Genomic DNA, 288,358 nt, shown 5'->3' on the forward strand with positions numbered 1-288,358 from the left:
ATGTTGGTGGGAGCCAACGATGCTGTCTGCATCTGTACAGGTGTTTCTGTGAGGTAGAGGCAAATTGCCCTTCCTCCTTTATCCTTTTTTTATACACAGAAGAAAGTAGGAGAAAATGAAAGTGTTGATTTTTTTTAAATGGCCTGCAGGGTGTGGGGTCCTGAGTGTCTGTAGCAGAAATGAGTTGCTACTGTGGAAAGAATGACAATTGTTAAAAAAAAAAATGTTCATAGCTGGAACTTTGCATTCTAGCTTCTTGTCTTCTCTAAGACATGAGCATGGCAGTGGGGATTAATGAAATCTCCAAGCAAAGAAGAACCATTGAGAGTACAAGAATCAAGGCCTAGAAATCTGGTCAATTTTCTCCACAAGGAGGTTGCCCCTTCATTGCTGATGCTGCAGATTTGGGCTTGGGGAGACATCAGGTTTTTTTCTACATGCAATAGGTGTTCAGGAAGTGTTAAAAAAAAATCTCTTGCAATGGTAACAGGGTACTTCCTATCAATCTGAGAATGGAGTAATAATGACTATATTACTCATTTGTCTCTAGTATCCATGCTGAAACTAGGCTATTCTTCCACGTTCCCACTGGTAGGTTTCCAACTTCATTTGTATTTTGGTTAAAATATCTGAACAGCTCAAGGGCTACAACCCTTACCTTCACCTACAAAATCTGTGTTGCAGTACACAAAGTCCTGCACATGCACAGCACTTAATAAACTAAGTCCTTTCATTTACTTCATCTCAGATGAGGCTCACAACACTTAATAAACTAAGTCCTTTCATTTACTTCATCTCAGATGAGGCTCAAACTACCCTGTGAAGTAAACTTAGTGGGTGTTACTATTATACTATTATACTATTAAACTTAGTGGGTGTTACTATTATATACATTTTGCCTATGAGGAAAACTATTATAAAATTTTCCTCAAGTAAACAATTGGGGGCCAGGTGCAGTGGCTCACGCCTGTAATCCTAGCACTCTGGGAGGCCGAGAGGGGAGGGGGGAGGATGGGGGAGGTCAGGAGTTTGAGACCAGCCTGAGCAAGAGCGAGACCCCGTCTATACTAAAAATAGAAAGAAATTAGCTGGACAACTAAAATATATACAAAAAATTAGCCGGGCATGGTGGCGCATGCCTGTAGTCCCAGCTACTCGGGAGGCTGAGGCAGAAGGATCGCTTGAGCCCAGGAGTTTGAGGTTGCTGTGAGCTAGGCTGACACCACAGCACTCACTCTAGCCCAGGCAACAGAGTGAGACTCTGTCTCAAAAAAAAAAAAAAAAAATTGGTACATGGTAAGCCTAGACCTTGCTCCTGGTCCAGGACTCTTTCTACCACATGATAGAAACTTTGTAACCCATCACGACACTTCCCAATTCTCAGGGCAATCCCCTACCTTTTCTATATCTGGAGTTATACGTGAATATTGTAAATCTAAAAACAGGAACCTCTCTTTCTGAAAGAGATGGGCTTCAAGCTACACCCACCAGACTTCTATTACAACTACCTGGGCCACACTGAGAACTCCCCCTGCCTCACTCTTGAAGCTATAAACACCGTACACAAAATTCAATATTTAATATGATTCTTAAATCTACAGAAGATGGGGAGAAACGATGGTTACACTATACATTTCAAAAGAAAGGCTAACGTCACTATCAATTATCTTACTACATTGTCATTATTTATGGAGGGTCTGCTGGGTACCTGATACTCCCTTGTATTCCTAACAAATTTTAAGAGCTGTTTTGTCTACCCAATGGACAAACAATCTAGGGGGCTTCCCCAGAAAAGATCTAGAATTGGGTCTATCTACCTTGTTCATTGACCTTTTAGTTAGTCGTGCAACCCTGGTATGCAGGGCCCAGCAGGTTTCCTTCCCCAATTTGGGGCAATAATAAAGCTCATCAAAGCGGACAGGACTCAAAGTTCCAGACCTTATAAGTGGCTGAAATAAAGACATTCCTTTTGTCTCAGCTCAAACTTGGTTAATCTCCATATCCAATCTAACTCTGGAGCTAAAGAGGGGAATGTACTTGTTGCTTTGGGACTGCTGCCCTATTTCTTTGTCTGCTGGATGACCTTCCCTATGTAAGAGCATCAGCATTTACAACATTCGGTTTAAGCAGGAAAGCTCTTTCATCTTTGTCCATTGGCCTTGATCTTCCCTGATCATTATGGTCTGGATTCCTGCTAATCACTAATGATCCCATGGCCCTCTATATAATACTAAAGGTATTAGACCCGAACTCTTAGAAAAATTCCTACTCAGCTAATTACATTCTTTCTGCTTTTCTTGGTTCTCCATATAGTCTTAGCTGGAGTTGAATTTGAATTATTTCCTCAAATTTTAAATTGTTTGCTGGTGGTTTCTGGAAAGCAATTGTAAATCCTTCCCTCTAATGAATTTAATTGTAATTCAAAAGCCCCAAGATCTACCTCTCTCCCTCCCCCAGTTCTCCTTTTCTTGGGTATCTTGGTACTCCCTCTCCCATATTCTGGTCTTGAATATTATAAGGGTTTAAGTTCACTGGGTTAGGACTTTCATGATTCTGTATTTTGTATGGTAAGTAGCATGTTATTAACTTACAACAGTACACAGTGGTTCTACTACATATATATTTTGGGTCTATATTTATAATCAATTACTAAAAATGACAAGTGTTTTATTTAGTTCACAGGTTATCCCTTACCATAGGCTAAGGAATGGCTGAGGTTTTTGTAATAGTGAAATCCCATACTCACTAAATAGAATACAGGTTAAGTTTGATTTCTTAACTATAATTCTTTCATATTTCAAGGAATGTGGAGCACCAATTCTGTGGAATTATATGGGGCAATCCTAATTTTAACCATGACACCTTGAATTTTATGATTCAATTCCATATTCTAGAATATAACAGCTTCTTAAATCATACCAGAATTGTGTACTCTCATAAAATATATAATCAAGCAACCAAATTCTTGGCAATATAACTTTTTGAAGTAATATATCTTTATAGTGCATACCAATGTACTACACATGTATATGACAGTTAAGTTAGTAATTTGTTGACAATCAAAGATAATGTCTAATTCCAAATGAGTACTTTTCTTAAAACTCCCTTGGTAGCTACTCTTAATCCAATGGTGTTGCCATTGCTCAAACTACATTAATGCAATGACTTTAGGACTAGTTTAAAAGTCACTTAAGAAAGCCATCTAATTGTCTTTCAGCTTATTTTGACCCCAAATTATATTACTCTGACTTGATCACCCACCTTATTCTTCAGGGCACTGAAAGACTCTAAAGGAAGATGACTCCTACCCCCAAGGCTTTTAAACAAGATGTACTGTGGCTTCTGAAAGCATTGCCCAGTGAAGAGCTCTAAAAAAGGGTTGAGCAATGGCAGCAATGGAAGAACTAATGCAATAAGTGACAGCCTTCCAAGATGACTAGATAGATGAGGACACTAGATAGATGAAATGTATGTGTAAGTTCTAGTATAGTTGTTGAAACACAGACATTAGTTTATAGTCATATCTTGGTTATATAGTTCCAGCCCTACAGTACAATATTAGGGTTAGGGATAAAGTTATTCCTAGCAATGGCTTCTATTATTCTACTTCACAAAATTTTACATACTTTAGGTGCATCTTGCAGATTTCACATAAAATGTTTTGGTATTTAAGGATCTAGGTATTGTTCTGAATGATTTCAAGCATTATCTAAGAAAAATTAAAACTGTAAATAATTGGGCCAAACATATTGGGTATGTTTTTCTATTTTTACTAAACCAATTAATTTCAGTCAGTGTGTGCATGACTACTTGGGATGTGTTTTGTTTACTTAATTGTAGGCAATTCTTCAGGTTGGAGGGAAAAAGGTACCGTGATTTTAACTAAAAATACAGTGCTTTCACTTACATGAAACCAGCCAGTCCAGCATGGTATATAAGGAGCAAGACTTTTTTAGGAAAACTTTGCATTCCAAAATAATTCAAAGAATATCATAAGCCCCTTCAATCATGTAAGTCCTTCCAAGTGTTTTAAGGAAAGAAAAAAAGAAAAACCCATGTGCTGTGAACAGGGCACAAGCTGGAGAAAACTTTCTGATTCCTAATTTATTTTCTTCCCTTGACTTACTGCTTGAAGGTAGTCAATACAATTTTCCATTTGTACGAATGAAAGGCCACAGTTGTTAACACTTTCATAATAATGTTCCTTGGAGTCAGGAGAAAATATACATATTTTAGTTACATTTCAACAATTATTTATTAAATGCCTATATCGATCATGTTCAATGGCAAAGTGAAGTGGGGAACCTATAATAATGAATAAATACTTACTGGATGGATGGAAGAAAAGAAAATTATCTTGGGTCATCAACACTATGGCAGTTCACTGGAAAATGAACTCCCATAATTTAGCCTCCCAAATGATTTGGTCGATGTAAATACAGCTTTTGGCTATCATATAATGTTAAGCCTAAAGCATTTATTTAGATTTGGATTTGATTTTTCCAATTCTTCCATTTTTAGAAAATGTTTAGTCTCGTAAATAGAGCTCTCTCATTGACTTATTTGGGCTTTTTGGTAGGTTCCTCCGTTTATGATAGAATAGAATTAAGACAAAACCCTCTTCTTTCCTATGGGGCCTTTCTGAGTGCATTGACAGAGACTTACAAAATGGTAAATGCTACTACCTCTTTCAGCATTTGAAAGATATTAACCAAATAAAATATTTTTAGTAAGCGAATTAAAATGCCTCTTCCTGATGGCCTCAGATGTTTCCCTGTATACCGTGTCAAGAACTGGTTTATATATTATCCGTCCTTCCAGAACGCACGGACATCACACTTCATAATAGCTTGGTATGATGATTGTTGTCAAAATCGCCTGCATGGAAACATCCCTGCCCTAGATTGACATAATGTATTAGCGTGTCAGAAGACTAAAAAACTAACAACACCGCGCGAAGGCCGGCTTTGAGCACTGGGGACGGAGGGGTTCGCTATGCAGGAGCTTAAGGGCCTCAATCCTCCTCCTGTTTTAATTTAAGAAGAGAATGAAAGTTGCCTGGAGGTATCGTGGGCGGGACTGCAGGTGGCCAGATAGGTAAGGACACACGACAGGAGTAGGAAAAGATTTTTTTCAAATTCGAATCCCACCCAGCGATAGGCCTTTGGGTCTCCCTTCTCCATGACAACCACACAGTGGCACACACACTTTTGCTGGAAGCTGAAATCGAGGCGAGGGGTCGGAGAGATGGGCCGGGGCGCAGACCCGGCTGAGGGGTGGGCCAGGGTCCAGCCAATTCGGCTTGGCCTTGGCGAAGGGTTCCAGGGTCAGGAGCTGTCGCTCTCGCCGCGTTCCACAGCCCGTGACCCAGTGCCCTCGCGACCCCGAGCCGGGCAGCCCCGGCACCGCCTCGTGGCGCCGACCCACCGGGCCCGCTCTCTCCTGGGGGTTGCGGTGGGCACAGCTCCGTCCGAGGCTGGGTCTCTCCACGAACCCCCTCCCCGATCGCAGAGTGAGAAGCAGAGATCACCGAGCCGCGGGCCCCAAGTGCACACAAAGCCCCCAGGGGGGCCACGCTGCCCCCAGCTCCTGGAGCGCAGAGAGCAGCGCCCCGGGTCGCCACGTTTGCCCCGCGGAGAAGCCCGGAGAGGGGACGCCTGGAGCCGGAGGTGAGACCCCGCGCACAGGAGCACCCCCGCCCCCAAGCAGGGCCCTCTGCCCGAGGGAGACTCTCACCTCACATAAACCGGCGATGCCGCCTGCAGGGGGAGGAGAGCGGGTGGAGGATACTCACGCGGGGCCCGGCCGCGCGGAGACTTCGCTGGGGAGGACGCGCGGGCTCGCGCCGGGGAGCGGAACCCCAGCCCGCAGCGCCCGCGCCTCCCGGGCGCCGCCTCCCGGGCAGGGAGGCCTCTACCGTCCGGCCGCGGACCTGCAGCCGCGGCGCGCCGGCCGCCCCGCCCCCGGCCCGCCCCCGGCCCGCCCCCGCCCTCCTTTCCCCGGCCCCTCCGGCCCCTCCCCTCCGCCCGCCGGGCGCGATCCGCTCTCTCCCGGAGATAAACGCGAAGCGACGTGGAAACTCTTCCACCAAAATGAGCTGTGATATCCTTTTGATGGCTATAATTTATTCCAAATCGTCCCTGGACTGAAACGATCAATTAGCAGCCCGAAACGCACTGTGAAGTAAATTGTCACACTCTCTATTACAGGATGGTTATCATATATTTATAAGGTGTGTTTTCTGCAATCAGAACCAACAAGGTGTTGAGCGATCAGTCATAAACGCACTTCTTCAAAAAGAGAGGGAGAGTAGCTCAGCATTGTGCGGTGGGGAAGGCATCCTCCTGACAGTTATCCCCCACCCAGCGATGTTCCCTCTTGGCAACCTGGAAGTGCGGTGAAGGCCGGAGCTCGGAGCGGACTCTCTTGGCCACGCGTGACCCCGTGAGCAGCGTCCCTGGGAACCACGGAGACACTCGCAGCCCCGGAGGAGAGGTTTCCTTATTGTGTAAATACAGATCAGGCCTCAGGATCACTCAGTGTTCTATCTTCCTTCCCATCTAGGATAGTAGTATCTTACTTTAAACTCCTAAGCTTCCAACAGAATGTTTGCAATCTACACCTAATCTTCTCTCTTTCCTTCATCCTCAGGTGTCAAGGTGGTGACTTCCTGTCTCACTATTTAAATGATAATGTTGTGTAGAGATTATGTCAGGGTGATATGAAGTTCACCCATAGGGAGAACTCTGCATTCTGAATTGGAATCTCCACCAGAACTCTTCCATCATTCATAAATGGCACAACCTTGTAAGAAAGTCATAAGAAATGCTAATTCAGTCTGGTAGGCTGTCTCGACTGGGCCAAGCCATGGAGACATTGTTATTTTTCTTATAGTCATCCTCTATGGTTAGGAGTGCGCATCCAGAACCCCTGAACTTTTCCTCTAACAAACTTTCATCAGATAGCCACGAACCACCTATCAATCATTTTTTAGAAGAGTTCTGGTTTGTATCCAATTACTGTTTCTTTTGCCTCAAAAACACAGCTCTAAAGCCTCGCCTAGTGAATATTGATAGTGAGAAAAATTTAGCAGCTAGAAATATGTTTCTCTGGTAATAAAGTGACATTGGGGCAGAGAGAATCACAAGGTGTGAGGGTAAGATGCAGAATTTATACCACATTGTTCTTGGGTTAACTGTCCCATGACTTATGCATGGCAGAGTTTTTCTGTAATGCCAAGCCTTGCAGAACAGGCAGTAAGCAAATCTGACTGGGCACTGGAGTTGTAGGGGCAGCTGTTGCCATTGGGCTGCCCCCAGCATAAATGGGGTACCATGTTCCTCTTTCAGAAAGCAATGGGGCTAGGGACCCTTGCTTCATTTGAGGACTGGCATAGCAAAGAGCCAGGCCTGGCACCTCTACCTTGTACCTTCCAACATTATTGATTTAATTTCACACGTAATAGCTAATATTTATTGAGCACTTACTCCGTGTTAAGCACTGTGTTGTAAATTACACATGCACCTTAACTTATGATGGGGTTGTCCTGAGAAATCCATCACAAATTTAAACTATCTTAAGTAGAAATTGAATATTTTTGATTTGTGATGGGCTTGTCTGAACATGGCGCCATCATCAGTCAAGGAGATTTGGTACCATCATAGAGTCTAAAAATCGTAATTCAACCCATTATAAGTCTGCACTGTCTGTATATGTATTATTTAATTCTTTCAACAGTCATAATGGCAAATGTTCTTCATTTTGCTAATGAGAAAACTGAGACTTGGAGAGGTTAAGTAATTTATCCAAGGACACACTCCTGGTAAATTATGACTTCAAATTCAGGTCAGTCTCCAATGCCCACACTCTTCACCCCAATAATATAATACCTCAGAAACTTAAGATTTAGATTTAAGATTTTTTTCCACCAAAAAAAAAATTTTCGTGCAGCTGATGATACAATGAGAGTGGTAACTTCTGAGAGAAAATTGAAAGAACAGCTGTCTGCAAGAGAAAGCCACAATGGATACTTATACACCCACTCTTGTCTGAGTAGATTATCTCTTCTCTGTTCCACCCTTCCTACATCCTGTGATCTCTTTTTCAGCGTTATCACCTGCCATCTAGCCAAAGAGACCCTCACCCAAGGTCAGTGATGGCTGCTTAGCTTGGGGGTGGGAGGAGAGGGTGGATGCAGCAGACCCCAGGGAAGGCACAGCACCCTGGGGAGGAGCCTTTGTGGGAGCCAGAGTAGGCCAGAGGCCCTTGTCCCAGACACCCAGCTCTGAGAATGAAATGTTGCTTCCTAATGGACTTTAAATTACCAACATTGCTAAACTCTCCCTTAATAGACTTGTAAAGATTTGCTTGCTACCTTTTTCCCCCTTCATGTAGAATTTGTAATCAAGAGCCCAATTTTGTCATTTGGAAATACTAATTATCTAATCACGGCATGCTGCATAACGTACTTGTATGCCCAATTAGCTAGGACAATTATTAAAATTCAGAGGCCTAATTATGTCTCAATTTAATGCTGGCAAACTTGCATACAGAGCAGTAATTAAAATCCTCTCTTTCCCTCTGCCTTTAGGGCAGGGGATGATTAGGCCCTGTCAGGGGGTGTACTGAACCAAACCAGTGAAGCGTATTGTGCAACATGACCCTGCATTGTTAAGTGTGTCAACATATTAACCTGAATTCCCTTCAGCCCCCATATAATCACATTTGGTAGAGGAATAAAGGAGCTAAAACAAGAAGCATTTTATTAAAAAAACATAAATTCTTTTTAATTAATGCTATGAGAGTTCTGATGAATTTCATGCTTCCAAGTGCTGGAAGACATAAGACTGGTTCATCTAATTACTAGCAAATTTGCTCTTGTTAAAACTACTTTTTTTTTTACTCATTTAAAGAAAATGATTTTTTTTTGGTTGTACTTAAAAAAAAGCCCTAGCTAGTTGGCTTCCAGTTATACAGCTGATTACCAGCTTTGATGGTGGAACACAAGTGAATGTTGACTTCCAAAAGATTAAAATCCAAGACTGGAGGCACTGGGGGGAAAAAAAGACTATAATTTAATACTTGAAAGATGTTAATGAAAGTGGAACATTAAAAATCATAATATTGAAATAAATTAAAAATATTTATCTTTTGAGCTCCTAAGTTTGATGTCTGAAATGAAACCAGTGTGAGACCAGAGCACTGCACAAATTCACAAATGGCTCGGAAGTCCCAGACTGTGTGTGTCCATTCTGCTGGCATCCAAATAGTCTTCTCCGTGAGTTAAGGAGAGCCATAAACCCCATTAAGACTTCTGAGATGTCCTCTAAAGTCTGGTTTTCACTCATGATGGTCTTTAGAGATTATTCATATATTCAACTAATGAAGAACAGCATTCACGTTAGACCAAAAATGAACTATTCTGGAGCAGGACTTCTTTTAGTTGTTTCCAAACTTCTTACTGCATGGATAGCTTCCAATGATCAAGAGTCACACAAATACATACACAAACTCACACACACACACACACAGAGTCCTTTCCTTGGACAGAATTTACTCTCAACTGATCTCATTTCCAATCTCATAATGACCTTGTAATATAGGTAAGGCAAGCATGCTTCCATTTTATTAATGTGGAACGAGCAGTTAAGATACTTGCTCCCCACTTCCTAATTATGGGCAGGGCAAGACTAAATCTCGGGTCCCCTTGTTGCTCACTGCCTCCGACAGAGGGCTGTGGACCAGAGACCAAACAGGGATGCTTACTTTGGTTAAATAGATCACACTGAGGTCAAAGTATAGATAATGTTATATTATAAATAATGAAGCAATAAGGGAACAGCCTACATACCAACACTGGAGGACCTTCTGTCCTCAGTCAATGCTTATTTGCAACATGTTTAGTCATATTCCTTCAGATTTGGTGCCTTTGGCCCATTTTCTTCCTTTTTAACTTTTTATATTTTCCCAGATAGGTAGTTTCATCTCGGTCAGTGGTGGTAAAAGTAGGATTCCTTCCTCCTAATCTTGCTCTGGGTACAGTGTGGTGTGTTTAGGTGCAGTTCTGGCTGGTACATGCCCTCTTACTAACAAAGGCAGAGACTACAGATAGTCTGTACAAGAGATTGTTGGCTGGAGCCAGCAAAGGCCCTTAGGCACTTAAGCTATAAAACCCAGGGGGCGAACACCCCTCCCCCTGGCCTCCCAAGGAGTGTGCCCTGTGTCTTGAAAATGGCCTTGCTCTGAGTCTCTTTGGATGGTAAACTGAAGTGCAAATCTGTGTTCTGACTTGTTCCCGTGGCTGTCAGCATGTTTTCCTCTTGTCAGCAGCAATTGACTGGTCAGGCTCACCCCTGTACAGCAATTGTAACAGCTCATTGACAGACTAGTGACCCAGCTGGACCTGATAATGGAAAACTATTGATTTTTGTGGGCTCCACGAATCTAAAATGAACGACCGATGTAATGTCATCAATTGTCTCGGACTCTGATAACCCAGAGGGAAAAAGTTTCAGGGATTGCTTGTATTTCTTGACAATAGTGTTCCAAAATATCACTGAGTATATGTAAGAAAGAGCCCTTTTCTTAGATGGTTTTCTTAAATGACCCCAATTAGTCCATCAGGGCTTCAACACCTAGGCTTGCATGTTAAATAAAGTGGAAGTTGGCTTTATCAATTAGCCAAACTGTTACTATCTTTCCTAAATACTATATACTATATGCTTATACTGTAAGTGTATACTATATGCTTTACAGATTATTTAGGAAAGATACTTGTGGAGAAGCACTTTGGGAAGAAAATGTTTCAAATGTTTTTTGTTTGTTATAAAACAAGGTCACAGGAAAAAAAAAAAAGAAACCTGGGAGAAAACCGAAATATATTGGAGAGCCCTGATATATGAAATTGTGATGGACTTGTTAGGCTACTTTTTGCTTGTCTGTGTTGATTTGTTTGTAGTAGAAAGAAAGGCTTGAAAATAATGTAGAGGTGCCTTGAATGTGTGTTGAGCGAAATCACTATTTAGTTTTGGTTTTTAAACTCTATCATGATGTATTAAAAAAAAAAAAAGGAGTTATTTCTTCTTGAACCAAATTAGCAATGGGTTGGGGCTAATTTTGCCCAGTAGACAAGCCCAGAAAACTCTGTATGCTGAGTTCTAATGGATAGAATGTCCGTAATGGCCTCTGCCAAAGGGAACTTCCTTACAAAAAAAAAAAAAGAAAAGAAAAGAAAAAGAATGAAGGTTATTGATCTAAGTTGCCAACCTGATACATTTAGTTCACAATCCACTTGTAGTGAGAACATAATCATCTTGTGGTCCTGATCAAATTCAGACATTCTTGGAACAGAGTTCTGGGAGCTAGACAAATCAGAAAACACAGAAATAATGGGGGTGTTTCTCCATCCATTCATTTGCTCAGAGAGGGCTAGAAAAAGAAATCTCGGTAAGGAGCCAGAAAGAACAGACCCCAGAGGAGATGAGTCCACATGTGGCTGGGCTCCTATTCACAGGGAGCTGCAATGTTCACGCTCTCCTATAATGGTCCCTTTATGGCCTTTGATTAGCTTTACCCCTTATAACACTACATCTCTGGTTTTCTAGCAATACCCACATCAACACTGCTAACTGTTTGGCTGCCTATTAGTAAAGACACACAAGGTTGAGAACTGAAAAAAATTAAGTTAGACCTAAAAAAAAAGTCCACTGGCATTTGGACTTCAATAAATATAAAATACTTAATGCAGAGAACACAAGATTTGCCTGATTCTGTAGGATGCCCCGTCAAGGCATCAACAGGTCAAAGGTCAGGGGCTAGGTCTTACATGTTTTGGGGTTCTCCAGAAAAAATGATAAATATAAAGGCACTAATAGATTGAAATTAAAAGATGGAAAAAGATATACTCTGCAAACAATAAGCATGTAAAAGCTGGAATTACTATATTAATATCAGACCAAAATAGACTTCAAGACAAGCATTGTTGCCAGAGATAAAAAGTAATATATGATAATAAAAGGGTTAATTTATCAGAAAGACATTACAGTTGTTAGTATGTATGTATCTAAATCAGAGTTTCAAAATACATTATGCAAGAACTGTCAGAACTAAACAGAAATAGATCATTTAGAATTATAATTAGATATTTAATGCCTCCGAACAAGTGGACCCCCCAAATAATTAAGAATATAAAATCTGAACAACACAATCAACCACCTTGACATAATTGACATTTATATAACACTACACCCAACAATAGAATATACATTTTCAATGGCACATAAATTGTTCACCAAGATACACCATATGCTAGGCCATAAAACATGTCTCAATAAATTTGAATAAACTGAAATCATACAAAGTAAGTTTGTGACCACAAAAGAATGAAATTAGGAATCAGTAACAATAAGATATTTTAAAAAAATCCCCAAATGTTTGGAAATTAAATAATATACTTCTGTGAAAGCGTGGGTTAAAGAAGAAATCACATAGAAAATAAAAAGACCAAATAATAATGAAAAAAAGGTCTAAAATCATTTATCTAAGTTTCCCCATTAAAAGCTGGGAAAAGATGAACAAATTAAGTCTAGAGTAAGTAGTTTAATTTAGAAAATAATGAAGAAAACATTAAAGACAAACACAGAAATCAATAACAGAAAAATAAAACAATAGAGAAAATTAACAAAGACAAAATTTGGCTCTTTGAAAAGTTAATAGCATTGATAAACTTCTAGCTAAAATTAATAAAAAAGAGATAACACAAATTAAAAATATCAGGAATGAAAGAGGGAATATCACCACAGATCCTACAACCATCAAAAGATATTAAGGAACCATATAAGCAACTTTTAAGCCTTTATACAATGGACCCTTGAACAACATGGGTTTGAACACATGGGTCCACTTATATGCAGATTTTCTTCTGCCTCTGCCACCCCTGAGACAGCAAGACCAATCTCTCCTCTTCCTCAGCCTACTCAACATGATGATGAGGATGGAAACCTTTATGGTGATCCACCTCCACTTAATGAATACTAAAAATATTTTCTCTTTTGTATGGTTTTCTTAATAACACTTTCTAGCTTACTTTACTGCAAGAATACAGTATATTACATACAAAATATTACATACAAAATACATGTTAATTGTTTATATTATTGGTATGGTTTCCAGTCAACAGTAGGCTATTACTAGTTTCTGGAGAGTCAAAAGTTATACGTGGATTTTTTGCTGTTGTAAGGGAGGGGTGGGCACCCCCCACCAAGCTGTTCAAGGGTTAACTGTATTTGACAACATGGATGAAATGAACAAATTTCTTTACAAAACAATGTTTATCACAACTGACATGTAATTAAATTAAAAATTTCTTTAAAAAACAAAACTTATAAAAACTGACATGTAATTAAAGAAAGAAATCTAATAGCCCTATATCTATCCAAGAGTTGAATTCATTATTAAAACAACACAAAATTTCAGGCCCAGTTTGTATCACTAGTGAATTCCATCAAATCTTAAAGAGTAGTAAAGATATCAACTTTAAAATAGAGGAGAAACCATTTCCATACTCCTCTCATGAGATCAACATAACCCTCATACAAAACCTTAAAAAGACATTAGAAAGAAAACTACAAACCAGATATTCCCTATGAACATAGGTGCAAAACTCATTAACAAAATACTAACAAACTAAATCCAGCAATATATAAAAAGGCTGTATATCATAATCAAACATAGTTTATTCTAAGAATTTAAAGTTAGTCTCTGTCACTTGAAAATCGGTATAATTCAGCATCTTAATAAAATAAAGGAGAAAAATCATTTGAGCATCTCAATAAATACAGAAAAAAATCTGATAAAATTTAACACCCATTGGTAACAAAATTTTCAGCAAAGTAGAGTTATGACCTCTATGCAAAATGAACAGCTAAACATCATGCATAATGGTGACATGCTAAATGCTTTCTTCCTGAGAGTGGGAATAAAGCAACAATGTCGACTTTTCTTTCAACATTGTACTGGAGTTCCTAGCCACGGCAATAAAACAAGAAAAAAACAAGGCATAAAGATTTGAAAGGAAGGAATATAAAGATCTTTGTTACCTCTATTTGTAGATGAATTTAATTAATTAAAAAGTTAATTTAGCAAGGTAGAAAGATACATGTCAGAATACAAAAACCAGTTGTATTTTATATACTAGCAGCAAACAATTAGAAAATGAAATACAAAAAACAATTCCATTTATAATACCATCAAATAATGTAAACCACTCCGTAATAAATTCAACAAAATGTATGTGAGACCTCTGTCTACATTAAAAACTACTGAACATTGCTGAGGGATATTAAATAAGACTTAGATAAATAAAGAGGTATTCCACATTTATAAATTGGAAGACTCAATGTTGTTAAGATGTCAATTCTCCCAAAATTGATCTATATATTCAATGCAATACCAATCATACGAGTAGACTTTTGAAAATAGAAATTGACAAGCTGATCCTAAAAGCTATATGAAAATGCAAAGGACCTAAAATAGCCAAAACAATTTTGAGGAAGAACAAAACTGGAAGGCTTAAATTACCTGACTTGGTGACTGACGTTAATCAAGGGCAGTACGGTATTGTCATAAGTATAGACAATTGAACTGAATGGAAAGTCTAGAAATAGGAGGACAAGGGGTGTTAGTGTTTAATGGGTGCAGAGTTTCAGTGAAGCAAGATGAAAAGAGTTCTGGAGATGACAGTGGTCCTAGTTGCATAATGTCAATGTATTTAATGCCACTGAACTATATACTTAAAAATAGTTAAGATGTTAAATTTTATGCTATGTGTATTTTATCACAATTAACAACAACAACAAAAAAAAGCTATGCAAAGAGTGTGAAGGCAGTGAGGGAGGGTTTAGGAAATGACCAGAGGGTTTGTCTTGGTTCCTCAGAACACCGCATGACTCATGCTTGGACCCTAAAGAGAAGGCGTCACCCCCACCCCAAGGGTGTGCTTCTAAAATATTCTGAGGGCCTTGGGGGAAAGAGCAGAGATGCTTTGATGCTCCCAGAGGCAGAGTGTGACACAGCCCCTGAAGAGAAAGACAACAATCCCCACCTTTCCCCTGGAACACAATGAGATTGAGCCACCATGAGCTCCTCTTACTATTCCTGCCCCTGCTCTGGAATCAATTTTCTCCAAGGAACTAAGTTACGGAAAAGACTATTTTTCTCCATTGATTTACTTGAAAACTTTGTTTGAAATAGAGCCATATATATACACACATCTATATATATATATATATAGATGTGTGTATATATATATATATATTTTTTTTTTTTCTCATCCCCCGGCAACCACCATTCTACTTTCTATGAATCTGACTACTCTAGGTACCTCATATAAGTGGAATTAAACAGTATTTGTACAATACTTTGGCTTAGTTCACTTGGCATAATGTCTTTAAGTGTTCATCCATGTTGTAGCATGTGTCAAAATTTCCTTCCTTTTGAAGGCTGAATAATATTCTGTTGTATGTATATATCACATTTTATTTATCCATTCATCTGTTGGCGGACACAGAGATTGCTTTCACGTTGTGGCTACTATGAATAATGCTGCTATGAACATGAGTGTACAAATATCTCTGAGACCCTGTTTTCAATTCTTTTGGTATTCAAAATTCAGTAGAATTGCTGGATTGTATGATAATTATACTTTTAATTTTCTGAGGAATTGGCATATTGCTCTCCATAGCAACTGCACCATTTGACATTCCCAAAAACAGTGCACAAGGGGTTCAATTTTATCACATTCTCACCAACATGTTATTTTCCATTTTTTGGTTTGTTTTTGTTTTTGCTAGCAGCCATACTAATGAGTACAAGGTGGCAACTGATTATAGTTTTGATTTGCATTTCCCTAATGGTTAGTGACATTGAGCATGACTTTTCATGTATTTATTGGCCATTGGTATACCTTCTTTGGAGAAATATCTATTCAAGTCCTTTGCCCATTTTTTTAATTGGGTTATTTGGTTTTTGGCATTGATATTTTTTATGATTTTTGTTTATTTTTATGTATTTTAGTATTGCTCAAGTAAATCCATCAATACAACCTCATTTTAAAAATTCAAACAGTAAGAATGTGTATAAGTAAAATAAAATACCCCATTCATGTCCTCTGCTCCAAGCATGTCCATCTCCTTTCCCTCCTTGCTCTTTAAGTTTGGTTAAGTGTATGGCTGCTGGCTGTTCAAATTCCAGCCCTGCTATTTACCAGCTGTGAGACCTCAGGCACTTACTTAAGTTCTCATTAGTACCTTACTTACCTCTACCTCACTGAGTTGTAAGGATAGTAAAAGTACCTACCTCAGTGAGTTGTTATGATAATTAGAGGGCTTAATTCACGTGAAGAGATTAGAACAGTGCCAAGCACATATTGCACTATGTAAGTGTTGGCTCTTATGATCAGTTTGGCATGTCCCATTTTAGAGCTTTCCTATGCCTTTTCCTACATACACACCCATTCAGAAACAGATCATTTGCAAGTGTTTTTCTGTATTTGACCAATGTTTCATACTCCTTCTGTGCTCATTACACCCTGCCCATCCCCAGCCCGCATGCAATCAGGTCCTGACACCTCGAGGTCACAGGTTGACTCAAACTGACCCCTCCTGCAGCTCTCAGGTGAAGTTACAGCAGGGGCTAGACCGACTTCTTTACGTTATCTGAGTGGTAATTTTTAGTAGCCAACAAAAGGTTCAGGAGGATTGGGTTTAGTCTCAGTTTTGCCACTAAATGGACCTCAAGGCCACAGTAACACAGTCAAAATCCAATGGAATCCTTATTCCAACTCCAAAATACTTGAGGATAATATGCATCTTTATGGAAAGTTTTTTTGAGAGAGAGAGAGCAACAAAAGGCAACCACAAAAAAATAAGAAAACTCCCTAAAACTCTTCTTTGTCTATCCACAAAGCCACACGTGGCAATGCTCAGACTCCCAAAGCTCTGGGTCATGGCTCTCCCCTCACTGCTCTGCCTCTAGGGCTCTTCTGGGGACTCTGCTGGTGGGATGACCTAGTCTTTTTCAATTCTCATCAGTTCTCACCTCCAGGCCCAGCAGTGATAAGGTCCAGCAGAGACAAGGAAAGGTGAGATGGAAAAGAATGAAAATGCTTGGAATTTAACATATATTTTTGTTCCTGACACACACATAACCCCAAGCAAGTCAGTTTTCCCCACCCACATTCTCTGCCCTCCTCTTATTTCCCTCCTGCCCCTTCTCCTCTCCCCTTGGCAGGTCAGTGTCATGTGAGGGCCCCACTACCTCCACTCAATAGCACGTCATTCCAAAGCAAGGTTGAGAACTCCTGCCATAGCAATTCTGGGCCCTTCTTTCTCCTGAGAAGGAGATATGGTCTTCTGAGAATAACTTATACCTTTGAGAATTCCAGCCATTATCCAATTCAGAGGAAAAAACTAAGAAATTGTAAGCACTTTAGAAATCATTCATATTAAATATGCTCTTTTTTTTTTTTTTTTTTTGAGTCAGAGTCTCGCTCTGTTGCCCGGGCTAGAGTGAGTGCCGTGGCGTTAGCCTAGCTCACAGCAACCTCAAACTCCTGGGCTTAAGCGATCCTACTGCCTCAGCCTCCCGAGTAGCTGGGACTACAGGCATGCGCCACCATGCCCGGCTAATTTTTTCTATATATGTTTTTAGTTGTCCATATAATTTCTTTCTATTTTTAGTAGAGACGGGGTCTCGCTCTTGCTCAGGCTGGTCTCGAACTCCTGACCTCGAGCGATCCACCCGCCTCGGCCTCCCAGAGTGCTAGGATTACAGGCGTGAGCCACCACGCCCGGCCTAAATATGCTCTTAATAGTACTTTTTTTCCCTCAGCTGGCCTTAGGCCTAATCTTATTCTCAGTCTCCGTGGAGAGTCTGGCCTTCACAGTTCCTTTATTTGTTACAATAAAAGAAAAAGATTTCCCTAATATTTCCAATATTCAGGTTTTTTTTGTTTTTGTTTTTTGTTTGTTTTTGTTTTTTTGCATCTGTTAACTGTTATTTAAAGCTTTGGGGGAGAGGGAGGCGGAGGGACAGGAATGGGAGGGATTCTGTTGTGAACAGCTCTTTTTTAGTTATGACTATATTGGGAACATTTTGTTTACAAAAAGTAGTCCCTGATCAAGTTATACCCTTGTTGTTTGGAGGTAACAGTCCAACTTTCACCCAGTCTGCATGGTGTGGGGATCCTTCGTCTCTCGTCAGCGGCCACTGTGAACACAGCATTGTGACTTGAATGAGATTCCCATTTCACTATTAAACAACTGTTCTTACCTTGAAGTTTGCAAATGCTGTGAAACTTTTTGAGGCTGTGAGAGTTTATCAGAGGCATCCACATTTATGGTTGAGCAAATTGAGCTACTACAAATTTGAACCCCATACAATTAGGTGCCAAGCAGATCCTAACCTAACTAACATTTCCTTCATGAAAGAAACAAAATCAAACAATTCCTTTTACATTATTTACTCTTTGGAAAAAAAATCACCCCAACTTGCCAAATTTTCCTTAAATCCTAAGAGAAATGTTTGCAATTTTAAATGAGGTGGTTAGGGAAGCCCTCACAGAAAAGATGACATTTGAGTGAAGACGTGAAGGAGGTGAGAAAGAAGCCCAGGTATAGATGCTGAGGAAAAGTATTCAAAGCAAAGGGAACAGCAGGGTATAGGCCCCAAGATAGGAATTAAAATGGAGACCAGGCCTGAAGAATCCCTGAGCAGACAAAACAAGCTAGGCCTCATAAGTGACCTCAACTTTGCTTCATTTGCAAACATAAAGGAAACTTGAGTTATTTCTTATAAATACCCATATTAAAGAAAAACAAAACTTAAGGCTAGCCAATCAGAAGCTTCCAACTAACATAGTTAAATAAATAGGGACTTTCCAGCAGGATAGACCAAATAAGGCAATTGTATAACTGTAACCAATCAAATATTTTCTTTGTTTACTTCTGTGTTTGCCCTATAAAAGATTTCCCTTTGCATTCTCTTCATGGAGCCTGAAACCATCTCTGGTTTGGTGCTTCTTAATTCAGACCTGGCTGTTGGCTCAAATAAACTTAAAAAAAATTGTGCCTCAGTTTACCTTCGAGGCAGGATTCTGTTGTCTGGGCTAAAGTGGCACAATCATAGCTCACTGCAGCCTTGAACTCCTGCACTCAAGTGATCCTCCTGCCTCAGCCTCCCGAGTAGCTGGGACTACAGGTGCACACCACCATCCCCAGCTAATTTTCCTATTTTTTTGTAGAGATGGAGTCTCGCTATGTTGCTCAGGCTTTGTTTACTTCTGTTTGCCCTATAAAAGATTTCCCCTTGCAGTCTCTTAATGGAGCCTGAAACCATCTTTGGTTGATGCTTCTTGATTCAGGCATGGTTGTTTGCTCCTGGCCTCCAGCAATCTTCCTGCCTTGGCCTCCCAAGGTGCTAGGTTTACAGGCATGAGCCACCGTGTCCAGCCTTCAGTTTACCTTTTAACAGAGTGCACCTGGTATGTTCACCAGAATGGCGGGACCAGAATAAGCAAGCGGAATTAGTGGAAGAGGAGTCAGGCAGAAGCAGGGGTGAAGGGTGGAGGCAGATCACATAAAGACTTATGGGTTATTGTGAATTGGTTTAATTTGGCTCTTGTTTGAAGTGAGATTGGAAGTCATTGGAGGATTTTGAGCAGATGAATGATATGACTTGTGTTTTAACAGAATCACCTGAATGCTGTGTTGAGAACAGCCTGGAAGAAGGCAAGAATAGAGAACAGTTAGAAATTTATTACAATAAACCAGGTGATAAATGATGGTGACTTTGATCAGGATGGAAACAGTGGCGGTGGTAAGAAGGGGTTGGATTCTGGATGTATTTTTTCCCTTAACTTTATGGAGATGTAATTTATACACAATAAAATGTACCTATTTAAGTGTGCATTTCTATGTGTTTTGACAAATTTGTGTACCATTACCACAATCAAGGTATAGAACATTTCATCACCCAAAAAAGTTTCCTTGTGCTTTGCAGCCAAAGCACCCCAACCCCACCCCAGGATCACCTGAGTGCAGGAGTTTGGTTTCTTCTTATGGATATTATTTCATTGTACAGATATACTACATTTTGTTTATTCATTCATCAATTGATGTATATGCGGTTGTTTCCACTTTTTTGCTATTCTGAGTAATGCTATTGTGAACATTTATGTGAAAATTTTTGTGTGAATATGTTTCAACTCTTCCTTTTTGAGGATCTGCCAAACTATTTTCCAAAGTGGCTGCACTAGTTTGCAGTCCCATCAGCAATATATGAAGGTTCCAATTTCTCAACATCCTTGCCAACATTTTTATTGTCTTTTTTATTACATCCATCCTAGTGGGTGTAAAGTAGTTCTCTTTGTGCTTTTAGTTTGTGTTTTCCAAGAGAACTCAGCTAATGCCCAATGAAGCAGAGGTGAACTAACCCTGCTGAGGCCTTCCCAGTTTGTAGATGAGTTAGTAAAATAAATGTCATTGTTTTTAAGCCACTACATTTTGGGCTGGTTTGTCACACAATAGATAATTGGAATAAAGTGGTGGTTTTAATTTCCATTTTCCTGATGACTAATGATGTTGAGTACCTTTTCACACAGCAATTGGCCACAATTTATCTTGTTGTTAGTTGTAAGAGTTATTATTCTGGATTCAAGTCCTTTTTAAAGATGTGTGTATTGTATTCTCCCAGTCTGTGGCTTGTCTATGTGTTTTCTTAATGTTGACTTTAGGAGAGCAGATGTTTTAAATTTTTATTAAGTAAAATTTATCCTTTGAGTATGTACAATGTTCGATGCACTTTCTATATATTATCTTTAATCTTCACAATTTTCTCAAGGAGGGGTTATCATTGCCATTTCACAAATGACGAAACTGAAGGTCAGAGTGGTTAACTTGAGAATAAGTTAAGAAATGAGGGCTGGGCGCGGTGGCTCACGCCTGTAATCCTAGCACTCTGGGAGGCCGAGGCGGGTGGATCGCTCAAGGTCAGGAGTTCGAGACCAGCCTGAGCGAGACCCCGTCTCTACTAAAAATGGAAAGACATTATATGGACAACTAAAAATCTATATAGAAAAAATTAGCCGGGCATAGTGGCGCATGCCTGTAGTCCCAGCTACTCGGGAGGCTGAGGCAGTAGGATCGCTTAAGTCGAGGAGTCTGAGGTTGCTGTGAGCTAAGCTGACGCCACGGCACTCACTCTAGCCTGGGCAACAAAGTGAGACTCTGTCTCAACAAAAAAAAAAAAAAAAAAAAAAAAGAAATGAGGCAACACAGTAAGAAACAGCACCAGGCATCAAACCCGGATATGTATGAGGCCAAAGCACAGATCTTTTCCTTCTGCCATGTAATAAACTTCAGTAAAACCTGCATTTGAAACTTGCCTCTTTGGCTTACTAATTATGACCCCGGAGAGGTTGTGAAACCTCTAGGAACAGGTCTCAGTTCCTTATTCTGTAAGATCAGGAAAATGACATCCATATCTAGAGTTCCATGAGTACGGTTGTGTATGAAAAGGCATTGTAAACTGTCAAGTACCTTATATTACTTATTTATCAAAACTATGCTAAGGAATTGGTTTCTCTCTCTAGTACTTTCTTATAATTTTGGGAAAATTTGATAGTTTCTCTTTAGCTTTTTACCCCATAAAAATGCTATAAAGATATGATTCTGCCTCCTCCTTTATGTATCAGATTATTCTTAAATATATAGAAAAACAGTATATTTTTATTCAAGATTCCTTTCAAGTACCTAGCCTGATTTCCTCCTGTGTTTATAACCAAAAAGTACTCTCTTTTTATTACTTTCTATGGCCTTTTAAGACCTTGCAAACACTGCAAGCTGGTCTCGCATGACCAACAAACCATGTATGAGCACTGGCAGGATTAACATGCCAATGTCCCTGTTCAGTGTTCACATCCGGTCTGTGCCAGGAACAGGCCAGAGTAAGGCCAACACAGCCAGGTCCAACACCACCTGCTTGCTCACGAATACCCATTGACTACAGATGGTGGAGGACGGTGGATGCTATCACAGGTCAAGGTTACATTGTGTGTAGGAGACTCTACAGCTGCAGAGGTTCCGCACCATCTGTACAGGAAGAGTGAATTATACTCAACATCATGTGACCATTCTTGATTTTCTACAGTTATCTTCCTCTAGATTCTTAAAAATGGAAAACACAACTTGGTGTTAAATTTTTTTAACGTTAATAGAAAACATTAATGCCAGTTTAATTAACTTGCTTTCTCTCCAAACTTGCTGTTTTCTCAAAACATCCCCGGGCATTTGGAGAATCCTTTAGATTAAAAATCCATAGGAGTTTGGATTTTTATGTTTCTAAAATAATTTATTTTTGATTATTGTTTTCTTCTATTACTAAGCCAAGGGCTAGTTTAGTGTGCTTTTTACATATTTTACAAATTTCTCGTTTCCAATAGTTTCTAGTTTAATTAAGTTGAATCACATTCCATGAACATTTCCGTAGGTCAAGATGGTTGTATATCAGCAACTTCATGTGGTTCTACCTAATTGCATTGTGAATAAGAAGTCATGTTCTTTCCTTAGATAAATATGTTAGTATTTGGTGGAAACACCCAATTTACTTCTGTATTTCTACTTACCTTCTGATGCTTTTCCTTGGTCCTTCTCAACTTAATATTTAATTTTTATTAAGATTTCCTTGCCCTTTGCCCCGCCTTACCCCATGGTAGCTTAAATATTATTTCAATCTTTCTTGGAAATATGGTTTGTAAATACATTAGTTCCAGAAGTATCACCAAATCACAGCATTTTCCAAGCCTAAAAAAGCTGTATCCACCATTGGAAGTAAGCAGTTGTTCTTTGATTTCCTTCTTAATCATTGAGCTTAGATGTTTTAGAAGGCCTGGCACAGTGGCTCGTGCCTGTAATCCTAGCACTCTGGAAGGCCGAGGCAGGAGGCCATGCATCTGAGACCAGCCTGAGCAGGAGCAAGACCCCGTCTCTACTAAAAATAGGAGAAATTATCAAGACCGAAGATATGAGATACGTTATTCCTAGAGTAGCAAAGATATGTGCAAGTCCAAGAATGAAGACAGGAGGTGGGTCATAAACTGACATGTTAAAGTAACAGTTCTACTGTTTCAAAAAATAAGCAAATAAATAATATTCTGGAAATGTCGTGAAATGTTTCCTGTCAGGCTTTTATGGTAAGTACTATTTCTCAGTGTTATGAGTCCTTTAAACACCAAAATACTAAAATCCGAAACAAAACATACTTCCAAACTTTTTTTTTTCCCTGAGGGTTGTGTTCACTGCTCCTAAGAAGCAGTTCTTCTGTTGACTGGTAAAGTAAATTGATTTCATTTTCTGTTTATAGCAATCAGAACACATAAAGGCCTGGGGTGACATTACTACGAAGAGCAGTATCATGGGAGAATCTTCTGCTAAATAGTAGTCTTTAGGATTGAAAAAGCATAGCTTTCAGAGAAGCCATGTTTGGTTTGCTTTTATAGAATTTGTCACAAGGTGGGAGGGAGAAGTTCTACTTGGTAACGGCAATGGTGGCTGTCATTGAATGACAGTCAAAATTATGCTTCTGAACTTTGGTCTCTATGTACACCTGACACAGAACCACTGGTGTGCTGAAGCAAGAAGTAACTGTGCACATCTCTTCTCAACCCTGCTGTCGTGACGTCATTTTGGTAGCCTGCAGTCAGCCATAGTGGGATCATTTACATCATGGAAATTGGCAAATGCTACAAATTTGGCACCTGCGCACACAACCACCTCCCACCCTTGCCTGGAAAACCAGATGTCAAACATTTTCTAGCATACCACTACCATTCGGCCTAGGACTGAAACTTCTTGAATATTATTCTTACTGATGTTGAGTTGGTGATTCTTAAGGTACAAGAGGATACGGTTCTTAACAGCTGGTTTGAATGAAGTCTGAAACTTTTACTATAAAATATCACTAATATCTTCCTGGATTTATGCCAGCAGAAACAGTTCATAGTGAGATGTCCTAGTTCTCAGGATCCTGGTTCCCCAGGATCCAAGCCTTCAGCGTAACATATCTGGCATTGGTCTAATGCCCTAGGGTTGTCAGAGTCTCTAAGACAGCTTGGATTTTTCTGGAAGTCAAAGGGTGTTCTGACAGTTTGATAGAAAGTAGTCCATTGATGCCAAATGTTTGTTTGAAAATTCTCTCCAGAAGGCTGTTCCAGAAACTGTATACAGATCAGAGATGCCAATAAGAATCAAACTTAACTCAAAATTGTGTCAACTGACAAAGCTAAAAATGAAGACTCCCTTGCTATCCAAAAGCAGTTAGAACATTTCCAGAGTTTAATTAGCTAAATGCTGTCATTATGTTGTTATATATGTCTCTCACTTTTATGGTTATGTATTTTTGTGCTTCTATCTTGTTATTTGGTGTTTGTACTGATTGTTCCCTAGGTCAGAGACTGTCTAATTCTTATGTTACTCGTCACATTTCTTACTACAGGGCTACCCATGTCACAGACAGACAATAAATGTTCTGGGGGATAGTAGTAAGTTTTGAAAAGACTTTCATAGAATGAGATTCACTCAGTAACCCACTTCAATTAACAATATTCTATCTCATTCTTTGCCCAAATCTCTCCCACTGAAGCTTATGTCCATTTATTGTTTGGAGCTCAGGGGAGATAGGGAACAGCTGGTCACCATCTTCCACATAATGGCCCTTCATATTCGTATTTGGGTGGAGATTACATTAAAGACAGAAGCTTATGGCTCACTATTAGACTGGCTGAATAGGCTTTGTTCTTTAAAAATGTTAAAATTACTATTACCTATCTATCCCCCTGCTCTTTTAAATGAGTTTATGATTTTTTTTTTCCTTAGACCAATTTCAGTGGCTTTCCAGGTTAGGAAGTCCAAGTGACTAGACATTTGAAAATGTCAGCATTATTATGCTCTTTTGTGGTCTTCCTTCACCTCACCACCCTTCACTATCATTTGGCTCCACAGTAATTCCAGCCAATTCTTGAAACACTGTATGAGGCATGTTATCAACGCCTATGGCCCCGAAGACGTCCAGCTTAAATAAGCTTTCCCCGGAATATTGTATTATTTCTTACCTTATTAGTCACATGCTCCATTTCCATTCTGAATTCTAATAAATAGTTTACATGAAATAAATTGGCATTAAAATTTATTAGTATTTCTTGCTTTCTCATATCATTTTGAACTTTTTGCTTTTCATTTGTAAGACTATTTTTCTTCCTCTTTGAATCTGCTGTGTCTAAAGAATGCTATTTATATTTCCTTTTACTTCTATTCATTGCAGCTTAGCTCTTGAATAAGGTTTTCTCATTTTATTCCAATAAAGTGTTACAGTTTCATAGAACTTTGTGAAGAAAAATGGTTATTTTTAATTTTATTCCAGTGGCCACAAAATGTTCCTTCTTTAGCATCTGTCTTTGTCAGAAACAGTATACAGACCATCAAAACATTTTCTTAGCATTACCTGTAGATTTGGAGTGCTTTTGATATAATAGAAAAGATAATATAGTTTCCTTCCCTCCCAATAGCCACCAAACTATTTAGCAGCCTGAGGAATGCCAAAGAAGTACTAAGAGAAAAAATACTTTCTATTTAGACAAATCATACTCTTACTCCTGAAGTGTAAAATATTTCCAAATATCATCTCAGAGACTAGAAAGATTGGATGTAACTACCTTTATTCTGCAACGTGCCTGAAATCACAGTTTAAGGTAAAAACTAAAAGGTCAAAACGTTAGAAAAATTTCTCCTGAGCAGTGCTCATTTGGCACATTCTTCCCCAGGAGATTATGACAGAGAATAGAAAGTCTTACTTTTGGGAACTCTCTGCTCAAATTCCTGTATTTGGAAGGTCAGATTACTTAGTCAGAAACAGTACTTTAGTTTTACGGAACTAAAAAGTTTTATTACTTCTATATTTTACTAAAGGATGAATTTTTAAAGTATATTTAATTGGCATCTCAATTTACACTGAAATTTATAGTATTTTTTTTAAATTGAGGCTTTGACAGAGGAAATAAGACCAGTGAATGTTTATGGGCCTACTCAGAAGACAGTTGTTTTATAATTTCCACAACATAGTTTACAGAATACAAAATTAGGGTCATATTCAGTCTTTGTTATGAGAAGATGATGTGCTCATGTTTAAGCAAATTTGGTGCATCCCACTGGGTTATGTGTCATTCAGTGAGATGTGCTCTGAGTCAGGGGCCAGATGGTGGATGCAGAAGTCTTTTGCTAGAATACATTTCTATAGCGGATGACATCACATTGGACTTGGTGACCAGGCAGACACTGAATGCAACTCAGTCACGGTACTTAAATCACATTAAGACTCTCTTTTATTTATGGCTCTCCTTGTGATTTTGTCTGGCTTTATGTCTAATTGCTAGCCTCCATGTGGCAATATGACGTGCTCCAGTTCTGTATTCTACCTTTGCCAAAATGAACTCTGTATCCCTTTCAGAGGTAGAGTTTCCAGGAAAAGAAATTGTCACGTAAATCAATTATAATTAAGACTAACTTAAAATTAAAAGGACATTTTACTTTTTATATGCTATTTTTCATATTCTTTATACTGTTCAGGCCAAGTTTATTACTGTTAGTGTGGGCACTTTCTGTTGTAGTTACAGAATTTTAGAGCTGGAAAGACAAGAGATCATTTAGCTCAATCCCTAGTGATAGGGAAACTAAAATCAATTGTGAATTTAGGGTCCTGTGTTTGGCTAACGCAGAGTACAACCCAGGTCTAGAAATCAAGTTATGATACTTGGTTTAGTGTTCTTTCCACTACTCCCTAGCTTTCTTCCAAAAACCACTATTAGACTTGAAAGTCGCTTTCATCATTGTCACTGTCATCATACCAACACCATCAACTGACCACAGTGGGAAATGCCATTTCTTTTTTGAAAAACCAAGATCTTCTATTTGAATAATTTTATTCTTTCTTATGGTCAGGGGGAAATTGTATTTATTTAGTAAAAGGAAAAACCAACTATGGCTTTATCATCTGGGTGTCTCTGTGTCGTAGTATCAGAGAAAGGGGCTGTGTGAAAATCTGTGGCAATGAAAGACAGGCAGAGCTGCTCTCAAAGCAGAAGCCCTCTTCCTTCCTTCATCGGTTTTAACAAATGTTTTCTGGAACACCTTCCTCTTCTTCAGCGCTATTCCATGAGGAAACAAAGTTTTGTTTTGTTTTTTTTCCCCCAGGCTGGCTCTTCAAGCATAACCACTGGGTTGAGTTTGAAATTCCTTCCTAACAGCTCCTGGTGCTAGTTCTAGTATCTCTGATGTCCATTTTCAGAAATTAGATGCTTTTCAACCTGCCTAGCTTGTCAAACTTACCGTTTTCTCTACAGCTCCTACTCAATGTATAATCCTTCTGGCATCTTTCTTAGTTGTTGACTTATATTTTGTTCTCATCCATACTACTGGCATCAAACTGAAGGACCTATTATAAGGGTTAATATTTACCTGTAACAGACATAAAATGCCTTTCCTGCAGTAGGAAGTGGCAACATCCAACACAGGTACAACTGGATTCATCACAATAAGACCAGATTCACAGTAAGACTTGATTCATCACAAGACCAGATTCTTAAATTATAATATAATCTTAGTTTGCACAATCCTTGATAATATTTTACTTTTTATTTTAGAAACAGGGTTTCACTGTGCCACCCAGGCTGGAGTGCAGCAGCACGATCACAGTTACATTCCACTGCAACCTTGAACACCTGGGCTCATGTGATCTTCTTTTCTCAGCCTCCTGAGTAGCCAGAACTACAGGTATGTTCCACCATAGCTGGCTAATTTTTTTTTTTTTTTTAATTTTTTGTAGAAACAGAGCCTTGTTACATTGCTCAGGCTAGTCTTGAACTCCTGGCCTCAAGTGCTCTTCCCACCTTGGCCTCCTAAAGTGCTGGGAGTATAGGTATGAGCCACGGTGAGGCTATATTGCTCTTCTTTAAGCCATCAATATGAAAATATTTACTAAAAGTGATTAGGCCAAAGCCTTAAGGCAGATGTCTAGTAAAAGGGATCAACTCACCTATAAAAGCATATAGAATTTACAACTCTTAAATCCAACTCTACCAACAAAGTTACATATTTGCTTTAGAACCAAAGAGATAAGTATTTCATATATTATTCCTAAAGGACCAGTGGAGTTTGTTCATTAAATTTAGGCCAGTTTGACAGAATTATTCAGCTTTATCTTTGCTAAGAAATAAAACCTCTGAAGTGGAAAGTAATCACTTGGGAAATGGTTAGATTTTCATTCCATTATGGTAGTTTTGTAGGTCAATTCTTTTTTTATTCTCTTTTGGTAATTTCCTTTTGGGCAGACTGGACCTTTGTGAACAACACAGTTTCAATATTTTTGAAAACTAAATATAATTAAGACAAGCAGGGGTATAGGAAGGTAGAACTGTAATGGGGTGCAGTGGGGGCCAGGGAAGGGGAGACACTATGGCTGGAAGAAGCTTGCCTGCTCTTTATAATGTGAATTTTAAATTATCTCTGTGAGAATAACTTTCAAAAATGAACAACAAAAAAATCAACGAAACAGAAAACAATAAATAATAAACACTAACAAACTCCCCTCTAGGTATGGTGATAAAATCCACGACCTGTTTCACCCAGGAAAGGGTTAAGACGATCACAGTAATCCCTTCTACTTGCCAGAGACTGTTTAGGGAGGGCCCTGTCTGCCCACGACATTGTGGGAGGTCAGCTAGAGTTATTCCAATTTTTTCTTATTTCTAAAACTTAAAAAGCTTCACTGATTTTGAGGATTTACTATTTAAAATTTTCTAAATCAGTAGTTACAAAATATCCATACTAAATGTTTAACTGAATTTCCCTTCTCCCAAAAAGGGTGAATGTGACAAAGAATGTAAGATAAATATAAGTGACAAATAAATAATAGATTCAGGCAATTATTTTAACTAAATTCTCTAGGGATATATCAGATTAGAGTCTAAAGAAAATAAATCCAATTGAAGGGACGTTAAATTATGTTATTATAGGGGGGCAACCCTTTGATACAAAGTCCAAGGTCCCTGATTCTTAAAAAACCTACCACGTACTGCCTTCACAGATTCCAAAGTAGCCACTGCAAAAGGGGCAACTCAGACAAAGAAATCTTGTTTATTACCAATGTGATTTATTAATAGTTCAGAGATTCTTTTTTTCTGGACTAGAGATCAGGACGCAGAGTCTTCTCTATAACTTCTTTTCCTGGGCCCCCACTCTGGTTCCTGGTTGGCCTACTATGCGGCAAGGATAGGAGGTGGCAGATTTTATGCTTCCACAAAGAGAGAAGCAGCCCTTTACCAATGAACTTAAATCAAAGGTAAGACAAATGCAGAGCACAGGAAACCAAAAAGTGCCAGGGTCAAAAGATTACAAGAGAGAGAGAAAGCGCCCTCAGCAATCACTTTTAACCTCTGTTAACAGGAAAAACTCTACCTCATAACACTCGGCCCAATAGCCAGAACCTATTAGCGCTGCTCCTCGTGAGGAACAGAACTGGGGAAAGGCACACTCAAGAGAAATGAGATTTAGAACACTTTGCTTGGGGTCTTAATAGTTAAAAGCATAGGCTCTGATGCCAAACAACCTGGATTTGAATTCCAGCTTCACTATTTACCAGTTGTTGGAAAAGCTGGTCTTCATGCCTTATTTTTCTCATTGCAATAATGCTATTAAATATTTTCCACTTCACTGGATTGCTATGAGAAACAAAGTAAGATTAATATATGTAAAATATTTGGAATAGTGCCTGGCATATAGCAAGTGCTCAATACATATTATCTATCATTATAAATGCTATGATATCATGATTATTCTATCTGGCTACAAGGAGGAGTTTTGCTTTAAAAGGAAAAACAAGAATGAGTGGTAACTGGAGAAGATAATGGGGGTAAAAAGAGGTTTTTTTGTTTTAAGATGGGGGAAAAACATCTAAGTGTGGAGAGGCGGTACTAACTGGGATTGGGATTTTACTATCAGAGCACAGAAAGTGAGAGCGAGACCAGGGATGAGTGATTATAAGGGAGTGATCTTGACGAAGGAATGATGAATTTAATTTGGGTAAGGGAGTGAGGGAGAACATGGTGGGGCTGGTGGCTGAGAGTCAGTGAAAAGGTGGTTAAGATCAATGGATTGTAGGCCCTGGTGGGGCTGAAGAATTACTGGAGTCAAGGTAAGAGAGAATAAAACTGGAAGGATAGGAAGTGGTAATTAAGAGTAGGAATATTGAAACTGAGAAAAAAGGTGGGGCTGAAGTTGTGGACACCAACAAGGTTTAGAGCATGATCATGAGAGTAAGAGAACAAGGTAGGGTGAAGTTGGAGACATCTTATGAAATTACGTTCCTTACAGTGGCATAGAGGCCCTACATGACCAGCTCCACATTACTCCTCTGACTTTATCTCCCGCTTTCCCCCTTGCTTTTCTCTAGCCACAATGGCCTTCTTACTGTTCCTTCCACACACCAAGCATGTTCCCGTTTCTGCCTCTGCACTTTACTTCCTTCAGCCCATTACACTTTTCGTCAAGATAATTACACTGCTAACTCCCTCACCTTCTTTTGCTGTAATGTCACTTTTTCAAGAATGATGAAATCTCAAGATTTAGGATGTTGGTAGTGTTGTACAGAGTAACCAGGAGCTAAAAATGTTCAAGGCTTTGGCACCAGCGGAAGTGTTAGATAACTTCCACAAGGAGTTGTGAGTGGTATAGTCTGGAAGCATGAGCTTCAAAGCTGAGGATTTTTAGAGAGGAGGGAGGAAGATGAGTATAGAAGTTACAATGAAGAAGAAATAGGATCTGACCTTTCTTCCCTCTTATGAGAATAAAAATATTTACTGTTGTGTCAGCATTAACATTTAGAGCTCTTTGGTTTTAGCAGTAACTACGTGGGGAAGTGATTTCCTTTTCAACTGTGTGAGCCCACACGACACTGTAGATTGTATTCTCCACGAGAGTTCCCAAGCATCACTTCAAACAGGCACATTAGTTTTAGTCTTAGAGAGAAGGGCATCTGCCTGCCGTGTCAGAAGAGGAAACACAACAGTAGCAGATGTCTAATAGAGAAAATGGATCTTTAACATTATATATAAGAGACTACAAGTTTCTTACATCTTCCTAGTGAATGGCTCCAAGTCCTCACTGTATTGGCCTTCAGGGTGAGAAGTGATCTTATGAAAATATGATCTGTGGACCTCCCAAAGGGTTGAATATATGATAAAAAATATTAGTAGGGCTGGAAAAACTATAATTACACAATATTTCACTTATGTTCACTAATGTTTCAGTTCCGAAATAACATAATAGATGTCACTTTCACTTCTTACCAATTTCTATCAGTCTCATGAAATGTATATATCTAGTGGCTGCAGAGAGTAGAAAGAAAGCACTGTTTTGACACTCTAAAAGGACTAACTTAAAAGTTATATGCAGAAAAAAATAGAGGATTTGAGGCATCTAAAAAAGAACAGTACTTTGAAGCATAACTACTACATCTTATAATGTCATAATGGTTTAGGGAAACAATGTATCACTACAACTTGCATGAACCATTCTATCAACCAAATAAAGACTATATTGCAGGATCCTCTAATTCCTAAAAATTGACACAGAAATATTTAAAAAGTCACAGTGTTGGAAAAGGAATAAGTGTATTTTGGCAAATCGGAAATTTTAAGTAATCCCTGAAAAAACAGAAGGAAAACAAAATCTGCTTAAAAGAGGAAACTTTAACCCAAACTATGCATGGGAACACTGCTACAACAGGTGAGTGAGAAGGGTTCTGGAGGCCGGGGTGCTTGTAGTTCAGGCATGGGAGGGGCATGATATTGCTCTACAATACCAAAAAGAAAAAAAAAAGGGCTCCATGTCTAGAAGACTTGATGTTTACATGTTGTACTCCTTCCCTGCAATCACTAGAAATAGGTATAATTAATAAAACATTTTCAGAAAGGCTCACAAGGAATCTAAAGCATAAGATGAGCAAACAAGCAAAATCAACAAATATTTTATACCATGAAAGAAGGGCAAATAACAAACAGAGCTAACCCCGGGAAAACAATAGAGAAAAAAGACTTAAAAACATATATAACTAATTCTTGAGAGGGACAAGAGGAAATGACATCCATGAAACAAAATGGGCTCTTAAGAACAATTAAAGATCTTAGAAATATAAAGTGTTGAGGGAGGGCTTCAAGATGGCTGACTACAGGTATCCCCTTACTCATCTCCTACACTAAGAACCAAAGTAGTGAGTAGATAATCACGCTTCTAATAGATCACCCAAGAGAGAACACTAGAATTCAACAGAAAAAAAGTGACAGGAAACACCTAAAACAAGGAAGGAGAGGGAAACGAAGCAGCCTAAGCCAGGATCGGGGAGAGTGGGGAGAGACTCCCCAGTGTGAAAAAGGGTAAGTGTGATGCCCCCAGCAGTACACATGCCCACCATGGACTCCCGCAGAATCTGAACGCTCACGTAAGGAGCTGCCAGCAGATGGTGCAATAGCACTGCTCCAGGGAGGGAGCTCGTGCTAGGTCCCACACACTCCTGAGACCTGAGGAGCTACACACAAGGGGACATTTTCGAGCCCTGGACCCAAGTGGCGCCAGGGGTGAGGTGTGAGTGAGATGTGTGTTCCCCACCCACTGGCCTAGGCTGCCTCCACTGAAGGCAGTCCAGTCCTCCCTAGTGTCAGGGCCACAGCGCATCTGCTGCCAATCCCCATCCAAGCTCTTTGATGGGGACCTAGGGATTGCCATGCCCCTGCCTACCATGGCTGGTGCCTGCACTCACTATCAGGAGGCCTGGAGACAAGCCTGCCCAGCCTGGCTTTGCTTTCCCTGACATGCCAGGGCATGCAGTCTGGGGAGCAGGGGGTTGCCCAGCCCGGTCTACCACCTTTGGCACCTGAGCACGCCTCCTGGGGGCCTGAGGTTGGGCCTACCCACTCTGCTGCAACCACCACAGGTGGCACCTACTGCACATGCCACCTGTAGGCCTAGAGACTGGTATACCCAGCACATCACAGCTACTGCCAACACCAGCACACACCACTTGGGACTCAGAGGGTCATTCTACCACTGCTATTGCCATCTCCCACACCATGCTGGCTGCCCAGGGGCCTGAAAACCTGCCCACCTGCTTGACCCACTGCTGCCACTACCAGCATCCAAGTCACCCACCTGAAGACCCAAGAATTGGCCCACTTGCATCTGGTAACACATGTGCCAGTGTACGCTGCCCTGGAGACCAAGGACAGGCACACCCAGCCCACTGTTGCCACCACGGGGGCCCACCTGGCATCCCAGTCCCCAGGAAAACTTCAAAATAGCCTCAACTAATAACTGCACCCTAAGCCACCATGGAAATTCCAGATACCACTGATGCTGTTTATAGCTGAAGAAATCATACAGGGACTACACTACTGCATGTACCCAGAATCAAAGCCAAAGTGCCCTGCCTAACTAACACCATAGAAACATCTTCAAGAAAAAGTCTTCTGCTACAAAAGCGAATTCAAAAAACGGGAAGAAGCAACTATTAAACCAGATGCACAGATATCAAAGTGAGGACACAGGAAACATGAAAAAAGCAAGGAAACATGACAACTTCAAAGGAATACAGTAATTCTCCAGAAACAGATCTCAATCAAAAAGAAATTCAAGAAATCCTGGAAAAAGAATTAAAGTTATTGATTCTAAGAAACTCAGTGAGATACTAAAGATTCTGAAAAACAATACAAAGAAATCAGAAAAACAATTCAGGATATAAATGAGAAATTTACCAAAAAGATAGGTATCATAAAAAAAGAACCAAACAGAAATTCTGGAACTAAAGAATTTATTAAATGAAATACAACACACATTTGAAAGCTTCAGCAACAGACTAGATCAAGCAGAAGAATCTCAGAATTTGAAGACAGTTCTTTCAAAATTACCCAGTCAGATAAAAATAAAGAAAAAAGAATAAAAAAGAATGGGCCAAGTCTTTGTGACATATGGGACACCAGAAAGAGACCATATATTCAGGTTACCAAGGTCCCAGAAGGTGAAAAGGGAACAAAAGGGTTATAAATATCTATTTAACAAAATAATAGATGATTGTTTCTCAAGTCTAGTGAGAAATTTAGATATAGGATATAGGAGTCCCAGATATAGAAGCCCCAAAGATCCCTAGATACAAACCTTTTTAAAGGCCAGGAGAGAATGGGATTAGATAGTCAAAAACTGAAAGAAAAATCTATCAGCCAAGGATACTATACCCAGCAAAATTATCCTTCATAAACAAAGGAGATCAGGCAATCAGTAGCTTAAGGAATTCATCATCACTAGAACAGTCCTACAAGAAATGCTCAAGGCAGTCCTGAACCTGTAGTTAAAAGAATGACATTTATCATCATGAAAACATAGAAGAGTAATAAAACTCATTGGTAAAGCAAACAAATGAGGAGGAGAAAGGAATCAAATGGTACCACTATAGAAAACCATCAAACCACAAGGACAAACAGTAAGAGAAAAAGAAAGAAGTAAAGAATATTCAAAACAAACAGAAAATATGTAATGACAGGAACAAAACCTTACATATCAATAATAACCATGAATGTAAATGAATTAAATTCTCCGCTTAAAAAGATACAGACTGGCTGGGAAAAAAAAAAAATACCTGATTCAACTATATGCTACCTGTAAGAAATGCACTTTAAAAAGATATAGACTGGCTAAAAAAAACCCTGATCCAACTATATTCTACCTACAAGAAATGCACTTTACCTGTAAAGACAAATGTAGATTGAAAGTAAAGGGATGGAAAAAGCTAATTCACTCAAGCAGAAACCTAAAGTGAGCAGGAATAGCTATACGTATATCAGATAAAACAGACTTTAACTCAAAAACAGTAAAAAAGGACAAGAAGATCATCATATGATGATAAAGAAATTGATCTGCCCAGAGGACATAACAATTCTAAATATATACACCAAACAGTTCTAAGTAACTACACCCAACACTGGAGTACTCAGATTCACAAAGCAAATATTATTAGATCTAAAGGGAGAGACTCTAATACAATAATAGTGGGGGATTTCAACACCCCATTCTCAGCATTAGACAGATTACCTAGACATAAAATCAAAAAAGAAACATTGGACTTAAAACTGGACTTTAGATCAAATGGATCTAACAGACATTTTCTCAACATTTTATCCAACAACTGCAGAATACACATTCTTCTCATCAGCACATAGAACATTCTCCAAGACAAACCATATGTTAGGCCATAAAACAAATCTCAACCAATTTTTAAAAATCGAAATCATATCAAGTACCTTCTCAAACCACAATGGAATAAAACCAGAAACCAATACCAAGAGGAACTTTGGAAACCAAACAAATACATAGGAATTAAACAACATGCTCCTGAACAACCACTGGGTTAATCAAGAAATTACGATGAAAACCAAAAAATTTCTAGAAACAAATGAAAATGGAAACACAACATACCAAACCTGTGGGATACAGCAAAGGCAGTCCTAAGACAGATATAGCAATAAATGCATACATCAAAAAAGTAGAAAGATTTCAAATAAATAATCTAACCATGCATATCCTCAAGGAACTAGAAAAGAACAAACCAAACCCCAAATTAGCTAGAGAAAAGAAATAATACAGATCAGGGCAGAACCAAACAAAATAGAGACTGAAAAAAACAATACACAGGATCAATGAAATGAAGAATTGGTTCTTCAAAAAGATAAACAAAACTGATAAACTGCTAGTTGGAATAACCAACAAGTGAAAAGAGTCAAATAAAAAAAAAATCAGAAATGAAAAAGGAGGCATTACAATGGATAATACAGCAATAGAAAACATCATCAGAGACTATTATAAACAACTATGTGCTAACAAACTGGGAAACCTAGAAGAAATGGATAAATTCTTGGAAACATACAACCTTCCAACACTGAATCAGGAAGAAACAGAAAATCTGAACAGTACATTGTGAGTACCAAGATTGAATTAGTAATAAAATTCTTTTGAAAATTTTTATCAGTAATAAAAAGACCCAAAACTACTAGGAGAAAACACAGGAAAAACTCTTCAGGACATCTGGCAATTATTTTATGACTAAGATTTCAAAAGCACGGACAACAAAAACAAAAAGACAAGTGGGATTTAATTAAACCAAAAAGCTTCCACACAGCAAAAGAAACAATCAACATAGTGAAGAGACATCAGATAGGCTGACTAGCAGAATGAACATAGCTCAAGAGTCAACAGTGTGTTGGAAGCCTGAGTTAAAGAATTCTCTCAGGGCATAGTGCAAAAACAAACAAACAAACAAAAGTAACAGGAGACATGGACAACAGATTTAAGAGTTGTAATAACCATCAAAAGTGGTGCCACAAGGAGAGAACAGACAGAATTGAAGAAAATAAGCAAAGAAATAATGAAAGTAAATATCCCAGAAGTGAAAACAGTTATAAGTCCTCAAATTGAGAGTACTCACAAAGTGTTAAACAATGAAGTTCTTGGTGAACTTTCAGAACATTAAGGAGAAAAAGATAATCTTAAAATTTCCACGCTTGCAGGGGGTGTGGGGAGAAAAATTGATGAAAGAATTAGATCACATTGGCACGAGACTGTTCATAATACTGAATATAAGAGGACAACAGAACAATATTGTCAGAGGTCTAAGGGAAAATCTATTATACCCCTAGTAAAGATGGAAATAAATACGTCTTCAGATGTATGACGACTCAGAGAGCTTATCACCCATCAGCCTTTTCTGAGAAAAGTTCCTTGAGGATGTATTCCAACAAAAGATACATTATTCCAAGAGTAAGATATGTATATAGAATCACTAACGGCGAAAAAATAAATAAATAAAAATTTAAGTGTTAAAATACAAAGCATTGATTAAAAAATAATACGGAAGTAGAATACGTATACCCAATTGAGACAAAATGTAGATTGGTGGTTGTCAGTGCTTGGGTAGAGGAAAATGGGGACCCAGGGCTTACTGTGCACAAGGTTTCTTTTTGGGGTAATGAAACATTTTGGAACTAGGTAGAGGTGGCTGGCACACAACATTTTGAATGCACTAAATGCCACTAGACTGTTTACTTCAAAATGGCTGATCTTATGTTCTATCAATTTCACTTCAACATACAAAAATGTTCCACAAAAGAAGTGACTAATTCAGCTTGGAACTCAAAACAATTGCATATAAGTTTTTCTCTGAGACAACCACCATAGCTCAGTATGAAGCAGAAATGCTTTATGTGTTTTTCTCATTTCTTCACAAGGAATATTAAGTAATGAAAGATCGAGACTTCATGAAATTAATAAATTATAAGAAATTATATGGAAGCCAAATTTCAAATAAAAAAAAAAGTGAGGCTGCTGAATGGGAGCATACTAAGGTTCTCATGTCACTACAGGGAAAAGACAGATACTGACTGAAGTAGGATGCTAATTAAAAATTAAGTTAACATTTCTTAGAAGTTTTAAGGGTGAGAAAATTATGGAAGCAGGAGTGATTTCAACAAAGGTCCTCTTTCCTCCACTCCCAGCACTAAACCTTTGCTTCTCCCAAGCCAGATGGCTGCTGGGACTTCCAGGCAATTGGCGTGGGTGTAAATCAGGCTTGGGTCTTTGTTGGGGTCCTGATAGAAAAGGGAACCAATATGGAACTTTCTCCTTCATGTATTGAAGTTTAGTGGTAAGGACCAGAAGGAGGTAAATCCTAGGGAGTATGTAACTATCAGGTATATGTGGACTCCAGGGGCGATCAATTCTGGCCCCCATGTAAGTGTACTGTCTTTCTGAAACTCAAAACATTGAATGGGTAGACTAAGTCCTATCTGTCCTTTCCTTGAGAATGAGAGACTACAGAAAGCTCAGGGGCCAGAGATACTCTTCAGGTACTGCCACTTGACTTTTTATTGCTTGGAGGATTACTAACATTGAGGTCATCCCAACAAACAGACAAGACCCCAATGAGCTGCAAAAGAAAAATAATCCATTTAAGGAAGCCCAGCAATAAGAAAGAGGAAAATCAGAAGAATTATCAGAAAATGTCCTTAGTAAAACAGAAATGCTAGAGAAGAAAGATGAAAACACGAACAAGAACAAATAAAAGCATTTAAGGAGATTCAAGTACAGCAGCACACACCACTTACAAAAGCTTAGTAACATTATTTTTGAAACAGAACTTTAAATAACTTTAAAAAGAGGATGGTCACTGTAAGTGCAAGAAATACCTCAAAGTACAAAGCAAACATACATAAATAGAAATCATGAAGGAAAAGAGGTGAAGAACAGATCAAAGCAATCTATCATGCAGATACTGGGAATTCTGGAAGGAGAAAAAGGAACAAATGGAAAAAATAAAATTATTCAGCAGGTAGTAGCAGAAAATTTTACCGGAGTTAGAGAAAGACTGGAGCCTGCTCATTAAGTTTCAAGCTGGACTGATGAAAAAAACACATATTTAGGCATGCTTGGTAAAGTTCCTGAACTTTTTTTTTTTAATAATGCAAGTTCCTGAACTCTTAAACAGATAATCTTATAAATATTCAGGCAGAAAGAACAAGTTACTTATAAGGAAAAAAGTCAGACTGGCAATGAAACAGGCAGTCTATCCACCCTGAGACAAATAACATCTATGTATCCTGAGAGAAAAGGGCTGCCGACAACAATCCTTTACCTGGTCAACTTATTATTCAGCTTTTAGGGCAAAAGTAAAACAACAACAAACTAGAAAAGAGACCTCAAGATGGAATAAGAAAAAAAGGAAAGAGCCATGCAAAATCAAGTTTAAATGGGGAAGGAACAGATTTCTTAGGATTATGAAAATATGGATTCAAAACTTTTGAAACAGAAAAGATGGGTAGTAAAATCATTCTGAAGAGTTCGTGAAAACTCTGAAGGAGAAAGTATATTCTATAGAAGGCAAGGAAACTTGCTCTGCTACTTTATCAGAACATGGTATGAAAAAAATCCCTGTAATCAAATAAACATGACATTGATTTACAAAAAGAGAAAAGGAACAGTTGAACAGAACAGAGATTCCAAATACAAATCCCAGGTTACACGAGAATTTGATATGTAAAACAAAGCTGTGGTTCAAGTCTGTTGGATAAATTGTTTAATGAATGGTGCTGGTACCCATGTTGAAGGAAGAGAGAAATGAACTCCTATGCTATACCACAAGCTAAAATCAATTTCAAATGGATTAAAGACAACTGTTTAAAAAAATAACAAGAAAATCAAGAAAAGGAAAGATATTTCTCTTTGCTTTATAAGATCCTGTATAAATATATGTATAAAAAGTTAAAAAAACATCCCCAATCAATCCAATAAAAGACGGGGAAGGAAAAGAAACATTAAGTAAACACAATACATAGGCCAAGAAACATGGATAGATCTGGAGGACATTATTTTAAGTGAAATAAACCAGGCACAGAAAGACAAATATTGGATTTTCACACTCATATATGGGACCTAAAAAAAAATTGATCTCAAGGAGGTAGTGAATAGAATGGTGGCCACTAGAGATTGGTAAGGGTGGTGGGAAGGAGTAACGAAAAGGTGTTGGTGAAGGGGTAATTCTGTCAGATATAAGGAAAAAGTTCTAGTGTTCAATAGTGCAATGAGGCAACTACAGTTGGCAATGATTTGTTATATTTCGGAATAGCTAGAAGTTTTCAAATGCTCCCAGCATGGGGCAATGATAAATGTTTCAGGTGAATCATGTCCCAATTGCCCTGATTTGATCACTGTATGTTATATGCTTGTATCAAAATATAACATGTACTCCATGAATATGTACAGTTATTATATATCAATAAAAAAAATACATAGGCCAGTGTGGTAGTGCACACCTATAATTCTAGCACTTTGGGAGGCCGAGGTGGAAGGTTTGCTTGAGGCCAGGAGCTTGAGACCAGCTTGAGGAAGAGCGAAACCCCATCTCTACAAAAAACAGAAAAATTAGCTGGGCGTGGTGGTGCATGTCTGTTGTTCCAGCTCCTAGGGAGGCTGAGGCAGGAGGATCGCTTGAGCCCAGAAGTTTGAGGCTGCAGTGAGCAATGATAACGCCATGGCACTCTAGCAGGCAATGGAGTAAGACCCAGTCTCAAAAAAAAAAAAAAAAAGCACAATACATAGAAAACATAAAATAATATGGTGAAAGTAAGTACAAATATATACTCACCAAAATATGAATATATGGATGGTTTTATTCACCAATTCATCTCAAATTGTGTGAAATAATAAGAAACCTAGCTCTATGTCATTGACAAAAGTCAAACCTAAAATGACATTAGAAAGGAAGGAAAAAAGATATGCACCCCCTTTTATTTTTATTTGAAAAATTGAACAATCTACCAAGTAGACACAACAGTCATGAGCCTCTATATACTTAAAAACAATGTTTGGAAATTCAGAAAGCAAAATCTGAGGATGAGAAGAAATTGACACAATAGCAATCACACTGAGATCCTATTTTTCACAGAATCTGATAAGTAGGGAATATATGAGTAAGACAGTGATAATTTAAATAGCAGCATTTAAATCCTAAATATATTTGGTATAAATCATATATAAAAATATATGAATATAAACTATATATCACATATATAAAACTCTGAAAACATATATAAAACCCAAAAAACATATTACATGCTGTTTTCAAACACATTAGACATAACAAGTAACTACGTCTTAGACCACTCAGGAAATTTCAACAAATTCCCAAAAGGTAGAAATTGGTTAAAAAGGAAATCAAAGTTGAAATGTAATATAAAAAATAAATAATGACAATAGCTCTAATGTATCTAAACCTGTGGGATACAGTGAAATTGATATGTGTAGAAAAACATGTTGACTTACATGTAATTACCAGAAAACCAGAAAAGCAATAAACAAACTTTAGGTTCTAGACAGAAGAGTTGCGTTAATGAATAAAATACCACAAGCAGGTTCTTGGAAAGACTAACAAAAACAGATAAAACCTTCAGTAACTTTAAGGAAAAAAAAAAGTAGTAAACATTAGTAAGTGAAGAAACAATAATATGCATTAAATAACCTGTAAGAGGATGCTATCTAGACATTATACTAAAATTTTGGGAAATCTAGAATAAATAATCTTCTAGAAAAATATAACCAAAATTGGCTCAAAAAAAGGGAGAAAACCCTAACAAACTATGATTACAGAAGAAATAGTAAAAATAACCAAAAGATCTATCTCTCAAAAGGTAATAAACTTAGATAAGTTTATGGATGAATGTTATCAAATCTTTAAGAAAGCAATATTAGGCTGGGTGCTGTGGCTCAATGCCTGTAATTCTAGCACTTTGGGAAGCTGAGGCTGGAGGACTGCTTGAGGCCAGGACTTGATCAGCCTGAGCAGGAGCAAGAACCCATTTCTACAAAAAAATAGAAAAATTGGCTGGACATGGTGATGCATGCCTGTAGTCACAGCTACTCAGGAGGCTTAGGCAGGATGATAGCTGGAGCCCAGGAGTAGAGGTTGTAGTAAGTTATGATGACGCCACTGCTGTCCTGCCTGGCCAACAAAACTAAACGTTGTCTCAAAAAATAATTAAATTAAATTAAATTAAAAAATATTAAAAATAAAAAAGAAAGCAATATTGTCCATGATATGAAAACTCTTTCAGAGCACAAATTTAAACTTCCCAACTCATTTTATGAGGCCAGCACAACTTAGACACAAAATCCAGACAAGTAAAGCAGAATCCAAGAGAAGTAAAGGCCAATATTACTAATAAACACATATGAAAAAATTTCTCAGTGAAATACTGGTTAAGAATCCCTTATCTGAAATGCTTGGGACCAGAATGTTTCAGATTTTGGAATATATACGCATATATGTGATAAGATATCTTGGAGATCTTACCTAAGTCAGGATGTCACAAAGGGATTTGACAAACTAATTCTAAAATACACATGGACAAGAAAAATGCTCAAAAATAGCCAAATTTTATTTTTAAGAAGAAAAACAAGAGGGAAATAAATTTTGTACCCCACTTAAATTTGCCTTAAAATAGCTCATTTACTCAATAATTTGGTAAATATTTTACTGGATGCATACTATACACCAGACCTCCTCCAGGAAAACAGAAGTGAAGAAAATATATGAAATCACTGATCTCAGAAAATTTATATAAGGATTTCTTAAAATGATGGATTAGGAAAAATAAAATTTCATATAAGCACCAAGGAACTAACAAGGCAGTGAAGAATTACTGAGTCAAAAAATCTAAAAGAAAAGAAACCCAGTGAGGCCATCCATTACTGAAACCCTTTATTTTTGCCCTGAGGAAATAATCTTTTCTAGAAAAAAGAGCTATGAAACTAAGTTGCACTTTCAATGGCCTCACAGGGTTAAGACAACAAAACTATACTCACGAGGTGAAAAGTGAACCAAATGTAAACCAGCCTACCTGTGATCTAGCTTTTACAGTTTGACTTTGGGTCATGTGAATAGACCAGGCAAACTTAAAACTTGAACTTAGATTAAGGTGTTCTGACTACTAGTACTCCTAGACACCTGGTAGAAGTAATAAAAATCCTGTGGGGAAGATACTATCCTAAGGCCTCAAAATAGTTCTGTAACAGTTTACAAATAATAATGTCCAGCATATAGTCAAACATATGGGCACACAAGAAAATAAGCTACTGGAAACAAGAAGCAACAAAAGCAACTATCAACAGAATCAGACCCACAATTGTTTTAGATTCTGGAAGTATCAGATGTAGAATATAAAAATAACTATGTGAACCATATTCAAAGAAATAAAAGCCAAGCCAGGGATAAGAAACCAGAATCCAGCACAAAGAGACAAAGAAATAGAAAACACAGAAGAGAAGGTAAAAAACCTAAAGAACACAGTGAGAAGGATTTAAGATATTTAATCAGAGTCCCAAAAGAATGAGAGAGAAATGGAACAAAAACAGTTGAGAGATAACAGCTAGGAAATTTCCAGAATCCCAACAGAGATCCCAAATTTAAAAATTAAAAAAGAAAACTCCCACATAGACATATTATAGTAAAACTTTAGAAAACTAGAGCTAAAGATAAATATCTTAAAAGCAGCCAGAAAATACAGAGCAGCTTATTTTAAAATAAGCAACAGCTGACTTGTGAAAACAAGGCAGAAAATGATGGAATAACAACCTCAATATGGGGGGGGGGCGGGGAAAATAACTGTCAATATAGAAAAAACCATTCAAGAATTAAGGTCAATATTCATGGCAATGAAAACACCAAATAATCCTTGAACGATGAAAAAAAAAAAGCTTAAGTGAATAAAGTTGTCATCAGACAAACAAAAAACCAAGAATTTATTCCACAAAATGACTTTAAGAAATTTGAAAGGATTAATTTTACTACATTAGAATTAAGAACTATTCATCAAAAGTCATCATAAAGCAAGTGAAAAACACAGTGACAAAGTTGAAGATATCTGCAACACATATGCTTTAAGGATTAGCTGAATTCCTAAGAGTCAGTATGAAAAAAGGCAGGCCAACTGAAAAAATGGGCAATTTGTAAAGGCATTTCTCAAAAGAGAAACCCAAGTGGCCAGTAAACATGAGAAAGGATAATCAATCTCATTGTAATCAGGGACATGTAAACTAAATTCACAATGAAATGCCATTTATACCCACTAAATAGAAAAAATTTAAAAGCCTGACAGTATTAGTGAGGATACAGAGGAATAAGAACTTTTACGCACTCCTTTCGGGAGTGCGAACATGTACGATCATTTTAGCAGTTGTCTTTATCTAAGAGGCATATACTGTATGACCAAAAAATTACACTCCTTGGCATGCACCCTAGAGAAACTTGCAGATGTTCATCATGAAACATAAGAAGGATGTGCACAGCTCCATAACTCTCAAAAGCCATAAACTGAAAACAACTCAAATGTCTATTAACAATAAAAATAAAAAATTAAATAATGGCATATCTATATAATAATATCCAACAATGAAAATGAATAAACTACAGATAAAAACAGAGATGAACTTCATAGATAATATTAAGCAAAAGCAGCAAGTCACAAAAGAATACATGTGGTATAATTTCAGTTCTATAAAATACAAAAACAGGTAAAAGTAAACTATATGCATTCATAGGAGGTCAAACTGTTAAGAATAGCAAACAAATGATTATTTAAAAAGTCAGAATAATGGTAATGGGAAGAGGAGAATTTAGTTGAGGGTGCTGGAGATGTTTTTATAGTAATTAAAATATTTCTTTAAATAGTAACATGTACTTTAACTCACAAAAAAGCAAATTTAGTAAGAGGCAATTTGTGCATACTTTTAAAATTTTGAGTATTTATATTATTTAAGAGTATCTGGCTGATTAGAGTAACAGTTCAACCTTCTAAATCCAACTTAAAATGTATAAGTAATCAGCTTCAACTTCTGATTTTAAAGTAGAAATCCTACTAAGTTTTATGAGGCACTGAAATATCCAAGAGATTTCAAGGTTCTACATATTTATCAGGAATTTAATTTACTATATTTAGAAGATATTTATGTACTTGAAAAGGTTTTAAATCAGGGAATTTAGGTTCTGAAAACAGACACTGGGTATACTGAATTTAAAAATGCAGTTCAAAATGTTTTCAAAAGTTTAATTGGGTTGTTAACACAACTAAACATTATCTAAAAGCTCATTACCTAAAAGTATTTGCTGAAATTTGCTAAATTCTCAAGACAAAAATAAAATTCCAGAGTCTGACCTTATAATCTTTTTCTACCAACTTGTTCAGAAGATATAAAATAATTCACATTTAATGCTATCTTGTTACCCCACCAAATAAAAACAAACAAACAAAAAATCTATGCCAGAAGATTTTGAGGGTTAATTTTAATTAAATTTGTCTAGGATTATACTCAAAAACATAAACCACTCAACAGTTGATATGGTGACATATATTACTTTCAAATTAGTTATTCTTTACTTTTTGGGGCAGGGGGCACAGGGTCACAGACCAATTGAGTATACGACAAATGCTATGGAACTCCCAGAAAAATGGACACAGATGCACACACAAAATTTTGGAATTAATATGACAAAGATCTTTTAAAAAGACTACAGGTTAAGGACACTTATACTCTCTATTGTCCCAGTGGCCAATTATGAAATTATGAAGTTATTTTAGACACATCATCCTGCAAAACATAATTATATGTGTTACATTAATTATTTTTAATCAGAAAACCAATGCCTTTAAGATCAAAAGTTCACATATTTTGTTTTCATTTGTCACTTAAAAACAAACAAGAGACCACTTTTTACCTAATTAAATAAGCAAAGTTTTGTTATTTGAAAGAATATACTGAAATGGATGAGAAGAACTGTAAGCCATTCTCATACATTGCAGGTAAGAGAGTACACAGTTATATGTCCTTTCTGAATAACAATTTGGCAATTCATATATAAAGCCTCACCTGTGTGAGCAATATCCAACTCTTTGATCTACCAATTCTACTACTAGAAATCTATCCTAAGGAAAAAATTCTGGATGTGTACAATTTACTGAAAGAATGTTCATCAAAAGCATTCTTAATGATGCCAAAATCCTGGAGATAACATAAAATGATCAATAATGGAGGAGTAAATAATGTATGGTATAATAGAATGCTACACATAAATTTAAAGTACATTTTTTAAAGAAGAATATCTAATGGTATGAAAATGCTCATGGATCTACCAATAAAAAAGGGCCAATTTCTACAAAGCATGCTCTCATGTTTTGTTTTGTTTTGTTTTCAAAGCAAAAAAGTCCATAAACAGAAAAATAGGTATATGACAAATCTTCAATGTGGGAGAATTCCATGTATTTTTCTCTTCTTTTTTTTTAGACAGGGTCTTGTTTGTCACCTGGGCTGAAGTGCAGTGGTGCAATCATAGCTTGCTGCAACCTCAAACTCCTGGGCTCAAGTGATCCTCCTGTGTCAGCCTCCTGCGTGGCTGGAACTACAGGCACATACCAACACACCTAACTCATTAAAAAAAAAATTATGTAGTGATGGGGTCTCGCTATGTTGCCCAGGCTGGTCTAGAACTCCTGGTCTCAAGTGATCCTCCTGCCTCAGCCTACCAAAGTGCTGGGATTAATATGTGCCAAAGTGCTGGGATTAATCTAAGAACCATGCAGTGTGAGGTATCAATTCTATAAATTTTGTTATTACTGTTGTTTGCCTAAACAATTAAAGGTATTATTCAATATTTTGTGATAATAAAGGTTGTATGAAAGGTATGGGGTATTGATGGAAGAACTGTAACTGAAATTAGCCAGCCCTCAAAATAAGAAAACAAGTTCCCACTATTGAAATAAATATGACAGCTATCTTCTGTGGCAGGGGTGAAAGATGATTCTAGGCCCTGATTCGAAATATCACTAATGCTGACTGGCCTTTGTCACATTCAAGTGTTAAGATAAATTATGTAATACTCCAAGGTTAGTCTATACAATAAAGCACTCAAATTTAAAATTAACTTGGGAAAACAAGATACATTATAATACATTCTGGTCATAACTATATTGAAACAATAAAAGAAAGAAATGTTTCAAGCTATAAAAAGTAGGTATCTTTTACTTGCATTATTTCAGGAAAAAAAAAAAGTAGGTATCTTTGAGTGATGACACAACAGGTAATTTCCTCCATTTTTTACTTTTTTGTTTTTCTAATATTTTTAAATGGGAATATATTACATTTTCTTAGTGAGGAAAAAACCAGAGTATCCTTTGGACTAATATGTTCTAAGTGTATAGTCCTTGAGAAGTTATGTGTATGTCCTTACGAAAAGTTTGTCTAGTAAATTACTACTGAAAAACTATTATCTCCCCAACCCATGATTAAGTAAGTGAAATCTAAACTAGAGGTATAAGTTATGCCACAGTTCTGATGTACTCCAAAGAAGCATAGTGGAAAATATTACTTATGGAGAAAATGTTTTTGTCTTGGTTCTATTAAATAAATCAACACTTCTGACTGGATTTTATTTTTTAAATCCCTAATGCAAAAGGAGCTCACATATTTCAGGCAATGATAAAAGAATTAAAAAAAAATTAGTCAATACTGAGTAATAAATCAGGCCAAATTCTGACATGAAAACCTATCACATAACTTGAAACAATATTTTATAATTTTCTAGTGGGAGCCAAATGAAAATATATTATCAAATTTCTAGTTGCCAAATAAAAGATGAACTTTTCTTCCTAAGAATTCTTTAAATTTTGTAACCCAAATATCTTTACTATGAAAAATGTTCCTTGTTTAACAACATTGACTTTTCAGGAGTCCCTCTAGTACTGTTTCTAATTTGAAATATCCTATTTTGGTAACTGAATTTTTAGTACATCTAGAAGCAGAAACAATTGTTTCAAATATTGTTCAACACATAAAAAATTTAATGTAGGTTTGATCCTGAAACTTATGGTCAAACTAACTCTTTTACTTACATTCATACATGTTGATAATTGGCCTAATAAGACAAAATCAAAGAACTGTTAAGCATTAGAGCTGAAAGGGGCTCTAGTGATTGCTAGTCTTCCCACCAGGAATCCTGTTATGATGTTTTTTCTTTCTTTCTTTTTTTTTTTAACTACTGAACTCTACTTGCTATGTAGTATGTCTGCCAATTAAAAAAAAATATTCAAAGACATATAACTATCAATGAAACTTGCTCAATAAGAGATAACCAGTATACACAGACTTAGTAGATTTTCAGTCAAAAGTGAAGAAATTTGATGTTTTACTTAGTCTCATTATGGACAAATGCACAGTTTCTATCAGGCCTTTTGTAATACTGAAAATAACTTGTAAGAACTTTCCCCTTATTGACTTCCTCAGGGATCAGGAAACCTTGGTTGGGAATGATTCATCTAGTCCAACCTTCTAATTCTGCATGTAAGATGTTTCTGAATTTAGAGGTTTGATTTACCATGAAAGGGAGAAAAACTGACAAGAAAAACTACATCCTGTGAACAAAGTAACCTGGTAAATATAAACAATTTTAAATCAAATGAAACACAACCTTAAGTGGACTATTTCCACCAATGTTAAAAAAAATGTTGCACCATTATACACATTATAATTTTCTTTAAGTCTTTTTTTATTTAGAGATTTTTCTGGTAAGGAGATATACCATAGGAAAGCAATTTCACTGGCAGTGAGGTATGTATATACTCTACTAAAATACTCCTTATTTTAACTGTTTTTAACTTTATTTACAGACAAAGCAAAGAATCAATGCATATCCTTGGTTCAACTATAGTATTAGCCATACTACATGAAATAAAATGAAATGGTGCTTGCATACAAAAATTGTTATTTGTAAAGGAATCTGATTTCAGATTAAAAGAAGTAATTTGTTTGTGGAAAGAGTTTAAAAGAAGAATCACAATTTATCATGACCAAGACACCTGCACCATATTTTCCATTCCTCACAGCACATTTATTTCAGTAATTCCGTTATGTCGGTTCTTAGCATGAGCATAGTGTTACACGATTTTCGTACATATAATCACATCCAAAACAAGTTCTAAAATTTAAATTGTAAACATTCTCATCATATGTAGAAATATTTTAATTGGTGTATTAACTTTTGCTAACTGATCAAATTTGGAAGATAATATAAATGAGAACGCCTATTCTAAATTGTGTAGTGAGCATTGTTTATTAATTACATTTCTACAATGTTAAATAAAGTAAGAGGCAAACCTGTCCTGTAAGCATGTCAAATTTCAGGTAAAACATTAAAAAAAAAAATCTGTTAACAAAAGAATGTCTTGCAATAAAGAACATTAGATTTTTTTCATCTATTATGATACAAAAATGTAAAGGGTAAATAGCATCTTTGTTGACAAAGTAGGAGGTAGCATGGATGCACCACTTTATTGTCTGAGAAATGCAACTGGAGTAAAGAATATTTCCTTACCACAAATAATTTCCAGGACTATGTACATATTTCTTTTAGAAATACTTGTTTAAACAAATCTCCCTCCACTTTTTAGTATAAAAAAAACCGTTCCGTGTGATTTAAAAAAAACACTTACACATCTAGATAGAATAGTACTCTGCCCTATTTGAGTGAACAGTCTCAAACTATGAAGTACATGATATTTAATGCCCTAAATTGAGTAAATTTAGTTAGCAGTTCCTGGTATTATACAAAACACTAAATACATACAAACAAAATATAATATCTTATTTTTCTATGCAAGTCTTGTGGGGAATAAACAGAGCCTTGATTGTGGTAACACTGCAGAAAACATAATTTTCCAATAAGTCTGTCTCTAAGTATCCATGTCTGTCTCTAAGTATTCATGAGCAACAGTTTATAAATGGCAGCTTACATGTACTGATCTTTTATTGAGTGAACACATTTAACCAACAAAACTTAGTAAACATGTCTTCCACCCTATATAAAATATAGTAGACTACTTACTGTTTTAAGTATTCAATTTGCTCTGATTTCACTATAATTCACTTTTCCCCATTTTTCTGCTTTAGTATTTATAAACGGATAATTTAATGTGGCTTAAAAAAAAAAAGAATGAATTTCAAATTTACATCCAATTCAAATTTGCTATTTAAAAGATTTCCCGGTTCTATGAAGCTGCTTCTGCCATTAGTAGAGAAAATGAAGTTTCTGTAATAGAGGCAGGCTTTTTAAGTAGTGATGTGACTTCCACCATGCCAGCTCCAGTCCGTGGAAGATTAGCGTTTACGATGTGTCGTTGTAAGTGCTTAATCCAGTCTTCCTGAACAGACAATGGTCCTCTAAAGACTAGGCCACAAAACCTACAGAAAGAGTTGATAACAGTTCTCTTAACATGACCAATTCACCTTTTAAAAAAACCAATTCACATAAAATTCATAAATATAGGGAATAAACTTTACCATATTTTAAAGATAGCATATAATAAATAGTTTCTAAATAAAGTAAAAATGATGTAATACAATAGCAACACTCTCAATTCATGTTTATTAACAGCTACAATAAACCCCGATAATCTCGGTAGACATGCGAGCATTATTATTAGGTTAAAATTAACTAAATAGTCTTAATACCTATACATCTTAATTCATTCAAAACAACAACTATTACTCCAAAATGCACCATTCTTTAGGGAATACCCTTCCCTGTCGTGTCTATGTATATTCATGAGTGTTGTGTGTGTGAGTATGGAAGGAGGTGTGAGTATGAGGGAAGAGAAAATGCGTTCCCAATAAGCAGGAACTCAAGACAGTAAAAAAATCATACCAAGCCAAATTAAACCAACCAAACCAAGTAAATAAAATGCAACAATTAAATAGCCACTTTTATAAATCACAGTATCACAGAGGCTCTTAGCTAACTTGATTCACTAGTTGTTGAAGTACGGTATATTATGAACTAAGTAAGATTTTAAATCTGTCTTGAAAGGTGTATTTGTAACTTCATTGCTAAGAAAGCACCCTCTGATACAAATTAAAAATCCCAAATAAAATAGTTAATATACCTCACAGCAGAATCTGAAGAAACTAATGAGATTTGCCAATATAGGCATATACCTGCATCGGAGAATGTAAACCTCGTCAGCACCATGAGGTAATGTCAGCATTTTCTTCTTGCTTCCAGATCTTGACCTTGATTTCTTTTGCTTACAATCTAAGGCTAAAAAAGGGAAGAGAAAGACTTAACATTCCTTATATATTTCAAAATATACACATATACATATTTCTAGAGAGGTTAGACCATCTAAATCAAGTTAGAAAAAGTTTGCACTCATTTCCCTTTTCCCTGAAGCATGCACTAACTTGCAGCTGATTCTCTAATAGCAGTAATATTATCTGCATACACTCTGCCTGTACTAGTTTTTTCAAATAATGCTTTATGATACCAAACTAGAACTGAGAAAATAGAACTAAATAATTTGAAACTACTAAATTGGTCAAGTATTACAGTAATGATATCTTTACTCTTATGATCATACATAATTTTAACATCTGGTTAAATCTTGCTCATTTGCATTTGATTACTACTCCATTAAGTAGGTCTCACATGTTTTGAAAACTTATAAGGGAACATTATTAACAACGTAATGAAAAATCACTTTTCATAGTGATTCACTTTGAATTCTGTAATAGTAAATAGCTCTTATAGATGCATGCTGGCCCTACATTTGAAAGGCAAAATAAAGCTCAACTTTCATTTTGGAACTCAACTTGTACTGCATGTACAATCATGCAATCATAATTTTTATTTTACTAGAAAAAATATAAATCCATACTATCTCACATAGGTTATAAATGGATCTGAGGTTTAATGTTAACTATTTTTTTTACATTTTTTCATTTTACATTTTCTCCAACAGCTTATTTTTAAAATGTGATTAAAAAGGGAAAAAAAGATTTTTATTTTAAAGTAGACCAAAATTTCAGTGCTAACTGTTCTTGAAATTTTTCTATTACTTGACTTTTTCTTCAATCATTTACTCTAAAACAATCTGATTTAATACAGGGAAAAAAAGATCTTTTATAGGTAGAAGTAGATAGGACATAACATTTTATAGGTCTTTGAATACAGCTACACAATTCCTTTGGACAAAAGGATGATAGCAATCCAGGGTGCTGCTGGTCAATTAGCAGGAAGAGAAGGTAAGAGTTTATTTCTAGGGATCCAAGGCGGGAGGGACACAAATGTAACAGAAGAGTTACCCAAATAGTTTCTCTTCTATTTCCTTGTCATGTGAAATCCCCTGGAAAAATTCTAAGTAAGAGAGAATAGGAACTGGCTAGTCAATGATTCTATGAAATGAGTTGTTCAAAGTCCAGATTCCAAAAGAATAGATGCTACTATTAAAAAACCAGTAAACATAGCTCCGTATAGTCAAGTGGCAATGCTAACAGAAATGTCACACAGAAAATTCAAAATCATGAGAAGCCTAAATCTCATTCAAGCCACTGGTTTCAACCTCCTGTCACCTGCCTATTCAAAAGTAAAATCTAGGACCCACAGACTTTTTCTGTTTATCCTTAGAAGAGTCTAATAACTAAAGAACTACTGGAAGTCAAGTTTTAAAGAATGTGTAAATCCAAACTAAACAGTCAAAATGTGGGATAGAAAAATCTTATAAAGTTCTCATTAGTTCTCTCAGTCAAGAGCCTGACACACAATGGGACAAATACTTCTGGAGTAAAAAATAAAGCAAAACCCAGTAATTTAACCATTGACATTTAGATGGCATATGAATGAATATGTGTTCTACCGCCATTTATAGGTAACATTCCTGTACAACAGCTCTGCATCATTTGTTCAAATATGTTGTTGCAGTCACATATTCTTTATTATCCTGGATAAAAAGCAATGACCAGCCCAGCTTATGTGTAGAAGCTAGGTTCTTTATGACTAGTACAAAGAGTGAAGTATCATGTACTTACTTCATAATCAGTACCTTCTTTTTCCTAGTTACTTTGGTGAGCAATCTGAATTTAAGTGGATTTTAAGTGATTCACACACTGGAAGTTCAGAAAACTCAAAGGCTAAGTAAGTGCTACTAGATGTCAGCTACTCTTTCCGTCTATAAGGTAAACTACACGCAATCTCTGTTACATAGAACAGAGCAAGCATTTGGTATATCGTGAGATTACAGGTAGAATCTTGCTTTGATGAGCTTAGCTTGCTAGTTGTCAAAATTGCCACACTGTACTCAAATTCCTTTTAAAATGCAAATAAATTACTGCAGGATACAAATAGAATACATTATAACAATCCTTAAAAAATTTGTTCACAGAATGTTAATGTTAGGGGTATAAAGTAAATTGAGAGAGAACGGCAGAGGATGGTGGGGAAGTATGTGAAAGAATGTTTTATCAATTACAAGGCATTTAAGTTATATTTAGATGTTGTGATACCTTAAAAATGGAACTAGACATGTTTACTCAGAAAAAGAAATATTTTTGACTTTTTCTTTAATTGAAGGGGAAAAAAGAGTATTTTCTGACTTTTGACGCTTTATGGACTCTAGAAACTCTGAAGTTTAGGCTGTTTTATGAATGATCAGATTTAAACTTTAAATGAGAATGTCATTGTTTTTGTCTTAAGTAGTATTTGGAAAGCAGGACAACTCTTGCCAGCATATGACTGATAATGTCCAGTACATAGGGCTCCAAGTTAAGGTTAAAGGACCTGACGCACGGAGAATCCTTGGAAACTTATCCATAAGGTTAAGGTTAAAAATCTGGGACATTTAGTAATTGAACCTAAATACTTCAGTGTTTTAATATCTTCATTATCAATTCTAAATTTCTTATGCCCTGAAATAGTATCTTTTTTAGCAGGTGAAACATGAATACATTTTATAGAAATGGCTTTTTCCAATACCAACATCCAACTTCACCCATGTAATACTGCCCATTCATTTTGAAAAATCTGTTAAAAATTGAGTATTTAACATATTAATATGCACACAAAGGGGACTTTAAACTGGTATCTTCTACATAAAAAGATGATTTACACAAAATGTTCCACTAAATGAAAAAGATGAGGTACAAACATGTCTATTTTACCAATATCTCATATAACAGGTTTTATTATATTTAGAGGGACTGTACCAGGAGTCACTAGAAGATTAAATATAGAACATCACTAATACATTCACAGTTTTAGTATAATCAGCTCATCAATATTTCTAATAAAAAGCCAAAGGTTTAACAAAGTTGTTTATATAGATAATCTGCCAAATAGATAACTTTGTCACACAAAGGCTTTTTTGTAATAGGATTTTATTTGTACTTGTTAGTGACCAAAACACCCCTCAAAACCAAAAACAAAAAAAATCCACACACCTTTTTCCCTTTCCAAAGTATTTAAAATGTAACATTGTTTCTATGCTTGAAATATATTAAAATACTAGATTATTTTTAGAATTTTCTTCTCATTGAGTATAATTGCTTCTTTAGAAAGAAACAAATCTGGTCACTCAAATCTTCTTAAGATTCCTATTCAGGGAGGCAGACATTGGTTAAAAGTGATCAATTTCAACCAGAGGACTGTCAAAAATCTTTGCAGTTATCTGATTTATAAAGGATCTCAATTGCTACTAAGAATATTTTACTTGTAAAAAGAACAAATTGAGCTAAGTGTAAGGCTATATGCAAAAAATTTTAGAATATACCTTTCAGTAAAACAGCTATTTTGGTCAAACAAATATAAGAGAAATACAATAGACTTATGAGTCCTCAAAAAGAACACCATACTGCTATGCTATGAATACAACACAGTGACGACGATGACGATGACGACGACGACGACATATCCAAAGCACTAAACCACATCAATGAAAGGCAAATCAATAGATAATAGATAATAATAATGAGACATATAAATTCAAGTCTGTTTTCTGAGCCACTATTTAGTTTTATACACAGAGGAAAAAGAATTTACTCTTGGCTCTGACATTATTAAATGAAATCTTTTGCCTTTTCCACCTTTCTGCCCATTACACACAATAATTGCTTCAATAAATTTCATTTTCTTTTTCCTTCACTATACAAATGACTTCAGAAAATGAGGGTTTATTTCATAAAACACCTAAAGCTTCTATGATAAAGCACACCATAACTAAATTAATATTCGCCACCAAAATGTTATTTGCAATCACTCTCCCCTGCTCAATTATTTAAAAGCTCTCCCCCATCTGTTTCTTTTCTAATTGGTTGTTGGCATCTTTGGGGTAAAGTGAAACCTAAAGTAACAGCCAGGTTATATATACCCAAAATAAGGGGCATGGTATAGTAGCCCTACTAGAGTGAAGAAAATTTCTTCTCCATCTAGTTGGCCTATAAAAGTTGGTTAGGCCATAGCAGCTATGAACTCATTCAGGAAGACAACAGGGATAAAAATGATACAAACAGGTAAACCATCATTCCCCTACCATTAAAAAGCTGGTGATGGAGGCAGTAGTGGCAGTGGTGAGGTGGGGAGAGGATGTACATGTCCCAAGGGATATAAATGTGTAAGATAGATATATAAACTCAATTCTAATTGCTGTCACTAATCTTTAAGCCCCAAGCATATAAAAGGCTGTGCAAATAGCATTTTCTTTACCTCAGCCCCAAATGAAAAAGAATCAGGGCGGCTGCTTTTCTTTTCTTTTTTTTTAAAGAAAAATCAGGTTAGCTTGTACAAAATAGGGTTGGGGCGGGAGTACGGGGAGCCATTTGTTGAGAGGCCAAACTCGTTATTTCCTTAGCTTATACTTTTCTTTCTGTACAAAGTGCCTACAAAACCAGCTTCATGAGTGTGTACCTGTGCAGTAGCACAGGGAGGGCCCCAGGCTCAGTTTAATGCTACTGAAGTCCTCAAATTCTTAATAATTTTTGAACAAAGAGCATCACATATTCACTATGCACTGGACCCTGCAAATTACATAGTCCTGGGCCCTGAGTACCTACTAACCTAAATAAGAAAAGCTGCATTCAATTCCACTCCTTCATCTCTTGGTCCATTAAAAAAAAAAAAAAAAAAGTAGCTACCAAGACAAAAACTGTTATATCTCTACAGAATATTAAAATTGGAAAAGACTCCCCTAACTCCTACCAACATCAGTTCTTTGCTCCCAGCTATACCACCATAATTAAACCAATTATTCCCAAAATGAGCAATTTAAGTAGTTTATTGTTACAAAAAGCAATGTTCCTTTTCTAACCAGGAATTAAACATAAAGATATACAATTAGTAACCTCAGAAGTACTTATTTTCACCATTATTTTCTCTTGATATTTTCACTCTAAAACTGGGTATTTTTTCAGTACCCTAAGTAACTTCCATTAATTTTTAGTTTCCATTCCCAATGACTAAAAAACAATTAACTCAAAATCACATAGCAATCAGTGGCAAAGTTAACTAGATCATGCATGTTTTAACATTTTACCTTGAAAAGGATGAAGTGTAAAATGTCTGGCAAAGCTGATTTCCTTTGCTTTAAGGATTAGGTTTGCGGTTTAGCAAGTATTAGTCTACAAGAGACAGGTAGCTTAGTAGGTTATATTAAGGGAAGTAACAACCTTATAAGCAAGCTTAGTTCAGAGAAAGAGTTAAAGGAAATGAAAGTAGTCCTTTATTTAAACTTGAGTCTATTTGGGAGAAGAAAAATACAATTTGTAGAAACAGGTGCTATTTAAAGTCCAGGGGATGATTAGTAAAAATATTTTGAGCAAGTATTCTCAAGATGTAAACAGAAAAGCTAGATAGAAATGATACTTCATCATACATTTTTCTAAACTGAGAAATTAGAGGCAGACTAGTTAGTTTTACCAGCTTGCTGAAAGCTAAAACAGCTAACAAGGCCGGGCGCGGTGGCTCACGCCTGTAATCCTAGCACTCTGGGAGGCCGAGGCGGGTGGATCGCTTGAGGTCAGGAGTTCGAGACTGGCCTGAGCAAGAGCGAGACTTTGTCTCTACTAAAAATACAAAGAAATGTTCTGGCCAACTAAAAATATACAGAAAAAATTAGCCAGGCATGGTGGCGCATGCCTGTAGTCCCAGCTACTCGGGAGGCTGAGGCAGTAGGATCCCTTGAGCCCAGGAGTTTGAGGTTGCTGTGAGCTAGGCTGACGCCACTGCACTCACTCTAGCCCACTCACTCTAGCCGGCACTCACTCTAGCCCAGGCAACAAAGGGAGACTCTGTCTCAAAAAAAAAAAAACAAAACCAAACACAAAACCCCAAAATAAAACAGCTAACAATACCCCAGCTACAAGTGGCTTACTAGTCAGTTAAGAGTTAACAGGATAGCAAATGTACTGCTTCTTTATGGTAACGGTAAGGAAAAAAACATTCAGAATTTTATTTTCAAGGTAAGCTGGAATTGGATGCTGTTTTATTAAGCAAAACAGGCATTTATTATCAATATCAACTACTTTTCTAAGATTAAGACACATATAAAATTAGAATAAACATTAAAGTACATAATGACAACTCTGCTTTAGGTCACTTTTGTTTAGAATTACCTAAATATAGTCACACTCCCTTCCCTCTAAAGTCTCAGTATTTCTAAAATATCATTTTAGATGTAGTAAGAATAATTAAATTGTTCTTGATCATAAAATTAGCCAAGTAAGGAAACCACCTTACTTTAACATTTCCTTTAAATTATCTTCAATATAATAATATTCATCTTGGATAGGGCACACAATAATATAACAGTAATTCTAAATGTCACAAATCCATGGTCTCAATGGATCTGATTTGGCTTTTTATAATCTTCAAGAGTTTACACATTCCAGCCAAAATCCAAACTATAACAAACATGATGCTGACCAGGTGTTTTCTGTTTTAGCTTACTTCCAGCTAAGGCTACAATTAAATATATATTTTAAACATTGGATAGCAAAAATTAACCTTGATCCTCAAAACCCTAGACACATTAAAGAGATAGTAAATTCCACTTTTCTACTTCATTGGATAAGTGAAGAACTACTGATCTCCAACAAGTCATCCTTTTGCCCTAACCTCCAGAAGAGAAAAATCTGTGTATTATCTTATTATTTCCATAAAGTCAATTAAAACAGATTACCTAAAATTTAGCTCTGGTCAGCAACATGCTTATTATTATAATCTTAAATGTATCTTTATGATTTCAAATGTATCTTAATCCAGATTATAAACACCATTCAAGAAATTTATGTTAGAATTGATAAAAGAAAAATGGCTCGGAGCAGTCTGAGCTATGTAAGGTATGTAAAATTTATCAAGCCCAGACAGACCAGAGGATGGGACTTCAGTCACCACCACCCCACCACACACCCCCCCTCCCACCTTTGCCCTGGGGCAATTGTTTAAAGGCATTTTGTTCCTAACTGCCTTGCCCATTATCTTCATGTTCATTCCTGGAATTTGTGATAAAAAGAACAATGTTCAGCCAAACAACAGCTTGTTATTTTGATATAAATTCTTGGTAAACAACTTAGAAACTGCCTCTTCTTTTTTTCTTAAGAACCGTTCCACTTGTACCTACTGCTAATAGGAGTGTGTATTCAAGGCACCCTCGATCTATGCTCCAAGGTGACAATCCTCCAGCTTTGGGCTGGAATAAACTCTATACTTAATCATATTTTCTGAATCTCATTATTTATTAAGGTTGACAGAATAGAAATGACAGCAAACACAAACACTCTAACTAAGGATATAAAGATATTAGACACGTTTAGAAAGTCCAAACACATAAAAGCAAAACCCAGAAAATAAGTAACAAAACTCACAGGAATGCTAGGGAACTAGATAAGACTTTTATGAAAAACAAAATGTGAATCAAAAAAGATAATCAACCAAAGGGAACTAAATTTTGTAACCAATGACCAGCAAAAATAGGCAAAAATTTAAATATTTTATGCTATAATGGTATAAAACTCTTAGGCTCTATTCTCCTAAAAATAAACTTATTGATTTAGTAAGTGTGGTTATTTGCTTTGTTATAGTGGATAGCTGGGTGATGAGGTGTTGCCAGAAAAATGACAGAGAAGTAATGAAGCCCGCCCCTCTACCAGACAGTATGGTAGCAGATTCATTAACTGTACTGTTGTAACCATCCTCCCAGTAATAAGATTTAAAACCTTGAGCCATCTCTGTCTCTTTCCTCTACTTCTATCTTTAACTAATCTGCCAAATCCTCCTTACTTTACTTCCATAGTATTATCTGTACATCTATTATCCCTCCTTTATATTCTTATTGTCATTGATCAGGTACAGCATCTTAAAATGACCTCACTTACAATTTCACAACCTCTCTACCAAGTCCTTTAACTTTTATTTTAAAGGCAGTTTCAAAAGCATTATGGAATTCTTCTAAAAAATTCAAAAGTTCTCACTAAAAAATTAATTCCAACATTTTAGACTAGCATTCTATGTCCTCTACCTGACTCACTTTACCAATTCAACTCAACTCCTACTTCCTAGTATTTTCAATATACTTCCCACATTGTCCCAATATTACTCCCTACTTCAGGTATGCTCCCTCCCCACTTCTTACTCCCTTTTCCATTTCAGTTAGCTATTCTTCAGGATCCATTTAAACACTAATTCTAAAAGCCCTCTGGGGTGCTAGACTAGCTTCCTCTTCCTCTAAACTTCTACAGTGTTTCACACATACCTCTCCAATGGCACTTACCAATTTGTCTTGTATTAGTTATGTATATATGTGCAGTTATGTATGTATATGCATGTATACATATGCATATATGTACACCCAATTTATTTCTGCGTACCTAGCACATTGCATAAACCACAGTAGAAGGTGAAAAAATGCTTGAATTAGTGAATAAATCAGCCAATCATCTTTTAGTATAGTGGGCAAATTGCCTAATTCTTGTTGGCATAATAAAACAATTAATACCATATCTATAAAGATTATGTAGGCCGAAATAATAACATTTTAAAGAGATTACCATCAAAAAGGTTAGGAAAAAAAATCAAGTTTTAGACATTTAAAATTTACTTAGACAATTTATTACCTTGCTAATCCTTTGTAAATAATGTGTTACTGTGCAGACAAATACATACAGATACAGAGATAAGTTATAGCTAAGAAAATACAGAAACACAGCTTTCATTGTCTCATGAATAGCTTTTTAAAATACAAGTTTGACCATGCCATTCCTTTATTTTAAAAAAATCCTTCAATGACTTCCTAAATTTTTTTCCACCAAGCATTAAAAGCATTAACTCCACCTTTCTGGCATCACCATCTTCCCGAACACCTGTAATCAAATTTCCTGACACTTCTTGAACTCCAAATTTCATCCCTTTGTGTCCACACTATGTTCTTCTCTCTGCCTGAAATTTTCTACTTCATCTTCTCTTTCTAAAACTACTCATTCTTCAAGTTCAAGGTCTGGCTGAAACCTTACAAAGTTTTCTGTAATAGTATACTTGTACTTATCCCTCTGGGTTATGATTATGTTTATGCAGCTGGAGTGCAGGGTCTTTATTAGTTCAGAGTTGAGCACAGTCCTGGTACAAGAAGTCAAACTTTTCTGTGACTAGTAGTTTCCTCTTTCTCTCTCTTTTAAAAAATAATGACAAGAAACATACCAGCACGACCTATTTTATTTTGTTCGTTTCTTCTCTTTTATAGGAGACAGCTAACAGTGAGACAAGTAGAAAAGGCAGCAGGAAAAGAGGAGCCCCACTTAATTCCCAGTTCCCCTCAAAAGGAGGCCTAGACTAAAGTAAACAACTTAACTCCTACTGCACTTACAGGCAATATGCCATTTAATTATACACCATCTTGCGTAGTTCTCTAATTTAGATTGTTTTATATGTGTTGCCAATAAACCTTTCATAAATTCCCTGATGATGGGGACATGTCTCATACTTATTACATTATCCCCCACACAGCCCAGTATGGAGAATTTTTATCAAGGTATTTGCTTTAAGTAGAAGCTGGTTTGCTCTTTTAGAGTTGAATCTTAATAATAAGATCAAAATTGTCTACTTGTACTCTTTCAGGCTGAATGAATCACTATAAAAACATGCAATTCCTTGAACATGCAATATTATAATATTTTTTTAAAAAACCCTGCAGAAACACTTATGAAAGACTAAGTTATTTAATGTACACTGGGATGCTTTCACAATATTATTATTTTTTTCTTTCTATCACAGCAGAAAGTGCTCCCATAGCACTTTCCACAAGATAAGAATGACTTTTTCTAGTGGCTTATAAACCCAGTCAGCACCTGGCACTGTGTTATGTGTTCATTAGCACTTGCTGTTGCTGTTACAGGCCTCTATAGCCAATTATATCACTAAAGCTGAAAACAGGCAGAAGAACCTATTTACGTAATATACTCTTACACTTAAAAGTGGATGGCATAAAAAATAAAACATTGATTTTACTAAAAAAAGACAAATATATTATACTAGTGGTATTGACTACTATCAATTTTTTAAGCTATTTTTTTCCTCACTGGAAAAGTCATTCTTTAATTATGATGGATGAGTCATTTGTTGTTGTAGAATAGCAACAATTGCATATTACTTCCAAAATGTTACCAAGGAAGTGTTCTGAAGATAATGAAATGAAGCCACTCCCAAATATATTTGCATTTATGAAAATATTTTTCTTGCATTCATTTAAAATAAGTAATCAGAAGTTTCCAATTTTCTTTATATCTTGAAGGTCAGCATTTGATTAGAAAAATGTGAGCTATAGATAAAAACTTGAATAAAATGAGTAAAGAAAATTCACCTGCTGCCAAGAAGTGTTATGATTTCTAAGATATTACTACTGTTGGTTCTAGTCAGCACTAGACCCTAAGAGAAAGAGGCACCTAGGGCAGTATTTTTAATCTATGGGTAGTGACTTTGTAGTGGGTAGTAAATCAATTTACTATGTCATATCAGCATTAATTTTTAATAAAAAAGAATAAAATAAAAAAGCAAATATTAAAGTGTATCACACTTAACTCAGGTGAGTGAATGAGTGAACAAGGGATTGTATCTGTGTAGTAATGTGAGTTTGTATACAGGGGCAAGATGTAAAATGGGAATCCCAATAAAGCTGAACGTCACCATTGTTCTTTCTTCTTTTCAAGAGATGACAGAATGCTACGTACCACAAAGAAGCATTATGCAAACATGCATTCATCTTACAGATATATTTCCTTTTACAACATTCTCTCTACTCTAGCTTTAATTATTTCCTCTTTCAACACCTGTTGAAATTCACTCTTACTTTGACCTCAAGATAGTTTTTTGTTCTCAATTGCAGATTAGATTGGTAGAATATACTTTACCTTAATTTTAAATGTTTTAGAAATTTTAACAACCAGGGTTGACCATATAATTTATCATCCAATCCAGAACACCTGTGACAGTAAAAGAAGCCCTAGTATTCAGGTTGAGACAATAAAGCTAAACCAGTATATATAGTCACTCTATTAATAACTTAATAATACTGTGCTCTTAATATTGCCAGCATAAAAAACATATTTAGTTAAAATATTAAGCACAAAAAAGCCAACAGTTAAAATAAAAAGTCCAAAAGTATTTAATGTGAACTATATCATAAAATTTCTGATTTTTAATGAAAATTATATAATGTTCTTACTAGACTGTACAGGAAATTCACTAGAAAAAAAATCCGTAAGTATGTGTAAAACATTAATCTAAAGAAAACAAAACCTTAGCCTACTATCAGTACAGTCTACACTAACTGGAATAAATTCCTGAATAACAAGTCTGCCCTGAATTTACAATATGGGATATAAAGTAAATCCTTTGATACTAGTCTCTTTAGACAAAGATCCATGGGGAAAAAAAGTAAAATAGCTTCACAAATTATCTACAACTGAAGACACATGAAAATTATTAAACAATTTATTTGAACCTATCCAATGGAAGATAAACTGGGACAGTTCTGAACAAAATTTTAATCTATGAAATTTATTCTTTTTCAACAATTCAACTGTCTCAATTATGGCTACCTCTTCCATGTCTTCAATTCCAAAGCTTTCCTACTTTCCCCATAAATTTCTTTTACTACTATTAGGGAAGAAGTATTCACAGATCATTTAATAGTTTTGATGTTACACAGTTCTTGTATCTTAAGCATCTTCTGCTCTTAAAAAAAAAAGAAAAGAATTTCTTAGGGCTCCTGATTCTTAGTTCTGTGTTCTATTAAATACTTCATTTTTATTTTGACATCTCTCCTTTCTCAAGTTTCCACCAGGAAAGGCCCATGAATGACAGTCTTCAGGAGATATGCAAAGACTATGTATAGAAAAAGTTTTATCTGACAATGAGTAAGTGCATATTTCTGGGATGGTACCCACAGCTTCCATAAAATTTTCAAAGAAGTCAATGACCAAAAAAAAGATTGAGAAATATCATGGTAGAAGTATTTGAGTCAACAGTAAATAGATATTTGGGGAAGCAGAGCGGTAGTCTTTTCAGTTTATTCAGGCTAGCTGGAGAGGTATAAGTCTGAGTATTTTTGCTCCCTCCCTGCCAAAAGCCACCAGTTTCCACAGAAGAGGTCATGAGCTGGGGGCTTCTAAGAAGACTTGAAAGTTTATTCTATCACCAGTTATCAAACAGGCCTTTTACCATTTAGCTTGGGGCATCTAAGCTGTTTCTTCTAAGAGTGGACCGCATAACTTGAAATCCACATGAATGAAAACTCCTTGAACTAGAAACAAAGATATCAGACATCCTTATGGAGACTTTATTCCTACCTATTTGCCCTTTACATTGTCCCAGTTTGTGATATATTCATATTAAGATAAGGTTTTATAAAAATGAATTTGTATTTTATTCATCAAAAAGAGCATCTACATATTCTCAAAAAGTGATGCTTGGTTATTCACATGAATTTATGAATCCCTTGTAAGACAGGGGAGCCTTCTAGGGTATTAGGTTATTAGGACTACTTTATAACAATGATACTGATATGGGGGAAGAGAACAGGTATATGGAGTTTATAAAAATAATATAGAATTCTCTATTAGGAAGACAAAAATCATTCAAAAAGCTGAATAAAAACTTCTTAGTTGGCATGAATAAGCAGCAAAAACATCTTCTGTATAGCTCTACTGCTCAAGAAGATTTTAAAAATCAGGGAAAAATGTTTCAGAATTTCCAAGGAAAGGAAGCATACGTTTTTCAAGTTTCTCAAAAGTGTGTACTGGGTGTGGAAAACACCACCCTAGACCTTCTGCAGCTTTTCATTTCCCTTCTCTTTGCCTAGGACTGCCAAACACACACCTTATGTTTCCTAGTACTTCTGACATTTTGCTTAGTATTGAATTAATGATATTTTAAAAACAATATACTTTTTTTCTTCATGGCCTGAATATGCCACCATTTATCCCACATTACTTTTCTCTATGAAAATGAGGTTTTTAAGATAATGTTCCTCAGAATACACCCTTGGTCAATGCAGGCTTACTACCAATTATTTATAAGCAATTAATCCTACGTTTTGAAGGGCTTTCAGATGAAGTAAAAGAATTATTTTAAATGGACTAACAAAATCTGGGCTAGGGAGATCTTGTCTCATTGGATATTTGATAATCTGCTTCAACAGTCAGAATGGAACATTTTCTGAAGTCCTCCCTAGGCTAACATAGGCCTAACCATTTCTTGGGTTCCTGTTTTTTCTAATTAGACTCTTATTTACTCAATCTTCTCCAGAATACTCCCCATCTTAAACCCAACTTTATTTTAAAACTTTCAATTGCTTTCATTTTAAAACAAGAAATCCAAGAAAAGGGCCTAGAGTAGTGATTAAAAACAAAGATCTTAAAAAAATAAAAAAAACAAACCCCAAAGATGTAGGGTAAGATAGTCTTGATTTAAATTTTAATGTTGCTATTTATTAACTGTGTAAGTTTAGGTAAATTAAATTCTCTAAGCCCTAGTTTCCTGTAAAATGGACAGAATTATAGTACCTATAGCTCGTATGGTTGTTACAAAGATTAAATGTTATGCAAGTAAATTGTATAGCACAGTGCCTGACACAGTAGGCGTTCAATAAATGTTAGAGACTATGGTAATAAATAATGATGACTTCCCACTTCCACAGTCTCTTATTTTCATTGCTCTCCATCGCCAATGTCCACAATCACTTTTCATGCCTGATAAAAGTGGGGATATACAAAAATTATAACCTCACAGTAGGAGGCCTAATCCAGGAAAGTAAGACTCCCTCTACTCCCCCCCTTTTAATATAAATGGTTAAGGTCATCCCTGGTCATTCATATATCAAGTCAAGGAATAAAGAAGAAGAAAGAAAGATACCAGTACAAATACAAGTAGTTTCTTTGGCAGCAAGAACATATTGGATGTAAGTCATAGGACATGAAGAAGAACAAAAAAGCCGGGAAAACAACAACTAGAAGAAAGCAGAAGGCAGTAACCTAAAAGAGCAAGGGAAATAAAAGGATTGAAAAGAGAACTGTAGGCAAAGGGATTTATGTAGACCTATTTAGGAAAGAGAGTATAGTTTAAGATGTGAGAAAAATGGGATTTGCTGAAGCAGGGTAGCTTAAAAGACTACAAACGAAAAGAGCAAAGCATTTTGCAGGGTATAAGAAGCATACTACTTATAAGTAAACTAATAAAATTTTCACAGATGAGCAGTATGAAGAGGTATCTGCAAGGTTGGGCTAACCAACCAAAAATAACACAGAAATGTGCACGTTAACACTTATGTGCATAGCTAAACTTACTAATCCTAAATATGGATTAGGGGCATTGAAGGAAAAATCTATTCAGTTGTCAATACAAGCCATTATTAAGGCTTGCCCCTTCAAAGATTTGATCTATAGACTAATGAAAACTCATTCGTTTGCTTAATTTTCTGATCAAGTCTGCATTTTGGAAGTTGCACTATACTTTCCTTTTCTAATAAAGCATTCTCTAAACTGTAACTACAACCTTTTTTAATGCTATGTTGCCCAGGCTGGAGAGCAGTGGCTATTCACAGGTGCAATCATAGTAGTCCACTGCAGCCTCAAACTCCTAAGCTCAAGTGATCCTCCTGCCTCAGCCTCCCAAGTAGCTGGGACTATAGGCATGTGCAATTGTGCTGGGCTAGAATTGTAATTTATTTATTTATTTATTTATTTTTTTACCAAAGAGAGGTGTCTTACTGGAATCTACTAACAAAAATAAATTTAAAAATTTAGTAAAATTTAAAAATCAACAGGATTAATGTAGACTAAAAAGTTCCACACCTCTATTGGGTTATTTTTTTCCCCAAATCAAGTCAATAAGAGTCAAATGAAAACTTGCTTAAAATTATATCTAACAGTTTACAAGTTGCTGAAATTTAATGTGTATTCAGACTTAACTGCAGCTTACCAAAGAAAGCTAAGATATCATCTGAATTAGCACCAGTATGGTGAGAAAAAAGTGTATTGTATCAAACAGACTTGCTGTGTTATCTGTTCAAACATACCTGTACCAGTCAAAAGTCCAGCACTCTTCTTTCGTGCATAAGCGCGTAAGTGGTTGGACAGGCTAACAGCACTTGTAAACGTCGTATTGCAATGCACACATGTTCTAAGCTTCACAGGCATACCTATCATTCAAAAGAAAACTATAATCCAGTTCTCACTTCAAAAAGTGAAATTTTCTTAGCTTAAAGTGTGTAGAAAAGTACCACAATAAAGATGGTTTAAAAAACGTTCATTGAATTAGCGTAACTTAAAATAAAGAGGGGATTAACTGTTATTAGCTTGTAGTTAGTATTTAGGCCAACCCATGCTCTTTGGAAAGGTGGAAGGGGAGTGACTTAAACCTTTGAGCTCCTCTGGATTTAACACCTATTATCACTTTCTTGCAGATTTCTGTGTTACGCAGATCATTTCTTAAACCTACTAAAATACGATCCTGTGATTTGAACAGCACAATTCTGTTGAGGAGTTTCAAAGCTTACAACATTACCAATAAAAAGAATTAAAAAGTCTAGTTTAAAGTGGTAATTAAAGTGTTTTACCCACAAAACCGTAAAAGTCTCAATACTAAATTAGCTTTCTGATGAAGGCTGGGAGAAAAGGTGGTAAAACACACCACTGAACAGCTGTTAGACACAACATTTTATTCAGGGCATTTTATGTTCATTACTCTGAATGCGCAATCAATAATGAAAGTTAATGATTTGAAGTTTTTTGCTAAAATCTTTGTGCTAAATAAATGATCAACAAGCTAACATCTTAATCATCACAGGAAAGAAAACATGTTGAAACAATAAGAAACTCCTAACTTCTTGGAGTTCAACCCTCACTCCCCCAACACGTTACAACTGTTTTTTTTAAACATTATTGTGATAGCCACAAATATGCTTTCCATCTCTGAAGTACACCACATCTTAGTCAGCACAGCTAACACATCTTCCCTGCATTTTATCCTTCTGAAAAAATAATGAACACTACTGACTTTGGAAGACTCTTTGTATGAAAGAAAAAGCCCTATTAACCAGAAGCCCATATAAGATAAATTGTTTTTCAGATCACTTACAATACAAGGTAATCTTTCCTTATATCAAAACTGCATTACAAGTATTTGGGATATCCCAGTGTCTACCCAAAGTAAAAAAACAACATTACCTTACAGTAATTTTATTCATTATTAATCCATTAGCCAACTATTATTACCTCAGACACACTCAACTTAGGGCTCTAATTACAAGACCACCTAAGTAAAACTTCAACATTCTTAACCACCAAAAGAAATCAATAAAGACATTATTCTTCAAATCTAAAAGTACAAACCAGACTCAGCAATACAGCAATACCAATAAAATTTGGCTATCATTTGCCAATACATACAAAATATTCCTTTGTAAAGAAAAGGCTATTGGTGCACAAGCACTAAACTAAGTAATCTGTTCCATTAGAGCACTATCTTAAAATCTAAAACGCCAAACAAATATGTTTTATGCTCACAACTGTTCTCCAAAACCAAACTATCCCACAATACACTGAGTAATTGGAGAGGAAGAAGTTTCTTTGGGTTAATCACAACATACAACAGACACCAATCCATTCAGTTTAAAGACTGTTTTGTTTTACCTAAGCAGCAGAAAAACCAACAGCTAAATCTTGAAAACGTTATCACTTTGGAGCACTGGCAAAAATATGACAGAGGTACGCTCTTTCAGCTTTTGAACGTCAACTTCGCATCCACAACCATCCTCCAACCAAGCAAATTTTATTTTTACACATCACCTTTTTGTTTGTTTTCTTGTGGTTTTCTTTTGCTTTTGTTCTCACCTTACATTCAGATCAAGACATGAGGCACAGAGAACTCAGTACTGATGAGCATCAACTGATGAGTTATATAGAAATGACAGAATAACCAATCTGCTATGTAAAAAAAAGCAGCTTAACTAAGAAGATTCTGAGAAAGTCCACAAATATTCCATTAAAGGAGGCATAAACGAACTGTTTAAATTATATATGATAAAACAGTCATAAATGTCCTCTTACCTGAGTGCATAGTGAAGTCCATTTTTTGTGGATGATACATCAACGGACTGTCTTCATTTAATGGAAGAACACATTTCTGAACAAATCTCTTTCTTGCTGTCTGATTATGGATCTTTTGAGGAGAAATGGCAGAATTCCTTTCTTCTCCCATCCTTTTATTTTTCAGAAGTTCTATCAGTGTAAGAGACTGATTCTTTTTTCCACTGGGCAGTTCTGGTTTAGTTTCATCATATTCATTTAAGAAATTCAGCCCTTCTTCCTCTGATGCAGACACTGACAGAGCTTCAGTCTTTAGGCCATTACGGTATGCTTCAAGAGGTATAACATTTTGAGATATAAAGTCATCACTTGATGCAAGTTTCTGAGCTACAAATGGTCTGGGAATAATACGACGACTGTTCAATGCCTTTAAGATTTTTTCATATTTTTCTTCATTTTGCATCATCTCATTCAGAACACAGATAGGAGATTTGTGAGCATCCCATTTGGTCTTTCCAAGTCTTTTCAGGTGGCCTCTAACATGATTTGATAATCCAATTTTAGTATCAAACCAACCACCACAGAGCTGACAAGTGTGTTCAGAAGTGGTTTCAGACTTCTCTATAGCTAAAAAAAATTTTTTAAGAGTAAATATCAGAATTTTTTAAATAAATTGACTACCCTAAAATGAATTAATTCTGAAATATGAAATTATGTGATTCTAAAAAAGACTAAACTTTCAAATCCTCTGAATTTGAACAAACACCTATTAGCTCAAATTATCCACAGGAGAACTTACCTTTTCTAACTCGCTTAACAGGAGTCCCTGTGCCAGTTCTTTTGAAATGTTGCATTTTGTCACTTGTGGCTATTTGTTCTGGTGATACAACATGACGAGCTTCATAACTTAATCCTGCTCTGTGAAGATGTCCCCGGACGTGATTTGATAACCCAACACCTGTTTCAAATGTTGCGGGGCAGTAAGGACACGATTTCTTCTCAAGAGACAAATCAGTCCAATGAAAAACAGAACTATGCTTTGACAATGAAGTTTCTGTATTTTCTAAATGCTGAGGATCATGTATCTCATGCAAAAAGTTGTTAGTGCCAGTATCTTCATAATATTCAAAATAAAAGCCATCATTTTGATCATAGCTAAGGGTAGCATTTTCTCCAGAATCTTGACCTTCCACCTTGCTTTTAAATAGAGGGAATAAGTTTACATGTTCTTGATTAATATCATTATAGGATTCATCTTCTATGGCCTGTGTAGTGTAGTCTCCTAGCTCAACATTATCCCATGAACTTTCATCTTCTGTTTCATAACTATCTTTCTTTTCAGCAGAATTAAGTTTTTGCAAAACAACAACTGTCATTTTATGCAAAAAATCTGGATAGCCATCCAAGTCTTCTCCTCCAACAGATCTTTCCTTCTTAGATTCCCTAACTACTCTCTTTACAGCTACACGCCTGTGGTCTTTGAAGCTTTCTGGACTTTTGTTGTCAGGCTTATGAGGGTCTGAAATAAAACTGTTGTTGTGAGAATTACTTGATGATGAAAAGAGATGTAAAGAATTTAATGAACTAGCTTCTTCTTTTTTGAAATGAAGAGGGTATGATTCACCTGATTTTTTGATCATCCTGTAGTTTTCATATTTGTGTCTATATAAATAGTTGTTATTTGCCTTGGCATTAGATTTTTCTTTTGCTGTTTGATGGAAATACTTAGGTTTTTGATCAATGCTGCTTTTAATAACAGCCTTGTGAGCAGAATTGTTTTGATTGCACATGTTTACACCTGACTGGGTGATGCTTTTCCGAGCTTTTTGTATTCTGTGTGGCCGCTTATGAAATTTTGAAAAATTACTTGATTGTGAAGTTGATCCAAATGTTCGCTTCACATCTTGTTTTAAAGCAGAGTTCTTTGGAAATGTGGTTGACTGCTGTTTATTTAATGGTTTAGTGCTATCAATGTCTATAGGTTCTTCAAGGATGTCACTTTTTCTCTTATCAAGTCCAAGAGGACTACCAAATGAATCAACGCATGATGATGAATGCAAGTACTCCATGTGCTTTTTTAAAATGCTTCTGGCTGAAGTAGTAAAAGGACACATCTTACATATGTAGGTAGCTGATTTTTTTGATGATCCCACAACAGAGTCTTTAATGAAGGTCTTTTTTTGTGTTTTTCTCTGGGCTATATCAGAATTATCCACAGGGCATTTTACCACTGCTCCATGGGCAATGCCTCGATGGCATTCTAATTCATTTTCTGTCACTGCCATGAAGTTACACTCTTCACAGCAGTAGTACCTTTTATCTTTTTCATGGGTTTTAGCATGTTGCACAAATGTTTTAGGGCAATTGGTACCAAACACACACTGAGGACACTGTAATCGTGCACTTCTTCCTTCATCCTGAAGTTCTTTCAATTCACGAATTTCCTCCATCAACTTCTGTCGTCTTTCTTGGTGAATAATCATATGTTTTAGAAGTGAATTTCGATCTCGAAATGTCCGTCCACATTCTCTACAAGCATATGGCCTTGGGACATTAAGATGGCGAAAGTGACTATTCCCATCTAAATGATACATCATATGCCTGTGGAGATGCTTTTTCTCCCTAAAATTCACATTGCACTTTGTACAGGGGTAGAATGATGGCTCTTCATTACTGAAAGTAGCAGGTGACTCAGAATCACTCTCTTCACATTTCTTTTTTAAGGAATTTGAAAGAAAAGTGCTAGTATGAACAGGTGAACTGTCTTCTCCACATTTATCTGGGTTATAAATTAGATGTTGAAAAGTATCCACAGATTCCAAGTCTTCATCAGTTGTCTCAGGCTTTACTTTTGATAATGCATATTTCTGTGAGTCTATTGCTTGTAGCTCTTCATTCTGTTCCAGAAAGTCTACTTCTTGCATTTTTGATTTATTGGGTACACAATTAGAATCACTAAAGCAATCCTCAGTATAACGAGTTATCTTGCTTACATCCATTTTTCGCTTTCTCTTTTTTTCTAGACCTACTTTAGAGTGAACTGGAGCTTTATCTACTGTTTCCTCATTAGTCATAAGAAACTGAATGAACTCTTTCTGAGGATCCCAGTTTGTATCATTTTCTGACCTATATTCATCTGTACCTGAGGAAATTCCTGTTAATGTATTGACGCAATCATCTTTTATTAATAAATCTTCACTATGCTCACCCACCTCTACTTGATTTATTAAAGTGCTATCTGACTTTATATTACTCCCTACTGAATTCTGAATGTCACAACCAACTGAAGCAGAGGTAGGTAGTTTTTTAATGGAATGGGTTGGATTCTTAGCATGTGCTGGATCTGATAACAAAAATAAAACTTGGTGTTGACTTGCTTTCTGTGGTGTAGACAGCTGCAGATCAGACGCTACCTTTAAAGCTGAACAAGATTCTGTTGTTGGCTGATCCACAGGCTGTCCAGTGGTTAATGAAACACTGCCTTTATTCATATTGGAAGTCTTAGTTAAGGAGGAGTGTGAAACTGGTCCATTAACAGCAGCTCCTTTAGGCAAGATAAAGTTTTCACTAGGAACAGTAGGAGCACCGGCATGTATAAATAGAGTAGACTGGCCTCCACTTAAGGCTTTTTCAGATTTGTCCTTTGACAGTTCTTCAGGCAGAGTCAATGTATTGTTTTTCTGAAATGATGTTTGACAATCTTTTGGTTTATGAACTCCACTCTCTTTCTCTGAGATAAAACTGTTGTCATCTATGAGTTCTTCTTTAGCACCAGTAATATCGGTGTTTATCTTCACATCATCCATATTGTTGGCAAGCCCACTTAACACATTTAGTCTAGAAAATGGAAAAAAAAAATTTAGATTTGCATGAAAGAAAAAAATACTATTAGAACATATGGAGAGTTGAAAGTACACATTTTCTTAGCTTAATTTTCTACTGTTTCTACTGACATCCTAGTAATTTTCCAAGAATGAAGAAACATTTAAGAAAATTAAAATACTTTAAAAGCATCTCAAATATTAATGTTGTCCTTCATGCTAGGCAACAACAGTCTAATTCATCATATATACAAAATGTCTAGGGGAAAGCAACATGTACACACACACATACACATAAATAACGCAAATATGCTACAGACTGAAAAACTTTATACCTCGCATATAGACTGCTAATATAAACAATTATTTCACTTAAGTAGGTTTATTAGAGGCAGTCACTCTATGTTAGAGAATAATTTAAATTATCAAATGTAGCAGAGAAATAAAACATTTCACGTCTGGAGGAAGGTAACAAAACACCACTCATTAAAGAACTTTATTTGAATGAGCATATTTACTCATTAAACATCAATGGCTTATATATGAAATAGTGTTTTTTTTTTTAAATTTAAGACTGCTTTACTGTCAAGATGTTTAATGTTCTCCTAACATTCCAGCAATTGTAAAATGCTTTATTCATAGGGTTTCACTCATTCCTTATTCAAATTAATCTTAATTTTAACTTTAGAAAAGTTAAAATTAATGAAATTTCATGTTAAATTTTCATATGCTGCTCCCTTAAATTCTAGGCATTCTCTAAAAGCAGTTATCCCATTTATGATCTGACAGTCTAGCACAATGGCCAAATATAATTTTACAATGAAACAGTACAAACATGTTTTTAATTCATTTCATATAAAAATTTTCTAGGCATTTTGATAATATATTTAATCATTCTGTGCAAACAGTACAATATTTTTAAAAGGAAAGGATACTTGTGAATGTTTGGGAGACATTCATATCATGGCTGTATAACTACCCTGACTGTGAGGGGTTCCTTTGCACCCGGTTCTTGGCCTGCTTTTAGAAATGGCCACCTTGTACTGAATTGCCTGTCTTCTTGAAGAATGTTAAGTTCTTTTAAGGGCAGGAACTGTAACCTAGTCATTGTCATATCTCTAGAATCTAGCATAGCACTTGGCATAGGGGCTCAGGCAATATTTGTTAAATAAAGGACTGAGTAAGTATTGAATGAATAAAAACACAATTGTAAAATCAAAGTAAAAGTTCCTACAGTGTAAGAAGAAAAAGTTTTCTTCCTATAAAATTTGAATATCCCATTCAAATACAAGATTCATCAGGTTATGATTTCTTGACTCAGCAAGGTCCTCAAAATATCCAATAATCTTCATGTACAATTTAAAGAACCTGCTATTTGGCAATCCCAGGTACAAGCTATTTGAAGTATTGGCATAAACTTCCATATTTCTTTTCCTTTTATACACAATAAGTGCAGTTTATTCATTCTCCAAATATTTACTGAGCAATTAGTATGTGCCAGGCACTGCTCTAGTATTAAGAATACAATAGTAAACAAGACAGACCAGATTCTACTCTCAGATAAAGAATAAAGCCGCCACACTTTTATAGTATTTTTAATTTCTATAATGAGTAATACTATTTTACTATTATTTTAGGACAACAGGACCCTACAATCCAATATTTAGAAATTAAAACATTCAGTATTTCTACTATCCACTATGGTATCAATTTCATGCTTTGTAAAACATTAAATCTAGTTTAAGAATAAAAAATTATTTCTAATAACTTTTTCTTTTTACATAACTTAGAACAGGCACTTATAAATCTAAAATTATTCTTTCCATAAAATGTGTTGATACAACAAACATTACAAGTAAGTATTAAAAATAACTTTTTTGGGCATTGTTATTTATACCAACAATCATTTTTCCACCCCTCATAGGTTTTAGAATTCTGAGATTGGCAAACTTGCAGAGTAATAAAAATAGACTTCCAATAAGATCATATTCAATGCTATCACTCCAAAATGGTGCTAATGCATCACCCAGCAGGAGTCTCTAGATCACATACACAGAAGTTAAAAATGGGCAGCACATAAACATGTGTTAGGAAGGAGTGTGCAAATGTCAATGAAAAGAAAAGCAAGCCTTAATGCTATATTATTGCCCATTCCTGATAATTTTCATTAAACGAGGTAGACAAAGTAAAATACCTCAATAGCAACAATCTCATAAATCTGAAATGAAGATAGATTTTTTTTACAAAAAACTAGCTTGAAAGACAGTTACTTTTTGTTCCCACTTATTATAATCACAGAGGTAGACAAATATATGCTCAGTCAATTTGAAAGCCTATATTAGCTTTTCTCAACAGGAAGCAACGTTGCTAACGAAGTGGTAAATTCAGTGTTAATGAGTGACTTCACTGTTACCACCTCAGAGGTAAAACCTTCCATGTTCTATGTTCTACCCATCTGTTCTGGTGTTAGAGGTTCAGAGATGGAACAGACGCTTCCCATTTAAAGCAACTTCATTGGTACCCCCTGAACAGCAGGGTGACAAACTATGAGAATATCATGTCGGCTTAGAGACTGCATCCTCATTACCAGAATGGCTTTATAAGAGCTTTTCGTAAGTTCACATTCTGAAGAAATCAAACTGCTTTGCTCAAAAACAGAAAAAATAAATATGTGTAACAGATATTTTATCTACAAAACACATCTAGCAAAAAAATCAAATTAAATATTGTTAAAATATAAAATGAGATCTCCAACAAAGTTTTCCTTTACATATACATTATAAAATATGGCTTACTTGCCCTCCCAAATAATTATCTCCACTCAAAAATAAAAGAAGTCATTCTTTTTCAGACAAGTAGACAGACTTTCTTAGCACATTAATATTAAAAATCTACTTTATCAGTTAGAAAATGTGCTACAAGAAATTGACTCAGTAAACAAGCTTCCTAGGTCACTCAGTAATTCCAGGTTTAATTTTCAGAATATATTCTAATTATAAAATGTTCCAAATACACTTTTTCTTAGCAACAGTATTCAAGACTCATAGCTGTTGCATAGAGATGCAATGCAAAACAATGGATCATCAACATCTGTTGCACTGAATGATGGACCTAGAATTTTAAAAACATCAAAAATTATCTCCCTACATTCATGTTGGGTTATGTGGCATCCAGACAAGAAAGCATTTGACCTGGAAGCTAATTTTACACTGTCTTGAATACTTTTTCAACTACCTTTATATAGTCAAATATCTATAACAGAGTCATCAATACCAGTTTATGTTACTATAACAAAGCAGGGACATAGGGACATATTTGAAGGTAGGCATCATTCATTAAGTTTTAACAATGGAAGCTAATAAATTAAAATAAATAAACTGATGTTATGTTTTTCGGCTACCTAAATTTTAATTTAATGAATTATATGAATTTGCTATATCAATTAAGATCTTTTAAAACAATGTTTAGACACCATTACTAAGAACTCCCCCATATAATCATATAACCATAGAATTTTTTTTAATTGAATTTTAAAATGTTCTTGAAAAAATTCACACACTTTTTTAAAAAGCTGCAAATGGAATTTTAAATCTACATAAAACATATTTCAGTTTCTAGAAAATCATAATGAGTTCCACAGCTATAACTGCCTCTAGTTATATACTGCGAGCATTAAAAAAAAGTACAAAGGTCAGATCTGTCTTCAAGATGACAGATCATCACTTATGTGCCTCAAGCTAGACTTATTGTCTCAGAAATCTCAAACATCAGTATTTTTGCAAACTATCAGCACTTGCTATAACACCCTCACTACACTACATCTTGAGGTTACTACAGAAGAAATGAGGTGATAATTGCATATTAACATAATTATTCTGTAATCCCTCTGAGCAAGCTTCCTAGGTCACTCAGTAATTCAGATTAGATACAACCTTCCTGTCATCAAATCTATGCTGTCCACTTTCTGTTCATGAATAATTCTTTTTTGATAGAAAATTAGCTTAATTTCATTCTTTTATGTACATTATTAATTGTATTTATTGCAAGTAGGTTAACATTTTGTGGGTACTTATTACATAATGCCAACCTTTGTCATGTAGTATAATTTCACACAAAAATATAGTATGATCTGTCCTCATTCTACATGAGTTCATTAATAACTGTATTACACAGCTATAAATAAATTATAATGTTGCCCACTATCTGAGTTATAGTTAGGATCTGTCAGGTTTTCGCAAACCCTATGTTCATTTAAATTATCCTTGAGCACACATGACAACTTCTGTTAGTAATATATGAGATTGAGTCAAGAAGGGAAAACTACCCATGACTGCCATTCCAATTACAAAACAAATCTTAGTTAACTGAAATATCACAACTAAAATTACTATAGTATTTAAGCCCATATATACTATACACAATGTACAAACATATATACCTAAATCTCACCCAGTACAAAATTCAAGAGAATACACAGTACACTATTATATAATCATATCACCCAGGTAGTATCCTATTCTGGACGTCACATTGAGAAGAAACAGTAAAAAAAACCCAGAACTTTTATAAAGGTATGCAGCATGAGGCTACTCTGAAAACAAACCCATATAATGAAACGAAGAAACAACTTGGTATGTTTAACCTAACAATTAGCTCATATAATTAACAATTTTCAAGTGTTTGAAGGTTTGGCATATAGAAGGCACAACACAATCAATGTGCTCAAATCATAAAGATGTGGATTTCATCTAAAGGTTAAAAAAAACCAGAAACAGGAACCATTCAACATTGCAAAGGGTTGTCTTATGCAACAGTGAACTGGAATGGTTCAGCAGGCTACACTACTTGTCAGGAACATTATAGAAGGAAATATGGGGTTGGAGATTGGTTAAGATGATTTCTAAGGTCCCTTCTGATATATACTATAAATGTTTAATATTTAGTTATTACATTAACATTTAACATTATTTGAAATAATGAGCTAAAAGCTTAAGAATTACACTGCTGAACCTTAAAATAGTCTCTAAAGTCACAATTACCTGAAATAATCCTTTAGTTAACACGTAATATGTTGACTCTTGAACAATGAAAATATGGCACTAAATGACTAACATACTGAGGCCACAGAGCTATTTGTATGATGAAAACTCTATATTATAGCCAGAGATGTTTTTTCTATTGGCAATACCAAAAAAAAAAAAAAAAAGGTCACTGGGTTTCAACATCTAGAAAATATATACATTACAAACAGAAAAGTAAAACAAAATACATTAGGCACATAACATTTTATTGTTAGCAGCAAATGGCACTGCCATGACAAACTCATGAGCTATATGTGATTTTACCATTTACCACAAATTACGTTGAACTTGTTGAACAGTTTTATTCCTGATGCCATGTACCATCCTCTATTTTTATTTAAGAGGAAGATGTTACAAATAGTCACATATCTCAAGAAACTGCCATATGGTAAAGGGAAGCAGGTAACTGCAAGGATGATTAGGTGAAAGAAGGCTATGAAGGCATAACTTTAACAACCTAGCAACATTATGTAACAATGAGAATCAACAGCAGTAGAAAACCAAATGGATATTCACTAATCAAAGGTTAATTTCCTAATGAAGAAGTTTACAACTGGAAAAAAGCAACAAATTATAGTTGTAACCAAAGGAGAGTGCTAAGTCATATTAAGTACAGAATGACTGTTTGTTGTGTTGTTTATGCTTTCATATAGTCAGAACAAGATAAGTTATGATCTCAGCTTTGATAGGTAGGGTAAATGACATATGTACATGGCTCCAACAAGACCAAATAATGCTTAAATTGAATGATAACTTTATATATTTCTTCAAACTGATCAAATTTTGATCACGCTTGTATAATTAACATGAGTCAGTCCACTGTTAAACATACCTATTCAAACCTTTAACTTTAAAAACTTTCAAAGGAACCAACATAGCTAAAGTGTGTCAATTCCACACTTCGGAGTTAGTATGCCAACTTTGGCCTCCACCAACAGAATTAAATGCCATGAGTTATCATTTTGCTTTGGGTCTTTTGGTATTCTTTAGTCTATGATGGGTCTGCTGTTTGTGTTCAGTTTTGAGGCATTTTATAAATACTAACCCATCATGTCTAATAAGTACAAAAGAAGTGAGAGTGTTAAAAGTCCTAGGAATACAAAGTACACACAGATGCTCCTTGACTTATATCCCACCAAACCCACAGTAAATTGAAAATATATATTTAATACACTTAACCTACTGAACATCATTGCTTAGCCTAGCCTACCTTAAATATGCTTAGAACACTTACATTAGCCTACAGTTTGGCAAAATCATCTAACACAAAGCCCATTTTATTATAATAAAATAAAAACCTTAAAATATAAAAGATCAAAATTTGAAGTATAGTTTCTACTGAAAGCATATTGCTTTCATACCATTGTAAAGTTGAACCATTGTAAGTTGGGGACCATCTAATTACATAAATCAAAATAGAGATAATGATACTCAAAGTGGCGTGATAAATATATATACACATAATGGAATGAATTGTTTCAAAACAGAATTAATTGTAATGGGCAAAGAGAATCTCACCATTAAAAAATTACTATGCCTATACATTTGACAATAATCAGCAAGAGATTAAGGGAATATGACAAACGAAGGGATTTTGAGTACAGAATCAGCATCCAGTTAGATGTCTATTTGCTTAATGTTTATTCAGGAAAAGCTAGGAATTTGTTCAAGAACTTAAAAGCAAAGAATGTTCAAAGTATTGCTGCTGAAACTTCTACCCCAACCAGGTAGATTTCACAGGATCAAGGCACAATAGAATACGCACATCAAAGTTGGTAGCATGACTACAAATGCAGACGTTATGGTTTCAAAGGAATTCCTTAAAACAGCTGAAGAGAAGATTGGTTCCTTAATAGATTGTCAGTGTAGATGAAACTGCAATCATCCTTCAGTATTTGTGGGGGATTGGTTCCAGGACCTCCACAGACACCAAAATTCACACATACTCAAGCCCCACATACTCAAGTCCCACTGTAGGTAGAACCTGTGGATAAGCAAAGCTGGGCCCCTTTACATGTGGGTTTCAGATTCCCCCAAAGACTGTATTTTTGATCTGTGTGTGGTTCGGTTTGGTTGTGGATTCAGAATCCAATGATACTGTATTTATTGAAAAAATCTGCATATAAGCGGACCCGTGGATTCAAACGTGTTGTTCAAGGGTCAACTGTATTTCATTTTTGGGAAAAGATGACTAACAGAACACTTACAGCAAGTAGAATGGTATGTCTATCCTGACGCCTGGAACCTAACAAATGTATGCTAGTTTCCTTCTAATACCCCAACAAATTAGCTAACTTTTTCAAATTCAAAATTTCAACCATGTGTAAATTTCTTAAACTTCTGTAGATTTTAATAATCTGTCATTATAAAAGTTCCATGAATTCATTTGCTTGATCACATGTTAATCATATTTAGAAAATACAAAATTATTTATAGTCTACTGGGAAGCAGAATTTGAACATTATGGCAACCAAAGAATGAATTATTTCATTGATTTACAATTTAATTTTATTGAAGGGCAGGGTTCATATTGTAAAAAAAATTTCTGAAACTCTGTAATAATCTATGAGTACTTAACCTTTCATCTGCATTATATATATTCAAACCCTATTACATAAATTCAAATTTATATATATTCAGATGGTAAAGTGTGACATTCTCTTTGAGAACTAAAAAAACTGGAAGTTTTACTTTCTATAAAATAATATTTTTATTAAATGTGAACTCTCTTATTATCATATACTAAATTTGTGTATTTTTCTGAAATCAGAAAAAAAATCCACATATCTTCTAAGAAAAATATTAGTATTCCACAATTATTTTAATTTAAGATGGTAAAAATTCAAATACAAGACATTTGCTTTCCTTGAAACAAAATGTGTTAGTACGCTTCTTTCTACACTATTGTCTTAAAAGAAAGAAACAATAGTTGGTTTCCTGTATCCATGGGTTCTGTACCCATAGATTCAACCAACTGTGGATCAATCAATCAATAAATAAATGAAATTACAATAAGAGATAATACAAATTTTAAAAATACAGTATAACAACTGCTTACATGGCATTTACATCATATTAGGTATTAGAAGTAATCTAGAGATGATTTAAAGTATACAGGAGGATGTGTGTAGATTATATACAAATAGAACTTTATTTTATATAAGGGTCTTAAACATCCTGGAATTTGGTATCCAAGGGGGTCCTGGAACCAATGCCCCATAGATAGCCAGTGATGAATATATGTAATTGTTTTTCAGTCTGCAGCTAACTTTTTGTGTTTTTTATCAATAAGATTCTCAGTATGCAGCTACAGAAAATGTTTGCTTATGCCACCAAACACAGTTCCTGAATCCTTTCTGTTATTCATTTATTGATTCAAAAAAATAGGGCTAATATTGCTTTGCTGTTGTTATTGTCAGTAATTTTTAATTTCAAAGCGCTTTGTCAGCCTCCTCCCAAAAGCAGATTGTGCTTCTTTATTTAAAACACACTAGGTTTATAGAATCTGAGGATATTAAGTACTAGCCCTGCCAATGGAGAATATTATATATTAACAAACAATCCACCATGAAGATACAATATTCATCAATCTCTTTGCACACAATAAATAGATATAAAATATATAAGTCAAAAACTTACAAGGAGAAACTGACAAAGCGACAGCCACAGAGGAAGGCTTTAAAACACTTCTCCCAAAAGTTAACAAATCAAGCAGATTAAAAAAGTAAATAAGAATATAGAGGATTTTAATCACATAATTACTAAGGTTGATCTAAACAGTGGTCTTCAAACTAGGCTACGTATAACCCCTGAAAGTATGGAAGATTTCTCAAGTAGTATGCAGGTCTGAGTAACAATTTCCAGTTCCTCAACTTCTATATGTACTCTTTCTCTAAAACTGACCTGTATGTTATACTTGCAATACTTTAATTTGGGAAAAAAAAACAAACAAACAAACAACAAACCCCCACAGTATCTGCAAAGCACAACAAAGTAAAGCACAAATGGGGTATGCCTGTATAAATTTATCCCAGCTTCAGTCTGCCTTCTCTGTAAATGAGATTTAGTAAGGTGGCCAATCTTGAGACAAATGAAAATGAAAACACAAAATATTAATACCAATATACTTATGGAATGCAGCAAATGCAGAGCAAAATTTACAGATGTAAATACCTACATTAAAAAAATATGTCAAATTAGCAACCTAACTTTATACCTCAAGGATTAATAATTATAAAAAGAAGATCAAACTAAACCTAAAACCATCAGATGGAAGGAAATAATAAATTTTAGAACAGAGATAAGAGAATATAAAAATAGAATCAGTGAAATCAAAAGTTGGTCCTTTTAATCTCAGCTGCTCAGGAGGCTGAGGCAGGAGGATCACTTGAGCCCAGGAGTTCTAGTCCAGCCTGGGCAACATAGTGAGACCCTGTTTCAAAACCAAAACCAAAAAACAAGACACCTCCTGACTCTCTCTCCCAATTAAAAAAAGAGTTGGTTCTTTAAAAAGATCATCAAAATTGATAAAGAAATTGACTAAGGAAGCAAAAGAAAAAAAAATGCAAGCAACAAATCATAAATGAAAGTGGTGACATTTTGATAATATCCTTAGAGAAATTAGAATATGAACAACTGGATGCCAACAAATTAGATAATCTAAGTGTAATGGAAAAATTCTTAGAAACACATAAACTGTCAGAAGTAACTCAAGAAGAAATGGAAAATCTGAACAGACCTATAACAAGTAAAAATCAAATTGGTAATCAAAAACCTCCCCATCTCTTAAGACACAAATTCAAGAGGGGAAAAGAAAAAAAAAAAAAAAAACAACCAAAAACAAAAACCAAACAAACCTCCCCAAAAGGAAAACTCTAGGACTAGATAGTATCACTGATGAATTCTATGAAACACTTAACACCAATCCTCCTCAAACTTTTTCAAAAATGGAAGGGGAGGGAACACTTCCTAACATTCTATGAGCTCAGCATTACCCTAATACCAAAGCCAGACAAAGATAATGAAAGGAAAACTACAGACTCATATCTATTATACATATAGATGCAAAATCTTCAATAAAATACTAGCAAACTGAAATCAAAAGAATAATAAAATTATTATATACCATAACCAAGTGCAATTTATCCCAAGAATAAAGGGTAGTTCAACATAAGAAAGACAACCAATGTAATATATCACATTAATAGATCAAAGGAAAATCTCTACATGATCCTATCAATAGATGCAGAAAAAGTGACAAAATTCAACATTGTTTCATGATTTAAAAACACTCAGTAAACTAGCAATAGAAAGAAATGTCCTCAACACAATAAAAGGCATCTATGAAAAATCCATAGTAAACATCATGCTCAATAGCGAGAGACAAAGTTTCCCCCTAAGATCAGTAATAAGACAAGGCTACTCTTTTACCATTACCATTCAACATTGTACTGAAGTTATACTCAGAGCAACTATCTAAGAAAAATAAATAAAAGACATCTAAATTGGAAAGGAAGAAGTAAAACTATCTCTACTACAGATAACATGAATCTATATGTAAAAAAAAAAATCCCACATATCCATAAAAACACTAGAGCTAATTGAACAAACTTGAAAGTACAAGATCAACACACAAAAATCAGTCGTGTTTCTACAGATCAGCAATGAATGATACATAAAGGAAATTAAGAAAACAATTCCATTTACAATAGCATCCAAAAGAATAAAATAATAAAAAAGAATAAGTATAACCAAGTAAATAAAAGACTTATACACTGAAAACTACAAAACATTGCCAAAATAAATTTAAAGAGGGCCTAAAATAAATGTAAAGACATCCCATGTTCATGGATTTGAAGACTTAATATTGTTAAGATGGCAAAACTCCCCCAAAGTGATCTACAGAATCAATAAAATTCCTATCACAATTGTAAAGCCCTTTTGCAGAAAAATAAAAGCTGATGATCCTCACATTCATGTGGAACTTCAAGGGACTGTGATGAGTAAAACCATTACTGAAAAAGAAAAAGTAGAAAGACCCACACTCCCTGATTTCAAAACTTACTACAAAACCATGGTAATCAGTATGAAACTGGCAGAAGCGTAGACATATAGATCAATGGAATAGATCTGAAAGTTCAGAAATAAACCAAATAAATCATCTATGGCCAACTGATTTTTACCAAAGGTGCCAAGACCATTCAGTGGGGTAAGAACAGGCTTTTCAAATAATGGCACTGGAAGAAGTGGATAACCACATACAAAAAAATGAAGTTGGAACCTTTCCTTATACCAGGCATAGAAATTAAATCAAAATGGATCTGAATATAAGAGCTAAATCTGTAAAGCACTTAGAAGGTATGGGGTGAATCTTCATGACATTTCATTTGGCAATGGACTCTTAGCTTTGACACCAAAAGCACAAACAACAAAAGAATACATGAAGAAATTGGACTTCATCAAAATAACAAACTTTTGATCAAATATCCAGAATATATAAATGGTTTGATAACAAAAACCCAATTTTAAACATTTCTCAAGAGAAGATATATAAATGGCCAAAAAGCTCATAAAAGCTGTTGAACATCATGGGTCATTAAGGAAATGCAAATCAAAACTACAATAATACCACTTCACATCCATTAAAATAGCTTTAATAAACAAAAAAGAAATTTAACAAGAGTTGACATGAATGTGAGGCCGGGCGCGGTGGCTCACGCCTGTAATTCTAGCACTCTGGGAGGCCGAGGCGGGTGGATCGCTCGAGGTCAGGAGTTCGAGAACAGCCTGAGCAAGAGCGAGACCCTGTCTCTACTAAAAATAGAAAGACATTATATGGACAACTAAAAATCTATATAGAAAAAATTAGCCGGGCATAGTGGCGCATGCCTGTAGTCCCAGCTACTTGGGAGGCTGAGGCAGTAGGATCGCTTAAGCCGAGGAGTCTGAGGTTGCTGAGCTAAGCTGACGCCACGGCACTCACTCTAGCCTGGGCAACAAAGTGAGACTCTGTCTCAACAAAAAAAAAAAAAAAAAAAAAAAAAAGAGTTGACATGAATGTGGAGAAGTAGAGACCCTCATACATTGCTGGTGGAAAGGTAAAATGGTGAATCCACTGTGTAAAATAAGTGTGGTGGTTCCTCAAAGAGCTAAAACAGAATTACCATATGATCCAGCTGTTCAACTCCTAGATTTAAACCCTGGAGAAATGACACGTCTACAGAGAAACTTGCACACCAATGTTCACACCTGTTATTCATAAAAGCCAAAATGTAGGAATAATCTGAATGTCCATCAAAAAAGGAATGGATAGTGGTATATCCATATAGTGGAGTACTATTCAGCCATAAAAAGAAATGAAGTACATGCTACGACTTGGATGACCATGCCAAGAGGAAGATGCTGGACACAAAAGGTCACATATTGTATGGTTCCTTTTGTATGAAATATCCAGAATAGGTAAATCTATGGGGCCAGAAAGTAAAGGTTACCAGATGATGGAAAGGGCAAATAGGAACTGATTACTTAACAGATACAGGGTGTTTTTATGGAGTGATGGAACAGTTTAGAAACTATAGAGCTGGTCTGGTTGCACAACAGTGTGTACATAGTAGTCCCCCTTTATTTGTCGTTTTACTTTCCTGGGTTTCAGTTACTCATGGTCAACCATAGTCCAAAAATATTAAATAGAAAATTCTAGAAATAAGCAATTCATAAGTGTTAAATTATGCACTGTTCTGAGAAGCTTGATGAAATCTCACACCATCCCACTCCATCCTACCCAAGATGTGAATCATCCCTTTGTCCAGCATAGTCAAGCTATATACGCTCCTGGCCTCTTAAATTAACTGTCTTGGTTATCAGATCAATTGTCACGGTATTGCAGTGCTTAAGTTCAAGTAACCCATATTTTACTTAATAATATCCCCAAAGCATAAGGGTAGTGATGCCAGCAATTCAGGTATGCCAAGGAGATGTCATAAACTGCTTCCTTTAAGTGAAAAGGTTTAAGTTCTCAACTTAATAACAAAAGAAAAAAAAAAATCGTACACTGAGATTGCTAAGATCTACAGTAAGAATGAATCTTCTATCTGTGAAATTGTGAAGAAGGAAAACGAAATTTGTGCTAGTTTTGCTGTCACACTTCAAACTGCAAAAATCATGGCCACAGAGCGTGATAAGTGATTAGTTAAAATGGAAAAGGCATTAAATATGTGGGTAGAAATGTCTTCTACAGAAACATGTTCTGATTGATGGCAGTCAGGTTTGGTAATTATCCAGTTTCAGGTATCCTATACGGGTCTCAGAACACAAGCCCCACGGATAAGTGGGGGCTACTGTACACTAAATACCAATGAATGATATACTAAAAACGGTTAATTGTATATTATGTGAGTTTCACCTCAATTTAAAGAAAGATGGCTGATCGTAAAATGTCCCATGTCTTGACAATACCCAATCTAGAACAAACCTTCACTTCCTGGACCCTTCCCAAAATCACCCAACCAAAGTCCAAATCCTGTAATAGGTTCTTTCTAATAGCTTCTCAATAAGAACCCCAAAGTTCCCTATAGTGTGTGGTCTCCCTCAGTGCACCAAGTAAAAAACCCATATAGGTGTTGTTAGTATTTTTGGCTGGAGGGCATTAACAAGACCAACAACTAATTTCTCAACAGAAACAAGAAAAGCCACAACACAAAAGAACAATACCCTAGTTAAAAGAAAATAACTGCCAGGTCAGAATCCTAGCCAGTAAAAAACAATTGTTCAATACTGAAGGTGAAATACAGAACATGATCAAACAACAAAAACTGAAAGAATTTCTCACTACACCTACACTAAAGGGTATGCTAAAGGGTGTTCTTCAAAAATAGGAAATGATCACAGAAGGAGAACTGAAGATGCAGGAAGGAATAAAAAGCAATAAAAATGGTAACTTGTGGGTAAATCTAAATGACATAAAACAATGATTATATCTCATGGTTATTAAAATATATATGGGGTTAAAAATACATGAATATAATAGCAAATAAATTAAGGGGTAGAGTATAGAAGGGAAATAAATGAGATTAAATTGTTTTAAGTTCCTTGCATTCTCATTAGACTCATTAAAGGTCAAGAATGCATGTTGTAATCTCCAGGACAGGAGGTCTCAAAAGTGTCATCTGTGGACCCATGAGGCCCTAGTTAGAGGGATCCTCAAAAATCAAAACTATTTTCATAATAATACTAATATTTTATTTGCCTTTTCACTCTCATTCTCTCACAAGTGTGCAATGGAGTTTTCCAGGTATATATAACTTGTGATATCCCATCAGAATAAAACAGAAGCAGGTATTCTCATAGCTGTCTTCAATTAAGTGAGACTTTAAAGAGATTCTTTAAAATGCAAAACAGTGCTACTATTCTCACTAAATTTTGTTCTGGAAAGGACATTTTTCACAAAATTGCGTTATTTATGCTAACATGTAATGGGATATTGTTTTAAAATAAACTAAAAAACATTTAAATGTTTCCATGTAATTTCAAATACAGTAAATACCATTCTCAGCTGGGGCTGATACAGTTGGAAATGTCTAGAGACATTTTTGGTTGTCCCACTGGGTGAGTACAACTGGCATCTAGTGGGTAGAGGCTATGTGTGCTGCTGCATCACATGATGCACAGACAGTCTACATGTATAGACAGTCCACAAAACAAAAAATTACCTGGCCCAAAATGTCAATTGTGCCAAGGTTGAGAAACACTGATAAAACCATATAACCAAAATTTCTTTAAGTTCTTTTAAAGAGTTTAAAGGGGTCCTGAGAATAAAGAATTTGAGACTAACCTAAAATAAATGGGTAATAATGACATTCATAAATTAGGAGACAATATCATAAAGACATCAACTCTGTATCAATGAACAGATTCAATTTTTATAAAACTGACAATATAACTAAAAACATGGAAATGGAAACAGCCAAGAACTACAAGGTGGAAAGACCTGTCTTTTTGATTATAAAGACTTATTAAAATGTCACGTAAATTAAAACACCATACCGTTGTTGCTTTGGACAAAGTAGACCAATGAGAAAAAGAGTCCAGGAACAGATCAATGTGTATATGGTCACTTTATTTACGAAAAGGTGATAATGTAGAGCAATAGGGAGAAAATCTTTTTCAATAAATGGGGCTGCATAAAATGTAGATTCACAGGAAAAAAAAAGGTGACCTCTATGCCTCACACAATATACAAAAATCAGTTCTAGGTAGAAAATAGACCTAATACATAATAAACAATACACAAAAAATACACAATAACCAGTTCTACATAGATGAGGCAGGAAACTAAATAAGAAAGCTTCTAGGATAGTATTTCTCAACTTCACCACTAGTGACACTCTGGCTAAATAACTGTTTTGTGCACCGTAGGATGCTTAGCACTCTGAACATCGCGGGACATTCAGCAGCATCCCTAGCCCAACTCACTAGATGCCAGGAGTACTCCATCCACTCAGTTATAAAAACTAAAATTAAAAATGTCTTCAAACATTGCCAAATGTCTCACCAGGGGGTGGGAGATGTGGGAACTGCCTCTAGTTAAGAACCACAGTTCTAGAATATAACATAAGAGACTATCTTCACGTCCTTGGAGCAAGAAAAAGACTTCTTAAACAGGACACAAGCAGCACTGACTGTAAGGGAAAACAATGATAAACTGGACTATACTAAATTTAACTAAAATTAAGACCTTCCTTTCATCAAGAGATAACATTAAGAGGATGAAGGTCATGCTAAAGTAGAATATATTTTTCTAACAAAGTGCTTGTATCTAGAACATATAAAAACTCTAATAAACAAAAGGAAAAAGGAAAGAAACCCCAGACAAGGGAAAAAAAGGCTTCCATCTATAAAATATGTAACTCCTATAAATCAGTAAGATAGAAAGAAAGAGAAAGCATAATATAGTAGTAATTATTTTAAAAGAGGTGGGAGGGAGAAAAGAGACTTTACAAAAGAGGATACTCAAACAGTTAATACATTTATCAAAAGGTACTCAATTCACTTGGAATCGGGGGAATGTCTCTTCCAGAAGGGCTACAACTAAAGAGGCTATTAATACCAAGTGCTGGTGAGGATACAGAGCAACAGGAATCCTTACATATTATTGATGAGATCAATACAACCACTTTGAAATCAATTCTTGCATTATTTTCTAAATTTGAACATACATTCTCTATGATCCAGATTCTACTCTTGGTATATGCTCAATATAAATGTGCACATATAGACTAAGAAATATGTACAATAATGTTCGTGACAGCATTATTCAACCCAAATGTCCTACAGTAAAAAGATAAATTATGATAAAATCATATAAGTGAACTATTGCTACATCAGGTAACATTCCCAACCCCCAAACATGTTAAGCAAAATAAGCCAGAGACAAAATACTACTGCTGTATAATTCTATTTATATAAAAGTTCAAAAGCAGGCCAAAAAAAAAAGGTAATATTCTTTGAAGTCAGGCTAGCAGTTACTCTGGGAAAGAAAAAAGGGATGGTGATTGGGAAAGAAAACATAGGAGGCTCCTGGGTTGCTGGCAGTATTCTACTTCTTGATCTGTGGTGGTCTAGGAGTGTTTACTTTGTGGTGATTCACTGAACTGTATACTTATATTTCATGCATGTTCCTGTATAGATTATATTTAAATTTTAAAAGACAAGGAGCACTATCTTTTATATGCTGTATACACAATCTAAAACAATACAATACACAAATACTTTATTATGGTATTAGATATCAACTGTTTGGTAATAAAAATCATGTCTGGAACACAGTAACTTTCCACTTCTTATACTTCAAGATCCTTTGTCTAATTAATAAAACAAATAAAATATCTTAAAAGGACCTATTTCAGTTTTCAACATGCTACAGGAAGACGTAATTAAATGTTTTTCTGTTTTCCTACAAGTTTTATTTACCTTGATCACCTGAAAAAAATCCAATTTCTTAGCTTTATATGACAGAAAATAAAATAGACATCTTAGAAAATGTTAAAGTTGAAGATGTTTCTTTCTAATATTAAACATACATTTTCTCACATTTAGACAAAGGATTAAGACAGAATAAACGACACTTGAACTAAATGAGATTTCTATTAAAAATGTATACACTTCCCTACCCATCAAACTAAGCCCTGAGTTATATTTTTATATTCTATGACATTATCATAAAATTCTATTTTACAATATAAATTATTATTTTATCTACAAAACAAGAATAAAACATTTACAATATTAAGTTGCTTAATATCAAACAGATCCCCTCTGGATTTAATCATTTATGTAGAACAGTATACAGTTACTGCACATAATCTGATTCATTTTAAGCCACATAGTGCCACCAAGTGGTGGCAAATTTTTTTTCCAAAATGCTACCCTGAAGCAATAGAAAAAGTTATACTGGAATATTATATTGGAAGGGAAAAATCAATCTTATAATAAACTTAAATAAATAAGATTATGAAGTATCTTGGTATGAAAATTTAAAAACAAAAGAGGCAATTTTGGGAGAAAAAAGTTGCATGACCTTGTCTAGTTTTAAAGTTAAAATTTTCTTAGAAGGCAAGGAACTCTGAATATAATGCTGTAGCATTTACTTTTGTTGCTCATTGTTTTTTAATTCCACTTTTCCTTAAAAGACGTAAGTTGCTTTAGAAATTAATGAAACAAACACGCACATACCCCACACATGCACATAGTAGGAGACCTGGAAGGTTTCACAACAATCTTTTACCCTTGTTAAAGTATGGGGAAGGAGTGAGGAGAGTAGGAATAAAGGAGGCAAACTTTTGTTTTTTAGTTAATACCTGTGTTGGTTTTCTAGGACTGTCATAACAAAGTACTGCAGATTAAACCAGAGATTTATTGTTTCACAGATCTGGAGGCTGGAAGTTCAAGACCAAAGTGTCAGTAGGGTTGGTTCCTTCTGAGGGCTGTGAGATAAGGATCTATTTCGAGTCTCTCTGGCTTGTAGAGAGCCATCTTCTTCCGATGTTTCTTCAAATTGTCTTCCCTCTCTGAGTGTCTTGGTGTCCAAATTTCCCCTTTTTATAAGAATATTAGTTATAATTGGATAAGGGCCCACCCTAAGGAACTCACTTTAACTTGATTACCTAAGTAAAAAACTCTATCTCTAAATAAGGTTACACTAAGTTAAAGGGAGTTAGGATTTCAACATATGAATTTGGCGAGGACTGAGGGGAATACAATTCAACCTTAACACTACTCTTCTGTATTTGAATTTTTTGATGAGTTTTTTTATTTAAAAAGCAGACAAAAAAATAGCTCCTAAAAGTTGCTAAATAATAGAATACTATTTTAATTTCCTCAAATATTATTGGCAAAAGAAATGACTAAATTTTAATATAAAATTATACATATGAAATATCAAAGTAATGTGTCATATAGTTCATGTCCAACACATTTATAATGCACTTAGTCCTAGACTTCATCTCCTACCACTCTCTTTCTCACTGTACTCACATTGGCCTCCTTGCTATTCCTTTACCATGCTCCAGATATTTTGCACTTAATGTTCTCTGCCTAGAGTTCGTCCTCTAAATATACATATAGATAAGTTCTTTCACATTTGTGCCTATCCCCTTCTTAGTTCTTTCCAGACCATCCTAAATAAAATTGCACTCTCACTAACTCTCTATTGACCTCTCTGCTGATATTTTTCTTCATTACACCTGATATATTACATTATAATATAAATAAAATTTATCTGTTTTTTTCTCCCCAACTGCACAATAACCTTCTTGAGGGCAGAGACGTATTTTGTTCACGGATGTGCCCCTGCCATCTAAAATAGTACCTAGTATGCTGAACACAATTGGTGACCACTTTTTTGTGCATTATCACAGCAGAAAGAATTTTTAAAAGTTAGTGCACCTCTGACAGAATCTGGTCCCATTCTAATCATTCTCCACATCACAGGCTGAGTAACCTTTTCAAGTTCATCACTCATCTGTGAAACATGTTTTTTTCTCTTTCAGGACAGAGCTCCAAATCCTTAATATAACTGAAATGGCTTTGCTGTGCCCTGCCTATCTCTCCACTCTGGTCTCAACACTTTCCTCCCACCAGTTCTCAGTGATCCATCCAACTCAATGGCCCTCTCTCAAATTCCCCAAACATTTTCTCTCAAAATTCCTTCTCACCACAGGGCCTCTGGAATATGCAGTTCCCTTGGTCCAGAATCCTTTGGTCTCTTCTCCTCAGCTCTTCATCATACAAATCCAGTTAACCTTAACTCATAATCTCCCTTCAGATCACAGCTCTCAAGGTCACTCACTCTGGGAAGCCTTCCTCAACCCCACTCTGTGTCAAGTACCCTTGTTATATGTTCTTACGGATCTGTTCCTTTCAGAGCTTTTTTAAATATTCCATTAATGATTATTGGTTAATATATCTCTCCCAATGGACCCAAGTTCCAAGGAAAACCCTCCCCACGGTTCTAACAAAATTGGAACCATGTCTTCTGTGGTATATGCTGCGTTTTAAGCACTAAAAGGTGATAGACAGCCTAAATGAAGGGACACAGACAAAACAGGCTAATTATAAATGAACAATAAGGCCCTGCAATCAGTCAATTATGGGACTTAAACAAAGCAAAATTTCCTTTTATTAATTTCAACTGGTTTTATCAGATAAACTGCATTTTTTCTGGGTAGCCTCTTCCTAGCCACCAATGAGTGCACAAAAGACACAGGCTTATCCTTAATATTCAATTATGCAATCAATTTAAAAGTATATGAAAAGTAATATGAATTATTATATGCCCTATCTCAACTAGTGATATATGCAAGTCATAACTTTAATCACATGCCTGATCACCATTTTGTTACTTGTTATAAACATATGATTTACAAAATTTCAAGGTAAATGGACTGATATGTATTGAAAACTTACAAGGCTATATATGAGATATAATTTACAAGAGGGTAATATCAAAATACAGTATTGCATTTTAAAAAAAGGCAATTTATTCTTCCCAAATTAAAATCTTATCAATGTCCATTCAAACTTTATGTAAGCCTTCTCTCTAATGTAGTTTTGGGGGCAAGCTTCTCATTTTAATGTGATGCAGGAGAAACAAGCAGACTTTCAACAATGGTTCTAATACTATTACTATTTCTCTGAATTGAGAAAATAAGGATAAATTTAAATCTCTGCAGGGTGGAGGGAGCAGATGGGAGTATAGCTACATGATGAGTGCGATGCGCACTGTCTGGCGAATGGATACGCTTGAAGCTCTGACTCGGGGGGATGGACGGGACATGGGCAACATATATAACCTGAATTTTTGTACCCCCATAAGCTGAAATGAAAAAAAAATCTCCGCAGCATTTATCGTTCTATGATTAGCTTTCTAATACCTAAATAATGACTATCTCCAGATTAAACTGCATAATTTTGACAGTGTAAACTTTTACTGTTTCTTTATGACAACATAATATTTAAAGGGGGTCAAAATAAATTTTTTAAACAAATTTATATCACAAATGATATAAAATAAGCTATATTACAACTCCCTCCCAGATTTATCTTTTTCCTGAATACTTTAAGTATGCCTTTCAGATATACTGATAATCAGATGCATATTTACTCACCAAGCAAACCAAAAGCCATACATCTGACTCAAAGCATTATACCTTATTATTTGTTACATTCTAAGGGAGTGGTTAAATATTCATTGTAAAAAGCAAAGTCATCATTTTTGGTGGAATTTCTTCAGTAAACAGCATCTGATAATTCCAAATAATTTAATTCAACCTGTTAATTCATTATATAGAGGAACATTTTGAATTCATTGTTACAGATTAAATTGTGTTCCCCAAAATTCATGTTGAAGCTTTAATCCCAGTAAGTTAAAATGAAGCCATAAAGGTAGGTCCTAATCCAATCTAACTGGTATCTTTATAAGAAGAGAAATTTACAGGCAGGTGTGGTGGCTCATGTCAGTAATCCTAGCATTTTGGGAGGCTGAGGTTGGAGGATCGTTTCAGGCCAGCAGTTGAAGACCAGCCTGGGCAATAGCCAGGCCCTGTCTCTAGAAAAAATTTAAAAAATTAGCCAGTTGTGGTGGCACATGCCTGTAGTCCCAGCTACTCTGGAGATTGAGGCAGGAGGATCACTTGAGCCCAGGAGTTTGAAGCTGCAGTGAGCTATGACGATGCCACTACACTCTAGCCTGGGTAACAGAGTGAGACCCTATCTCCAATCAATCAATCAATCAATAAAAGAAAAAGAAAAAAGAAAGAAAAGGAGATTATGACATAGAGTCCCCAAGGATGGGCATGCACAGAGAAAAGGCCATGTAAGGACACAGTGCAAAAGCCATCTGGAAGTCAAGGAGAGAAGCTTCTACAGAAACCAAACCTGCCAACACCTTGATTTTGGGCTCCAGCCTCCAAAAATGTGAGAAAATAAATTTCTATCACTTAGGCTATCCATGGTTTCAATTTGTGAGGTTTCAATTACCCATAGTCAACCACTGTCCAAAAATATTAAGTGGAAAATTCCAGAAATAAACAGTTCTTAAGTTTTAAATTACATGCTGCTCTGAGTAGCATGATGAAATCTCATGCTGTCCTGTTCTATCCTACCGAGGTCGTGAATCATCCCTTTGTGCAACGTATTGACAGTGTGGACGCTCCCCACCCATTAGTCACTTAGTAGCCATCTTAGTTACCAGATCAACTGTCTAGGTATCACAGTGTTTGTGTTTAAGTATCTTTATTTTTCTTCATTATTCTATTTTATTATTAGTTATTGTTTTTAAGCTCTTATTGTGCCTAATTTATAAATTAAACTTTATTATAAGTATGTATATATAGGAAAAAACAGTGTATTAGAGTTCGTTACTATCTGCAGTTTCAGGCATTCCTGAAACCCACTGGGGGGTCTTGGAACATATCCCACAGATAAGGGATGACTACTGTATTTTCTTATGGCAATTATAGCAGACTAATACATTCATCTTGGAGAATCAATGAAGTGTTTTAAACTATACTGCATATAAGTTCTACTGTGATTTAATGAATGACTAGTAATTTCTACACCCTGAAAACACCAAATTAAGGTCTCCTTTACCACGCTTTATGCTAATACTGGCATATAAACGGAATACGTGTTTGGAAATATGACCAGATTTGCCTAAGAAAAAATTTGGTCCTGCCTATCCATATTATTACAACCCTATACAGCAATGAGATGGATCTCTACCTGTAGAGGCACCCATATTAATTTCCTTATGGTCAGAAGTAAACAACTTAGCTCCTATATAACCTGATATATAAAACATACAGATCTCCTTTCAGCCCATAAAATAGAAAACTTATACTTGGGGCCCTTGCAAATTACCTTTATTAAAATAATTTGCTAACTATTCTTTTCTGTGGCTGAGAAAATTCTAGGCTAGTATTAAAAAACCCAGCTGTGCTTCAGAAACACTTGGCAAACTTTTTAAAAAGACAGATTGTACAACTCTTTCCCTGGAATTTGTTTCAACTTCACTAAGCCTTGTAGATATTTTTAAGTATCCTATATAATGCTAATATGTAACCAGTATCATCCAGAACAAAATTTTCGAGTATGTCTGCACTTGTAGACCTTTTAAAAAATACTAATGCTCAGTTCCCCTCTGAAAAAGTCTAATTTAAGTAACCATGGGAATGGTGTGTGTCTGTATGTATATCCTCTTTGGCACTGTAATATACAGCCATAATTGAAAACAACGGTCTAGAATCTAGGTACCATATGATTATCATGTGTTATGATTAATGTGAAATATGTGCAACCAAATATTGGGGTATGTAAATGACTAACATTACCTTGAACATATTTTTCTTAGCAGTAAAGGACAGAGTAAAAGATCGTATACAGTGTAGCTTTATTATGAAAGTCATCCATGTACCTTTATTTATCCAAGTAGAAAGAGACTGAGAACCTCAAACAAGATACTAGCAAACAAAGATTACACACTGGGACCAAGTAAGATTTATTCTGGAATGCAAGGTTGGTTGGTTCAACATTAAAAAAAAAATCAATGTAACACACATTTGCAAAAAGACAAAAACTACATCATCATCTCAATCAACACAGGAAAATCATTTGATAAAATTCAATAGTCTTTCATGATAAACACATTCGATAAACTAGGAATAGAAAGAACTACTTCAACATAATAAAAAGCATATATTAAAAGCTCACTGCTAACATCATACTCAATAGTAAAAGACTGAATGTTTTTTTACAAAGATCAGAAACAAACAAGGGTGCCACTTTTGCCACTTCTTTTAATATTTAACATTGTATTGGACTTCCTACCCACAACAAGGGAGAGAGGAAGGAAGGGCATCCAATTGAGAAAGGAAAAAGTAAAATTATCTCTGTTGTCAGATGATAGAATTATTATTATTTTTTTTTTTTTTGAGACAGGGTTTCCCTCTGTTACCCAGGCTGGAGTGTGGTGGTGAAATCATAGTTCACAACAGCCTCAAATGATCCTCTTGCCTCAGTCTCCACTGTAGCTAGGACTATAGACACATGCCACCACATCTGGCTAATTTTTTTTTTTTTTTTGCAGAGATGAGGTCTCACTATGTTGCCCAGGCTGGCCTTGAACTCCTGGCCTCAAGTGTTTACCTCCCCCCCAACCTCAGCCTCCGAAACTGCTAGGATTACAGGTGTGAGCCACCACAGCCAGCCCCTAGGTGATAGGATCTTATACATAGTAAACCCTAAAAACACCACAAAAAACCTGTTAGAATAAAAGAATTCAGCAAAGATGCAGCATACACAACACACAAAAATCAGCTGTGTTCCTACACTAACAATGACCAAACCAAAAAGGAAATTAAGAAAACAATTATAATATCATCAAAAAGAATAAAATACTTTGGAATAAATTTAACCAAGGAGGCAAAAGGCCTGTACATCGAAAACTAGAAAATGTTGCTGAAAGAAATTAAAGAACACAGAAATAAATGGAAACGTGTCCCAAGTACAGACTGTAAGACTTAATACCATTAAGATATCAATACTATACAGAGCAATCTACAGAGCCAATGCAATCTCTATCAGAAACCCAATGACTTTTTTGCAGAAATAGAAAAATCCATCCTAAAATTCATAGGAATTCCAAAGACCCCAAAGAGCAAAAACAATCTTGAAAAAGAACAAAGTTTCATGTGTCACACTTCCTCATTAAAAACTACAAAACTACAGTATTCAAAACAATGTGGTATTGGCATGAAAATAGACATACAGACCAATAGAAGAGAATATAATAGAAAGTCTAGAAATACACCTCCTATATATGGTCAAATGATTTTCAACATCCTTGTCAGGACCATTCAACAGAGTATGAACAGTCTTTTCAATAAATGGTGTTAAGAAAACTGGATAAACACATGTAAAAGAATGAATTTGGACTCTCAACTTATACCACATATACAAAAATTCAAAATGGGTCAAAGACTCAAATGTAAGAGCTAAAACTACAAAACTCTTAGAAGAAACAGAGGAAAAGCATCACGACATTAGATAAGGCAATGATTTCTTGGATATGACAACAAAAGCAAAGGTTGACAAAAGTAAACATAGATAAATTACACTATATCAAACTTAAAAACGTCTGTGCATCAAAGGACAAAACATATGAAAAGGCAACCTTTACAATGGAAGAAAATATTTGTAAATCATGTATCTGATAAGAGGTTAATATTCAGAATATATAAAGAAACCCTACAACTCAAGAATGACAATTAAAAAAACCCAAACAAACTGATAAAGTGGGTCAAAGACTTGAACAGACATTGTCAAAGATGATATGCAAGTGGCCAAGGACGATATGAAAAGATGCTCAACATCACTAATTACAAGAGAAATACAAATCAAAACCGCAATGAGGTATCACCTGACATCCATTAGGAATAGAAGAAAACTACATCAATATCATAAAAGCCATGTATAAAAAACCCACAACAAACATCTTAATGGTAAAGGACTGAAAGCTTTTCCTCTAAGATCAGGAATATGACAGTGATGACCACTTTCACCACTTCTATTCAACATCGTACTGGAAGTTCTAACCACAGCAATTAGTCAAGAAAAAGGAATAAAAGGTATCCAATTGAGAAAAAAAAGAAATAAAATTATCTCTGTTTGCAGATGACATTATCTTATACGGAAAAAAACCCTAAGGAGTCCAAAAAAACTGTTACAGCTAACAAATGAATTGAGCAAAGTAGCAAGATACAAAGTCAACACACAAAAATCAGTTGCATTTCTATATACTAACAATGATCAATCCAAAAAGGAAATTAGTAAAACAATTTCATTTGCAATAGAACCAAAAAGAATAAGATACTTAGGAATTAACTTAACCAAGGAAATAAAGGAAGTGAACGACTTGTATAATTAAAACTATAAAACATACTGAAAGAAATTTTAGAAGATGTGAATAAATGGAAATGTACCCTATGTTCAGGGACTGAAAGATTTAATATTGTTAAGATGTCAATAGTATCCAAGGAAATCTATAGATTCAATGCAATCTCTGTCAAAATTACAATGGCATTTTTTGCAGAAATAGAAAAATCCATCCTCAAATTCATGTGGAATCTCATGGTGCACCAAGGAGCCAAACCAATCTTGAAAAACAACAACAAAGTTGGAGGCCTCACACTTCCTGATGTCAAAACATATTAAAAAGCAACAGTAATCAAGACAGTGGTGGTACTGGCACAAAGAGAGACATATAAACCAATGGAAAAAAATGGCCCAGAAATAAACCTGTGCATTTATGGTTAAATGGTTTTTGACAGGAGTGTCAGGACCACACAATGGGGAAAAGATAGTCATCTAAACAAATGGTATTATTGTGAAAACTGAATATCCACATGTGGAAAAAAAAAAAGTTGGACCTTTAATACCATATACATAAATTAATTCAAAATTGATAAAGACTAAAACATAAGACCTAAAAACTATAAAACTCCTAGAAGAAAACATATAGCAAAAACTTCATGACACTGGCAATGATTTCTTGGATATGACACCAAAGGCACAGGCAACAACAACAAAAAAAAAACCAGACAAATTAGACTCTGAAAATTTAAAATTTTGTGCAACCAAAAACGTACAGAGTAAAAGATAACACATGGAATGGAAGAAAATATCTGCAAATTATATATCCAATAAGAGATTAATATTCAGAATATATAGAGAAGTCCTAAAACTCAACAGAAAAAGAAACCTGATTAAAAAAAATGGGCAAAAGACTTGAATAGACATTTCTCCAAAGAAGACATACAAATGGCCAAAAAGCATGTGAAATGATACTTAACATTACTAAAAGCAAAACAACAATGAGATACCCCACCTCAGACCCATTAGATGGCTACTATTCAAAAATATAGAAAATATCAAGTGTTGGTGAGGATGCAGAGAATTAAGAACATCTATGCACTGTTGGTGGGAATGTAAAATGTTTTCAACATTACAGAAAACAAGATGGTGGTTCCTCAAAAATCTAAAAATAGAATTACCATATGATCCAGCAATTCCACTCTGGGTATATGCCCAAAAGAACTGACAGCAGGGTCACAAAGAGTACACCCATGTTCATTGCAGTGTTACCCACAACAGGTAAACAGTGGAAGCAACCCAGATGTTCATCAATGAATAAATGGATAAACAAAATGTAGTAAAGACATACAACAGAATATCATGTAATCTTTACATGGAAGGAAATTCTACAACATGGATGAACCTTGAAGACATTATGCTAAGTGAAATAAGTCAGTCACAGAAAAACAAACACTATATGATTCTGCTATATGAGATACTCAGAGAAGTGAAATTCAAAGACAGATACAAAAATGGTGGTTTCCAGGGCCTGGGGGGAGGGGAAAATGCAGAACTACTGTTTAATTGGTAAAGAGTTTCAGTTTTACAAGATGAAAAGGGTTATGGAGATGGATGGTGGTGATGGTTGCACATTATAAATGTATTTAGTAACACTAAACTGTACAATTAAAAATGGTTAAGATAGTAAACATATGTGTATTTTATCACAATAAAAAAATTGGAAAAAAATTACCAATGGGGATGAGGTGGGGACCAATAACATGTCTGGGTTTGCTCCAAAATAACCTGAGGGGGAGGAAGAAATAGGTGAGAGTATAAATGAAACAAGAGTATATATACAATTATATATTTTTCTATGTATGATTTCCTATTACTTCACTAAATTATTTTAACAATTACTAAATTATTTTACCACTCTGATGATAATAGTGTAACAGTCTTTAAGAGGCCTTCAAGACTCTCAAGCTAAACTATCAGTTCAAATCCTAGTTTTTCCACTGTTATCCTCATATCTCAGTTTTGTTATTGGTAAAATGAAGAATGAGTTAATATTTATAAAATACTTACTGTAACAATGCCTGGCATATGGTAAGCACTATATAACTATACAAATGTTAAGTAAAATAAGTCTGGGTTTATCATGGTTTGTTTTTTTTTTAAATCAACCAGGCAAAAAATGTCTGAAAGCTTGTCAAGTGTACAAAGAGTATACACTATATGAACTTTTGTTTAAAAAAATAAATTCAAGGTTATCATCGTTTTAGTTTTTAATTAATCAAAAAATATAACAGTCTGTCAACTATACAGGGTGCTGTTGGAGATGTCAATATTTAGTATCTTATTATCTTGTCATGCTTTTAAATTATTCAATTAATAGGAGGTTCAGGTTACAATCACCATAGATACGGGGAGAAAGTGATTCCTAGTGATGAGATGCAGGAAATGCTACCATGCAATATGGCACCGTGTCATATGAGAAAACGGCAGAAGCAGGAAGGTCTCTCTGACCTCCTCCTGTTCTCCCCTGAAGCAGACCATAAAACCTAGGTCATTGTTTGACCTTCTCTCTCCCTTCTCCCCTAAAAACCCTCATGTGATAGGTTTCTTGCCCTATATGGAGAGAGTAAAGGTCATACAGAGATGCCAAGAAGAATATGAACAAACAGGCTTTGCTAAGTTTCCCCTAGTTTATTACCATTAGATTATACCATTTGACCCTACAATCATACTTCTGCACAATAGTCCATAATAACACAGTCTTTCCCTGTTTCTTTGGGTCTTTATTTCTGAAAGCTCACGTGCGATGCAAAACTTTTATTGAATAAATTTGTATGTATTCCTCTTGTTAATCCGTCTTTTGTTAGAGGAGTCTCCACCTAGAGATGGCTAAGGAAAGAAATCTTTTCTACTATATACCAAGGACTATGTTACCTCAAGGCAGTGGTAGGATTTGAGCTGAGCTTTCTTGGATGAGTTATTAACAGATTTCAAGAGTAGAGATGAACTGGGGATGAGACTGGTGAGGAAGATATGAGTAAAGGTGAAGGTGTGAAGATTTTCAAAGAACAATGATAATCAATTAGGTGTAACAAAATGCTTACTAAAAAAAATAGGATATGAAACTGTTAAAGTTGATTGGAATACAAATTTGGAAGCTCTTGGATGTAAGACCTTAGAATTAAAATTTATCTTTAAGGAGTTGTTAATGTTTTTTTAGCAAGTAATATAATTAAGGTAACTTTCTAAAGAGTTGAATCAAATGGTCTTATACAAATGAAACAAAGTGAAAAAAGACAGATCACCCACAGATTAATGTAATAGACATGTGAGCAAAATTAATAGTAATGGGAACAGAAAAAAAATACATGCTACATTGTCAAAGTACAAAGATCTAGTAACTTTTTAAATCTTTAAGACAGAAATTAAGCAATGTAAATATTCAGAGGGATTATGGCCCCAGTTAAAAGAGAATAAGATCAGATTCTAAAAACAAAGGTGATTAATTCAGTTTTAGACATGGTCATGTGAGAATATCCAAGTGAAAATGTCAAAACTGTTTTTGTTAGAAGACATGTTTCATAAATGTCAGTAAAAATTTTTTGATTACAAAGAGAAACATGTCTGTTAGTTGGAATGGAAATATATAGAAGGAAGGTAACATAAATAGGAACTGTTAAAGGGTAGACCGAGGGGGGAAAATATTGCTCAAATAAAAGTGTAATAAAGGGAACAAGAAAGTCAGTCTGCCACTGCTGTTACCTGACTAAAAAAATTGGATTAGTTATCAAAGCAGTGTGTCAATATTGAGTATTCCACAAATATTTATTGAGGAATTCTGTGCCAAGAACTGCTTCTAGACAGTGAGTATACATTGGTTAACAAGGTAGGCAAGATCCTGTTCTCACATATACCTTTTATCCTAATGATTTGTTAAATCATGATTAACCTGAAGAATTCAGGATCACTTTAACCTAAACTTGTTATTCAGGGTAGAGAATGTATGCGTTTTTAAGTATTATCAGAATTTATATGCAGCTACCATATATTAGACACTATTAATACCAATTCAAGACTTAACACTTTTAATACACCCTTAGCTATTCAAGTATTTTTGGTAAGACTCTCTGCATCAGTAGTATACTTATTAACTGATGTTATTAAATTTTGTTTAATTAAGAATAAGCAGAGGCCAGAATCTCTGATAAATGTTTTTCTTTGTTTGTTTTTTGAGACAGGGTCTCGCTCTGCTCCCCAGGCTAGAGTGCAGTGGCGTTATCATAGCTCACTGCAACCTCAAACTCCTGGGCTCAAGCATCCCTTCTGCACCTCAGCCTCCCAAGTAGCTGGGACTACAGGTACACATCAACACACCTGGCTAATTTTTTTACTTTTTGTAGAGATAAAGTCTTGCTATGTAGCTCAGGCTGGTCTCCAACTCCTGGCCTCAAGCAATCCTCCCTCCTCAGCTTCCCCAAAGTGCTAGGATTATGGGTGTGAGCCACCCTGCCCAGCCAGAATCTGTAATAAAAACAGTAGCTCATAAATCTCTATGGAGCAAGTTATTTTTCAACAATCTTGAAATTATTGAAATTTAAAGGTTGTTTAAATTTTAAACAATTCAATTGACTTACAAACTTCTGGTCAATTGAACATGTATAAACATGCTTTACAATACCTTACAGAAAGATGATAAAACAAAAAATGAATTTGTGAGATATGAAGATGTAATGCTGAAGACTCCTAGATCTCTCTGTAAGTTATAGGTCTCTCTATCTAACTGCCATCTGACATTTCTACTCAGATGACCTGAGCTACTTCTCACTCAATATATCTAAAACTTAGCTCTTGTTCTCTCCAAATCTTCTTCTTTTTCACAGTTCCTACTAGTGCATATAGCACTACTGCCCAAGGTAGAAACATTCATCCTTAACTCCTTCCTTACTCTCTCCACCCCTACCTCCACTATAATTAATCACCAAAATTGATTTTGTTGTTTAAATCGCTCTCAAATTTACCCGTATCTTTCTAGCCCCACATCTACCACTCTAAAGTCAAGCCAGCATTCTCCCCGTACTAACTGGTGATCCTGAATCTAATCTAGCTTCCTCTGTGATTAGTTATCCACATTTTAATTAGTTTCATTTGCTGAAACACAGATGTAATCACATTTAAACTCCTTCAATGGTTTCTCATTAATCTATCAATTCAAACTCCTTAAAAATGGTTTATAAGAGCCTCAATAAAATGGCCCTGACCCTATTCTCTGATCTCATCTCTTGACACTAGCCACTCTACTCATCTCTACTCCACACTGAGCTCTATACTCAAAATATACATTTCTTTCAGCTCTACCAATCTTCCCTTTCTCTTACCTCTCATCCTTCGCACATGCTGTTTCTTCTGCTAACAATTTTTTTTATCTAGATAAGTCATCAACAGTTTCTCTACATTTTAGTTTAAGTGTCACTTCTTCTGGGAGGCCTTGCCATATTTCCATTCAGTCATTAAATAAATATTTGTTAAATTCCTACTATGATTAAATTATTGCCTATATTGAAGTATTGAATATATATTAATAGATATGGCTCTTGTGTTCCAGGAACACAAACTATCACAACACTAATCACACTTGATTGTAATTACATATTTAGTAATCGGACTAGTAACTAGTATCAAGTATGACCTAAAACCAATTTAACTACAATAACCAATTCATAAAACATTAAATGAATCACTAAAACATTAAATATATATTTTTGAGCACCAATTATGTAACCAGTAGGCCCCCCAGTCTAGTTAGAAGATCCTAAAAGTTTTAATATCTGCTTTAATGGTCATATCAAGGGAACAGTACGTAAGAGGTCAGAAGACATAGGTTCTAATTCTGTCTTTGCAATTATCTACCTAAACTCAAGCTAGTTATTAATGTGTATTATTTCTGAATCTCATACCCTTAAGTATAATATTTTAATAATTAAATTAATTATCAGGAGAGACTTTCATAATATAATGTATTTCTTAGTGGGTTCAAAATCAAACTTGTTTAAACATTCTGAAAAACAGAATAAGGAAACAGTTCAACAATGAATTCCTAAGCTGTAGTAAAATATAAACTTTATATTTTACTATATCAAGAAAATGTCAGTAACTTTGGCAACATGGACATCAAATTAAATGAAATTGTTTTACAAAACAGTTTCTGGAAAATAAAATAAGAGCTTCAGTTCATGCTCCCTCTGCCCATACCTTCCTAAGGTCAAAGTTCTATTCTTTTCTTCAACTCAAATGTCACCCTCCCTCCCTCTCTGACATCTTTCCTGATTTCTTCCTTTAAAATTCCCTCATCAATGCTACTATACTACACTATTCAGACCTGACAAATTCTATTCGTCACTTGTAGTATACTTAGCTGTATGGCACTGAGAATTCTAATTATCAATGTATCCGTAATATACAGCATAGTGTCTAGAACATTAGATTTTAATAAAGGCTTATTGAATGCCTTGTTTTATTTAGCACCTTTATTTACAGGTTAGGTCTACCATAGAAGGCTAAACTATAACAATGGCAAAATTCCTTGGTCTGAGGGGGCAATTTTATCATTTCCTGTTTACATATTGGAATAACAATTTCCACTTAGCCTTTAATTATTAGGTTGAAAAACATTTTAGATTTGGATAGAAATTTTTATACTAAACACAGGCCTGGATGAAACTTTCTTTGGAAAAATACAGTTCAGCTTCAAAAGAGATCAACATAACCTACTACTTTACTCCTTTAAACAAATGAAACCAAGAATGAATTTTAAGAGATGTAGCCCAAAAAAGATATACAGTTGGCCCTCTATCCACAGGAGATTGGTTTCAGGACCCTGTAGATACCAAAATCTGCAGATGCTTAAGTCCCTTATATAATAATGTGTAGTACTGTAAACATGTCCAAGACTAAAGGCATCACACTAGAAAATACTGTTCAAAAATAAATAAACCCAAAACAAGCCAGTATCCTAATTCTTAAAAATAACTCAGAGAAAATCATCATAATAATATTAAGCATTTTCTCAGTTCTCTTTTCTTTCTGGTCTTAAATTTAGTAGTTTCTAGAATTAAAAATTTGAAAAAACTAATTCATTGACTTTAAAGCAGAAACTGAGACTATTAATTGCAGCTTTTCATATACAATAAAGACAGTAAAACAAATAATCACAAAGTAGTATTCTAATGCTTGAGTTACAAAAGATAACAGATTTTGAGAAGTTTTCTATTAATCTAGACTTACTTATTATTTAGTAATGGCTTTTATTTTCTTTTCACTTATAGATTATGCTAATGTTAGTTTGTAGCAAACTATAAAGAAATTCACCATAAGGAGATACTTATCCTAAATAAATAAGGGGAAAAGAAAGCAAATAATCCGATTACTCAATATTAAATAACTTTAAATGTAATACATAAAACACAAAGAAACATTAATTGATGGGCTTGACAGCAAAGGATAAAAACCTTTGCAAATTATATGTTCTCCAATAGGATTTAAGTTATGATAAAGGTGACATTTCAAACCTTTGAAGAATCTCAGAACTAAAGAAATGCACAGTACAATAAATAACACTTTTTGTCTACTAGACTAGGAAGGATTAAAACATTGGTTAATGTTAAGAAGAATGTGGGAAAAGAGCTATTTTCATAAATTCCCAATAATAATATCAATTAGTACAACTTAACTGCAATTTTACAATATATATCAGAAGTTAAAGTGCACGTATCCTTACTTATTTCTTTTTTTGTTTTTATTTTCTCTTACATATGACCCAAAACATTCTTGCATAAAGTGCATGTATCCTTTGACCCAGTTACAAATTATCCTGATACTCTCACATACTCCCAATGATATAATCAAGAGTATATAGTGCTTATGTAGAAGCAAAAACTCCTGAGATTTACTGAAATATTAATAAGGAAATAGTTAAATGTGGAATATATATATATGGAAAAATGTCCAAGACATATTGGTAAATGGGAAGAAAAAGATGCAGATTACATACCACCTATTTTTGGTAACTTGTGGGGAGTATAGTGCTGGGGGGAAGGGGAGTTTTACTTTTTACTTTAAAATTTCTGTACTATTTGCTCATATATATATATATATATATATATAAACACATGTGACTTTTATATAACAATTAAATTTTGAAAATACTAAATGTTACTGGCCAATACAGTTGGAAAAGGTCAAATGTACATTGTTCAATCTCATCTAGAATGAAGAACAAAGAATTTTATTAATTAAAAAGTTTTCTTTTTCAGGCTACCACAAAGGACAGCACATCTACAGTGCTACTTAAGAAACTAAAGCACGAGGAGGTTAATTGCAAAATTAAGGAAATTAATATAAGATAAACATCCATGAAGAACTTCAAATCCTTGGATTCAGGGATTCTGTAAAATGAAAAACCTTAGGAGCAGCTGCCTTTGCGAAATACTGATGCACAAAATGAAGAGAAAGAATCTGAAACTGAGATATAGCTATTAGCCTCTGAGAAGAGAAACTAGTCTAAAACCTTTTAGAGACATATTAATTTAAGTAAGGCAATCTCAAGGTTAAATTTCTCTGGATCCTCAAATCTTATCAACAGGAAAACTAAACATACTGCTCATTCAGGATGGAAAAAAAAAAAAAAAAACGAGCCAAGCTTCTACATTCAGTAAGAATCTATGTCTAAGAATCCTTGTAGGGAGACAGAAGGAACACCATGAGATAGGGTCAATGTCCAACTCTGTGTTCAACCATTATGGCATAAGGTGCAGACAGGGAAAGCAACAAATTGATCCCAGTGGGAAAGAACCTCTCCTTGCTTTGGACTTGCTAGAGGGCAAGCAAGCTTCAGGCATAAAAATCCCCAGGTGATCACTATAGCCAACCCAACTAGCCAAATTTCACATATAGAAGAAAAAAACTAGTCAAAATGCATTAAATTTTAAAAATGTTTTATTTCTTAAGAAAGTATATTGTTTACATATGTTATATTACACACGATAATGAAACAAAAAAATTTTTAAGTACATTTCAGCAAACAGCAAGCTTCCTAAGCTACAGGAATCAAAAATGTTATCACAGTTCCAGACTACAATTCTTCAATTTCTTCCTTCATCCTGACAGTTTATTACTCAGGGAAATGAGGAAAAGTTTTCTTCAATTCTTATACATGTGACTGGTCTTCCTATTTGTATTAGTCTAACACGTTTTTTTAAAAAAATCTTTAAATTAAAGAAATATTAGTAACTAGTATAAACCCACAAAGAGAATACTCTTTGTAGCAAACACTTCAATTTCTACAACACAGATTAATGCCTTCATTTGGAAATACTAATCAAAATCCAAAACTACAGTCAAACTTAAGGTCTGAACTAAGAATATTACTAGTCATTTTATTCCAACTGGATTGAAGGAAAGACTTGGAAGATATTTTATTTCTCTTTCCAAAATTCCTAGAATGCTGCCTCTGGATTGCCCTCATTGGCTCCTTCCAATAGCCCAAGAGCAACTGAAGTGCCAATGCCCCATCCCATTCGAGCCAACATTCTAAATCCCTATTTGTTTGAGAGAAAAGAACTCTTTTCATTGATCTATGTTTAACAAACATTCACTGAGTGCATACAGTATCCTGAGCACTGTGCTAGGGTGTCCACCTTCAAAGAGCTCATCATCTAATAAAAACAACAAACTACTACTGCAGTATGGCCAGGCCTGGCTCAAAAGATGAGATGATTCTTGAGATAGTCTATTTCAGGAGATAAGCTGACGACCAGGAGAAAGGGCAATTGGGGAGGCATGGGGTTGGGGGAGAGTGACAATATATACTTATGCCTAGATCCAGAAATATAAAATGTTATACTCAATTTATTCATATAATTCTAGACATTTTGGTATAGCTGCAGTGAGATAACTGTATGCCATGGGCTTACTATATTTTATCCTGCCAGGTGATGGAGAACAATGAAGGCAACAGCTAAGAGGAAGGAAAGCAGTGTAGAAGTTGGCCAGAGACTTAGAGAATCCAATAAACAAAATGATAAAAAGAACATATAAACACTTTGTGGTATGTTCATACAATGGAATATTACTCAGCAACAAAAAATAATGGACTAACGATACACTCACAACAACACAAATGAAACTCAAAAACATTATGTTGAATGAAAGAAGCCAGATACAAACTATATAATTCTATGTATATGAAGTCCAACAACAGGACTTTCACATTCACTGTATAGTATTATACAGTACATACTATATAATTCTATGTATATAAACTCCAATAATAGATAAAACTAAACTATGCTGATAGAAGTCAGAAGGATACTTCGGGGGAAAGGCTATTGGATTAGAAAGGGGAAAAGCACAAGGAACTTTCTGGAATAACAAAATGCTCTATATCTTCCTCTAGATACTGGTTACATGTGTGAATAATATGTAAAAAGCCATTCAGCTCTATACTTTAAATTTTACACAAGTATATGTAAATTATACTGTAATACTAAAGAAAAAAAATATAAAATGGTATTATAAAGTCAGAATAAGTTAATCAAGTGTCATTCCACAAGCAATACTGAATTCACAGAAAATCAGAACAAAGGTTCTAATAGACACTGCATATTCAACTAGCAAACAAAATCAAGTACAAAAGTCTGGCTTCTTCTCCACTTCAGGAAGAGATATAGAAAAGTGTTCTTTACAATAAATGCTATAAGAACAAACTGTTCGGCCGGGCGCGGTGGCTCACGCCTGTAATCCTAGCTCTCTGGGAGGCCGAGGCGGGTGGATCGCTCGAGGTCAGGAGTTCGAGACCAGCCTGAGCAAGAGTGAGACCCCGTCTCTACTAAAAATAGAAAGAAATTATATGGACAACTAAAATATATATATACAAAAAATTAGCCGGGCATGGTGGCGCATGCCTGTAGTCCCAGCTACTCGGGAGGCTGAGGCAGTAGGATCGCTTAAGCCCAGGAGTTTGAGGTTGCTGTGAGCTAGACTGACGCCACGGCACTCACTCTAGCCCGGGCAACAGAGTGAGACTCTGTCTCAAAAAAAAAAAAAAAAAAAAAGAACAAACTGTTCTTCCTAAAGAAAAAGAAATAGCCCACTATTAACCAAAAAAAAAAAAAAAAAAAAAAAAAAATTCCACCCAGTAGTACCTACAACATAGCAGGTTTTGTAATGATTAATAAGGCACTAATAGAATTTAGAGCACACTAAGTACTTATTCTTCAAACTACCACTACTATTATTATGTATAATAGCAATAAAAGGGAAACTTTGCTTCAAAGTATGCCTGAACTACTGACTGAGATTTTATTATTTAAGTGCATATTACTCAACTACAGCACTTCTTATCATAGGCTTCTTTTTTAAAAAACAAACATGGAGACCAGCAAATTTTTGACAGCTGAAGAACATGTGGTTAGATTAGGCAAAGAGCAAGTTAATTACAATTTTATCAAAGTATGCTTTTTACCGTTTACATCCTGAAGCCATACTCACTTACCAATAGGTAGTAAATGTATTTTTTAACATTTCAATAGCTTATATTATTAAAATAATAATTTATAACTCTGAACACTATTTAACAGAAATAAATCACAATTTGGTGAATTTAATCAATTTGTGAAAGTGTTTCATTAGCAGTAATAACAAAGTAAAATTCACTAAAATAATGACTACTCATGTTCTTCATCAACTCAGGCAAGAACAATGAAGCAATCCAACAAATCTCTTACTGAACTGGTAAGAGTTCAGTAAGAGTGGATGAACCAAACATCAACTTAATTTTCTAACATGTTAGAATAGTCACTGGCAACTTGCATCCTTTAGTTAACCTTGTAAGGTTTTAAGACCGGAGTCCATGGGAGGGGGGCGGCGCAGCTGAAAGTCAAAGTATTTTCTCGGGTTTTGGCATCAAATGTAAGGTTTTTTGGAGTGGCCGGCGCCAGAGAAAGAAAGATGAGTAGAGTTGAAAGGGAGAAATAAAGAGGCTTTATTGGGGCACTCCCGGGTGGGGGTAATGGGTCTTAAGAGAGGAGGGGCCCGTGGGGATAATGGGTCCCAAGAGAGGGGCCAAGGCGAGTCTCATGGTCTCACAAGTGGAACCAGAGAAGTCACCCCGCCCAGAAGTCTGGGTGAGCTTATATAGGTTTTTAGGGCTGGGGGATGGGAGTTTTTCTGGAGGGAAGGTTTTGGCGGGAAGAGTGAGGAATTTCTTTGTTTTTGCTTTAGGGCGGGTATTGAGGAATAGGAGGGGCTTCTTTTTCATTAGGGAAGGGAGGGGTGCCTGCCACCAGCCTTATAAACCTCAATACAAAGAAAGTGAAAACTAAAAATTTATTTCCACAATTTGATAGCTGTATTTTTACTCCCACTAAATCAATTGGACTAAGTATGTTAAAAAGTCAATTTTTCATACTTCAAAATGTTATTTAAAAACTCTTTTTGATTCTGGACTCAAAGGCACATTTTTAAGACACTTTTTTTTGTATTATTCCTACCTTGATATGTAACATTTAACAAAGTAGTCTTCTACTTACCTAGATTTTGTCTTATTAACATCTTGCTTCAAGAACAATCTCATCCGAAATTAAATCAAACCTGAAAGAATACATGTAAAGACCATTGTTTAGTTTTTTATTTCAGGTATGAGTAACTGTATCTATAATACACTGTTCTTTTAAATTAAAAACTGCAAATCAAATTATTTTTGATACACCATCTGGAAGTGTTCAACTAAAACATGATCATTTTAACCTTCTGGAAACCACTGCTAAGTACCTGTTTTGTTTTGTTTGAGGAATAATAATCTAGTCAAATGAGGAACCCAAACTTTCTAATCCTTTTTAAAAAATCTGTACAAAACTTGTTTTCATTAACTTTAATAGTATGGCAATAGTTAAAATGATTATTTATTAATAAAATACAAAGATCAGTGTTTACCTAATAATTATACACATACCAAAAATATATCAAAAAGCAGAAGACAAAAAAACAGCACGGGAATGCATAAAAGTATATATTAACAGTAATTACATTAATAGCTAATGCTGATTAAATACTTTTACTAAATGCCAAGCACCATTATTCTGGAGAACAGCATGTATCGATACACTCCTGATTCCTCCATTTAGTATAAAGTGACTTCTACCCTAACAATCTACAAAACATGTACTTACCAAAAATCTACCTACCACTATTAATATTACCAAATTTTACAAGTTCTAAAAACTTAATGTGTTCTACCCTAAATTCTACACATCTCCTCCCCTAACCTGAAACCAGCTTCTGAATCCTCTATTCTTAAAAAACTGTCACCACCATAGCTACTTCCGTTATTAACCTACATTACTGTGACTGTTCTATTTCCAACTCACTATCATCTCAAGTTTGATCTTCCCAGAACTGTAAGAGTAATCATTTTACAGTGGCTATCCTAAACATGTCACATCTATGCTACAAGTTCTGTAATAGTACTTCCATGATGTCAGCTTTACCTGTTTGCAATCACTACTCTCCCATTCACTCCATGTTTCTACCATACTATAACTCTTCAATTCCCAGAATGGCCCTCATTCTCTCTCAGCTTTCATGCCTTTTCACATGGTGAACTGTAGCTATCTACCTATAACTACCTTCTACCTCTCTTTAAATTTGCTATCACCTTTTTACAGTCCTTCATTATTTAGCTCAGTCACTCTGGCAGATTCTTCCTTTTAATTCCTTTAGCTGTGTAAAACTGTGTTTCTCAATTGCTATAGCAACTCTAGAAAGCTTTACCTCACCCTTTTTCTGTTGTATATTTTCTGAACTACAGTATGGACACATTGTGGATAAGAATTCATTGATTTCATTTTAGCACTCTCACTGGATGGCACATAGTAAAAGTATAGCAATGTGGGCTGAATAACAGATTCAAATTTTGTGTTGTATCCCAAAGTATACTTGGGAAATAGAAGATAAGTAAAACTCAGGGTAATGAGTGTAGTTCACATTTTCAATAGGAGAAAAAAATTATATCACTTTTGGATACAGTAACATTAGTTTATGAAATATCCACATCTAAATAAAAGCACAACTGACAAATATCAGTACAGTACAATCTTTTATTGAGTGAATTAACTAATTTCACTAATTATCAGTAGTAAGATTTGGGTACTAAATGTTTCTATCCCTACAGAAAACAAAGTTTGTGGACTAGAAATCCTAGACTACTTTAGTATCAGCCTTAAGCGGAAATGGGTTGGAGAGGAAGGCAAATATGGTTTTAGTACTAATAATGTCAATAACCTAGAAAAGTACATCTCAAACTTTAGTGTGCATCAAAATCACCTGGAGGGCTTATTGTACACAGAGTGCTAGGCCCTGCCACCAGAGTTTCTGATTTAATAGGTCTAGATTGGAGCCTGAGGATTTTCATTTCTAATAAATGCCTAAAGTGATGATGGCCACACAGAGAACCACAGACCTAGAATTTTCTGCCTAGTATCTGGAAGAGATAAGAATGTTCTCTCTGACACCCACCATCCACCCAGAACTGAGACACTGGCACCTGTTACAAACTAAACTATAAATCAAAGCAAGAACATTAAAAGTCTACTATAAATTGCTGAGTATGACAGACTGAAAAATGGTCCTACCAAAGATATCCACCCCCAACCCCTGAAACCTGTGAATATTAAGTTACATGGCCACCAAAAGGTCTTTGGAGATATGATTAAATTAAGCACCTTGAGATGGGGGAGATTATCCTGGATTATCTGGGTGGGTCCTAAACACAATCAAATGTATCCTTGTAAGGAGGCAGGAAGAAATTTGATTACCCACACAGAAAGCGATGAAAGGAAGACAGCAGAGAGATTTGAAAATGCTGGCCCTGAAGACTGGAAGGACACATAGGCCACAGCCAGGAAGGCCAGCAGCTACCAGAATCAGGAAGAGGTAAGGAACAGATTCTCCTCTACAGCCTCCCTCCAGAAGGAACAGAGCCCTGCCATCACATTGATTTTGGCACAGTAATACTGATTCTGGACTTGTGGCCTCCAGAACTGAGAGAGAATAAATTTCTGTTGTTTTAAGCCACCTAGTTTGCAGTAATTTGTTAAAGCAACCACACATACTAATATACTGAAGATGACAGGTTCTCAAGGAGATAAAATGGAAACTCCCCTACATAAAAGATATAATGGACTGAACTGTGTCCCCCTTAAAATTCATATATTGAAGCCCTAACCCCAATTCTGATTATATTTGGAGCTAAGACCTTTCAGGAGATAACTAAGTTAAATAAGGTCATAAGGATGGGGCCTCATCCACTATGACGGGTGTCCTTATAAGAAGTGATACCAGACATGCACACACATGGGATAGGTTATCTGCAAGGAGAGAGGCCTCAGGAGGAACAAAACCTGCCAACACCCTGATCTTGAATTTCCAGTCTCCAGAACTGTGAGAAAATTAATTTCTGTTGTTTAAGCCACCCAGTCCATGGTATTTTATTATGACAACAGTAACAGATAACACTATTTAAAAAACTACATAGTCAAACAATGTAAATGTTTGACTAATGCCATAGAACTGTACACTTAAAAATAGTTAAAATGGTACAATCTATTTTATGCATATTTTATAATAAAAAATAAAAGCATATACAAATGCCACAAACTCTGACTTGAGCTCTTTAAGTTTTTTATCTTGCACTGCTTATAATAATCCCTTAAAATCTGAAAAAAACTCTTAACTGTATTTGTTCCCCACAAACAAAACCAGCACATTTTAGACATATTTTAATTTTTATTTATTTTTAAAATTTTCTTTTTAATTGACAAATAACAATTGTATATATTTTTTACTTATGGTGTACAATGTGATGTTGATGTGTTTACATTGTGGAATGACTAAATCACACTAATTAAATCCATCATCTCACACATTTACTTTTTTGCGGTGAAAACATTTAAAATTTATTCGTTTTGCAACTTTCATATATACAATGCTTTATTACTATATTTATTACAGTCACCATTCTGTACAACAGATTACTAAAGCTTATTCCTCCTGTCTTATTCCTCCTATCTGAAATTTTGTACCATCTGATCAATATCTCCCCTTTTTCCATCTACCCTGATACTCAACCCCAGGTAAACACCATTCTACTCTCCACTTCCATGAGTTCAACTTTTTTAGAATCTACATGTGAGATCATATGGTATCTGACTTGGTTTATTTCACTTAGCCTAATGTCCTCCAGGTTCATCTATGTTGTTGCAAATGCCAGGATTTTCTTTTTTAAGGCTAAACACTATTCCATTATGTATACATACCACATTCTCTTTATCCATTCATCCAATGATGGACATCTAGGTTGCTTCCATATCTTAGCTATTGTTAATAACATTGCAATGAACATGAGAATGCAGGTATCTCTTTAGCACATTGGTTTCAATTCCTATAGATATATACCAGGAAGTGGGATTTCCTGGATCCTATGGTAATTCTATGTTTAGTTTTCTAAGGAACCTCCATACTATTTTCCATAATGGCTGTATTAATTTGCATTCCCACCAACAAGACACACAAGAGTTTCCTTTTCTCCACATCGTTGCCAATATTTGTTATTTTTCATCTCTTTGATAATAGCAATCAAATATGTTTTTAAAAGGATTTTATAAGGAAGTTTGATAGAAAGTACTTTTAAATCCATACCTAAAAAGTAAAACATATATGAAACCACTGCAGTCTGAAAAAAAAAAGTAAAATATAATTGGAATATTACAATATTTAGGTAAGTGCTAGGGGAGGTACAGAAAAGAGGAAAATACTTAAAAGTAGTTAGTATAGCTGGGTTTACCTCAACAGGATTTTAAGAGAATACTTGATTATGAAAATGTCAAATATATCCTCCCAAAAACCCATAACCACAATCTAATCATGAGAAAAACATCAAATTCCCAAAGAAGAACATCCTATAGTATATCTGACCAACACGCCTCAAAACTGTTAAGGTTATCAAAAAAAAAAGCCTTGAGGAGCCTAAGCAGACAACTTAAGCATGACAACTAAATGTAATGTATCTTGGAACAGAAAAAGAACATTAGGTAAAAACTCAGGAAACCTGAAAAAACTATGGTTTTAGTTAACAGTAACGTGCCAATATTAGTTCATTAATTGTAACAAATGTACCAAGTTATATGTAAGATGTTAACAGGGGAAAATGAGGGTGGGGGTGGTGTGAGAATAGGGAACACTATGTTCTCCTGTTCAAATTTTCTTTAAATCAGAACCTCTGAAAAATGTCTATTAATTTTCAAACATATTTTAAATATGTTGAAGAGACATGAACATATTTTAGAAAATTAAACACTGACAATTCAGAACCCTCAGAAGTAAATCCAAAGTTCAGATACACACCAAAAATATGTACAAGGTAGGTCACAGAACAAGTCTCAACCAATTTACAAAGACTGAAATAACAGCAAGTATCTTCCCCAACCACAATGGAATGAAACTAAAAACCAATAGCTGAAGAAAAACAGAAAAATCTACACATACAGAAACTCAGCAACTTATTGTGAACTAACCAATGGGTAAAAGAAGAAATCATAAAGGAATTTAAAAAATATCTGAAGGCAAACGAAAACAAAAACACAACATATCACTTACGGGATGTAGCAAAAGCAATATTAAGAAGGAAGTTTATAGCAGCAAAAGCTTACATCAAAAAAGATCTCAGAGCCAGGTGCAGTGTGGCTCACGCCTGTAATCCTAGCACTCTGGGAGGCCAAGGCAGAAGGATTGCTTGAACTCAGGAGTTCAAGACCAGCCCGAGCTTTTCAGTCTCCAGAAAATTAGCTGGGTGTTGTGATATACACCTGTAGTCCCAGCTACTAGGAAGGCTGAGGCAGGAGGATCGCCTAAGCCTAGAGTTTAAGGTCGCAGTGAGCTATGATGACACCACTGTACTCTACCCAGGGTGACCGAACAAGACTCTGTCTTTAAAAAAAAAAAAAATCTCAAATCAACAACCTAACTTTAAACCCAAGGAACTAGAAAAAGAAGAACAAACCAAACCAACCATTAGCAGAAGGAAGAAAATGCTAAGTATTGGAGCACAGATAAATGAAACAGAGAATGGAAAAAGTGGGGGGGGGGGGTATAAAACTTGGAGTTTTAAAGATCAATAAAATTGACAAACCCTTAGCTAGACTAAGAAAGAAAGAGAGACTAAAATAATTAAATTCAAAAATGAAAAAGGGGACATTACAAATGATGCCAAAAGGATTACAAGAAAATACTATGAACATATATCAACAAATTGGATAACCCGGAAGAAATGAATATATTCCTAAAAATATATACCAACCAAAAATAAACCATGAAAGATAAAAATTCTGAATGGTCTATAACTAGTAAAAGGAAACTGGTTGCAGTAATCAAAAACTTTGCAATTAAAGTCCAGGACTAGATGGCTTCACTGGAGAACTCTACCAGGAAAGACTGAAAGCTTTTCCTTAAAGATCAGGGACAAGGCAAGGACACCCACTCTCACTGTTTCTCTTCAGTGCTGCAGTGAAAGCCCTAGCCAGAGCAACTAGGCAAGAAAAAGAAATAAAATTCACTCAAATTGGAAACGAAAAAATAAAATTATCCCTGTTCTCAGATGATGTGACCTTATATGCAGAAAACTCTAAATTTCCTACAAAAAAAAAAAATCCCAACTGTTAAATAATATCAGCGAAGCTGCAGCATACAAAAAACACACAAAAAAAATCAGTTGCATTTCTATTCATTAACAATAACCAATCCAAAAAGGAAATTAAGAAAATAATTCCATGCACAATAGCAACAAAAAGAATAAAATACTTAAGGGATTAACCAAGGATGCAATAGACTTGTACACCGAAAACTACAAAACATTGCTAAAAGAAACCCTTATACAAATAAATGGACAGATGTCCTCTGTCTGTAGACTGGAAGACTTATCATTAAATGTCCATGCTACTCAAAGCAATTTACAGATTCAGTGTAATCCCTGTCAAAATCCCACCTGCATTTTTGGCAAAAATAGAAACCTCTATCCTTAAACTTACCTGGAATCTCAAGGGACCCCAAAGAGCCAAAACAATCTGGAAAAAGAACAAAGTTGGAGGTCTCATACTTCCTGATTTTAAAACATTAAAAAGCAACCGTAATCAAGACAGTGGTGGTACTGGCTTAAAGACATATAAACCAATGTAACAAAATAGACAGCCCAGAAATAAACCTGTGCATTTATGGTCAAATGGTTTTTGACAAGGGTGTCAAGGCTACACAATGGAGAGAGAATGAGAATGGTCTCTTCAACAAATGGCATTGGGAAAACCCAATATCCATCTGCAAAAGAATAAAGTTGGACCCTTACTTTATACCATAAAAAAATTTACTCAAAATGGATAAGAACTAAAACATAAGACCTGAAACTATAAAACTCCTAGAAGAAAACATATGGGAAAGCTTTAGGACACTGGATTTAGCTAATCAACTCCTGAATATGACACCAAAGCACAGACAACAAAAGCAAAAATCAACAAATGGGACTACATCAAACTTAAAATTTTCTGTACATCAAAGGAAACAAGCAAGAGTGAAAAGATAACCTACAGAATAGGAAAAGAAATGGGAAAATCATATTCCAATAATAGCCAAAATATATAAGAAACTCAAACGGAACAACAACATAAAATGGCCGAATTTAAAAATGGGCAGAGGATCTGAATGGGCAAGTCTCCAAAGAAGACACACAGAACTAGCATATGAAAAGATGCTCAACATCACCAATTACCAGAGAAATGCAAATCAAAACCAAATAAAATATCACCTCTCACCCACTAGGCTGTTATCAAGAAACGCTGGAAAATAACAACTGTTGGTAAGAATGTGGAGAAATTGGAAAATATAAAATGGTTCAACCATTAAAGAAAACAGTATCCTGGTTTCTCAAAAAATTAAAAATAAAATTATCATATGATCCAGCAATCCCACTTTTGGGCATATGTGCAAAAGAATTCAAAGCAGGATTCGCCTACCCATGTTCACAGCAGCATTATTCACAATATCAAAAAGGTGGAAGCAACCCAACTATCAACCCATGAATGGATAAAGGAAATGTGGAATATACGTACAATGAATATTACGCAGTCTTTAAAAAGAAAGAAATTGTGTCACATGCTACAACATGGATGAACCTCAAGGACATTATACTAAGTGAAACAGGCTAATCACAAAGGGGCAAATACTGTACCATTCCACTCATATGAAGTATCTAAAGTATTCAAAATTATAGAAACAGAAAAGTGGAAAGGTGGTTGTCAAGGTCTGGGGGAGAGGGGAGGTTAAATAAGTACTTAATGGATGTATAGTCTCAGTTTTCTAAGATGAAAAAGTTCTACAGACCTATTACACAATGTGTATATATTTAACACTACTGAACTATATACTTAAAAACAGTTAACATGGGAAATTTAATGTTATGGGTTTTATTTACCACAATAATAAATAAATAAATAAATATCAAGGGGAAAAAATACATACCAGGAAACTTTTGGGGGTGAAGAATGTATTCATTATCTTGTTTGTTATGATGGCTTCCTGAGTATATATAACATATGTCAAAACCTGTCAAATTATATACTTTAAATATGTGTGCTTCATTGCATGTAAATGCCTCAATAAATCTGCTTTTAATACTTCAATAATAACGAAACAATCCAATTACAAAGTAGGAAGAAGATTTGAAGCAGCACTTCACCAACTATATAAAAAAAACAAATAAGCATATGAAAAGATGCTCAGTATCTTTTATTACTAGGGAAGTACAAAATAAAGCCATAATGAGATATTACTATACAACTATAAGAATGGCTAAAATTAGTAAGACCAACTATACCAAGTGTTGGTGAGTAAGTGGAGGTACTCAAACTCTCATACATTCATACGGAAAGATAAAATGGTACAATTACTTTGTAAAATAGTTTCACCATTTCTTAAAATATCAAATATATACCTACTACATGATGTGGTCATTCTCCTCCTAGGTATTATCCAAACAAATGAAAGTGTATGTCCATATAAAAATGGACATACCATCTCTATCTATAATAGCCAAAAACCGGGGAGAAAATGTCCATCAACATGTGAATGCATGTCTCTACAATGGAATAAGGACTGAACTAGTGAGCCATACAACATGAATGAATCTCAAAATAATTATGCTGAGTAAAAACTCCAGACAAAAAGAGTACATACTACATGGTTTCATTCATACAAATATCAAATATGTTCAAATTGTACAGTTTAAACATGTGATTTGTGTCAATTATACTTCAGAAATCTTTTAAAAATTCACAATATGCAAAGAATAAACAGAGAAAAAAGTCAAATCTTAAATTAAGAAAGTTAGAATAATGATAAATGAACACTAAGAGAACACTGTCATTTATAACCAAAAGAGTAAAGATACAGATAGAAATATCTTTCAACAATTGGTAATTTATCAACAACTGGTAATTACCTACTTACAATTGGTAATTCAATGCATAAACAATGCTTTCAAAATCTCATCAGACATGCTTTATGAAATAAATATAGCTAAATCATCTGGACTTCTGCACAAATTGGTATACATAATTTACAACTGCCCCAACTTCTGTATCTAAACACAATTCCTACTGAAATATAATTCGACCAGAACTAAACAATGAAAATTATTCTAATTTTACAGACTGAATCAAAAAGCCTGATTGCAAAAATAGCCCAATTCTACATCACCCCTTGTTATTCATGTATTTGGCAATGAAGTTCTGTAGTTTCTCCCATCAAGAGGCAGAGTACTTTCCCTGACCTCTTAACTCTAGGATTAATCTCATAAGGAACACCAGTCATCCTTTGCCAGTTCTGAACTTAGGCCTCAAGAGACCTTGCATGCTTATGTTCTCTCTTTCAGAACCTTGCCACTGCCAGGAGAACAAGCTCACTCTGATCAGTAGGATGAGGGCAGCCCATAAGTCCCATCTCCTCTAAACTAGATGACAGCCAGCTAACCATAGGCCATTCAAGATCAGCCTATAGCCCAACTCCCAAACACGTCAGAGAACCCAGCCAAGAGAAGCAGAGTCACCTTCCTGACCTGCTGCTAAATACAGACACATAAATGAGTCCAGCCAAAACCATAAGCACTGTACAGCTGACTCACAGACTTGCTCTAATAATATGTTTATTGCTTTAAGTCACCAAGTTTCAGAGTAATTTGTTACAGATTAATAGATAACTGATACAGCAACTCTATCTTAACAATATATCATAGTAAGTTTTTATCTCTAAAAGGAGTTATTTTAGATTAACAATTAATCTAGGTATCTTAACTTTTGAAGATGAGGAAACAACCCTCTTCTATTCTTTTATTGGCAGTTTATAGATATATAAACTGAGCAAAATAAGTTTTGTAAGTAATGTCACATGTCAATTATAATTGTTTGTGAAATTTTGTTCCTAGACAGCTTTACTGTATCTAACCAGAGTAAAAAATTTTAGGATACTCCAAAATCTATAAAAACTGTTATAATAGAACAATCTGCTATCTCTAACATTCTCTCTATTTTTGTTATTTAATGATAGCACCCTGATTTTCTTTTAGGGAAACATTCTTACTCAACTACTAAAGTGGTGTCAATCCTAGGCCCCTGGACAGAGGGATAAACAAGTGACTCTCAGGCTGGTCAGAGTACCCTGCCCCTAGCCACAGTAATTTGTTAATGGATGGGAATATAGCCCAAAGTGGGAGATTTAGAATCCTCAGGACATTTGCAAAAACTAGTGGGAGAGTGTCACTCTCTTCAGTGAAAACAATAGTTATGAGAAGATGTAGGTCAGAGCAGCCAGTGCCCATCTCTGCCACTTCATGGAGAGAACATGTTTAGGAACAAAGCCACTACCAAGAGATATAGACATCATCCTACTGATATCATATGAACTCATTGATCCAAACATGTCTAAAATAATTTCAGTAATAGGAAAATAGGTGTTGCTTATCAATCTTCCCATCAAGATCTATATAAGAGAAACTAAACATTAAAAATCATTGATTTGAGGGTATCAGAAAGCTAACACAACAATAAAAAATGACCAGGTCAAGATTCAAGAGAAGATGGAAACCTACAGATGTGAACTAGCATCTGGGGATACTTTTGCCTTAGGGTGGCTTCCCAATACAGATGAGGCAGCTGAAAAATTGAGCAGTATTTCTGACATAAGAGCTAGGGATACCAAAGGGGGAGAGGGAGCCCAAAGTTCATATATGGCAGGAACCATACTAAATGCTGCCCACTATTTGAGTTGAGACTCCAAAGGACTAAATTCTAGTGAACCAGAAGTAAACAAGACTTTGCACATACCACAGTCCTACTTGAAGACATCTAAGTGGCCAAATAAAAAGTCTCAATCCTGAAAATTTAATGTAGGTAGTCCCAGACTGCTAGAGACCCAGGTGTCTGGCACAAGCAAACAAAAATTATCTCTAGGGAAAGATATCATTACCCTAGGCCTCAGAATTTAGGCCTGGGAAAGCAGCTGGAAATTTAAATAGGAAAAGTATGGCAGCCAGAGCACCAAATGGGTCAAATAAGAATTCTGAGTATAAAAAAACATGGCAGCCAGAGAACGAAAGGGGTGAAACAAAAATTCTGAGCATTAACTTTCCCCAAATCACTGCATAACTGATACAACTATATATGCACAGAGGAGACTTGAGGGGGTTGAAGGAAAAAGTAGGCAGAGGCCAGAAAGAAGGCTACACTTGAAAAATACAGCTGTACTATGTGTTTGCTGCTTTTTCAACAGAGTAAATTTCCCAACTGTGCAGTCTGAATGGCAGGAAGCTAAAGCCCTACGAGGTTGAAGTGTCAAGACAGAGCCAAAGCCCATACAACAGCTAGTGAAATGTTAGTGAACTCCCTAGAAACAAAAAAAGCACAGGGTAAAATCCAACTCCATCCAAATCTTTGGGTGACAACCAACTTATTCAGACACAGGGAGAGCCCTGCCCCCAAGAAGCCAGGCCAAAAAAGCGGCTACTGGAAGCTAGAAGAGAGCAGAGATATCAGTAGCTGCATAATCCAGGGGAGAACAAGTTTGTAGTCTAAGCCCAGGCAAGTTAACTAACTACTTACCTAAAACAAAGACCAGCAATTCTAAGAAAAACATTCACTGAATTTAGTCACTAATACATAACCATAATGTCCAGTTTTAAGCAAAAATTGTGTAATAAGCAAAGACAGGAAAATATGAGCCATACCCAAGAAAAAAGGGGAGTCAATTAATACTGATTCTGAGTACACCTGAATGTTGGAGTTAACATACAAAAAATTCAAAGTGGCTATTCTAAATATGGTAAGAAAATTAAAATGAAATACATTTAAACAATTCACAAAAACTATAGAAAAAGAAAAAGCTGAAAAATATAATAACTAAATTAAAAATTCACCGGATGGGCTCAACAGAAAATTACAGATAGCAGAAGAAAGAATGAGCGAGTCTGAAGACAAGGAAATAAAACTGTTCAATCCAAAGAACAGAAAGTAAAATGATTAAAGAAAAATAAACAAACCCTTAGAGACCACTAGGACAATATCAGGCAGTCTAACATACGTGTAACTCAAGTCCCAGAAAGATAGAAGAGTGAAAAGAATACAAAAAAGTTTTTGTTGAAGAAATAATGGCAAAAACATCTTCAATTTGGTAGAAAACCTTAACTTACAGATCCAGGAATCTCAACAAACCCCAGCAGAATAAACACAAAAAAACACTTCTACATATATATTATAGTCACGTTGCTGAAAGCTGAAGAGAAAACCTTGAGAGTAGCCAGAGAAAAAAGACTGGTTACTTATGAGAAATGATAGTACAATTAATGACTGACTTATCATCAGAAAAAATGGAGACACGGGAACAGTACCTTCTATATTCAGTGATATTATACTTCAAAAATGAAGGTAACAAAAGTTAATTTCAGACAAACAAAAATTGAGTTTGTGGTGAGCAGATAAAACCAACAGAGTTTTAAAAGGGGGAGAGGAGGAAAAGTAATAAAAACACTAAATCTAAAAGATGGCAAGAAAGGTAAAAAAAAAAGAACACAATAGTCAGAATAAAGCACATAATAAAATGGTATATTTAAGCCCAACCACGTCAGTAATCATATGAAATCCAAATAAACTTTGTGTTACAATAAAAGATAAAGAGTGTTACTTTGAACTGAAAGTAAAAATGATAATGATGTAGTGTATACACAAAACAGTTCTAAAACATAAAGGCACAGAAAACATTAAAATGGAAGGTTGAGGAGGAAAAGCAAACCACCCAAACACTAGCTACAATAAGTCTAGTATAGTTATGTTATTATCAATCAAGATAGACTTCAAAGCAAAATATATCATCAAACATAACAGGAAACAATAATGATAAAAGGTTCAACTCATCAGAAACACAAAACTTTTAGATTTGTGTGCCCTAATAACATGAATTCAAATATGTAAAGCAAAAATGAACAGTAAAACAAGACAAACAAATCCATAATAGCAGTAGAAGATTTTAACAAATCTCTAATTGAATCAGCACATAAAAACTAAATTGGTGGGGATACAGAAAGAAGTTTAGAACATAATTGGCAAAACTGGCTTAACAGACTGCCATGGACTGAATGTAGTGTCTCTCCCAAAATTCACACGCTAAAATCCTAACCCCCAATGTGATGGTATTAGAAGGTAGGGCCTTTGCAATGTAATTGGGTCACAAGGGTGGAGCTCTCAGGAATGGGATTAGGGCCTTTATGAAAGGGAGCCCAAAAAAGCTCTGACCTTCTTTCCCCCATGTGAGGATATAATGAGAAGACAGCTTTCTGAAATTTAGAAAAGGGCCCTTATCAGAATCTGATCATGCTGGCATCCTAATCTTAGATTTCCAGCTTTCAGAATTGTGAGGAATAAATTTCTGTTGTTTATAAGCCCATCATACTTTGTTACAGTGGCCCAAATTAAGATAATGACATATCAATGCTGTACCCAAAAAACTGTAAAATACACATTCTTTTCATATATAAACAAAACATTTATAAAACCTGGCCAGTAAGCATATAAAAAGGTACTCAATCACATTTGGAATCAGGGAAATATAAAATAAAATCATTATGAGACACCACTACACACCCTCTAGAATGGCTAAAATTAAAGATTGACAATACAAAGTATTGAAGAAGATGAAGTACAAAAGGAACTCTGGCAATGCAATTATAAGTTGTTACAAACACTTTGGGAAGAAAAGTTTTGAATATCTTCTGAAATCAAACATAAATACATTCTATAACTCAGCTCAATTCCTAGGTTTTTACTAACTATAAATGTGTGTACTACAAAACAACCAAAATTTCCACAATAATAGAATGCATAAACTGTGGGACATTCAAACAATATACAACAATGAAAATAAAAGAACTACAGTTACATCCAACAATACAGTGGAATCCCACAAACATAAAACTGGAAAAGAAGCCAAGATCCATTTATATAAGTTTCATTTTAAAAAGCTGAAAAAAATGCAGTTCAAAAAAATATTTTTTAGGTGGTAAAAAACAAAGCAAAAAAGTGACTACCATAAAAGACAGGAGAGTAGTCTCCTAAGGAAAGAGGGAGAGGTTTGATTGGGAGAGGGCAGAGTGGGAGATCTAGCAATGTTTTAATTCCTGACTATGGGATGATTAAGCAGGTGCTCGCTTTTTAATACTTAAGTTGAGCATTTTTCTTCATGCACTACTCTAAATATTTTTTCCCAGAGTAAAAATGTTTCAGAATTCAAAATATAGATGTTTTAGACTTTGAATTTTCCCCTAACTAAGGCACTGGCTTTTCACTGTAGTATTTCCTATTTTTATTTTAATTCATCAGTTACATAAATGCATGTTTTATAAGTCAAATAAAGGCTTTCTACAAAACACAGCATTACCCACCAACATTCCCCTAAAAAGCCCCACATTTCTAAACAACGTACTTAAATGGGTATCTTGATTTTTCACTTAGGATTTGATTGCCTCCTGCTCAAGAGAATGACAACTTTCTTATATACCTTCCGTAATCCCCCCAAAATAGTATCATACTCTCACACGAGGATGGCTGGTTTCTGACAAAGCTGCAAAAGCAAATCAATGGAAAAAAATAGTCTTTTCAGTAACTGGTGCTGGAACAAGTGACTATATATGAGAAAAAAAAAAAAACTCTTCTAAATTAGAGCACTATACCTATATTAACCTAAAATGGATCATAATTTAAATACAAAATGTAAAACTATGAAACTTTGAGAAGAAAATATAGGGGAAAATCATTAGGACCTAGAGGTAGGAAGAGTTCTTAGCAATAATACCAAAAGCACAATCTATGTAAGAAAAAATTTGATAAATTTAACTTCAAAATGAACATCTTTTAACTCTCTAAAAGACGCTGTTAAGAGCATGACAAACAAGTGATAAGTTTGCAGAAAACATTTGCAAACTATGTACTTGACAAGACTCATATATAAAATATTAATATAAAAAACTCTCAAAGCTTAACAGTAGATCATCACCAAAAATATCAGAATAAGGATATTCAAAAATCATCTCCTCCATAACACCAACAAGAACACTGTTAAAAACTGTCAGAATCAACATTTTGTGAACTCTAGGACATCAATCCATGGATTGGAGCAATCTGGGGAGAGTTTATTCAAGAAAGATCACTGCATCTTGTTTGATAAGTCAAGCAAGCTTTGTGGTATTTTATCTTATCCTATTCCCATCCTCTCTCCCTAGCTCAGCACTAGCTTTGTAAACCAACAGTCTGGCAGCCAAAAGAAGGTCGAAGAGGGTTGGAGTTTCATTAATACTGCACTTCCAACATTATGGGTGCAACGCACACTGTCTGGGGAACAGACACGCCTGGAGCTTTGACTTGGGGGGAAAGGCGGTACATGGGCAACGTATGTAACCTGAAATTCTGTATCCCCCATAATAATAAGATGAAATAAAAAAAAAAATACTGCACTTCCAGAGAACTGTCATTATTCGACATGTCTGGTGGTTTCCTGGAAGGCCCCACTACAAGGCTATTTTAATTTGACCTGACTCAGAACTCACCCAGTATAAAAAGCTTCCTTCCACATGCCCAGGACATTTGTCAAAAATAATAAGAGGTAATTGTTTCATACTACAGCTGGCTGAGGCAGAGCAGTTGGGACAAACAATAGACTAACCAAAAAGCTTTAAAAAGAAAGGCTGGAAACTTTGAAAAGTTCCAATATATTCCTGAGAATCTAGAAGGCCATAAGTATGGACAGGTCTATGCACCTGCCCAGGAAAGACCTGAGAAGGCCCTAAGTGCTCATCTCTAGCTAATCCTGAAGCTCTGCACAAGCAAGAAGGGTAAGGCAGAGTTTTAAACTTCCTGGCTAAGTGCTGAAGGCATGCCGCAACACACACAAAACTGGGAGATTTATTGGTTCTAGGCATTTAAGAAAATCTGCCCAATCATTAGCTGACCACTAAGCTGAGCAGAGAGAGATTTCAGTGACCACACATAGCAAAGACTACAGATTTTATAGAATTAGTTCAGAAAAATCACTAAAACAAACGACACCAGAGTGGGGGTAAAGAGGGAATCAGATTATCAGAGTTGCCACATTACCTAAAATGTATAGTTTTCAATAAAATATTACAAGACCTTAAAATAAACAAGGAAGTATGACTCATACATGGTGGGAAGGGGGAGGAGCAGTCAACAGAAACTATCCCTTAGAAAACCCAGGCATTGAACTTAAATAGACAAAGTTTTAAAGTCAGCTACTTTAAGTATAGTCAAAGAACAAAAAAAAAAACAAAACACCAAAGTCTAAACAACTAAAGGAAATTATGAGATGGATGACTCACAAACAGAAAATACCAGTTAGAAACAAATTATGAGAAAAAAACAAATTCTGGAGTTAAAAAGCACAATAACCAAAATGAACAATTCACTAGAGGGTTTCAACAGCAGATCTGAACAGGCAGAAGAAAAATACTAGTGAACGCAAAAATAGATCAATTGAGATTATCTAGTCTGAGAAACAAAAACAAAATGAAAAAAATGCATAAGGCCTATGAGACCTATGGAACAACATTAAATATACCAACATAAACATAACAGGTGTTCCAGAAGACAGGAGAGAAAAGAATGGGGCTGAAAGAACATTTTGAAGAAATAGAACTGAAAACTCCCCCCCCAAATTTGATGAAAATCATTAATCTAAACACACAAAAAGGCTCAAGAACTACAAGGAAAATAAACTCAATGAAATCCATACCTAGATACATCACAGTAAAACTGTCAAAAAAGAAAGAGAATCCTAAAAAACGCAAGAGAGAAGCAACTTATCACATACAGAGATCCTGAACAACATTAACAACTAATTTTTCATGAGAAATCACAGAACCCTGATGGCAATGGGAAGACATATTCAAAGTACTAAAGGAAAAAGACTGTCAACCAAGAATTCTATAACTAACTATTTTTCAAAAATGAAGAGGAAATTAAAATATTCACAGACAAACAAATACTGAAGAGTATCCTTCAGGCTTAAATGAAAGGATGTTAGACAGTAACCTGAATCTACCTGAAGAAATAATGAGAATGGTTAAGGTGACTACATACATAAATATAAAAGACAGTACAATATTGTTTGTAACTTTTTTTTGTATCTGATTTAAAAGATATAAAAGGACGTAATTTGTATGGCAGTAATAGCACAAAGGAAAGGGAGAGAATGGAGCTATACAGGAGCAAAATTTTTGTATATTAATGAAATAAACTTCATACTAATTTGAACTAGACTGAAACAAAGCTGTTAATTGTAATTCCCAGGAAGACCACTACAAAAATGAAAAACGTATACCATATAAATCAACAAGGGATTTAAGAGGTACACTAGAAAATATCTACTTAACAAAAAGGAAGGAACTAGAGGAATAAAGAAACAACTAAAAAAAAATCTTGAGATATACAGAAGAAAAACAACAAAATGACAGACATAAATTCCACTTTACTGGTAATTATATTAAATTCAAATTCACTGAGCACTCCAATCAAAAAGCAGAGATTGGTAGAATGGGTAAAAAAATATAATCAACTATATGTTGCCTACAAGAGACACACTTGAGATTCAAAAATACAAATAAGTTTAAGGTAAAAGGATGGAAAAAGATGCACCATGCAAACAGTAACAAAAGAGAACCAGAGTGGCTATACTCATGTCAGACATAAACATTAAGACAAAAATTGTTACTAGAGACAAAGAGGATGTTTTATAACAATAAAAAGGTCAACCCATCAAAATTACATATCAGTTATAAACATATGCACATCTAACAAAAGAACTCCAAAATATATGAAGTAAAAACTGAAAGGAGAAAGACAATTCAAAAATAATAGTTGGAAACTTCATTACCTCACTTTGAGTAATGGATAGAACCAGACAGAAGATCTGCAAGGAAGTAGAAGACTTGAACACTATAAATTAGACCAAACAGAAATTTATAGAACATGCCACCTATTAATACAACAGCAGAATACACATTCCTCTCATGTGAACAAGGAATATTCTCCAGTACAGGCCATACATTAGGCCATCAAACAAGTCTCAACAAATCTAAAAGGCATGAAATCTGTATGTTCTCTGACCACAATGGAATGAAACTATAAATCAATAACACAAGGAAATTTGGGAAATTAACAAATATGTAGAAATTAAGCAACACATTTCTAAATAATAAGTAAACCAAAGAAGAAATCACATGTGAAATTAGATTTTGAGATAAATTAAAACAAAAGCACAACATACCAAAACTTACAGGATGAAGTGAATACAGTGATCAGAGGAAAATTTATAGCCATACACTCCTACATTAAAAAAGATTTCAAATCCATAACCTAACCTTCCACAGTAAGAAATTAGAGAAAGACAAACTAAATTCAAAGCAGACAGAAAGAAAATAATAAAGATTATAGCAGAAATAAATGAAACAGAGAACAGAAAAATAGAGAAAAATCAACAAAACCAAAAGTTGTATTTGAAAAGAACACAATTGACAATCTTCAACTGAACTAAGAAGATTTAAATTACAATGAGAAATGAAAATGAGATCATTACTACTGGCCTTATAATAAGAAATAAACAGGATTATAAAGGAACATCATGAACAACTATATGCCAACAAATTAGATAACGTAGATGAAATATACAAATTCCTAGAAAAACACAAACTACTGAACCTGAGTAAAGATGACATAGGAAATCTGAATAGACCTATAACAAGTAGAGATTGAGTTAGTAAGCAAAATACTTTCCACAAAATAAAAAGCCCAGGAGCACGCTTCTCTGTTAAATCTACATTTAAACCAAATGTGTCAATTAACATCAATTCTTCTCAAGCTCTCCTAAAAAAAAAAAAAAAAAAAAAAAAAAAAGAAGAGGAAGAGGGAACATTTCCTAACTCAGTCTGAGGCCAATATTACCCTCACACCAAAACCAAAGACATAGCAAGACAACTACAAACAAATATCCCTTAGAAATTAAGTTACAGACATACCCCCTATTCCTTTTTTCTCAAGACATACCATCTAGAATTCTTTGTCCTCCTGTCCCAATCTGGTTATTCTCCTGAGCTGCTGTATAGCCACCATCCTTGAATATCCCTTCACCATCATCCTAGAAATTCCTTTCACCCTCTCATGCACTGCATCCTATTTCCTGGATCACTACTCTTTTTAGTTACCCCATCACTTTGATGGAGCCTGCGCATTCTAGTAATTTCCTGAGATAGGACACAACTGTTCCCACACTTGACAGCTTGGTAGGACATAGAATGAACAGCTTGGAAACAAGTTTCGTTCAGGATTTCAAAGACATTATTAAATTATCAATTACTTTTTAATGCTACTCATTCCTAATCCCTTTTATAAGCACCATTCCTAAAAGCTTGCTGGATCTTCCCTTTATTTCTGGTGTCTGAAATTTCACCACGATGTACCTTGATGCAATTCTTTTTTTCAATCATTACGCTGAGCATTCATGAGCTCTTTCACTGTCAAAACTCAAGTTTTTTGCTCAATTACTCTTAAATAATTTCCTCCATCCATTTTCTCCCATTCTGTAATAATTCTTGTTTTTCATATGTTGAACCTGAAAATGTGATCCCCTAATTTTCTTATTTTTCTCCTACTTTACATCTATTTTTGTCTGCTTTGTGGGAGATTTTCTCAATTTTATCTTCCAATCTTCTATTAAGAATGTAATATTCTGAATTTCCAACTCTTCTATTAAGTGTTTATAAACTTCTAAGAGCTCTTCTTTGTTTTTTGAGCACTGCTTTTCATAGTATCCTTTCTTGTTTCGAAGATATAATATCCCCTTACTTCCAAACAAATCAGTAACCTTTTGGAAAAAGTTGTCTTCTTCTTTAAGTATTTCTTTCTTTCTTTTTTCTTGAGACAGGGTCTTACTCTGTAACTCGGGCTAGAGTGCAGTGATGTCATCATAGCTCACTGCAACCTCAAACTCCTGGGCTGAAGCAATCTTCCTGTCTCAGCCTCCTGAGTAGCTGGGAGTACAGGCACATGCCATCACACCCTGCTAGCTTTTCTATTAATATTTTTGGTAGAGATGGGGTCTTGCTCTTGCTCAGGCTGGTCTCAAACTCCTGACCTCAAGCAATCCTCCCACCTCGGCCTCCCAAAGTAGGATTACAAGCATGAGCCACCACACCCGGCTTTTTTTTTTTTTTTTTTTGAGACAGAGTCTCACTCTGTTGGCTGGGGTCTAGGGTGCTGTGGTGTCAGCCTAGCTCATAGCAGCCTCAAACTCCTGGGCTCAAGCAATCCTCCTGCCTCAGCCTTCCAAGTAGCTGGGACTACAGGCATGCACCACCATGCCTGGCTAATTTTTTCTATATATATTTTTAGTTGTCCAGCTAATTTCTTTCTATTTATTTATTTATTTTTTTTAGCAGAAACGGGTTCTCGCTCTTGCTCAGGCTGGTCTCCAACTCCTGAGCTCAAATGATCTGCTCACTTCAGCCTCCCAGAGTGCTAGGATTACAGGCATGAGCCACCACGCCCAGCCCTCAGCCCTCTTCTTGAAGTATTTCTATTTTCTTCTGTTTCATATCAGGGTTATCCCTCAAATGTTTTGTAAACTCTAACCTCATATTTAAGACTGAGGCACTTTAAATTTACCTAAAAATTCTATGTTAATGGGGAAGCACACTAGAATGATCAATCTGGACCATTTCCCTGGTGGATAACCCATCTGTTATTATCGGTTGGTCTTTCTTTCTGATCTCATCAGTTTGCTGTCACAGGATCAATCTTCTAATCTCACATTTCAGGGCAAGAGCCTGCCAGCCAGTATTCTCGAACTGAGAGGCGGAAAGAGGCTGGGGATGATTCCCAGTTCAACATGTAGATTTTTACTCAATTCTCCTGATTTTTCAGGACGATGCCCCTGATGTGAGCTGTGCCTACTGTCCTTAAGTACAGAGATCCTCCAGTTGAACGCCAGAGAAGAAACTTGGATGAAGGTAACAGACCCTTTCCTGGCTCCATGAATGTTGCTTACTTGTTATACAGACTTTTAGACAGCTCTTTCACAAGTACCCCTAGCCACCAATTTCTGAAGCATTCCAGAGCTCTAAAGCACCAATTCTAAACTAATTCTAGGCCTTCTCCACTGATAGTGAAAGGTTCAGTTTTCTCTGATCTACAAACAGGTGGGGGCAGGACAATTTCCAAGAACCCTGGAGCCACAAAGAGGTATAAACAGGGGACTACTTAAGCAAGCGATTCAGGGCAGGGTTTTCAGGAAAGCTTCCTATTCCCATACCACTTGTTCTTCAGGATAATCAGGAACCGTTCCCCTTTTTGCTCACACTGTTTATACAGAAACTCCAAATTTCAAAGATGTAGATAAAATCTCTAGTTCCAAGTGACAGTAAGGAGCAACCCACTCTATTTTGCTTTAGCTGATATGCCTCAACAAGTAACTTACACAGAGTCAAATATACCTTCCTATTTTACCATGCTTCCAGAAACCTCACTATTAATGTCTTTAGTAAATGAAGTTAAGCCTACATAACTGTGAAAATGTAAATTTGTTCTACTAAAATATATTATCTTAAAACTATTAACTCCAAAACTTCTGTTTTATGTCCTAACTCTTAAAAAAGTCAGAAAGATTTTTAAAATTGTATTACTTCTGTATTTTAAAAACTGTATTACTTCCTATTTTTCTGATTCTCCTATTTTTAAAAATGACCTTTATTAATTATAAAATATAATATATATTTACTTTATGAACTCTTTAAAACTCTAATTAAAGACAAACATCTTACACCTTAGATATCAAAAGATAACACTGCCAGAGGATAGTACATTTTAAGAATTTTTTTCTCCTATAAAAGTGGAGTATTTCCAAATATTCCTAAATTTTAAGACAAATAACTATATACAAATATATTTGTATAAAATATATAAACACTGGTAGTCCAGATTATTAATTTTTATTATCACCTATCTTCCTATCAGCACCTATACAAACTAGTATGTTTCTTAAACCAAGGCTAAACAGTACTATTATAATTAAAAATTCAGCATTACCATTATAAGCTCTTCTCACCATTCATCTCAAACACTTTTTACTTTGAAGTACCAGCAATTACTCCGAAGTACCAGCAATTAGGAAAGTTAGCGTAGCGTAACTTTCTTGGGTTTTATGTAGTTTTCTAACCAAATGTAACAGTAAAAATCTCAAGTCAGCTTTTTTAATAAAGAAAGATGTACCTCAATTAGTGTTAGTAATGCATAGACAAACTGCATATCCAAGTAAATGTATTTTGAATACCAGAAGATAAAATTGTTTCATTCTTTAGCTCTGTTCTACAAACTTAGGAGCCACAATATTTGACATATTTATTTTAAAACTATCCATCTTGGTTCCACAACGCAATTCGCCACCCAGGACACCCACATACTCCTCCTGGGGGCTGAGGTGGACACAAACACCCTACAGCTACCACTTCAGTTGGCTCCTAACTGCAAGTACCACCTACTGGCCTACAGGCTGGCATGTACAAACCACTGTCAACACAAGCACACAGTGATTCGGACCCAGAGGAGCATTTCACTATCACTGCTATCCTCTTTACCCATGCCACGCCTGCAGCTCAGGAGTTCAACAGCCCACTCAGCTGCCTGGTACATGCTACTATAACCAGCAGTTGAGAATGCCATGCAGAAGCCCAGGAATCAGCCTGCCTGGAACTGCCAATACAGGTGCCAACATATGCTGCCTCAGGGCACAAGTATAGACATGCTTAGCCAACCAAAGCTATCACTCAAACCTGAAGACAGGCCCATGTGACATGCCAGGCCCCAGTACAACTTCACCACAGCCTCCACCAATAACAGCACCTTAACACACTAAGGGAACCACAGATACCACTAACACTGTTTATAGCCAAAGAAACCATACAGCAATCTTCATTACTGCACACACCCAGAAGCAAAGTCAAAGGGACCTACCCCAATCAACGTAATAGTCACATCTTTAGAAAAAAGTCCTCACACAAGGAAGGTAAATTCAAAACTACAAAGCAGCAACAGTTGTACCACATGTGCAGAAATCAAGGTAAACACACAGAAACCATGAAAAGGCAAGGTAATATGACACCCTGAAAGGAACACATTAATTCTCCAGCAATAGACCTTAACCTAAAAGAAATCTTTGAAATCCTAGATAAAAAAAATTCAAAATATTGATTTTAAAGAAGCTCAGTGAGATACAAGAGAAATCTGAAAACCAATACAAAGAACTCAGAAAATCAAGATATGAATGATAAATTTGCCAAGGAGATAGATAGATAGATAATCTTTAAAAAATGCACAAATTCTGGAACTGAAAAATTCAATGAATTACAAAATACATTTGGAAACTTCAACAACAAACTAGACCAAGCAGAGGGAAAAATTTCAGAACTTGAAGATAGGTCTTTTGAAATGATCCAGTCAGATGAAAAATAAAGAAAAAAAGAATTAAAAAGAAGGAACAAACCACAAAGACTTGTGAGACAACATAAAGTGACTGAATTTATAAATTATCAAACTTCTCAAGGGTGAGAAGAGATCAAAGGGTATAGAAAACCTATTTAATGAAATAATAGATAAAAACTTCCCAAGTCTAGCAAGAGAGTTAGACATCCAGACACAGGAGGCTAACTAATCCCCAGGCAAATACAGTGCAAAAAAGACTTCACCATGCCACATTATAATCAGACTATCTAAAGTCAAAATGAAGAGTGAACTGTGAAATCAGCAAGAGAAGAGGGTCTGAAACCCCATCAGACTAACAGTGGACTTCTCAGTAGAAACTTTACAGACCAGAAGAGAATGGGATGACACAAAGTGCTGAAAGACAAGAATTGACAGCAAAGAATATCACATCCAGCAAGATTACCCTTCATACATGAAGGAGAAATAAACTTTTTCCCCAGACAAGTAAATGCCAAAGGAATTAGTCACCACTTGACTGGCACTACAGCATATGCTCCAGGAGTCCTAAACTTGGAAGCAAAAGAATAACATTCATCATCATTAGAGCATATAAAAGTATAAAATTCACTGGTAAAGCAATCTCACAAAGGAAAAAGAAAAACGAATCAAACTGCATCACTACAGAATTCCACCAAACCATACAGACAAACAGAAAAAGAAACAAAGAATTCATAAAACAACTATAAAAACAACTAACAATATGATAGGAACAAAACCTCACACATCAATATTAACCTTGAACATAAATAGATTAAATGCTCCGCTTAAAAGATACAAATTGGCTGAATGGATAAAAAACATGACCCAACTATATGCTGCTTACAAGAACTCACCTTACCTCTAAAGACAAATAGAGTCAAAGTAAAGGAGTTGAAAAGATATTCCACGCAAATGGAAACTAAAAGCAAGTACAGCAGGAGTATCTATACTGAGATAAATCACACTTACAGCTAAACAGTTTAAAAAAAAAAGACAAAAAAGCTCATTATATAAAGGGATCAATTCAGCAAGAATATACAACAATTCTAAATACATATATGCATCAACACTGGAGCACTCAGATTCATAAAACAAATATTACTAGATCTAAAGAGAGATAAACAGTAATACAGTAATATTGGGCGACTTCAACACCCCTGTCACAGCAATAGACAGATCATCAGAACAGAGTATCAACAAAGAAACACTGGGCTTAACGGATTTTAGACCAAATGGATATAACAGACATTTACAGAATATGCTACCCAACTGCAGAACATACATTTTTTTCATCATCACACAGAACATTCTCTAAGGTAGACCATATATTAGGCCACAAAACAAGTCTCAGCAAATTTTTAGAAACTGAAATTATCAAGTATCTTCTCAGACCACAGTGGAATAAAACCAGAAATCAGTATCAAGAGGAACTTTGGAAACTATACAAATACATGGAAACTAAACAACATGTTCCTGAATAACCACTGGCTCAATGAAGAAATTAAGACAGAAATTAAAAAATCTTTTGAAATAAATGAAAATGGAAAACACATCAAAACCTGTGGTATATAGCAAAAGCAATGCTAAGAGGGAAGTTTACAGCATTACATGCCTACCTAAAAAAAGCAGAAAGATTACAAATTAACAACCTAACAACACACTTCTATTAATTAGAAAAGCAAGAACAAACCAAACCCAAAATTAACAGAGGAAATAACAAAGATCAGAGTAGAACTATTAATAAATGAAAAGAGACTTAAAAACAACACAAAGGATCAATGAAAAGTTGGTTCTTTAAAAAGATAAATAAAATTGATAAACCACTAGTTAGAGTAACCAAGAAGAGAGAAGATCCAAATAAACAAAATTAGAAATGAATGAATACCACAGAAATACAAAATATCATCAGAAACTATTAAAAACAACCACACATCCACAAACTAGACAAAAATGGATAAACTAGACCAAAACTAGACAAAATGAATAAATTCTTGGAAACATACAACCTCCTGAGATTGAATTGGGAAGAAATAAAAAACCTTAACAGACCAGTAACAGACAACTAGGTTGAATCAGTAATATAAAGTCTCCAACAAAGAAAAAGCCCAAGACCAGATGGATTTACAGCTGAATTCTACCAAACATACAAAGAATTTCTAATACCATTCCTCCTGAAACTCTTACAAAAAATAGAGGAGGAGGGAATTCTCCCTAACTCATTCTATGAGGCCAGCATCACCCAGACACCAAAACCAGGAAAAGGACACAACAAAAAAGAAAACTACAGACCAAGATCCCTGATGAGCACAGACATAAAAGTCCTCAACAAAGTACTAGCAAACCAAATCCAACAGCAACTCAAAAAGATAATACACCATGATCAAGTGGGTTTTATACCAAGGATGCAAGGATGGTTCAACATTCTTAAATCAATAAACATGATACAACACATCAATAGAAGGACAAAACTCAGGCAATCACCTCAACAGATGTAGAAAAATATCTGATAAAATTCAACATCCCTTTATGATTAAAACTCTCAACAAACTAGGCACATAAGGAACATACCTCCACACAATAAAGACCATCCAAGACAAACCCACAGCTAACATATCATACTGAATAAGGAAAAGTTGAAAGCTTTTCCTCTAAGAATTAAAACAAGATAAGGATGCCCATTTCTACCACACCTATTGAACATAACAGAAGTCACAGATAGAGCAATCAGACAATAGAAATAAATAAAAGTTAAAAGTCATCCAATTGGAAAAGAAGTCATCAAATTATCCCTGTTTACTGAGGATATAATCTTAGACCTAGAAAAATCTAACAATACCATCAAAAAACTCTTAGATTTGATAAATATATTCAGTAGAGACTGCAGGATGCAAAAATCAATGTATAAAAATTAGTATTGTTTCTATACACCAATAACAATCTAGCTGAGAAAGAAATCAAAAAGCAATCTCATTTACAATAGCTACAAAAAATAATAAAATACTTAGGAATAAATTTAACCAAGGATATAAAAGATCTCTACAAAGAAAACTGTAAGTCACTAATGAAAGAAATTGTAGACGATACAAATGGAAAAACATCCCATACTCATGGATCAGAAGAATTATAATTAACATGAAAATACTACCCCAAAACAATATACAGATTCAATCTCTTCCAAAATATCAATGTCATTTTTCAAAGAATTAGAAAAAACAATCCTAAAAAACAATGAAACCAAAAAATAGCCTGAATAGCCAAAGCAATCAATCATAAGCAAAAGGAACAAAGCTGGAGGTATCACATTACCTGACTTCGTGTTATATTACAAGTTTATAATAACCAAAACAGCATGGTACTGGTATAAAAACAGACACATAGATCAGTGAAACAGAAGAGAGAACCCAAAAATAAAGCCACATATTTACAGCCAACTGATCTTTGACAAAGCCTAGGCAACAGCGAGACCCTGTCAAAAAAAAAAAAAAAAAAAAAAAAAACACCCACAAACAAACAAAACAACAACAAAACTCAAGATGGATTAAAGACTTAAATGTAGGCCTGAAACTATAAAAATACTATAAGAAAACCCAGGGAAAACTTGTCTGGACATTGGTCTAGGCAAAGAATTTATGAGTAATACCTCAAAAGCACAATCTATAGAATGGGAGAATACATTTACAAACTATTCATCAGACAGTGGACTAATATCCAAAATATACAAGCAACTCAAACAATTCAATAAAAAAAATCCACGATCCCATTAGAAAGTGAGCAAAGGACATGAATAGACACTTTTCAAAAGAAGACACACAAATGGCCAACAAATATATGAAAAATGCTCAAAATTATTAAATATCAGAGAAATGTGAGTTAAAGCCACAGTAAGATATCATCTTATCTCAGTCAGAATGGCCACTACTAAAATGACAAACAATAACAGACGTTCCTGTTCAATAACAGGAAATCTTATGCACTGTTGGTGAAAATGTAAATTAGTACAACCTCTATGGAAAACAGTATGGAGATTTCTCTAAGATACAAATAGAACTACCATTAGATCCAGCAATCCTACTACTAGGTATCTACCCAAAGGAAAAGAAATCAATATGTTAAAAAGATACTTGTATGTTTATTGCAGCACTATTTACAATAGCAAAGATATGCAACCAACCTATGAGTCCATTAATGGATGAATGGATAAAGGAAATGCAGTATACATACACAAGGGAATACTATTCAACCATAAAAAGAACGAAATCATTCTTTTGCACCAAGATAGAGATGGCGAGCATTATATCAAGTCAAACAAGCCCAGCAGAGAAAGTCAAATATTGTATGTTCTTACTCATATGTGGGTGCTAAAATATGTGCACATATGGACATAGACAGTAGAATGATAGACAATGGAGACTCAGCAGGGTGAGGGGGTGGGAGGAGGATAGACAATGAAAAATTAGTTAATGAGTACAATGTACATCATTTGGGTGATAAATACCCTAAAAGGCCTGACACAATCTATGCATGTAACAAAACTGCATATGTACCCCATAAATTTGTACAAATAAAAAAAAAAATAAAATAAAACTACTCATCCTTGCTCTTAATATACCCTCTCCCCACTTACCAAGACAATACTTCTAACTGGCCTTCCTCACTTCAATCTCTTCTTCAATCATACCATTCATTTAAAATAGACTCTACTTTAAATAAGGAAAATGCTTTCATTCCATAATTCCCATCTCTGTGCTTTTTGACATGCTCTTCGCCCTAGCTGATATTCCCTTCCCTTTCTACCAATCTGTATACACTTCTTTAAAAATCTATGTAAAAAAATTATGTTGCCAAAAAGCTTTAATTAATCTAACCTTATTATAGACCATATTTTATGTCAGTTCAGTAACTCAAATATTTCACAATTAAGTACTCTTCAAATTGTGTCTTAGATCATGAGCTCTCTGGAGCAAGAACCATAACCTGTGCTCTCTGTATGTGCACTGCTACCTCTAATGAGATATTAAGTGAATGCTGTATAATAACTAACCCAGTTAAAACAAGTGAAGATTGGGAAAAATACCACCATAAAAATAAGATTTTTCTGAATGCAAAAAAATCAAATCTCCCAAAACTAAATTAAAATATAACATTGATTTTTGCCAAAACATGAATACACAGAACATACCCTTGAATGTATTTTTTCGACACACAGAAATCTGTTCTTAAAGCTGTAATTAAAAACATTCTAATTGTTTCATACTTTTGATTTTCTAAATCTAGCCCAAAAAGCTATGTATAAGTCTTAATATTTTGGAGCCAATAAACATATACTTTTTCAATGTCTAATCTAACCAATTTTGCTTCAGCCTTGTATACCCCACAAAAGCTACAACAAAGTTGATAGATAAGGATTTATTTTTTAATTTTTAATATTTATATTTTATTATTCAAGACAACTATTAAAATCCTTGGAGCAAGAGTATATTAGACAAACTTATCACAAATCCCAAAAGATAAAACTTCTGTATATAGAGTAAATATTTTCATTCATAAACTCAAAAGAATTCAAAATCTAAATGTTAATGAGAAAGTCTTTTCATGTCTTCAATTTATAAAACATATCCATTCCTCAAAACTAGGTATACTAGAATGTGAAGACACATATTTTTGTTATTACATACTTTTTACAAATTTATTATAGTACATATTTCAGAAAAAAATTCTTTCTCCCAAAAGTGCCAATTTAATAGTTATACTACATAAGGTACTCATGAAAAATAATGCTGTAACTATTAATTCCATTTGAAAAAACACTGATTCAACTAGAAGTAAAAATCATACTCAATAATTCTATTTTAGGTTTCAGTTTATAAAGTCTCCTTCATGGGCTTTAGTCACTCAAACTTTTGCGCAACTGTCCATAAAGTAACATTCTAGTTATTTATACATGAACAAATATCAAAATCTTTCTGGTTGAGAGGTGAATACCTGCATACAGAAGTATACCTATAAACAGAAGTATACCTATTTATTTCTACCTCTACAATCACAATCAGAAATATCCAAATACCGTATTAAGCAACCTGAAATGCCTGACCACTAACTTACATAATGCCTGGAAGCTACTATTAAAAAGGCTCCCAAGGCATCTATATAAGGAGGCAATCCAAGACCTCTTCCACCTACTTCTTGGCTATATGCCTAGAGAATACTGTATTGAAAGCGAGCCAGACAACTATGTTATCCGTGAAGGCAATTCAAATCTCTGCATTCTCAACAAATTTTCAAGTCATAAAACTTTTAAAGGGATACTACTAATGAAGAACACTAAGAAGCACCTCTCTGATCTTGGCATAAACCACACTGCAAAAAAGAAGGACCAAGAAGGCCCACAGTACCAACTATCATTTGATTTACTTCCAAATTCATAGGACAATGCCAAACAAGGACATAAAAGAGAGAGGCAGATTCAAGCATCAATTCTCACTGCCCTTGCAAAGGAGGACAAATATGCCATAAGCAAGTTCAAAAACAAGCAAAACTAATTTATGGTGACAAAGGTCAGAACAGTGGTTACTTCTGCAAGGGGGAATTAATAGGAAGGGCACAAGGCACCTTTTACAGTCCAGAAAACGTTTTGTATCTTGATCTGGATAGAAGTTATTTGGCTGTACTTATGTGTTAAAATTCATCAAGTTTCATAAGATTTGTACACTTCACTATATGTAAATTATCCCTAAATAAAATGTTTAAAAACAAGTCATCAATAATGGCCAAATCTAAAAAACTTTTCTCAATTTTCATCCTTTTTTTTTTTTTTACCAATCTCCATCATATTGCTAATCACAGAACATCAATATTCCCTAAATGGAACTCTTTCACCTTTGAAGACCCATAAGGCTTTGTTAGTGTATTTCTGCCAGCATTTTTTTGTATTCTGTGTCATATTCATTCTCCTGTAAATTCTATATTCATCAAGTACTCATGTACAAGACATGAATTAGGCATCCTCCAATACATAATCTCTCTCTCTCATACTCCACCCTAACAAATCAAATTTCCTAAACTGGATTCCAGCCACTCTATTATTAACGCCTAGTTTCAAATTATATCTCCTGCTGTAATTCCCATCATTTCTTTACAGGAATATCCTTCTCAAGCATTCTCTTTGCTCAGCCCATCCTTTAAGGTTCAGTTCAATTTCTACTTTATTCTTTCTCCATACCCCTCAGGACTTACTATCTATACCTGCAACTGTCCCATACAGTAACCATATGTGGCTACAGAGTACCTGAAGTCTGGCTAGTCTGAATTAAGATGTGATTTAAGTATGTAATACTACCAAATTTTGAAGGCTCTGGTATGGAAAAAAAGAAATATGCAAAATATTTCAATCATGTACACACGTTGAAATAATTTTTGGATATACTGGGTTAAATAAAATATTAATAAAATTTTACCTATTTATTTTTTTGATGTGGCTACAGAAAATTTAAAATTACATTTGTGGCTCAACTTATATTTCTATTGGGCAATGCTGATCTATACAATCTATTTATAAATGCCATCCAAATTACTTTTTAATTTTCTTATTGATAAATAAAAACTTTATATATTTATGGTGTAAAACGTTTTAAAATGTGTATACACTGTGAAATGGCTAAATCAAGCTAATTAACATATGTATTATCTCACATACTTATCTTTTTTTTGTGCTGTGAACACTTAAAATACACATTCTTCCTACTTTTCAAGTATACAATATTAACTATAATTACTACGGCCCACAAATTCTCTTTACAAATGTCATCTTCCCAATGAGAGTGTAAGGATTCAATATTAAGTGATTTTTTCTTTTATAAATTAATTCTATTAGAAATTACTAATAGTAACTAGGATTTAAGTGCCCACTTAATTTTAATATCATTTTAAGATTTTTAATAAGGAAGCTTAAGGCATTTCAAAGTATAAAAATATGGGAAAAGTTATTTTCAGATGGTCATAAACTGAATGTCATTTTACTTATATTCAATTTTGTGTTAAATGTCCCACCAGAAAGGATAGATGGTATGATTAAACTTGTAGCAATCCTAATCCCATAGAGCAGTGGTCCTTAACCTTTTTGGCACCAGGGACTGCTTTCATGGGGGAGGGGAGGCAGTTTTGGGATGATTCAAACACATTACATTTGTTGTGCAGTCAAACCTCTCTGCTAATGATAATCTGTATTTGTAGCCGCTCGCCAGGGCTAGCACTACCACCTCAGCTCCATTTCAGATCATCAGGTGTTAGATTCTCATAAGGAGCATGCAACCTAGATCCCTTGCATGTGCCGTTGGTGCTCCCATGCGAATCTAATCCCCCTGCTGATCTGATAGGAGGCAGAGCTTATATGGTGATGTGAGCAATAGAGAGCGGCTGTAAATACAGATGAAGCTTCACTCACTGGCCTGCTGCTCACTTCCTATTGTGTGGCCTGGTCTCTAACAGGCCACAGACTGGTACCGATCTGCACCCAGGGTTTGGGGACTGCAGCCACAGAGTATTAGTTCCAATTGAGCTTGATTTTTTTCATCTTAGTCACTCACTAAAGAAAAAGCTTCCATTTTGACCAATAGCACTGTACCAATGTCCGGCAGACAAGACAAAGAGCCTTTATATGGTGGTATGAATAGACAATGTGGGTAATAAGACACGACCTGAAATAAGGGTAGGCAGAAAAATGTTTTTATAATGTTCAGTTTTAAAACCAGGAGATAAAACTTACAAAATTATAACTAGGTAAAAAAGACACATATAGGAAGGACAGGAAGGCAGAACAGAAAGGTCTCATCTCTAGACTGTTCTCAAGATATGCTAAGGTTTAAACCTGGCTGTTCCATTATTTACTATCTATATAATCTATATGACCTGAATCTCAGTTTGTTTCCTCACACGTAAAATGGGAATATATACATCACAGGATTACTAAAAGGGGGCATACAGATGCTTAATTAATGTCAGTGTCATCTCCCTTCCCTTTAATATCAATGATTATATAATGATGATGAGATTATGGTGACTTTCCTTCCCTTCATTTTTCAAACTGCTGAAAATATTTTTCAAGCATAAATGAAAAACTTCTAATTTTCATACTAGCACCCCTCCTCATGTGAACTTAAAAGTATTTTTACTAGCTGCCTTTTACAATTTTGTCTAAACATTTAAAATTTGTGTTTGTGGTGAAAGGAGGTAGGTGGTAAAAAGAAAATTAAAGAGGGAAATGATAACTTTAACACTATACCAGCAAAGACATATACAAAATAAAGTGTAGAGAGAAAAACAGCAAAAGGAAATGCTGTTTGGGGAAATTCCCCTTACTATGATAGCCACTTCTCACTCTCATCTAGGATTTGTATGTACATTACATACAAATACATATAGCCACTTACCCTCTTCTCTCTACTAATGGTAAACGTCGCCTTCACAGTCAAAAATTTAAAGGAGAGTGAAGAAATTCAGGGTATTGTAATGAAGACAAACCATCGCACTGGTTGGGAAATAACTTCACCAAAATGCACTCATTCCCAAGTGCATCTACTCATCAGCTTACAGTCGTAACAGGGAATGCATTCCTGAAATATTTAACCCGGTTATAAGGTTTTGCTGCTAGAATCAGAGAAGGTACATTTTGATAACTGCCTCTCACTTCCTTCATAACAATCTTGTTTTTATAAACATGGCCTAAAAATGGACATTAGCAAAAGTATACAACTCCAAATCACTCACAGGTGAAAATTTCAAGTTATCATTGAAAGAATTAAACAATGGTAATAAGTATTCTTATTCTAACAGATAACACTTACCCAGCATTCACTGTATGCCAGAAAGCTATAGACTTTATGTGAATTACGTAATGTAAACCCTAAACCTCTATGAAAAGGGTAATTATTATTAAATTTACTTGCATAGTGCTCACACAGCTAAATTAGAACTCTGCCAGTTTTACTTGAAGGCTCACACTTTTAAACCTTATCCCATCCTGCCTCTTTATATATGCATAATTACAAATGCAACTGTAATTCTATGTGTGTGTACATACACACATGTGTGTGTAAAATATTCAGTGAGTCAGTAGGAAGCAAAACGCAAATTTGTCAAGACTTCTATCTACCATCAAAAACCATTAAACAATAAATTGGGGATCAACTCCCCTCCCCAATAAACAGTGCTCTGAAAGTACATATAGTTAAGTTATATAGTCAATCATCACTTAACCATGGGGATACATTCTGAGAAATAACATCGTTAGGTGATATGGTAGTTGTGCAAACATCATAGAGTGTACTTACACAAACCTACATGGTATAGCTTACTATACACATATGGTACATGGTATAGCCTATTGCTGCTCCTAGGCTATAACATGCTCCTGTACAGCATGTTACTGTACTGAATGCATAGGCAACTGTAACACAATGGTAAGTATTTGGGCATCCAAACATAGAAAAGGTACAGTAAAAATATGGTATCATAATCTCATAGGACCACCATTGTATATGCAGTCCATTGTTGACCTAATTATGTAGCGCATGACTATATTTAACATCTTCGTCATGAAAGTAATGAAAAAGATACTTACAATTAAAATGATAAACACCAAGAAAGGATTAAAATATTAATCTTTTTTAGAAATTAGGAAAATAATTGATAGACTACAGATAAACATGCTTTGAAAACTGTAAAGTACTTTAATCATAACACTTTATTAGGTGTTTTAATTTTCAATTGTCTCTTTGGCTCATAACATATTTACATTTCTAGAGTCTGTATAAAAAGTTTTTTTAAAGCTGTATTTTCAATTTAAATGAATGATCTACATACCAAAATGCTTAACATATAAAATCTGTATTTATCACTCTAACCAACTTCAATTCTTCCACAATCTAGACTAACAATTAAATTTCAAGGGAAAAAAAATCACTTATCTAAACCTTTATTTGTAAGATCGCAGTTCCAAGAATCCCAAATGAAATGAGAAGGCTACATCTTGCAGACAGAAGTAGCAGAGCAAAGATTAGTAGAGGGAGAGCAGAAAGGAAATCTCTTAACTGCTAACCTTAATCCAGTCTCATTTTCTCCCATCCAAGAGAAGTGTGCATTGTTATTGTTTCTGCCCTGGCAGTTTCTTCCTCCTCTTCCTCTTGATATCCTCTGATTTTTTCCTCTGGGAAAGTTATCTCACAGGACTTTCTGTTTTTCTTCCTAGTATTTCTCAATTGTCAAAGGATTTCTTATCTTGAATTTAAAAGAATAAAAACATACTAACTCTCCATAATCACATAAGAAATCCTAGTTAAGTTCCAAAAGGATGTTAATTCCAGTTAACTTTGGCAGATCTGAGAAAAAATTAAAGGGTGGAGCAACTGAGACCTTAGAGATGAGGAAAAGCACTTTTTTCATGGGAACTCCATCTCCCTGAAGAAAAACTTAACTGTATTTTTTGGTGTTCTCCTACCCTTTAGGTCTCATGTGATCTTTATGTTTGGTTTTATGTTTGCTTGTTTTTTTGTTTTTTTTTTCTCCCAAGAGTGTGAAGAGGAGAAATACTTTAGCCAACCAGCAGGGTGAGCTAGTGCTAAAATCAGTTTGATCATTCTCAAGTCCCTCAAAACTCAATGGTGTAAATGGCTTGCACTATCAAAGCAGCCATTTCCCTCTAATAAATCTGCAACAAAAACACTACTTCTAGACCTACTTCAGTCAATCCTATATCTCATAATTTTGTTCAACATTTATAGATTCTCCATGTACAAAACATTCTGTATACCAGAGGGATTAATAACCAATAAATGTAAAAACATTTAAAACTAATTTAAATATGTATCTTAAGTATTATAGCATCCATTCTTCATTCTCATATTTTGCAAGGCTATCAACTTAAAAAATGTAAAAAACACTTTTTTTTAAAGGACTACTAAAATTAGTGCTTTGCAAAATTAGGGCTAGATAATTCAACAAGGCAATTTCTACATTTGCTGCAAGCTATAACTGCCTAAAGATCTAAATAAAAAGCATTCCCACAAGAATAAAATTCACTCTTTTCCTTCCAAAATCACATCCTAAGAGTCTAAATAAGTAACCCTAAACAAGTATTAATAATAGTGTATCTGGGATGTCAGAAAGATGGACTTGACTTTCCTCTAACTGGCAGCTATCCCTATCACTTCTATGATTCTCCTTGAGTTTTTCTTTTCCCCTCCTGCTACCCATTACAGTCTCAATTCAACCAAACTCTCCCTCTTATAACATGAATGACAAATTAAAACTGGAAAATGTTTAAGGGATGCAAGTGACAGACTCACTTTATAACTACAAATAACCTGAAAGTAACCCTAATTATCACAAAACTAAAGTGAATTAAATCCACTCACCTACATAGTGTTGAAAATTATGAAATAGCTTATAATTTCTTAGAAAATTCAATAATTTAAAAGCACCTTAAAGGACCCACAAAAACTTTAAAACCTTAAAACCATTTAACTTGTTGCTAAATCTGACATCCAAAGAAGTTAAAGATCACTGTTAGGATCCCACCATAAATGATTTTACTACTTACTGAATTTCCTAACAGAATATACAGGTCTACTCAGTAGTAGTACTAGTTAGTCCTAAAAAGTTGTTTTAAACAAAAGAAACATTCTGAGTGGCATGTTCATTTACCCAACCAAAACACTATTACAAAAAAAAAGGCACTAGCTTGTCGGTTTTCAGCATGTACCTCATTTCTTTTCTTATGTAATAACTGGCAATAATTGGCAGTTATTTCAAACTTTCCAAAAAGTTTATCAAGTACCTATTTGTTGTTTTTTTTAACTTTTCAATTTCTGGGTCAAAGACAGCTTTTGGAAAAATATCAAAACTCAAAAGCAACACTGCTCTGAAATTATCTGAAATGTCTGTATTTGTGTATGAATATGTTTCACTGAAAGTCACTTTAAAAACTAAGTCACCATATAACATTAAAGAAAAGTTTTTTTAACTTACTGTCACAGATGTTCTCATGAATATAATATTTAATCAACAAGTATTCTCAATAACACTCCCTTGTTTTTCTTTTTTAATCATTATTAGTTGCTGATATTCACTTTATCATCCTGGCAATATGAAAAACGAAAACAGCAATGGAGTAAAAGCTAAAAGACAATTTTCCATTATGCCACTAACTTAATCATCTGTTCCTCCAAATATTTTAAAAGACAGGTTAAGGGTAGTTGTTCTTTGAGATTCCTTCCACTGCGAAACTATATGATCCAGGAATACAGTATGCTAATGTTGACATAGCTCCTATTCATTAATACAACAAGATTGTTTTCTATTAGAAGAAAAGCTAAAAGGGGGAAAATATATATGTGAAAAGAAACAAGGAAAATGAAAGTTTTAAGTAATGTTGAAAAGTTCAAATTTCAATTCGAACACAGAGATCTAAATAAAGTGAGCGATCTAAATGCATCTGCATATCCCTTTAATCAAGTAATTCCGTTGCTAATGGCAAACACAAAACATTAGGTGCTTCAAAATCTTGTACTAGCTGCTTCAAAATCTTGTACTACTGAGTTAATACCAACACAAAGTATAATGTTAAGTGCAGCATAACTTTAAATTGTTAGAAATTCTAACACACCATGATTTTTAACAGCAATATACATACCACTACATTAATACTAATGGAGCCTTCATGTTTCACCTATTAAAATGTCTAAGCTAAATTATAACCTCATTATAAAAACTACTTTTTCATGGCAAACCTACCAAAATGCAACGTTGCTGCCATCAAGTTCCCTGGATACTTACAAATGGCACTAAAGGCAAACAGCATTTCGTTTCTTTGAGGAACTTCAGTTGTCTATTTTTTGAAATGCTTTCCTTCTTGTGGGACCAAAAAGTGTAAAGCAAACTACTGCAGGGAGGGAATACATGATTAAAGCAAATCTAGTCTATCATCCAGATGCAACAGCGTGGCATTAGTCAGGACTGAAGGTGTTTTGGTATTTCTGGTGAAATCATTAACTTGTGTACAAAACAGGACCATCATTCAGGCTCCCAACTGTGTTTATCCCTTTGTTGAGTTTCATGATCACACAAAATCTTAAGTCTCAATATTAAAGTTTCATAACAATTATATTTAAGTCAATATTACTTAAACAGTTCAAGAAAACTTTTCCACTAACGCTGCTAAACCATAGATGGATCCCAACAAGACAGTCGTCTGTGGAAGTCTCAAGAAACCTTTAGCTCCACCACCTAAGTTTCCAATCACTGAGAAGGGTCTGAGGCAACTCATCTTCAGGTTCACGGGAGAAGTGGAGCACACCTGTTTTCCTCTGGCAGAGGTTAAGCTCCCAGGGACACAAAGGCCAGGGATTCAGACCTGAAGAGGCAAAAAGCTTTAGCTGGACACCCACCAAGCCCTTGGCAACCCAAACACTTCGAGCGATTTACCTCTTGCGGTTACTTCGCAGGCACCTAGCGGTATAAGATCTTGCAGAACAGGGGGAGGGGAGGGTTATGCGGTCCTGTCCCAAGTAAGGGGAGGGGTGTGTACAGTTAATGCCAGAGCCGGCGCTTCTAGCCGAGACCGAGCAGCCTAGACGAGAGGGGTTGGTGACTGCTCTCGGACCGCCCCGTTACTCAGTGCATTGCAATGGCGACCGCCAGACTCCCCAAGCCGCCTGATCTCGGCCCCTTCCCCCTACTGCTAAGTGGCTGCTCAGCTTCATGTGACTAAACAAAACCCCCAAGTCTACTGCCCAGCTCAGCCCCTTTGTGTCCGCTACCGGATCCTCAGACGCCGCGGCGGAAAGCCCCCCCTCCCCAGTCCCCCCGCCGAGTCCCGCCCCGCGGCGGCGGCCGCCGCTCACCTCAGGCTCCGCGGCCCCCCGCGACCGCCGCGGCCGCCGCCTCCCCGAACCCGGGGCCCGGGCTCCTTGTGTAGCACCAACTCCGCCTCCTCGGCCGCCGCCGCCATCTTAGCCTGTGCGGCAAAATGCGTCCTTTTGGATGGTTGGGACCCAGCCTAGGGCGTAGCTCCCCGGGCCCAAGCGCCGGAGGCCGGGTCCCCCAAGTTCTAACGCCACCCTCAGTCCCGCCGCCGCCACAGCCCAGAGGCCCGAAACCCACTCAGGTACCAGCAAATCCGACCAAATTACCCCCGAAACTCACAGTTTGGTGCCGTGTGCGTCAAACCGGGGCGACGTTGGGAGCGCGCGGCGTCCCCGCGTCACACGCCGCTCTGTACGCTACTCAGCTCCAACAGCCCCCCTCCGCTCCCCGCTTTTCGCCTCCGGCCCCGGTTCCCACGGCGCAGGCGCGCTGCTTTCCCGCCTCTGCCGGACCGCGGGCCGTGGGGTGGCCAGCGAGGAGCTCTTGGGCAGCCTCGCGCTGGTGGAGCGTCTGGGCCTATTAAACAAACGGGGGCAGCAGAAACAGTGCTCCACTGTTCTCGGGTGCCAGAAACCAAACAAGGTCACCTCCCCCAGCGCTGACCTAATCTCTCCCAAGGAGGTTCCCGCCCCAAAGTAGGCACGCTCCAAATATGGTGGTGCCCAAACTCTGCAGGACCCAAACACTAAACATGCCTAGGCCCTTTAAGGTGGAGCAGGCCCATGTTTGATTTCCACAATCACTGGGGTGCCAAAATCTTTGATATTCCAACTGTTGAGGAAAACAGCTAAAAAATGCAATATTTACCAGTCACAACTGTGGAGTAATGGCAGAAGAAGACTTTAGGATCTTAAGGGGACCAATTATTGGGAGATGCTTGATGGCCAGGGAAAGCATCAAATGTGGCGTCTCCATTACTCGGACAGCCTACCCTAAAAGGTGTCCTGGGTTTGCTCCAGTTTGATTCTGTGAGGATACTTTCTCCATGTATTACTGAATATGTCGTGGTTCTACAAATTAAAGTTATATAAGAAACAATTGAGATGCTGGTTAACCCTTCAGCAAATCAATAGGTCCCAAGAGGGTTCTGGAAATTTTCTTAATAAGCATTCGTCACAGGATCCTGAGGGCAGAGAAACTCTGATTAGGGGCTAACACTTTTGCTTTTGAACTGAGCACACCGGAAGCTGCTGACGTGTAAGATGAACCAAAAGTTCCTGAGGAATCTACTAGTTCTGCCTCAATAAATTCTTTGGCTTCTCTGAACCTCTGTTTACTCATCAAAAAATTAAAATAATAAAAGAATTTTCAATAGTTGAGCAACTATCATAAACTGTGCTCCTCCAAACCCTCAAGATGTTGTTGGCATTTAGAAGAATACACCATAATTGCATTTATTTGACAAGAATGAGAAACATTCTTTTTCCTGTAAAATGATGCCTTCATCGTCAGCAAACGTGGGTTCCAAGCAACAGTTATTTGACTAAATACTTACAGTAATTGCTTCATTACCTAATAATAATAGCTGACACTTTTGAGTGCTTACTATGTACTAGGCATTATTCCAACTGATTCAATTTCATTACAACCTAATGAGGCAAAGAGAGATTGAGTAAAACCTCTTAAAGTCACACATTTCTTTGGAATCTTTCAAAATGCAAATCTTCCTTCTTCATTTACACAAACAGGTAAACAATAAAATACAAATGTGTATATATTTGCAGCCAAAGGGAGGGTCCCCTTTGGATCATTTCTTTTGCAGAATCCATTAAAATTTGACATTCTCAGTTTATGATTGGACTTAGAACAAATAAAAATATTGTGCACTGTGGAAATTCTCACATTATATATATCACTACAAAAGGAGTTACCAACAAATAACTGTTGTGAATGTACACCGCTGACTGATGTGCAGACACATCATACCCCAAGCAGATAGAATCACTCAGAACTCAGCCTCGGTGATAGGGAACTTGTCTCACCAATGAAGCTGTTTTGTGCACCAGAACTTGGCAACTGAACTGTAATACTGTAGAATTAGTAATAATAGCAATTATAATTGTAGAAGTAGTAATGGTTGATGAAACTGGTTATAAACAAAATAGATTTCAAAAGCTGTCCAAGTAAGAAAGCTTGAAAAAGGTAATGCAAAAAGATTAAAAAAAAAAAAAATGCAGGCAACTGGGAAAATCCAAGGACCAGTTATGTGGCTCAATGTCAAAACATTTGAAGACATTAAAAGGAAATTGCAGTTGAGAATAAAAATCAAGATGCAGAAAACAGTTTGACCCTGGGAGAAAATTCATAAAGCACATCTACTCACTGTGAATAAAATGATGCTTTGATGAATACACCTGATGAAGTATATTTTAAAAGAAGAAAAGGAAGGAAAAGCAAGACATGGCTACTGTTAAGATGTGAAAATCAGACCATATTAGCATAGTGTTTGAATCCATTAGTTATTCCCAGTGAATAGCATTACCTAATAAAAGATATTAAGCAAGCTGTGGTCTCAAATAACCTACTCAAAAAATGGAATTCATTGTTAAATGATAATAAAAACAAATAATTCTCCTCATTCTGGTGTTATTAATTCCAGGCAAAAAGAAAAAAAGAAACATTAGTTAACCTACTATCGGCCGGGCGCGGTGGCTCACGCCTGTAATCCTAGCATTCTGGGAGGCCGAGGTGGGCGGATCATTGGAGCTCAGGAGTTCGAGACCAGCCTGAGCAAGAGCGAGACCCCATCTCTACTAAAAATAGAAAGAAATTATATGGACAGCTAAAAAAAATATATAGAAAAAATTAGCCGGGCATGGTGGCACATGCCTGTAGTCCCAGCTACTCGGGAGGCTGAGACAGGAGGATCCCTTGAGCTCAGGAGTTTGAGGTTGCTGTGAGCTAGGCTGACGCCAGGGCACTCACTCTAGCCTGGGCAACAGAGTGAGACTCTGTCTCAAAAAAAAAAAAAACAAAACCTACTATCCTAGTAATGAAGTCAAATCAAGTTTTGGATTTTGCTTAGGATATCACTAGTTTTGGGCCCACTTTTTGGTACCAAAACTGTAAGCCAGGTCATTTTTGTGGAACTGCAAGTAGTTCAATATGTTTGTTCATTGGAATGGGAGTAGGGAGGCTATTTGGAGCAGAGATGAAGAAGTAAACAGAAACCAAGTTTTATATTTATTCTTTTCCCACACTGACCCCAACACAGAGCCTTACACATAGCAGGTATGCAATAAATAATTCCATTCAATTCAATCAACGTTCACTGCTTACTCTATGCAAGACACTGTGCTAGGCACTGTCAGAAACAAAATGAATAAGACAGTTCCTTGCAGATATTCAATAAACAGTGTTGAATGAATCAGGAGCCTTTGTAGTTCAATGAACAAACTAGACAAAAATATACAATCAACCGTCGATTTACCAGGGAACGGGGGAGATGAGGAAATAGATAATACAGATCTCAAAATCAAAGTTAAAGCAAAAACACATAAAACATGGTACAAAATAGGTTTAGTATACACATATTCAGTAAAAATTATATCTAATACTTAGGAACACATTTACAATTCTACTCATCAGCATATCATTGTGCTGGGCCCCTTTGAGAATGCAAAGGTAAACAGAACACACTCAGCTCTCAAATATCTCATAGTGGAATAGATCAAAAGTCACATGTACCATTTGCATATTATAGTTGACAAAGAAAAGTCAGCTTATTGCTTAACTAGTTCCTCACCTAGTGATGATGATAATCTGGAGTCATTTTCCTCCAGGGTTTGGCTCTTAGCTTCACAGGTTGAGAATCAATTGAACCAGAGTTGATCAAGTTCAGAGCAATGAAATGTATGAGAGACTAATGGATAAATCACATGCAAACATACTAATTTACAATAAATTTCACTGCTAAGCATAATGGAATACTCAGGCAGACTGGTCAACACATTCCCTCCCTGTAGAGAAGGGTGTAGGAACACCAAGTAAATTACTTGTTTGATGAGCATAGAATTAGATGAATATGATCTCAACAGATGGTGTCATGAAGCTTTGATAGCAAACTGTACTCTGCCATGAAGATGTACCTGTCATGGGAACTTGAACTGTTAGTCTGTTCTCATAAGGATAACAAATAACTTATTTTCCTTAAAGATATATTACAACATACCACAAGAAGAAGAAGTATTTGTAATTGATATTTCATTAATTCTATGGCACTTTTAAAAAAATGTTGTAACATCTCTGAAATCAAGTAGTGTGTTATAAATCATAGTTTGTAATTGGCAGTTTTTTCTTTCTTAGGGGTTATGAAATAAAGACACACCTTTCAGTGATATCTTAGAATCAATGGAATACAATAACAGCCTGACATTTTTTAAAATTCTCCCAACCCTGTTTTGGTGAATTGACTTTCATAAACTTTAGTAGTTGCTTCACTACATCATTACTCATATTATGTTGTCAAGGTATACTCTCCTTAATTCATACTCTGATCAGGCTATCGTAATTGAGCTAAGTAAGGGATATAGAACATCGGAGGATAGTTCAGCTACAAGTGCATTCTTTTCTTCTGAAGTAACCCAGACTTCACTGGGTTTTGTCACCACTTTTTACTGCAGGCCCCTTAAAACCCCTGCAGTCTCTTAAGGGATTCGCATCTGTACTCAGGAACAGGTCCTACTAGCTACCTCGTTCCTCCCCTGATTTGGCAAGCTATCTGCAACAGCTACAGGTGAGCCTTCTGCTGGAAACAACTGCTTCTCATATGGCACCACCATATTTTGCCAGGCACCTCTATATCTGTAGTTGACAATCTGGAATACACGTGGTACTAAGCCAGTACTGGGGTTGCTAGTCTAAGCTTTTATTTTTATGGGCTATTTTGTAAATATTTACTACATGTCAGACCCTATCCTAGTCACAGCGGAGACTACAGTGAAAAATCTATAGGGCCACTACGTACAGTTGTGGAATTTGTACATTGTATATAGGTAGCAAGCAGGTGAATGGAGGCTGAATCCATTCATAGGAGAGGATGTCATTTTCTTCCCACAAAGGTGCCCTTCTTTGTGAAGCAATCCTTGTACCCATGAGCCTGCATCAGCCTATTTTTAATTCTTCTGCACAGAGGGTTACCTTTCTCAATTCCTCTGCCCAGTGAGGGTCTTTCTCTAATTCCTCTTCCCTACTTCACACAGAGTGAATTGATTGACTATTGGGCCCTAAGTACTCAGTCCCTATCCTCAATGAGCTTACAGTCTAATGGAGGGAGATAAACAGAGAAAAAGATCATTATGATACATGCGATAAGTGTAGGATAGGAGTAAACACCCAGCAAGACCTTGGGAACACCAAGGGGTAGGACCTAATCCAGTCTAGGGGACTAGGGATGGCTCCTGGAAGAGGCTCTTTCTACCTGGAACCATCCTCCCATTCCTTCACCTGGGCTAATTCCTACTCAGTCTTCAAGTTTCAGTTAAATATCCCTCCCTGAGAGAGTCTTTCCCTCACCCCCTCACTTCACACTCATGTAGCACTCTATGCTTCCCCTTTTGTTACATTCACCCCATGTGTACAGTAAACCCACTATAACTGAGCAAAAGGGGTCCAAAAATTCAATTTTACAGATTACAAAGTCCCATTATTATGAGGCTAATGACATGGCTGAAGTGATCCTGGTCTCAGCTAGCATGTGGAGCAGTCTGCTGGTGCTTGACTTCTCCAACTTAAATGGACTGGGGCTGATTCCAGGTTCTGTGACTAGCTGGGAATTCCAGAATGGTAGCACTCATTCCAGGAATCTCCAGGTTTCTTGATACCCATTTAATCTGCCTAATCCAGGAAGATTGGATTGGGAGAATTTGGGGAATCCAGAGTCCCACTTCCTCTGTTTCACTTTGCCTTCCCCTCCAAGATAAGAACTTTAGCCCACCACATTTGAAAATGGGAACCAGGACAGGATGGATGGTCAGATGTATTATGATTGGTTTTGCATTATCAAGGAACATAATTTCACTATATGCTATTTTCTACGACTGTACATGTGGACTTTACTGTAATTACTTGCTTAATGTCCACCTCCTCCTCTAGATTATACACTACCTGAGAACAAGGCCCATGTTAGTCTTGTTCATCAGTTGTTCCTTACTCATAGTGCAGTTCTTAGCTCATCTTAGTTGCTTAGTAAACATTTGTGGAATTGAATTGGTGTTATATCTAAGCCAAGACCTAAAAGACTTTTAAAAGACAGCTGAGGGGAAAGAGAAGAGGGAAAGGAATTCTTTGCAGATGGAGAAACATAAAAAAAGTCTAATAAGAACAAGAGAATATGGCATGTTTGGGGAACGGTAAGTAATTCACACAGCTACAGTATAGCACGGGGAATTGTGTGGGGAGTGCTAAGAAATGAAACTGGAAGGAGAAGCGGAAGTTGAATCGCAAAGGACAAGAAACCTGGACTTTATCCTAAAGGCAATGGGAAATTAGTGATGGCTTTTTAAAAGGAAATTATGTGATCAAATTTGCATTTCAGAAAGATATCCAATTTACTGAAGGAGGTAAAACTGGACACAGAGAGAACAGTAGGATGTTGTCAGTATAGAGCTGGTGCCTGCATAACCATAGTGTGCGTTAAAGGAAACTTCCCCACTGTCAGCCTGCATGGAGTAGTCCTCAGCAGCCCTGCTTTGTACTCGGTAAGCCTACTCACCCCAGCTCTCAGCTGTAGCTGACTGGACAACGTATGGGTACCTGATACAAGGAAAACTGATTCGTAGGTTGGCAAGTGGTCTGTGACATGACTGGCATGGAAAACAGTGATCAAGACAGTGTGGTATTGGCATTAATATAGATAAATAGACAAATAAAAGGAATAGAGGGTTCAAAAGTAGATCTACAAATCTGTGGTGGTCAATTAATTTTCAGCAAAAGTGCAAAGACAATTCAATGGAGAAAGGATAGTCTTTTCAGCAAATGCTACTGGAAAAATTAAATACCCATATGCAAAAAATTGAAACTTAATTCATCTATAAAAGTTAACTCAAAATGAATCATACACCTAATCTAAAACATAATCTGAAAAACTTTTAGGAGACTATCTTTGTAAGCTTGGGTTAGGCAAAGATTTTTTACATATGACACCAAAAGCAAATTCCATAAAAGAAAAAAATTGATAAAATAGACATCATCAAAATTAAGAATTTTTTTTTTTTTTTTGAGATAGAGTCTCACTCTGTCGCCTAGGCTAGCAGTGTCATTGACATAGCTTTCTGCAACCTTAGACTCCTGGGATCAAGCAATCCTCCTGCCTCAGCCTCCTGAGTATGTGGAACTACAGGTGCACACCATCACACCGGGCTAATTTTTCTATTATTTGTAGAGACAGGGTCTGGCTCTCGCTCAGACTGGTCTTGAACTTCTGAGCTCAAGCAATTCTCCCACCTCGGCCTCCAAGAGTGCTAGGATTACAAGCGTGAGTCACTGCTTCTGGCCCCAAATGAAGAACTTTTGTTCTTTGAACGACTCTGTTAAGAAAATGAAAGGACAATCCTAGGCTGGGAAAAAATATTTGCAAATCACACAACTCATAAAGGGCTTGTATCCATAATATATAAAGAAATCTCAAAATGAAATAAGTAAATAACCTGGTAAAAATGGACAAAAGAATGAGCAGGGACTTCACCAAAAAAGTTACAGTGATGTCAAATAAACATAGGAAAAATATTCATTAGTCATTAGAAAAATGTAAATTAAAACTACAATGAGATATCACTACACACCTGTGTGAATGGCTAAAAATAACAAGGCTGACCATACCAAGTGTTAGCAAGGATGTGTAGCAACTGGAACTCTACTACACTGTTTATGAGAATGTAAAATAGTATAACTACTTTAGGAGAAAGCAGGGTAGTTTCTTTAAAAGTTAAACATACACACCATATAGTGAATATGATTCATTCCCTTTACTCATAGATATTTACTCAAAATAAAAGAAATATATGCTCACACAGACTTATACAAGAATTTTCATAGCAGCTTTATTGGTAATAGCCCAAAACTGAGAACAAATGTCCATCAATAGATAAATATATAAAGCCAGATCCCCCAAAAGAATACTTGTATGATAATCATTATGTAAAACTCTAGAAAATGCAAACTAATCTATAGTGACAGAAAGCAGATCAATGGTTGCCCATGTGGCAGGTGTTGGGGTGAGGGTTCATAGTAGAAAACTAGAAAATGTTTGAGGGTGATCGATATGTTCATTTTCTTGATTGTGGTAATGGTTTCACAGGTGTAGGTATGTCAAAACTTATAAAATTGTACACATTATATATATACAGTTTATTGTTACAATAAAAGTTTCAATAAAGAGTTTCAACAAAACTTTAAAAAAAATTTTTTTAAAGAGAGATAATGGAAGGCCTCAATTCCTTGAAGTGGTGGAATAGGAAGAGCATTAAAATTAGACTTGCACAGAGAAAGATAACTCTCCATTTGACACATTTCTACATGGGGCATCAAGCATATCAGATTATTTCTTTTGTTCAGATGCTGTCCATTTTGTCTATAAAGTTGGCAGCAAGGCTTTCTGTACAAAGTGACCTGAAATAGGTGGGCAGAAGGCTTGAGGAAGGTGGGGAAGGTTTGAAAGAGCTACTGGAGAGTATGTGAACCCAGACCCAGAATCCTTAGCACTTGGGTAGAACTGGGGTTTCTGTTGATACTGGAGTCCAGGAATCTATAGTAACACTACTTCTGTATCATTATGTAATTTTCTCTAGCATGTCTCAATAGAACAGGCAGAGGAACAGTCTTCTTTCTTCTCTGAACATATCTTAGCTCCCAGAAGCTTCTTTAATATCTTAACCACTCAGATTTCTGTGGCATCTGCTCCGCCATTTTGTCAGACATGCCAAGACATTTTTCATTCATTCATTCAATAGCTGTCTATTGAGCTCTTTTACTCAGGTATGAGGTGTCTAATGGTACTGAATATACATTAGTCTAAACATACATGGTCCATGCTTTTAGGCTTACATGCCTGAATAAGCAACCTGCTCCCACGGCCTCTACGTTGAGCCCTCACAGACCTCAGGGGACTGTGCACTTGCCAAGCACTGGTCACCCTGGGACCCATACCAGCTACAGATCACTTGACCATTCATAATCAAGGTGGCATGATGTCTCCATTTTCAAACTTCACCCATATCATGTTCCTCCTTTCCATTGTGGATATTATGAGTTGAGAGAGGTATGTGGCCAACATTGAATTCCTAGGATCTATAACTAGAGACCTGAGGGCAAAAGGAAATATGTACAGCCATCTAGTACATTCAGATAAGAGGTTTAGGTATTTTCTTCTTCTGAAATTCAATAAATCCTCACAATGATCTTTCATTAAAGATAAATACTAAATTGCTGTCTCACCCACAGTTTGGATAATAGGTTATTGGGAAATCATTACGTATCAAATAAAGCATCACTATTGCATCAAATGGAAGTGACATGTTAAATTATCTCTTTATTCTCTTAAAAGAGAGATATCAGGTACACAATAGTCAAATATCTGAGGTTGTGTGCATATATATATAATATATGTGTGCTTATATGTGTGTGTGTGTGTATATCTGTGTGTGTATATATATGTGTGTGGGCAATGTTGCATTAGGAATAACATTACATTTGCCTTGAGGGGAGATAGAAAAGTAAAAGTTTCTATCTTTGTAAGTCTGTTTTGAGTATAGTAGGAAATCCCATATGAGATTATGATTCTGGGCGAGAATCCATTGTACAGTGGTCATCTAGCTGATTGTTACTATTCGTCTGGGAGGGCACCACCAGAAGAGAAGGCTAAGCAGTAGTAAAAAGAAAAGGAAGATGATATATCCATGTTCTTTATTTTTCTGTTGCTGTTATTCTAAAAATTAAAAAATATGCACAAATGCATAAGGGATGTTTCTTTTAGTGAAAAGGAGGAAAACAAGTGTCTAAAGGTTGGGAACAGAAATTGATGAGTTTGGCAGTAGGACATGGAAATGAGTAGTGATAGCCAATCTGACTAATATGAAAAAAATGTTGCCAAAAGGCACAGTAACAAAAAACCAACACTTTTTTTTTGCATTGCACATAAAAATAAAGTGGTTTTGTAATAGCCCCTGATAGTAGTTTTCTTGTGACAATGAGAATTTCTTAAGAAGGAACAAATTGTAATAAGGGGATTCTGCCTGCAATATCCCTGAAGAGATAAAGTATTAATCTCTCCATCCCTATGGGCAATAGTGAATTTTTTATAGGAAAGGTAATCATGTGTCAGATACTTCCCTAAAGCAGGTCAATGCACACATTCTCCATGTAGTCATGATAAGTAATCTGGCCAGAAATTCCAGGATGATCACCCCCTATAATTAAGTGTAAAGCATATGTGTAACCAAATAGCAGTATTTTGCCTGCAAGTGTACTTGCCAGGAGAAATAGCTTAAATAGTAACAGAAAATAAGAGAGGATCCATGAATCAGCCCCTTAAAAATGAAAAAGCTTGATGCTGGAATTTGTAATTTCCCCCAGCTTTTTGGAACCTTAACTATTGAGATAGGGAATTCTTAGATTTATTACTATGTGTGCTGTCAGTATTTTTATTTAGATAAATAATCAGAGAATACTTACATAAATAATTCTAGATCACCCTTAAGATAGATTGCTTTGTGAATTATCTATAGTGACTTGTGAAGAATTTCTCCTCCTCCCAAAGGCAACCTACTCTGCCTCCCCTCGCTCCCTCTTTGGTTTGTTTGTGTCTTGATGGATTGGTCTGCAGAAACTTCAGGCAAACCTTTGTGAAAACAGTTTTTCTTAGTTGAGCTTTTGCTAGGGACCTGGCATCCATGAGATTACGATTTTACTCTCCGCAAAGTGCCAGCGCACAGCATGCCTACGTTGCCATAATAGTCAGCCACGTTTGGGACTGCATCACCATCAGCCCAATTCAGTCGACCATTATCTGTTGTGTGCCTATTGGGTCCTGGGAATCACACTATTCAGGATATAGGGCATAACGCTATGAACAAGATGGGCAAGGTCCCTGCCCCAGTGAAGCTTACATTTTAGTATGTTGACTGTAGCTCAACACTAAGAGTTGGTAAGTAAGAAACCACGATGGACACTTCAAGCAAAGGATTCTTAAGTAATCTTATGAATCAAGTGGGGCAAAGTACTGTTAGGAAGTGAAAAATGGAATTAGGGTATTGATCCCAAGAGATACCTCCAGTTAGAAAGCCAGAATTTACTCAGGCAGGCAGGCTTAGGGGAAGGAATGAAGAAAAAAAAAATCTATTATTTTGCAGGTAGGAAAGGCAGCTCAGTAGGGGCTCAGTCAGACCCAGAATAAAGCATTCTTGGAATAAGAGCAGGCTGTTGCTTATGTGCTATGATTTGAGATGAACTGGGAAAGCTGCCAGTTCAAAAATGTCTCCTCCACAGATGTCTGGAAAATGTGAATGTTTACTTCTCTTGGGAGAGGTGGTGGTTAAAAGCACGGACTTTGGAATCAGGCAGTCTTGTTTGTGAATTGCTGCTCTGCAACTTACTATGTGACTTTGGAGAAATTACTTTTCTTTCTTAGCCTCAGTTTTCTCATCTTTAAAATGGAGATAATAATGCCTCCTCACAGGGTTTTTATAAGAATTTTAAAAAGTTATTATAAATCAAGCACTAGCATAGGTGCCCAGAAACAGTAAATAGTTGATAAATGATAGATATGCTTTTTTTTTTTTTGAGACAGAGTCTCGCTTTGTTGCCTGGGCTAGAGTGAGTGCCGTGGCGTCTGCCTAGCTCACAGCAACCTCAAACCCCTGGACTTAAGCGATCCTACTGCCTCAGCCTCCCGAGTAGCTGGGACTACAGGCACGTGCCACCATGCCCGGCTAATTTTTTGTATATATATGTTTTAGTTGGCCAGATAATTTCTTTCTATTTTTAGTAGAGACAGGGTCTCCCTCTTGCTCAGGCTGGTCTCGAACTCCTGACCTCGAGAGATCCACCCGCCTCGGCCTCCCAGAGTGCTAGGATTACAGGCGTGAGCCACCGCGCCCGGCCCCGATATTCTTAATATTATTTATACTGAATATTTCAGCTAACATTCATTGAACCCCCACTATGTGCCAGGTACTATACTGGCCGTGATGTAACAGGGAAGACAGTCATAGAAGCACCTGACTACAGTAAAATGTGCTATAACATGCTTTAACAGACAGTTAGAGGTTGAAACTAATTTTTTTTTCTCAAAGCAGAGAAAGGAGGGAGGACATTTCCAGAAGAGGGAATAAAAAAGGGTCAGTATATGACAAATGTTTTAGGTTAGTTTCTCCCTGGAAACTGAGATGTGGATGGTAGAAATTGAACTATCAATATAAGAGGATACGTCCTCCTAAAAATAGTGTGTTCCTTTGACTTCTGTGGCACCACACTCTCTTGGTTTTTCTGTAGTCTCTCTAGTAAGTCCTCAGTCTCCTTTGTGGCAGCCTTAGCTCTACCACTATATGTTGGAATTTCTCAAGACTCTTGGAGGTGTTTTCTTATTCCATATACTCTTCATAAGCATCTCATCCCTTACCAATAGTTTCCTAGGGGGTTTAGTTACCATTTAAATGATAAATTCCAAATTTCTATTTCCATGTTAGATCTCGCTTATGAACTACTCCTATTTCCAACTATTTAGTGAGTATCTTCTTGTGGTTGTCTTAAGAATCTTTTGAAATTAGAATGCCCCAAACTAACCTATCTCCTTTCCAAGCCCTTCCAGTGCTCCCGGTCTCAGTGACTGCACCACCATTCACTCTAGAGCGGTGCAAGTGGCAAACCTGGCAATCCTTCCTGATTCCACCCTCTCCCTCATCATCACATCAGTCAGTTATCAAGTCTATTCTTTCTACCTCTCACATGTGGATGTCTCAATCTGTTCATTTCCTTCATTGCCACCCCTATAATCTACCCAGGCTATCATTTCTCCCCACATGCAGTCCCCTTCTCTTTCACCCAATCCAATTTTTATCCAGCAGCCAAAAAACGCAAATCTGTTCATGTCAAGACTTTGTTCAAAACCCTTTGGTGGGGTGCTATGACTCACACCTGAAATCCTAGCACCTTGGGAGGCTAAGGTGAGAGGATTGCTTGAGGCCAGGAATTTGAGACCAGCCTGAGCAAGAGCAAGACTCTGTCGCTACAAAAAATAGAAAAATTAGCTGGGCATGGTGGCAGGTGCCTGTAGTACCAGCTACTGGGGAGGCTGAGGCAGGAGGATTGCTGGAGCCCAGGAGTCTGAGGTTGCAGTGAGCTATGATGATGCCACTGCATTCTAGCCCAGGAGACAGAGTAAGACCCTGTCTCAAAACAAACAAACAAACAAACAAACAAAAACAACCTTCAAAGCCTTCCCGTTGCCCTTAGGATAAATTCCAAACTCTTTACCAAGCCAACTGTCACTCTCCCAGCTCCACTCTGAAACTTTAGTTTCCTGGGACACACTGTATAGGCTATGGCTTACCACACAAGTTTTCCCACTTGTTGCTCCCTCTGCCCGGAATGATTTGCTGTCTGTCCTCTTCACTAACTTCTTCTAGTCACCCTTCAGGTATCACCCGGAGGTCACTACCTCAGTGAAACCTTCACCACCCCTCATTCTAGGTCTAACACCCTTGTAATCCTGGTGTTTCATTATTATAGACATTTATCAAGAACTTACTATGGGCTAAGTACTGTGTCTGGAACTAGAGATGTATATTAGTGAGGAAAAAAAGACATAATGCCTTCTCTCACATAGCTCAGAGCCTAAAGGATGAGATAGAAATTATCAAATAATCACATAAATGTAAACTGTAAGTACAAAAAGTCCTATGAAGTATAAGTACATGATGCTTTGAAAGGACTTGGTGGCACAGGAAAGCCATCCGCAAGGAAATGATGAAGGTTGAGTAGGAGTTGACAGTGAGTCGGAAGGAGGAAATGAGTTTCTCTCATGGGGACAGTATATTACAGGCCTTGTGGCAGGAGGGATTTAGATGCATTCTAGAGCTGAAAGAAGGCCAGTATAACTGGAGATCAAAGAACAAGGAGACACCTATAAAATGAGGCTGCAGCAGGAGATGGGGCCAGACTTCACAAGGCCTTGAGGGTTCTGAAAAGGATTTGGGTCTTTATGTTAAGAGCCATGGTTACAGGGGGAAGTGGAAGGGGTGGAAAGAGAAAATATGATCAGATTTGCATTGTGAAAATATCACTATGGATGATGTGTGGAGAAAAGATTGGGAGGAGGTGAAAATGGATGTGTTTCTAGTAGTTAAATGGTGAGAAGCCTATTGCAGGGGGATAGGCGAGATGTGATGTTAGCTTGCATCAGGGAGGTGGTACTAGAAAAGGAGAGAAAGCAATGTTGTCAGTGATATTTCAGACATAAAATCAATAGACTTTGGTATGGCATTGTATTAAGAAGGAGATGTTTCCCTACTCCTTGGTTCCCATGAAGAAGAATTTTCTTTATATTTTCCTGGCTTTTTTTTTTTTTTTTTTTTTGAGACAGAGTCTCACTCTGTTGCCCAGGCTAGAGTGAGTGCCGTGGCGTCAGCCTAGCTCACAGCAACCTCAAACTCCTGAGCTCAAGCGATCCTCCTGTCTCAGCCTCCCGAGTAGCTGGGACTACAGGCATGCGCCACCATGCCCGGCTAATTTTATTTTCCTGGCTTTTTACCTCATCCCTTACTCCTTCCATGTGATTGAGTTTGGGAGAGTAACTGGCTTGAGAGGCTCAGTCCTTCATGCCTTCTCTTTAGGCCTGGCTCGCCTGCAGGGAGCATGTGCCCTTGGTCTGCATATGGATCAGGCTTTTTAATAAAGTGCCCGTTTTTATGGAGAAAGGGTTGTCGTACTCTGGTGCTGCCAGGAACTGAGTAGGTAAATCTTCCTAAAGCTGGGGTTTAGAATCAGAAAACTGATTTTTACCACATATATAAGTCACATTCTTCAACCTGGACTTTATCAGTAGTAAAGCTGACATATTGATACCTATCTTCCTGACTCCTAATCTATTTCTTAATTTATTTAGATCTTGGATGGAGGTTGGGAGAGGAAAAAGACAATGAACAATGATGACTCCTGTATTTCTAGCTTATGAAACTGAATGAATTATGGTCCCATTCTTTCCTTCCTTCTTTCTTTTTTTTTTTCTTTTCTTTAAGCTGGGACGGTTGGAACTTATAAATTCAACTTGGAAAATGTCAAGTTTGAGATAATGTCAAGTAGGCAATTGTATATACAGGTCTGGGACTCAAGAGCTGGAGATAGAAATTGGGGAGCTGTCAGCAAATAGATCACAACCATGGATATGGATGAGCTCTCTTGGGGAAAGATTATAGAGAAGGGAAGGGGGCTAGGCCTGCACTTCAGTGAACTACAGTATTAAATAACCAGTTGGAGGAGGATAAGTCTGAGAATACAGGCCAATTTGTTGATGTTGGAGTAGTTCCAGAGGTCAGAGAGGAAGGATTTAGAAGATGGGTGAGGGAGGAAAGGCTGAACCAGGGGCAAGGAAATACAGAGCATTGTAGGAATGATGGTGCATAGAAGATAAAATGTCAAGGGTACACTTACATTTTGGATGTTGACTAATGAACACAGGGCTCAGATTTAGTCTCAAAGCTTATAATAATTTAATTATTTTTAATTATTTATTATTTATAATTATTTGGTTATTACAAATTTTGTATTACATATCATGCCTGCCCCTCCTCCGGATAGAAACTTTGTAAGGCTATAATTTCTTAGTTGCTGGTGAATCTCCAGCCATGCCAGCGCAATTCCTTGAACAATGTAGGGATTTAGGATCTTTTGACTTCCTACCTCTGTGTTAACTGATAAAACAAAGTCTGAGAAAGAGAAGCCTCCTAGCATTTCTTAGGGGAAGCACTAATTACAGGCACAAAGGGAGGGTAGTTGTGGTGAAAATAAATATGTATTTGTTACTTACTGCATTTTATTCCAAAGAAATGTATTCTCTTATTCATTTTTATTAGCCAGAACTCTTTTCCTCTCATGTTATAATTAAGCATTTGATTTTATGAAGCTCCTCATCAAATAATTTTAAAAAATCTCAAGGCTCACACAATCATGATTTTAAATGTATTAAAATATGTGTTAAAACAAGACTGGAAGGGAATGTGATAACATATTCATAGCAGTATGAGAGTGATTTTTTTCCCCTTTAGATCTAATTTCTAAATATTCTAGTTATTCTGTTTGTTATTGTTTTAGAGGAGTTTTTTACATTTTGTGGATGTTAAGCCTTTGTTGATTATATATTGTAAATGTTTTCTCACAGTCTGGTACTTCTTTTAACTGTGTTTGTGCTTATAATAATAACATACTGTTGGCCAGGCATGGTGGCTCATGCCTATAATCCTAGCACTTTTGGAGGCTGAGGCAGGATTGCTTGAGGCCAGGAGTTCGAGACCAGTCTGAGCAAGAGTGAGACCCCATCTCTACAAAAATAGTAATAATAATAATATATTGTTATTATTTGTGCAAGAAGGCTCTTATCAGGTGCTGGTGCCTTAATCTTATACTTCCACCTTCCAGAACTGTGAGAAATAAGTTTCTGTTCTTTATAAATTAACCCAGTCTCAAGTATTCTGTTATAGCAGCCCAAGTGGACTAAGACAGTGTCCTTAGAACAACAAAAAATTTTATTTTTATGAAGTTAAATTTATCAATTTTTAAATTGCGTTTGTGCTTTTTGTATGATATCTAAGAAATCTTTGCCTAACTCAAGATCACAAAGATTTTTCCTGTTTTCTACTGAAAGTTCCATCATTTTAGCTCTTGCATTTAGGTCTATTATATATTTTGAGTTAATTGTTGTGTGCTGGCGAGGTAAGAACTAACTTCTTGCTTTAATTTATTTTATTTGCATGAAGATGTTAATTATGCCAGCATCGTTTTTTGAAAAAAAAAAAAATCCTTTTCTGCTGATTTAGCTCAATACCTTTGTAAAAGGGAATCTATTAACCACATATTTATTTCTAGTGTCTCTATTCTGTTTCATTGATCTATATGTCCAGACTTATCCCAAAACCATATTGTCTTGATTACTATACCTTTATAATATGTTTTAAAATAAAGTGTAAGAATCCTCCAACATTTTCCCTTCTTTTTCAAAATTGTTTTTTCTATTCTAGGTTCTTTGCTTTTCCATATAAATTTTAGGATCAGCTTCAATTTCTACCAAAAGAAGAAAAAAGCCTGCTGAGAATTTTATTAGGGATTATTTAATTTAGGGATAATTTAATTAGGGATTGCATTGAATCTATTGATCAGCTTGGGGAGAATTGTCATCTTAACAATATTTAGTTTTCCAATTCTTGAACATGGTATAGCTCTCCATTTATTTAGATGTCTTATGTGCATTGTTTTTTATCATCAGAAAAAAAATCAGTAATAATTCTCCCCCTTTCCTCCAATGGTGTTTTTGTTTTGTTTTATTTTGTTTGTCAGTACCATATGTTCTTCACTGAGAATGGATTTTTTTCCTGTGACTCCCAGTTATAGCCAAATTTCAGTGTCCTGGGGCAGGGTCTCAGGGAAATGCTCTGAACTATTCAGAATATTCCTGAAACCAGTAGCTTACTGCGGAAGAAAGAAAGTGGTGCAGTAAGAGTGTGGCCAGTGGGTCACAGAGGTCCGTGGGTCAAAATCATGATGTGCTGTCTCTTTTCTACTTGTTTAAGATACTTGTAAAGAAAGAGTCAGTTAGCTTGTTCATCTCCATCAATATTAAATACATAATCATATAAAATATAAGTACTCAGGTACTGAATAGTTTTTAGTTATTGAAAGATCATTAGGAAATTCTGGAAGAATTGTTTATGACAGTACTTTCAATACACGAAGAATAATGAAGAATAACAGGTAAAAATTGCTGTTTTTAGAGGATATTGTTTATCTTAAGACTTGCTGCATTTTATTGGTAAAGCCAATTATCTTGAGATGAATATTCTTACCCAAACCTTACCCATACATTAAAGAATGTCACCCAAATATCAATCCCAATTTGAGTAAATTGTAACTATAATAAACTTTGAAGATTTTTTTAAAATACTGGGTTTTTTTTTTTGTTTTGTTTTTTTTTTTGAGACAGAGTCTCACTCTGTTGCCCAGGCTAGAGTGAGTGCCGTGGCGTCAGCCTAGCTCACAGCAACCTCAAACTCCTGAGCTTAAGCGATCCTCCTGTCTCAGCCTCCCGAGTAGCTGGGACTACAGGCATGTGCCACCATGCCCGGCTAATTTTTTCTATATATATTTTTAGCTGTCCATATAATTTCTTTCTATTTTTAGTAGAGGTGGGGTCTCGCTCTTGCTCAGGCTGGTCTCGAACTCCTGAGCTCAAACGATCCGCCCACCTCGGCCTCCCAGAGTGCTAGGATTACAGGCGTGAGCCACCGCGCCCGGCCTAAAATACTGTTATTTGTTAATATATTTAAAAATATTAGATGTATAAGGTAGCTTTAACGAATGAAAATAGCTACAGCAACAAACCTAAAAAATTTTTCTATTTGAGGAAGTGAAATACATTTTCACTAAGATAGACTAAACTAAAGAAAAAGAGCAAGCAGTAGCCTGCAGAAAATAAAATGTAACACTGTATCTCCAATACAGAGCTACCAAATAAAAAAGAAAGAAATTAAACTACAACAAATATAAAAACTTTATATCTCTTATATTCAATGCTTCACGTTACCAGCTTCAATTACAAAGAAAACATAAAAAGAGTTTGCAGTAAAAAAAGAAAAAGATACAAAGCTAACCCAACTGCATTTATAAACCTATAAAATTTCCACAAATAGAAAAGAATACATTCCAAAAAATCAATTACAATAATGCTACTAATGTAAAATATATTATAATTCAAATATTTCCATATATTTACTAATTCACTCAACATTAAAAGGCTTCATTAATAGCTCAATCACAGGTGAAAAAGAAATCTTGTACATAGAAAGGAGATGAACAGTTATAAGTAGATAGACAAATAGATATAAATATGGGTAACGCTTCTAGTAGATATATTTTTCACTGTGTTTTTCCTCTCTGAAGGGAACTACAGACCATTTAGTAGGCATATAAAAATGTTTTTGAATGGACAGATGAATTAATCTGTCCTGATTTCTTCATTTTAGAGATCATGAAATCAAGATGCAGAGAAGTTAAATGACATTAGCTCACTCATTCATTCATGCATACCTTTACAGAACAAATAATTTTTGAGCACCTACTATGTGCCATGCCCTGTGCTAAGAACTGAGAATTCAAGGGTAAACCAAAACCCAAGAAATATCTAGTCTATGATATTTATAGTCTAGTGGGAGGAGACAGACATTCATTGCAAAAGTAAATTACAACTGTGGGTTAGTGCCCAAAAGAAGCTATGTGGAGCTATGCAGAAGTAGAAGGCAATGATGTGTCAGAGAGGTCAAGAAAGAGTACCTAAGGTAAAGGCACATAAGTAGAAGTTTGGAAGCCCCCTTTCCTCCTTTGGCCTCCAAGAGTAAGGTCCTGGGGCTAAAGAGCATCAAGTTTGGAATCAGGCAGTCCTGGACTTGAATTCTACCTCTACTACTTACTATTAAAGAGCTATAGGATTTAAGACAGGTTATATAATCTCCATTAGGCTTAGTTTCCTTTTATGGAACTTGGGAATAATAATAATCCCCTCTTCTCCGGCTCATTATGAGGATAAAGTTGGATGTTTAAAAGTAAATGCTCAGTAAAAGGTAGCTATTCTTAAAAACAAACAAGTAAACAAACAAGCTTTCCTTAAGGGAAGTTTCTTTAAGGACTTGTGATTAAATTGAGCCCACTGGGATAACCCAGGTTAATCACCCTATCTTAGAATCAAAACCATAATTATGTTGCCATGTAATGTAACATATTTAAAGGTTCCAGGGATTGGGGCACCTTTTGGAGTGTGGAGGGTACTCTACCTCCACATTCTGCCATCACATTTTCTTGTAGATTACTCAGCAGGCGATGTGAGGCAATCTACGTAGAATTGGGGCATGGGGTGGGGGGTTGTAAGACTAGTAATTAGGTGACTAGGTCACTGATAATGAGGGACTGAAAAAACATCAAGCACTGGAACTAAGAAATACTTAATAGATTTGATCTCCAGGTGTAGGGGTTGTGGCCAGGAAGACTCAGGGATGACTCCCAAGTAGTGTCATTTGGTGAAATAGGGTAGAAGGAGTAGGTTTGAGGAAAAAAATGGTAGGTTTCCTGAGGCATTGATGATAGCCGCACATTTTGTCAATGAGTCATGCATAATTTAAAAAATTACTTGAATGGTTATATTGATAATTTTAAATAGAGTATTCTTTATAGGGGTTCTGAACATATTACAAGGGTATTATTTTAAAACAAAATTAGCAGTATTTACTCACTTCTTTCCAGACTTTAACAAATAGACCTAAGTCTTTCTTTGCATTAAGTCTAGATATATAAAATCCTTTCTTCTAGATATTTATAAATGGTACTGCCTAAATTTTATATCTATCCTCTATTGAAGAGGATGAATAATTGCAATAACACAGAAATTATTGAAGGATACTCTAGAACTGTGGTCCCCAACTCCTGGGCCATGGACTTATACCAGTCAGTGGCCTGTTAGGAACAGGGCTGCACAGTAGGAGGTGAGTGGCAGTTGAGGCACTTCATCTATATTTATGGCTGCTCCCCATTGCTCACATCACTACCTGAGCTCTGCCTTCTGTTGGATCAGTGGTGGCATTAGATGCTCATAGGAGCATGAACCCTACTGTAAACTGTGGATGCGAGGGATCTAGGTTGTGGGCTCCATATGAGAATCTAATGCCTGACGATCTGAGGTGGAGCTGAGGCGGTGATGCTAGTGCTGGGGAGAAGCTGCAAATACAGATTACCATTAGCAGAGAGGTTTGACTGCACAGAAACCATAATAAATCAATTGCTTACAGACTCATATCAAAACCTTATCAGTGAGAGGCAAGTGACAATTAAGCTGCATCTGGTGGCAGGCTTTAAGTCAGAATCCAACACTTATTTCAGTTGGTGTGTGGTCCACCCATTGTTTTATTTACCACTTCCATCCGTGCTTCTTTCCAACACGGTGCACTTATCTCAGTCACAGTTTTGATAAGCCCACAAGCTAACCCTAGCAATATGAGTGAAAAACAAATGTCGCTGGAGAACTTCTTTGCAAAGGGGGAAAGACCCAATGATGAGACAGCAGAAGACTCTAAGACTGACAACAAAATGAAAGCCTCATTTGAAAGAAAATATCAAGAATCCTACTTAAATCACAGGTTCATTGCAACAGGTGATTCACATTCTCCAAGCCTGCTTTGTATAATATATGGTGACCAGCTATCCAACAAAGCCATGAAACCTTCAAAACTGCTTTGCCACATAGAGACCAAGGACACTGCATTAAAAGACAAGGCTTTGGAGTTTTTCAAAAGAAAAAAAATATGAACATGAAGAACAGAAGCAATTACTGAAGGCCACCACTCCATCAAATGTGTCTGCACTGAAAGCATCATTCTTAGTGGCTAACTGCATTGCCAAGGCTAATAATCCCTTTAATATTGGTAAAGAGTTGATCCTGCCTGCTGCTAAGGACATTTGCCATGAACTTTTAGGAGAGGCTACAGTTCAAAACGTAGCATGTGTTCCTCTTTGGCTAGAACCATAGCTAGACGAATTGATGAAATTGCAGAGGATATTGAGGCACAATTTTTAGAGAGGATTAATGAATCACCGTGGTATGCAATCCAGGTTGATGAGTCAACCAATCAATGTTTGTTTTGTGCGATATATTTTTCAGGAGGATGTGCATGAGGATATGTTATGTCCACTTTTATTGCCAACCAACACCACAGCTGCAGAACTATTCCAATCTTTGAATGATTACATATCAGGATAACGGAATTGGTCATTTTATATCGGTTATGTGCATGCACAGAGCAGCTGCCATGACTGGACAGCTTTCTGGTTTCACCACTCAGGTCAGGAAGGTCACTTCTGAATGTGAGTCTACACACCATGTCATAGAGAAATACTGGCTAGCTGAAAAACGTCAGCTTAACTAAACATTTTGCAGCATGCAATTAAAATTAACTACATTAAAGTACATGCCCCTCAAATGTCCCCATTAAAAAGCAGGCAAAAGACATGAACAGAAACTTTTCAAAAGAAGATAGTCTAATGGCCAATAAACATATGAAAAAAATGTTCAACATCTCTAATCATCAGGGAAGTGCAAATCAAAACCTCAGTAAGATATCATTTAACTCTAGTGAGAATGGCTTTTATCAAAAAGTCCCCAAAACAACAAATGTTGGCGTAGATGCAGAGAGATAGGCGCCCTCATACACTATTGGTGGGACTGCAAACTAGTACAACTTCTATAGAAAGTAGTATGGAGACACCTCAAAGAACTAAAGGTAGAACTACCATTTGATCAAGCAAGCCCACTACCGGGTATTTACCCAGAGGAAAAAATGACATTCTATAAAAAAGACATCTGTACTGAAATGTTTATAGCAGCACAATTCACAATTGCAAAGATGTGGAAACAACCCAAGTGCCCATCAATACATGAGTAGATTAGTAAAATGTGGTATATGTATACCATGGAGTACTCCTCAGCCATAAAAAAATTGGTGAACTAACACCTCCTGTATTAACATAGATGGAACTTTCTCCATCTAGAGTCAGAGATGAAGAGGAGGAAGAGCAATGCAGCAGAAGGGGATGTCAGAGAGACAGCAAGTGACAGAAGGATTTAACGTGCTGTTACTGGCTCTGAGATGGAGGGGCCCATGTGCACGGACCAGAGACAGGCTCTAGGAGCTAAGGCAGCACCCAACTGACCGTCAGCAAGGAAATGAGACCTTAGTCCTATAACCATAAGGAACTGGATTCTGCCAACAACCTGAATGAGCTTGGAAGTAGATTCTCCCCAAGAACTCCAGCAAGAAACACAGCCCTGCTGACATCTTTATTTTGGCTGACCCACATCAGATTTCTAGCCTTCAGGTGTTGTTTTAAGTTGTGGTAATTTCTTATGGGAACAAAAGAAAACTAACACCAATGCTTCAGTGCTCAAAATTAACCAGTGGCTCCGGTCACCCAAGTATAAAATCTAAGCTCCTTAGTATAATATAAAACTCTTATCATTCTCTATTCCCCAACTACTCATCTAGCTTGCTCTCTGACCTTACATCCATCCCACCCCTCCCTACTCTTGCCCTCCTTATACCCCGATTCTCAGAATGCATATTATTATTCTCTCCCCTTCTAAATGTCAAACTGGCAAAGTTTAGCTCATTATTCATGCCCTGACCCAAAAGATACCTTCTCTGTGAAGACTTCATTGACCCACCCAGACAGTTTTTCTTTCATTCACTCAATAAATATTTATTGAACACCTACTAAATGTTAGGTACTGTTCTAGGTGCTGTGAACAAGACATTAAAAATCCAAATGCTCATGGAGCTTCTATTCCAGTTCCAGGGAGAGGGTGTTGGGGGGAGAATAGTAACATTAAATAAATAAGCAGTCAAAATACATAATTAAGATAATTTCACATTGTGACAAGGGCTATGAAGGAAATAAATAGGGTGACAGAATAAAGAGTGTTTTGATGCAGGAGAAGCTACTTTAGATAGGGTGGTCAGAAAAAGCTTTGGAGGCAGATCTGTAGGATGAGAAAGTGCTGGCCACACAGATGAGCTGTGGAAGGAGAGTCCAGATGGAGGAAAAGTCATGAAATGGTCCTAGAGTTCCAAATGCTCCAAGACAAGAGAAGATGCCAGTGTAGTAGAAGAGCAGCATTGAGGGGAATTGTGGACCAAGAGGAGGCCAGAGAGACACAGGCAGGGGCCAGGTCATGCAGGGCCCTGCAGGCTGTGGAAAGGAGTTTGGATTTTATGCTAAGTGGAAAGGGAAGGTAGTGAGCAGGCCAGTGATATGATTTGATTGATGTGTAAGGGCCTCACTCTAGCTGCTCTGTGGAGAGTGCACTGTGGAAGAATAGGCGTAGGAGCACACAGAGCTGTTAGAAGGCTGTTACAGCAGTTCAGAGGCAGAAGATAGAGGCTGGCTGAGAGCAGTAGCAGCAGAGATGGTGCAAAGCAAACAAACTGGAGAGAGATCCTGGAAGTGAAACCAAGAGCATTTGCTGGTACATGAAAGATTAGCCAGGAGATAGAATCTATTAGATATTCCTTAGTTCCAGCCTTTCTTCTTGATTTCTTGATTCCTTGGTCCTTTCCTTGGAGCTAACTCCAAGGTTTTAGGTCAAGCTACTGGGTGGATGGTGCATTTACTAAGTCAAGGAAGCCAGAGGGAAGCCTGGGGGAAAATCAGGGTTTAGGGTAAATAATCAAGAGCTCTGTTTATATTGTGTTAAGTTTATGCCTGTTAGGCATCAAAGAGGAAATATCTAATAGTTTTTTGTATGTGCCTGGAGCAGAAGAGAGGTCAAAGTTAGAAATGTGAAACTTGAAGTCATTAGCACATAGATGATATTAGACCTAGGAGCTCTTTTCATGCTCTAACTGCACTTTGTAGAGACCTCCAATTCAACATTATCATGCTGTCTCATAATTGTATCCTTGCATGGCTGTCCTCCCACTAGACTTGTAAGCCTTTGAGGCAAGAATTGTGTTGTGTATGGGGATATGTAAGGGAGAACCTTGTATATACCCAGTGCCTATTATATGGTAATACGCAATAAATAATTGTTGAAAGAGTAATAATAATGGCAGCAAACATATGTTGAGAGCTTAGTATGGGTCCAGACACTTACTGTTTAGTATGACTCCATTTTTAATGATATAAACACACACATATATATTTACATATAGGCACATATATGCATGTGTATAGGAAAAGGTCTGGAAGTCACACACCAACTCGTATCAGTGCTTATCACTGGGGAGAAGCAGGTAGGATAAGAGAGAGGTTTTCACTTTATCTTTTTATTGTTTTTTTCAGAGAGAACTTCATCTTTTTTTCTGCACAACATTTCAAATTTTTTAAACCAATGAAAATAAATAAAAGGAAATTAAAAACAAAACTGAAGCATTCTTTTCTTGTCAAAGGAGGAGAACTTTGATATTCCACTTCATGTAACAAAAGAACACTGAAAACAGAAACAGATGTCCTTCATTCAAGCATAGAGAAAGAAGGAAAAATAGCAGAACTGTTTAAGAAAGAAAGGTTTTAAAGCAAAGTAATCTCTTAGAATTTAAGCTACACAAGCACACATGGCTTCCATTGTTTTTTAAAATCATTTTATAAATGTAAAGGAGAAACAGATATAACTGTTCATTAATGACTATGAACAAAAAATACATTTGATAGCCATGAGCATTTTACCAAATAAATGTGTCCAAGAAAAATTAGATAAACAAAGCAATGGAAAGCATTTCTCAAATAGACCAAGACTATATGTGATTAAAATGAGAAAACGTTTATAAAATAATATTAAATTGCTATTTTTACAAGCCAAAAATAGTAGAAAATCAGTAGTTTTATATGGTTCAAGCAAACATATAGGAGGGATTCTAAATTGTATAAACCCTTGAGAAAATATTAAAAATAAATAATAAAGCTCAAGTTTTGTTTGTTATTTTTTATATCCCATGAAGCTTTATAAGACAAACTTGAGACCTCACTTTATTTTCCAGACAGGGAAATTCATTTTGTTCATAATAAATTATAAGTATAAAGGTTAATAATTCAGAAGATCATTCAGGTGTTTTTTGTGCCTAATTAGTGTTCAAAGCAGAAAAGAAAAAAAAAACTAAAAAAACTCACTTTCATGAAATAATGGTATTCAAACAGTGAAGAGATAAGATTTAAATTTTGAAACAATCTGTAAATAAACAGAATGCATCACAATTCAGATTATTCCAAATCTAAAATCATTTTTTAAGAGCAAAGGAAATCAAAGACTTATTTAGCTGTTGAAAATGGATTAAGTCTCAATAGCATAACCTGTAGATAACCTGTAGATAATTGGTTCAGAGTACGAAATATGAAACAAAGATGAAAAAAATAAAAATATAGAAAAGAATTTTTCTATAAATCGGGATCTTTAATTTATCCATTAAAACATGCAGTCCTACCTAGAAACTCATTGTAAAATAGTTTTATCCTCAAAAAATGAAAAATTTCAAAAACAGATTAGTTTATTTTTTTCAAACCAAGTTCCCATGTACAAGAAATTTCTACATATTGAAACAGAAAACCACAACTATTATCTGTCCTAATGTTAGAATAAAGTTCATCACCAAGGATTGTATCCTGCCTTAAAAAAAAAGGATTTTTTCATTGCAAATAACAGATATACACTCAAAATAGCTGAAACAAAAAGAAAAGAAAAAGAGAAAGAAAGAAAGAAAGGGGTAAAGAAGGAAGGAGGGAAGGAGGAGAGCAAAGACAGTGGCAGTTACTCTAACACTGTAGGGCTATCTCAAGAAACTGGTGCAATGAGCAGAGAACCGCAGAGCAGGTTTCAGGTAAAACACAGGGAGAAGGTCAAGCTCCTTCACTAACAAGGAGCAGACTTTTCCCACCACCAGTCTGGAAGCTTGAAGAAGCCTTAGCAATGTGTAAAGCATAGAAATGAAGAACAATGTGGACCTGCTGAGCATGTGCTATGGTTTGAATGTCCCTTCCAAGATTCATGTTGAAATTGAATTGCCATTGTGACGGTATTAAGAGGTGGGACCTTTAAGAGGCAATTAGTGATGAGGGCTCTGCCTGCAGGAATGGACTAATGCTGTTACTGTGGGAGCAGGTTAGTGATCACAGGAGTCTCGCCCTTTGCCTCCCTGTCTCATGTGCTCGCTCACCCTCCCACCATGTTATGATGCGGCAAGAACGTCCTCACTAGACACAGCACCTCGATCTCAGACTTCCCAGCCTGCAGAACCAGGAGCCAAATAAATTTTTTTCTTTCTAAAAAAAAAAAAAGAAAGAAACTGATGGGTAGAATGTACCATTGAACTTCATGATGACCCAGAACCTGTAAAGACCTCAAAACCATGTGCTCTGTCCATTTTTTTCTCCGTGGAACATGTTCTCTTATCCCTTTCTCTGTAAATTAGTTTCATTCTTCTCTTTCTACAGACCACTTTCCTCTGCTTTTTCATATGTATGGCAGACAAGTACTATCTGAGTTCAAGTGCTAGCTAAGATTGATTAGCATTCGCATCTCTGAATGTAAAATTCCAAATCCCAGGAAGAAGGAATCTGATTAGCTTAGCTTGATGTATCTATTCCTCATCCACTCAACTGTGGGTGGAATTCCATAGACTAAATATGGCTTTAGGAGTCTGCTCCTGTGAGCGGGAGGGCAATACTCTAGGGTGAGGGGTGGGAGGTGGGGGGGGGGGGTCATGGACTGGGCAAACACTTCCTAAACTGCCTAATACACACCCAGATCCTAAAATTATGTCAGCATGTCCAGGCTCACAACAGTCCCATCTACAAAACATTTTTTGTTGTTGTTGCTGACCCATCTCTTTATTTCATGTCTTTGTTTTTCAGAGGCCATGTGTCCAAAAGACAGCGAGCTGCAGGGAAGGGAGGAAGTCAATTTGTAATTAGCAAACCTAAATTAGTTGTATTTAATCCACATCCCAAGGGCCAGAGAGGGTAAACTGCCGGAGTTTGCCTGTCTCCGAACTCCGCCTTCTTCCCCCAGGCTACAAGAAAGGGCCGATCCTGGAGGTTCTTTCTCATAGGTCCTGGCCCAGCCCACCTGTGACCTTCGGATCAGTGCTGGCTGCAGTGGGAATGGAACCATCAAGAAGGTTCTGGATTCTAGCTCCGTCTTGAGGTGGACGGGAAAGAGGGTGGTTCCTAACTGTGTCTCGCCTGCCACGGCAGGCGGTTCCCGGACGTCAACCATATCTGAAGACAGGCACAGCAGCACATGGAGTATCATCAACCGCTAATTTGAACCGTGGGTCCTGAGAGCTCCCTGAGGCAGGTGTAGATGGGGCACCTGAGCATGCGGAAGGGCTCGCCTGTGCTGCTGTGCCTGGTGTCGAAGACCTCGCACAGGAAGGTGACGAAGCCCAGCCAGCGCTCCACGTCCTGCTGCTGCAGCTCCTCGCCCACCGCGAAGTCCTTCTGCAGCACGCGGAGCAGCAGGCTCCAGAATGTGGTGCCCTGCCCCGTGAAGAGGGCTGTGTTGTCGCAGGGCTGGGCAGTGGTGAAGGCGGAAGTTGTGGTCCCCAACCCCTGGGGTACACACCGGTATGGGGTTCCTGGCCTGTTAGGAACTGAGCACACAACAGGAGGTAAGCTAGCCTAGCGCGAGCCAGGAAGCTTCATCTGTACTGCTCCCCGTTGCTTGCATCACCACCTAAGCTCCACCTCCTGTCAGATCAGCAGCAGCATTAGATTCTCATAGGAGCGTGAACTCTGCTGCAAACTTCGCAGGAGAGGGATCTAGGTTGCACGATCTTTGTGAGAATCTAATGCTTGATGAGCTGAGGTGGAGCTGAGGTGGTGATGCTAGCACTGGGGAGCAGCTGCAAATTCATTCTATCATTAGAAAAGAGGTTTGACTGCACAGTAAATGTAATGAGCTCAAATCATCCTAAAACCATCCCCCAACACTCCCTAGTCCGTGGAAAAATTTTCTTCCATGAAACCGTCCCTGCCAAAAAGGTTGGGGACTGCTGTGCTCGATGGGTGGCATAATCTCTCCCAGCACCTCCTCAGAGCTGGTTGATTTCCGGGCCTCCTCCATGAAGGTAGTGAGCTTGGCATCCATGTTGCTTCTGTTCCAAATGCTAAACTTTGAGAATCAATTAACCATGTCTGAATTTTTTATTTTTACAAAAAAATCAATGTGGTAGGCTGAACAATGGCCCCCAAAGATATCCACATCCTAATCCCCAGAACCTGTGAATGCTTCCTTAAATGGAAATTTGCTGATATGACTAAGTTAAGCACCTTGAGATGGGAAGATTATCCTGGATTATCTATGTAGCACCTAAATGTCATAATCATGTGTCCTTACAAGAGGGAGGGAGTGGGAGATTTTACTACACATATGAAAAGGCCACTTGATGCTGGAAGCAGAGATTGGAGTGATGCACTGGGGAGATGGAGGAAGGGGCCATAAGCCAAAGGATTCGGGAGCCTCTAGAAGCTGAAAAAGTCCAGGAAATGGATTTTCTGCTGGAGACTCCAGAAGGAAGTAGCCCTACCAAGACCTTGATTTAGGCCCAGTGAAACTGATTTTGGATTTCTGACCTCCAGAACTGTAAGAGAATAAATATGTGTTGGTTTAGGCCACGAAGCTTGTGGTAATCTGTTACAGCAGACTTAGAAAACTAATGTAATCACCATGTAAAAGTCATTGCTTTGGAACTTACAATTTATATGCCCATCTTAGTGCTTGCATCAAAACTGGTTACTAACCGGGTGTGGTGGCTCATGCCTGTAGTCCTAGCTACGTAGGAAGATGAGACAGGAGGATTGCTTGAGTCAGGAGTTCTGTGTCTATGAAAAAAAAGAAAGAAAGAAGAAAAGAAAACTTAGACAGGTGTGGTGGCATGCACCTGTAGCCCCAGCTACTCAGGAGGCTGAGGTGGGAGTATCACTTGAGCCCAGGAGTTTGAGGCTGCAGTGAGCTATGCACCACTGCACTCCAGCCTCAGTGACAGAATGAGACCTCCTCTCAAAAAAGAAACATAAAACTGGTACTGATACACGGTTTCCTTTCCTTTGATATAGATAGTCTTTGTTTTGAGGAAATTTAATACACATGCCCTTTATTTTACAAAGCTTTTTGTTTGTTTGTATATGAACCATTAGGGGCATATGGGCTTTATCATACATTTTCACATCTATTCTCCTTTTGAGAACAACACTTACTCATTGATTCATTTAAAAATGTACACTGAACATTTACTCTGTGCTAAATATTTAGTTAACAAATAATTTATGGAGTCTCTGCTCTGTGGTGTGCTTCATGTTGGGATACTATGGATGAATGGCAAGCATGGTCCATGCCCTCATGGAGCTTATAGTCTAGCAGAGAAGAAAGACAATCAAACCAATGATTACAATAAAGTATGAGGTGTGTTATGATTTAGAGAAGCACAGGATGTTATGAACATATATAGTGGGCCACTCACCTAGCCTGGGATAGGCAGGGAGAGCCTCTCAGAGGAGATCATAGTTGAGTTGAAACCTGGCCTGGGACCTAAGGATACAGGCGTGAAATAATATAGTACCTGCTCTCAGGAAGCTTGCAGTTTAACAGGAATCTAAGCCATGTAAGCTAACAGCCTAAGAGCTACAAAGGTGGGTGTACAAGGTGCAGTACAGAAGAAAGAGGCCCTGACCAGATCTGTGTTGGGGTGGGTACCAAAAAAGACCTGACCTTTGAATGGTATCTTAAAGGAAGTGTAGACTTTAGTCAGGTGGTCGAGGGAGGAAAAGGATGTCCTAGGCTGAGGGAGCAGCGTGGCACTGCAGAGCATGTTGCAGAGCTGTGCTATGTGCAGGGATTAGCCATATGTAGCTATTAATCCCTTTTATCGTAAAAATTTGATCATGAAAATTTTCAAACATAAAGCAAAGTTGAAAGAATATCACCGTGAACACCTACATGCTGCTTTCCAGATCCTACCATTAATATTTCTATGGTATTTTAGCACATATCTATCTATCCAAATTTCCAAATATTAAAAAAGAATCACGCCTGTAATCCTAGAACTCTGGGAGGCCGAGGTGGGAGGATTGCTTGAGCTCAGGAGTTCAAGACCAATGTGAGCAAGAGCGAGACCCTGTCTCTACAAAAAATAGAAAAATTAGCCAGGCATGGTAGTATGTGCCTGTAGTCCCAGCTACTTGGGAAGCCAAGGCAGGAGGAGTTTGAGGTTGCTGTGAGCTGTGATGATGACACCACGGCACTCTAGCCCGGGTGACAGAGTAAGACTCTGTCTCAGGAAAAAAGACAAAAAGAGAAAAGGAAAGGGAAAGTATGTGCTATTAGGATACTTTTAGGCTATAACAAATGACAATTTTTTGGTGGTTATTTTCAAAGTTGGACTTCCACTAGAATCAGAGGTTATATGAATATACATTTTTAATAAGACTTCAAGTAAAAAAGTTAAGAGTATATTTGTGGTATTAAATAAACAAAAAGAAATACCACAATAGGAAAATATAATCCATAGACTCCAAAATGCTTTCGTCTATCAAGAAGATGCTTTTTGTTTGTTTTATTTATGTCTTGGCAACTGCAAAAGGGTTTATGATGATTAGGAATACAGTACTAGGTTCATGATTTAAATTGCAGTTGGCAGTCTAAATTCCCCCATTCAACTGATAATTGGAATTCCAGTTTCCAGATTTTTATGAAGGTTATGCTGTCAAGCATTCTTAGGATTTTTTAAAGTTTTATATACTCCTTATGGTAATTTAAGTGTGCTAGTAAGAATCTGCTGTGAATATGTATTATAAATATGAAGACAATGAAAATTTGTGCTGAGAAATAATCTTGCTCTTATAACTGAGTGCTTTGTTAATGCATGTTCCAGGTGAGAAGGCTTTAGAAAAGAGGCATTTCTGGGAATGTATGAAATCTAATTTGGAACCATGCCTTAGTCCAGTTGTCTCAAACTTCAGTGCTCACAAGAATTACCTGCAGAGCTTATGGTTTCCCTGATCATCACCTAAATGCACATTTGGGAATGATACCAATTGGATATCAGACTGAGGTGGGGGGTGGGGGGAGGGGATGTGTGTATGCCTACATGATAAGTGCGTAGCACACTGTCTGGGGAATGGTCACTCTTGAAGGTGCTGACTCGGGGAGATGGGGGTGGGGGGAGGGGATGGGGGTATAACTACATGATGAGTGCAATGCACACTGTCTGGGGAATGGGCACGCTTGAAGCTCTGACTCGGGGGGATGGGCGGTACATGGGCAACGTATGTAACCTGAACTTTTTACCCCCATAATAAGCTGAAATAAAAAAAATGCAGATCCAGTTTGATCCCCCAAATTCTAATCAGTAGGCCTAGGATGGGGATCCAGAATCTGCATTTCTGGCAAAGGATGAAGACAGGCAAGAGCACATTTCAGAGACACTGCCAAGCAAGTGCTCATTCTGTGGCACTCAGGTTTGACTGGGCATGTCTTACTATATCTCCCTAGTCATATGGACGAGATATCAGTGACCTTTTATTCAGAACCTAAATGTGTTAGTAATATGGGAGCAGGTTATTTGAACTAATCCTCTTGCTAAAAACAACTAAAAATGCTAGATGAAATATATTTTAAAATATCTTCTTAAAAGCATACCTTTAGCTGAGAAATTATCAGGCCAAAATAAAGTAAAGGTAGGAATCCTGAAGGTAGCTATGAACCAAAGTACTTTTGCCCTGAGGGTGTTTGCTGAAAGGGGAAAAATTGAGGGGCAGTTTTTATAGTTTTGGCTGTGGGGCACCTAGGATAGGCAGTCTAATAAGAAACCCTCCCCTAACAAACCTGGGACCCAAAAAGGGTAGACCCTAGGGTAGAGTAATTCAGAACGAAGCCCCCAGTAATCCCCACCCCCAGAGTAAATAAGGAAAATTGCCTGGATTCTGAGGGGTTGGGGAGGAGAAGAGAAGTTGGAACCACAAACTGGTATCTGTGCTATTTTTCAGCTCAATTGCATATCACCTGGGTGGTACCAAAAAATCTCAAAGCATAGATTTAGTTTAGAACAGTACCAGTGTATCAGACCCTTTAGATACCCGGCAAAGATAATGTAAATACTTTTTGGTGGAGTATCCCTTCATTCTAGGCCCCAAAGACATCCCATAAATACTTTTCCAAGGAAAGTGAGTGCGACATTGCAACAATGGCCCCAAGTCTTTACTCCTCTTCATAGTCATGTCTTTTGCTGTGTGACTTTGCAGTGTATCCCTCCTTTTGATGTCAGGCTTAATCACGGGGTTTGCCTTTGCTAATGGGAGGTTTTCAGATAAGACGCAAGCAGAGGATTGAAATGGGCTTGCTTATTACGGTTTGTTTTTTATGTCTTTGCCATAGCCATGAAAATATGCCTGGGCCATCCTGCTAACAGCTATGAAAGCAAATTATGATGCGCCCAGATAGATCTTTCCATCTGGACAAAAAAGGCTTCAAAGAATCATAGGGGCATTTGTCCCACAGTAGCCTGACACGCTCAAAGTAGCAATGATTAAGTCTCAAGACAGAAGCATGTCTCAAAAAAAACACTATAGGTGTGTTTCTTAGTACATAGAGTGATTTGGAAGTGAATACACTAAAAACAAAGTTTTTGAGAGAGTCGTATTGATAAAAGCACTGCTGACCTAGTCTGAAACTTCAAAGTGCTGGAGGTGAGGGAAAGGTTTTTGGGCCCTAAACTTTCTTTGGGCAGAAAGTAGGCTGAGAAAGTTGCTCAAAGGCATATTTCCCAAACAGAAATGGCCAAGGAGGGTAAAGGAAAAGGAGAGACATCTCAGAGGGAGAGCCAAGAGGCATGGAGAGAAACAGACTGGAAGCCTCTCCCAGGAAGCCAAACCAGGGCCTAGTCAAGGAACATTTTCCACCCCCAGAGCAGGGGAACCTCAACATCTGCCCAGTATGACTTCAGAACTATTATGGACCAGTGACTGCTATATACCTCCCATTCTTTCTCATTTTTGAATGGGAGTCTTCGTGACAGCTATCCTGTCCCTGTCCAATGATTTTTGGGTATCGAGGGGACAGATAACTTGTCTCTAGTTCATGGGAAAACTCCAGATGCAGAGGAGCTGTATCTGATCTGGATCTGATGTAGATCACAAGATCCTGGACATTGAGCCTGATACTGAGATTGGATAAGATTTTAAGGGGTCTGCGATGGGTGTGAGCCTATTTTGCACATGGGAGGAACATGAATAATTTTGATTATGAGAGCAAACTATGGTAGATTGCAGAAGTGGTCCTCATTTTTTTTACCTTTCCCTGTATCCATAGCCCTTGCTAAGTAACTTTACAATACCCTCCCACCTGCCTTACCCCTTGACGATAAGCTTGACCATGTTATGTACTTTGGCCATTGGGATGTTGGCAGACATGACAAAAGCAGAGGCTTAAAATGGGCTTGCTCTCTTGTACCACAGCCGTTATTGTGAGAAATGCCCAGACTAGCCTGATAGTCCCAGGCACGAGACAACGAGAAGCAAACGGAGCAGAGCCACACTCAGCCAAGGTGAGCCTATGTCAGCACACAGCCTGCTGACCCCCTACCAGGCAAATGAGCCTTGCTGACGTAGGCAGAGCCACCTGGCTGACCCACAGTTGACCCCAGCTGTGTGAACAATTATCACTTATTGTAATTGTGATTCTCCTCTGTAGAAACCACCCCCTTTTTGTTAACACAGTCTTTTTTCCAAATTATTAAATGTGAAATAATTTTCTTTTAAAGCCTATTCTCTAAACATACTAACCAGAGGCATCCAAAGCACATGAGACCCCTTTCAATAAGCTGTCTGTGCTGCACAGGAACAGACAACCTCCTTCCATGTAGCACCTGGAGTGGCAGAAAGATATTTGACATTAAGACATTCTAACATGGTATGAAAGACTTTAAAATCTGCAAAGGAACCCACACTGTAAATAAGGGGTTCTCTAGTATCAAGATGAACCAGGTTCAGTATCTTGACTGAAAACCCTGAGACATAAGTTAAGATATGTAATCGTTCCCAGACTCCTCCCCAAAATAGCATTGACTTTTTTCTTTTGTCTTAAAGAAAAACACATATAACAGGGATTTTTACTGTCTCCAGGATCCATTTCCTTCTTTTTCCTTGTGGTAATAGAATCCCCACGAGTTTTAGCAAAGCTCATGGACACCCAGATAGCAGCTACGTTTCCCGGCCTCTCTTGCAGCTAAGTGTGTAGGTTTGTGATTAGCTTCTCACCAATGAAATGTCAATGGAAATGATTTGTGTGAAGTGTGTCACTACCTTAAAAGAAAACAGCTTTCCCTCCACTTCCTTTCTTCCCCATTCCCAGAAACTGGATGCAGATGTGGTGTTAGACCAGTTTCAACTACTGGTGGAGAACAACACCCCAGGGCAGTGCTTCTCTAATTTGAATGTGTATAAGAACCACCTGGGGATCTTGTTAAAATGCAGATTATGATTCAGTAGGTCTGGGACTGATTGAGATTCGGCAATTCTTTTTTTGTTGTTTTTTTTGAGGATTAGTTTCTTATTTTTTATTATATTTTTCCCTTTTTTATTTGGATGCTTTGATTTTACAAGAGGCTTGATATAGAAAATCTAATTTTAAGATAATCTTCACTGTTCTAACATGTAAGTGGTTCATGGGGCCCTGGCTTTAAAAATATAACTTTAAAAAAGATATATGTGTTTCTCAAAAGTTTACACATAGAGTTACCATATAACCCAGCAATTTCACTCTTAGATATTAATATATACCCAAGAGAAATGAAAACATATATCCACACAAAAGCTCATACAAATTATGAACATACAAATGTTCATAATAGCCAAAAAGTGGATACAACTCACATGTCCATCAACAGTCCCCAACCTTTTCAGCAGCAGGGACCATTTTCATGGAAGACAGTTTTTCCATGGACTGGGGGTGGGGGGCTGGGGATGGTTTCGGGATGATTCAAGTGCATTACACTTATTGTGCACTTTATTTGTATTATTATTACACTGTAATATATATTGAAATAATTATACAACTCACCATAGGTTGGGAACCCCTGCATTAACTGATAGGTAGATAAATAAAATGTAGTGTATCTATGTAATGAAATATTATTTTGCAATAAAAATAAATGAAGTATGAGCACGTTACCGAATAGATGAAAACGTTATGCTAAGTGAAAGAAGCCATTAACAAGAGACCATATATTGTATGATTCAATTTATATGAAATGTCCAGAATACTAAATTCTATAGAGACAGAAATTATATTAGTGGTTACCTAGGTCTGGGAGGGTTAGGGACAAATACGGAGTGACTGATAATCATTATGGGGTTTCTTTTGGGGTGATGAAAATGTACTAAAAGTGATCATTGCACAATTCTGTGAATATACTAAAGGCCATTGAATTGAGATTTTGCAATTCTAACAAGCTCCCACGTATTGCTCATGCTGCTGTTCTGAAGATTGTGCTTTGAGTAGCAAGGTCTTAGGGTACAGTGGATCAGCAAGACTGAAGGAACCCGAGTTTCTGGAGGACTGTGAGGTACAGAGCTCCCAATAGTCTGCCCCACCATTGTATTTGTATCACAGTATTTTGTGCTTCTTTTGCTACAGCAAGTTGGCACAAGCCCCAATTAATACATCATCTAAGCAGAAGGGAGATGAATGGTCAACCTGGAGGCTCATGGAGTGGGAACTTGCCAGGGCGTCTCTAGCCTAATCCAGGGTTAAGGGAACCTGACATTTAGTTCGCCACCCACCCTCTCTTCTGTTAGCAAAGATGACAGTTCAATTGCTTCAGCAAGAAATATGACAAATGTAACTCCCTGGTTCTGATTTCCTTGCTCAATTTCTTGCTCAATAGCCTGTTGAATAAAGATTTCCTTGTCATAGAGATATTTCCATAGGCTCAGAACATATCAATGAGTGAGTGAATACCAGAGTTTTGATAGTTATATAAATTGGCATTCCGCTTTATATACCAGTCTTTTGCTTTCAAGTGGTATGAGTCTGTCTCCTAGACACTGTCTGCTTCTGGGTGCACTGGAACGAATGGAGTTTTTCAATCTGCAGAGCTGAAAATCATACCCTGGCCTGTGATGTCCTGTGACTCATTGCTCTGCTGGGAAGTCTTCCCTGGAAGCCAGCCAGCCAGGCCACCAACACACTGCTTTTGAATGATAGGACATTTCTCTTCCAAGTTAGCACGCTCGAAAGAAGCATTCAATGTTTTCCACAGAATCCCTATAAACCAGAAGCAGAGGAGGTATGCTATCTCTGGAAAGAGCATTATCCTAGGGGTCAGAAGAAGTGAGTTCCACCTTTGCTACTTACTAGCTTTGTGGTTGTGGGCTGTTCAGGAAATTTCATCACCTGTAAAATGGGGTTGATAATGTTTACCTCACAGTAGAATTATGAAGATTAAATGGAGTAACATATGTGAATATGCCTAACATAATGCCTGACATTTAATAGTAGTTAGTTTTCTTCCTTGCTTCTACTACTTTATAACAGCACAGACACATTTTAGAGTTTCCCCCACCCTCCTCCCATCAGGTTAGCGTCTAGAAGGGCTGGTGGTCAGGATATTGCTGCTGATGATCCCAGTAAAGGCGGTAGTGATATGGAAAAATCAGTGCCAGATTTTACCAAGGAAATTTGGTTTTCTACATTATTCCCTTAAGGAAAGAAGAAAGGAAACTGCACAGAAGATGGAGAAGCGGTGGTCACAGAAGTATGAGAAAAACCAGCAGAGAGTGATGTCCTAGAGCCCAAGGGAGGAAAGAATTACCAAGAGGGAGTGATCAAAATGTTGTGGAGGGCCAAACCAGCTCAAATATTATAGCGAAATCAAGTAACATAAAGAAAGACTAACAGTCCCCTGGACTTAGTGACTTGGAGGCCATTGATGGTTTTAGGAAGAGCACTTCAGTGGAACCGGGTGGGAAGCCAGTGTAAGGAGAGAATGGGAGAAAAGAAAGTGTTTTCAAGCCTGGCTAAAGCGAAGGAAAGTGGTGGCATCGTGGCTATAGGAGGACATGGGACTGAGAAAGTCCGTTTGCTTAGACAGGCGGGCATTATGCAAGTTACTGTACTGGTTGGGGAGGCGGCCACAGAGATACGGAAGACAGAAGATAATGGAGAGAAGGAAGTTCCTGAGGGGGAAAAAGAGGCTGGGACCAGGGCTTAGGTAGAAAGACAAGCCTCAGAAGGAGGGACACCTCTTTCAATGTAGCAGGAAAAGGCAGGATGCAGACACAGGTCCACTGATAGATTTGGAGCCAGTAAGTTGAAAGAATGCCCCTCGGAAGGCTTCTGTTTTCTCTGTGGAGCAGGAATTTAGTTTGTCTTCTGAAAGTAAGGAGGAAAGAGGGGGAGGGTTAGGTGGTGAAGGGAAGGAAGAAGGTAAGAAAAATTAGCATCTGGAGCAGGAAGAAAGAACTGACAGAAGGGATGTATTAAGAGTGCAGAGCAGTGCTGAGGGCCCCGCTGACACTGGTGACTGAATTTCCACTGGTACCAATACGTAGGGCTCTGCTTTCCTATAGGTACTAAGGAGTGAATAGCTGGGTTTTTCCCATTGGGTAGCACAGTGGTGTGCTGGTAAATGCTTCACAACTGGCTTTAGGCAGTGTGACGGGAGGGACGCTGACTTGCAGCAGTGATGTAAATACTCCCTATGACAGATTTCAAGCTACCAGTGTGATGCCGCTGAACTCAGACTGGTAAAGAGATGCCCGGTGGCACACTCTCCTATACTATTCCCAGCATGCAGATACGATGGATGTAAAGAAAATAGAAAATAGTAAAATGTAGTAAAATAATTATTAATAGGAAGTGATGAGTTTTGGCTATTTTGACCTTTGTTTTTATATACTTTTCTTCATTTTAAGTTTATATAATTCCATCTGTAATATCTGTTTAAACATCCAGCTTGCAAAATTCTTGAAAATTTTATAATCATTTCGAGACAGCACAACCTGGCTCCACCATAGCACTGGGTGTAGAAAACCAAGTGGAAATGGCCTATGCAAAGGAATAGGAGGTGGGAGGAAGCTGAGGCATAAATGACAAGATGGCATTTTGGCAGAGGAAGCCTGAGTTCACTATGGAAGAGGGCTGGAAATGATTGAAAAAAGCCTGAGTTTGTGGCAAGTAGAGGGGTATTAGGTGGGACATGGATCCAGTGTCAAACAATTCAATATTGCGATAGTTACCAAGTTTGTGTCTATTTTGTGACCCTGAGTTCCTCTCACTGCACTAAAAATAGTTTATAAAGGTCTTATGAAGAGGGTCAGAAGGTGCGGTTGGAGTGAGGGAGGACACTGCAGGGAAAGGGCAGGGCGAGGAAAGCTGGGCCCCTGGGTGATGTCAGAGGAAAGTCACACTGCAGAGGCAAAGCCACCTGGAAGTCTTGCTGTTGGCAGTGTCCCTGAGCTATTTTTCGTTGTAGGTTGGCAGGGAGATATTTGGGAGATGGAAGCTCTTTTTGGTTTTAAAATTAAGCTGTAGGAATGAATGTTTGTACCTAAGTTTCTGCTTTCAAGAAGCTTACTGATTTAGTTTATTCAACTTGGAACTTTTTTTTTTTTTTGCTTAAAGGTCTCTGCATAAGGCACAAGAATAATTCTGACTTAATTCTATTCAATACATTCTTCTGATATCAGAAAGTCACTTTGCATGAAAGAACTAAACCATTATGGAGTCAATTTGGCTTTTATAATCATGACTGTGTGTAATTCAGAATCATATTTGGTGTGAGAGACCTCAGCAGGCAGCATTTTCACTCTTTTCAGAGATTAGCTATATTGCCAACATCTCCCTGTTTGCAAAAATTCTGCCTGTTCAGGCTATAGTTGCAATCACAAAGATATTTAGAGATTTCATTAGATTTGATCAGGTATTAGAAGCAGTAACAAGAAGAGGAGGATCTAAGGGGAAACAAGACAAAATTTGTTAACACACACAAAAAATGGCATACATCAGTGCAGCAGTTCCTAGAGCAATAAAATTATGGGGGACATAGGAAGGTGGGGAGGGAAGGGGGCAGGGCGAACACATAGCTGCCAAGTCAGGACATTAAAAAGAATTCACTGGTTGTTGTCATTATCATTTCATAAAAGAAAGATATTTTTTAACACTAAAGAGGTAGTAAGAAAAGAATCTCAGAATAAAAGTCTTTTAAAAAGAATACATTTAGTCTATAGGAAAACTAAACACAGTTTTTTTTATTTTTCTCATTTAGGGCTTAGTGCTGAAAGCATACTTATGAACCATTGCAGAATGCTGATATTTGAGGGTTTTAAAAAATGTTATGATTTTTTCTTTTGCTTTTTTTTTTTTTTTTTTTTGAGACAGGGTCTCACTCTGTCGCCCAAGCAAGAATGCAGTGATGCCGTCATAGCTCACTGCAACCTCAAACTCCTGGGCTCAAGTGATCCTCCTGCCTTATCCTCCCAAATAGCTGGGACTAGAGGCAGGTGCCACCATGCCCAACCAATTTTTCTACTTTTTGTAGAGATGGGAGTCTCACTTTTGCTCAGGCTGGTCTTGAACTCCTGAGCTCAAGCAATCCTCCCACCTCTGCCTCCCAGAGTGCTAGGATTACAGGCATGAGCCACCAAGCCCAGTGTCTTTTACCTTTTTGATATGTCCTTAATATTCTGCTAGTAAAAGAAATAAATAAAAAAGGAAGAAAGAAAAAGAAATAAAAGAGCAATGTGATATTTGTAGCTTCTTTAAAAAGTAGTTTTCTTTGAAAAGTAAAAAGAACTACAGGGGTTTCCCAGGGCTCTGATAGGAAGAAGAAAGATGTGATTGGGAGGCAAGTTCTGATGGCCTGTTGTCTGGCTTTGTGGGGAGAGTGTAGCTTTTCGGACTGGGCCGGCCTAGGTTTAAATCCTAGCCCTGCCACTTACAAACTCGGGGACCTTGGCCAAGTCACTGAATATTAGATTTCTTCTCTTCAAAAGTAGGATACTGATAGGTATCTCCCAGATGGTCGTGATGATTTTATGACCTAAAATATGTTAAGAACCTAGTACTCAATAATTGTCTGCTCTCATCTGTTCTCTTCCCCATATCTTTCTTTTTAAAATGATAATGACAGAAACTGGTAATAATTTCTCTTTAATGTCCCTAACTTGAGTTTATGTTTGGTGACCCCATCCCCTCTGGACACACACGCACACCCTTCCCCGCCCCCCCCTCCCCCGGCCCCATGCTAATATTTTTCTGGTCTGGGACTGCTGCGCTAGCACCACCATCCCGCAGGCAAAGTTCTGAGCCATAGTTTGATTTCCTCTGTCCCACAACCCAGATTGTACTTTTTGCTTCCGTTAACAGCATTACTTTCCTATGGTTGTGGATTTTATAGGTACCAAACAACTGTCTCTAGTTCTCGTGTGTAACTACCATCCCTTTATTTTAAATGAAATAGCTGAAGCGACTTTACCTACAGTGAAAGAAGGGCTTTGGTCACCTTCTAAGGTAGTGGTTAAGAGTTTGGGCTCTGGGATAGGATGATTTGGCTTCAGATCTCAACTTTACCACCTACTAAGTTATACAAGACAACTTATTTATTCCCATTGCCGCTGAGTGTCTCATCTGTAACATGATCATATGGGTAAAAATAGCTAACATGTACATCGTGCTTACTATATGCTCACATACTCTGCTAAGCCCTTAAATGTTAACTCATTTACAAATAATCTCATGGGGCTACTGGGAAAATTAAAGGGTTAATATTTGTAAATATGTCACATTAGTAAGCCCCTAGCACCTCGTAAATCCCCACTAAAGGTTAGCTAGTACTATTTTTCATACTTGAGTATTTTCCTTTTCTGTTTTAAAATAAATTTCAGGCATTGTAAGTTGGTCTTGTACTCTCATGAATACATGGCACTTTCTAAGTTTGATTTGTGTAAACCACTCTGAGCTACTGAGCCTTCTGCTCATAGTGACAAAACAGGAGAGAACCCAGAAGCCCTCTCTAAGGCCTTCCAGGCACATAGTGTTCAAACTTGGCCCTGGCTACTTTGTGTTTTCATACCTCTAATGTTTTATTGCATTTTATTGCATTTTATTGCATTATGGACAAAGTCTAAGCTTAAATGTCAGCTAAGTCAAATACAGCATAGTGGAGTGGAGAATCACTACTTTGTTTCATTAACGCTGTCAACAGAAATATATTATCTGGGTTAGACATTAGGGTTATGTCAAAAAACAAAAGCAAGAGCTACAGTACCTGCCCTCAGGAAACTGTCAGTCTAGTGGGGGTGACAGCCACATAAACAATTAGACATTTAGAAGACTGTCGGTGGATGTCTTCCTCGAGAGGGGTATGTGAGCAGGGTGAGGGGCGGCTGGAGCGTGATGAGCCTCCGCGGCTTGGGCTTGGCCCAAGAAGCACAGTAAGGATGAGCCAGGTGGAGGGGAAGTGGCATTCAGAGCGGACAGAAGAGCAAGAACAAAGGCAGAGAAGCCAGAAACAGCTCGGTGTGTGTGAGTGTATGTGTGTGAAAAGCTACAAGCGGTTCTGTTTTGCTGGAACATGAAGCACCTTCTAGATGGGGAGGGTTAGGCGCAGAAGGTGAGTCTAGGCTGCAGGCAGAGGCCAGAGCACAGAAGCCCCTGGAAGCCCCTGGAAGCCCTCGCAGCCTGATGTTAGGGTTGGATTTGCCATCTTTGTGTCCTGTGCTCATGTGACATCCTCTACTTGAAACGCCTGCTCACTCAGATCACAAGGACTTGGCCCTTCCCACACAAATCCACTTTTCCTCGGACTTCCTCAAGCCACAGCAATCTCTGCCTCCTCTAAATTCTTACAGTGTCCACTGCATAAACCCTATGCCAGTTGATAGTCATAAGTCTGCCCTGTGAATTATTTCTCTATGAAAATGTTTCTTGACTCTTCAATAAGACAGTGAGTTCCTTGAACAGGACCTGCTTCTCAGCTCCTTCTTGTTCTCCACAGAGGCCATGCTAGAGCTTAGACATGCCAACTGCTCAACAGATGTCTGTTCAATTATCACAGCTCTGGCTTTTGCGGAGGGATGGAGCCAAAGCCAGGGCCAGAAGTCTGATGCAGGCATATTGTGTTTAGGAGAGTCCGGCTTGCCAGGCCATGAGAAGGGAAATGGGTTAACGCTCTTGAAATCTTTCTTCTCTTGGTTCTCAAGTTACTATACTCTCCTGGTTTCTTCCCAACTCTCTGGCTGTTCCATCTGGCTGTTCCTGGAATTTTTACAAGATAGTCATTTAACAAAAGGGATTTCTGAATATTTCTTCATTTCAGCAGTAATAGGCAAGAAAAGAAGAGCAAGAGGAGGCTTATCTTCCTCTACCTTAAGTTCAGATACCAGAGAGAGCCTCCCCTCTCTCTGTGGAGTTCTCTCTCTCCGGAAGATTTCAACCCACTCCTGAAGCTTCAGGTTGGCAATTCCATATGAACGGCTTTCAAACCAGGACCTCCAGCCCAGCCCTCCCCTCTGAGCTCCAACACCCCAACATCCCTCTCCATTCCCGATGACTCCATGACATCTCTGCTTGGGTGTGTGATGGACTGTTTGTGTTCCCTGCCCCCAAATTCATATGCTGAAGCCATAATTCCAGTGTGGCTATATTTCAAAATGGGGCTTCTAAGGAAGTAATTAAGGCTAACTAGGTCATAAGGGTAGGGTCTTGATCCAACAGGATTAGTATCTTTATAAAAAGAGACACCATAGAGCACTCTTGCATGAGTGCTGTCTCACTCTGTCTCCACAAGAGCATGAAGAAGAGGTCATGTGAACACATAGCAAGATAGCAGCTCCCTACAAACCAAGAGAAGAGACCACAGAATGAAACATCTTTCTAGTACCTTGATCTTGGCCTTTCCAGCCTCCAGAACTATAAGAAATAAGCCACTCTGCCTGTGGTATTTTGTTATGACAGCTCAGGTGGACTAGAATGATGTGTCACAATCACCTCACATTCAGTGGGTCCCAAACCACTGATGAGGAACTTATCATTTCCCCTTCCCCCCAAAACAAACGAACAATAACAGCAAAACAAACAAAAAAACTGCCTTTCCTCCAGTGTTGCCCTGCTTCATAAATGGCCCCAGAACTTCAGTTGCTCAAGTCAAAAGCCTGGGAGTCCTTCTTGCCCCCTTCCTTCCTCCTTCCTCCTGCTCTCCTAACCCCTTAGTCTCCATCCTGTAGCTACACAAAAACTTATTAAAATGCACATCTGATCATGTGACTTCCTTACTTAGCACTCTTCAATGACTTCTCACTGCCCTTAGAGTGAGGCAAAGACCACTGCAGACTTTGACCCTCATGCCCCTTTCTTTCTCTTCTCCTTGGTCTGAGTACCCCAGCACAGTCTAGACTCATTTCCATGAGTATTCCATTCTCTCTCTCTGTGTCTCTCTCTCATCTCTAGGTCCCTAAGTATGCTGGTCTCTCTTACTACAATGCTCTACACTCTCATTCTCACCCTGACAAACCAATAAATTATGAATCACTTGGTTCTGCTACAATCAGCAACATGAACAAGGTAGGGAGATCCTAGGATCTATTGTATTGAATGGTTAGATCTTGGCTCTAGTCAAATTTCATGTTTCCTATTTACTAAAGTTGTCAATATAGCTGCAGGCTCTTGTCCTGCGTTGTAGCATATGTTCTCGCTGGGTCTATGATCAAGCAAGATAACTGATTTTATGAGTGTGTGTTAAGCCATCTTCTAGGTACAGTTTGGAGACCCATGCTGGACCTTGCTCTAGTGTGTAGGTTTTTAACATATGTAATGATCATGAATGTTCTATTTGTTCTAGAGAAACGTGTGCCCCAGAGCTAAGATACAATATTAGGTAATGCATGGCCCAAGAAAATAAATGTCACATGATATATGTTTTTAAAAATTGGAGTTTCTGCTTAGATCTATGCCATCTTATAATAATTCCCCCAAGAAACTCATTAAACCTGGGTGTCAGCTTACTGGGAAACACTATATTTCACCAACAATTTAACTGGAGTCCTGAAACCCATTAAAATGAAATGAATAACTTAACCTCCTCTGTAAAATCAGCACAGGATTCTAATTCACATTTATAAAAAAGAATTGATTTCTATCTGAAATAACCAATCAGTAAGTATAATGTTAAGCCAATTATGTTAGACAATCTTTCCAAGAGATTGAATTACATCAAATTAATCCCATGTTATCTTAGAACTTCAGGCTAGGTATTTCCAGGGGCCATGTGTTATGAATATTTGTGACATATCTGGGTTTCTGTGGGCCAAAGGGCTACTCATAATCATAACATGTATTAAACATATACATTATTGTGTATGAGCTACACTATAATGACAATAGTAAACTATTTTGGAGCTATGAATTAGGAAAGGTTAAAAAGGCTAATGCCAGTTTTGAGGAAGGAAGAAATTCAATTGCCAGCAATGAAGCATAAAAAAAAAAAAAACACACACACACACTTATTTCTAGAACAAGCTGTAAACTATAAATAAATGAATGAATGAATATTTGTAACATTCAGCAGTATGTCCAGAATGCCTTTCAAAGCTCAATAACTCAATAGTAGTGTATCTTCACCAACATCCTATCACATGCACACATATAAATCCAAATCAGAAATTATTTTTTCTCACTAGGCACAATCCAGTATATTTAAAAATAATAATTTGACAACTTGATAGAAACAGAGAGAAGATTTGCCCACCTGAGAAGGTGCCCAGTGGAGGACTGCATGCCGCCTTTCTCTTGGAGTCAGAAGTTGTTGCTTTAACCATTTTATGCCAGATGTGTCAGCAAGCACTCCAGACTTTCTTTGGGTGTTGGTATCCTGAGGCCTGACACAATAATCCCTTCCCAGTAAGGAAGGAAATTCACATTATTTCAGTGTTTGATATGAGCCAGTTTGTCAGTTACAGGCTGTCTAATTTAATCCTCCACCTACAGCTTTACTGGTAGGGAGGTATTATCATCCCAACTTTGCCAGTATGGAAACTCAGGGAGAGAACTGAAAGGATTTGCCCAAAGGTTCATGGCTAATGTCAGCAGAGCCAGAGTTAGAACTCAGGGTTCTCGGGCCGGGCGCGGTGGCTCACGCCTGTAATCCTAGCTCTCTGGGAGGCCGAGGTGGGCGGATCGTTTGAGCTCAGGAGTTCGAGACCAGCCTGAGCAAGAGCGAGACCCCATCTCTACTAAAAATAGAAAGAATTATATGGACAGCTAAAAATATATATAGAAAAAATTAGCCAGGTGTGGTGGCGCATGCCTGTAGTCCCAGCTACTCGGGAGGCTGAGGCAGGAGGATCGCTTGAGCCCAGGAGTTTGAGGTTGCTGTGAGCTAGGCTGACGCCACGGCACTCACTCTAGCCCGGGCAACAGAGTGAGACTCTGTCTCAAAAAAAAAAAAAAAAAAAAAAAAAAGAACTCAGGGTTCTCAAGCCATCCTAGCACATTTCATGTTCCTCAAGCTGCCTCTCCTAGCACAAAACCCACGCTGGAGTAAACTCCTCTAAAACGTGAGGAGTCTAACACTGAAGGTCAGGAGACCAAGCCCAAATTAGCAGGATATGATTGCTGTTTGTAGGAACCACAATGTAAAATGTCAACTCAAATAGAAAATTCTCTTTCACTTTCAAGGAAAATTTGGATTTAAACCCAACAAACATTTATTGAGTACCTTCTATGACCAGACCCTGTGCTATGTACTTACACAAATATTTTTTGTCCCAGAAAATGATTTTATTGGTTTGCATTAAGATAATAGAAGCTTAATATCAAAAAACAATAAAGTGCACCCTGTGGTTAAGAAGGGACACTCTTGGAAATTCTCCGTATCTCCTATTCTTGGGAAGGGATATGATTACCATCTTAAAGGCAAGCTCATTTAAATGCCCACATATCAGCTTGTAGACTTTTATTTCGTTCTTTCCTTTAATCAAGCTCAGTATCTTTCATTCCTTAGTGTAACTAAGAATTAGGGCTATGTACCCAGGTTAGAGCTTTTTCAAGAATAATTTTAATATATGTGATGTTTTACCTTAAGACTGACCCCTATTTTGGATATGACCCTTTTGTTGACTAGGACTAGGGAGGCTGCCATAGTAATTCCCTGGGTTTCATCCCCTTCTTTGGGGAAATCACCCCTCTTTCCTGCACTCTGCTACTGTGTTCTGAATCGGAACGGCCATCCTCTTACATGACTCTGCCTTCCTCACTATGGTGACTGGTGCAAGAGGTTGGCACATGACCCAAGCTGGAATAACACAGCTCTTCCTAGGACTTTTCAGAGTGGAGCTATAGAGATTCATACACACACACACACACACACACACACACCCACTTTCTCCTTTCTGGTTATGGCCCTCTGAGGGTGTGAGCCTGGAGCCACCAGTGCCTCCCATGAAGAGACAATCCTGATGGTGCTGGATCCTCTGGATTTGGTCTTTGTGTCCTCAGGAAAGCTTCATCCCTCCCCTTTTCACAGTTTCACTACGTAAGTAGATTTGTCTGTTTTGTTTAGGTACAAGTTAGTTTTGTCTTCTACAACCAAAGAGTTCTGACTAACTACATCAATAGAATATTATTTGTTTATATATTTACTCAAAAGGGAATATGCTGTAATAGAAGGCATGCAGCACTTGAAATAATATTAGAAAGAACTTTGAATATTAGGAGGCATCAAGAGCCTGTTACTGACATATGGCTTTGGGGTGGAGTGTGAGAGAATTTGATCAGGACGAAGTGGTTCATTCAGCCCAGATCAGAGATTGGTCTACCTTATGCTGGGACCCAGCTGCATTAGAACTATCTTCATAACCAAGTTAAGATCATCTGCTTCACTCTGCCCATTCCCTATCAAATTGTAGGAACCCATCTTCTGTTAATTTTAGGTCCGCAGACATGGCGGAATCCTTACAGTCCTTCCAGGCACTAAGCTAACCCTAAGCACAAGCATGGCGAAAACCAATCCTAAGTATTGACTCCAGTTACAGATAAAATTGCTTATGAGAAATACTAAATTATTGAACCAGGGCAGGGATAATGGGTCGGGGAATTTAGAGCCTCACAGAACTGGACTGTAACTTAATTCTGTTGCTTACTATATGAATTCTCTGGGCACTACATTTTTCATCTGGAAAGTGGGAATAATAAAACTTTAACCTTTGGTGCTGTAACGAGAATTAAATTAAGTAACTATGGAAAGTACATGGCACAATGCCTGTACAGGGTGGTAGTTAATATGTGGTAGTTGTGTGGCAAGATTCAAATAACAAGACATGTCATTTTGGGGATTTCTGTGTTCTTATGAGCTAAAGTACTCCATTGATGGAAGTTTCATGACAGTAAGCGTAAATCAATATTATCTTGCTTTTGGATTGTTTCTATATCTCAGTTTACAAATAAAATTTAATGGAAGGGTACTTTAAAAATGTTTTTGATTCCAGTTTGGAATGGTACTTTCCTATGTCTTGGATTGTCCTGGAAGCATGCTTCTAAATTTTTCCTTCTGGTTCTAATTTTTTTCAAATTTAAAATGGTTAAGTTTTCTTTACATTTTTCAAAGGTAAGACACTTTTCCTATCTTAGCTAAAAGAAAATGAAACCCTATTGCATTTTACCAAAGCAATGACTTAAGGAAAAGCAGATCCCTGAGAGGATGTTATTAACTGCCTGCTTCTTATAATTGAGGCCTCTTCTCAGACAACTCTGCTGTTTAATCTCGGCTCTCACCAATAACCCTTTCCTCTTTTTGATCAAGTGTTTAATTTCCTTGAAAGATTTTCTCAGATTTCAACTATTACCTCGAGGATTTTCATTTTACCCTACCCCTTTAATGGCTAAATCTTGCATATCCATTATTTCAAAAAAGGATATTTCTGTTCATCTGAGTAAATATTTCAAGGATTTGATCTTCTTTTCTTGCCTATTACTGCTGAAATAAGGAATTATTTAGAAATTTCTTTTGCTAAATGACTATCTTATAAAAATCAGGTAAAATTAAGCATTTACAAAAACCAATCTCAGACAAGTCTCAATTGTCTACAGCCACGTAGACCAAAGCATAGGTTACTAAAAACAGATACACTCTCCAACCTGATTTTGGCCATTCCTTTACTTTCTTCTTTGAAATGTAAAACATATGTGTTTAACCTTCAGTATAGCTTTCCTAACAACCTTTAAAAACTTACTAATTTTAGGAAAACATGAAATCTTCATAAGGCAGTGACAAGGAAAAAAAGAAAGGATGGCCACAGTAACACAAAAGTCTAGGGATAATAATTATTGCCACTAATATTTAAATATACAGGAATACAATTCTTTTTTACATAAACATAACAATAACAAATTAATCAAGTATAGCTTTTGTCAGATTCCTCTGCAGGCTTCAATTACGCTTCAATTTATTTCAATCCCGACCATAAACATTGGCTCCCAAATCTGAGTTAGGTGCCTGTGTAGTAAAGAAGTTGCCCTTAACCAAAGAAAAGACCTGGCTTTTGCCCTAGACTTCTGGGACAAACTTTGTCACTGTTTTGTTTAGGGTGGGGGATGGTCACACCACATTTTAGGGTCAGGTTGATCACAACTAACAGTCTTAGTGTAGAGGCTAGCCACATCAGAAAGGACAACTGTGTGACTTAAGGCCAGGGCTTTGGGTCTTACAGTATCATTAGAACTCAACCAAATGGCAATCATGCTGATGTAACAAAGTTCCAATAAAAACTCTGGACACTGAGCTGGGCATGGTGGCATGTGCCTATAGTCCCAAGTACTTCAGAGGCTGAGGCAGGAGGATCTCTGGAACGCAGGAGTTCAAGAACAGCCTGGGCAACATAGTGATACCATGACTATAAAAAAGAAAAAGAAAAACTCTGGACACTGAAGTTCAGGTGAGCTTCCCTGGTTGGCGATACTCCATGCACACTGTCACACACTGATGCTGAGAGGGTAATACGTCCTGACTCCGTAGGGATGGGACAATGGAAGCTTCACCTTTGAAACCCTCTCAGACTCTGCCCTGTGCATCTCTTCCTTTCGCTGATTTTTATCTGTATCCTTTCCTGTAATTAAACCATAACCATGAGAATAATAGCTTCCTTTGAGTTTGGAGTCTTTGCAATGAATTATAGCATCTGTGGGTGGTTTGGGGAACCCCTGAACTTGGAGGTCGTGAGGGTAATCTTGGGGACTGTGCCCTCAAACTTTGAAGTTCGGCTAACTGGGTAGTGCTCTGCTTCCATTCTCCCACAGCACTCTGTCACTACCTCTGTTATACCATCTAACACATTGTTCTTTTTATGGTTTCATTTTTTAATATTTAATTAGGTAATAGCAAAAAAATGCTCAAAGAGTAGAAAAGGGTTTACAGTGTGTGCTTGTTTCATTAGTACTAGTAAAGTAACAATGGGGAAACTGAGGTTCAGACGGATTAAGTAAATTGTCCAAAGCCACGTAGTTAATAGAGCAATAGGATTCATTGGAACCTAGTCATTTTAGCTACAGAGTCCAAGCTACTAACTACCACATCATTCTGCCTCAGCATTTGTTGCAATTAATAGAAACACAACAAAAAGCTTAAGTTTAAATCCTCCCCCCAAATAAAAAAGGAATTCATTGTTATAAGTTTCCCTCCTCTGCCCTCCTCTGCCTTTTCCCCCACTCTGCCTGTGCAAGACCAGTGAAAACAATAGGGGAGAAGGTAATGAATGGAGAGATTTCAAAGGGAAAATCCACTGGACCTATGGCTAACTGGATTTGAAAGATAAAGAAGAGGGAAAAATCAACAAAACCTTTAAGGTTTTGACCTGGTTAACTTGGAGGAGGTTATTGTCCATGACAGAGGTGATTTGGAGGGACAATAATAAACTTATTTTTTTAAAATGTTACTTTATTAAGGTAACTTACATATAACAAAATTTGTACATGCTAAGCAGGTTGATGAAACACTTTGATGCCTTTTGATAAATGTATATATTGTGTACTCAACACCTTAAGCAAGATATAAAATAAGCTGGGCATGGTGGTGCATGCCTGTAGTCCCAACTACTTGGGAGGCTGAAGCAGGAGGATCCTCTGAGGCCAGAAGTTCAAGGCCACAGTGTGCTATGATTGTGCCTATGGATAGCCACTGCACTGCAGCCTGGGCAACAAAGCGAGACCTCATCTGTAAAAAATAAAATTAAAATATATATATATATAAAAAAATAAAATATTCATCAGTTCCCAGAAAGTTCCAGTGTGGCCCTTCCTTCCCTCATCATGCCCCACAACCACTAATTTGATTTCTATTACTGTAGATCAATTTTATCTGTTCTAGAACTTTATATAAACAGAATCACACACTATGCCTTCCTTTGTACCTGGTTTCTTTGGCCAAGCGTAATGTTGGTGAGATTCATCTTTGTTGCTGCATATATCAGTATTTTTTTTTTGGCCAAATAGTATTCCATTATATGAATATACCGCAATTTGGTTATCCTTTTACCTATTGATGAGCATTTGGGTAATTTGCAATTTGCAAATTTAGGGTAATTACAAATGAAGCTGATATAACATTCAAGTACACCTCTTTCATTTCCCTTCTTGTGAGTAAATACCTAGGAAGCAGAATTGCTGGCTTTCTGAAGTGGTTGCCCCATTTTGTACTCCCACTAGCAATGCAAGAATGTTCCAGTTGCTCTACGTCCTTGCCAACCTGCGCTATTGCCAGTCTTTTCTGTTTTAGCCATTCTAGTGAGTATGAAGTACTGTCTTAACTGTGTTTTTTAAACAACTTGATTGAGGTACAGTTTACGTACCATAAAAATTCGCCATTGTAAGTGTACAGTTTAATGATTTTTAGTATATTTAGAGACTTGTGTAAATATCACCACAAATCAGTTTTTGAATATTTCTATCACTCCAAAAAATTTCCTCATGTCCATTTGCCGCCTCTTCCCCGACTCCCAGCCCAAGGAAATCACTGTTCTGCTTTGTGTCTCTATAAATTTACCCTTTCTGAATATTTCATGTAAATGGGATCATACAATAGGTAGTCTTTTGCTTCTGGCTTCTTTCACTTATAATATTTTTGAGGTTCATCCATGTTTAGCTTATATACCAAGGACTATGGAAAGTCTGAGTTTTACCGTACTTGCAAGGCAAGTTACCCTGCCACAATTTCCTGTCTACTGACGGAAAACACGAGACTCCTGGGTAATGGAGAAAGGACATCATCACTCGTGGCTCGGCAGGCAGCATGAGCTTTGTGTGTGGTAGAGATGGGCCTAGATGAACGCTGCACATGCAGTGGGTTTATGTCAAAGCTGAGGAACCCCAAGCTTAGGAAACCCTAGTTTTTTTATAATGGGCTGCAAGCAAACCTACTCAACATTTGCCTTGGAGAGAGATATTATCTTTATTAATCTACACATCAAACAAGCCATCTCTCTGTTCCAGAGGGAGGTACTATCTCAGTCTTCTAAAGGTGTTTGCTATGCATTCATCCATTGTCTTCTAACGATATAGCATTTGTTTCTTTTCTTTTTTTGCTAAATAATAATATAAAGAAAATATTTTTATAGATATGCTACATTTTGTTTGTCTCTTTATTAGTTGATGGATATTTGGGTTGTTTTCAGTTTTTGGCTATGACAAAGCTGCTATGAAAATTCACAAACATTTATATTTTCATTTCTCTTGATTCTTAGGAGTGGAATTACTGGACTGCATGGTAACTTAATGTGAAACAGTTTTGAGAGACTGCCAAACTGTTTTCCACATGGACTGTACCATTTTATAGTCCCACCAGCAAAGTATGAGTGTTTCAATTTCTACATATCCTTCCCAATACTGAGTATTACAGGTATCTGTCTTTTTGATAATAGCCATTCCAGTAGATATAAAGTGATATCTAATTACAATGTTAATTTCCATTTTCCTAATGACTAATAATACTGTTGAGCATCATTTCACATACTTTTAGCCATGTGTATATCTTCTTTGGTCAGTTGGCTATTTAAATCTTTTTCCATTTTATAATTGGATCATTTGTCTTATTATTAAGTTGCAAATATTGTTTATATATTCTGGGTACAAGTTCTTTATCGCATATATGATTTGCAAATATATTCTCCCAGTCGGTGTCTTGTCTTTTCATTTTCTTAATAGTGTTTTTTGTTGTTCTTAGTTTTTTTTAAGTAGTTTTGTTGAGATACAATTCATATACCATAATGTCTACCTGTTTAAAGTATACAAATTCAATGGTTTTTATTATACTTTAAGTTGTGCAATATCATCATATTCTTATTTTAGAACATTTTCATCACACATAAGAGAAACATCACATCCATTAGTAGTCATTCTCCATCTTCCCGCCCCCTTCCCCTGGCAATCACTAATCTACTTTCTGTCTCTATAGGTTGCTTATTTTGGACATTTCATATGAGTGGAATCATACAATATGTGGTCCTTTGTGACTGGTTTCATTCATTTAGTGTAATGTTGTTGAGGTTCATCCATGTTGTAGTATCTATCAGTACTTCGTGCTTTTTTATTGATGATAATATTCCATTATATGGATATATTATATTTTGTTTTTCCATTCATTAATTGACGGACATTTGGGTTGCATTCACTTTTTGGCTATTATGAATGATGCTGTTATGAACATTTATATACAAGTTTTTGCATGGACATATATCTTCATTTATTTTGGGTAAATATCTAGGAGTGGAATTGCTATGATAACTCTGTTTGAAATTTTGAAGAACTGCCAAACTGTTTTCCAAAGTGGCCATACATACCTACTACATTCCCTCCAGTGGTGTAAGAGGGTCATTCTAGCAGATGTGAATTGGTATTTATTGTGGTTTTAATTTGCATTTCCTTAATAACTAATGATGTTGAATACGTTTTCATGTGCTTATTCACCATTGGTATATCTGTGAGGAAATGTCCATTCAAATCTTTTGCCCATTTTCTAATTCATTTTTTAATTGTTGAGTTATATTCTAGATACAAAGTGCCAAAGTTTTAAATTTTGGTGAAATGCAATTTATCAGGTTTTTAAAAAATGGCTTTACTTTTAATGTTGTATCTAAGAAATTCTTGCCTAATCCAAAGTCATAAGTTTTCTCCATATTTTCTTCTAGAAGTTTTATAATTTTAGCTATTACATTTATGTCTATGAGATAACCTTTGCATATTTTATGAGGTAAGTTCACTTTTCTGTGTATGGATATCTAATTTTCCCAGCACCATTCGTTGGAAAAGCTAAAATTTCCTTATTGAATTGTTTTGACATCTTTGTGAAAATCAATGCCCCATATGTAAGGTTATTTCTAGACTCTCTCAGTTCTGTTTCATTGATCTATATGCCTATCCTTGCACCAATACTATTAATACACTATCTTTACTGTGGCTTTATAGTAAATTTTAATATTGAGTAGTATAAGTCCTCCACCTGTGTTCTCTTTCTAAAAATTGTTTTGACTTTGCTAGGTCCTTAGCATTTTCATATAAATTTTAGGATCCATTTAAGAATTTATTAAAAAAAAAAAAGCTGTTGTGGCCGGGCGCGGTGGCTCACGCCTGTAATCCTAGCTCTCTGGGAGGCCGAGGTGGGCGGATCGTTTGAGCTCAGGGGTTCGAGACCAGCCTGAGCAAGAGCGAGACCCCATCTCTACTAAAAATAGAAAGAAATTATATGGACAGCTAAAAATATATACAGAAAAAATTAGCCGGGCATGGTGGTGCATGCCTGTAGTCCCAGCTACTCGGGAGGCTGAGACAGGAGGATCGCTTGAGCCCAGGAGTTTGAGGTTGCTGTGAGCTAGGCTGACGCCACGGCACTCACTCTAGCCTGGGCAACAGAGTGAGACTCTGTCTCAAAAAAAAAAAAAAAAAAAAAAGCTGTTGTGATTTTGATATGAATGTGTTGAATTTATAAATCAATTTGGGGAAACTTGCCACCCTAACAATATGCAGTCTTTCAATTCATGGGTATGGAATGTCTTTCCATTTATTTAGATCTTCTTTAATATGTCTCATCTATGTTTTGTAGTTTTTAGTGTACATTTTCCACTTCTTTTATTAAATTTATTGCTATATTTATATTTGTTACTATTATGAATGAAACTGTTTTCTCCATTTTATTTTTGGAATGTTTGTGCTAATACATAGAAATGTAATTGGTTTTTATGTATTGTTCCTGTATCTTGTGACCTCACAACCTGTTTATTAGTTCCAGTAGTTGTGGATTTTTTTGGTTTTTCTACATACAATATTGTGTCATCTGTGAATGAAGACAGTTTTACCTATTGTTTTCCAATCTGAATGCATTTACTTATTTATTTGCCTTATAGAAGAGTAAGAGTAAGCAATGGGCCTCGTTTCTGATCATAGGGGAAAAGTATTATATCTAGTCCTTCATCATTAAGTATAATGTTAGTTGCATGAAATTGCCCTTCAAGAATTTTCAGAAACAGCAAACTCTGTGCATCTTGATAACAGAGTTCTTTGTCCCTCTAATTGGCTTAAATAAACCCCAGGTACAATATTGGACCTAAATATTTTGCAAGCTGGGAAACATATAGAGATGGAGATTATAGAGATAGAAAGAGATAGGGATAGAGAGAAATAGAGGGAGAGAGAATGGTAAAGTCGTGAATGATTCATCTGAACATCAGCCAAGCTGATTCTGTCAATAGGTTGTAACCAAGAGGGCATGGAGGGCCTGGACAGGAAATGATAAAAATCAAGGCAATGCCCAGTGGCATTCAATCAGCTAGAAGGACATTATCTCAAAATAAGAGTAAGTCCTAGCTTACTCTGAGGGCTGGGAGATAGAGGCTCCCTGAACTGGCATTATCTGTGTGCAAAATGCTGTTGGAAGGACTGGGACAGGATGTAGACATGCATTAAGGGAGGGCAAATCCCTTCAGTATGAACGTAGAGCTTGAAATATTACATTAGCCAAGTGTACTGGCTGCCCTGCACATTAAATATTCATGCTAAAATCTCTGTCAATCAACAGGAACAACCTTGTCCCACTCAGAGCTAGTAGAGAAAAGCTATGTAGGTTATTCAGCAAATCGTAAGGGGAAAGGGACTTGGCTGTTGTTGTCCACAATGACACCAAAGAATTCAATATTGAAGGTCAAACTGCTCCTCTCCTTGCCTGCCTTTTGACAGAAAGCATCTGGGAGGCTGGAGAGTGTGGCTGTGGTTCTCACACTTGGATGTCCGTGGGAAGCAACTGCAAGCCTTGTTGGAATACAGATTTCTGGGCTCCCACTGTTGCTCCCCACCCCCTATCTAGGTGAGGGTGGGGTTGGGGGACAGGGTGTACTTCAGGTGATTTTGACATACAGGCCTGCAGGCTAATCCTTGAGAAACAGTGGAGTGATTAATAGCACAGATTTCTGAGCCAGCAGACACAGTTGCATGACCTTGGAAATGTAACCTAACCCTATAAGGGCCTAAGTTTTCTCACTTGAGGGATGGTAATAATAACACCTACATCCTCAGAGGGTTTGCAGTGAGAATTGAATGGGATAATGTGAGTAAAGTATGCAAACGAAGCACTCAAGAAATGGTAACTATTGTTACCTGGAATTAAAGCAGAGATAAGTTATCAAGTGGTAATGGCTGCAAGTGCATCAGCAGGAACCTTGAACCCCGCGCCCCCTCACCCCTTCTCTGCCTCTCACAACCCTAGTATAAATTGAGGTGTAGCAAAGAGTTAAATATCCCCACAGGGCTCTGGCTTGGCACAGAAGCTGATACAGGAAGCCGTACTTCCCCTAGAGAGGTGGTGGCCTGAGGTATGGGAACATGGTGCAGCGATCTGTTGGCCAGGTCTGCTTTGCAAAACTCTGACCGCAGGGGTCTGTGTGACCTGAGTCTTTCTCTTACTTTGCCTCTGCGGTGAAGGGCCTGCAGGGAATGTCAGCGGTTCAGGAAGCCGTGCTGTGTGAAGGAAGGCACGCTGACCCAGTTTCCTATCCTGCCTCTCCCTCTTGTAAGCTGAGAGATTTTGCACATGTCAGGTCATTTCTGTCAATTTTTGTTTCCTTATCTCCCTTACAAATGAGGGAAGATCAGATATTTGTACGTGGGCTCTGTGGTTTAGCACTTTGACATAGTCTCCCTTTTGGGTCCCACAACACTGTGGATTCCACAAAACAGGTGAGCAAAATGGAGACAAAAACGTTAAAGGACTTGTTCAAAGTTATAGGGCTAGTGTGGAACTCAAGCCTGACTCTTGTCTAGTGCTCTACATTACATTGCTGCGCCCTTGCCATCTGCCTTGAAGGACAGCTGTGAGGAGTAGAAAAGATTATGGATGTGAAAGTTCTTGGCATACTTTGTGGCACCATGCCACATCCTCATCGGCCATTCCAGAGCATAAAGATGGGGGTCTATTTATGGAGAACTATGGTTTGGCTGCGTGCAGACATGCCACTGTATTTTAGAGAGAAGAATACTCAAAGGCATGTGTACTTAGCATACTGACAGCTCTTCAACATATTACATGGAAGATGTACGTCTTCATCATCTTCGACATTGTCATCATCTTCCTTATCATTCACTACCTTGTTAATAACATTACACTGGCATACTATGTACAGGAGCCTAGTGCTTTAACTATAACATCACATTTATTCCCACCAATGCCAAGTGAGGAACAAAAAATACCTATGAGAAAGGTACTACTATTATCTCCACTATATAGAAGAAACAATAGAAGAAAAGAATTCAAGCATTTGACCTCCACTCTGCCTGACTGCAGAGTCTGCTAATGTCATCCTGCTCTACAACTTTTGTTTAGAGGTGACACGGATAATGTAGGAGCAAGGAGAACTTTCCTCCCCCTCTGAAGGTTCAAGTCAAGTCTGTTGAAATGAATTGGCAAGAGACAGATTAACAGGAAAAAAGGTACACAGAGTTATTAACCAGTACATAAACACGGGAGTCCCACACATATGAGACTCAAAGAGCCAGATGACTGAGGTTGTTATACCATCCTGAGATTATAGAAAGAACAGGGGCTGGGACTTCTGCGGTGGGGAGGTGGCATCACAATTTATGGGATAGTGAAGGGAGGAAACCATAGGAAGCAAAGGCTGTCTTGTTATTCCAATAAAAATCTCTCACTCTCTCAGAGCTGTCCTCAAAAAGAATAAATGGTAGCCTGAGGTATAAGTTTCTCTGTCAGACATTTTAAAGTGTCAGACTTTTAGTCTCTTTTTCCTGTGAGTTACTCTCTCCTAGAGCCAGACAAGGCACATAAGGGGGTCAATTAAAAAACCCTTATAATAAATTTATTTAATCGTAGTATAGGCTGGGCGCGGTGGCTCACGCCTGTAATCCTAGCACTCTGGGAGGCCAAGGCAGGCAGATTGTTTGAGCTCAGGAATTCAAGACCAGCCTGAGCAAGAGCAAGACCCCGTCTCTACTAAAAATAGAAAGAAATTATATGGATAGCTAACAATATATATAGAAAAATTAGCCGGGCATGGTGGCGCATGCCTGTAGTCCCAGCTACTCGGGAGACTGAGGCAGGAGGATTGCTTGAGTCCAGGAGTTCGAGGTTGCTGTGAGCTAGGATGATGCCATGGCACTCACTCTAGCCCGGGCAACAGAGTAAGACTCTGTCTCAAAAAAAAAAAAATCTTAGTATAGCCACACATGACTTTTTTTACTTTCTTTTTTCCCCAACACTTTATAGCCACTTATTGTTATCTATAACATTCCTTTTTCCACTCATTTATTCAGAAACAATCTTTAAATAACCCCTAAACTAGACAAAATTACTTCAACAGACACCATATCCTCACACCTTTTTTATAACCCTTCTCACCAAAAACATCTCTTGTTCTTCTTGTACACTTTGCATATCAAATTGTTTCCCTTATTTCTAGTAGTTTTAATTACATATATTAATTAGAATTTTAATTCTTAGTAATCTTAATTAGTAGCGAAAGCCTAGGAAATAAACAATTTTTAATTATCTATCAGATACCAATATTTTATAAATACATACTTCATGTATTTGTTTAGTTTTTAAAATTTTTTATTGAGATATAATATTTGTACCTATTTCTGGAGTGTGTATGATATTTTGTTACAAGCATAGAATGTGTAATGATCGAGTCAGGGTGTTTAGGATATCCATTACTTCAAGGGTTTAGCATTTCTATATGTTGGGAACATTTCAAGACCTCTCTCCTAGCTATTTTGAAATATATAATACATTGTTGTTTACTACAGTCACCCTACTCTGCTATGAAACATTAGAACTTATTCCTTCTATCTAAGTATATGTTTGTTCTCAATAACCAACCTCTCTTCATTCCCCTACCTCCCCCCCACACACCCTTTCCAGCCTCTGGTAACTATCATTCTACTCTCTACCTTCATGAAAGTAACTCTTTTAGCTCCCACATATGAGTGAGAACATGTGATATTTGCCTTTTTATGCCTGGCTTATTTCACTTGACATGATGACCTCCATTTCCATCCATGTTGCTGCAAATGATGAGGTTTCAATCTTTTTATGGCTGAATATATATTCCATTCTGTATATATACATTACATTTCCTTATCCATTCATCCATTAATGAACATTTAGGTCAATTCCATATCTTTGTCATTGTGAATACTGCTACAATAAACATAGTAATCCAAGTAACCCTTTAATATACTGATTTCTTTACCTTTGGTTAAATACCCAGTAGTGGGATTGCTGGATCACATTCAACAGGTTGTCTTTTCACCCTGTTGATTGTTTCCTTTGTGGTGCAGAAGATTTTTAGTTTAATATAGTCGCATTTGTCTATTTTTATTTTTGTTGCCTGTGCTTTTGAGGTCTTAGCAATAAATACTTTGCCTAGACCAATGTCCTAGAGTGTTTCCCCCAAGTTTTCTTCTAGTAGTTTTATAGCTTTGGATCTTATGTTTAAGTCTTTAATCCATCAAAAGTTGATTTTTGTATATGGGGTAGGAAATAGGGGTCTAGTTTCATTCTTCAGCATATAGATATTCAGTTTTCTCAGCACCATTTATTAAATAGGATGTCTTTTCCCCATTGAATGTTCTTGGCACCTTTGTCAAAAATCAGTTAAATATAAATGCATGGATTTTTTTCTGGGTTCTCTCTTCTATTCCATTGATCTATGTGTCTATTTTTATACCAATGCCATGCTGTTTGGTTACTATAGGCTTGTAATATATTTTGAAGTCAGGTAGTGTGATGCTTCCAGCATTATCCTTTTTGCTCATGATTGCTTTGGCTATTTGGAGTCTTTTGTGGTTCTGTACAAATTTTAGGATTTTTTTTCCATTTCTGTGAAAAATGTCATTGGTATTTTGGTAGGGGATACATTGAATCTGTAGATTGCTTTGGGTAGTAGGGTCATTCTAACGATATTGATCTTCTAATCTATGGTCATAGGAATTTTATAATTTTAAAAATAAATGTTTCCCCACAATTTTGTTTAATGTGGGGCAGAACATATTTACTAATAGACCCAAGTATACTTTTTTCTTTGTAATAAGAAGCCAAAAGTAGATAAACTTAAACCTCTTGTTAATGTTTCAGTATTTTATCTTATTTGAAAATGATTTAGAAATTTGATGAATACCTATCATTTAATTTAACTTAGCAAAATTTTAAGGGTGTAGTTGTCAAAAAGATTTAGGAAACCTTTTAACCAAACATATTATAAAACATAGTTATTATTAAAAAAAGCCCATCTATAGATTTTTATCCCACCTACATTTATTTAGTTTACTTGTCCTTAATAATTATGTAGGACAACTGGAAAATTTTATGAGACATTAAACAATGCTTAGCCATTATCTCAAGTAATTTTTTATTAACCAATTTTATAGCACATGTATATTAGGCAATCACCATTAAAACAAGAATGCTAAAGTTAATTACATGGGTATTTTGTTAACTTAGAAGATGAAGCATTTTCTATTAAACTAACAATATTTAATTAGTCTTATTTGCTGAAGATTTACCCAGGTCACATGGACTTGAAAACCATTTGGGCTAGTTATTTAATTTATGAGCATTCATTTATTTTTAAGTCAATTTGGTATGATGTAGACAATATACAATCACATATATAGACATACACATACATGTAGACACAACATATAACACATAAAGACATATATTAATATATGCACTCAAAGGGCAAAGAAATCAGGGACCCCAATCTAAAAAAGAGGAGAGTTTCAGATCTGAGAAGAACCCATCTATGACTCCTGGGGCTCTTTGAGGAAGACAAAGAATTCCCCCCAAAATGGGGCCAGTAATGCCTTTTCTTTTTCCTCAAGGGGTCTCAGGGTTACCAGAAGTCTCCTTTTGAACCCTTCATGTGGTAGCCAAAACTCTGATATTTCTCTTAGTAATTTTCCATCCACCAAATGGTGAAGGTGAGGGCTTGAAGGGGAACATGCCAAAGAGTAAAGGGAACTGGGTGGAGGATTGAAAACTGCAAAAGAGAGGGGCAGAAATAAATGAAAGAACAACTTTTAGAGGAGCCAGTTTGGGCAGTTTTAAAGTTTTCCCAAAAAGCCAGTGAATTTCTATTTATCAGGGATTCATGCAAAAGGAATCTAGTTGACTGAGAAGTTCCCATGGAAGAAATAGGATCCAAAAAGGAATAGAGAAGCTTTAAAAAATATATATATACATATATATATAATGAATGTCAGCTTTTAATTAAGCTGACTTCTGACCATAGAGCTCTTAAAAATAATCCTTTAAAAATATTTTGTTATCGGTTTCTATCTAGGACAAGCAGCAAACTTTCTGTTGCACAAACAGCCAGCCTTTTGCCAGAGCCAAGAGAACAGTGGTAGTGGCAGCAGCAGTGGCAGCAGGAGTTGCATCTCTCTGGCACAGTCTGTGCCTGGCTCTGTGGGCCTCCCTGGCCACTCCAAAGAAAAATTGCATAGGAAATCTAATAGAGGAAGATAAGAAAGTCAGGGTAAAGAGAGCTTCCAGAGGCACATTCCTGTTTTTGTCTTAATAAACCATTTTTTGAGTATACAGTTTCATTTTAGTCCAGTAGACAAAAGCAAGACAAGTGGGAAAAGAGGTTGCTATTACACATTAAATATAAAACCAAAGTTTTAAACCAAAGGTATACCTAAAGAAATGACTCAAAACCAAAACAAATAAGCATACTCAAGACCAAAACCAAGAAGCCCTTTCTGGCTGTCACCAAGGTCTCCAAATGAGGAGCAAAAAGCTGCAATCTTTCTCACATCCAGACTACTCCCAATGATAGCTTAAAGAAAGGTAAGTTTCACTAGCCACAAATGGGATGCAACCCACATTTCTGTCTGACCATATCTGTAGGGCTCCTAGCCTTTCAGTTGGCCATCTGTACATAAAGGCCTGACAACCTGTGTGCCCCTGATGGATGGAAAATCGAAAAGAGGCAAATGATTGGTGTCTTAGTCCATTTATGTTGCTATAAAGGAATACCTGAGGCTGGGTAATTTATAAAGAAAAGAGGTTTATTTCTGCAGGCTGTACAAGAAGCATGGCACCACCATCTGCCTCTGGTGAGGGACTCAAGAAGCTTCCACTCATGGTGGAAGGTGGAGAGGAGCTGGCATCACATGGTGAGAGGAAGGAAGCAACAGAGAAAAAGGAGAAGGTGCCATACTCTTTTCAATAACCAGTTCTCGTGGGAACTAAGAATGAGAACTCATTCACACCCTCCCTCTAGAACAGCACCAAGCCATTCATGAGGGACCCAACCCAATGATCCAAATACCTCCCACCAGGCCCCACCTCCAACATTGGGGATGAAATTTCAACATGAGACTTGGTGGGGCCAAACCATGTAGAAACCATAGCAGTTGGTAAGACAAACAGAAAACCAAAAGCTAATCATGGGAAGAAAAAGATTACAAATGAGTGAGAACCCCAAAAGCCAAGAGTCATACTAGCATAAATTGAGAACAAATAATTTAAACTAATTCTTATGTTTCTTTCCTTTTTTTTTTTTTTTTTTTTTCTCCTTGAGTTAAAGGATTTACATCTCTGATGGACTGGTTCCCTGACTGGGAATTGAACCTGGGTCTCTGCATCTTAACCTCTAGACCACAGGCTGGAGTTCCTTTTTTACAAATCTTTCAGGGAAACCAAAGCAGGCAATGTGAGCATTCAAAGGATTTTAACTTTGTTTTAAATCTGATTTTTGCTTTATAATCTTGCCAAGGGAGTTTTTTAAGGCTAGTTGTTACATTTCTTTGTATTGTCTTTTTAATTTGATCTTTTTATGAATAGCAATAGTTGCTCAAGATGGCAGCTCTTCTAGAAATTTTCCTTTTAAACATAGCCAATCTATTTATTCCAAAAACAAATTAGTTCATATACATTTTCTCCTGTTAACCCAATTTTGGAAAGGGAAAATGACAAAGACTCTTAGCACCCTCACTCGACCAGACATCACAGGCAGAGATCTGGGGTGCTGACTTTGATAAGAAATCTTGCCTTTTCCCACCAGGTTTTTTTGTCAATTGTCCCAGGACCCCATCTGTAGGCTTTGAAACAAGCAGAGTGATTTGTCATCCTACCTAATGTGTCAAACTGTAGGGGTGAGGACAATTTTTCTCCCCCTCTGGAGATTCAAGTCTATGTCTATTGAAATGTATTGACAATATACAGACTAACAGGAAAAAAGTTGTGCAAATGTATTAACCTGTGCATAAACATGGGAGTCCCACAAATATGAGACTCAAAGAAGAGCCTGGGGCCTGAAGTTTTTATACCATCCTGAGGTTACAGAAAGAATAGGGTTTGGAGTTTCCGGGGTAGGGAGTTGGCAGAAGAGGTTATGGAAGAGTGAGGGCATAACTGCAGAACCAGCCCAAACTGGCCCTACTCCGTTGATAACAGAACGTCAAGTTACCTTGCAGCTATAACAGAGCCAAAACTGCAAGTCATGTAGCCCGGGCACGCACAATAGAAAAGGCTTGGACCTCTAACAACACCTGGAACCAACATTTCCTTCCTGTAGAACCGAGAAGACCAAGATATGATGGGGACCTGAATGCCAGAGCCCTTTCAGAAGCTAGCAGCCCATTGGCCAGGAAAATCTGGGGCTAAAATCTGCTTCAACATACCGTTCCCATAAACGGTCAAATTTGAAGAGCTTCAATCAGACCCTGCCACGCCAACATTCCTAAGATTTTCTCTTGCCCTCCAACCCCTAAAATGTGCCCCAGACCACAAATCTGGGAGACAGATTTGAGTGGCGCTTCCTGTGTCCTTGCAGGTCATACTCGCAATAAAGCCTTTCTTTTCTCGAAGGCAGGTGCCGTAGTATTGGCTTCTGTGTGCGTTGGGCAGTGAGCCCGTGACTCTGTGACAAGGGGAGGAAAGCATGGCTAGCAAAGGCTGTCTTGTTATTCAGATAAAAATCTCTCAGGTAGTCTCAGAGCTGCCCTCCGAAAGAATAAGTGGTAGCCTGTGGTATAAGTTTCTCTGTCAGACTTTTAGTCTCTTTTACCTGTGGATTAATCTTTCCTAGATCCAATAAGGCAGATAAGGGGGGTTCACAGAGAAACCTGTTTGCATCCACTGTTTACTTCACTAATGTAGATTTTTCTCTACAAGTGCAAATGTCTCCCACAAAAGCAGGCTTTTCAGAGCTGTTTCTGTGTCTGCAGCCCCTCTGAGTAGCCATATTGAAGTATGGCCAAAGAAGTATATTTTGGAGTGGCATATTTTGGTTTCCTTCAAGAGCCAGATACATGAATAAATGATTATATTATTCAAGGCCAGGACTGTTTTAAGAACTTTGGAGCGGCCGGGCGCGGTGGCTCACGCCTGTAATCCTAGCACTCTGGGAGGCCGAGGCGGGCGGATTGTTTGAGCTCAGGGGTTCAAGACCAGCCTGAGCAAGAGCGAGACCCTGTCTCTACTAAAAATGGAAAGAAATTATATGGACAGCTAAAATATATATATAGAAAAATTAGCCGGGCATGGTGGCACATGCCTATAGTCCCAGCTACTCTGGAGGCGGAGGCAGTAGGATTGCTTGAGCCCAGGAGTTTGAGGTTGCTGTGAGCCAGGCTGTCCCACGGCACTCTAGCCTGGGCAACAGAGTGAGACTCTGTCTCAAAAAAAAAAACTTTGGAGCCCCTACTCCTTGGTTTTAAAGTCCTTGCCCCATAGCGTATACCTTTATTTATTTATTTATTTTGAGATGGAGTCGTACTAGTTAACCAGGCTGGTCTCAAACTCCTGGGCTCAAGCCGTCCTCTGCCTCAGGCTCCCAGTAACCGGGACTATGGGTGCACACCAGTGCAACTGGTGCATGTACCATTTTGACTATAATTCACATATAACAAAATATAAGCTGAGTTATATTCAAGTAGTTAACATAAAGTTTTGCAGGCATTTAAACATTTATTAATTTTGATTTTGCAAATTTTCTTTCCTTATAATTTTCAGGCCTTAAACATTTTTATAGATCCTTAGGAACTGGATCTACGATGCCTTGTTAATATCTCTGCAAAAGAAAAAACTGTGAGCATCCTTGACATGGGTTTTACATAACAGTAAGGGAAGGAATGGAGCAGGGCAGATGGTCGTGCTGGCTAACTGTCACGCAGAACATGACACCACTAATGGAGGAGCTCCAAAACTGAGAGGCATGTCTGAGTCTCCCGGGAAGCTTTTTAAAAATACAGATTCTTAGGCCAAACTTCTCCTTGTTTTTAAGGACCCATCCCCTGCCCCAAGTTCCTGTCCCTGGACCAGCTTTTTCCCAGGTGTCCACATCAGCAATCTCTGCATCCTGCCCCTCCTTCCAGGGAAGGATGCGGAGCCGGAGCTCTAGCCGCTGTCCCTCCTTAAACACCAGCATTCCTTCTCCCACCATCTTTCTTAGGTCTAACTGGCTTTTTTCCCTTCATTTTTATACAAAGTGCTATCCAAACATAGCTTTAAAACACACTAACAAGATTGCTTCCTCCCAATCCCTGCTCCTGAATTCCTGGGAGATACTTTTAGAGTCCCTCCCCTCCCCTGACCTCACTCTGGCCTCTGAAGCCAACATGTCCTCCCCGTTGGCTCGTTGGCTCACCCACTGCCTGAGTTTCTCCCCAATTCAACGCCCCTCTCTGGGACTTTACCATATTTCCTTCCCCTCTCCCCCCATGGCCCCATCTGCTGCTCTCTCTTGACTGGGTCTCTACCCTCTCCCTATAGACTCACTGGGGACCCACCTTCTTTTGTTTCCAGCTGCACCTGGACCAAGACTGTGAGGCAGTTTTTCTGATGGTGAAATTCTTCAAATCAGGTGCAAATTATGGCCCCCCACCTGGAACAACTGCCCTCAGAGTTTGCAGGCTTTGTCAGTGTGTTTGTTAAGGAAATTCCTTAATGTTAGCAGGTTTTAACAAATGATCCCCCATGACATTCTGAAATAAATTCCTGAGGCAGGTAGGCACAGCAGCACTGAGAAGTCTTGGTTGGAGTTTAGGAGTAGATGGGAGGAAGGAAGAGACAGTAGTGAAATGGAAGTAATGTTTACTGAGCATTTGCGTATAGAAGGAAGGAGATTTCTGTGTGTTACATTAGAAATGCAACAGCCCTGTAAGAGAAATGTTGTTATTCCTGTTATACAGATAAAGACACTGAAATTTAGAGAACTTAAAAATTTTGTCCCAGGTCAAGACATAAATAACAGGACTGGCACCAGAATTCACACTTTGGAGTTGGTTCCAAAACCCGTTTCTCTTTCCAGAATACTATGATCTTTTTTGACCTTCTCAGATTATATGACTGAAGGAGTGCAGGGAACTTCACCTCAAAATATGGCTCTCTGATACAATGCGTATTTTTTAATTAAAAGCCCTTAGAGATCAGCAGACCAACAGATGCTGGAAAAGACTTTTCCGTTATCTACATGAAGACCTGATGGACCCACTGAGCTCTACTGTGTCATTGCCCCACCTCCCTACCCCCCACTGTCCCCACATAACTCGCACCCACCCTCCACCTCCTCAAAGACAGGACCAAGTTCTCTGAAGTTCCTTTAGCTGCCTAAAGTCTGGACCTATCAAAAAACAAAATATTGATTACCTCTGGTTCCTTTCCTGAGTTTTCATTAACGGAACTCAATATTGAATGTAAAAAAGACTGAAGTCTGCCAACAAACATGGACAGACTTTGGTCACAAACCATTGTCTGCTCTGCAGGCCCAAGAGACTTTGTCCCAGGCCATTGTATGTTCTTTGAGTCCATTAAATTCCCCTAAAAGTCATTTACCATCCCCTTAAATCATCCACACTTCCCCATCTCCCCACCTCCCCTCTGAAATAGGCTATGTAAGTATTTGGCCCCATTGGGATCACTCTGTGATTCTCTCCCATGTACACATTAATACATTTATGTGTCTTTCTCCAATTAGTCTGTCTTTTGAGAGTTGATTTTTCAATGAACCTTCATATATCTAGAATATTCCATAAGTCTGGTATCCCCAAACTGAATTTATAGGAGCTAAATCTTCCTATGCTGGGTTTCAGCTTAAAATTTCCTTTCCTCTGGAAAGCCCAAGGAAAGACTTTTCCTTTTGAAATGCAGGTGATTTGTAGTGTTTGGGAGGCAAAGTGTGGGCATTTGCCTGGTTCATTGCACGTGTGCCCTAAAACCTGCAGAGATCACGGAAAGCTGGCGCTTGGCGCCGAGGCCTGGGTTCTAGCCCACATTCTGCCACCAGCTGGCTCTGCGGAGCCTCAGCAGCTCGGTGCTTTAAGCCACTGCAGTCGGCTGCAAAGCTTTTTATGGATCTACTGCTTAACGCATCTAATTGAGCCTTTTGATTTTATAAAGGTTGTATTTGACAGTAAAACCCATTTCTGTTCTTTGGTGAAGTGTGATTGTGTAGAGACTTTCACTTATCAAGAAAACTTTTTTGCATTCTGGGTTTGTCAGTCATTAGTCAAATGAAAATCACAGAAGAGACGGAAGATTTTAAATGAGAGAAAAGGAAGCCTGAGTCAAACAGTAACACTAGCCTGGGCTCTTGCTTTTAGCAGATAATCCCCAATAATCCACATAAAGCAAGAATAAAATGCTACAGTTATTAAATGCCCTGAGGTTCTTGCTTTTAATCCCCTTTCCTTAAAAAGTTATCTGTTCCATATGCACAAGGCACTTCCCACCCTGCACCGAATCTGCCCATCACCACCCCTCATCAGTGCTAGAGAGATTCATTTATTCAAGGATTTATTTAGTATCGATCAACAGCCCATCTGCCTTGCACACACAAAAAATTAAAAAGCAAAATATGGTCCCTTTCTGTTCTGTTAACACAGTAATGAACACCCTTTCCCCACATTCCTCACTCACAAACCTCCTTTTTCAATTATTTTGTATGTAAAGCAAAGAAATTCCTTGCTTAGCTATCCCTCCTAAGCTTACCAAATCTAGGCTTTGTTCCTAGGCCCCAAAAATTCACTCCTCCAGAAACTCAAGTCTTTAAGGAGTATGGTTGGCCCCTAGCTGGCATTTTGTAAATCAATTTCTTTGAGAGCTTTACCCACCTGTGAAGCCTTTTCAAAAGTCTTTATGATTCTGGATAAATACCAGGATGCAAACTGCCAGAGGGGGGCCCAGGAAACGTTGTTTTTCCTTTCCCTTGGGCTATTTGCATGAACATTGGTCAGGATTTTTGCAAAGAGATGATTAAAATCTGACAGCAACACTAAGGTGGTGATTAAAACAAGAAAATGGATAAGTGGCATGAGCATAGGCAGAAGGTAAAGTCAATGAAACTAAGTGATTTTGACAAAAACAAAACAGCCAGTTTCCACATCAGCTTCTCTCTCTGCTTTTCCTAAATCAGCTAGATTCAGAGTAGGTAGCTTCTTTTAGCCATGTTTTCTTTCCTGTGGCATCAGGAAACCTGTGGTACTGAACTCAGATAGTTGATCATGAGCAAGTACCTAAGCACCAGCTCTAAGGGACAGAATGCCATTGCTTCTCGCACAGGGTCAGTAGTGCAGAGGAAGGCATTTGCCTCTCGCTAGAGATGAGTTGACGCACCTGTGGGGAGGTGGAGGGGCTGCTGCTTTGTCTCAGAACCCACAGATACTCACGATGCTTGTGGCTTTTAAATAAGCTGCCAAACCCAACATAGATTTCATTTTCATTCGGAAGTTAGCCATCTAGGGCTATTAGAGTTCTTTCATTACCGAGTCATTACGGACACCTTAGGGCTACACATCTGTGAAAGCAGATGCAACATCAGACAGAGGCCAGGAAAGGCAGAGGCTAAGGGAGGAGGAGCCTTTGGTTATGTAGGAGACAGCAGAATGGTCAGGATTTGTCATTCAGTGCAGGGTTTCCAACGTCTGGCTGGCCTGAGGACCACCTGTCTCAACAATTCCCAGGAGGGTTGTTTCAGTACCTCTGCCCCAGATCTACTAAATCAGAGTCTCTGGGGGTGGGCCCCAGACTCTAGAGTTTAATTATCTTTTCAGATGTTTCTCATGCATGTTGAAGTTTGAAAATCTTTGTTTTAGAACTGGTGGAGCCAGTCTTACCTGTTGCAACTTGGAGTTAGAAAGATGATCATTCATTGATTCAAGCAAATGAATGTATTCTTAACTGTGGCCTGTTTTGTGTGGGTACTTGGCTGGCACCTACATGGAATCTTTGGGGCCCCATTCAGCCAACAGAAGGTCACTACACTGAGAGGCCAGATTCTGACCAACCCCTGTCAATCTCTCTCTCTCCATCTCCTTTATCTTCCTTCTCCCTACTGTCCACAGTAAAGGACTAGCTTTAGAATTTTTCATTTTTTTGCAAATCAGTAAAATAACAAAACAAAGACATTTTGGTGATCAACATAGGGCTGCCTACTTTTATTTTTCCTACTTATGTTGAAAAATAGCAACTACCATCTATCATTATCATGCTTATATAAAATGAAGAACACTTTACCACCAATTTTAAAAAGGAGAAAGGATATGCAAATTGGTTTATAAAACTCACTATATTATCATTATTTTTCTGTATTTTGCCGTTTTTAAGAACTGCTGGTGTAGAATGCTGACTTTACCCAAGAGCAATGCAACTTGACTCATTGAAATGGGCTAAATGAGGGGATAATGAGCACAGGAGAGAGCCACCTTCTCCGTCTGGGGAAAGGAAAGGACATTTGAAGAGGTGGGCTTGAGAGGGATCTTGAATGGTAGGCAGGATTTTGACCTACCACAGTTTCTAGAGGTGAGACAGCAGGAGCCTAGCTGGGCAGAGAAGCCTATAGCATGGGGTGCACTGGGTGTTTGGAGGTGGTAAATCCGGTGGGCCTCTCAGGCTTAGATGGGAAAGAGGATCTTAATAGCAATTATCATAATTGACCACCATGTGCTGGGCACTATATGCATTATGTCCCATTTAATTTTCATAACAATCCTACGAGGTGCAGTTCTACTTTGCAAATGTGTACACTGAAGCACAGAGAGATTAAATTACTTTTCTGAGACCACAAATAAGTGAATTTGAACCAAAATATTTCTAGGACTGACACCAAAGCCCATGCTCTTCTTTTGTACCAACTTTCTTTCTTGAACTTGACTGACAGGATAAATAATTATGGTTGCCACTTTACATGCAGCACTTCCTGTGTGGCAGGAACCGGACACAGCACTTTACGTCCATCGGCTTGTAGGGGCAGAAAGATGTGAGGCCTTTCCTCACTCGTCATAAGGGTCATGTCTGACATTCCTACAACAAAAGACAGGTTAACAAGAGAAAAGTATAGCAAATTTATTTAATCAAAGTTTTATCTGACACTAGAGCCTTCAGAAATGAAAACCCAAAGACCCAGGGAAAAGTCTCTATTTTTGTGCTTAGGAAGAGACAGCCATGTAGAAATGTGATTGAACAAAAGGGTATGATCTAATGGCAATGGACTGAGGGGGGAACCCAGCAAGGACTCTTTGTTCAGATTCTTCTTGGCCTCTCTGTGTAGCATACCCCCTTCATGGGGATGAGGGGACTAAAGGTCTTCTAGGGAAGAAAGAGAAGGGATAGAGTGACCTTTCTAGGTTTTATGGATTGCTTTGGGGGAGATGAGCTCTAGCTTCTATGACTAGCCTTGGGGAAAGGAATTATGGTTTCCCTGACTCCCTTCAGGACAGAAAGAGGGGCAGGAGACAGGAGCGCAGGAGAAGGTCAGAGAGACCTTGCTTCTCAGGCCTTCCATCTCCTTCAGTTCAAAGTACTCAGCACACCCCAGTGCCATACTTTGGGGTATGTGTTCTGAGCCCAGCAAGCTTACTTACTCTTTAGAATAAGCCTATGGTGGGGTATAGGACACAATACCCCCAAATATGGCACCTGGCATTTGAGGAAACAGCAGAAGTAGGAAGGTAAGTCTCACCTTCCTCTCACCCTTCTCCCCTGAAGTGAGCCATGAAAGAATTCTTTCTCTGAAATAGATCACAGGACTTCCCAGAGATACCTTCTCTATACCTGGAGGAGGGGACTGTCTCACAGAGACTCAGAGAAGAAGCTGAGCAAACAGGCCTTGCAAAGTGCTCCCCTAGTTCATTACCATTAGATCATACCCCCTTTATCCAATCACACGTTCCCATAATTATCCACTTCATCGAACTTAGCATAAAAATACACGGGTTTCCCTGTTTCTTTGGGTCTTCATTTCTGATGGTTCCTGTGTCCTGTAAAGCTTATATTAAATACATTTGTATGCTTTTCTCTTGTTAATCTGTCTTTTGTTATAGATGCCTCAGACATGACTGTAACATGGGAAGAAAAGTTACATTTTTCTTCCTTCATATGAAATAAACTATTTTCTTCTTGGAATAAATTCTCCCTTTACTCTGTTAGTGACCCAATCTTTATGATTTTTTGCTTCTGTAGTCTATTGAGTGTGTATAGGCATTGTCTGCACCAGTATTGTTTAATAGAAATATAATGCAAGCCACATACGTAATATAAAATTTTCTAGTAGCCACATTTAAAAAAGTTAAAAAGAAACAGGTGAAATAAATTTTGATAGTATGTTATGGTTAACCAATATATTGAACTATTATTAATATATTTTAATATGTGATCAATGTTAAAAATTATTGAGATATTTTACATTTTCTTTTTGTACTAAATCTTCAGAATTCAGACTAGCCACATTTCAAGTACTCAGTAGCCATAAGTGAACACTAGTTACTGTTGTATTGGACCGCACAGACCTACACCAAGTCAATAAAGAATAGAAATAATTTGATAATCCAAGTCAAAAATCTTTGCCTAAATTAACGCACTATTTTGGAAGAAAGTGCTTATTCCTGCTTAGGTTTTTGGTTCCTCAATAATTTGGACCATCCGCCACTCGTCCCTAGGTTCCGGCTGAATGGAACAAGGGGAGTTCTAAGCCCAGGAGCACAGGCACATGTAAGGAAGAAAACTGCAAAGCAGGGAACTGCATGTTCTTTCTCAGCCGTGGAGCCCCGCTGAGCACATTGTGATGAAGCCATTCCTCGCCTGCTTGCGCAACATCCCCAGGTGTTTCCAGTTATCTAAAAGTGGTGTCACGAAGTTTGCAAAACAATTCAATTTAAATTTTGGATATGGAAAAGCAGTTATTGTATATGCCTTGTGATATGTTCTTGATGGGAAGGGAGAATTGTGAAACCCAGTAAACCATGAACCAAGGATGTTGTAATTCCCAAAAGGCTGCAAATCATAAACAAAAGTAATGTGACAGGGGTGAGGAAGGCACTATGAGAAAACTCTGGGTTGGGGTGCAGAAAATCCAGTTTCCCTCAGCATGCTTGCCAAATGACTTATCTATCCAATAATGGTGAGTGAACAATCCATTTTTTCCTTTGTTAAATAATTTTTGACCACGCCCCTTTCACTTGCTATAAGCATTCCAGCTGTTTTTGCTCATTGGCCCTCAAAATAACTATATCCATAATCAACGAGTTCTCCTTTGTTTCCAGCACTGAGCTAGGCACTGGGGTTGGGGGAGGAATTAAAAAAATGTTCACTGTCTAGTGGGTGAAACAGAGAAGCAAACGAATGTGCTACTAAGACATCATTGCTGGAAGCAAGTTCTGTACAAAGAGTTAAGGGAGCCCAGCTAGAGAGCTCTGAAGTCAGTTCTGGGTCCAGCTAAGTAAAGATTAGCCTGGTGGGGACAGCCTTATAGAGGAGAATTACTTGATCCAGTTGAAGGGTGGGGCAGAGGTGGAGGAAGCCTCCTAAAGCAAATAGGCTGCACCAGGGGAGCAAATGTGTTCAGCCTCTATCAGTTCACAACAGCACAGTCAGTTAGTATCTCAGTAGCCTGTGGTTGGACTGGGGACCCTATAGGTGCCAAAGCAGGAAAGGCAGGGATGATTCTGGATAAGAAGCAACCTTCATTGACTTTTACCACATTTTTTTCTCCTGGGCTGGCCTTGACTTGCCGTTCAAAGTAATCTCAGTTACACCTTTGACACCATTCATTCCTTCCTCTTATTCATTTATCAAATAATACTTGAACACCTACTAGCTACCAGGTGTAGACTGGTGCTAGGAGTAGGGAAATGAAAAAGACACAGCCCCCTGCCGCTAAAGAGTGTGTGCATTAGGATGTAGTATCAGCAATGGCAAAGACAAGCATGAGAAATGTTACCCCTAACCAGTACCTCCAAGTTCAAAGCTGAGAACTTCAAAGAATCTTCTCACTGTAGGGAAGTTGGAGTCCTCCCTCTTTTGCCATTCTGGTTGATTTCTTCACATAAGAACATTGTTACGAGCAGACAAAAAGGAGTGCGATAGCCGATACAGAGAGCAGTTGAAAGACCAGAAAGCAGAGAATTCCCCATAAGGAATTTCTCCACAAAAAAAAAGAACATTGGGGAAAAGAAACATTAAAAATATACATGGATATTTTTGAGCACCAGGCACTTTATCTTACTTTCTTCTCACCGAAACACTATGATAGAAAGCATTACAGTTTAGTGAATATTTTGCTGTGCAAGTTACTTCGCTGAGGACTACCCCGTATATCATCTTGTCTCAAATGCACAACTTTTCCGAGCCAACACTATTATTATCTCCGTTTTACAGCTGAAGAAACTGAGGCTTAGCGAGATAAAACAGGATGTGACAGTTGCAGGAACTGAAACTAATTCTAAAGCCTGTTCTTAACCACTATGAGTTAGGGGAAGGTAGGTAATTTGGTTTTCTTTTAGAGAGATGAAGAAACTGAGGCGTAGAGAACTTAAGAATCTTGCTGAAGCCAGTGAGTGGTAGAGCCAGGATTTGAACCTCAGTCCGTCTGACTTCTCATCGTGTCCTCTTCCCAAACCCCCAAGCTCTCTTATCTTTGGACTTGCTCAGTGTCTTCAAAGCAGGCCACAAAAAGTGATTCAGGTGGATACAGAAAGATCAATTTTGACTAGAAACTTGGCAATGGTGTCTGATACACATTTTTTTAAAGAAAGGTTTCTGTAACGTCCTAAGGGTTGGGGCATCACTGAGCTGCCTAAACAGAAAATAGAATTAGGCCCCTGGGGGCTGATTTTTAAAATTATTTATATACTCTTTAAAAATTTTACTGAACTGGTATTTCATGGTTTTGGCATAACATTCAAACTGTATGAAGGGTATATAATGAACAGCAATTCTTCTCTCCCCTCTCTCTCAGCTTCCCAGTTCCCCGCCCAGGAGGCAGCTGCTACTCCAACACTGTTGGTCCATGTTGGGGGGCAAACCTGGTCCCCGACCCCAGCCTACATGCCTGTACTTGAGAGCAGGAGGAGGAGGAAGTCTCCACATGGGAAGGCAGAGGGAGGAAGAGGAGGATGGAGGCGATGGATGGAATGAATGGCATCTGTCCCCACTGGCCCATCTGGAGACAGGAAGTCGGAGGCCAAGGTGATGTAACCACTGGGGAAGCACTGGGTGAGGTCCTGCACTCCGCCGGGCTGGGGTGGGGTGGGCCCTTCCCCTCCTCTGCTGCCTTACAGCCTACTCAGCCTTGTTCTGATGCTGGGACTGGGAGCTTTGGGAGCAACCAGGGTTCATTCCCTTGGTGGACTTTGGCATTGGCTCATCTCTGAGTCTTCTCAAGACCAAAGCCCATGAGCCTGTGGAGACAGACATGCAGAACCAGATGCCAGAGAAGGCAGTGTGTCCCCGCTGGGACGCTTTGGGGTATGGAATGAAGTCATACTTTTAAACAAATGGGGGCAATCAAGCAGTAGAGGCAGACCTATGATAATAATAATTACAGTTTAGTGAGTGCTTGCTGTAGGATACCGCCCACTGTTGTGCCACATGAATCGCGGCCGTTTTCTCATTTCACCCAGGAATAAGAACTCCTCAAAGAGAAATACCTTTGGTTGGCCCAATATTTGTCTTGCTGAGGGCTGGTGGAAGTGGATGACACTGGGGCGGGGAATGAAGTCTTGCTTGGTTCCCAGATTGTGTGTACCTTAAAGAGGAGAAATGCCTAATCCCTACATTTAGCAGCAGAAAACGTGCTGAGGATTTCATTGGTTGTTATTGTTGATGATTTTGCTTGTCAGTCTGGGAGAAGCCCTCATGATCCTTTTATCCAAGTCCTTCCCATTCATAGAAGAAGAAGCTGGGAAGTGTAGTGACATGCTCAAGGTCAGTCGGCTGCTGGCATCACCCGGTAGAGGAACCTCTAGAGAGCCATCTGGTTGGCAGGTGGAGGGTCCATCCTACTTGGTCACAGCCTGACCAGAATGTTCCCTACAGCCCTGTCAATGCTTGCCAGCATGTTTGTTACCTCTGAATTCTAAGACCAGAAGAATCGGGTTTTTCAAGTTTAAAAACCCCACAATCTGTTGTTCATTTTCCCAGCAGTGCCTCGGGAAATGCACTCATGATACCCAGACTCTACTGAGGTTGATTTGTAAAGAAGGAAGTTAATAATTTACAACTGGACACAGCCTATTTCAGAATCTCTTTATCTGGTAGTGGACTTCCTTGTGAAATCAAAACCATGATTGGAAGTTTGCCTGAGGGGCAGGGAATATAACAGGAAGAATAGGACTAGTAAAATTTATTTGATATTGGGGCTGGGAAAATCTACGGTTAGCCCCCTTTTTTTCATGGAAAGAGTTGCATCTTGAGTTTGAATTCCAACTCTGACGTTATCAGCTGTGTGATGTTGGGCAAGTTGTTTAACCTCTCTGAGATTTCATTTCTCCACAGATCCAATGGGGATACCTGACAAATATTGTCTCTTTCCCTTAGTGTTATATGCACTTAATTTGGATTCTCAAATTAGGTGAACTGTAATTTTCACCCATCTTTTTCTAGGTGGACAATGTAGTGAGTTTTCATTATGCTAAATTCATTAAAATATATGATATTTAAATGTCCTTTATTTCATCAAATGACAGTGATAGGAAATATGTATTTTTTAGATGTCTTTACTTTGGTACATATGTCAGTCTCTTAATCTACACACTCAGGATTTGTGCCTGCACAGCCAGGAATATTTGGATTACGCGACTCTAGCAACACAACCTTCCTTCTATTTTGTTAGTGGTTTCAGTGAATTTAGGAATAAAAACTGAAATATCTAAAACCAAAAATTTAAGTCCATGCTATTCAGTCTCATATTTTTAATTTGTTTCAAGAGAGAACTATTTGATGGCATCCAGGTTTTTGTGGCATTTTCTTTCTCAGCTGCCTACCACCTCTTTGTTGCCCTTCTTTGAATACTCAGGTATCTGGTGACACGGGTTCTGTAAGACCTTTGAATGGTGATGCAGATACAGCAACTGAACCTGGCTGGAGCCCCTTGCTTCTGTGTAGGTTTGTCTAGCAAGTAGAGCCAGGAGAAGGGAATTTTGGAACCAGCACATGAGTGTCCCACTCTGCTCAAGGGTCAGTGACTCCCAGAACAAGCACGAAGGATGGGTGAGGCAGCTGAAGACGACTATATAACCTGTGGTTTTATACAAAGAAAAAATAAAAAGAAAAGAGAAATTGAGAGGAAGGAAGGAAGGAAAGAAGGGAGGGAGGGAGGGAGGCAGAGAGAGAGGAAAAAAAAGAAGGGATTATTATCTGACCAAGGCAAGCCCTTTAAATAAAAAAATCCATATGGCCCTTTGGGGAAAACTACAAAACAGTTAAAATGTGGGAGCTAGGTTGTGAGCAACACCTGTTGTGTTTAGAGGCAGAGCTATTTAAATAGCAGCACCCCAGGCACCACTTCAGGTATATACAAGCTGTTATTCTGCTCCGGAAACTTGAGTAGGGGGGGGAAGGAAGAACAAAAAAGAGCTCGTCAAACTAGCTAAACCTGGTTCCGGTAGGTGAGGGGTATGCCGTCTGCTGCTGCAAGCCTCAGCAACCTGGTAACTTCAGCAAGAGAGTCCAGGAGTAGGGACGCTCACTCCATTCGTGTGCCTGTCTGTCATCTGGTTCCATTCTGAGCCAGCCAGCAACACCCGAGGTTCCCCCACCCCCGCCCCCTTCACAAGCTTGCAGAGGCTTTTTTATAACCTGTAGTTGTACAGTCTTGTAACTATTTTGATTCTTGTGTATCTTTTTGTGTAAATCAGAGGTGGCTGAAAACCCAAACAGGGCCTTTCTAGCAGCTTTCTGGGCTGCCCCCTCCTTGAAACAGTTGGGGAGGAATGTTATGTTACAATATCTGAGGGAATTTGCAAACATGGCTCTGGGAAGATGAGCTAATGGTGGAGGAGATATTTCTTTGCTGATTCTTAAGGGATATAGGCTCCTGCTTTTTGTATTGGGAGCAGGACTGTGGATGCAAGAGGGCATATAGCCACACCCCCACCATTGTATTAATATATCATAGCAATAGCTGGGAAATCCTTGGTGATACGCAGTGGTGGTTGCGATTGTGTTTGTGGTGGGGGTAAGTAAGGGGTTTCCGTTGCTCAAATGCATAGAATGTGGAGTAAGCTCCAGCAGTGTGCCCACAGGAGAGGAAAGTTTAAGCTACAACCATCTTATGCCTGGACTAGCGTCCTGACTAGTGTTCTTGCCTCAGCGGCACTGACGCCTGCTCTCATGGCTCATACGAGCTGATTGTGCATGATTCTTCCTAACTCTGCATTCAGTGACATCAAATTTGCAAGCTTCAAATTGGCCATGGTGGAAGAATTTATACTACAGAAATTGGCAAACACCACAAATCAAGGTTTTTGTTTTTTCCCAAAGATCTGATTTATCAGTACAGCTCTTCACTGCTTCCACTCCCCTCCCCCTCCATGCATTTTCTCCCAGCTGCAGTGATCTAGCAAATGTAAAGCCAACTGTTGTCACCTGTTGCTCAAACCCATTCATTGTCTTCGCAATGCTCTGGAAAGGGTCAAAATCTTTACCATGGCCTGTGTGACCAGCCTACACGGTCTGACCTGGACAGATCTCCTAGCCTTTTCATGCATGCATTGCGCTTCATCTCACTGTATGTGCCCCATTGGTTCTTCCAATGGAACTTCAGTTTCTCACCACAAGGTCTTTGCACATAGTGTATACAGCCATTTACTGCTCACCAAATACTCACTTGTAGTTGGGTCAGGCCATGTGACCAGTTCTGCCAAGTGATCTGTGAGTAGCAGTGACACATAGCAGAGTACTTAAGTGCTGATGTGCCTTCTTCCAGCTTTTTCTTCTACAGCTGCAACCGTGGAAGCCGTATGTTGAGATAACAGGACCATAAAATGCAGTAACCTGGATTGCTGAGTCAGCACGTAGGGAACAGCTGTCTTTAGAGAGTTGTCTGTTTGTGCATGAGAGGGAAATAAATATTTGTTGTGTTTAGCCACTGATATTCAAGACAATTTTGTTACTGCAAAATAATTTATCCCAGCAGTTCTCAAACATTTTGGCCTCAGGACCCCTTTAAACTCTTAAAAATTACTGATGATCCCAAAGAGCTTTTGTTTATGTTTATGTGGATTATATATATCAACATTTCCATACAGAAATTAAAGCTGAAAAAAAATTTTAAATGTTTATACATTAATTTTAAAATGACAAGACCATTACATTTTAACATAAATATTTTTATAAAAACAACTAGCTTCCAAAACAAACTATCAGCAGTGTTTTACATTTTTGCAAATCTCTGGATTAATTGAAGACAGCTGAATTCTGATACCTGCTTCTGCATTTAATCAGTTGCAATCTTATTGTTGTTGTTACTGTTGTTGAGATATATAAAGAAAATCTGGCCTCACAGGTAATACAGTTGAAAAGAAGTGTATTTTAATAGCATCTTCTGATAATTGTGGATATTTTTTTGGATACTGCATCAAAACTGGACAAGTGGTAGTTTCTTAAAATTGAGTTACAATGTAGAATCTGAAACCATGTCAATGAACTTTTCATACTCTGTTACGCTGACATCCACTAGGCAGTCTTGAACTTTGAATGGATCCTTTACCCATGCCTGATTTTGTAACCTCATGATTGGTTATTTGGAAAAGATTAGTTTACTAAGTTATACAGATCTTCCAAATGTTGACATATTTCATTATACAATATTTTAAAAATCACGTTAATTAGTATTACCATCAGTCTCATTGGAGTCCTTAAGTGGTGGAATCTGTCAAGCTCATAATGGCAGCTACAAGTTTTCTAACATCCTAATTTTTGGTTTAAAGCTTGAGTTTTATCTTGGGCAACAAACACTGTCCGTCATGTCATTTTTCTTGAAGTGACAGGCTTGCTTTATTCATTTTTAAGAAAATGTCTGCTAACTATCCATGTTTGAATAAATATAGTCTGTTAATTTTTTTTAAGTAAAAATCTTATTCAATGATAAAAGCAACTAGTTTGGTTTGCAACTCAAAAACTCAAATGTTTTTCCTCAAGACAACAGGGAAGTATGTGCAGAAGTGTTTTATGCATACTTCTCATTTGTCACACAGAGTATTATAATAAAAAGATGTATACTCAGGGATAGTGATTTAATAAAAGAAATAAATTTTATGCTCAATCAAAAGCATTTTAAAGTAAAACAGGGTTGTTTTCCCTGTAAGTACATGGGGCAAAGAACATGAATACAGTGAGTATTAGTACAATTTGGTGCCACTGCCTTCATTTGTGCTTTTATATCAGTGAAAATGTAAATCCAGTGAAAAAGGGTAACAATATCTTAGTACCATCATAAAAATACTTTTGACCTCACAGGACCTCTGAAAGGATCTCTGGTACCCACAGTGGTCTGAGAACACTTTGAGAACCACCAAGGTAGCCCAAGTCACTAATTGGCCATACTGTTCCTTCTGGGTGGAATGTAGCCTGCACTCACCCTCTTCACCAGGCCGTCACATTCTCTGCCCTAGAGCCCAGGTTCATGACAAAGTTCCCTGGGGTCCTTCTGTGATTCCCTGTGTTCCCCCTTTAACATTCTCATATGACTCATGTACATCTGCACTTACCACAGTAGTCATTTTATATTGGTATCTATCTTCTTTGCTTCTTTTTGGTTCACTGTCCCATTTCCAGTATCTAGAATGGTATCTGGTACATCATAGGACTCAAATCTTAGCTGACTGAATGAATGTAAGAGTCTGAAGTGGCCATGTAAAAATGCCTAATGAGCTTAGACGGGGGCTGCTATTGATTTGGGACTAACTAGAGGGACTCTGGGGCCTTGCTTAAACCCTAACTTACCCAGGTTTTCCTACAAACAGGTTCCATATAAAAAAGGGAACAGGCCCGTCTAGTGTCTAAAATATCTACGGTTAGCCCTTTCCTGTTTTGTAAGGAGATGTGTGTGTGCGTGTGTGTATGCCTCGAGTGTGAATGGGTCTGGAGATGGGATACTGACAACTCTTTATTACCTCTGTATTGGGGCAAAGCACCAGTAATCTTTGAAAATGTTGTAAAATTCTGCATTTTTATCTCACTCCATGGAAACTTTAATAAGAGCTATTATTAATATGTAGGAAACTGGTTTCCATACCATCACAGCTGCTTCCCTGGTGAAAGTTGGTAAGTATAATACTTTGAGGACAGGGACCATGTCTTTCTCTTTCTTTCATTTTCCATATGATGCCCAGCCTAGCATACAGAAGACATTCAATACATGTTCACTAAATTGTCATGTGGCAAGTAAGGCAATGTGACAGGAAGAAGAAAAAGCAAAGGACTTGTGTTGGGAGCTAACGGCCTGGAATAATCAATTCCACCATCTTCCCTGTTCATTAAGACTGGGCATAGTGGGCCACCCAATGGCTGCTGTTGGCCACAATTGGCAGCTCTCAGGCCCACCATTTTCTATATCCAAGAGGCTCAGGACCAAATCGCCCCCCCTGCTGGAGTAGTGTGGGGCTACACCATGGTTCTCAACCTGGGCTGCACATTAGGTCTTCTCAGGGAGCTTGCGCAAACTACCATTTCTTAGGGGAGGGATCCAGGCATCAGCATTTTAAAGAGCTCCCCAGGTGACTGTGAAATACAGCCAGGATGCAGAACTACTGGGCTAGACAAGGAGTGGGAGACTCAGGTGCTCATGGGACTCCCCCTTCCTCTGTGGGGACAAGTTGAAAACCAGGTATTGAGTCCCTGAAAAATTAGCGTATGGCTGCCCATCACCATGATGGCTGCCGCTGCTAGAGAAGAGCGCGTGGGATTGGAACTGCTCCCCGCCTGCGTCCTGAGCTGCAGGACTACCTCAGAGTGGTCTCAGCCTCGTGCTGCTTGAGTGCTCTTTGCATAATCTACCTCTAAAGCACCAGGTTCTCAAAATCTGTTGTTCACACCTTTCAGTTACTTGAATTAGAGGCAAGTGGAGTGGCATGATGCCCTAGAAAGACAGGTGTGTGATTAAATTCTGCTTACAGTGAAACTCCCAAAGGGGGTCACATGCTACGAGTACTGGGAGTGGTGCTTATAATAAGCCCTTGTTTATAGTTCAATTAGAGTTCAATAGCTCAACCACCCGCCTCCCGCCCTGCTCCCTGCCCTCGCCCAATGGCTTTCTGTAATAAGGTTCTTTAAGCTACTCTCTAATGGGGGGGCGGGTACAAGACCAGTTATACTTTAATGGTGTTTACACAGTCAAAGCAGCTCAGCTTGTTAGGCCATCAAGCCGCAAGGACGGGCAGAGCATCAGTTCAGGGCTCTGTTAAATTAACCTTTAGTCGGGTTGCCCTAATTGATCCTGTGCTGCCCTCCCAGGCGCTCCGAGTGTTTAAAAGCATGCAATGAAAGATCTGACTAGCCTGTAACCATCGTGGGTTAAGAGGACTGATACAGTATTCCTTTTGAAATATCCCACTGAATTAAAAGTTATTTGGATTGAACATAAATTATTTCATTTGGGGTGAAATTAGTCTCTAAAATGTGGACCAAAAACGTATGTACATGAAAGAATTCTTTTACACTCAAGGAAGAGTTGAGGCAATGCTGACATCTGTCACTTGGTCAGAGTGTTGGTAGGAGGCTGTATCCCCCGCAGCTTCCGTCAGTAGAGGGACACATGGTGACCTTTGACTCAACATGTGAACAAATGGAATTTAACATGGCAGAGGTGTGTAGACTTCAGCGGTGGTGTCCCAGGCTGTGAGCAGGCTCCAGCTCTGGCCAGAATTTTGCCTGCCAGGGGACAATGCAGGTGGATGCCACAGAATCTGGAAAGGGAGAGACTCAGGTTAAAATCTCAGCTCTCACACTTCCTGGCTTTGTGATCTTGGCCAGTCTCCTAACTTCCTGAAGCTACCCTTTCCACATCTGCAAAACGGGGATGAGGACAGTACCTACCTCTCAAAGTTGCTATGAGGATTAACAAAGATAACACATGTCAAATGCTTAGTACAGTATTTGGCACATAGTAAGTATACAATAAATGTTAGCAAAACAAAACAAAACAACAAAAACAGGACAAGAAGCCCTGAAGAGTAACATAAAAATTTTTAGCTGCTTAAAACTGCCACTGCCCCCTTCCTTTCCACCCCTATCTGCAAGCATGCTAATTACAGTGAACTTCGGAGAAAAGTTGGGTTTTTTGTGTGGGGGGTGGTCTTTTTTGAGACAGACTCTCGCTTTGTCACCCTTGCTAGAGTGCAGTGGTGTCATCATAGCTCACTGTAACCTCCAACTCCTGGGCTCAAGCAATCCTCCTGCCTCAGCCTCCTGAGTAGCTGGGACTACAGGCATGCACCACCATGCCTAGTTAATTTTTTCTACATTTTAGTAGATACGGGGTCTCACTCTTGTTCAGGCTGGTCTCAAACTGCTGACCTCAAGTGAGCCTCCCACTTCAACCTCCCAGAGAGCTAGGAATACAGGTGTGAGCCACTGCGCCCAGCCAAAAAGTATTTTTAAATAAATATGTTATAGGGACTTAAAGTTCAAGTTCCTATAGTATGTTCAGGACAAAACAACAATCTGGGAACTGGTCCCTTGATACCTGGTGCTACTCTTGGAAGAGACCTCTAGGACTGACAAAGGTCCATGAGGGCTATTCTTCATGCGCACACAGTTAGACTACATTTCCCAGCCTCCCTTGCAGTTGGATGTGGCTACCTGATTGAGTTCTGGACAATGGAACGTGGGTAGGAGTAAGGTGTGCCCCTTCTAGGCCTGGCCTGTTAAGTCCTCCCAGGTACAATCCTCACTGTCTTTTTTCATTAGCTGACTAATAGAGAGGACACGAAGGACACCAAGAGCCTAAGAGAGGGCCAGCGCAGAGGGAAGAGGGAAGGTCTACTTCCTACCTACACTGGGCTGTGATGTAAATGAGAAACAAATTCTCATCATGATAAGCTACTGATATTTGTAGTTGTGGTGGTGGTTGTAGCAGCTTGCCCATTCCAGTGGGTACAATGGGCTTTTTCATTTTTTGCTGGTGTCTGAAGGTCAGGTAAATCACTAGATTGGCTGCCAGGAGAGCTGGTCCTAGTCTGGGCTCTACCTCTTACTTCCTAATGGACCTAAGTACACTTAGAGATCTGAGAGTCTAAAAAAGAAGGTCAATGATTCCATACTCTCTGATGATGACACAACTGCCTTCTGTCTAAGCAGAGACTTGGCCAGGAAAGGGGATTTGCTAAGCCCTTGGAGGAGCATGCCAGCTGCCTTTCCCCTACTTTTTCCAGAGCTTGACTTATGTGTGGGCTCTGCCGCTCAGCACACTGGAAATACTATTTGCTTTAGTCATTTAAACTAGTTCTATGACTTTGGCCAAGTTCCTTAACCACTTTTTGCCTCAGTTCCCTTTGATGCTCTTACCAAATGAAGTTCTAATAAGAATTAGAAATAATTTTTGTAAAGCATCCTTCAGTGTCTGGTGCTAGCAGTCACACAATAAATGGTTGTTGCTATCAAATTAGTGTGCTTAACACTTGATTTATTCCAGAAATATTTGCTGAGCCCTTGGTATGGCCAGGTAAATCGCTATAGTTGTGGAGGCAAATGGGGGGACAAATCTCTGCCCTCAGTGCATTTAGGCTCTAGTCCCTGGCATCCTTGGACCCTCCTCACCATCCCCACCCCCTCGCCCCAAACATGCACATGGGTACAACATGGCTACATGAAATGGAAAACAAAGACATGATTCAAAGGGAAAAATTCCAAGGGGATCTGGCCCCAGACTTCTATTCTTCCTCCAGGTTGTTAACAGGATCAGATGGTTCTTCCTCAAGGAATTTCTGCCTCGAAGTCCAAGGGCTGGCAAAATTCACTAGTTAGACCCTGGACAGCAGACGTCAAATCTCAGAGACCTTTTTCCATAGAGAGACGAACTCTTCAGCTGCAGCTTCTGCCTGACTCCCTTGGTCCAAAGGATTCTAGGGAGAAAGGAGAGGTCAGAGTTCAGAACCATTGCTCTGTTTCCCTGGAGTGAGGGTGAGGGAAACTGGAAGGCTTGCAAAGTCTTAAGAAGGAGTACAGATAATTATATGTCCACGCATGCATTGCTGTTCTGAATGTAAAATCTCCAATAGTCATTCCACACACAACGTAACAAAGCCTTTAAGGACAAGCTTAAGAAGGATTAATTTACAAAGACCCAACAACTAGAAACCTCTAAAGTAATTGTAAATGGAAAAATGATGCTCCAAATCACAGAGTTCAAGAGCTGGAGAGGCCCTCAAAGGTCATCTAACCCAGATTCTCAAATGCTGATCCATGACAAAGTTTCTGCTGGTCCACAGTGAAAACAATTAGGACAATTTCTGAGTCCCTGCATAGAATAAGTTTTATTCATTTTGAATGACTTATCTTTTATTCCAAAATTATGGTCCTAATTTTTTGGTATTGGACTATTCCTTCTTTTACAGAATGATATTACTTTATATGGTAGTTTATTTTAATTTTTTGTACGTGGGCTTTTAAAAATCTCTACCTATAAAAACAAAAAGATGGCAATTCTACATTGTCCCTGAGTTTTTTTGAAATTTTGTTATTCCCTGAAATCCAAAATCTAGAAACCACTCATCACATTCAACCACCATACATAATATATTAAGAAACTGACTCCTAAAAAGTTACATAATTTCTTCCAGTTTTGAGACTACCTCTGAATATGGAAGAGCTTGCTTTGATAAATGGGAAGAAGAAACAACTCCCTCAAACAAAATGAACCTGTTTTTCATTGTTATCTGAAGATAGCATGTCTGTAGATGCTAATAAAAGTCATCCAAAAGATACAAACTTAAAAGTGGAGTAGAAGGAAAAACCCTGAAATGAAAGCAGCATCCTGGGTTTCAGCCCTTGTTGTGTTCTAACGAGGTTTGCAATCTTAACCAAATCATTTCACTTGCCTGGGCCTCGGTTTCCCTATCTGTAAAATGAGGGAGAGGGGGCAAGTTGATTTCCAAGGCCGTTTTCTGCTTAAATATTCTGCTAATTGGAGACAACCTGGGCAGTGGCAGAAAGTTGAGGCTGTAGAAGAGACTGCCCAGTTTGAATATGACTAGAATTTACCAAACCGCACAAAGTAGGAAGACTCTGCCAGAAGACACAGCTGATGCAGACATAGAGACATGGAAGGTCAAGGTGAGCCCAGAGACTGGTGGGAAAATCCGTTTGACTGCAGTGAAGGATGAGGGAGGGAGGTAGACTCTGAGGATGGAACAGCAGGGTCTAGACTGTCAGGGGTCTGCTGGTCATGCTCAAGTTTGGACAAGATCCTTACGCAGGGTGGGGGGACCTGATCAGATTCACTTCTCTGCTAGTTTCCTTTAGGTTTCAAAGAGCAGTTAATGTGGAGAAAGACAGACTGAGAAGAAGGAGGCTAAGAAACTATCACATCAGCTGCTCATTCAGGTCTCATGGAGAAGCAGAATGTCAGGACACAGCTATAGCTCTAGGAAATTTAAATTGAGGCTTTAAAAATTATTTTAAATTCTAGATGATGCCATTTTGCTTTTCACAACTTGGCATTCTAATCACAGAATTGCCCTCTTGCAACATTTTCCTACTTAGAGTTTCCAGGGCTTGAATGAAAGACGTGTAAGGAATATTTTCAAATTGTCTTTCACATTTAAATCAAATGTTCATATATATTGAACCACAGAGCATTAGTCTAAACCAGAGAGTATTAGTTGTTCTAGGGCCAGAGTGAAGTCAGCATTAGTGTGACACAGGGAATTCCTTTGACTATACTATTTGAATGCTGGGATGTTGGTCCTTCATGAAGCATGGCAGGAAAAGCCTCGGTAATATGTTTTAAGATAATAATAATAATGCTTTCTCTATTTTCTAGTTAATAAACATTGTGGCTTATAAAGACTCGGAATCTCTCTGTGATGTGACAGATTTCTCATTTTTATAGACTTACAGGAATGATTTTTAAAATAAAGTGAGTAAACTTTAAGGGCTCGAGGAAGAAATGTATGATCTGTATCGGGCCTTTAAAACCTAGTTTCATAGGATCTAAAGGAAATCACTTCGTGGAAAATGATAATTTAGTCCAATTTCTCAAACAAGGACAACACATTCAGCAGGTTGCTTTCCCACTGTAGTTTCTATAATGAAAATCAGCATTTATAACTTCTAACAATTGCTGTTTACAGACACTCATGGCAGTGCTGGCCAGTGTGTAAACGGGTGTGAACTTTCTGGGGGACTATTTGACAAGATGTTTCAAAAGCTTTATAAATGATCACTAACTTGGACTTAGAAATTCTACCTCTAGCAGTAGGATTGTAGGGATCCTAATCTGATATGCATCAAGATTGATATCCAAGGATGTTTATAACAGCATTATTTATGCTAGATCCAAACTAAAAGCAACTAAAAGGTCCAATTTAGGGAACTTGTCAAGTAAATGATGGCAGAGCCATAAGATGAATATTTAAAAGTCATAAAAATGTTGTTTTCACAGAATATTTAATGTCATGGAAAATTAATCACAATGTAACTATTTGAGAAAAGAAGGACATAAAACTATACACATACACACACATATATACAATAAAGTTTTTTGTATTCATTTACATATTCTTTTTAAATGCTTTAAAAAAAAACCTGAAAGAAAATAACACTAAGTTGAAATATGAAATAATCAAAATGTTAATAGCATTAATCTCTTGTAGTAGGATTATAAGTGCTTTAATATTTTTTTTTATAAATTTTCCACATTTTTAGCAATGTATACATGTTAACGTAACCAGGAAAAAGTCTATTTAAACCACATACAAAAAGATTATTATTTGGGCCAGTCTTCGGTGGAAAGGATGATCATATTCAGATAACAAAGAACAGAGACCAAGGTTTTCACTACCCTCAACCTATTGACACAGTTACAGGGAACAAGCAGGTGACCTAATTTGCATCTCCATTCTTTTTCGGCTCATTCCTTAGGGGAGCTGGCAGAGGCAAACCAGAAGTCAGGTTCATTGAAATCTTCCAGGCCTTCTCACCGTCATCTTCATCACGAACAGTTACTGAGCATGTACCAGATACCAGGCGCTATTGGAAGGGTTTTACATGTATGGTCAATTAACCCTCATAACCACCCTTTGAAATAGATACTATTATTTCTCCCATTTTACTGAGAAAGAGGCCGAAGGCTAGAGAAACTTGCTCTGGGTCACACAGTAAGGGGTGGAACTGGATCCAGACACCAGGCGGTCTGATGTACTGCACGGCGATGCCCAGTGCTACCCTGCCTTTCAGAAATCAACACAGAATAATGGAATTTTGGAACTAGAGAAGATCACAGAAATTTTTTGTTTTAGGTAAAAGAATTTTTTTACATCAAACTCTGTGTGTAATTTCAATATCTAAAACAGATTTTAAAAAGAAGGATTTACTTCTAGTCTATCTAGTTAAGGCAGAGACTGTGCTTCTCCCTCATTTTCTATCAAGGTCACTGTGGTGCCTCAGTTTTGTGCAACTCTTCTGGGAAACTGTCATCCCAGTCCAATCATTTCTACTTAGAGATGAGAAACCCAGGCCCAAAGCTTTAAAAGACCTTCTCGCGGGTGCCTAGTTTGTATGTGCATAAGCCCAGTGGTTTTTAGTACTACCCCATAGCACACACATACATTAGTCAGGACTCCTTCTGTTATAAGACACAGAAACCCAACTCAAACCTGCTTAGACAGGAAATGGAATTTATTAGCCCAAATAACTAGGTGGTGCAAGGAGAAATGGCTTCAGGTATAGCTAGATCAAGGAGCTCAATATAACACAAGTAGCTCTGTTCCTCCCTCCATTTCTTAGCTCTGCATCCCTGTGAATTGACTTCATTCTCAGGTTCTCAACACCATATACCTACACCAGAACAGCTCTACATGTTTAGAATCCCTGCATGGTAAACTGGATAGTCACTATCATCTGTGTATCCTTCTAGTCAAGAAGATTTTCTTGACCTTTATTTTTATTGGTGGTATGCCTAAGTTGGGTCACCTGCCCCCTTGCCCCAATTTAAAAAAAGCAAAAGAAAAAAAAAAAAACACAAAGAAAAATAAATAAATAAGAAAAAGAAAAGAAATGAACACACAGTGCACAGTGGTCCATAACATGTACCACTATCCTTGACATCTCTGGCAAGTGTGAATTCCGGGTATCCAGGCAATCTGCTCCATTGATCTATAGGTCTTTTCTTTTACCCACCAATATCACACCACCTTGATTACAGTGGCTTTATAGTAAGTCTTGAACTCAGGTAAAGTAACTCTTCTAGTTGTTGTTGCTGCTCTCCTCCTCCTTCTCCTCTTCCTCCTCTTCCTCCACCTCCTCCTCCTCCTCTTTCTTCTTATGTTAGATTTATTGATGTATAATTTACATACAATAGAATTCACCAACTTCAAGTGTGAAATTTAGTGTTTTTACAAATGCAAATAGTCTTAGAATCATCACAAACATAATATACAACAGTTTCAACACTGCAAATGTTTCCTTGTGCCTCTTTGCAGCTGATGCCCTGTTACCGCCATCTAGGTCCTGCCACTGCTTTCCATCAGCCTTTCCCTTTCAACGAGTTCAGATAATTGAGCTCACACTTATGTTGTCTGTTGTGCCTGGCTTCTTTCACTTAACAGTGCTTTGAGAGTCATTCGTGTTTTTGCGTTTATCAGTAGTTTGTTCCTTCCTATTACCTAATAGTACTACATTGTAGGAATATGCCAAAATCTGTTTATCCATTCACTAGTTCATGTACATTTGAGTTTTTCCCAGATTTTGGCTATTGCAAACAAGGCTTCTATGAACATCTATGTACAAGTCTTTGTGTGGACAAATGCTTTCATTTCTCTTTGGTAAATAACTGGGAGTGGAATTGTTGGATTATGGGGTAAGTTGATTAATTTTTAAGAAACTTCCAAATTGGCTGCATCATTTTACTCCCACCAGCAAATTATGATGGCTTCAGTTTCTCCACATTCTCCCCAGCACTTGGTATTTTGTCTCTTTTTTTATTACTGCCGTTCTAATCAGGGTGTAGTAGGGTATCTTATTAATATTTAAATTTTGATATGTATTTCCTAAGGTCTAATGATATAGAGCATCTTTTCATGTGCTTGTTTTCAATCTTCATATCTTCTTTGGTGGAGTGACTATCCAAATATTTTCCTCATTTTTAATTGTGTTGTTTGTCTTCTTAATATTGAGTTATAGAAATTATTTATCTATCACAATATAAGTCTTTTGTTAGATATATATTTTGAAAATATTTTCTACCAGTCTGTGACTTGCCTTTTCATTTTCTTAAAGTGCCTTTTGAAGAGCAAATATATTTAATTTTGATGAAGTCCAATTTACTGACTTTTCTTTATATTTTATTCTTTTTGAGTCATACTTAAGTATTTTCCAAACCTCAGATCATTAAGATTCATCCTGTTTCTTATAGAATTTTTATACTTTTAGTTCTTATATTTAAGTCTATTATCCATTTTAAGTGGATTTTTTTATATTGTGTGATGTAATGGTCAAGATTTTTTTAATTTGCATTAGCTATACCGTTGTTCTAGCACCATTTGTTGAGAAGATTATACTTTTTCCTTATTGAATTACCTTCGTATCCTTGTTAAAAATCACTTGAGCCTATATTTGTGATTCTGTTAAAATTTCTAGATGTATTACTCTATTCCATTGATCTATATGTCTGTCTTTATGCCAAAACTAGTACAATCTCTTTTTTGTTGCGTTAAAAAAAACACATAACATGAAATCTACCCTCTTAACACATTTTTAAGTGTACAGTACAGTATTATTAACTATTTGCACATTGTTGTATTACAGATCTCTAGAACTTTTTCATCTTGACTGACTGACACTCTGTCTATACCCATTGAACAGCAATTCCCCATTTCCCCTCCCCAGCCCCTGGCAGCCACCATTTTACTTTCTACCTCTATGAGTTGGATTGCTTTAGCTACCTCATATAAGTGGAATCATCTGTGTCCTTCTGTGACTGGCTTATTTCCCTTAGCATAATGTCTTCAAGGTTCATATCCATGTTGTAGCATGTGATAAGATTCCCTTTTTTAAAGAATGAATAATGTTCCATTGTATGTATATATCATGTTTCCTTTATCAATTCATCTATTGGTGTATATTTTGGCTGTCTCTACCTCTTTGTTACTGTGAATAATGCTGCAGTAAATAATAGTGCAAATTTTTCTTTGAGATCTTGTTTTCCATTCTTTTGGATAAATACCTAGAAGTGGGAATACTGGATCATATGGTACTTCTATTTCTAATTTTTTTGAGGAACCTCCATACTGTTTTCCATAGTGGTGAAAATATTTTACGTTGCTACCAAAAGTAGCAATGTACTCTAATTTTTTTCACATCCTCAGCAACATTTGTTATTTTCTGTTTATATATATATATATATATGTATATATATGTAATGGCCATCCTAATAGGTATAAGGTTATATCTTATTGTGGCTTTGATTTGCATTTCCCTGATGATTAGTGTTGTTGAGCATCTTTTCATGTACCTACTGGCCATTTATATGTTTTCTTTGGACAAATGTCTATTCAAGTCCTTTGCACATTTTTTTATTGTTTTTTCTTTTGCTATTGAATTGTTTCAGTTCCTTATATGTTTTGGATATTAATCCCTTGTTTTAGTTCATTTTGTGCTGCTATAAGAGAACAACACAGACTGGGTAATTTATATTGAGCAAAAATTTTATTGGCTCACAGTTCTGAAGGGTGAGGCACCCAAGACTGAGGGGCTGGCGTTTTGCAAGGGCCTTCTTGCTGTATCATCCCATGGTGGAAGGAAAAATATTGGGTGAGAGAAAGAAAAGGGGGGGCCGAACTTGTTCTTTTATAATGACAGCAATCCCACCCGTGAGAGTGGAGCCCTCATGGTCTAGTAACCTCTTTCTTAAATTTCTGTTAATATTGTTGCAATGGCAATTAAATGTCAACATGAATTTTAGAGGGGACATTCAAACCATAGCACCCCTTATATCAGATGTATGGTTTGCAAATATTTTTCTCCCATTTTGTATGGTGTCTCTTTATTGGAGCCCTCATGGTCTAGTAACCTCTTTCTTAAATTTCTGTTAATATTGTTCAAATATTGTTAATATTGTTGCAATGGCAATTAAATGTCAACATGAATTTTAGAGGGGACATTCAAACCATAGCACCCCTTATATCAGATGTATGGTTTGCAAATATTTTTCTCCCATTTTGTATGGTGTCTCTTTATTCTGTTGATTGTTTCTTTTGCTGTGGAGAAACTTTTTAGTCTGATGCAATCTTATTTGTCTTCGTTTGCTTTTCTTGCCTGTGCTTTTAGGGTCATAGCAAAAAAAGAAAAAGAAAAAAAATCTCCAAACCAATGTCAAGAAGCTTTTTCGTTATGATTTCTTTGAGTAGTTTTACAGTTCCAGGTCTTACATTTTAGTCTTTAATCCATTTTGAGTTTATTTTTGTATGTGATATAATTTCATTCTTCTGTATGTGGATATTCGTTGTTCTCGGTGCCATTTATTGAAGAGACTATCTTTTTCCCATTGTGTGTTCTTGGCACTTTTGTCAAAGATCAATTGACTGTAAATGCATGGATTTATTCTGGGTTCTCTATTCTGTTCTGTTGGCCTGTATGTCTGTTTTTATGCCATACTATACTGTTTTGAACAGGTTGAGCATTCCAAATCTGAAAATCTTAAATCTGAAATGCTCCAAAATGTGAAACGCTCCAAAATCTGAAACTTTTTGACTACTGATATGACACTTAAAGGAAACACTCATTGGAGCATTTCAGATTTTGGATTTTCAGGTCTGGGATGTTCAACTGGTAAGAATAATGCAAATATTCCAAAATCTGAAAAAAGTCAGAATACAAGATGCTTCTGGTCCCAAGAATTCTGGATAAGAAATACTCAGTCTGTATAGCTTAGTAGCATAGTTGGAAATCAGATAATGTGATGCTTTCAGCTTTGTTCCTCTTGTTCAAGATTGTTTTGGCTATTTGGCATCTTTTGTGGCTCCACATGAATTTTAGGATTCTTTTCTAATTCATGAAAAATTCCATTGAAATTTTGTCAGGGATTATATTGACTCTGTAGGTCATTTTGGATAGTATGGACATTTTAGCAACATCAATTCTTCCAATCATGAACATGGGATAACTTTCCACTTATTTGTGTGTTCCTCAATTTATTTCATCCCTGTATTATAGTTTCAGTGTACAGATCTTTTACTTCCTTGATTAAGTTCATTCCTAAGTATGTCATTTTATTTTTGGTCCTATTGTATATGGGTCTGTTTCCTTAATTTCTTTTTGGATCATTTGTTATTAGTGTGTAGAAACACAACTGATTTTTGTATGTTGATTGTATATCCTAAAACTTTATAAAATTCAGTTATTAATCTAACAGTTCTTGGGTGGAGTCTTTAGGGTTTTCTACATATAAGATTATGCCATAGAGGAACAGAGACAACATAGCCTTTTTCTTTTTGATTTGTATGCTTTTTATTTTTTTTCTCACCAGATTCCAAATTCCTCTGACTAGGACTTCCAGTACTATTAATATGTTGAATGGAAGTGGCCAGAACAGGCATCCTTGTCTTGTTCCTTATCTTAGAGGAAAAGCTTTTAATTTTATACCTTTGAGTATGATGTTAGCTGTGTGCTTGTCATATATGGCTTTAATTATGTTGGCGTACATTCTTTCTATACCTAATTTTTGAGAGTTTTTATGATGAAGGGATGTTGAATTTTGTCACACACTCTCTGCATCCACTGAGATAATAATATGATTTTTATCCTTCATTCTGGTAATACAGTGTGTCACATTTATTGATTTGTGTGTGTTGAACCATCCCTGCATCCCAGGGGTAAATCCCAATTCATCATGGTGTATGATCCTTCCAATGTGTAGTTGAATTTAGTTTGCTAGTATTTTCTTGAGGATATTTGTGTCTATGTTCATCAGGGATATTGGCCTGAAATTTGCTTTCCTTGTAGTGTCTTTGCCTGGTTTTGATATCATGCTAATGCTAGCATTGTAAAGTGAGTTTTCAAAGTATTCCCTTCTCTTCAATTTTTTTGAAGAGTTTAAGAAAAATTGGCACTAATTCTTCAAATTTTTGTTAGAACTCCCCAGGGTAGCCTTAAGGTCTTATACTTTTTTATTCAGGATGATTTGATTACAGATCCAACCTCCTTACTCATTATCATTCTGTTCAGATTTCCTATTTCTTCATGATCCAGTCTTGACAGATTGTACAGGCATACCTTGGAGATTTTCATGGGTTTGGTTCCAGACCACTGCAGTAAAGCACATACCACAATAAAGCAAGTCATACAAAGTTTTTGGTTTCCCAGTGCATGTAAAAGTTATGTTCACACAATACTGTAGTCTATTAAGCATGAAATAATAACATTATGTCTAAAACATGTACCTTAATTTAAAAATACTTTATTGCCATGCTAACAATCATCTGAGCCTTGAGCAAGTCATAATCTTTTTGCTAGTGAAGGGTCTTGCCTCAATGTTGATGGATGCTGACTAATCAGAGTGGTGGTGGCTAAAATTGGGGTAGCTGTGGCAATTTTTTAAAATGAGAAAATAATGAGTTTGTCACATTGATTGACTCTTCCTTTCACAAAAGATTTCTCTGTAGCATGTGATACTGTTGATAGCATTTTACCCCTAGTAGGACTTCTTTCAAAATTAGATTCAATCTTCTCAAACCCTGCTGCTGCTTTATCAACTAAGTTTATGTGATATTCTAAATCCTTTGTTGCCATTTCAACAATGTTCACAGCATCTTCACCAAGAGTAGATTCCATCTCAATAAACTACTTTCTTTGCTCATCTGTAATAAGCAACTCCTCATTCATTCAAGTTTTATCATGAGATTGCAGCAATTCAGGCTCCACTTCTAATTTTGGCTCTCTTGCTATTTCCACATATGCAGTGACTTCCTCCACTAACGTTTTGAACCCCTCAGTCACCCATGAGGCTTGGAATCAACTTCTTCTAAACTCCCATTGACATTGATATTTTGACCTCCTCCCATGAATCTTAAATGCTCTTAATTGCATCTAGAATAGTGAATCCTTTCCAGAAAGCTTTAAATTACTTTCCCAGATCCATCAGATGAATCACTATCTATGGAAGCTACAGCGTTACAAAATGTATTTCTTAAATAAGATTTGAAAGTCAAAATTACCCCTGATCCATGGGATGCAGAATGGATGTTGTGTTAGCAGGCATGAAAACATTGATCTCCTTGTACATCTCCATCAGAGCTCTTAAGTGACTAAGTACATTGTCAATGAGCAGTAATATTTTGAAAGGAATCTTTTATCCTGAGCAGTAGTTCTCAGAAGTGGGCTTAAAATATTTAGTAAACCATGTTATAAACAGATGTGCTGTCATCCAGGCTTGGTGTTTCATTTATAGGGCACTAGCAGAGTGGATTTAGCATATTTCTTAAGGGCCCTAGGATTTTCAGAATGGGCTATGAGCATTCTTTTCAACTTAAAGTCACTAACTGGACTGGCCCCAAAGAGCCAGCCTGCCCTTTGAAGCTTTGAAGCCAGACATTGACTTGTCCTCTCTAGCTATGCAAGTCCTAGATAGCATCTCTTCCAATAGAAGGCTATTTCATCTACATTGAAAATCTGTTGTTTAATGTAGCCACCTTCATCAATTATCTTAGCTAGATCTTCTAGATAAATTGCTTCAGCTTCTACATCAGCACTTGCTGCTTCACCTTGCACTTTTAGGTTATGCAGATGGATTCTTTAATTAAATCACATGAATCAACCTCAGGTAGCTTCAAATTTTTCTTTCGCAGCTTCTTCACCTCTCTCAGTCTTTATAGCATTGATGAGACTTAGAGCCTTGCTCTGGATTAGGCTTTGGCTTAAGGGAATGTTGTGGCTGTTTTTATCTTCTATTCAGACCACTAAAACTTTCTCCATATCAGCAATAAGGCTGTTTTGCTTTCTTATCATTTGTGTGTTCACTGGAGTAGCACTTTTAATTTTCTTCAATAACTTTCCCTTTGCATTCAGAAGCTAGCTATTTGGTGCAAGAGGCCTATCTCTCAACCTATCTTGGCTTTTGATGTGCTTTCCTCACTAAGCTTAATCATTTCTAGCTTTTGGCTTAAAGTGAGAAACATGATTCTTTCACCTGAACATTTAGAGGCCATTGTAAAGTTATCTCTGTTAGATCCATTTGGTCTATAGTGCTGTTAAGTTCTGCTGTTTTCTTATTGGTTTTCTATCTGGCTAATCCATTAATTGCTGAAGGTAGGGTGTTGAAGTCCCCTAATATTCTTATATTGTTATCTGTTTTTCCCTTCAGTTCCATTAATATTTGCTTTATATACTTAGGTGCTCCAATGTTAGGTGCATATATGCTTACAATTGTTGTTATATCCTCATGATGAATTGACCACTTCATCATGATAAAATTACCTTGTTTTTCTCTTGTAACAGTTTTTGACTCAAAGTCTATTTTGTCTGATATAAGTTTAGCCACCCTTGCTCTCTTCTGTATACATCTGTTATCATTTGTAAAAAAATGTTTTCATCCCTTCACTTTCAGTCTTTGTGTGTCCTTAAAGCTAGAGGAGTATCTTGTGGGCAGCAGCATATAGTTGAATCTTGGGTTTTTATCCATTCATACACTCTGTCTTTGATTGGAGAATTCGATCCATTTCCATTTAAAGTAACATTGATAGCTTAAGGACTTACTATTGCTATTTGTTAGTTGTTTTCTGTTTTATAATTCCTTCATTCCTTTCTTCCTCTCTTGCCATCTTCTCCTATGATCTTATTTATTTACTTATTTTTGTAGTGATATGCTTTGATTCCTTGCTATTTATCTTTTGTGTATCTACTACAGATTTTTTTATCATGAGGCTTAAACATCTTATAGTTATAACAGTCTATTTTAAAATAATAACACCTTCACTTCACCCACATACATAAACTCTGTACTTTAACTCCCCCCTCCACATTTTATATTATTGATGTCACAATTTGCATTTTTTATATTTTGTATCCATTAACAAATTATTGTAGCTGTAGTTACTTTTAGTATCTTTGTCATTTAACTTTTATACTAGAGATAAAAGTGATTTATATACCACCAATAGAGAATTCTGAATTTGACTATATTCTTACCTTTATAATGAGTTCCATACTTTCATATATTTTCATGTTGTGAGTTTGCATGCTTTCATTTCAACTTGGAAAACACCCTTTAGCATTTCTTGTAAGGCAGATCTAGTGGTGATAACTGCCCTCAGGTTTTACTTGTCAGGGAAAGTCTTTATCTCTCCTCCATTTCTGAAGGACAACTTTAATAGGTATAGTAATCTTGGTTAGTAGTTTTCTTTTTCTTTATTGATTATGTCATACCACTCTTTCCTTACTTCAAGGTTTCTGCTGAGAAACCCACTGATAGTTTTATGGGGGTTCCCTTGTTTTTATCTTGAGTTGCTTTTATCTTGCTGCTTTTAAAATTCTTTTTTATCTTTGACTTTTGAAAATTTGATTATAATGTGTCTCAGTGAAAAGCATTTTATATTTACTTTGTTTGGGATTATCTGAGATTCATGGATCTCAATGTTCATTTCCCTCTCTAGATTTGGAAGGTAGTCTGTCATTTCATTAAAGAAGCTCTTTACTCCTTTCTCTCCCGTTACTTCTTATGGGACTCTCATAACTTGTATATTGGTTCACTTGATGGCATCCTATAAGTCCTATAGTTTTTTTCCACATCTTTTTCATTCTTTTTTCTTTTTGTTCTCTCACTGGGTAATTTTAAATGACCTGTTTTTGAGCTTACTGATTCTTTCTTCTGCTTGATCAAGTCTGCTGTTAAAGATCTCTGGAATTTTTCAATTCAGTCATTGTGTTCTTCAGCTCTAGAATTTCTGTTTGGTTCTTTTTTAAGGTTTCTATCTCTTTGTTGAGTCTCATTTTGTCCATGTATTGTTTTCCTTATATTATTTAGTTGTCTATCTGTGTTCTCTTGTAGCTCTTGAGCTTCTTTAAGGTGATTATTTTGAGTTCTTTGTCAGGAATTTTGTAGATCTCCATTTCTTTAGGATTATTTGCTGGTGCTTTATCTTGCTCCTTTGGTGATGTTGTGTTTCCCTGATTATTTATGATCCCTGTGGCGTTTTATTGGTGTCTACTCATTTGAAGAACTAGGTATCTCTTCCAGTCTTTACAGACTAGATTTGGCAATGAAAGCCCTTCACCAGTCATCCCATCCAGAGATTCTGGCCAGACAGGCTGGCAGAGTCTGAGAGCTTTCTTGCTGCTGGAGTCCACAAGCAGGCTGACCCGGTACCTGGGTCAGCAGGCTTGTGGGCCTAGTGCTTGTGTCTATAGGGGCCAGCCAATAATGGGGTAGGCCTGGAGCTTAGGTCTGTGTGAGCAGGCCTGGGGCCTGGATTTTCAGAGGCTGACCTAGAGCCTGGGTCTGTGGGTGTTGTCCTGATGTCTGGGGCCATGGGACCAGCCTGGAGCTTGGGGCCATAGAGACTGGCCTGGATTTTAAGTGGGGCTGGAACGTGGGTCAGCAGAGGCTGGCCAGAACCTCTAGCCAGAGAGGCCAGCCTGGTGCTGAGGTAGGTTTGGAGCCTGGGCCTTCAGGGCCTGCCTAGAGCCTGGATTCACAGAGGCCTGCTTGGCTCTGGGTTTCACTGGGGAGGGCCTGGTGCTGGGGTCTGTGATGAAATCAAATGCTCACTTTACTCTCCTTCTGCCATGCAGAGGGTATCTCTGCACTGCACTGTACAGGCTTGGAGGAAGAGTAATGCAAGAAATATGAAATTGTCTGGCCTACTCTCTTCAATGGGTTTTCTTTTATACTAATGTGCTGTAATCTATCACGTGAATTTCTTAGCTCTTGTGAAGGTATTTTAAAGTGTGAATCATTGTTCAAATTGATGTTACTGTGAGGGGACAAGTTCTTGGAACTCCTAGTTTGCCATCTTACTAATATATATTTTTTAAACCATTAATGGGTATTAAATTTTGTCAAATGTTTTTTTCTGCTACAATTGTGATGATATGTATTTCTTTAGTCTGTTACTGTAGTGAATTACATTAATTAAGTTTTTAATGTGAAACTAACATTCTATCTCTGGTATAAACTCTACTTGGTCATGATATGTTATCTTTTGATAAAATAAAGTTCCTAAAATCTTGTTAAGGATTTTGACATCAATGATCTGAGGGGTATACGTCTGTGATTTTCTCTTTTTTAAATGTCTTTGTCTGGTTTTGATATCAAATTAATGCTGACCTCAAAGAATGAGTTAGGAAATGTTCCTTTTTTTTTTCCTGTTTCTGGAAGAGTTTCTGTTGAATTTACATTATTTGTTCCCTAAATATTTGGTAGAATTCACAAGCATAGCTATCTGAGCCTGGAGCCTTGTTTTTGTTTTTGTGGGAATGTTTTTTAACAACAATTTCAATTTTTTTAATAGAGATATGGCTATATGAATCATGTATTTCTTCTATTTTTAAATTTCAGAATATTATGGGAGTACAAGCATTTTGGTCACATGAATAGCTTTTGTACAGTTTGAGTCAAAGTTATAAATGTGTCTATCATCCAGATAGTGTGCATTGTACACGCTAGGTGTGAATTTACCATCCCCTCCTTCCCCACCTGCTTGATCTTCATTGAATTTTACTACCATATGTACACATGAGTGTTGATCTATTCCTTCCAATTTACTAGTGAGTATATGTCGTGTTTATTTTTCCATTCTTGTGATACTTCACTTAATAATGATATGGCTTGGTTTAAATCCATCATCTTGCTAATTGTTTTTTATTTTCTCCATTTGTTCTATAATCCCCTTTTCCTCCATTTCTTTTTCATATTAATCTCCAGTTCCATCTAGGTTGTTACAAAAGGTATTAGTTCACCATCTTTTTTGATAGCTGAGTAATATTCCATAGTGTATATGTACCACACTTTGTTAATCCACTCATGGATTGATGGGCACTTGGGTTATTGCCACATCTTTGTGATTGTGAATTGTGCTGCTACATTCGAATGCAAGTGTCTTTTTTATAAAGTGCCCTTTTTCCCTTTGGGTAAATACCCAGTAGTGGGATTGCTGGATCAAATGGTAGGTCTACTTGTAGTTCTTTGAGGTATCTCCATACTACTTTCCATAGAGGTTGTACTAGTTTGCAGTCCCACCAACAGTGTATAAGTGTTCCTTTTTCTCTGCACCCATGCCAGTATCAGTTGTTTCCGGACTTTTTGATAAAAGACATTCTCATTGGAGTTAGGTGATATCTCATTGTGGTTTTGATTTGCATTTCTCTGATGATTAGAGATGTTGAGCATTTCTTCATATGTTTATTGGCCATTAGTCTATTTTCATTTGAAAAGCTTCTGTTCATGTCTTTTGCCCACTTTTTAATGGGGTTGCTTGATGTTTTCTTGAATGAGTTTTGGTAGTTGGTGTCTTTCAATAAAATTGATTATTTCATCAAAGTTGTTAAATTTATCAGCATATATTCTCATTATAATTTTAATGTCTATAGGATCTGTAGCAATGACCCTTAATTCCTGATACTGATAATTGTAGTTTTCTTCCTTTCATTTTTGATTAGTCTGGCTAGCAGTTTATCAACTGCATTGATTTTCTCAAAGAACCAGCTTTTGATTTCATTGATATTACCTACCGTTTTTCTATTTTGTATTTCATCGATTTCTGCTCTGATCTTTATTATTTCCTTTCTTCAGCTTACCCTGGGTTTCATTTGCTCTTCTTTGCTAATTTCTTAAGCTGAAATATTAGATAATTGATTTGAGACCTTTCTTCGTTTCTAAATAGGCATTTTAATGCTATATATCTACTTCTAAGCACTGCTGTAGCTACATCCCAGACATTTAGATACGTTGCATTTTCATTTTCATTTATTTAAAAAATATTTTCTAGGCCAGGTGCAGTGGCTCACACCTGTAATCCTAGCACTTTGGAACGCTGAAGTGGGAGGATCATTGAAGTCAAGAGTTCGAGACCAGCCTGAGCAAGAACAAGACCCCAACTCTACAAAAAAGAGAAAAATTAGCCAGGCATGATGGTGGATACCTATAGTTCCAACTGATCAGGAGGCTGAGGCAGGACGATCACTTGAGCCAGAAGTTTGAGGTTGCAGTGAGCTATGATGACACAACTGCACTCTAGCTCGGACCACAGAGTAAGACCTTGTCTCAAAAAAAAAAAAAAAATTCTAATTTTCCTCATAATTTTTTCTTTGACTTACAGGTTTTATAGAAGTATGTTGTTAAATATACAAATATTTGAGGATTTTAAATATATCTTTCTGCTACTGATTCCTAATTTAATTCTTCTGTGGTCAAAGAACATACATTTTATGATTTAAAGCCTTTTAAGTTTATAGAGACTTCTTTTATGGTCCAGAATGTGGTCTATTTTGGTAAATAATCCATGCACCTGCAAAGAATGTATATTTGCTGCTGTTGAAGACAATGTATTATAAATTTCAATAACTAAATTTAGTTGATAAGTTGCCATTTTTCTGGGTCCTTACTAATTTACTTTTTGCTCTATTAGTTATTAAGAGAACAGTTTTAAAATCTTGAATTGTAACTGTGGATTGTCTATTTATCCTTACATTTCTATCAGTTTTTGCTTCATATATTTGAAGGGTGTATCAGGTGCATACACATTTAGGATTGTTATGTTTTCCTGATGAATTGATTCCTTTATTATTATAAAAAGATTCTCTTTATCCTTGGTAAAATTCCCTGATTTGACATTGACTTTGTTTGATACTAATATAGTTACCGCAGCTTTTTTTATTAGTGTTAGCATGATACATCTTTTTCATCCTTTTATTTTCAACCTATCCATGTCTTCATATTTACAGTGGGTTATTTGCAGGAAGTATATTGTTTTTTATCCAATCTGACAACTTCTATCTTTTAATTACTGTATTTAGAAGATATATACACACATATATAAAATTGGAATAAGGATATGGCTTGGTTTAAATCCATCATCTTGCTAATTGTTTTTTATTTTCTCCATTTGTTCTATAATCCCCTTTTTCTCCTTTTCTGTCTTTTTCATATTAATCAAATATTTTTTATAATTCCATTTTATCTGCACTGTTTTCATATTTAGCTATATCTATTTGATTTTCTAAATGATTACTGTAGAATTTACAACATCCATCTTCAGTTTATTACAGTCTGCCTTCAAATAACATTATGTTACTTTGTGTGTGGTGTAAGATTCACAAAAAGGTATTCTTCTATTTTCTCCCTCCTGTCCTTTGTGCTATTATCATCATATATTTTACTTCCACATATATAATAAACCTCATAATATATTATCACTCTTATCACTTTAGTCAATTATTTTTAAAAGAAATCTTAAAACTGAGAAAAATATTTTATGTTTACTCATGTATTTACTATTTTTTGTTGCTTTTATTTCCCTTGTGTAGATACAAATTTTTATCTGATCTCATTTTCTTTGTGCTGAAAAGACTTTTTAAAACTATTCTTGTCATCAGTGTGTTGGTAAACTTGCTCCCTGAAAGATAAAAAGAGCCCTGATTTATAGTTTTTACTGATTTCCATAATGGAAATCCTCCCACTATGACCAATTTCAGCTACCAACAGATTAACAACTAGTTTTCATTTCCCCTGCTTTTATTTTTGAAAGATTCCTGAATATTTAACAATCAGTTTACATGAACTGGTATGAGCCAGCTCAAGCATGTAGTGCTAGTCTGTTGGCAATAAATTTTCTCAGGTTTCATTTGTCTGAAAAAGTCTTCCCCTGCTTTTATTTTTGAAAGATTTTTTTTCTGGGTATAGAATATTAGGTTAACAGTTGTTTGTTCCCATACTTTATGGTTATTACTTCATATTGCATTGTCTTCTAGATTGCCCTGCTTCTGATGAGAAATCTGACACAATTCTTATTTTTATTCCTCTATTCCTAGTGTGTTTCTCCAAACTCCACCTGCCCCCCCCCATATCCCTGATTGCTTTATATTCTCTCTTTATAACTGGTTTTTAGCAGTTTTATTATTGATGTGATTTGGTGTGGTTTTCTTCCTGTTTCTTTTGCTTGATTCTAACACAATCATTTTTTTTCCTGCTTCCTTTGCTCTTGGACAAATAACATGGGGTTGGTGTGCTAAGATGGGCTGTACTTATCACAGATGCATCCTAGTGGTCAGGGGCCCCCAGGGTCTGTTGCTGGAAGACTAATCCTTGAATATTAATTTAATGACATTTTCATATTTCCTCATTACTGATTACTAATAATGTTTTATATTTCTATAGCAGTTTACAATTGTAAAAGACTTTACTCTACATTTTATTAGCATGTAGATTATTTCAAATGTGTCTATATATCGGAATTACCTGATGGGCAGGCACTGTGGCTCACACCTGTAATCCTAGAGCTCTGAGAGGCCAATGTGGGAGGATTGCTTGAGGTCAGGAGTTCGAGACCAGAATTACCTGAGGATCTTTTAATCCTGGGTACAGGATTAAATTAAATTAAACACAGAACCCAGGAATTTTGAATCAGAATCTTTGGGGAAAGTTACATTTTTAAAAGGCTTGAGAAACCAGAACATGATCTGATTCATATTTCTTATAAAAGCTTTGTGATGTAGGGTTGATTATCTTCTTGCAGATGAAGAAACTGAAGTTTACCAAGACCAGTGACTTTCTTAAGGTTGCAGAGCCCATCAACAACTGAGTTTAGAATATGGACCTACGTCTCCTGACTCTTGTCTTGGGGATGCTTTCCATGACACCAATTACTCCAATTATTTTGGGTACTAGAACCTCATTTTCATATTTAAAATATTTTTTATACTACCTCCCATCACAACGATAGTATCTTGAGCTAAAAAGTAAGTCTATGGGTTTGCATTGTATTACTCACAACAGCTTCTACACAGACTTAAAAAAAAAAAAACTTTTTTAAAGATTTTTATACATTTGTTTTTTGCGGGGAGACAGGGTTGCCCAGGATAGAGTGCAGTGGCACCATCATAGCTCATAGCAACCTCACACTCCTGGGCTCAAGTGATCCTCCTGCCTCAGCCTCCTGAGTAGCTGAGACTACAGGCACACACCACTGTGCCTGGCTAATTTTTCTATTTGTAGAGACAGGGTCTCGCTCTTGCTCAGGCTGGTCTTGAACTCCTCACTTCAAGTGATGCGCCCGCCTCGGCCTCCCAAAGTGCTAGGATTATAGGCAGGGGCTACCATGCTCAGCCTATAAACACTTTTAAATAGTGTTTAATATGCATATGTGTATAACAGGTATTAGCTATTTAGACTACAAATTATACTTGGATTTCAGATCTCTTATAATAGCTCCAAATATCTCGGTGGTCTGAAGCCTTGGGAAACAACCCTGCAATGCAGTGGCCATTGAGATGACCATGGCTATAGTGGGTTAGGATACTTATAGGCAGCAATCATTAGGTCATTATTAGATTCACAAATAAAAGTGCCATTTCTTAGGGTAATTTATTATGTGATATAGGTATCATGATTCTATTACATTTTAGCCTTCTTAGAATTAGAGAAAAAATGATTGCATCTGAAAGCAAAAAAAAAGGGTGACCAGAATAAAAATAATTTAAATGGTAAAAAGCCTATTTTAGCCAGGATGGTGGCTCACACCTGTAATCCTAGCACTTTGGGAGGCCGAGGTGGGAGGACTGCTTGAGGCCAGAAGTTCAAGACCAGTCTGAGCAAAAGCGAGACCCCGTCTCTACAAAAAATAGAAAAATTAGCCGGCATGGTGGCACATGCCTGTAGTCCCAGCTACTCAGGAGGCTGAGGCAGGAGGATCGCTTGAGCCCAGGAGTTGGAGGTTGCAGTGAGCTATGATGATGCCACTGCACTCTAGCCAGGGTGACAGAGCAAGACCTGTCTCAAAAAAAATAAAATAAAATAAAATAAAAAATAAAGACAAAAATTTAAAGCCTATCTTAGCAGAAAGGCTCTACGTAAAATAAATTCTAAATAAACATCTGGAAAAATGAATGAATCTCATTTCAAAGCTGGGAAAGAGGCTGGCACACTCCTTGGTATTGCCTGTGCTCAAGGAGATGGAAAGAATTCAAGTAGGGCACTAGGAACACTCAGTGCGCACCTAGCCTGCTGGGATAGGATGCGAAGTGCGGCTGCCGCGGGGATTCTCTTGATCTGTTTCATCTTCCTGCTCTCCCTAGCACATCTTCAGGCTGACCGTGATGACACTGCCTCCCCATTGGCAGTGTATGTGGGGGGAGAAGAGGCAACTAGGTTGATGAAAAGTAACAATGGTTTAACAAAGAGCCTGAACTATGCCTGCTCTTTGAGAAATGCCGAGAAGCCAGGTGGGAGTGGGTTAGAAACAGGCTCAGAGCCCCAGTCCAGATGGCTGCATTTAGGTGATGAGCAGCGATCTTTGTGTGCTTTGTGAGTTCTGAGAGCACCTGCTTCCCCCAAATGATTATTCCATCTTTGTAGCAGACAAAGCTTTTGTCATCTGTCTAAATTCACATCTTCATCTGCCTTATGAAGCCCTGCCCTTACTAAGACTTTGACTCAGAGATGTTGGTGGTCTTCTCTGCTACAGTCAAATTGTCCTCTTAGTTTTTCAGGACATTTTAATTGGTAGTGACTTTGGAAAGAGGCGGGGGGTGGGGGTTGGGGTTCCATTAAGTCTCCAGGATGAAAAACATTGTACAGAAACAGAGAAAAATCAGCGGGGTCACTAGTGGAGAGCAGTATGTGAATGAGCAGACCAGTTTTCTTGAGAAATGGGCACTTCTCTGTTCACCTGCCTGGGTTCCCCCCAAAGCAGGGCCTGAGACAAAGGCTTACATACAGATGTTTTACTCTGGACATGGCCCCAGGGGGCAGGAATGAGGGATAAGCAAGAGTGAAACAGAGAAGGAAGGAAAGCCAGTATCAGGCTATGTCGTCAGGTTGGCCGTGGCTATGGGCAAATAGAGCCTGACTCGGTGGGACTTTACAAGGAGCCATATGAAATGTGTTCCAGAATGTCCATTGTGGGGATGGAAGATGGAAACATTCATTTTATCAGCTCCCATCTGCCACTGGTCAGAGTGGTCCCAGGGGGTTAACTTCCTATGTTTTGAGTTGTCCATGTGGAAATGTTATGCCGTGGTGTCCCATGGTGTGACATCGAGAAGTCACAGGGCAGGAAGTAAGAGGATGAGGCACAGGCTGAGGCAAGACACTGCCAGGTCACTTGTGCACGAAGCTGACTGAAGATTGCACAGACCTGGTTCCCTGTTCAGTGGCCGGATGGAGAAAGGGGTAGGGCTGAAGGGATTTGGAGTAGTGCACATGACACGTCCCATAAACCAACCAATTTCAACGAAATATCTTTAAGATTCTAGATTACTTCTATGATCTCTTTGTTTCTAGTTCATTGTAAGGGACAATTAGTTAGGAACTTTGATTTTGGCCTCCTTCAGTCCTAGGTTTGAATCCTGGCTCTAGCACTTATGGGTTTTGTTCTCTTAAGCAAGCCACTTAACTTCCTTGAGCCTTAGTTTACTTGTCTGCAAAAGGAAGACAGTATATCTATCTCATCCTATTGTGAAAATGACCTGAGATAATGTGTGTGAAGTTCTTGGCACATTGCCTGGTGCATGGAAAGGGCTAAAGAAATGGTAGCTTGTACTATTGTTATGATCTTGACATCACAACAGCAGTTGTGAAGCCAAAGGTAGCATGGAAAGGGAGTTATTGAGACTAGGACTGGCAGGAGGAGGAACTGGGCAGGCCCCAGTAGGAATGTGGGGTGGGAGATCGTGTATCTGTTTTTCCAACAGGTCAGGGTACAGGTTCTGGGATGGAGCTGGCCAGAGTCTAACAAGGGGTTTGGACTTTCATTACAGGAGCTGAGGTCTCAGCTGGGACACTGGGGTGCTATAGGGGAAGTAGAAGCAGTTATGAGATTTCAGGAATTGGCAGACTACAGAAGAGTTCAAGGAAGGCTCAGGCAGCCTGATAGGTGCAGAGTTGCTTCCAGGCTGCCCCCAAGCCCTTTCCCAGGCTTACAGCAGCTAGACTGATCTCACGCCAAGCATCGGGTCCCTCTGAGTTTACTGTTTCCCTGCATAAATGGTGTGATTCACAGGCTCAGACTGTGGGAAGGCTAGGCTCACAAGTTGAGGGTATTGGTGCCATCAGTTGGGGCTAGGGGTGACAAACTAGAGACTTGCCTGACTCTCAGCTCCGCTGCAGCTAAGCAGGAGGCCCCTGCCACAGAGGGGCTGGCACGTAACCCCTGACCCCGGCCCTGATCTGACATATCTGGCCAGTGGATCCTCAGACCACAGGTTAACCAGGCCTCCTTGCCTTGGCTGATGAGGGGACTGCCCTGTCGTTAACACTTAATCTTGTGAGATTTAAGAACCAAACTCTCAGCCAGTAGAAGTGGCTCACCGGACCAAGACAGCAACAAAAATCATACATCCCAAACCTTAACTCACAGTTTCTCTGTTCAGGTCATTTTGGGGAAAGAGCTATGCTTCCTTATAACGGAGCGGGACTTTCATCTCATTCTCTGTATGCTTTCACATGGTAGCAACGCAACCAGTGCATTCCTGCCAACTTTCCATTTTAATCTATTTAATATTAACACCTTTCTTTTATGTTGTTCAAAGAATTCTCTCAGATTCTCTAAGTTTTCATGAAGAAAAATATGATTAAAGTCAACACATTGAATTGATGTTTTTGATTGAAACAAATATGTCTGGAGCAAATTTAAATTAGACATGTGATTTTACATGTAGTTGGTTATGTGTAACAATCAATAGGTTAGCATACCTTCATTTTCCTTCAAAGAGAAAAAAATTCCAATTGAATGATGCCTTGAAAATAGCTAACTGGAAGCGTGAGGAACTTGTTTAGAAAGTTGAGGTGACAACTGAAAGTCAAGACTACACATGCTCATGTGTTTCCGAGGGAAAAAAAATCTCCAATTTAAAGAGACTTGGGTGCTGCCGTTATTTCTTCAGACATACTCTGGAGCGATGGAAGAGATGGCTTTTCTTAAGGAAACATTAGTTGTAAATTGAAGAAAAATGAGTATAAAAAGTGAGATTGTTTTCTGTTCTCAAGATGTTTCTCTTATCTCTTCATAGTTGTATCATGCAGAGATTTGATGTTGACATCTTTAGCTATGTGTTTAAGCACACTCATTTTTCCAGCGGCACAGGGGACGTGACCATGGTGTGTCTTCAGGAAACAGAAGTCTCGCACCTGCCCGTGGGCTCCTCACCTGGCATCGCCATCTCCCGGTGTGCCTCCCCATCTGCGAGATCCCCTCCGGCACCCCGGGGCCCGTCCTCAGCTCCCTGCTTGTGCAATCTCACCGAACACCTCGCTCCGTGTTCACGGAGACGCATTATCCTTGTTTCCTTTCTCATTTTGCAACTACCTATTCGCCATCTTTTAAGATTAATTACAGATTACAAAACTGATGAGTAATCTGAGTTCCTAAAATGGGTTGCGCTTAGATGGAGGCGGAAACCTGCAATAATTGGGCTGCTGTGATCATGTGAGTTTCGCACAGAAACAGGCACTTTCCATCGGCCGTCCTTCCAGCCGTTTTTGCTCTTGAACACTGTGATAAAAATCAGCAAAAAGCCTTCTAAGTGATGAGTAAAATAGCTGTCACAGAATCCACATAACTTTATTCCTTTGATTAAATTTAACAAATAGATATTGAGTATTTTCCGTCTGCCAGATGCTGTCCAGGTTGGTAGAAATACTAAGATGAATAATTTATCTCTCTCCCACCTGTTCCAGAAAGGATCTGAGGCAGCTTATGGCAGAGACATATAAAATAAAACATCCAAATGCAGTTTTTTTAAAACTCAGGACAAGAGAAATATAAATTAAAATAGGTCAAGTGCAGGGGGAAAGAAGACATAGACACACAGCCGAGGGAGGCCTTCCTAATTGTCATACTTGAGCCCTAAGCACATTTCACTTAGAAATGGTCAGTCACACATTTCCACTGTATAAACAGAGAAACTGTATAGTTATTTAGAGAAAAAAGGATGAATAAGACCTGGTTCCTAACGACAAGGAATCCAAAACTCAGTAGGAAAGACAGATGTTTAGCAAATATCTGTGCAACAAAACTGTATTATGAAGGTCTGTATAAAGTGCTAAGGAAAGAGGGGTAGAGGAGCAATGTATTTGGCTTCTGAGAAGGAAAAGATGCTGTAGGAACGAAGAAGTGGACAAAGAGAATGGTGCGTGAGGCAGAAGGGCGAGAGCAGTGGCTCCCAGTGCAGTGCGCACAAAATTGGTTTCAAGCACTTGCTAAAAGATTCTGAGTCCGTGGGACTGGGATTTTTCACAAGCACTTAGATGATGCTAATTCTGGTGCTCGTGGCCCCAAATTTGGGCACAACTGGAAGACAGTCTTGGGTGTGTAGAGCAGTGAATGATGAGGTTGGAAAAGCAGGCCGGGCCCACCAGGGTGGATTTCATATGCCACGGTCAGAAGATTGGACTTTATGGGTCACGGGGAGCCATTGGAGCTTTTAAGCCTAAGCAGGTGAACGACACTATCGGATCTGTGCATGTATCTTTCTCTTCGTTTTCCTGATTACAAAAACAGCTGGAGGACAAAAAGCAGGAGGAAAGAGATGGAGGCCAGGGAGCCACCTATGAGAGTGTTGCATGGTCCAAATCAGAGAGGATAAGGACAGTGGCAGGGGGCATGGAACAAGGTGAACACTTCCTTGTAGTGAGCATGAACCTGTTCCTTTATTATCAGTCACAGATTTACTTTTCTATGTTGTTTTTCATGTCTCACCAACTAGTACTTCAGTTTCTGCTCTCTGGCATCTGGCCTGAACTAGCAGGCAGCCCCGGTGACCCGCAGGGAGAGGGTCCTTGCCGAGCTCTGCCTGGTCCACGTGCGGGCTGTGAGCGATGCTTGCTCACTACAGTGTGAGCAGCAACTTACAGAGAATTCAAATTGAAGGGGAACACAGAACATATGTTTTTATTTGTTGTACGAGAGTAGCTAACATTGTCCAGTTCACTGGATTCTGCAAACACAATCTTTCCCTTCAAAAAATGGCAAAAAATGCCAGCATCTTTCACTGTGGTTTACAAAAACCAGTGAGCCTGGAACTGGACAGTGTTCCACACAAAGATCAATAGTTTTGAGGCCCCCTCGAGCTGGCAGGGTGTTTATGAGCAACAGGCCGATGGTCTGGTGTGTCACGTCATTTACTGTAGAGGGACTACTGAGCACAGACCCAACACAAAGGCAAGTGCAAAACATTTGGCCAGGATCCGCTGCCAACCCTGTGGTAGGCAGAATGATGGCCCTTCCTGCCCCAAGACACCCATGTCCTAATCCCCAGAACCTGTGCATATGTTGCTTTCCGTGGCAGGAGGGATTGAGTAGTTTGCTAGGGCCGCTGTAACAAAGTGCCACACACCGGGTGGCTTAGATGACATAAATTTAGCCTCTCACAGTTCTGGAGGCTAGAAGTTAGAAATCAAGGTGTTGGCAGGATCGGTTCCTTCTGAGGGCTGGGAATGAAGGATCTACTCCAGGCCTCTCTCCTTGGCTTGTGGATGTTGGTATCCAAATTTCCCCTTTTTATAAGGACACCAGTCATTTTGGATCAGGGCTCACCCTAACAGCTCACCTTAACATTACTAATTACATTTGCAACAACTGTATTTCCAAATAAGGTCACATTCTGGGGGGTAGGACTTCAACATCTGAATTGTTGGGGGGACATAATTCAACTTGTAACAAGGAACTTTGCAGAAGATTAAAGTTAAGGACTCTGAGATGGGGAAGTTACTCTGAATTATCCCAGGGGGCCTAGTCTAATCACATGAGTCCTTAAAAGTGGAGTATCTTTCCCACCTGTGGTCAGCGAGAGAGAGAGCGTTGTCATGACAGAAGACAGGTCAGAGAAATGCAATGCTGCTAGCTTCGAAGATGGAGGAACGTGCCCTGAGCCCAGAAATGCTGGTGGCCTCAGATGCTAGAAAAGGCCAGGAAACAGATTCTCCCTGGGAGACTCCAGAGAGGAACTTGGCCCGGCTGATACCTTGATTGTAGTCCAGCGAGACCCGTGTTGACGTCTGACCTACAGAACTGTGAGATAGTACATCGTGTTGTGTTAAGCCACGAAGTGTGTTACAGTAGCCGTAGAAAGCAAACGCAACCCCCTCCCAACCACAGCCCCTAAGCTTGCCCTGTGATCTCTCCCTCCCTGTAAACAATGCTTCTCTCCTGGGAGTAACTCACCACAGAACAGTCCCCACCCTTGCCACAGCCACTAATCAAAACCAAGTCGTATTAATAAAGCGGCAGATCCTCCTGGGGTGTCTGGCCAGCCCCTCGCCCACTCCTTTGCTCACCCTCCAACTTCAGAATGAGCCTCCACAGCTGTGCTTACGCGAGAAGGTCCTGCCTGGACTTCGCTGACTGCAGCAGGACGGACATGTGATCCAAGCTGGAGCAAACAGATTCTCTTTCTGGAGATTGTGAGCTAGGAGACGCTGAGAGCCGGAGATGGGAGCTGATTCCTGTTAATGACACGGCTGGAGAGAAGCTCTGCGGATCGGGAACAGTGCTGTTAAATTTCTGAGGGCTGTGCTGTTTTGCTAAAACCAGTTTGTAGTGGGTTTGTGTGACTTGCCTAAGAGCCTCAGCACTTACAGTTGCCACGCCAGAAAGTCCCACCAGGACTGCACAGTGACGGAGGGAGGGAAGAAGGAGCAGAAAGAGCCCAGGGCAGGATGCTGCTAAGCGCGGGCCCAGGCTGCGGAGAAGCCGCCACTCCCGGCAAAAATGAGTCTCACAGGAGTTTCTGGGTTCGTTGTCATAATGAAATGTTGTCAAATGACTGTCTGTTTTTTTTCTAGGAAACTAGTATCCAATTTCTGGAGGCCTTGAGGAAACTAGTATCCAATTTCTGGAGGCCTTGTCTTCTTCTAGAAGAGCTAAACCACACATATCTTGTTTTAGGTGGTTGTTGGTTCCTGCATCACCGGCGTGTTATCTCTTACACAAAAGAGTGTAATCTGCGCACCTGCCTCTCTGTGCTTTTGTTTTCTATTGTTTTGTTTTGTTTTAACATGTTTGATTTTTTAAAGCTGTTAAGCCCTAGATTGGAAGCTCTCAGATGATCAGATCTTCTCTGGTGTCACAATGCAAACAAGCTAGTCCCTGCTTAAACAAGGCTCTAGTCTTTTCTTTGTATCTATTCCATCAGGAACTGCTGGAGATAAAAGCAAATGTCTTAGAAGAGCAAGTGTGACATCTGGTACATGACCAGGAATAAATCTCTACCTGCCAAGCAAGACTGTAAGGCAATCTGGAACCAGTTACTATACAAACTTGTTTTATTTCAAAACCAAATCACGTGATTGACTTGTCTATTTATGTCTTGTCTTGAATTCTTTTTCAGTATCAAGATGCTACAAAGGAAACACTTTTGAGGTGAATTGAGAGAAAGGGGTTTGTAAAAAGGACTAAAAGGGAAAGAGCCCTCATTTCCTTCAGCTTTGAAAGGATGGTGTTAACAACAGAGGCTGAAAAGGTACCACAGAAGCCAAGCCCCGGAAGGGGACGGGAGAGGAAGGGACGGAGGGCGGAGGCATGGGTCGTGCTGACACCAAACCCCCTGTCCTAGGAGCTGGTTTGAGGTGTGGCAAATAAGCAGCGCATTTTTGCAAGGATGCGCGCGGTGGCGGCGACGCTAGTGTGGCGGCCAGGCGCGGTGGAGGCCCTGATGGAAGGATGCGGAGCACAGGCAGGGCCTTTGCGAAAGTCCAGAGGTGACGGACAGGTGATGAGGGTACCTGGCAGCTGCCTGTGCCGACCAGACAGTGCCCTAGTGCCCTCGCTTTTCCAGCTCCTGGTGTCTTCCCAGGTGAGTTTGCAATATACAAAACCCTGGAGACTCCGATTGGCAGGGGCATCCGTCCTTCCTCAGTGTAGGGACAAAGACTGGGGGTGGCAGGCCCAGGGGTCTCAAACTCGAGTGCCTAAGGGACCAGCAAGGGCCTGAGTGAGAGCAGCAGCGGGAGAGCACGCCGTGCGCAAAGGCCATGCAGGTCCGACGCTGCCGCAAAATTCTAGCTTTCAAAAGGAACCACAATACGGATTTTTGTGTGAGACTGCAACTTATTTAAAACAGATTATTTTAAAACAACTTAACAAAAGAAAAGCTTTGTGTGGCCCCAAACGACATGCCTTGCGGCCCCGTCCTGCCCCCGCCAGTGCGCAACCTCTGCTCGTGGCTCATTCCCGCGCGCCGAGCACCCACGCACTGTGCTGCGGGCTGGGGGCCGGGCGCAGCCGCCGTCTGAGCGCAGCCTGCCTCCTGGCGCCGCCTGTTTACTCACGTCCTCTCAGTCCATACAGATTCAGCTTCTATTCCTGCTCCTGTGCTGGCTGCCGCGGATATTTTAAAAATACCACATGGTTGCACAACAATGTGCATGTACTTAACGCCACTGAACTGTGCAGTTAAAAACAGTTAAAATGGTAACTTTTATGTTATGTATATTTCACCAAAATAGAAAAAGTCATACTACAAAAAAAATGTAATTTTTATCCTCAGGAAAGATAAGAGCTAAATGAGGAGAGAGAACATACTGCTATCAAGTATTTCAAGTCAACAAACATTTGAGCCCCCACAGTGTATCAGGAACCACTCTAGGTGCTGGGCTATGAAGTCGAGGAGATTAGTTCCTGTCTGCAAATGCAGCGCTTACCCAGGTGGGAGTAATGTGGGGAGCAGCCTTGGTTTTTGCAGTAATAGCTGCCCTTTGTGGAATGTTAACTCTTTGCCAGGCCCTTTTTAAGTGGTTCATGAGCACTGTCCATCTCACCTGAGCCTCACAGCAATCCTGTGAGGCAGATGCTATTATCAGTTCCATTTTACAAAGAAGTGGCAGAAGCTCAGAGAGGTTCAGTAACTTTCTCAAGGTCACACAGTACTAGCAAGTGGAAAAATCCAGGTTTTGAGACCAGGTATACTTTACTCCATCCCCCATGGGCAGAGGGATTCAAAGAGCCCTGATAAAGCCAGCTCAGCAGAGACCAATGTGGGGCTCGGGAGGCAGGAAAACCGAGAAGGCTGGGCCAGAGCAGCTTCAGGACCAAGCTGAAGGTGCCATACCCCCAATACAGGTAAGTACACCTAGAGTCAGAGCAGGTCATTAATGCTGATTCCTCAAAGATGAGAGATGGACAAAATGAGGAAGGACATTCTGACCACACGGAACAGGGAAGAGGAGCCTACCCATGGTACTGAGCCCTCCCTGCCCAGAGCTGTGGCTCAGTGCAAGTGACATCACACAACATATGTGGACACCAGCGGGAGATGGCAGCTGTGGCTGGGCCTGGGTACCTTCCTGGGGCTTGGTGGGCCCCAGAAACCTCAGCAGCAGACACTCCACTGGCAACTGTCAGGTACTACAAGGCAGTGGAATAGGCTAAAAAATAGAAGAATCTTGAAATAGTGAGAAGGTTGGCTTTTACAAGAGACTGGAGATTCTGCCAACTTGCACGGGTGAAGACAAAGAGTCCGAGGGTAGGAGATGAGATGCGGTTGCAGTGGGGCCAGATCATGTTGGGGATTGTAGGCTCCAGGCTCCAGGTGCACAGGTATTGGAAGATGGGGGAGCAGCCTCAACACTGCCTCGAGGGAGGAAGAGGAAGGGAGGGAGAGGCTCCTGGACCAGCTGGGAGGGGGGCAGGGGAAACCAGCTTGGTCACAGGGTGAACTTCTATGAGGTTGATTGACAGTCCACGATGCTGTGTCCAAAGGGACCTGGAAAATCCAAGCCTGGTTCTTACGAGGTGTTCTGATGCAGAGCAGAAAATGGCTGTGGAAATCTCGAGAGAAGTGCCCAGCCAAGCCAGCCCCAGCCAGCGATGAGGGGGTTGGGGTTGGGGCAACACAGGAAAAGATCCGTGGACGAGCCGGCCGGCAGGAGCTGGGCAGGTGTCCGGCCTCTGTGAGTTTCAGGGCTTACCGGGAACAGAAGCCAAAGCCTACGTACCATCTTACAACGGCAGGCTGACATGGAGGTTGCAGTGGAGGGAGAGTTTTGCCGGGAGAAGGCGATGGTGGGGCTCAGTCGTAGGTGGAGCGCAGGCAATAAGGCTGATTTGGGCGCCACCTGCTGGTGGACTGAGGCTGCTGCTACTTCTGGTCCTGGTCAGGTCCGCCTCAAATAAGGGTCAGGAGGGAATTTGTAACAGCGTTTACGATGGGATTCTTACTATTTTGGTTTTGGTTGAGGCATCAATACAATGGATGCTAAACTCCAAAGGGGCCACTGTGCAGAAATTTCAAAGTAGTATCAAGAACAGGCCAAACAACTCTTAAAATTCTTAACCATTAAAGGAAAAGGCAAAGAGAATTTTTAGAGTGAGAAGCTGTTAAATCCCATCTCTCCCAGGGTTGGTGGGAGGGACTCTGTGGCTGCTCCTTGCACCAAGCCTAGAGAGAGACTCTAAGGAGAACACTTGGAGAGCTTGATAAGTGCTTCCTGAATACAGAGACACCGGACTGGGCTCTTCTGTAGAAGATCTAACCGGTAAGAAATGGGCTGGCTGGCTGCCCGGAAAGGGAAGTAAAGGAGAGGTGGTTGCTGCTCCAGGAAGAGGGAGGGGGAGGAGGACTTTTGTGGTGGTGGCTGTAGTTGCTGCTTTTCAAGAAAACTGCAGGTGTTGATGAAAATAGCTAAGTATAATAAATGCCACAAGATATGAAATACTATATTTCCCAAAGTAAGTATCTCTATTTTTTCTTATTATAAAAGTAAAATATGCCATCAAAATTCAAACAGCTCAAAAATATACATTAGCAGGGAATGAATTTCCCCTTAATTCTACTCCCGGGGCTGATCTGTAAGGCCTTTTCCAGCCTGAACGCTCTCCACTTTCTGGGGCACTTCTGCCTTGCGACCAGCAGGTGGCAGCGCACCACTGCTTTAGGGGGACCCAGCAAAGACGTGAATTTGAGAGACAAGTCCCGTCAAGCAGAGCTTTGCAAAATGGTTTTAATTTAAAATGATTTTTTTAAGTTTACTAAAAAGATGTCAGGAAAATCTAGTGATTTTTTTTTTTTTTACATGTTTAGAAGTGGTCAGTCCTGGTCACTGTGCTTGAGATGGAGACGTTGCACCGAGCTCTGAGGTTTTGAGAGCAAGAAAGAAAGGTTTCTAAAACAAAGGGAGTATATCGGTTCCTGTGACTGGAGAGTCCAGACATTTGTTCTGCAGGGAGGGAGATCCCAGTGTGATCCTGTTTCATCCCATCACCAGGGCCTTGGGTCCTCTTTTCTGACATTTTCGGCTATCCGCAGGCCAATTTTGTCCGAGGGCTGCTTTCCCGCAGGAGAGAAGACAGCTGCGGCAGTTCCAGGCCTCATGTCCGCACGTTTCACCTTCCAGAGCCCCCAGAAAAATGTTTCCTTGGGTCTCAGTGGCCTGAATTGAATCACTTGCTCATTCTTAAAGCAAACGCTGTGACCGGGGAATAGATGTGCTCATGCACCTGAGCCCAAGCCCCCTGTCCCAGGGGTGCAATCAGGAGTCCCCCTGAAGTACATGGGCTGTGTCGGGGTAAGGGGAATTTCCAGATGATTAAGAATAGTTAAAATGTGGGGTGGGTAGATGCTTGGTGGCCACATGTGGAATGTTATTGTGACTCTAGTGCCCTCAGTCTCTGGGAAGCCCTATCGTTCACCAAGGACCCAGTGAAACCAAGCCCACACAAGGCAGCTACCTGGATGACTGCCTCCAGGCCTGCCCCCAAAGGACTTCCCCAGACCGCACCCTGGATCGCACAGTTCCTCTGCTGAAAAGCCTATTGGTGGCTCCGATTATCCAAGCTCAAGTCCTGTTCCACTGAGGAACACGACACCCCGACCGCCCACCCCCACCCCGGTGCCCGGTCTCCCTGGCCTTGGGGGCCTTCACCATCCCTCGCACTTTAGCCTCCCGCCACACTGATCTGCTTGTTCATTTTCTTCACTCTGAGGAAGTTCCATTTTTCTTTCCTAGGTTTGCTTCTTTTCCTCCTTCCACACTTAGCTCAAGTGTCACCAACTTCTCCAAAGCACTCTCCACCGATGCCCCTGGCTGGCTTGGTGCCCCAAGAATACCCGCAACATGGCTTTAACACCCTGTGTCGAAATGATCCTTTTGCCATGTGCCTCCCTCTACTAAACTGTGAGGTGCTCGGCGGCATAGGACTATGGTAAGCGCTGACCGAGTGTTTGTGAAACTGCTGGGCTACGTCATTAATCCTCCCTTCCACAGCGCAGGGCTCCATTTTCTGCTCTGCATTTGGCTGTGGGAAGCAGATAGTAGATTCTCCCCCTCAAGGACAAAACTTCCTCAGTCAACTGTCTTTCTCCCCAGGAACTCCCCCATCCCATTGGCCTGAGTGATCTTGTAGGGCCCCTTCTGGTCTTAAAGTGTATGATTCTTCACGGTGGCAATAGCATTGGAGCAGAGGAAAGAGCTGGTCCCACGGATCTCAGATGGTGCCTCCCTGAGAGCTTCCCTCGATAGGAAATCACATTGGATTGTCGAGGGACAGCCCGTTTTGGGGTCTACTCGGTTCCTAGTGATTCATACAAGCCACCCATGATGTGCAACCACCTCATTTTCTCCCCCATCTTAGGACAATATTTTCATTTTTTTCAGAGATTTCTTATTTTTTTTTTTCCCTCCAGCTTCCTGGTTGGCCTGCCAGGGTGGAAAGCTCCTAGTGTTGTTTGAATGAGAAGGCAGGTCAATGGTTTGGGCCATTTGGAATGACATTACCATGACTGATAAGGACAGCTCACAGTATTGAGGTGCTCACTTTGTTAACTATCATTTTAAAGTATAATACATGTAATAAACCATTCAGTATCTGCAGCATTCTTTGAGGTAGGCACCAACATTATCCCCATTTTACAGACAAGGAAACTGAAATATTGAGGGTTTAAGTATTTTGCCTAAGGCCACGAAGCTAGTCAACCACAGAGACAGGATTCAAATGCAGGTGGTCTGCTTCCCACACCCTCAGCCGCTCTCCTGTCCTGCCAGTCTCATCTAGGCTGCAGAGGAAGGAGGAGAGAGAGAGGCTGAGACCCCCAAAAAATCATTCCTCTGAGTAAATCCAGTAACTTTCACCTGTTTACGTGGAGACCTGGGGTGTAGAAAGGAGTTCAATCCAGTTGGGCCATTTGGAATGACATTATTATGATTAATAAGGATAGCTCACATTTTGAGGAACTCACTTTGTTAGCTGGGATTTATTGAGCTCTTACTAGTGCAAGATATAATTTTAAATGTAATATATTATCAACCATTCAATATGCACAAAGTCCATAAGGTACGCACCATTATTATTCCCATTTCATAGACAAAGAAACTGAAGCACAGAAAGGTTAAGTATCTTGCCTAAGGCCGTGAATAAGAGAAGACAGGAACTACAATCAGTCCCTGCTCCATCCCCAGGCTCCCCAGGCAGGTGGGTGCATTCACGCAGCCATCTATCCTAGTGCCTGCTGCGTGCCTGGTAAGTGCTGAATTCAGGTCAGACAAAGAAAATAAGGCCTCGGCCCCGGCCTCCCTAAGTTCAATGCACAACAGTGAAGACAGACATGTAAGTTATTGTACAATGAAACAAGTGTTGAAGAGGGGTAGTGTGTGGGAACCGAATGGGGAGTTCATCGAACTAGAAGAGTGTTTCAGATGGGAGGAGTTGCATGTGCCGAAGTTCAGGGCCAAAACAGAGGACGTCTTTCCTGGGGAACCGCTCTATGATCCATGGCCTTGCTGGACCTTCTTTGGGCAGGGAGGGTGGCACATCCCACCAAACAGCTCAATCCCCCCCAAGATTCCCAGCCATTGGCCAAATATCCAGTGAGCCTTTCCATAGAGAGTCAGGGGTTGGTGAGGGAAAGAATGAGTAAATTACCAGGCATCTTTCATGACAGTGTAAGTCCTGCTTCCTGGGCTCTCTGAAAATGCGTGCTATGGTTTTCTGATATTTTCCATATGTCACAAAATTTACGAGTGTGATCTCACAAAGCAGCCAGAAAGCTCAGAGGCAATTGATGAGGTATGGGGACCGTCTGGCTCCTCTGAGAAAGCGTTCAATTGTGTCTCTTAAAGTGATTTAATCCTAAATCTTAGGCTGGAACAAATAGAAAGTGTAAATCTGCCTTCTTTGTTTAAGGATTTTGCATTCTTTGATAGTTTCAAAACAATCATGCAGATTGTTGGAATACATCTTGTTGGAAAGCATAGCCGCTTTGACAAATGAGAAAGCCAACCAAGTCAGATATTTCCTTGTCAACTTTTGCTTCCAGCTGGCAAGCATTTAAAATAATATTCCAAGGAGGTTTAACATTCATGATTACATTGTTTGATTATTGCACTTTCTAGATAATAGTTTTTCAAAATTGTATCTTGCAGCTAAAAATTAAATAGCGACTTCTGGGTATGCATGACATTCTTTAATAAAATGAGACCCAATATAATATTCTCAGAGGCTGAGCAGTAATATAGAAGAGATTTACTGTAGTCCAAATGAGTGAGATCACTGATCCTATTGGATTCTTATTATTTTCTCAAGCTAAACTCCAGAGAATGCTGGGAATGGAGCCACAGGCTCCGCTCACATCTGCCAGTTTACTAGATGGACTTTCCTTTCCCACATGGATGTCTAAGAATTCTTGGGGTCTTTTGGCTGTGTACTGGAAAAATGCCTTTTAGGAGAAAGCTACGGACAAAGTTGTTTATTTGTGTCTACTATAAAAATGTGACTCTGAAACTTTGGGCAGTGAAACTATTCTGTATGATACCATAGTTGTAGATACTTGTCATTATACATTTGTCCAAACCCATAGAATGTACAACACCAAAAGTGAGCCCTATGGACTTTGGGTGATTATGACGTGTCAGTGTTGGTTCATCAGTTGTAACAAATGTACCACTCTGGCGGCGGATGTTGATAATGGGGGAGGCTATGCATGTGTGGGGAGGGGGGTGTATGGGAACCATCTGTACTTCCTGCTCAATTTTTCTGTGAACTTAAAACTGCTCTTAAAAAATACATACCTCTGTGCAGCTCAATACACCATGCAGTCTTCCCTGCCAATGCAGGCAGCCGTGGCCCTACCAGAACTCCATTCTTACATTGCTCCTTCCTGCTCCACTGCAGGTTCTGCCAGCTCCTAAATCCTTGATTTTGTTTCCTGCTTTTCTCTCACGATCAGAATGTTGTCCTTCCCTCCTTCAACCAATGTTTGTGGAGATCCTGCTATGTGCCAGATTGGAGTCAGGCTTTGATCTCATTACTCCTCAAGTACCTTGGGTTGGACCCAAGCTTAAAACAGAGTCTACTCTGAGTAGGCCCCAGGTAAGCTTGGGCACAATCTCAGGTCTAATGGGCTTTTCCATCTGGACTATTCATTTAATAAGAAAATCATTTATAAATATTCTAGAAAGTAGGGAGCTCCCTGGATTCCCAGGGTAAAAATGTCCTGGGTGGTAGGTGCATCCTGGGTTCATGTGTCAGAACAAAGAGAACTGATGTCCCTGAGGATGAAACACGCAGTATCGGCAGCGTGCTCCCTCCCTGGGCTTGCTTGCCTCCCACAGTCAGGCCAGGCTAGCTTATATGTGGTGATAACTGCAAAATCTCAGTGGCTTAACACAATGAAAGCTATTCTTCATTCACACAAAGTCCAGTGTGAATGTCACTGGGCAGGCAATTCTAAGTCATGACTTCAAGGGTCCAGTTCCCGACATTGTGTGGCTCTGACATCTCAGAGTCCTTTGCTCCAGGCACACAGATGGCAAAGAGAGGGACCACGAAAGAACTTGCAGGGCATTTGGGGGGCCAGGCCTTGAAGTGGTGTACACGCTGTGCCCACAGGAGGTAGGACCCAGTCACAGCCACCTTCTAACTGCCAAGGAGGCTGGGAAAGGTCGAGGAGCCCATGGTGTCAGTGAGCACCGACAGTCTCTGCTACAAATAGTAAAGGAGCCACTTCCACTGGGGCTGATTTTAAAGGTCAAAGGTCACTTTCCATACTTTCTAGAATTGCTCTGTCCCATCTACCAAGTTTTTTGTCTTCTATGTCCAGCATCATTAAACCAGAGACCCTTTAACGCAGGTGTTCTGAATTGCCCACCCCCTGCCTGGAGCCGCAGAGAAGCCCCATATGGTAGGACAGGGAGCACATGGGGGACAGCCTCTTTGTCAAGAAATGGATGCTAATAATGCAAGAAATGCAAGAACACATGCAGAAAGAATTCTGTCAAGGGAACTAGTGAGGAAGACAAAGCCATCCTATTTTTCTGGGGACTCGTAAGTAAGCCCCGAGTATGTAGCAGATCCTGAATTGCAGGTTAATCTTAAGTTTTAAAAACATCATTCTCTTACTAACTGGAAAGATATGGTTAGATCCAAAAGCACTTGGTAGTTTTCTGATCATTACTTGCAAATATTTCTCACTAAAGATCTGTTGTACTAAGTCGACCTAGAAAAAAATTATAATAATGAACTCTATTAAGCTTCAGAGAAAATACAGATTCTCCCTTTTGTTACTTTGGGTCATCACATCTTCTCAAAAGAATTTTCTCATTAGAGATCTGAAAGTAGAGACTACAAAAGAGGAAGTGTGGGTGTGTGGGTTTTCACAACTTTGCGTTGTCTGTATACTGACACCAGCCAAAATCCAACTCCTATTTGTGTTAATGTTTGTAAGTATGCTATGACGACAGTGCCTTTATTTGCATACTCGGGGCTTCAGTAAGGTACTCCCCCACCTCACCCCACTTCCCAGAACTGTGAAATAAGTTCCCTTTTGAGAGCCAAACAGTAAGATCAACATCAGAGAGAAGCAAAGTTGCTTGAAGGAGACAAAATGGCGCCGGGTCGCTAAAGCCCCACTGGCGATCCAGGGAAGGTGTCACATACACAAAGGAAGAGTATGTCTGTTAGAAGAGAAGCTAGTCTGCAAGGCTAGAGAAAGGGCACGTGCTAATGACATAAGCAAAGGGCCTTAAATGCCAGTGCAAAGGAACTGGGCCTGGATCCTAGAGGCAATGGGAAGCCTTGGAAAGGAATTCCATCCTATAGAGGTCATGGTTTTGGTTCATACTTAATTATTGATTCTTAGCTATAAATGTTTATCCTAATGCTCAAATATAAGATGAGGATTTTTTTCCAAAAAAAATATTCCTTGGTAAAGAAGAACTAGCCTTATTTTTAGGACTTCGAAAGGCTCCCATGAGGCTGCTCTTCCAATTACGTTATTGTGAATAGCAAAGTGCTGTTTGGGGAAGATTGATCCAGGTTAAGGGAAGTCTGCCTCAACAGGGTTCCCCCCTCCTATTGGCAAAGCTATCCTCAACGTGAAGATGATTGTAGACAGTTAAGGCCAATTGAGTCTTCCAGTCCCAGTTAGTTCTAGCTCCAGTTGCCAACTGGAAGTCCTCTAACTCTCCCTTTTCTGGTTTCACATTCCCCCAGCAATCTTCTGATCATGACTTGGAGGCTGCTTCAGGAAGAGTGGACTCCTCATGCGGACTTTGAGCATTTGGCCTCTGTGACAGTTAGTCTGCCAGCATAGTGCTTTTGTCCCTCAGTCTCACTACGTGGCTAATGGGTCCCTCCCAGAACAATGGATCTGCTCTTGGTGGGTTGTCTAAGTTCCGAATCTGCAAGGCTGAAGTCCAGACCAACCCATGGACAATTCACAAAGGCAATGAAGTTCACAAGTCAAGGTGTCCTAGCAGATGGACTGCTGATCTTGTTCTTCAAGAAAACTTTTTGACTTGTTGGGTGAGTGAAAAGAGAGCTAATTTTTTTTTTGTTACCATAGAATCAGATATTTTCCATTTCAAATGGCAAGATTTTGATCCTCATCTCTGCACAGCTCCAGGTTGTTTCTCTTTTGTGCCCTGAGAAAGAATTTTGCAAGTAACACCCACAATTTCTATGTTACTGGCAATTCTGGAGGCAACAAACTTAATCAGTTTTCACTAGCAATTCCTAAACAGGAAATCAGAGAACACTCAATGTGAAGTATGTATAAGAGCTAAGCTGATGCCAACTATATCCTCAAGATCTGAAGACAAAGACAGGAGCCAATTAAGATTGATAACCAATAATTTTTCTTTTTTTGGTTGAAAAATCCCTCGCAATCTCCTCAGGGAGTCCATTTCTTGACAGGCTACCATGTAGACATGTATGCACATGTGCACACTTCTGAAATAAAACTGTAAGGGGTGCTCAAGTCTGCCACCAGTTTTTTCTCTAGCAACTCTATTCTAGAACTGTTAACTTTCTATAACCAAAGGAAGCTAGTTTAGAACATGGGTTTTAAATAAAAACTGAAAGCATCAGGAGCCACTGACTATGTAAGAACTTTGGAAATGAGAAAGTCTCCCTGGAAGTTTTGTGGGATAGGAAAGCATAGGTCTGCATCTGCAATACAGTAAGTGGATAATTCTTAGTGGACTGCTGCTAACTCCTGGGCACACACTCATGTGGCACCCTGTCTTCTCTGTCATAATTTTTGCCATGGTTGTAATTAGCCAATTATGTAATTAATGAGTTAACATCTAAATTCCTGCTACATTTTAGGTTCAAAAAAGACAGTCTTTTTTTCACTTTGAAAACTTGGCATCTACTTCAGAGCCTTGCCCATGGAGGATGTTTAGTAAATATTAGATGAATGAATAATATACCATCCAAGAGACTATGTCTTTCATTTTTGAAACACTAATGTCTAGCAGAATGCCTGGCAGCGGGAACTCAGGCATCAGGTCTAAAAGGAAAGAAGGAAAGAAAGAAGGAAGGGAGGGAGGGGGGAGGGTCATCTCTATCCCATGAACTCAGTGTAGTTGGACTTGAGGTTTCCTGATTAATATCATCAAAGGGCAAATCTCCTTCTGTTAGCAAAAGATATGAAAAATAAACAGAATGCCATCTAATTTAATTTGAGCAGCAAAGAAAGTGACTAACGAGATATTTCTGTATTTGGGTAGGAGAAGGATACTCTAAGTGCTACCTGGAAATGGCTTTAGTTACTTTGGTGACTGTTATAGTCTTGTGAGAATAATCTCCTCTTAATAAGGACAATTACTTAGATTTATTACTCCTCCGTGGTCTTGTTAAAGATCTAAGAAGAATCCTATTTAAATGAAAAGGACAATGGGAGCTTTTTAACAGGGAGCAAGGTTTAATTAAAACTCAAGCATAGGATTGGTGCTTCTGTGGCTAGGCAGAAAAAACTAGGTTAAAAAAGAAAAAGAGGAGTAAATAAACAATGGTATCCACTTCAACTGCTTTTGGGGGAAAAAGTCCATTTCGAATGAAAAGTCTCAAAAGGGTATGTGTATGCAAGTTACACAAAACATACCTTTTTGAGGATGGCCTCTTGGAATCAAGTCCTCCTACCTCATTTGATGAAGTGTCCTTTAGACTAGAGACAATGAGCTCCATTACCTGCTGGGTACCCAATCCGAGAGGGACAATTGGGATGACCGATGGGAATCCCTGTAACAGTACACAGTGGTATTTAAAAAGTACTTTATAATGTTCCCAGTAAGGAACACGAACCAGAGTGTTCCCAAAGAAACACATTGTCCTAGAAAGTCCCAACCCACAAGTACAAGTTCAGGATTCTTCCTGCCTGAGTAATAATAACAAAAGCTGTTCCGAAGCCCCCAAATCTCTGGCCCTGGAGAGCCATCATTAAAAAGAATTAACATTCTATGAACCCTCCAAACAAAAATATAGGATGAAAGAAAACAAGTGGGCTATTCCATCGGTTGGATGGCGTGCCTAGCTGTGAGGGGTGTACACTGCAGCAGAGACAGCTTCTCTGCGGTCTGATGTGGCCGGTGTTTCTAAGTCGGAGTGGTGCATATAAATACAGCTGTCCATCTGTTTGTCGCATGATTCTGCTCTAAATAAATAACGAGTAGCAGTCATTTGGATGCATTTTGGGTGACGATGGCGCATGGGAACTCATGTTATGTAAGCCAGAAGTTTATCCACATTCAATTATATTATTGAAAACAATGCAGGAGCAAGCATGGGGTGGGACGGGGGTGGAGGGGCTCTTGCTTGGTTTACGGGGTATGTTCTGATTTTATGTCACCCTAGTGGTCAACAAATGTCATACCAAGAACAGATGAACACTAAATGAATCTCTTCTTGTGATGATTATAACAAGACTGTAAAATGGAAAACAGTAAATATAACTCATCCTTATTAAGACTCTCTGGTATTTGTTTCCAGCTAGAGCTCCTAACAAGAGAGTAAACAATACTTGGTCTCTTGTGATTGCTAATTAAAATGCAATAAATTATGGAATCAATTTAAATTCTGGATCAGCTCTACAGTGGGTTCAATAAACCTCCTAAATTTTATTTTCCCCTTGGGGTCCCTTTTCCTTGAGGTAGGGGTGTGTGTGCACGGCTTTGCTTTTGTTTCATTTTTAATTGCTCTGGCAGCTCCTTTCAGGGCAAGATGGCCAATAGCAGGACAAATCCCAGGATGCTGGCATATGTTTTCCCTGGTTCCATGTTACCTTGGACAAGACTTGGAGTTGCTGCCCAAAGTTGTTCAGTGGCAGTGGCCTTGGCAACATATCCAGAACAAAATAGGTTTCCCACAGACTTGCTGGGCCGAGCAAGAACAATGGGAACTAGGTACCACCCTTTATGTACTTAGTGTGTGAAGGCAGAGTGTCAGTGAGGTCCAGTAGGAGGCTAATGCCTCTTAAGAGAGGTATGTGTGTGTGTATATATATACATATATATATTTACATATACAGACACACACACATATATATGGAGAAAGAGAGAGAGAGAGAGAGACTATTTTAGGTCCAGTAGATTCTGTAAGACAAACAGAAAAAATACATTCCCAGAAAGATTCCCTAGAAAAAGCAAAGTTACTTTGACCAGCTGTGGCAGTGGCTCTTTCAAATTGTCAAAAGGAGACAGGAACAATTTTCTACAATTTATAATACTAACCCCCAATACTGGGTAGGGTTGCCTGAATGGAGATCCTTGGGAGGCTTTGCCGACTGCTCTGGATTTATATCAGCTCGGGGCAGGTAAAGTACTAAGAGTGTGTGTGTGTGTGTGTGTGTGTGCACGCGCCCATGTGTGTTCTAGCCAGAACACAGGCTGGGCTTGCCTTCTGAGCCAAGCTTGAGACACTGATACCACAACTCGTGTCAGAGCTGAGGCACAACTCAAGACTGTGGAATATGCCTAGTCCTCTTCTGCCTCTTTCAGACAAACAACACAACAGTTTTGCCTTTTGCTACCTGAGAAGCAATGTTTGACATAACATACATGCCACCCTCCCAGCTGTCACACAGCTGTAACTCAGGACAGCGAATGTCTATCCCATTGGAATGTGTGAAGGGTTCTTGGCCCCAGTCCCAGTGCTGCCCATCCAGTCAGTGCTTAATAAACACGTGCTGGTTATTTGTGAGTGTCTGGTCGGTTTGTGCTGCTATGGACTGGATAACTTATAAACAGCAGAAATTTATTCCTTGTGGCTCTGGAGGCTGGGAAGTCTAAGATCAAGGTGCCAGCATCCTGGGACAGGTGAAGGCTGCTCTCTGCTTCCAAGATAGCATTGCTACATCCTCCGGAGGGTGTCCTCACTTGTCGGCAGGACAGAAGGGCCAAGGAGTGCTCAACCTTGAGCCTTTCATAAGGGCACTAATCTCATTCACGAGGGAGGCGTCCTCATGACTTCGTCACCTCCCAAACCCCAGCAGTGAGCCAGAGGACATTGCCACCTTATATACATGGGCCCTTTGGTCCCTCTAAAAGTCATCATGACATAGGGGAATAAATAAGTATTTTAAAACAAAGTTGATTTCAAATGTCTGATTTGTCACTTATTAACTGCATATTCTTGAGGAAGTTATTTTGCCTTATATATAAAATGGGATTAATAATGCCTGCCTTAACTGGGGTTATTACAGAGCTTAAGCAAGTTCTTGCTTATGAAACGCCTACAACATCTAGTAAACACACTCAAGAAGTGCTAGTTAAAACAACTTAAAAATTTTGTCTGTTCTGTTAACTTTATTTTTATATCCATTTATCACTTTGTATTTTAAAAAACCCTTAAATATAACCTGCTCCCATGCCTACCGCCTCGGGTTGTCTCCTTAAAAGACAAGTATGACAGATTTTAAACAGCACAAGGATGGTTTTTCTTGCCTAAGAGAACACACACATGTGGTGTACACACATGCGGTGTACACACACACACACACACACACAGGCTTTCTAAAGTGTCTCAAGCTTTGGGTTGCCATCATAATTAAGAAGGGGACACGTTCACCATGAGAAACACACTGAAGCCGTTGATGTGCAGTACATCCCGGGAGACGCATTTCTCCCCGACCTGTTTACAAACATACTTTCCAAAGAGCCTGGCAGGAGCAGGGTGCAGGCCCAGCTGCCTGCAGATCAAGATGGCCAAATTCTGTGCCTGTGTTGGAGGAAAAACAGGCCAGAATTCAGCAGTCACTTGCTCTAATCCAAGACCAAGGCAGCTGCTCACGAACATTCAATGGTGATTAGTTTCATTCGCCCTAGAATCTCTGACAGGAAAACTTTCGGCAGAGGTGCGAACAATGGCTACACAAGGCCACATCTCTAGAGAGAACAGCCAGGCCACCGAAGGGTTTCTTCTCTAGCCGTGTGTTTTCAATCTGACGGCCTCACGTACAATGAGCCTTTTCTGTTCTTGCTCATTCTCGGGTGGGCAGTAAATCAAACACTGTCTTCGCATTTCTCTCTTCTGCCGGTGACTTCTTTGCATTTCGTACTGCTCAAGGACAGATGGCATCCTGGAAGTCAGGAAGAGGAGCCCAGAGCTCGAGGGTCGCAGGGTGGACACCCCGGCTGGAGAAAGGCTGTGGGTGTGCCATGTCTCCAGAGAGGAGAAGGTTCTCAGAAAAATTCTGTTGGAAATTAAATGCTTCAAACGGTTAGAAGAGGACAAGCGAATCCTTTTATCACAGAAAGCTACCAATCTTATAGATAAAGGTGGGGGGGAGCCCACGAAGAAAAAAGACAGTTGACTTTTACTTGGTTTTAAAAATTAAAAACAAGGAATGCAAAACAGTGGCTTTAAAAAGTCAGGTTTCATTTATGGCTGGCTAAGAGGGTAGATGTGAAGGAAAGGAAATAGAAAAAAAGACGCTGGGGAATGTGACGGTTTATGAAAGATGAGCTCAGTTCGGGCACACGTTGTGCAATCCCTTGAGTCCAAACACATCTTTACTTTTAGGAACTTGAAGAAGGTGAGAGCACAGCACGCGCATGAAACAGAAAGAGGCTCTACGAGCGGTCGTGTCTCCAAAGCAGTGCCAGGGACACGAGAGGCCAGCTCAGGCCTGAGGCCTGGGAGGCTGCAGCCAGTGGGTCCAGGAGGAACAGAACCCTGGGTGGAGGCCGAGAGGGAGTGGAGAACACCGGCACAGCCAGGGCCAAGACTGGAGAGAGAACTGTGTGACGGCGACCTCTGAAGTCTCGTGGGAGCGCTCCTGGCCACACACCCGCCCACACACTCACATCCTCTTCATCTCCATGGGACTTGGGACCACAAGGCCAGCCTCCTCATGCCCTTTTTCCCTCTTCACCTCTGTCCCCACGAGAGGTCTCAGATTCAAAGAGCATTCCTCATCTCCTGGCCTCTCGTGCGCATTCAATCCAGCATGTCACATTTTCTGTGTCCATCTCCTCCCCTCCCCTGCTTCTCCCAAAACTCTTCTGTGCTCCCTGGAACTCACCACCAGGCATCAGCAAAATCCCTACATCCACCACTTCTCTGAATGTTCCTTTCTCCCTGCTGAAACTTGCTCTTCTGAGGACACTGCTTGTCCTCAGACTCCTGAATCCATTTATCCTTCTCCTCTGTCACCCCCCAACTCCTTTTTTCCAGCTTAAAGTCCATAGTCAATCATAACTATTCCCAAATCTCCATCTCAAGCTTAGACTTCTTGGCTGAGCTAGAGTCAGAGATCCAATTGTCTATTTTGCATCTTCACTTGGATGTCCAATAGGCTCAGACTTTAACAGGTCTGAAATCAAGTTTATGGTCTTTCCCAGGTGCTCTTCCTGTAGTCTCCCCTGTTTCAGTAAATGATGACACTTTATTCTAACTGCTCAGGTCAAGGTCAAGACACTTGCTGTCATCTTTGGGTCTTTTCTTTTCTCTTATATCTCATAATCTGTCAACAAATCCTGTTGGACCTACCTTAAAATATATCCTGGATTTGACCACTTCTCCCTCTCCCCTGTCACACACTAGTCCAGGCCACCAACATCTCTTGCCTGGATTCCACAGTGGCCTCCTACGTGGTCTTCCTCGCTCTCTCCTCCTGCCCTCTGCTCCAGCCACAGTGGCCTCCCTGCTCTTCCTCACAGTTCCAGGAGTGAACTTCTACCTCTGGGCCTTTGCACTTGCTGTTCCTGCTGCCTGGAGTCACCTCTCTAGTCCTTCCTGTCTTATATCTTCTCAAAGAAGCCTCGCCCTGGCTAGTCTGTCTAAACCCCACCCCAGACTTCTCTTCTTCCTGTGTTATCACTGCCTAACATACTATATCTTTTCCATATTGTAGCTCTGTTGTATTTTATCCTACTTTTGTCTGTCTCCCCCTCTAAGAAGGCAGGGATTTTTCCTGTTTACTGCTGAGTCCCCGTCGCCTTGAGCAGCGCCCGGCACACTGCTGTGGAATAAACGATTGAGTACCCGAGGCTCTGGGAGCGAGTCGTCAGTGAACACGCAGAAGAGGAGAGCGGAGGGAAATGTAAATGTGCCAGGCTGGGCTTCACAGGAAGAGAGGACGCGGAGGGTGACAGGAAACTCAGGGATCAGGGCCAGACTTCTGGTCCTCATTGCATCTCTAGCACACGACCGGCCCCAGAAGCCCCTCAGAGATATTTATTGAATAAGTGAACACACTTTCTTCAGATTGGAGATACCCGAACAAGGATAAAGGCAAAACTAATCAGAGTTGTTGACGTCACGATCCTCCTGTAACCTGAAGTTACACAGAAATTTGTCTCCTGGGTGTCCCCTCACTAGGTCATCTTTTTCTTTATTGTTTAAATGAAAACACCTCAAGTCCTGTGGGCCAAATGCTATGAAAAGTCCAGGGACACCTCCCTGCCCCAAATCTCAGTAAATCCCTGAGGCCTAATTGTGCGAGTTACCTCCGTCACTGACTTCTCGGCCCGCTGACTCCACAACTGACATGTGTCCGAGTAGGCTTGGGGCTGTTCTCTTGTCCTGTGGGGACCACTGTATCCTGCGAACACGGAGTAGCATACACAGCAGCCTCATCCTAAAGTTGGGGATTATGCCACAGCACAGCATATGAACAAATTGAAAATGAGAATTAGTTATCCCTGTTCCTAAAAGTCCCTTGCCCATCCCCCGCCATCCCCTAGAAACTCTCACTGCCCTCTTTTCTCTTCAGACCACACAGACGCAGGCAGGGGAAGCCTGGCCGTAGCTGTAGCTCTCCTCCTGGGGTCTGTGAAAAGTCCCCTGGGGTGCCTTCACCTGCAATGTCAGGGACACTAAGGCTAGGGCTTAGGAAGCGGTCTTCTATTTCAATTAACTATGTGCGATGTGGACTTTGGAAACATGTTTTGTGGTTATCTCAGTTAAATGTCTTATAAACACAATTTCCATCTTGCAAATCTTTACAAAATTGCTTCCTTCTCAATCCAAGTGTGCGGTGGGAAATTAAGAACAGCAATTTCAATGGGCCTCGCCTTGCCCAAGAGCTAACAATCCAGACCACAAGCCTCACTCAAACGCCAGGCCCATCTGCCACGGTAGGTTTAGGAGGGGCACTAAGAGGACAGGCACCGGGTGGGGTGCTCCAGCTTAATTTCTTCCCTGCTATTGCTAGGCAATGGGAAGAAATTAAGGCTACAAGGAACTCTGTCTCATAACTCACCTTGGTCGTACTCTTTCTAGGAATCAAGTTGCAAATAGGCATTTGCCCTAAGAGTAGGCTTTTCTTTAGCAGAACCAGATGGCCTCCCAGCCTGCTGCCAGGGTGCAGGAGACCCTGGAGCGGCACGTGGCGAGGCTGGCTGCTCACACAGCAGCAGCGCCCACTCTGCCCGGCTTCCCTGAGGCAGCGGTTCTTGGAGTGTGGGCCCCAGAACAGCAGTATCATCATCGGCATCACCTGGGAACTTGTCAGACATGTCCATTCCCAAGCCCCACCCCAGACCTGCGGAATCAGAAACGCTGGGAGTGGGGCTCAGGAATCTGTGTCCCAATGAGCCCTGCCAGAGATGCCGACACATGCTCAAGTTTGAGAACCACAGAACTAAGGATTCCTCCCAGGCATTCTGTATAGCTCAAAGTCGGGCCTGCAAATACAGTATGATGAAATCTGTTCAATCATTTTCATGTGATGGAAAAACAATAAAGAAGAAACTTTATGTGTTTATACATACAGATGAACAAGAAAAGTCACAGGGAAAGCGCTGGATAGTACTGCTTACAATCACTAGGTACAGCAATGATGTGTCCATGCTTTCGGAGGCTAAGTGCTGGCGAGGTCAGCCTTCCAATACCCAGCAAAGGACATGCAAGTAAGTAAATAAGAGCCCTGAAACGTCACAAAGCCCCAGGGGCCTTTCTTAGGGCCTACTCAGTTTTAGGTGTACTCTGTGGAAGCTGACAAACTGGTGTCTGAGCCCTAGAAGTCTCTCTGCCAACATCACTTCATCTCACAACAGTCCTATGGGCAGGTGTAGGTATTTCTTGTCCAGTTTATAAACGAGAAAACTGGGGAAATTGTTCAAGTTCACACTGGCAGTAAGTGGATGTGTTGCAGTCCCAGCCCCTGCCCTGGCCTGTCACAATCTGCTTCCCTGTGATCAGAAGAGCTGAGCAGGGGAAGGAAATGCTAAAGCAAAGGAGGGGCCTGGAAGTCGCCATCAAAGATCCAGACGCATCTTATGCATCTCAGTAGCCCTGGAGCCGTTACTGGTTGGTAACTGGTGACAATAATTCATTTTCATAAAGAAAAAGTTATGTTTGTTTACTTACCTTCAAAAGGTAGGAAAGTATGCAATTATTTTAGGAAGACTAAAAAATGCAACATGGTTACACTGAATGCTTTAGAATAAAAATATAATTTAGTCACTTGGAAGATTCACTTTTATGGAAAATAACCCATTTACTTATGGTGTTGGATAAATGAGATACTATCGCAATACATTTTTATTCAAATGCACGGTGAGTGTTTTGAAGAATGGGTTTCGTGTTAAATTCTAGACAGCTGAGTAGTATAGCCATTCTTGTGTTTCACCCCATGAACCCAAGAGATGATGGAGGCAACGCAAAGCATTTCTTCTGCAGTCTGGGCGGTCCGCATCCTCCCAGGAATGCACTTTAAGCTGTGAAGTCTAACCCAAGCCAAGAAAATGTAAGCACCTTGTTATTACTATTATTGCTTTAATAAGCATCTTCAGCAAACTTTCCAGTCTTATGTTCCTGAAAAAAAAAATGATCTAATTCTCTTTCCCTGGTAACAAGGGAACAACTTATGGAAAATATCACACTATAATATATGGAATGATGCAGTAGTAGGCAACATTCAAACTGGAGATTAATTAGTATTTGAGTCTCCTGCCTATTTCTAACATGTTTATTAGTTCTGCCCCTGCAAAGTGGGTTGTGCTTTTCCATATGAAACACTATAGAAGTCAGTAGCATTCCTATTCTGAGGATGGAAGAAACATTAATTATTCCTTTGAATTCTATTGTGTAAAGTGGTTTTTTTCTTCCCTTCCCCAAACACAACAGGAGAATTATTTCCTAATAAAACTTCTACTAGGCCAGACAATGTTGATGGAACATAATTTTTAATATGCAGTGGCCTGGAATCTGACAGATATTGGCAGAGTGGGTGCCCCTGTTTTAAAAAGCTGAATGTGGCTGACAGTAATATCACTGCTTCCTTATGTCTATTATAGTCAGTGCAAGGTTAGACAAATACATTCCCACCAGCACAAAACAGCAACCTTCCAAAATGTATGTCAGTGGTGTATTTACAGCCAAATCCAGAAGGAGCCTGTACTTCGTACGCTGCTCCCATTAATGAGACAAATGTCAGCATCCATAAGCTATTTTTTTGTTCCTGCTTATCAAATCTTTCAAAAAATTGATAACTAGTCTTTATAGATTGTGAAAGTCAGATATAACTCTGAATGTATTACTTTACTGGACCCCTTGGGGTAAACTTATCACCTGGAAACCATTTTACATGGACGATTTGACTTTCATGTGGAGTGTCATAATGCACCCTAGATGGAAATCTAAAATAAAATATCTGGACTACAACCTTCCTCTTGGTGGAATTTATGATTCCCTCAGTACAATAATTTTGAAAATTGTATCCCTTAAGCTACAAGACTTGATATATTATTAACTGCTTGAATTGAAGAAGCTTTCCAATAGGCTTACGTGCTGTCTAGAGGCACGGATTAATTTCTATGGAACTACAAGCTTATCTCAAACTGTTTTTCAGCAATCTAAACTGCCAGCTTCATCTTCTTTCTAGGACAGAACAGAGTGTCCATTTCATCTCTGGCAGCTCCGGGAGGCGCCGCTTTTAGCAAAGCTCTTCCAAGGGATGATGGCTATTGATCCACCAGAGAATTGGTTGTGTTCAGTCAGTCACACCCCAGAGAGACTGGCGTCCACTTGGGGCTCTTATCTTTCCATTTCTCGTGGCATTTTCTGGTTTTAATTCTCCTCTGGCCCCCCTGAACTGTTGCACAGAGAATGCTGTAAGAGGGAGTCAGGAGGGCATTGTTTTCATGAAGTTTGAGAAGAGCTTTAAAAAAAAAAAAAGCAAACTTGAAGGGGCTTGTGCTGCCAGAGGGAAACTGTTCAACTATCTTCTTCTACTTTTCACACCCCTTTTCCCCGCATGACAGACATGGGGCCGTGGAGGTCAGCAGTGACCTGACACAGAGAACCATCAGACTATCCAGTGGCAGAAAGGACCAGAAATCTCTCAGCCGGGCTCATTCTTTCCCCCTTCACTCACGGCAAAATTGAGTTGGGAATACGTTAATTTGGGAATACATTTAATTTTGTGTTTCACGGTCAAATCCTAGTGTAGTAAAGGTATTGCTAACCTTCCTGCTATAGGGACACCTTCCAGAAAGACTGCTTCCTACTTCTGGGGACACAAAAGTGCAGGGCCCAAGACCGAGTTATGATAGAAAACAATGTGTCCTGTGGCCCCAGGTACTAGGAAAATGTGGTGCTATTTAGGATTAGTCACTACATGAGAAAATTTGAAATTCCCTAAAATTTTACAGCTCATATATGACAGAAATAAAGGTTTTACCAAAATCTTAAAACAATCCAAAAACTTTACATGAAATTACCTATACAAGTTGTGGAAGCGAAATAAATTTTTCTAAATTGCCGCTACTAAAAAACAACTTTTTATCAACCATATTAGAGGATAGACTTAAGAGGCAGTCAATTGTAAGGGGAAAATTTTTAGAGAGATGTGTCAGCCAGTTAATAAAGGTAGATTAGTTTTGTGACTTTTCTGAGATTTACAATTTTTAAATTTTTTTATTTGTAATTTGTTGTTTTTCTCATCCTAAATAATCACTTTTGTATCCAGTATTGTAAGGGTAATTTTGTATTCTTTTTCTTAAAGAGAGCCCTCCAAATTGTATAAGCTTCAGGCCTCATAATACCTGGATCCACCCTTAGGTGGCATAAATCACCCTTTTCTAATGCTGGGATACCAAACATTGGATAATGCATTCATCTTCTATGTGTATAATTTGATCAATAATCAGGACTAATCTTTTTTAGAATTTACAGTTTTAAGATCATTATTAAACCTAAACCACCATATGTACTTCCATAAATCATTTTAAGAGAATACATTGAATATATCAGCAAGTTGACATTGTGATCCTTTTCCAACTTGCATAATAGAGTTCTCTAAAGTTTTCTGTGAAACACATATTTATGGTGACAGTCTAAATTTTCCTTTTTCCCTGCTATTTAATTATTTATCAGCCATCTTTAATTATCTCTTAAAACGTGTGTATACACCAATGACTTTATTCATCCAGTAAATGTTAATACACAGGGTTTTAAAATATGTTGAGAATTAGTTATCTGACTTATTTAATAAATAATTCAATGATCAAATGTTGAATTGATATGAATAGAGTCTGTTACTTAAAAGAAGACAAGATATTGATTTTCTAAGTGAACATCTAAAGTTATCACTTAAGTAATCATCATTTATGGGAAAACTTTCTCTCTGAGGGATCTGTGGGCTGACTGGCAAGGTGGAGGCAGTATTATAAATTACTGTGCCTTCCTAGCAGCTAACGCACAACAAGCAGTTTGTAAACAATCCCTATTTTGCAGGTGGGGAGGGAGCCAGTATGCACCCCGTCTGATGCAGGGCCGGAGTTCCAGGTGCATTTCAGGGGGGCCCACTTACTTCTTCCAAGCAGTGTAGAGGACTCATGCTTGGCTAGGTCTCTTGCCAGCTGTGAACCTTAAACCACAGGCCGTGGGGCAAGAAAATGGTGGTGGGCACTTGGCAAATTTGTGGAAATTTTGGGGCTCTAATAATTGCTGCCCTAATCTTTAAGCCAGACTGTAGGAAAACTTCTTAGAATATGGAAACCGAAGCTTCCTCGGTCCTTCAAAAAAAAATTCGACCCTACAGTGGAGATAATGAAATCAGAGAAAGTTCTGCAGTCTCTTCCCCGGGGAGACACCTGGGCTCACAAAATTCCTCGATAGCTGTGAAGAAACCAAGTTTGTAGTTGGTAACTTTGGATGTTGCAGAGCCTATGCATTTGTAGAGCATTTAGCTTATTGACCTAAATGTTCTCATCTTTAGGAAAAAAAAGAGTAGTTTAATTAATTCACAATAAAAATCCTCCATTTCATAGAAGATAAAACTCGTATAACCCAAACAGAATTGGATGTGTGATATGATGCAGTCATCAGCACGCGGCAGCCTTAAAAATTACAGTATCTGACCTTAATATGTGTGAATCTATCAGGATTCCATTGTCGACATGTATATTTTTCAATATTCTTCTCTGAGCTGAAATCATGTCATTTATATGCAAATGACCACATCTTCAGCAGCTGCAGTTTCTCCATTGAAGCCCAGGGACTTATTTGCACTTAATAAAGCCTCATAAATAGGTTTTTCCTCGAAATGGGTGGGGGAGCAGGAAACCCATCATAGTCTTTTACAGTTACAAGCTTCTTTTTGTTTTGAAAGTGAGAGCGGCCACCTCTAACAGGATGGTTCTCAGTTGCCAGAGAAACACAGTTCCCCTTCCAGCCTCTCTCTCCCTTCTCTCCTTAGAAAAAAGTTCTTTCCTCCTCAGTGGTGTCTTGGTCCCCATCATAGCTGTAGGTATGGTACAATCTCCAGTCTAGGTTGTAATTTAATCCAGAGTTCATTATAAGGAGAGTTGCTCTTTGAGCATAGTCTCTTGCCAGGTGGTAAGGGCAGGTGTCCAACCAGGAAAGACCCCTCAACCTCCCTTCAGGCTGTCCTGTCTGAAGAGGAGAAGAGGAAGAGGGAACTCCTGGGCAGGGGGAGGAAAATTTGTCCTTTCTTGAGTTATGGATTTCCCTTTCAAAACACTCTGCTACAGGGAAGGGACAGTATATGTATACTCTGATTGCCTAATCAAATAGCAGTAAGCGAACATTAAAAATTCACCTTCATTCACGTGATAATTACATAGTACATCTCCTTCTCCTCCCATCCCCACCCTCACCCCACCCCCATTTTTCTAGCTGGTCATTCTTTTTCAACAGAACTGGATGGAAAAGGAAGAGATTATAAGCACTTGGTGTGCACATAACATGAATTCTATCCATTTTCTATTAATGCTCCTGTAAACCCACCCATGCTTCTACTTTGGGGTCAACAGAAACATTCCATTTACCATTTAAGACCATGTAAAACATGTTTTTTAAAAGTAGAAAAAAATTATAGGATAATTGTCTCCTGCTGTTAGATGCAAGACAAACCTGAGGCATTTATGAAAAATAAATAATGATGGGAGGCAGGATCATTTATTTTTAAAGCACTGACTGCTGATTTGGTAATAATGACCTATTATCCTTGTCAGAGTAATAGATTGTTTCTGGACCTTCATTTCTGGTATGTGAGCAACTGGCATAGTGGAGATGATTACACTGCCTGATAAATGTGTATAATCATCGAAGACACTGGTTGACAACACTATCATTAAATTGTCACCAGCTGCAAAGAGACAAACATCCCTACCTTGTCAACTTATCAGAGATGTTTACAATTGCTAAAACATCCAGGCACAATATTAATCTAGAAAACTGAAAACACACACACACACACACACACACACACACACACATATCCACCTCAAACTTCAGACAATAGAAGCAAAGCCCCGCCAGGGAAGGTTTGAAAGGGGATATCTGGGCCTGTAGATCAGCAGTCCTGGGCTCTAGTTTCATCTCTCTGAGCCTCAGTTTCTTTAATTTTAAAAATGGGGATTATTTCTATCCCCCAAGTTAGCTAAATGTCTAATTATGTATATAATTCATACACACATATACAGTGATATCTAAGAAGTTTTATTATTTATATATAAATTACAAAACTTCTTAATTTTTTACATATGTATATGTACAAAACTTCTTAGATATATCAGTCAGTCTTAATCTAGGGAATAAGAATCACTGGAAAGCCTAAAAACATGCAGGTGCTCAAGCCTCATCCCCAGAGATTCTAATTCAGTTGGTCTTGATCAGGCCCAGGTGTCAGTATTTTTAAATTTGCCCAGGTGATTCCTAGCACTTCTAGTGTGGCAAACTCCCGCTAACCTTTATCCATTGCATTGCAATTTAAAATCTGTTAGTCCCTTGCTTTTCAAACTGTGGATTTGGGGTCATATTGTCACCATCACCTGGGAGTTTAGAAAGTCAGACTACCAGGCTCCACCCCAGACCTACTGGATCATAATTAGCATTTTAAAGAGATCCCAGGCAATGCATATATGCATTGAAGTTTGAGAAAAACTCATCAGTGGAGGAGAAAAGTTGATCACCATCAACCACACAGTACTCCTTTTCAAATGCCTGCACACTAACATGAACAAGTCTTCCTTTGAAATAATCAAGGAAAGAGAAAGTTAATTTCAACCCTATTGCAAATGTATGGCAGCTCAAGTTAGCTGAATTCTATTGCACAGGGGATGGTAGCTGAGTTCTGGTAGCCATGACTGCACCTTCCCTATGGTCATCACTGCTGCCAGCACTGCAGCTCAATCCATATCCCACATCAGCCCCCAAATTGGGCATAAATGGGTCCACCTGCCCAACCCCAGCCCCTGCAGCAGAACAGGGATGGTGTGAGTTATGGCTGGGCTGCCTACAACATTCAGCCCTGGCTCCTCCCCATCTCTGATCAGCAACATGGAAGCGCCCACTTCTGACCTCCTGCCCTCTCTTTAGGATACATGTTTTTCCTTACCTTCGTCACAGTGGGCCCCTGCTGAACCATCTCTTAGATCCTTGGGCCATGTTTCAGTTTTAGGACAAAAAACACACCAGGATCTAATGAATGATTGATCTAGGATCTTAATTTCATCTACTCCAGACTCTCATCTACAGAGTGGAATCCCCTCAATAAAGTCCTGTCAAGTGGTTGTCTTCTCTGTGCTTGACTATCTCCAGGGATGGAAACAAAGTCACAGGTTGACTTATACTGGCCTTGCTCTTGGATAAAACTGTGAGAAAAAAATACAAGCTGCTAAGACAGGTGCCCCATACTCTGCCTACAGAATTAGATATTGGAGTATAGTGATAAGACTAGACTTTTTTGTGGGCAAACTTCATACTGTTAGATTAAGTGTGTTGTTTTAGCCATTTGAGAAGTTTTTGAATCTTAATTTTGTAACTCAGTATCCTTTCATTGATCAGCATGCTGCAGATGTCAGCATAATAGTCATAATAGTCATTAGTGAAAATGTTGAAAAATTTAGGGCTAAGGGACCACCCTCGCAGTTATTCCTCCTAATAAACTTCTAGATTTATAGTATTTCTTAACTAGCACTGTTTGGGTTATTCAACAAGTTTAAAATCCTCCTACCTGTGACAACCAGCCCACAGTCCTTTCACAAGATTCTTCCATGAGATTCTTGGTCATGCTGAAATCCCAATACTCTTTGTTTATAAAATTCCTTTGATTTCCAGTATATAGTCCTTTAGGGAAAGGAAATGCACTTAGGTTGGTATGACCCATTCTTACTGAACTCATGCTATTCCTAGAGATCACTATTTACTTTGGAAACTATAAACAATAAACCTGTCTTTAAAATCGTTAGTTCTAGTCTTATCAACTACTTATTTACAATAGTCATTCTTTCTCCACAGTTTCTTAAAGATTACTGATGTCATTTCCATAACTCTATGAAAATAATAGTAATAAAATGAACAGCTACCATGTATTTATTATGAACCAGGTACAATGTTAAAGTGCTTTACACTGAATTATCACCTTAGCCCTGTGAGGTATGTACTGTTATCCCAACTTTACAAGTGAAGAAACTGAAATTCAGAGCTGTTAAGTAACTTTCCGGGAGAGTACAGTAGACCCTAGGTCTATCTGACTCCAAAGCTTGTTTTCTCAATCAATATATTATATTACTTTCCCTTAGGATATAATGGTTCAGATGTGGAATATTGAACAAATTGGGTTTCCAACTACGTACTAGTTCCATCCTTTCTAGTCAACTCTGATGAGCCATTTCCTTGCCCGGCGGTGGGAGGCAGGGGGAACATAGTAAAATAGGAGTAAAGAGGG

At 38.0% G+C, this 288,358-nt stretch overlaps 1 protein-coding gene across 3 annotated transcripts; it reads right to left on the reverse strand.

Moving 5' to 3' along the window:
• Positions 1-48,267: 48,267 nt before the first annotated feature.
• On the reverse strand, positions 48,268-148,931 carry ZNF644 (zinc finger protein 644). Of its 3 annotated transcripts, XM_069478198.1 has the most exons (6): positions 148,869-148,931; positions 110,043-110,103; positions 68,932-71,969; positions 68,154-68,759; positions 50,730-50,832; positions 48,268-49,976 (listed from the first exon to the last, which is right to left on the reverse strand). In XM_069478198.1, exons 2-6 carry the CDS (start codon positions 110,084-110,086, stop codon positions 49,784-49,786), a joined length of 3,984 nt encoding a protein of 1,327 aa, XP_069334299.1. In that variant the 5' UTR covers positions 110,087-110,103; positions 148,869-148,931; the 3' UTR covers positions 48,268-49,783. The 3 variants fall into 3 exon arrangements, with proteins under 3 accessions (XP_069334299.1, XP_069334300.1, XP_069334301.1); XM_069478199.1 differs by lacking the exons at positions 68,154-68,759; positions 68,932-71,969; XM_069478200.1 differs by lacking the exons at positions 68,154-68,759; positions 68,932-71,969; positions 148,869-148,931 and adding an exon at positions 148,149-148,359.
• Between the last annotated feature and the right edge of the window lie 139,427 nt (positions 148,932-288,358).

Source organism: Eulemur rufifrons, chromosome 8, assembly GCF_041146395.1.
Source record: "Eulemur rufifrons isolate Redbay chromosome 8, OSU_ERuf_1, whole genome shotgun sequence".
Classification (NCBI taxonomy): Eukaryota; Metazoa; Chordata; class Mammalia; order Primates; family Lemuridae; genus Eulemur; species Eulemur rufifrons.

What these genes read in the sequence shown, in the direction of transcription:
- ZNF644 (XM_069478198.1), bottom strand. Translation starts at nt 110,086, where the DNA reads ATGAGATTGTTCTTGAAGCAAGATGTTAATAAGACAAAATCTAG. An exon ending in GGACTTCACTATGCACTCAG is followed by an intron (nt 50,833 to 68,153) that starts GTAAGAGGACAT and finishes TCCCTTTTTTAG; the next exon opens with CCTTAGATTGTAAGCAAAAG. An exon ending in GTTTACATTCTCCGATGCAG is followed by an intron (nt 49,977 to 50,729) that starts GTATATGCCTAT and finishes CTCTTTCTGTAG; the next exon opens with GTTTTGTGGCCTAGTCTTTA.